This window comes from Salarias fasciatus, chromosome 10 (assembly GCF_902148845.1).
Source record: "Salarias fasciatus chromosome 10, fSalaFa1.1, whole genome shotgun sequence".
Taxonomy (NCBI): Eukaryota; Metazoa; Chordata; class Actinopteri; order Blenniiformes; family Blenniidae; genus Salarias; species Salarias fasciatus.
This window is the reverse complement of record NC_043754.1, coordinates 2,214,988-2,503,345: the sequence shown is the minus strand read 5'-3', so window position 1 is coordinate 2,503,345 and position 288,358 is coordinate 2,214,988. Positions and strand designations below refer to the sequence as shown.

Below are 288,358 nucleotides of genomic sequence, written 5' to 3'. Positions count from 1 at the left end.
AAAGTACCTTACCTCATCACCTATTAGCCTGGCTCCTTCCGAGATCATTAGAAAGTAGTTCCCTGATATGTAGACAGTCACTGCTTCATCCATGCTGCATGATTTAAACTGGTTCTGTGCAGACTCGCTGTCTGGTACCCAGCAGTTGATGATGTTAATTGCCTGCTGTAGAATTCGGCGGAGGACAGACCTGGTAAACTGTTAGGCATAATTCTTTTCAAGCTGTGTTTGCAATGAAACTTTTTTATCACCTGACAACAAGAAACTACACTGACAGCTTGGAAGATGTAAACTCCACACAGAAAGGACAAAGGCATGGCTGCTGCTTGAACCCCAAAACCTCCTGCTATGAGGTGAGAGGTGCAGAAACTGATCAGTCCTCAATCAGAGGCACTGCCGTCCGTCCAGGACGAAGACAGAGACGAGACAAATCAGGCCGTGTGGTGAAAGTGAGGAGTGATCTGGAGGTGCTGGTCCCTGAAGTGGTTTAACCGGGTCCCTGAAGTCCTTGTCCTCACTGCTGATAAGTGATAAGTTATATCTATATAGCAGCTGCTCTCTGCTGATGATGAGGTTCACTTTTGTTTACAGTGAACGGTCTTCCTCCTCCATGTGCAGAACTCCAGAAAACAGAGTCAAACGCCAGAGAAATCACAGCACCGCTCCACTCTTCTTCACTTCCTCCCTTTTAATTCAAAGTATACAGAGTATAAAATGACTTCAATCCACTTCATATACAGGAAGCTCAAACCGCCCAGGAGCAGGGCTGCAGTTCCACTCCACGTTCACCGCCTCTCTCCTCCAGACGCTGTGAGAGTGTGAGGAGGATGAGGCCTTCCCAAAACTGAAAAACCACTTTCTATCCTGACTTTGGTTTTCCTTTCAGAATCATGAGTTAAGTCTCAGGAGGAAAAGATCCCTTTATTGGTTTAATTACATTTCATTACATTAAAAAACTCTGCAAACTTGACTTTTCCAAGAATTATAACAACAAAAAACAAACCTGAATTAATTAGATTTCTTAAAAATCTACTCCCCTTTCTAAATGTAAGACTTTTTTTTTCCAGAATAAGTGTTGACATGAAGGATAAGAATTTCCGGGGGAAACGTTTGGCGGTCCTCATCATCCCCACATGACGACAGTATGAGTGCTGTTTTTGTGTGAGCAGGTGGAGACAGGCGCTGATGGTGTGGAAATGATTCATGTGATCAGGACTCGTATTTACATGCGTTTGCACCCAGGGCCCATATTTTACTTTGAAATCCCAGGAAACGAATGTTTCTTCATCACGTACGAACATGCTGTCCCTGCATGAAGGATCTCACACGCCGAGCGAGACGATAACTTTCAGTTTATGTTTTTCATCTTCGCTGTGTTCGGATGTGTAACTTCACCATTTGTACCATTAACACCACGTTTTGAGCCATGATTTTGAATGTCACTTTTCAGGACACTTCATGAAGTTTTGAAAATTGCTGTTGTGGGGTGGGGTGGGGTGACCCTTCAGTGGAAATAATAAAAGAATTTGAGTAAATTCATAAAAACTCAAATCAGACTTGATCAATTGATTGGTCGGTCATGCAGTTCTCGAAAGGAAAGCACTTCAGTTCATACAAAAGCTCAAAATGTGGTTATAGAGGAAGTGTATGGCACCAGTCTTGTGCCCATGTAACTTCGTTTTGATAATCTGACATTACACAAAAAGTACTAAGTAATCAGAGTGACTGATGGGTCATTGTGATATTACAATAATAAAATCAAATAATTCCTCACAAAGCAGGTTGATTTACGTGAATAGAAACAATCCCTACAAAACCTTTTCTCAAGAAAATACAGCTTTAAGAGTACCAACATTTAGAAGTGGAACAAATGGGGCTTAAAGGTTAAAAAGGTGTGAACTGGGTAAAAAAGCGATTCAGGAAGAGGGAGGCACGGCGCGGGAACATGATCCGGTGTGTTTGTGCGTTTCCTGAATGGCAGGCTGATGGGAGGAAAGCGTTTGGCATCGTTTCCTCCCTCCTGAGTCCGTCTGACTGCTTCTCCTCCTCCATCGGTTCGACCCTGGTTATAAACATGGACCTCTGGCAAAAAAATAAATACTCTATCATCATCATGCCCGTTTCTGGATGAAAGCTCTGGAATGTATGAAAATAGCCTCTTATTTTTGTTTCTCAGCTTTCATGGTTTGATTCTGCTCTGCGGTTTGGTGACGTTACTGAGCCAGCGAGGAGCTTAAAGGAATACTCCGAAGATTTTGGACCCACGCCCTATCCCTATCATTTACAGAGTTAGATAAGCTCATAAATACCTTTGTTGTGTCCGTTTGTCCAGCCGCAGGCTCCCAGCTGTTAGCATCGTAGTTAGCTTAGCTCAACTACGGCAGGTGAAGAGGAGGCAGAGCCAGACTGAGAAAGTGGACAAAATCCTCCTTCCAGCGGTCCAGGGGACGGCGTATTAGCACGTGAAGTAAATCCGAATGGTTATAAAGCATTTTAAAAGACGTGTTATCTTTTCAATCCGTTAAAATAACGTTTTGATCCACACAAACCTGCGCGTGCGCAGTGCTCCGCGGAAGGATATACGGAGCACAGCAGTAGAAGCATAGACTCAGCCGCTGTGCGCCTGGTATCCTTCCGCAGCGCACTATGCTTGGCAGGTCTGTCTGTATCAAAACACTATTTTAAGGGATTGAAAAGAAAGCATGTCTTTTAAAATGTTTTATAACCATTCAGATTTACTTTGCGTGCTAATACGCCGTCCCCTGGACCGCTGGAAGGAGGATTTTGTCCACTTTCTCAGTCTGGTTCTGTCTCCTCGTCAACTGCAGTAGTTGAGCTAAGCTAACTACGATGCTAACAGCTGTTAGCCAGGCACTGGACAAACGGACACAAAAAGGTATTTATGAGCTTATCTCACTTTGTAAATGATAGGGATAGGGCGTGGGTCCAAAATCTTCGGAGTATTCTTTTAAAGGACAGCGAGGGTTAAAAAAACCCTCCAGGTTTTACATTCATACAGAGAGGTTTGACAGGAGACCCAAGTGCATCTAGCAGGTGACCCCGGATGAAGGACACACACACACACACACACACACACACACACACACACACACACACACACACACACCACACACACACACACCACACACACACACACACACACACTGCAGGTGTTTTCTCGTCTGTGTGTGACAGAAGAGCTAGCGCTCGGCCGTGACGTAGCTGGAAACACTGAGAATGAGCTTCGGTTGCAGCCGGGCTGACCTCCACCTCCGACACGTCTCATTCAGTCCTCAGTGACAAGCCGGCGGCGACGCGGCGACTCTGGCCCTCTAGCTGCCGTCCTCCTCGCCGTCCGCCGGGACCCTGTGGCTTCTCCGGGTGGGAGGAGCCTTCGAAGCGCTGCGAGGCGATGGCCGCTTGGTGGGACATGCTCTTCCTCACGATGTCGCCTTTCCTCCACAGAGTGATCTCCTGCAAGCACAGCGGAGGTTTAGAGTCCAACAGCGCCACCGTCAGGCAGAGGCTGGACCTCTTCTGGGTGTGTGTGTGTGTGTGTGTGTGTACCTGCTGTTTGAAATAGCGCCGCTCCTCCTCGTCGATGAGGACCAGGTTGAGGTAGTAGCGCACGGAGAACTTCTTGTTGACGTCCCTCATGGTGGGCGTGAGCTCGTAGCCGGCCAGGAACAGCCGGATGGGGATGGACTCTCCTGAAGCGTCACGACACACAGCCGCGTGAAACAGGCGGAAGCAAAACAACAAAACAGAAACAAAACAAACACGAGACGCTCCTCCACCTCTGACCGGCGCTCCGTCCATGATCTCGTACTTGGCGATGGTGTCGTTCTCGTGTACACGCTGGGCCCCGTCCCCGTCGACTCCCGCTTGATGATGTCGATCTCCATGTGTCTGATCTTGATCCTCACCAGCAGGAATAGATCTTCCCCACGATCACGTCTTTGAGGTGATACCTGCAGGAGAGGAGCGATCCGTCAGCGCAGCTCGTCCGGACCTCGTCCGGAACACGGGACCAAAGGGAATCCTACTTGGACTTGTTGTACTCGAACTCTATGTGTAAACAGTCCTCGATGCCCACTTCCATCTTGATGGAGGAGTTGATCTCGGGGTAGGTGCTGAGCGTTTGGACCACGATGTCCTGCTCCTTGCTGATGTCGTTGAGCCTGCGGCCGATCGTCGCCCTCAGGAAGTACCTGCAGGCACAACAGCAGCTCAGGAACCCGAAACCAGCCAGTCCAAAGGAAGCAGGGGGGATTTGACTCAGGTTAACGATGTGACTGAGAGACAGATGAACGGAAAACACCTGACGGCCTCAACAAAAAAAAAAAAAAAAAAATCCATTTCCATTCAGAGAATCTGGAAATAAACTGAAGCAGTTCCCTCCTCTGGCCACTGGGTGGCAGTGTTGAAACCTATCCTCCAGCATGAACAGACAGGTTCTATCAAACCCAATCAGAAAGCATTCAATGAATCCTTTTTTAACTCTCTGTCTGATCTCTGCGTGTTTGTAACCATGTGCATGATCTCACTCAAATCATCCTATTTTTCACAAAATATGCTCAGAAGTCATGACAGAATGTGGAGCTCATGTTTTTTTGTTTGTTTTTTAAGAGAGGTGATGATCTTTGCACAAAAACGGAGAAGCAGCTGATCTGGCTCTGACCAAAGGTTACAAAATCTACTGTAAAACTGCCTGAGTCATAAAAGGACGTGACTCCAAGCCTCGCCGTCTCTCCATGAATCACTTCATATTTTCACCACAAGCGTCTCAACGTGGACAGACGCCACACAAAAACAGTACGCTGTCCTTTTCAGGGATTTCTTTGTCCCATTCCAACATGCTCACTGATCTCTTGTGTTTCTAACTGAAGACGTTCACTGAGCAAGTTACTTCACAGCCGAGCCTGACGGGACGGCGGAGGCCGGCGGTCTTACCGGAGCTTCACGTTCTGACCCGTGTACGACTCGTACGGCTTCTCCACATGTGTGAACTCGAAGTCGAACGTCTGCGACTGCGTGAGCTCCCCTGGCCGAGCCAGGTCCTTGACCAGCGACACGAACTCATGGTGGTTCCCCCTGTCGTAGTACAGCTCTGAAACACACACACACACACACACACACACACACACACACACACACACACACACACACGGTTGGTGGAGTCTGGTCCTGTCGGGGAGGGAGATCTTCATCTGTTCCATTTTATATTTTAAACTATCTTCTGCAAATTTTATGCATATTGTGATTTTTTTTTTTTAATGCTTTGTGGCTTTTTCCACTGAGAGTTGAAATAATGAGGTGAAAAGAGGAATCAAACTTTCTTTATATGGTGCCGAAATGAGGACAAACTTATGTCGTGCAGCCAAAATTCAAATGCCAGTTAAGCAGAAAAAGAGGAAAAGGAGTGTTCGGCCATGAAGAGGAACTCCTCACTGCTGCTTCAAACTGTGCTGAACGTGCAGAAATAACTAGTGAACAGAGTGCATGATGGGTAGGACAGAAAAACCGTGGGACCGAAGAAGAAAAAGAAGAAGAACGGCTCCGTTTAGCCGGAAGGGGCTGTAACCTCTGTGCAATGAAGTGCAGATCGTAACTGTTCTAGTCCTGATTCTTTCAGACACACAGATTTTATCTTAACCACCAGTGCTCCATCTGTGTTAAAGACATCAGCAACAATGTGAATTTAAAGAGATGTAAAACTGCCGTCAAGAATAACTATGCTCAGATATGTATTTCAAGACCCTTTTAGAAAATAGCTGAAGCCACACTGATAATCCCTCCACAATTTTACTTGACTGAAGAGAAAATGTTATTTAAAACACAAAGACTTTTAACATGTTGAACAAGGTGATACGACACATATTAAAGCACATAGCAGTATTCTAACAGTCTGAACCAGTTACAGAGTGCTGGTTTTGTACTTTGAGTTGAACAACGTAGATATTCTGTCCAACTGCAACAAGAGTGGTTTGAAAATCTGCTCAGGAGAGTTTTCTTCGTATTATTGGACTAATTATCGAATGGTCTTAGACCGTTTACAACATATGCTTTACTAGTGGTTCTATGAGTTTGGACTACGGACTGTTCTGAGTTAAACAATAGCGCTGTACATATTTTAGACTAATTTGGAAGTGACATTTAAATCAAAGCTTTTCCAGGGTCTATTTTGACATTCCACATAGGATAGCTGGGAAACAAAGCAACTGTATGTACACAATTACAGTTTCTACAGTGTAAGCAAAGATATGAGGTTACTTTTACAGAATAAATCAATACAAAATCATTCAAAGATTCCAACATATATCACACATTTTTGTGTGATCAGAAGTGCTTTACGTGAACATCAATTACATGTGCAACTTTGTGTTTAGTGTAATTATGTACAAAATAAACCTGTTTTAGTGCTGCCATGTCCTCAGAAAAGAAGTGTAGAAAACATGCAGATCAAGCGCTGATTTAGTGTGTTTGAGAACTAATACACCGTTCACTGGGTAATGTTTAGGGTATTAACATTGTGGTTAATCCTATGAACTCCTCCACCCTATGGAACAACTGTGTAAACATAAACTTTTTTTTTCTACCAAGCTCGTTTGGATTAGAAAACTATTCAGGGAAGCGGTCATACATGCTATTAATCTAATTATCTGATCTCCTGTGTTACTATTCGACCGAAATACAAGTTATTAGACATTAATAACGCAGACCTGCAGCAGGTTGACGCTGATCCCATGGCTGCTGCGTCAGCTGACGTCAGCTCGCAGCACACGTCAGTCACGAGACACTTCAAAAGGGACACTTGTTGTGCCGCCGTAACGAGTAACGAGACGCTGTAACGACTCAGTAAAGACTGCCATGCTCCCCGGAAGGAGCGGGCCAGCCCGGCTCCGGGGCCGACTCTCTCCTCCCGGGGCGCACCGCGGGCCGCGGCGGCCTCTCACCGATCTGCCCGACGAACTCGACCTTGATGCCGCCGTGCTCGAGCCTCTCCCCGGGTACTTGAGCGTGACGCTGACCCTCCCGGACACCGTCTCCCCGTCGTAGAACAGAAAGTAGCGGTCCTTCCGGCCGTCCTCGCTCTTGTGCTCGACTTTCTTCCTGGTTTCCGCGTCGCTGAGGATTATGTCGATGTCCGCACTCTGGCCGAACCCGAAGAAGCTCATAGCGGCTGGAGAGTGGGTCCGAGGCGGCAGAGAACGGGCCCCCTCCTCCGGTTCCCGGTGCGCGCTGCTCGCTCGGGGTGCGTGGAGCAGCGCTGCTTCACACCACTTCCGGTTACAACCGGATCACGTGACACAAACACAGTTTGTCAATTTTTTTAATCCTTTTTTTTTGTTTTTTGTTTTTTTATGACCCAAATGCTTTTAGACAAAAAGTAAAATATACTGTAAAAACGTCACATTTTTAATATTTATAGAATATACTCTTTGTTTCCAAAGTGACGTCATCCTAATTTTCTATCTTTGAATGAAACTTTATTGCACAGATGAACGTTCACAAACAACACGTTTTTATTTTATTTATGCTTTGCGAACTTAATTTTTTTCAGAAACATAAAACAAAATTAGTGCATTATAGAAAAAAAAACAAATACAATATGGCAATAGGTCACTTCACAGTAGATGTTTAAGTTACTTTGTATTCTATTCCGTTCCTTTCGTCTGTTTAAGGAAAACTTTAAAGTGTGAAAGTGAAATAAGAACAACATCAAAATATAATAAGGTTTATTTGTACATAATTTTGTAAAAGCTCCAGTTCTGTGGGAATACGTCATTATCCTCCTCTCCGTCCTTATTCATGTACCAATGAGGAAACAAGGTCACCCTTAGGACCAACGAGACTGCCTGTTTGCTTGTTTTAGCCCACGAGCCCTATGTTTGACACCCCTGCTTTATGGTATTCCTGTCATGAGATAAAAGTTCAGTAGTCTCAATAGTAACCAGTGATGTAAGAGACAGCCTGGTTTGAGAAACCAGTTCAAATCTCCATAAGTCTAAAGAGGACTGTCATGACCAGCTCATTGGGAAAAAGAAGTAACATAAAGACCACGGCGTTGAATGGCGAATGAAGTTATCTGTTGACAAAAGTAAGAAAAGTAAGATATAATTGAGAACAAAAATAGACTCTCACCTAGAGCTATCACAACACAAAACACAAAGGCCTAATGCAGCAAAGGTTCCTGAATCCAAAACTAAACAAAGAACCAAGTGCCTCAATACCTAACAGAATATCGCTGACTACAGGGGCACGTGAGCGTTGCTGGTTGCAGCCAGCTGCCGGTCGGTGATCTGCCAACCGCTTTTATTCCTCCAGGTGGCTTCGTGCGATTGGCTGATGGGACTGAAGAGCTGCTTTCCAGTCAGGCTCCGCAGGTGCAGGTGATGAACCAATGTTCAGATCCTGAGAACTGCACTCACACAGACACACACAAATCCAACAAGGAGATCGAAGGTCAACAAGACTGAAAGTTAATGTTGTTTTAATGTGCCTTCACTCTCACAGAGCCCTGCTCTCTTCCTATCATGAGCTTTTTCCCTCTGAAAATCAGACAGAGTGACTGCTGACCCACATTCATCATGTGCACTGACATTTAATGGCTCACAGCTCTCAAAATAACATCCTGCACTTCTCCCAGGGAAGGTAACTTTAGGCAACATTAGGTAACATCAGCACGAGCCTGGACTCACTGTGGATATCATCAGCTTGGTTTGTTTGCACCAGCTTGAGCAAGATTCTGAATTTGGAATTTGATTTCAATTCTTTGATCCCAGAGGACGCTAAATTGATGCATCTAAAGTTCTTCAAAGGTTTATCATTGACGCCACATCTTTCTGGTCTGTTTTCTGCAGCAATAAAGCTCCTCTCAACAGATGCAGAGAATGCAGGCACGGCCACAGATCTGCAGGCAAGTGCAGCCAGGTTTGAAAAACTGCTCTGATTTTCTTTCCAAAACATCCTCACAGAGTTCATTCTCATGTTTTTAAGAAATGCCAGAAAAGTTTTTCTTCTGTGTTTTGGGAATGTAGTGAAAATGCATTTAAAGATGAAAAGAAGAAAATCTTTTCTCTTCATTCTTTGTGATCCAACATCCGAAGATGAATGAATTTACTGGTAATGGCAGAATGAAGGTCATTTAAAGCACATTCAAACCAGATTTTAAATACTTAGCTGATTTCTATGTAAGATTCAAGACATTTGATTAATTGTATTCCTTTTTTTTTGCTGTGTTTCTCACTGATCCTTGAGGAGGAAGTGTTTGGTCACAAGTTGATCTTCTGGTAGTGACGATAAGTCATTTTTCTTCCTGAAATAAAATCACAGAGCATTTCCTTTTTCTCTGGAATGACCGGACAATTGAGCGCTACCAAACTACTTCCCATACAATAGGTGTTATCCAGTTAAACAGAGAAAGTGGCACAATGTGACTGTTTTGATTTTTTTCTAATTTCATGAAGAGGAACCTGAATTGTTGACAAATTTTCTTAAAAAGTCATGAGCATAGTGCTGAACTGTTCCTCTGAGGTCCAGAATGCTAGTTTACCACCTAATCATGTTACTGAAACTTTTCTGGTTTGTAATTAAGTTAAAAGTCACAAAACCTTTCAAATATTTTGTTGCTTTTGTCCAAAGGTCAAAGTCAGAGTGCTGTACGTACAAGACACAGTGGAATCACAATTCCATCTCACTTAGTTAGAAAACTGAAATGTGCAATACATAGTACAATAAACCTCTGAAATGGATAGTTGACAACATAATAAAAAATGAATGAACCATATAAAACAGAATAAATTGAAAATAAATGAAGTAGGAAATAGAAATACACAGAGAAATGAAACGCTTTCCCACTACTGTCAATTATTTATTTGCATTTCTGACTATAATCATTTTTCAATCAAAATGTAATATAACTTGTGCACAGAACCATAAATACTACTTTCTCTATCTTCCTAAATAAATAAAAAACAGTAAAAAAGTAAATCTCGGCCTCTGATTGAAGCACCATGAACTCAGAAAAAGTGCTCAGTCCTGACGAACTGATACAAGTTAAAATTATTTGTGTATTACAGAAGTCCTGCAACTTTATTTAACATAGAAATCCAACAATCCCACGCAACAAACAGACGCATTTCATAAATATAAACTACATTCTCTCCACTGTAACATAGAGGTCTGATGATGTGATGATGCCTTTTTGGCCACTAGAGGGCAGAGTTTGACCACCAGATAGAGACTGCACTAACAAGCTTAAAGCTTTTAAGCTCCTGATAGTTTTTTTCTCCATTTTTCTTTTCGTTTTTTTAAAGTCTGAGCCAAAAATGAATCCTGAACCACATGATAAGCAGATTAAACAATATTTTAATTTGTTCTGCATGGTAGATGGAGGCAGTGAAGATAGATAGATAGATAGATAGATAGATAGATAGATAGATAGATAGATAGACAGATAGATAGGTCAATTATTAAGCATGAAGACCATCCAGACCGCCTCTCTCTCAGGGTCCTGGTGACGTTCATACGTCTCGCAAAGAGAAAACCTTTACAGCGTCATGAATCCAAAACAACCACAGGACTGAAACCAGGACCCCAAGCTGGACGGAGGTCATCAGGGCCCGTCTGACTGAGACACCTGCAACCATGAAAACGTGTTGGGCTCTCTGGAAGGTGTCTCTAGTCCAGAAAGACCCCCAGCTTCCTGCGAAAGAAGAGGGCCTGCTGCACCAAGGTGACCATGACCCTGTCCCAGCTTCCATCAGGCGTGTCTGTAAACAGCATGAGATACGATGGACGCTAACATCTGTCCTGAAAATGTAAACAGACTCAGTGTGTGTGTGTGTGTGTGTTCTCCCGTGGGAACGAGCCTCCTCTTAACTCTAATTATCCGTGTTGATTTGTGAAAGCCATGACGAGGATCCTGTTTTTGTGAACGACTTTATGATCCAACGTGACAACAGTTGAATGTCTCCCGGCGGACTCCGACGCAACAATGTTCCTTCAGAAGGCTGACTCACTTCAGCTCCAAAAGAAGGAGCAAAGAGAGAGAGAGAAAATCTAAATTTGACATCTGAGAGCTTCACATGAGGGAAATCTGCAGCTGACTGAAAACTTTTAATAGGGCCAGTTCAGCAGCCCCCCCCCCCCCCCCCCCCCTCCCGGACCAGCATCCCCTGCTCCAGCAGGGGCTCCTCGGACCGCCGTCTCCTCGGCGTGTCACTTCGTCACGTCTTGCTGTGATATTTTCTAAATGGGAAACATCCTTCTGTCAAGTAGGATTTTCTCCCGTCTGGTTCGTCCTCGCGGTGGCGTCGGCTCTGCCCTCACGAGAAACTCCCCCAGCCGACAGCCAGCCTGGATTTCACTGTCTGACCAGATACCTTGTTTATCCCTGAATGTGAAAATTTCAGGTTTAAAGGAGGAAGCGCCTGATTTCTCCGTGCTCTCGGCTTGTTGATCTCTCCAGTTTATAGCCACCTCTGTGAAACACGAGCTGTCAGGAGCTTCCTGGGCAGGAGAGGCCTGACGCAGGGGAGGAACACACCAGCGCGGCGAGCCACGGCTCTGCTTTATCTCAGCCGCTCGTGGATCCGCACACCCGCTTCCAGACCTCTAATGAGTCTGTGGTCCACTCAGCAGCGGCCTGCAGTGTCTCAAAGCGTCCTTCACTTAAAGATAACTCAGGACGAAGTCTGCTCCCGACCCTTAAAAACCAGGTGCTTTCTCATGCCAAGCCTGGCAATCCCTTCTTAAATTGATTTCACTGCGAATTAAATAAAAGTGTCCAGTAGCTCTGCTGCAAACGGCGATATATCACCCCCCCACCCAGCTCATTGATTATAATGCTCTTTATCCAGGAGGCGGCTGCCAGTTGGCTCAGTCACCAGACAGGAAGAAGAAAGCAGTTTGCAGCGCGGAGAGTGGAGATGGCTTAACTCCCGCCGGTAGATTACGGCTTTGGCTTGACGAGGCCGCAGTCCGTGGGCGGACCCTCGCCCTCCACCGGATTTCTGTTGGTCGGGACGGGAAAGTGAAGGAAACACACACCTGCGCTGATATTAGAAGTGAGTTTTATTAATCACAAATAGAGTGGTTCCAAAACGAACAGAAACAAGCCCAGCAGGCCCCGAACAGACATTCTCTATGTGCGTCTGGTGCCAAAGCAGAGCTCACACACACACACACTTCCTGCTCTGGGCTCCATATTTTTTCTTCTTGATTTTTTTTTTTTTTTTTTTTCTGGCCTAATAGTGCTAAGTGTCTTTTACCAAAAATAATTCCCACTATATATAGGCACTAATACTTCATCGCTACTTCAACATGTCTACACCTTCAAATCTATGAAAAACAAAAGAAACAAAAAAATTATTTACACATTTGCAGATATGTAAAGACGGGAAGTGGAAATTTGCTGAGTCATCATTCCTCTCAAAACGCCGAGCTCGTGGTCGAATGAGCGGAAAGCCCGGAGCCCCCGGCGGCGCGGCGGAGGCACGGCGGCGGGGGAGCGGGACGACTCTGAAGGCACTTAAGAGGAATGAGCTTTGTACAGACGAGGAGGAGATTCACGCCGCCGGCGGCTGGCGTGCAAAAACGACGGGCAGATCGTCTCTACCACGACCGACTGGCGGGAACCCTTCACAGCGGACGCAACGCGGCGTCTCCGCTTCGGTCACGATTCATTCAAACGGGTGATGGAGGAGTCAGAGTCGGAGTGGTGGAGCCACATCCACCAAGCTGGAGGAGGAGGAGGAGGAGGAGGAGGAGGAGGAGGAGGAAGAGGAGCAGCTTTTCCTCTTCATACCCATCAACTCGCTCAAAATAAGAAAAAGGCTGAATTAAGCGTTGGTGTGTTCCTTTTAAGAATGATAAAATACTGAGAATTGAGACAAAATGTAGACAAAGTTTTGTAGATTAGAAATGTTGTGGTGTCTATATTAATCTTGATGTGAAATTATTTTACATTTTTCCAATAATTTGGCCATCTTTCTAAAAATGTTTTCAGGATTCTGTTGAAATATTGAAATTATTTTTTTTTCCAAATGTGGAAAATCATTTAAAAATGTTGAAAATGACTTTTAAAGACAGTTTCACTGAGAATTTGACATATTGAGGCTAAAGTCAAACTAAAGAAACCTCCAAAGTAAAATAAGTCGGACGTTTCTTTTCTTGTCTTTTAGATCTTAAACTCCAGACGTCCAGCTTTCTCCTCGCTGTGGCTCCAACACAAACCGCCGCTGACTCCGTTTCCTCGGTTCAGTCTGACACATGGAAAGAGTTTCATATCGCCTCACGAAGGATTTCCCTCCAGTTTTCACCACTTTACATGATCTTTAGAGAGGAAGAGAGAAAAGAAAAAAAAAAATCAGAACTATTTACAATCAGAACAAGTGTTTCCGGCCTTCCAGACCCGGAGGATCTCCTCAGAGCGAGAACATGGAGACCGACTCACGTAAACAAAGAAAAACTCACTTTATCGAGTGCAAACTTAAACTTTTAAACCTTGAATGAAGCCGAGATGATATGAATTATGTTACAATGTAAAAAAAACAAAGACAAAGTGAGTTGCAGAAACTTGAAATTTTTTCAAATAAAATTTAAAGTTGCTTAAAGTTTTGAGTGAACTGAACCCATAATAATAAAACAGATTATTAAAATGTGATTGGTTTTAAAGAAGCTGGACTTAACTAAATATGCAGCTAAAAGTGTTTAAATTTAGAAAGTGATCTTGACATTCTGCTCTTTCTGCAGACGTAGCATGCATGAAGAAACGCCTTCAAGTCCTGAAAAGTTGAACTTTGCACTGTGAACTGATCCGGCCGGCCACAGCGAAGCCTCTGAGGGGCCACTGTGGCCCGCGGGCCTCACGTTGGATCCCCCCCCCCCCCCCCCACCGGCCATCTGCCTCCTCCGGGTCTGGGAGGTTTTAGCCACGCACCCTGTATTATCACTACTATTTACCATGATAGCGTCATACTGAACGACAGCAAAAAACTCCCGACGGCAACTTCAATATGTACAAGATGAAGAGAAGAGAAGAGAAGAGAAGAGAAGAGAAGAGAAGAGAAGAGAAGAGAAGAGAAGAGAAGAGAAGAGAAGGACACTTGAACTGAAGGAAACAACGCAGCGCTGACGCTGGAGGTCAGCGGTTCACAGCATTAGACTGGCACTCTTCAAAGCCTCGTACTAAGACTATCTACACACACCAACATGGAAGGCCGTCACAACGGAAAGCGCAGGTACTCCACAGGTACGACCGCCCGTCTCCATATGATACCCCCTTTTTTAATGTTCGCAGCCGATCGCAGAGGTGGTAAATGCTTCCAGCAGAGTGGTTAAAAGTGTTACACAATTTTATCCACAACAAATAATAATAATAATAATAATAATAATGATAAAAAAAGGAAAAAAAAAACAACACATGTTAGTATTTACAAATATTTAAAAAAGTAAACCTTTATCTATAGGCAATTTTTAAAATATATTCCATCAAAAATAGTCTGACAAATTTCAACAGTAGAAAAGAAATGTAGAAATGAGAGAAGGTCTGAAGCGAGATGTGGACAGTAGAAAGGTGTGATGACGGGAGGAGGCCGACCCCCGACCCCCGACCCCCTCCCCCCCAAACCGGCGAGTGTTTAAAACCATGCAACAACGCTAAAATAAGGACTGGAGCCGCCCGTCGGTGGTTCTGGGTCCGTCCTGCGAGGTCCGGCAGCTTTGGCAAACGGTGAGTGTCGGATGTCAGTCGTGCTGAGACTCCCAGCTCAGGGCTGCGGCGGCGTGGAGGCGGCGCGGCGGCCCCTCGGCGTTCCTCAGATCACAAACGAAGACTTGTGTCGGAAATCCCCCTGCGCACACACACACACACACACACACACACACACACCAAGGGGTTACAGCGTGAAGCTGCAGCAGCTCCTGAACCGTCCCCACTGCCACCAACCTCGTCCTCCGTCCTCACGTAGTCCACGCCGTCTCCTTTCGCCGGGACCTTGTAGCTGAAAGGACAGATGGGTGAGGTGAGTTGGCGTGCGCGGACCTCGTGCACGAGGAGGCGTGGGGGAGTCTTACTTGTTCCCCGTCTGCTTCTGGCTGGAGAAGTAGCCCTGCTTGTAGGCGCAGCAGATCCCCACCGTGATGCAGAGCAGCACCACCACCACCACCAGCACGCCCAGCGCGATGCCCACCACGTCGATGTCGTCTGCGGAGACACACAACCGTCACACCCGGAGCCCGGGGACGCCGCCGAGAGCCCGGCTCCACCTGCCGCTCACTCACAGACTTCCATCTGCTGCGGCGCGCACTCGGCGTATCCCGCGTCGTTCTTCGCCCGGCAGAAATACTCGCCGGCGTCTTCTTTCCTCACCGCGATGAACTTCTGCAGGGAGGAGCACAGACGGCGGCGTTAGGCCTTCGCATCACTCAGCTAGATCATCTCGGTCCAAGTTTGATTCTTTCCCCTCCTTCTCATTGAATTTGCACTCAGTAATAACCGGAGGATACATCGATACACACCTTGAATTATGAAGTAGAGTCTTTCAACGCTGATCTGACTCAATAATGATCGTGAGGTTCTTTTGTGAGGATTTTAGCCACGAATGCACTTTAAAATGTGCACATTCTGGACATTAAATTGTATTTTTCACCAGAAAGTTTAATTAAAACTGGCTTTATTTTCAGATTAGAGCCATTTTAAGGAATTACTGTTTACAACATTTTAAAAACAACATTTTAATCACCTAAACTTCTCAAACAAAACTTTAACTTTTAAATCTAAAGGTTATTATTGGTGTATTTTATCAGTCCGGCATACTGAAGGGGAAACTAACGCTGCTGCCTCAACCGTAAGTTACTGAGTTTGATGAGTTTGACCAGTTTCCGAGACAACAACACAAAAAGAAAGCTGGTCAGTCATCGGGCTGGATGATAATTCAATAACAATATATATTGATCGATAGATGAGTGGTGCCATGGGATAAAGCAGGATCAATAAAAAGATCAATAGAAAAACAGTTTTCCTTCCTTTTCATTTCAGTTTCACACAGCTTCATATCAGTACTTCCTCCCAACCAATCACAATGCTGTGATAATTACTGATATCAAGAAGATTATTTGTTTTCCACTGATGTCTTTTTTTACTTGTTACTAGAAGTCATTCTTTTCTTTTCTATTCTATTCTATCTATTCTATTCTATTCTATTCTATTCTATTCTTTTCTTTTCTATTCTATCCTATCCTGTGGAAAAACCTGAGTGCGAGCTTCCTGTGCTCCTCTGAGTAGACTCCCCTCCTGTAAACCTCTGAAAGGTAAACAGGTTGACGGAGAGGTTCTGCTCTGGGCCAGTGGAGAATGTGAGTAATTCTCTCAGCTGAGAGCTATTTCCAACGCGACATGCTGGATTCTATTTGTGTAACTCCAACACTTCGACTGTGATGCAACGACGGACGGCTGCCAGTCAACATCACGGCGTTTGATCTCACACATATCGCCACAAATTACGGAGAAAAACCCCGAACACATCAGAGATGTGACGAAATGCTGAGGCAGAGGCTCGTTTCTCCCGTCATCCTCATTATCGTTATCGTTTAATGTCTGGTCTGAAGGCGCGAGCGGCGCTGCGTCCAGTTCATGTGTCTCACACAGAGGAGAGGTCAAGTGGCGGCGGAGCCGGCGGCGCTGTGACTGAGCTTTAAAGGCAAGCGAGAGCCGCCCGATCAGAGGTCACGCTGGTCCAGGCCCCACGCCGCCTGACGAGGCGCTGCGGGTCCGACGAGCTCGCCGCCATGACTGGCACTTCATAAATCACCGTCAAATATCTGCAGTTTCGAACAGGAGTGGCGCGTTGCTGCAGAAAGCAGCGTGTCGGGAGATTCAGGCTTCCTGTTTTGTTTGAAAATCCACCCAGGATGTTTTAACTGTTCATCTTTTGAAGCTAATTCATTAAAAAAAGAGAGAGAGAGAGAACTCGGTTATTTTTGGAACATGCAATATGCCTACTATCACAGCGAGCGGTTACATAACTCAGTTTTATGACTCACTATTGGTGATATTTACTACAATTCCCCCCCCAAAAATAATCAAACCGTCATTTTTGAGAAAACCGTCTTCAGTGTTTTTGTTGTGAAAACAGCAGGAAGGAGTGAGAACCGGCTGCAGAGTGAGGAGAGAAGCAGAGACGTTCGAACCACGGCAGCTTGTTTAAGAAGCAGGAAGGGAGACAGACTGGCTGCTGTCGGCTACGCACACACACACACACACACACACACACTGAATTAATGAGGGACGTCATGTGGAGCCGATATGTGATCAGAACAGGACCGTCAGCCTCACTGCAGTCCTGCCTCCACACACTCCATCCAGGAACAACACAATTAAACCTCACTGATAACACAACTCAGATAAACTCATTCACACACCTGGAAACATGAACATGTGAGGTTCTGTTGTTTTCTTTCAATAGACCACAATCTTTGAAATGTCTCCATGGAAATAAAAATAGTGCTGGTGTCCACAATAAAATATGAATAAATAAAAAGTTTTGGGGGCAAAACAAACTGTAACCTGCAACTAATCTCATGTGAAAAGTGCATCTCAGCAAATCTGGCTTCAAAGGAGCAAAACATCAAGGTGTTCATGTTGTGAGAAGAAATGTGGAGCAGAAGCAGGTTTTAATAAGAGACACGTTCCGGAAATCCTGAACAAGTTCGACCTATTTTAATATCCTGCACTTTTATAAATAACAACTCATTTTTCATCTGAATGGAAAAAATGTATTTTAAAGATTAAAGCGAATAAATCAAGTTTTTAAAAAAAATCTTCTTCACAAACTCCAACAACCTGAAGTGAAAATCTATTTATCTTTTAAAGCTTCTACTCTACTTTAACACATGTTAACATGTAAGCAGCTCGTTTGAATGTCAGCTGTTCGTGTATTTTTTTTTAATACTGGTTTTTAATTTTTTCTTGTATTTTTATTTGTAATTGACTTTTCAAGGTGTTTATTGGGATATATAGTTTGGGGAGCTGTACTTCCATTTGTTTTAAAGTGCCTTTAAGAAAGTTTAACAAATATGAGAAATAATCATTATAAATTATTATTTTAATACAAAAATAATAAAATATACAAAATATGTTTAATAAGAAAATTAATGATATAAATACTATCATTTGTATTTAGTAAAAATAATTTAAAAAGTATCTCAAAAGTATTTTTTTTATAAATAAAGATGGAATGGATATGAAGAGCAATTTCAAGGTTCCATGAAATATACTGAGGAAGTTAAAGAAAACATGTTTATTTGCATCCCTAAATCTAAAAAGAAGATTATCTTTGCCCTTCATTTTACATATTTGCTGAAATGTGATGATGCTAATGCTAATGCTAATCACTGTGAACAGGAGGCTAGTTTTGACTGGAGCCTGTTGCGGGCTGGTTTTGGGCCACGGGCCGGATGTTGGACGACCCTGGATGAGGTTACTGACCAGCGTCCCCGTCTCGGCGCTGAGCGTGTACGAGGAGTTGAAGAACTTGAGGCTGGTCTTGGGGTCGTCGGGGATCTCCTCCCGGTTCTTGAACCACTGGTACTGAGACTTGGGGAAGCCCTCCTCCTCCACGCAGCTCAGCTCCGCCGACTTCCCGAACGGCACCGACTTCGGGACGCTGCATTTCGGCACCACCGGTTTCACTGCGGCGACACAGAAAACATGACGGTCACATCGAGTCTCGACACTCCTGATGCTCCAGAAGCATCGTAGAGACAAGCGAAAGGCCGAACTGAGCCAGACGGAGCCGGACGGAGCCGCCCGGCCCGTGATTGACGGCCGCCGGCTCCCCGCCCTGACAGCTCGGGACCCGGCAGAATCCGTGGCTCCAGCCAGAAACCTGCACCAAAACACGCAGCGCCTGCTTTCTTTAGCACGGCGAGCCGGAGCAGATGCAGTTTCAGAGGTTTCCCCTTATAGCCGGTCCACGCCCCTGCAGCTGGGCAGGTCCGGTCGCAACGCATCCTCGCATGTATGCCAAGGGGTTGGAGCGACCTACAACACGGTCTCATCTTACAGCATCCAACGTGAGAATCACCAGCGCAGGACGGGCCTCCGTCAGGGCAGAATCACGGCTTCATGTAGACGTCTCCCGTCTCGGTCCAGTCCACAGCTGCTGAACGAGTCCTCCGTAAACAGGATGCTAGCTCACTGAGCTAATCGAGACGGTTCAACAGAGAGGGTGCTGCAAATCTACGACAGGGTTTCTAGAGTTTTTCTCTTCTTTTCGTTGAGTACCTCTCACGACGAGGTCGATCACGATCTCGTCGAAGGACTTCTGGTCATCTGCAGCGGTGACCTCGCAGCGGTATTTAGCCGTGTCCGACCTGGTGGCGTTGGTTATCAGTAAGGTGGCGGGCTCCCTGATCGTCGCCCGGTTCTCCAGGTCGCCTGTGAGGGGAACGCATGATCAGAACGACCTCCGGGACTCGGACTGGCCTTGTGTGTGTTGTGGTGTCCGCCCTACCTGAGATCTTCTTGTCGAAGTACACGTAACTCGGCCCCTCGCTGGTGATCTTCTTCCATTCGATCCTGGGATTGCTTGTAGAAATGGACTCGATCAAACACGATAACTCGATCCCTGCGGGGTGGAGAGGAAGGAGCGGCACGAGCAAATTAATTCAAGCCTGATGACTGTTTGGGGTATTTTTGGGGGGGCTTTATTCACGAGCGCTTACTATCAAACTCGTCCGTCCACGGTGAGTCATTGCTTGTCCTCAGCACCACGGCTAACACGCTGAAGTAGCCTGCAAGAACAAACACAACAAAACAAGAGCCACCGTCAGACCGGAGTTATCCCCGCGATCTCACGCTATATGTGCAGCACCAGCTGACATCCAGCCGTGCCGGCCTTGTTTCAACATTCTCCTCGGGGACGTCTGCAATTTGCTGGCTCTCCTTAAATTTCACAAACACAACTGAAGAAGAGACAGAGCAGCCAGTTCCACGTGGCCGTGATGCCTCGAACACGCAGACGCCGTTTGGCCTCGTTCTGTTACCGTCCGTCTTCCATTTTTAGTTGGTTAAACCACTGTGTGTGTATGTGTGTGTGTGTGTGTGTGTGTGTGGGAGTATGTGGGCTCAGGGTGGGGGAGTTGTTTCTATGCACAGTGGATAATTGTGCAGGGAGGCATGTGCCCTTTTCAGGGCAAGCTCACCATGGCAGTAGTTTAACTGCCTGCCGAGCCCTCTTCCTCTCTCTCTCTCTCTCTCTCTCTCCCTCTCTCTCTCTCTCTGAGGCCTAATGCTCCTGCCCATGTGGGACTAATGGTGCAAAAGCACCCCAGAATGATCTGAGGGGTAGGGCCCTGGGTGGGGGCACTGTTGAATCATTCTGACAGCCTGTGGTCCACAAACAAACCCATGCAAAGTCACTTCCACTCCAGTGTTAACGAAGGAACACGCTCATCAACACTCACAAAGGCAGAAAAACACGGCCAGGCTCATGGAGGCAGCGGTCACACACAATCTATTTCCGTGAAATGTATTACATGGAAATGCATCAGCTCAGCTGGGAGGCGCTTTCGCATGAGGACTACTCTGTTTGCTCGATTTAGATGATCTAGAGTAATGATCTGGATCAGACGGCCATTGTGCAGAGATAGGATTATAACATCAGCGTAATCTGAGGCATGATCAAATGTATCCACCAGCATTAGAAGGTGAGAGGTTGTTGGCTTAAGATCCCTGGATCAAACTGCTGTATCTGTGTGTCCATACATCACGGGCAGCTGTTGTCACGACGGGTTATCTTTGGGTTCAATTCCACATATCACCCTGGCTAAATATCGAAACGCTCTTGAGCAAGACGAGTTAATGTCTTGATTCTGTCCCACCGAACGTCTTACTGGTCTGATGCTGAACAAATTCTCTCAATCGTGTCTCAGGCTTTCTTTCAACTGTTGCTAGTCATCAATTGACAGCCTGGCTGTCTTTTCACGGATAACCAGTTCCCTGGTTTTCACTGATCGTGGTACTTTTCTGAACCAATTTAGTTGATGCTGTTGCTAGAATCACAGAACAACAACTAATTGTTGTTGTTCCCTGGTGAAGCCCCCTCCCCTCGGCCCCCCTGCGTGCCTCATACACTAGGTACAGTCCGACGCTAATTAGCGATGGAAGGGGCTCGGGGCCTCTCTTTCAAACAAAACTAGTCAATCGGGGATAACCTGACCTCTGCCAACTGTCTTGGAGTCTCCCGGAGTGTAGGGGTCACCTGCTAAAGCAGACGGGGTAAGCTGATTAGCCCACGGTCTTTCTGGAGATCATAACAAGACGACAGCTTGTTTTTAGCCGGCGCTGACAGGGACAGCATTGCGGGAACGTCAAACGAAGGTCACACCGCCGTCTGACAATGACCGCCAGTCACTTTGTTAACCTGAAGCACATGCTTGCTCTTTATATGGCAATTCTAGGATCCGCTTGTTAATGAGACAAACATGAGAAGAGCAATGCTGTGTTTTTAATGATGCTAGTAGCACAGCTAACACGCTGGTTCAGCTCCAAGCAGAGACGTCGCCAACAAGGAACCAGGAGTCACTGCGAGTCGAGAATGTAAAAATAAGTGAGTGCAGTAGAGATGAATGCGACTTTTCAGCTAAACCCTTAAATGTCAGTGTTTTCTTCAAGTACAAAGCGCTGATCAACCGTTATTTACCCGTCTGCTATCAAGCAACACAGTGAAAAATGAAGACATGTCATCAAAATGTTCACGTACAAATCAGAAAACAATGCAGCAGGTCAGAAACCTCCGCCGGAGCGGCGCGCCACATGAAGCCAACATTTTAATATTAGCCTGAACCAAGCACGCTGCTAGCTAACCACGCTCAGGCTAGTTTGACATGTTTAAGTTCTTATCCTGCCCGGTCTAAGAAGATAACACAGCTCATCACCACAATCAGCTCAAAGATCTGCTTCACTTCAGTCACTGGAGGTTCCAAATCTTCAGCAAGTTTCTGGATGCAGAACGAAAGGCTAACCTTCAGAGTTGGTTAGCAAAGCGCTCCTCAGTTCACCAACATTTCAGAGTCACTATAGCTGCTGAAAGACTACTGTATATGAAAGCGGCAATTCTACATTAATGTTGACAGTTTGTTTCTGGTACAATGTTTGAAATACTGGTCAACTAATCTGAAATCATATTTTGTTTGGTCATCTTTTATATTTAAAGCAACATCTCCAGCAGAAAACCAAGTAGGCACTATAAATCCTCCATTTTCCAATCTGTGACCGCCCTGTGTGGCTGCCCGAGCGTCAGGTGTGATAAGCCCTTTTAAGTCTCACCACAAATCCTCTCTGGGAATGAGTGCTGGCCTTTAACTCATCCACTTTGGAAAACTCAACCTTGTTGCCTTTCATCAGTTTCAGCTGAGCTGAGATGCTTCCCGTTCAAAAATAAACCAAAGCTGCAGACTCAACCCGCCTGTCCTTCAGGAATCCTGCGTATTTTGGGGCTTCTCATTCCCCTCAGCCTTAACGGGCATGATGCTGCCGCCTCCATGCTTGATTGTTCACTGACGGGTCAGACGGAAGCTCCTTCCAGCAGCTGACCTGTGAACGGGTTGAGGCTTTTCTTCAACACCCTCCCATCCCGCTTCGCCTGCAGAAGGTGGTTGGTTTAGAGTGTTCATAGACGTGTGCGGGGAAGCCGCAGTGGTGAGGCGAGCATGAATTTTAAATAAATAAATGCTGAATATTTGATTGGGCTGTGCATGCACGTTGAGATTAATTTTATTTGGTGGCGTGCCAAAGCAGAGAAGACAACAAAGTCGGGTCCCAGGTGGGATGGAGTTATCTCCAAACAGAAAACTTCACCAGCAACCTTAAAGAAGAGCAGCACTCGGAAGTGGGAACTTCAACAGAGAACAGAGGAAGACTGAGGATGAGAAAGCTGAGAGCCGAATCCAGCAGAAGACTGTCACCTATTTAGCTTCTTCTTTGCAGAGACAGAGACGCAGAGAGAGGCGCTCTTGTTTCTGGCAGCATTAAAAAGCCACGTGCAGGAGAAACAGAAACGCGTTTCAACTTCCAGAAGCTGCTCGTGCAACCGCTTCCCTCTCGTACCACAGCAAGTCGTGATGTTGAGACGGAAAGTTGAGCTACGACCGAGTTTACTGAAAAGCTGCAGGTAGCTGCTACCTTCTGATTGACGCGCGGGGACACTATATTTACCCATCCTGACAAAAAGCCCGTTAGCATGAGGCTTGTGGGTGTGAACGGCAGGCTTTGGGTTTCAGACGCACTCCGTGCACCGTGCAACTCAATACCCAATCTAACGGGGCGAGTATGCCACGAGTCCGAAATATCAGCCTGCGGGTGTGGAAACGCCGTCCAGAGGCGACCATAAATTATTCCAGGTGACTAATTTAGTCCAATAAAACGCAGCAGCCAGTTTCATGTCGGCGCTGACGGAGCTAATGGAGACTAACGCCCCCCCCCCCCCCTTGATTCCCCTGGAGTCCCTGCCCTCCTCCCCTCCTCCCTAATTCGGACAGTATTAGTGCAGATTAGGTGCTTAAGTGAGCTTGACGTAGAGACAAAAAGATTCAGAGGTCTGCTGTGGAAAAACAGCTGTCCAGGAAAGCATGCTAACCCCGCTCAGCTCCGAAACCGCGGCCTGTCATCCTCAGACGCCAGACAGGAGGGCCGACACCGACCGAACAGTCATCACTTTCTGCTTTACAGCCAGAACCAGACTGTTCTCTACAATGTGCCAATCATGTGACAGATCTAATCATTTATACTCATCGTGCTGAGAGAAATACCCCCCAAAAATCATTTTTTTTCTGTTTTCATGACGAATCGACACTCAGTGCTGAAGATTCATGTCTTGGCGATATTCCTCCTCCTTCCTTCTCCTTCTCTTGCTTGGTTGTGAACTGCTGGACTCTGCAGAGCATGAAGGCTCAGTGCGTGAAAACGTTATTTACTGCAGTCCAGTCAAGTGTTTCTCCAGTCTGGAGGTCTGACTTTGACTATTTAACTGTCTTTTCACCCTCTTTTAGTCTCTAACCCTTGACTTTAAGCTTCTCCTGTAAGTGCCCACAGCTTTGCTCGAGATCTGGAGAGGAAGAAAGAGTCAAACCGACTCCGGTGCAGGAGGAGCCGCTTTACGCCCCGAGTTGTAAACTTCTTAATGCATTAATGACTCGGTACGGGGAGAAAGGTGTGGCGCCGGCTCTCCATCCTCTCAGCACAGGCTGCGGAGCTTCAGGAAGTGCTGAGTGTGTGTTATGAGAGCGGAGTTTCCCTCCGCTCCTCCAGAGTGTCTGACACATCCCGGGCCGCGCTCTCCGTGGATGGCTCCAGTGTGTGTGTGTGTGTGTGTGTGTGTGTGTGTGTGTGTGTGTGTGTGTGAGTGTGTGTGTCAGAACGCTGCGATGTGGATGATTAGCTCTTAAACCGTGCAGGTGCTCACTGACCTACATATGCCATCATTTTTTCCTTTTTCCCTCCTTGGTTGGACGCAGCTGTGTGTGAGATCCGGCAATCTGCAAATCTGCATCAAAGTTTTTTTTTTTTTTTTAATCTCCTTGCTGCCTCCACAATGGGTGCAGGGTTTTCTCTCTAATCTTAGTGTAATGCCCTCATAAACCCCCCAGGTTTTACATCACTGAATAATACAATAGGCACAGGGAGCTGGGTATTTCTTGATGCTTGCGCTGCATAATGAACCCCTCCTTGTTATGATTATATTTTTTTTTTTCTGCTCTTCCCTCCTGGGAGGACAGGAGCTCGTTTCCTCTGAAGGAATCCAGCAAGGTGAGGCCGCCGTCATAAATAGAAAAGGTTTAATTAAGCAGCCGGAGAAAATTCCCCGTGGAACACCTCCACCCCCGAGCCCGTGGAGAATATTCCCACGGCCCTTTAGAGGCTCACACATCAAAACACACACACACACACACACACACACACACACACACACACACACACTATCAACAGTTGCTATGTGGAATCTCTGGCTTCATGTTGTCTCAGGTTTTCAATAGATGAACCAGTTGAGTCAAAAACAGATCAGCTGTAACGAAACACCAACCCGCACTGTTTCCCACTCGCTTCTCAATCCTTTAAGTGTTTTTGATCAATCCTGACTGAAGTGTGATGGATTATGTTTCCATGCACGGGAAATTCACAGTGACAGAATTCAAAATATGAAAGGAAAAAAAAAAAGTGTGATTAATTCATTTTTGATTGGCAGAGCTAATTATTTCCTCCCTGGTGCCACAGGCGGAAATCAGAAGCATCCAAATCAAAATCAGAAACAGCAGAGTGAAGGAGTGTTCCTCTTCTGAAACGCTGCTGGTGGGACGAGCAGACACAACGTCAGAGACGATCAGCTCGTATTAAACTGTGAAGCTAAAGCTCATCAGGGTAAAGTTTCAGATCCATTCAAAATGGAACAAACCCTCCAGAAGAAGCCCCTTCTCTTCAGAACCATTCACACCACCTGCCTGTTGCACATTAACATCATCAGACTCAAGCTACAATGTTGGATCTTTCTACTTTTTCAGTCTCTTCACCCCCCGTCACGCTGGCATCAGGCAAATCTTTTCCCATTCAGATCCAGAAAGTCCGAACCTTCCCGCATTTCCTCCTGAAACGGTGCGAACGGGCTTCCCGAGGCGGATCGGTTCATTTCCTCCAGGCCAGCGCCATAAAACACTGGAGGCTGAGCGGCGTGACACATCAGCCTCTGACACCTCCAAGGCCGCGTCCTCCCCGTGACGGCCCGCTGCTTTTTTTATAAAACAGTTTATAAAGATGACAGCGGAGGGGGATGTACTGGATGTGTCACACGGATCCTGTGCAACATTAAACCCAACCTTTCTATCAGCATGTGAACCCAAACACACGTGTGGAGCCAGGTGCACAGCCGATATGAGGACATGCGGTCCGCGCTACATGGCTAATGTTACATGAATAACACGCCACACGCACACACACACACACACACACACACACACTCCCCCCGAGATACACATCCAGCACCTTGTTTCCAATTTAAAGGGAGGTAAACAAACCTGCCGAGGAAGAAAACAACAATATGGCGGCTGCAGAGCAACAGAGGAGCACGCCTCCATTAAACAAGTCAGATTACACTCTGGTAGCATGATGATGATGATTAATTATTGATAAAAACAATAACAGGAGCTACAATAAACTCAATAGTTTTCAGAGCCATTAAAACACATAACCTCCTCAGTATCTTTGCAAAATATGGGAAACACATCAGATGTTCCAAATAGATGATGAAAATGGCAATAGATGAACAGATAAGTAGTTTTTTTCTTGAGACTGACTCCTCAGTGTGTCGTCTTAGTAGATCAGCTTCTATCGTGCGTCTGGAGTATCTTGTTTTATGAGCACGAACCTTCAGCAGATCAGAGCCAAAGGAACTAAACATCTCAGAATCACATCAACTGCTGCTTTATTCGGCTCTTTTGAAAATTTACAAAAAATGCTAATTAGTCTTTGAAATTAATTTTGATCACATGCCTCAAAGAAATGCCAAAAATCTTCTCATTTTGGCTTCGTTGTTGTACGTACAGCCAAATGACAATAAAGTTGGAGTTGATTTGAAATGACACATTCAACAGTCTCGTACTTTTAAACAAAAAACACATCGGAATGATTCTTTGGTTTATTTTTGCTATAAATGCTGAATAAATTGTGGTTTTGATGACCTTTAATAATGTCTTCATCATCCTTCCATGAAAAAAAAGGTTTAAGGTAAAGGAATAACACCGTGCAAATCGAATGAAATACTGTTTCGAATTTTTGCTTTAAAAAGAAAGAGTCCTGTCAGTTTGAATTCCACAGAGCAGAGAATTTAATCTAACAATATAATGCAGATCACAACACAGAATCTGATATGACACCATGTATAGAGACACTCAAAGCAATAAGTATTTTTTTTTTTAAATTAAAACAATATTTGCTTTGTGGCACAAGTGTATTTATGTTCTAACTTCCATCTGCAGCAGTGAGATTTAAAAAAAAACAAGCGGGGTCACTGGCTGCTCTCTGACCTCTGGTCGCTGGAGGAAGACTCGCCCTTCATCGCTGGGGATGCCGCCCGGCTCTCCTCCCAGCTTCCTCTCAACAGCTTTTAAGGGGTGTAAATGCTCCCGCTCTCCCATAAACTAGGTTACTGTTTCTGGCTCTGCACACATGACCGCCGAGGTTTGTGGCGGCGGTGCAGAAAAGTTCAGCCGCAGCCGCGAGCGCAGCGATCAAAGAGGGAGACGGGGATTTTCCAAAATCCTTCCCAACCGAAGTCATGAAAGGATGCAGAGAACCGAGAGAGCTGAGGGGAAAACAGGGAGACTTCAGCTGCATGATGTGGACGAGACAGGAAAAGATCCATATGGGTGGAAAATAAAAACATATTTATCAACAATATACATCAAATATTTAAAGTAGAGAAAAGAATATGGATTAAAAATCAAGAAAAAATTCCAAATATACAGATAATATTCATAAAATGTCAAAAATACGGCTGAAAATATTGAGATCATAGATAAAATATCAACAGTAGAGAGGAAATATAGAGAAAATAGATGGCTGAGAGTAGAAATTAACTGAATCTGGAAAATGAGGATGAAATATTGAATAAACAGATGAAATCCTAAGACTACATATATCCTATCATATATAAAAAGTTCACTTTCTGGCCAAGATATGAACAGAAGAATTGAAAATCAACAGTCAGGATGAGATCGTGTTGAGATAACAAGTGAAATAAGAAGAGTGAATTAACGATGGAGAGGAAATAAATCCAAATATTGATCATGAAAGTTGATAAATGAAAAGAGAGTGAGAAATAAAATGTTGAGAAATGGAAATGGAAAAGAAAACGGACTACAAAAAAGAGATAATAACACCGAGAAAACAATGAACTGTAATTTAAACAAAATCAAGATAATTAAATGAAGAACCTTTGAAAGTTAAAAAAAGTGAAAAAACAAACAGCAAATCTGAATCGTGCTGAACTGTTTTATTAAAGTAAATTTAAGACAAACTGCTGAGAGTTGAAGAAGAAAGCCACTGTCTCCCTGTGGATTGTGGGTATTTGAACCCGGGTTCTCTCGGCGGAGCTCCGGCTGAGTCTGGAAGTTGAGCAGCTCTCCTGCGTCTTCACGCTTTCGCCCGGAGGAGATGCTAATTTCCATTTGATAACAGTCTGCCGTGTCAGCTGGGACACAAAGCCCGACAAATTAATTCATAAGAGCATCGCATATTACCATAAGCTCCTTTCTGAGAGACGATTACAGCAGATAGCAGACAAAAAGAGCTCTGCTGCTCCGTTCCCATGGCGATGCTCAAGACATTTCCATAGAAACCGCTTCCCCTCATCAGCGGTGACCGGCGGCCGACAGGTTTCCACCTGTTTCCTGTCCCCGAGGGGCAAACAGAGCCCAGCGGGCTGGAAACACAGATCCGGGGTCATGATGACCTGGAGGGGAGGCGGGGGCGGGGGCGGGTGGAGGGGGGGAGGCGGGGGCGGGTGGAGGGGGGGAGGCGGGGGTTCAGGGCCAGTCTGACATGGATGCAGACCTCATCCAACAGAGCTGCTCATTGAAACACAAACTTCCCCTGCTGCAGAGCCGAACCGTGAGTTTTAGTTACTGGAAAACACAGAAAATATCTAAACATCGTAAAGTCAACAAGCGAAAGTCGTGGAGAGCCAGCTGAGGAAACGTCTCGGAGCTGATTTGCAGCTTCTCTTCAAACTCCACAGGAATCCGTGACGACGCTAACGTGCTTTAATCAGCAAACTTCAAATATCAGGCCATAAGAGCTGAAATAAATAGACCATGAAAGCAAAAGCTGATAAGAAATATAAACTTGTGAAACAGTGGCAGTAAATATTAAATGACGTCACACAAAGTGTGGGAAATAATGTCAAAATATAGAGAATCAAGAGAAAAGGTCAAATAAATGAACACAAAATGAAGTGAACAAGAAAAATTGCTGAAGCGAAATGCAAAGTACAATTTCTACATCCATGAAGCCAAATTCACTATTTACTGTAATACGTAATCATGTGTTGTTTATAGTCCTTTACACTGAAAAAAATAGTTCATTTTGTGTCATGATCATGAAGATTTTCAATAAATGAAAGTTACAGTGAAGAGAAAAGAGGCAAAATTGAGAAAAAGAGAGAATATGAAGCTTAACAATTGAGACAAAAGCTATGAATAAATGCAATAAATGTTGGGAATGAACACAATATTATTGATCAGAAAGGTTCATCTAATTTATGGGCAAAAAGGCTTTCAAGGTCACCTCACAAAAAAAAACCTTCAAAGAAACAAAGAAAAGGGAAGCGGATATAAATGAAATCAGAACATGATCAATTATGACCAGTCTGATCATTTGTGTTCATAATGAAACTGTTTACATCCACTTCAAGATAGAAACACAAAATGCTGTGACAAAAGCGACTTGATTAAGAGAAAAGTGAGGATCTCAGGCTATTTTTCTGTATTTCTGTATCATTACGGGTCACAGTAAAACAGCAGAGGAAGGATTTTCTCAATCAGCCGGCATTGGTTAATCCTCCGATCGACGGGGGAAATCTCCTTCTATAGGCTGAACAAAGAGACATTTTTCAATCTAAACCGAACGAGATGAAGCGTTCTCGGCGTATTAACTCCTCCTCCTGCAGGACCGTGGCGAGCTGCGCCCACGCAGACGCGGCAAGAATGTCCAGGACCGCGTCAAAAAATGTGGGCGCACACGCAGGAAGGTTAAAACAAAGACAGGTCACACACACACGTGTCAGATGTTCCTTCAGCTGCCGAGCAAATGTCAGCACGTTTGAGCACATAAATGGCCGAACGCCGAGCGACACGTCTGCAGCTAACTGCCCGTGCATGTCAAATATGCGGCTATATTAAACCCACATATAAATGTATTACATGCTGAACATGGGTGGAGCGGGCCATCCGACTCAAGGTTGGCGCTGCTATTTGGGTCACGGTCTGAAAGGTGTCCGCTCAGCTTCCCGCTCGCCCTCCTCGGCGGCAGAGCGAACTCACGGCACCTGAAAGTTCACCAATCACCACCGCGGGGAAACTTTCAGTCCAACTCTGGGAGTTCGAGTCAAGCAGAAGTAAAAATCTGAAAGTTAAACTCGACTAAATCATCAATAGGGAAGGGTTTCATCTTGTATCAACAGAACATGGTGACTCCTCATCACTTCACGGAAGAAGGCCTGAAACGCTACGTCTCTGACAGGGTGGAGCTAGATGGCTGGGACTCATCCACTCACTCATCCTGCCATCCATCCATCCATCCATCCTTCCTTCCATCCATCCCGCCCTTCATCATCCCTCCATCCACCCGGTATACAGGCCACAAAGGTAAACATCAAATATGTTGCATTTACTCTCTGAAAACACGTCTGCTGAGGCTCAGGAGAGACTCAAACAGGAAAAACATTCAAATTAGCTTCTGAGAAAACACACTGAAGTCAGAGTGGATCAAACTATTGATTATTTTAAAACGTAATCTTGAAAAAAAAAAATATCAATAAAGATCCAGGAGGTTGGAAACAATCAAAATATCAAACGTCTAGTGAAGACAGCATCAAAAGTCTTTTTGCAAAGTAAACTTGGGAAGAAGATGAGCAGGTCGACCACCTGAGAAACTTAAAAAATACTGTTATTGTCGGCTGTAGGTCCATGAAGGTCCAAGATCAAAAAATATTGACAAGCCAAGATTCAGGAAGAATGAAACTGTGACAAATCAAACGTAAAAATGAGAGCTGGCAGTGGTTTGATGTGTCCTGGCAGAGAGCCAGTGACAGTCCATTCAGAGTCAGAAGCGCTGATGAAAGTTCAAACAGGTCTCAGCTATTTGAAGAGACTCGGGGAAGCAGGATGGGAGCTGCAGCTTATTTCTGTGTGATTGGACTCCCGAGGCTCCGTGCAGCTCTGCTCCTTCACTTTAACTTGGCATTCAGCACACAGGACCTCGGAGCGGCGCTGATCTGTTTCAGCCGAGTCATGGCGAGCGGGCAGAGCCGCGGATTTCAGCAGAAACGCTGAGCAGCTCCTTTAAGTCGCAGCTTCCAGCGGCGCGTCTGGACGCGGCCGGATCCGGGTCCGGTGAAACCGAGCCGGGACGGGAGCGTGTCCAGAATGAGGCAGGCTTTAACGGGAGGTGGAGGACACACGGACACGCCGACATTCATCTGTGATTTAACAGAGAAAACAGAAAAGCGCTCCGTGTTGTTGTCGGCGGACAAACAGACGATGTTTGTTGTGAGCGGAGGTGAACTCATCCTGTCTGACGCGCGCTGGGATCCTGCTATCAGGACTGTTTTTAGATGCAGACGATCTTTTCCAGGTGTACTCACACACACTCACACACACACACACACACACACACACACACACACACACATACGCTTCACCTTTCCCCACCATGCCTCTTTATCTATTCATGTATTCTGCATTTCCATGCTCAGGCCGGCGGGCCCCGGCGGGGCCGCTGCAGCCGCCGTGCAGGGTCAGAGCTGCGGCCTGAGCCGAGCGGGGCGGAGGGGGGGTGGAGGAGGGGGGGGGGGGCGATGGTGTCACTGAATGCCTGGGAACCTGTCACTTCGCGTCAGCGTTAGCGTCCGCATCTGGCCCGCTCCGACTTTCACCTCCAGCTAAGTATGACTGGCTCACAGGACTGGACCACAGAGGAGGAGAAGCTGCCTTCACTGCCCTCCGCCTCACACGCAGAGCCCCCACCTCCACCTCCTCCGCCCCCACCTCCACCGGGCGGCCGGCCAGCCCCCGTGTCGAGCCACCGCTTCACGTCGGGGGGACGCCACGCCGGCTAAACGGCTGTTTAGGAAAGAGGAACGTTTTCTAAAAATACTGGCAACGCAGACAGAGCTTCTCAGAGCTCATCCTGTCATCTCTCTGTCAACTGCACCACAGTTTAGCACTTTGGATGAAACTGTAAACATCTCTAAACATCCCCACAAAAAAGAAGATTAACAGAAATAACGGAACAGGGAATATTTTATGATATTTAATAAATTGTTGCAGGTGTATCAAGGTTTCACCTAAAGCATGTTAAATAGTAGTCATTGAGAAGTTCTGCATTTGGAAATAATAGTGTGATTATAACAGCAACATGTGCAATAATTTCACAGAAGACTGAATATGCAAGAAATGTTTCCACCTTCAAATCACACTCTTCGAATTCAAGAAGACTGGATTTTAAATATGAAAGAAAACTGTGGCCAAAAAAATAAAGTGATCAAACTATTTTAATTGTATGTCAACTTCCTATATTTAATACTTGAGTATTTAATACCACAATTAAGTCAGAAGAGTTAAAAAAAAAAAAAAATGAAGGAAAAACTGTCAAAAAACACAGATTCCACAAACTGGGGCAAGAGAAAGAATACTGTTATTTTTAACCAGAAGAAGATATTAACAGCTTGTACTTAACTTTTTACTTATGGCATTTCGCACCATTACAGCAATGATGAAACGACAATAAAACACTACGTTCACTCCAACCAACGGTGGATCAGTCGCGACGCCTTTTATTGTGAAAATCCAGGAAGTCTGATGTTTAATCAGAGCGTTTCGCTTGTGAGCGAAGAGTTTGATTTTAGAGTTAATATGAGTCGGATTCTTCATTAGAGGCAGCAGCTCCGCTTCACAGACTTTTAGTGTGAAAGTGTTCGTAAGTCTATATTCAGACTTGACCTCAGACACTTTTAGCGTTACGTTCTAGTTTTACCGCTAGCCTAGCATTGCATTTCCCAGCTCGCTATCGCCGACACGCCGCGGACGTCTTCCTGTTATCGATTCAGATCGACTGAATCTGGTTTTGTTGCGTCGACAGATTGCTTCTTGTCACTGAGGCTCTCGGGAACAATCGGCAGTCATTGAATGATCTTCAGTGAAAACGTGGCTCATTCATGGAGTCATGTGAACCGTCTTGGCCTGCAGATAATCAGATGCTTGTTGTGTAAAAATAGTGCAGTTGTTTGGTGTCACACTGCCTCTTCACATGGCCGCCGCGGGCCGCGCATGCCAATGCAGACCTTTGTTTTGTGACACAGTTTCAGGCTCCAGGAGTGAATGAATACTTAATTAAACAGAACAATGGTCCGGTGGGCGCCGAGGACACAATGACCATCAAACAGCGGCGGCGTGGAGACCTCCGATCCCACCCAGAGGAGAGAAAAAAAAAAAAAAATCCAGTCATGTGACCCTGATGGAAAACATGATCCGGCCTCCGGTTATATTTGAGATGCGGTGTAATTCCAGCACGGCGCTCTGTTCTGGCTGTGAACCCCCAACACACCCCTGACGGCATATTCCTGCCCACAGCAGGCTCCGGACTTCATTCTCTCTCTTCCACGCGCCAGTTAAATAACGATCAATAGTTCCAGAATCCATATAAAAGACAAACATCCCCACGTATTTCATACAAGCCTTCAGGTTTCCATGAAGCTCCGGCTGATGTTTCCAGTCGCCGGTACGCCGCCGCCGTCCTGAGCTTCTCCTTACTTACTGGGGTGAGAACAAGCTAACGTTCACATGCTCAGACGCTATTCATAGTGGCTGTCGGCGCCGCCGGCCGCATCCCACGCAGTCGGCTAATTGGGATCGCTCCTCTGCAGCGGAGCAACAGGTAGCTCAGCCCGCCGCCCGGCAAGCACCCGAGGAGGCCGTGATGGAATAATTGGCTGCTCTTTTCCCCGTTTGCCCTGGCCCAGGTCGGCCTCTTGAGGGAGACAGTGAGAACGCCTTGTCAAAACAGATCCGAGCGCAAGGCCAAGAGGGCTGAGCGGGCCTCCCCTGGCGCAGCATCTCTGCTATGCCAACAATCTGACATGCCACACATGTTGGACGTCCGAGCGGATTGGGGAGCTCCGTGGCGTCAAGCTTAAAGGAGATCTAACAGGAGGAGGAGGAGGAGGAGGAGGAGGAGGAGGAGGAAGAGGAGGAGGAGGAGGAGGAGGAGGAGGAGGGGGAGGAGGAGGAGGACGGAGGCTAATTCAACTGCCTGCAACAGTTTTCAGCTGCACTAAGAGTCAAAGCCCATGCCTGAACTGGAGCCGCTACCACAAAAATCTGTGTTAAATCGCAGCACACTGGGCGCCAGAATTAGCTCCTCGCCGCGCTCCCGCACAGATGGCATCAGCGGCACTCGATGCAAATGCCTGGCATTCCGGCCCGGGCCGCCCGACCCCTTCCTTAATCCTAATTAGGAATGCAATTTCCACGCAGGCCCTTTTTCGAGCGTGATGAAAATAAACGTTTGTGTGACCGGCCGCGGCCCGGGGCTGATGGGCCGTATTATTTCACGACTCCAGGACTCCGCCGGCTGTGACGACATTTTAAACCGATCGCCGGGCCGAGGTTTTACCGACGGCCCCTGCTACCGTGCGCTAACCCACATCCTCTCTGCGAGACTCCGATGAACTGGTCCGATAATAATACACGGTGCTAAATCCCTGGATAACATTCTGCTGCCTGTCCCTTCAACCACACACACACACACACGCACAATAAAACCTCCCCCACCCGGCACACACACACACACACACACACACACACACACACACACTGGGTCCTCAATAGAAATATTCCCCTTTTCTAAAGCCTCCCATCAGCACGTCACAAAGGATTAACCAATAATTCCCCTGCACCATATAAAGGTCTGGAAACACTCACATCTGCAGATATCGGGCTAATCTGGCTGCTGGGATATTAACACAGGACTTTTTTGTGATCAGCCAGCAGTTCCTTTGCCTAATCACGCCCCGTTTGGACGGAGGGGAGGTGGGGGTGGAGGGGCAGCTGATCCACGACTGCCACAACCTGCAGAGATAAGCGCTCACTGTGGAGCCGGCCACGATGAGCTCAGGCTCCACTGACAAGCCAACAATAACGCAGCAGAGACGTGTTGACTTAGCAGGTCCGAAAGGTTTAATCTGCCTCACTTCCTGGGCGCTCCAAGGACGCCGCGCTGCGCGCTGAAAGGGTGCGTTTGGTCATGCAGCCTTTAGGCGCACCGGCAACTTTTAATAACTCTGCTGACTTTTATTTCTGACTCATACTGAGATGTTGAAATCACCCAACCTGTTTATGGCCGCAGCAGAAAGCAGTACATTCAGTACGAGTCCAGAGAGCGGCGCATCTGAAACATCGACCGGTTTAATAACGATAATGCATCAATGAATAATTAAAAGTGATATCTTCAATTCAAGAACTGAAGTGGAAGTGATAAAACACTACAAATACGATCAGATCCATCATAAAAGAGGTTTAGATCTTATTCCAGTGAAACATTAAAAAAAACCCACTACAATGCAAATCAGTGACGAGCAGAACAAACAACACCCAGTAATTCACGAGAGCGGCAGACGGATGTGAGAGTGCATTAAAGACAGATGTAGCTGAATGCATTCATGTGTCGGACTGTGCAGCGGCACTCAGGAGCCTGACGAGCGAGACGGGAACAGGAAGCTTATAAAGTCTTTATAACAGCGCCGCCCGGCAGAGTTCAGCACCGTCATCAAGATGCTATCGTCGCCCGAACGGCAGGTCCAGGACACAATCGCAGTGTTTCCAAACTCTTCCAACAATGGCCTCCCACAGGCCACAACTTTAACCGGCCTTTGTTTTCGCTCGACCAACAAAAGCCACGTTGTGTCGGGGAGGCCTGGCCGCGGGAACGAGCGCGACAGCCGGGCTGACGGTGTCTGATAGTGATTCATTTAAAGGCTCATGTGCCGTTTTACCACGTCGTTTCCTTATAAACTCTGTGCTGAGTGGCTACCAGACACCGGCAGCCTCGGAATCAGACCATCAGTCCACATTAACCGGCTGCAGGCAGGACAGCGAGCTCAGCGCGAGGAAACAGAAGGAGTTGATCGGCATGCGGCTGGGTGGAGGTGGGGGGGGGGGGGGGGGGGGGGGGGGGGGGCATACAGACCCTCTCTCACAAAGATTTCCTTTACAGGTGCCGCCCGCCACCTACAAACGGCGACAACTGGCCAAAGCTGCGGGAAGCAGTTCTCACAGAGCGATTGTTCCGTAGTAAGCACTAATGTAGAGTGAAGTGCTGGAGGGAGGGGGTGGGGGGCAGGGGATGAGGGGTCACAGGTGAAAGCAGCTCTGACAGCCAGGCATGGATGACCTCTGAACCCCCCCACTCGTCTCTTTTCCTCAGAGGAGAAAGTGAAAGCTCGTGGGTGTGGTCGCAGAAAACAGGAGAAAAGAAGCTTGAAGACACTGAAGTTTAAAGGGAAGTGATGAGATGAGCCTCTGCAGTGGTGGTTTCTGACTGGGACTCTGATCTGTGCTGAATCTGACCAGAATTAAGCTCTTAATTAACACAGGGGTGACGCCGGATCGGGGAAACAGGTCAAATCCGCCCAGTGAGCCACGTGGCGAACTTGAATTCTCGTCTCATCCAAACAGTTATGAGAACGCAGCGTGCTGATCATAAAAAACCCTAAATATTAAGACATCAAAGTGTGCAGGCCGAGCAGGAATCTGCCAACAAGCAGGCCGCTCAGACAGCAAATGTGCGGAAAGGCATACTCTGGACTTAAATAGTTTGCACAGGCTGGTGGAGCGGAGGGACGGGTGGAGGGGGGGGAATGCTGCTTCAACAACAGCTGGGGAGGAGAAACCATCTGAGGCCGACCCCCCCACCCCCACGCTCCTGCTCCCAGTGGAGCCGCACTTCCATCACCTGCTCTCCCAGGAATCCTTGATGGGTTTCCGTGGGAAATACCAGAGGCGAGGCATGAACCGACCGAGTCACCTCGCAGAAAGGTGCGCCGGCCGGCGTTTACACCGCCGCTCCCGATCACCGTGGCGGAGCTCCAAACAGCTCCGGGGGAAAGGACGGAGGACAGCTGGCGACCTCGGTCACCTGCTGAGGATCAAACCGTGGCGCTCACATGAGGACAGCCTCCCGTTCAGCGCGATCAAAACAAAGACTGACGCTCTGACGGAGCAGGTGAAATAAAGTCTGACGGGTTTTGACCTCGAAGGACCAGGCTGCAGGGAATCAAACATGGATGACGTTAGCGTCTAGCATTAGCAGAAATTTGGGGGAAACTAATAAGGAAAGGCAGCACTGTGGTAAATAAGGGGGAATCTCCATAATGACGTGGTGAGTCGAGGTTGGATCGACGCAGACAGTCCACCAGCGCTTGCGGCTCCCGATCAGCTGACTGGACGGACACACTGGGCGGATTGGGACCAGACCGAGTGGACATATGGTGCGAGCGGCGATCCCTTCTGGGCGACTCAGCGGTAAATATACTGCGACTGAAAGGGAACTGATAGCGCCGCTCGGCTGCTCCGCCGCCTGCCAAAGTGTGTTTTGGCGGAGAGTCGTCCAAATGGCATCGATCGGGACGCCATCGATCTCTTTCCGCTGGCGCTTTTAGGTCAAACGGCGAAAGAGGTCCAGACGGCGGCGGGGCTGTTGGGAGCGGTTCGGCTCTGCGTTGGCTGAGCTGGGTTGGGGGGGGTGGAGGAGAGGAAGCGCCCCGCTTCTCACTGGGATGAATTCTTAAAGAGAAGCTGGAATGGTTGATATGTAGGAGCATTAATGGAGTTTCCTGATTCTGTCGGAGGAGATCACGGCGTTTCCCCGGATCGCCTGGGCCTTTCAGGTCTCGCTCGCTCCGAATACGTTGGGGCAGCAGCTCGGCCCCCCCTTTCCCCCGCCCACCCACCCCTCCCTGGTTGCCACATGTGTGTGAGGGCATACTTTGGGTAAGTGAGTGCCTCAGATATTTGTCAGGATGCCAGACATAGACGACGAGTTTGTAACACGGTGGCTGGCCCCTGTCTGAGCTCCGATGGGGTGGGGGTGGGGGTGGGGGTGGGGGTCAGGGGGGCTCATATTAGACTCACATGTGCTCAGTTTCTGTGTCATAGAAAGCAGGAGAAAGGGGGAAAGATGAGGGGGCAGTTTGGGAGGATTCGACCGTGACTCAGAGCTCCGTCAGGCTTTCGTCAGCCTTTCTAGCAGGTCGCTCTCAGACGTCCACGTCAACGAGACGGCGCGAGGCCGAGCGACCGGGGGGGGGGGGGGGGGGGGCTAGAAAAGTGGGGGACGTTAGAGGCGGAGGATGAGCGCCATGGCTCATCTCAGCTCAGGGATTTCCTGTATTTCTGGACGTTGAAGACAGTAATTAGGCTAAGTGGTCAGTTTCCCAACATTAAACCTCATATCCTGAGACAGAGCCGAGCCGTTCCCAAATTCAACGTGCTATCTCCAGTCATTTCCTTGGATTGACGGAAATTTACAATCGTCATTATCGCTGCTAAAAATAGGAGCTGAAATGATTCCTCACAGAGCGGCAGCACAGCCTGAGAGAGGATTTCCAACAAGTCAGAGCAGGACTGTGTGGAGAGATGGAAGTGAAACAGCAGTCCAGCACACACCATCACACCACCGACACACACCGTCTCTAACGGAACATAGAGCTGGATTCGCCATGAACACACAGTCATTTCCCTCTGTGGATTTCTTTCCTATTCCATTCTGTGAAGAAGACTTTAGTTCAAGAGCTGCTCGTCAGAATACTTGAGACAACGTGACTTCAACCTGAACTCTCACCTCCCTGATCTTTACCAATGCAGAGAACGACGCCCACACAGACATGTTCACACTCCAATCATGCAAAAATGTTTCATAAAAATGAGTGCTGGGAACAATTTCAATATCTCATTGGGAATAATCCCAAAAGAATTACAATTAATTACATTCATTTACATTTTTATGTGTAAACTTTAACAATACATTGCAATATAAACAAAAAAAGCAAATACAGAGTTTTCAAACAGCAGTGCTTTCGCTGCACAGGGCTTTAATAAGGTGTGTTTTTTAATGATAGATGTCTGAATTAGTTTTAAATAGAGGCGTTAAAGCCAGAATTGACGAAACAGAGCGTTTCTGCTCAGCTCCACCAGCAGAGTTCTTTTGACTTTCCCTCATCTCGGACAGGTGAGAGTTGATTAGCGCCGGCAGCTGCCTGCAGCCTGCAGCTCCTCCACAGGTGCCACTTTCAACTCTCCAAACCCAGAAACGGATCAGTTCTTTAACTCGATGTCTCTGTGCTTTGAGATATATAAATTGTTTCATTTTTTTTTGGTGTTATTAATTGCAATTCATTTGTAATGTGTACATTGTAAGACCTAAAAATCATCTTGTCTGAATCACATGAAGAGCAAAATCTGATGCCAATTAGTTCAGGACCATAAAAATAAAGCCTCCAGCGTCCTATTCTTCTCTCCGTTTTCATACCAAAGCTTTCGTGTGAAGGATTAACCGATCTGAGGGAAATGAAAGCAGCTTCAGCTCCTCGCTGCAAAGCTTCCTGTTACCTTTGATCATTCTGAGATCAACCTAAAATCAGAAAAAAAAAAGCTCAGCTGATCTCCGTGGAGCCAGTTCCTCCACAGCGCCGAGGTAAGATTCCTCCTTCTTCTTTAGCTTTAACCCCCCCGCCCACCATCCACAGAACAACAGAACACAACTGAGTCACTCCTCTGGAACCTGAGAACACGGAGAGCGCAGATGTGTGCTTCCTAAAATATTCAGCGTACAAAAGCAAAGAGCCAACAAATTATTTATTAAGAAAATAAAAACACAACGGCGGAAAACACGAGAACAAAAGCCATTTAGTCGGCGGGGGGAAAGCTGCCGACGCTGCACGAGGCCTCCGAGGATGTTGTGTGTGTGTGGTGAACGAGAGGAAGAACACACACACCGACACACACACACGCAGTCCGCCCTTCCCTTCCCTGGCATGCACTCGCTCATGCAGAACTGTACAGTTCTATCTCAGATCATCTACATTGGAGATCGTCACGCCAGTGGGCGTCGCCCTTCGGTCTCTGACCTGAAGAACGCGGCCACATCTGGATCCAGCGGCTCCCCTGGATCCAGCGGCTCCCCTGGATCCAGTGGCTCCCCTGGATCCAGCGGCTCCTCTGTCCAGGTCCCGCCCGCTCTGTGATCTGTCCTCCTTTCTCCTCTCAGTGCCGAGGTGGATGCGTTTAACCAGATTGAGGCCTGGCGGCGGGCCAGTGGCGAGCTTTACCGGGGCCGGGTCACGCCGGGCGCACGTGCACAGATTCAGGTCTGGAGACGTCTCACCGCAGGCGGACTCGTGACGGGGGACTCTAATTAACGGGAGATTCTCTGGACTCAAACTCTCATGCGATCTGGAGAACTGGTTTCACACGCCGGCGCCCGAGAGAGAGACGGCGCTCAGCAGAAAACGGTGGGCGGTAACTCATCGCTGAGAAAATCAATGAATCTGACTGAGATGATGTTCCTGCCCTCTGTTTGGATCAAAACCAAAAAGTGGACATAAACTGGACACACACACAGACACACACACAGACACACACACACACGCAAAGCTGACGGCTACTATTTTCTTCAATCCTGCTGATATCCACCCAAATAACAGTCAGACTGAAGGCGTTTTGTAGGTGGAGTGACTCGTTGGAGCAAAATGTGACCCTGAGATCGAGCAGCTGGAGGAAGTTATGAAACTTTTCACAGCAAAGAAATCTGAATCTTGAATCTGTCACACAATTCAAGAGGTGGGGTAAATAAAGACCATCAGAAGACACTGAAAAAGGACGAAAAAGGCACGACAGCAGAGCACATCTCAGGATAAAGTCTGCAAATGAAAGTCGTGGCGAGCCAGCTGAGGAAAGGCTTCTCACCAAAATAACGGCAGCATTTCTGCTAAAGACTGAGCTGATTTACACCTCCTCTTCAAACGCCTTGAAAACAAACACCATCATTAGCTCCTTCCAGGCTTTTGGCAGAAAATCAGATCTTCCAAGTTTCTGAAGGAGAAACCCCAACCTGAAGCAGACATGTTCTCATTGTGTTTTTTTTCCCCACTCCAGCTCAGGATAAGGTGGACTAGCAGACTCCTCATGAGGAAGGTTTCCGTCTGAGCGGTGAATCGATCTCCGTCCAGCCGCTCAGGCTCAGCATGAGGAGCAGGAAGCAGCGCGTCGCCGTGGAGAGGAAGCCACCAGCACACAGACCGACACGTCACCTGTTGACACTTTACATCTCGTTTATCTCGGCTCCTCGATGTGACGTTTTCCCCGGGGGTTACGTGCCGGAGTAACTCTTTACTGTTGCCAAGCAACAGCAGAAAGTCTCCATACGGGAGGAAACGGTTGATTTCACACTTCAGCAAAATAGTAGGAATGATTTCAAACATGTTTTCAACTTCAGAGACTCCGTACACAGCCGAGATTTACCATGAAATATTATTCTAGAAACAGTTTTCTTTGATATTAGTGTTTTAAAATATAGATGACATGAAGTAATTTCACAGTTTAGTTCTATAAAGAGATAAAGTTTAAAATTACAGTTAGTTTTACTGAAAAAAATAGAGGATTATAGTAAATTATCATGTTTTAGTGTGACAATAATTCTTAAAGTTCAGTTTTTTTGGATGCTGATGCTTTGGTTCGATTTGAGCAGACGTGTCCGCTGTGTTGGCAGTAACTGTTTTAAACTCTCCATCAAACTGCTCAAAGCTCAAATCCAGCAGCTGATTCTTCTCCACCCCGAACCGGGACTGCAGTCCGAGCTGTTCTCCGTGTTAAAGTCTCCGTGACAGGTCGATATCGCTGCGTTCTCCAGCAGACTGACGCAGCTGCAGCGCGCTAATCTCGACCAAAATCTAATTTGCGGTGTATTTCTGCAGTCGGCGCCGTCGTCCAGCAGTATTTTAGGATGAACTCGAGACGGTGTTGAGAACGGCGGCGGGCGGCGGAGCCGTCGCCTCTCTGCACCTGAAATGCAAACGTCTGACTGGAGTCGAGTCCTGACTGGACGAGGAGCCTTTCCCTCAGACGTCCTCCGTGCACGCTCGCTCACGGGTTGATCGCTGCTAATAACCCTTTTGGACGAGCACCAGGAACCTGAAGTGCTCTGAAAGCCGGTCTGCGCCGACCGTCCTGCCAGGAGCGGAGCTGCTGAGGCTCCGGATATGAGACGGAAAACACCGGCTCTTCTCTCTGAGCAGCGAAACAACGATTCGTCTCTCTGCTGCAATGAAATGTCTTTTTCACTCGTGCGCTTCCCTGAGAGCAACGCTCTGACAGCAGCACACATGCCATGTGACTTCCTCTCTGTCTGTCCTCTGGATCCCACCAGAGTCCCTACAGAACAGTCCGGATCCGGATCCGGATGCACCTCAATCCCCTTTTCAGTCCCCGTCATCTCGTGCTCGCCGAGCGGCGTCCCGCTGCCACAGCAGCGCCGCGCGGGCCTGACGTGCGCGTGGAGGCGGTCGATACGGAGGCGTGGAAACCTCCAGGTAATTACACTCTTCCAGACGCAAGGAAAGGAAATGAGCTTAAACCACGACTGGTACTGATTAGCGGCCGGGAAGGCCCCTGATGGAGTCCTGCGGTCCGCCGGCTTCACTCAGGGCTCTGCCATCAACGGCAGACGCTCCTCTGGCGAGCGCGTGGGAACAGCAGCTACTGTTCCTGCGTCGGGTGGAAATAAGAGGTGCAGACGTGCGCCGGTGTCGTTACCGGCAGCTGATCGGGGGTTAAGAGTTGGAAACTGACTGTCAACAGAAAATCGAATGCTATGCTTCCCTGAGCTGATGCTTCCTTCTTTGGCCTTTGATTACATCCATTCGTCCATTTCTCCCGACCTCGTCCACTCTGCTCTTTCCTCCAGATGAGCGCTTGGACCAGGTTTGAGCTGCTTCTTTCCGTTTCACTATTTCTTAATAATAAGTATTTTCCTTCTCAATCGTTCCTCTGTGAAATTACACTGATCTTCAGAATCTCTTTACAGGAGAGTGTGGCTCACTGACACTCACGTCTGTTTACAGTAGATCTACGCTCTCTGGCTTAAACGCTATAAATATCCTCTCATTCTGAATTACATTTGTTACTCATACATTAAACATTTTCTTTGTTTATAAGCCGATGCGTTTCCCGTTCTTCCAGAGCAGAAGTACGTATGCATTATGGAGAGGTCTGCGTTTAATTCTACATCTTTTAAACTCCTGCTTTCACCCGTGGCGAGGAGACACAGAGGAGACGTTATCCCGCGTCTCGTCTGACTGTCGGCATTAAGGTTAACTGCACTTCACGCCCTCTTTTTACCTCTGCCGCCGCAAATCAGCACTTTGTTCACTCGCAGTTGGGAATCAGAGCCAAAGGCAGCTCGGGAACTTCTGATATTTCCTCAACTATGAATTAGTAAGTGAAGAAACAAATAGGCCACGTTCCCCCCGCAGGTCGGAGAGCTCAGGCCCACCGGCTGGAAGCGAGCTGCGGCGGCGGCGCGTTCAGAGCTCAGTCAGCCTAACGAGCACCGTTTCTGCATTTTATTTGTGCTCGGCTCTTATGCGTTGGCCACAGGAGGAGGGTTAGCATCTTGTCTCCAAGGTAACACACACACACACACACACACAGACACACACAGCTTATGATGGGCGCAGAGCTGCCAGGATATCTCCTTATTATCGAGGCCATGCGTCATCAGCCCAATTCCATTTTACTGACTCTTTAATGAAATCCAGAGAAGGAGATTTGATTCCAGATCTGATTCCTGATGCACAGAGATCATATTTCTCCTGCCAAGTAATCTTAATAATTCCAAAGCTGCTTTTCCATTATCCTGGAGTCTCTACTTCATTTCTTTCATGAGCAAACCACTGTTGAGCAGGAGGAAACTTTTCTGTCCCCGTTCCCTTCGAAATGCAGCCGCAGAGCTTTTAGACGCGCTGCTGCAACCTTTTCCAGCTGATTTTAATATTTCAGCTTGACATCGAGGTTCACCTCAGTCTTGCTGATGACATTAGAGTGAAAGTCCTCATGTGACCCGACCTCATCGGTGACGGTGAGGTTTGGCCGATCGGGCTGGCCGCTATCGCCCCAGTCCGTGTTTCTAATGGCGAGTCCACTGGTTCGGAAAGAGCTGCGATCAAACACCTGAGGTCGTCAGATGACTCTGCCTCGTGGCTATTTTTAGACCATAATTGCCCTTTTGTTACAGGCCGGTAAACAAAAGATGAATCCGGAGCGATTATCTGGTTATGACTCTGGGCGGGCGCAGCAGCCCCCCAGCTCCCTGGTCTCCAGCGCCTCCGTCGCGTCGCTAACGAAGCCTCTAATTATTTCACTAAGCTGACAGCAACCCCGTGTTTGATCGATGGCGCTCTCTTTTGACCTATTGATGCGCTCCATCAGTAGCCAGTGAACACACGAGCGAGCGGGAGGTCTTCCTCCCCTCCGGAGACCATGTGACCGCAGATAAAGATCACCAAACAGGAAGCCGCTCTTGTGCTGCCCTGGGCTCAGGCAGCCAGCGAGGAGGCATCTCGGAGATTATCCTGTTGATCTAAAGTGGCTTAGACGGGGAATAATCATGCCTTGTCCAAACAAACAGACAATTTAGACGACCGTTGAGGAAAAGCCATCATTTCCACGGGCTCACCTCCCTCACAATCGTCTCCTTCCTCCCCGGAGCCTCCCGCCACGCTGCCCGGCGGGCTCCGCCCCCCCCCCCCCCCGCCGTCCACACCTTCAGGCCTCTCGCTACCTTCTGATTGTGGAGTTTTTTCGGCACCGGCCGCAGGCTGCCTGCGCTTCATGAGCGACGCTTCTTTCACATGCTGCTCTTATTGACATTTGAAGCACGCACATGCCGCCGCCATTTCTGGAACGTGAGCTTGTCAGTGTTTGCCTTTCGACCTCGGCAAAGAGACAGAGAGAGAGAGAGAGAGCCAGAGAGAGAGAGAGAGAGAGAGCCAGAGAGAGGAAAAACATGACAAAAGCAGAAGGGCGTGCAATGGATTTCACTCTCAGGAGATGTGCCGACACACCCACACCCTGAACTCCAGCCCAGCGCGTTAGCCTCGCTTCTGCTCGGAGTCTCTCATCACACTCAGGCCGTTCAGGGAGAAGCAAAGTGTCCTGAGACTTCCAGTGGCGAAGTAGTACAAGAAGTGGTTTGGAGGCGTCTGTCCTGCCGACAGAAAGTCAACCGTCTTCTTCCAACAAACAGGCTCCATTTAGCACAAAAACACAAGATGGAATCAATCAGTTCACCAAGCAACACAACACAACAACACAACATGAGGTGCGTCAGGAAAGCTGTGTTTTTCAGCCTTTCTAGGAAAACAACACTATAAGGTGAAGAGAGAGAGATAGATGGAGAAGGAACGCTGGAGAAAGAGAGATGAGAACAAGACAGACGGACGGACATCGATCTGTCTTGTTACACTTGTGCATTAGCTTTTAAACTTTGTGTCGAAGCTAAAAGCTTCCACACAAATGGACTTTTATCCAAGTGATCAATCCATGGTACTGTTTGAAATGAATTCAAAATAATTATTAATACCTACACAGGATGAGAAGCCATACTATGTAGCAGCCACAGGGCTTTATAGAGGCAGAGGAAATCAGTCCCAGAGCAGTGACAGTATGAATGCGAGTGTCCCGGCGGAGGCCAAACAACAGACTGCCATGCTTAAAGAGCGAAGCCGGATCCTATTTACTAATTGGGCAGGTAGCAAACAGGTTGTTAGTGCGATCACCCGGATCCTGGGGGGGATTTGGGCTTTCAGGAAGAAGTGACCAGATCATCACACTCAAGGTTTTTCAGAGAAAAACTGCTTTAGAATCAGGAAAAAGACACAGAATCTTTCACAAGCCGGTTTCCGTGTGTTTTCCTGCCCACAGAAAGACATGATGATGATGACTCACTTTTTTAATACCAAAAGGAAATAAAGTCATTTCCAGCTTAAATAAACTGGTTTCTTGGAATAAAGCGCTGATGAGTCAGAGCTCTGTTGGCATCTCTCTCCAGCTCTGACAATCAGAAAGCCTCCTCCTCTGGAGGGGCGTTTGTTTTCCCAGCGCTCCCTCCCTCTCCCCCGCCCTGACCCCTGCCAGCTCATCAGCAGGCCTCCCGTTTTTATCTCCCAGGAAAACAGGTGGTTGTGATTGTCGGTCAGCGTGCACGCGGCGTGACGCTCTCCCCGCGCCGCATGTGTTTTCTGCCCGGAATGCCGCATTTGCCGAGGCGCGCGCTCCGGTTTGGGAGGGACTCGGCGGATATTTCTGGTTGGGACGCCGGCTGGAAAACACCACCCGCCCCACCACCCTCGCTCCCGCTCAGCTGTTTCAGGTCATTCCACAGCCGCAGACATGTGGCACTTCCCCTCCGCCGCCCACTGACGGTTCGGGAGCGATTGCTAAATTGTGCGTTTTGGTGAAAAGTTACGACACGATGCGTAATCCTCCCGCAGCTGTGAGGCATTATTCCTGGGACACCTCCCTCCCGGGTCGGAGGGAGTGGAGAGAGGAGCTCTTGACTCGAAACAAACAAACGCTGAGCATCGAGGGATTGCTGCTTTTTCTGTTTGTCTGCCATGTTTCCTTTTTTTTTTTTTTTTTTTTTAAACTTTGCCATTTAGTGTCTGTGCAGTAAAATGTCAGACTGCATGCGACTCGCCCGCGGGGGCCGCACATGCCATTCAGACAGCGCTCCAAACATTTGCTCGCAAGCTTTGGGTGGGTTGGGAAGCATCTGACAACAAGCAGCTCCTGGGGGAGCCACTATCAGCAGTTATTATGGGAAAAGGAGGGTAAGGGGGGGATGGAGGGGGGGGGGGCACTCATGCCACACCAAACGGCTACACCACGAATGCCAAAGCGCCGGGAAAGGCGCAGACACTTGGCTCCGGTTTAGACAAATGTTTGAAGAGCATCATCCGACGAGCAGCCCAGCGATGCGGCGGCCAGGCGGACGTTCAAAGCTCCCCGAGTGATGCAACGACTTATCGGCGGAGAACACTCGACAACAATCTGGTGGACGGCTCTCCGCCTTATCTTATCCACTCAGATAACGAGACGGCTCAAATTGGATCAGGCTGACAGCTATGAGCCAAAACAGAGATAATGGACAGTCATAAAAATGTCAGCTGTCCAACAAGAGGAATCGATTCCAGTGCTTGAAGTGTGAAATGCGATGAGGTTGGCCCGGAGCCGCGCTTGTTTGAGTCCAATCGGCTGTTTTCAGGTGTTGGCTGCGACTGACAAGGCTCATTCTGCACGAAGTGAAGATCCAGGGCAACCACGAAACACCACTGACAGCGGTTTTCAGCGCGCTCGCCAGCTGCGGGGCCGAGCTACGTTGACACGTCCTGGTTTCCCTCAGGGTTTGATGAGTGGACCCGGCCCGGCCCGGCCCGGCCCGGCCCCTCCCCCGGTGAGCGCTCTCTCATGATTTACTGAGGCCACAGACGGAAAATATATGAAGACCCGGGATGCTCACTGACGGCGGAGCGCATCACTTGGTCTCGGGTCTATTGAAGTTTAAGTTACACCCAATAAAAGCTGTGGGACGTTCAACACTGGATTACGGACACTGCACAGGCACGCTACCAAAATAAAAGTTTGGAGTTTGACACATCCACATGTTGAACCAACTGTTGCATCAAATAACAGGAATTCTTAAATGTTTCCATTTTGAAGCTATTCTGAGTCTTTTTCACAACTAGGATGTGTGGAAAATGACTCAACATTATTTTGAAAAAGAACTTCATTCTGACTCTTCTTGTCAATAAATATTGTATTACTTCATTAAAGTGGCTCTAAGCTCATCTGTAGATGAGACGTGGGCTTGTTTCAGATATTGGGATCATTTAGAAGATGGGCTTTTAAAAGTTGCCTCTTTAGTGTGAACTGAACTATCAGCGTCTAATCATCAGACTCATCAAACGCATTCAGAGCAATAAAGCTTCGGATTAAAGGTCTGAGCTGCAGAACATCAGTTAGAGATGTGATCGGGTTTCTGAGTTTTACAATCACACTATGATCTGTGAGTCTATGATGCTGATATCTTTGTGTTGGGATCTTATATTCTTCCAAATAATAAAACAACAGTGGTCTGGATGCAGATATCATGATGATGATAAAACAGATATATCGTTGAGTCACACTGATCATATTTCAGACTTCAGATCTTGTGAATTAGATTTAATTGTGGCGCTGTTGATCTGTTCGGTTCTGAAAGACGCAGCAGTTCAGAGTGAAATGTGTCGAAGTCCACAGGTGTTTCTCATAAAATCAAGTCAGTGAAGTCTGTCCAGGGTTAAACGTGTTCAGTCTTAATCCACTCGGAGCGTCTTCCAGCTCCCACTCGTATCTCGGCCGAGCTGTCGGCTGTTGGCAGGAGCGCTCCTGGCACGCGTCCTCTCCCACTGCGTACCACTGTTCTTCGGCATATTCGAAGCCAAGAGGCTCAGGTGAAGCCAACAATGGAAAATGTCAATGCATTCCATTAGATCAGACTGGAAAGTCCGCTGTGAGCATGTGTACTTAAAATAACAAAGGCCCTCATCTCCCGCTCGGCCGGCGGATGACTGGCCTGATATTTGCAGCTCTGCTCAGTCGTGCTGGATTTAGCTGTTTGGCCATTAAGATGATAGCTACCCCAACCAACGCCATGAATTGAAAATAACAAGCACGTCTCACGTCTGGCTGAGTGTGTGACCTACAGAGGAAGAGCAGGCGAAGCTTATGACACACTCTCTGAGATTCCCCCGCTCGCTTCAGCGAAACATCAAAAACCAAAAAGACGGAGCGCAGCGTGTTCAGCAATACGAGAGGAATCCTAATTACAGTCAGTAACTATCAGCGGCAATTAGGGATTCATAACGCAGATCTGGCCTGTTTGTGACGACGGAGGCCTTGCTGGCGCAGAGCCAGGCCGCCACATGGCTAAGCCCCGTCCGGCCAAGACAAAAGACATTCTTAAATCTTCACCGACTCGCTGACCCACCCCCCACGCCAACCGGACCCCCGCCCTCCCCCCCAACACGTCAATTGTGCTGATGCCATGTGCCGTCACCGGAGCGCACCAGGGAATATCACCAGGCACCCTGACTTTGAAACGTATCGCTCCGGAAGAGAAATAAATAATGAAAAAAAAAAAAAATCAAATGAGCGCACAGCCTGGAGGGATGTCAGGAGACGCCGAGTCGAGAGCACAGCAACAGACTTTCAACAAGCTCGCTGCTACTCCTAATTAAAGCAGAGAGAATAAGCCTATTCACACACGTGAGAGATCACAGCAAAGGTTCTTACGTCCGTCCCTCCCTCTGAACTGTGTCCGTCCTCTCACACCTCGCCTCGTCCAAGGCCGAGACAACAACTGAGGGCACATTTCATGTCAACTGCGTCGTGGGGATTTTATTTAACTCACAGCACAGCCTCTCATGCGTGACCGCAGACATACAGGACAAAACCAAATTAGCTCTCAGGCCACATAACGCGACACATTCCTGGAGGGTTTTCAAACGATTTCAACGCGGATTCAGGCCCATCTTCACACTCTCTTACCTCCCGGTCCGGCTCACATGAACCTTCATCTTATTTCAGATTGGGTTATTTTTAGTCCCGAGGCAGGCTGCTTTCACTTTCACAAAACCGAGTCTGAATGTGCTTGAAAATGTCTCATGGAGGAACCGCAAACACAGGAGACGCATTGATGGATTTAGAAAAGAGCGCCGGACGAACCCGAAGAACAAACTCTGCATCAATTCATCAAAACTGGAAAGCACAAGCTCATAGTGGAGTGTTGGAAAGGAGTGCAGAAGTTAGTGAAGTGGCCAAAATGTGTGTGTGTGTGTGTGTCTGTGTGTGTGTGTGTGTGTGTGTGTGTGTGTGAGCGCACGCTTGTATAAATATATTTCTTTTTAAATGTCAAATGTTAACGCTAATGTCAACTGGTGTAAGAGGAAGGAAAATAGAAGTGTCAATAGTTCATATTCGTCAATTAACTTGATACAAAGTGATAAATAAAGCATAGATACACACAGGCAAGCACGCATATGCATGTACACACACACACACACACACACACACACACACACACACACACACACACACACACACAGGGCAACTGAAAAAATATCTACATAACACATAAATTAGAAAGTTGCAAAAGCTTTTCAACTCTATTTGTGATAATTTTAGTGTTTAACTAAAAAAAACAATTTTCATACTTTAATTCCATGATTTTACCTTAAACTCTATAAATAGACGGGTTTAAATAGTTAAAATAGGGTGGAAAACAGTGAAAAACAAAAGTATTCAGAAATATATGAGACAAACAGGACAGGCTTTTAACAACACACATACCCAAATGGACATATGTTAATAAATGCACACACTGATGAATTGATAAGGATAAATAAAGTCTTGGTCGACTTGTTGTAACATGTTCAGATATTTTAGCATGAACATCACTTCAACTTACACGAAACGAATAAAAATATGTAAATTGTGTTTTCAAAACTTGCTAAAAAAAAAAAAGCCACCTCGAGGCTGCGGAGCAACAGGTGACGATCAGCAGGATAAATCGATACGCTGATTTATTATCGTATCGAGACACGCGCGTCGCGGGTGTTTCTTATTGCGCAACATGAAGGACCGATCAGGTTCTCCGGTCGTGTTTACCACCGGGCGGGAGGCTGAGCACCGGGACGGGAGCTGCTCGGTGGCCTGGCCGGCCGCCGGGCTCCTCCCGCGGTCAGCCCGCTGCTCGCTCCGCCGGCGCCGGATGAACGGTCCCGTTATCCCGCCTCACGGCTCCGCGCGGCCGCGATGAATACTTAACACGGAGCTCCAGACCGCGAGGAGTCTGAGAGAAAACTTTTCACTGACACACACACACACACACACACACACACACACACACACACACACACACACACACACACACACACACACACACCAGGTACTCTTGGAGCGTGTTTGACGCGCACAGCGCGGCGGACAAACGGATGGATCGCAGTAACGAGCGGCTTCCAACGCGCCGCTCCAGCCGCTCGTTCTCCTCTCGCGCCATAAGAAGAATAAAAAAGTTATTCATTTGACGGGATGATGGATAAAAGTGCGTTTCTGCGGCTCCGCTCCCGAAGCCCGCTGTCAGCCTGCCGGGAGTTTTCCGTTAGTTGCGCCCTCGGCTCGGTGCGCCGCCGCTCCCCGCTCCACCGGCGTGCCAAAAGCGGACAAACACACAGGCAAGTGGCCGGCACGAGGCGGCCGGCAGCCCCGCGGAGACCGGCGGCGGAACCGCGGGCCTCCCGGGACGTTGGACGGGACTTACAGTGAGTTGAGAGGAGAGTCAGGAGGCAAGCCAGACGTGTTTTCGCCATCTTGGAGTCGATGCAATGCTCGGTGTGGCTGGCCGTACATGCGCAAAGTAGCCTAAAGAGCTTTGGTGGGATGGAGAGAGGGAGAGAGAGGGAGGGAGGGGGCACGAGAGAGGGAAGGAGGGAGGGGGGAAGAGGGAGGGAGGGAGGGAGGGAGGGGAGAGGGAGGGGGCTATTATATTAGGTTTCCATAGCGACCTAAAGCATCAGTCACACAGACAAGAATTTATAGTTGACACAATGTGGGAGGATTTTTACTGCTGTGGCCTCAGTGGAGACAGGCAGCAGCTGGGAGCTCCACCCTCTAGAATCCACCTCCATCAGGAGACCACCTGAATCCAGGCCCACCAGGAAAACTGCACATCCACCAGGAGACCTCCACCCTCCACCTCCATCAGGAGACCAAAACTGTCTCCATCTCTATCTCCACCAGTGGACCACCAGAATCCACCTCCACCCTCCACCCTCCACCTCCTCTTATTCTCCAGGATGGAGGCTGGGAGCTCTAACAGGACACCACCACTTTTGACTTGTTCATTCTCATAAAAATAGATTCTGGTTGTAAAACTAGGTTTGTCAGTAATAAACTAAGGCTGACACCATGAGTGTCATCATGCACAAGGAGGAGTCTTTGAAGGAGAGTTTTGAGTGTTGTCTTTGTAGAATTCATTTGAGCTCACCATGAAATGACGGGACAGAGTGACAAACACCCTGAGCACTGAATGAGAGGAGAGACTCCACCTGTTGGTGGGGAGGCTTTCATGTTGGAATGTTTCAGCAAATAAATCTGACACGATCACAGAGTGGAAGCTTAAAAAGACAGAGGAGTTTCAGAAATGGTGACTCCGTTCATGATGATATTTTTAACCCATAAAATATATCAAGGTCTGCAAAAAAAAAGTCATCTTGAGCCAGTTGAGGACAAGAGTCTCACCACTAGAGCTGGGAATTCTGGCTCTTTGTAGGGAGCCGGCTCCTGAGGAGCTGTTCATTTGAGAGCCGTTCTAAAGACTGGCTCCCTGACGAACGTCACGTGACTCTATTAGAGGCATCAGCCTCATTAGTGTAGAGTCAATCAGTTACTTTCTGACAACTGACAGGGTTACTGTCAGTTATGAGATGTTATCTGGTGCTTTAATTTCTTTAATGACACAGATTTAAAGGTGCTGTAGGCAGGATTCTGCTAGTCAATGCTAATTTTTCTGTGTTTTCTTTGGATTAAATGTTAGAGTATCCATTGATAATCCTTTAGGAGTGTAGCATAATTGCACTACTGCAAGGGCGCAGCGTTTCCATCTGTCTCTGTTCTCAGCTGAAAAGGAATCTCGACAGCTCCAGGTATCTTTGACCAATCAGAAGAGCCCCTGAGGCTCTAACCATGATTGGTCGAGGGGCGTTCATCACACGTTCTTGTGGGAGGGGCTTAGCTTGCGTAAGGGCGTGATGTCAGAGAAAACAGGACAGGATTGGCTGTGTTGGGTTTTAAATCGCCATCTTAGATGGGTCAAATCGCCATCTTGCTTAGGTAAACCTAAGCAAGATGGCAGAGATGCTGAATCCTGCCTACAGCACCTTTAAGAGATGTTTTTCTGATAAACATTACATTGTGGCTTACCTTGCACGTTGTCCCCAGAAAAGAGCTTCAAAATGCTGCTAAATGTGCTTTAACCGAGCATTTTATGGTGTGCGTGTGTGTGTGTGTGTGTATGTGTGTGTTTGTGTGTGTGTGTTTTCCATTGCTAAAACCTCTGATAAAGTGCTCAATACAGTGTTTCAAATGAACTGGTTTCCTTGTTAACTGGTGACTGACTTCCTTTAGCACTTCCTGCTGCTGCTGCCAGTAGCCGCAGATGTTGAAATCAGACTCGTTAAAGGTCGGACACGGCTTTTTGTCTGGTTTTTAACATCTATCAGCAACAAGTGACGTGAAAGAAACCCAGTCGTCAGTTAAAGGTGCTGGAGGCAGGATTTTGCTAGTCAGTGCTAATTTTTCTGTGTTTTCTTTGGATAAAATGTTAGAGTATCCATTGATAATCCTTTACGAGTGTAGCATAATTGCACTACCGCGAGGGCGCAGCGTTTCCATCTGTCTCTGTTCTGAGCTGAAAAGGAATCTCGACAGCTCCAGGTATCTTTCACCAATCAGAAGAGCCCTTGAGGCTCTAACCGTGATTGGCGAGGGGCTGGAGCTGCTGCAGAAAACTGAAACTCAGTCGTTCACATGAAGGCAGCGGAGACAGCTGGACTCAGGAGACACTCAGGAGACACTCAGGAGACACGTGAAGGAAGCATGAACAATTTGCACAAAGGAACGGCTCTCAGACAGCTGTGGACCGGCTCTCGTCACTCACTTAAAAGAGCCGTTCAAACGAACGGCTCGTTCATTGAACGTCACAGCACTACTCAACACATTAACTGCAGCTTCTCAATCAGGAAGGAAGTAAATGTTTAGACTACACTGTGAGTCATACTTTAACCTGTTCGACTGTCACAGTCGTTTACACGACCCAAAACACCACAAAACATGCTAAACAGATATGTGTGATTTTTACAAATATAGCAGCAGCAAACAGTCCAGTTTCCTTCAGGACATTTTATGCGTCCAAACAAATTCATCATGATTTTGTGTAAATGTGAACGAACGGCCCCAGACACATTGAATTGTCCCGGTTTCGACTCGTTTTCACTGTAATCTGGGTCATCTGGAGAGTCTCTGGTGGGTCCTGGTCCAGGGAGATGCTCCTGCTGGATCTCTAATGGAGGCAACAGGAGGGCTTCAGGATCTGACTCGGTTCTTCTGACTGAGGAAGTGCAGCAGCTCCACTCTGAAGCCCACATTCTGCCGAACGCCGTCTGGCTGCATAAAGCAGAGGCTCCTCTCTTCAGCTCTCCATTAAATAAAAGATTTAGAATCCTGTTTTAAAATTAAACCTTTGTTTGTCTTGTGTCTGTTAATGTATTTCCATCCTTCCTCCGTGAAAGCCTCTTGTATTGTTTCTGATTTGAAATGCCAAGTGCTTGTAATTTAACACCAGCTTCACCGTCCTGTCACATGACCATTTAAAAGCGCTTGTGACAAGCTGCAGTCAGCTGATCGGAGTCCTGTGGCCACAGCAGAGTGAAGCCTGGACTTTTACCACACGTGCTGTTTATGTTCTGACATGACTGCACATTTAATATGAACACTCTGAGCGGCCGCGTAATTTTTTATGGATGTGACAGAAAATACAGGCCAGCATAGGAAATTGAAGCGCGGTAGACCTGCTACTTGTGTGTCCAACAGCGCAGAGCCAGCTTCAATAAAATATTCACTTAGCCTGTGTTACGGCCTGTAAATCAGGGCCTGACAGCCGCCGAAGGTTCTCGCCCAGCGTTTGATGACCGCGACAGAAACTACATTCCCGTCAGCTCGCCGCTCTCAGCCCGTTCACAGGGAACCCGGCTGCTGAAGTCCTGGTTTTCCACACGGCAGACTGCGTGTCGTGGGCTCCACCGGGCCTCCGGTCGCCAGGACCCGCACTGCTTTATACATCAAGCGCTTTTTGTCCCAGTGAGCCCTGTTATAACTCAGCTCTGACAGCTGGCAGCTCGCAGCTCCCCGCCATGCCTGCGACACACCAGTCAACCCCTTCAAACTGCTCCACAACAAGCAGGAATAAGCCTGTGTACCTGCACACACACACAAACACACACACACACACACACACCTCCCTCTCCGCGCTGTGTGACGCCGGGAGCCGCCGTGTGTCACCGCCAGATCAATCCAGCTTTCAAAGAAGTCAAATCTGAGACGATTGCAAAGCCGGCTGCGTGCTTCATTACTGCCGCAATTACATCTAAATATAGAAGTATGTCTAATTATGCTGGAATGAGTAGGAATTGTATTACGTAACACATGTAAATCTGTAATTCAGGCCATATTCTAGTATGAATCAGGTGTTGCCTTTGGGCCCGGCTCTCCAGGTTTGTGAAATGAGTGTGCGCGGCCCTGTTGTGTTACGATGTGAAGACTGTCGAGGGATTTGGGATAAATTTACACCTTTTCTTTCCACCTAAATCAGAACATCTCAGTTTTCCAACAGCAGATTAGCTGTAGTGCTGCAAACGTGGAGGAATCATGAAGTTAAACGATTCAAACGTCTTGATTACAAAGAAAACATTAAAATGCTAATCTGCATCCATGATTAGGACCCTAAAAAGATCAGAACCGAGAGTCAAATGTGAAGAGAAACGGAACGTAAAGCTGCGAATCTATTCCTGAATCACATTGAGACACATTGATGTAGTCGTTAACACGCCCAACGCCCACCTCGCAGTGGAAATAACCCTGGTTCAAGTCCGTGAGTGTGTGTGTGTGTGTGTGTGTGTGTGTGTGTGTGTGTGTGTGTGTGTGTGTGTGTGTGTGTGTGTGTGTTTTAAACAGTCCAAAAAGTGCTTGAGGTTGATTCCTGGTTTTTATGGGTCCATCTGCCTACCTGTTCCTCATGTGTCCACTAGGAGGACAAATCAAACCAATGATACCTGAACTGAACAGCAGGGGGCAGCAGTGGCCATTAGCATTCAAGCTAACTAAAACTAATCCAATTCACATCTTAACAGACTCTTCCGCCTTTCAGATCTTCTTTTATTGTTGCCACCAGCGTTTAACAATAATGAAGATTAAGGTTTAACAAATAACATTTTCATCCCTCAAACAACGTTCATGAAACAGGATTATTTTTGTGTGTGTTGATGGCGGTGATTAAATCCTCGCTGTCTGTCCTGTGATGAGCTTTTCAAGAAGCCGCCGCCATGTGACAGATGAGAGAAGGAGCTTTGAATCTGCTGTGGAATCTCAGGATGATTTTCTTTCTTCCTCTGACATGTTTACTTTGAAACGCGGATCTAACGAGGACGAGGCGTCAGCTCCGTTACAGCGAGTTGACACGGAGACAACTGGCGGCGAGGAAATCCCTACGTCTGTCGATTTATCTATCATTTTTTCTCTCTATCTATGGTAACAAACATTAGGTTGTTCATACATGGAAGTACTTTGAATAAAGCCAGCAAACATAAACCACTGAGGTTACTGACTTATGGATACAGATTCAGATTCAGATTCAAGTTTTTGTGCGAAAAAAAAGGGAAAAAACAAAAAAATGAAAAAAGAGAAAAGAATTAAGAAAGAAAACCAAAATAAAAAATATATATACAAAAAGCTAATTTAGAAAAGTTTTTTGGGTGGAAAATGACACATACTGTACATATATAAATAAATAGATTAATATTGACAACTGAAAGACCCAGAAACTGTGTCCAGCTGGTATTTTATTTCTTTTTTGCATCATATTTTACTTATAACAGGCATGAGTGTAGAGGAGGTGTGTGTTTCCAGTGAACCTGTACAGGAGACGCATGCAGCGGTCGATGCTTTTCTGTTGGACCAGACAGAGAAAAGAACCGCCGTTTGATTCTGTTTCACAGAAAGACAGAAGAGGCAAAGTTAACATAGAAGACAAATGAAGAATATCTGGAACATGTGTTTGGCACATTCAAAGAGAAAGATGAAGAAAAATGCAAAACACATAAAAATAATGCAAAGAAAATGTAATTTCCATTTGATGAAGTCTTTAGGTTTGATAAATGACCAATCACATCCACCTTCATCACTTCCCCTTGTCTGAAAATCCTCCCCCGCGCAGCGTCGTCTTCTTTTTGTTGGTGGCGTTTATCGAAGAGCCTCCCTCCTTCGCACAGTCTGTGTGGAATGAGGAGCAGAAGCGGAGCGGCGTTTGGATGAGAGGCGCTGGGACAGCTACAGGTGGCAGCGACATGAGAGAGACCTCAGTGTCTGCTCCTCATTAGACCGCCACTGATACACAAAGGCTTCCTGTCACAGTCGCCCCGGGCGCCGGATTATTAGCGACACTGAACATCTCACACAGCCGCTCGTCTGTAGCAGCTCGCTCTGTCTGGAAAAAAAACCTATAAAATAACTGTGTATGATGACAAAAGGAGTTTCTTTTTTAGACCAAAGGCCTCCACGGGGCTCGGCGAGCTGCTGCAGTTTAAAATGATTACGGGGGAGGTCGAGGCGGATTCGCTGAGGAAACTATTCTCTTTGTTTAGCCCGGATGTCACACTCCTCATCCTGATGCGCCGTTGCCCTTTGAGCGTCTCGGCTTTTACCTGCGTTTGACCTAAATTTCCTTACTTTAACATCAACAGCCCTCCAGCTCGTCGCCGTAACACTCACGGATTTCAGTCTGATATTGAAACAGAATCACACAAATTAAAAACTACAGCCTCAGTGAAAAAAAAAAAAAAAAAAGCTTCTCTGCTTTGAAAGCTTCTATTTTTTGGGCAGACTCCGATTTCATCCGTTCAGCTGTAAGACGAGCTTTTGTTGTTCAAAGCGTCTGCCTGATTGGTGCGTCTCTCCTGGCATTCGGCCGTCCGTGGATCAACCAGATGGTAATATCTAATGGCATCCCCACGGACCTGAAATTCCACCCTTAGTCTTTTATTGCTGTCATGCCAAGTTAATCCCGCACTGCAAACGAGGCATGGCAGCATCTTCGCTACGTGACGGCGCACGCTCGCGTTTCCTCTGCCGGAAAAAAAAAAAAAAACAAAACAAAAAAAAACATGCATTTGTGTGGAGATGCAGATTGGGTCTATTTTTCGCCGTGAATGAAGATCTATTAATTTTATCGGTTCAAAGCATGAACTCCCCACAGTGATTGTTGTGCAAATGAGCGATGGCTAAAAGTCAAGAGACTGTGTGCAGCTATTGAGGCCGGCTGCTATCGCGGCTGCCAGATGCAGACATCTCTGCCATCAGGTCAGGCTGTCACACAGCTCAGCACGCCCTCCAACAATGTCTGCCTTTCACCCCAGAAAAAAATGCTTTTCATGAGGGAAAGCCTGGTTTTTTTTCTCTCTCTCTCTCTCTCTCTCATTGGGGAGGAGTTAAAAACAAAAAAACACGCTGAGCAATTAAAAACACCAGCCGGATGAGGTGAGGATAACGTCGACTCTGCCCAAAATGAGCTCGATGCACCAAATTTCTGTGCAGTGACAGAAACCTCCGCCGTGTCGGTTTGCATTACCGTCCATAAGTTGTCTTGAGAGGCTTGTCACACCCTCTCCCAGGAGTCCTAATTGGATTGCAGAGTTCTACCTCCTACAGCTGTGAGGGAAATGTCACGCCACATATGTCTGCCATACAAACCGGAGCTGCGGTACGCATCGCGCCCTGCAGCGGTTTGTCGTCACTCACTGCAGTTCCTCCCGTGCTTGTTGCGTCCGATCGTCTGATTCTGAGAAGCTGCCAGGAATGGAGGAATTCGCCGCTCGGCCGTTCGTTAGCAGCTCAGCATCGTCGCCGCTACTGCTGCACATTCAACACTGCTTCAGAAAAATCAGGGGAGGGCTTTTTAATGGGAGTATTGCATCAAGTCGATTGATCTTCCGGGATATTGATCGGGTCAGTGAAGCAGCTGGAGTGCTGTAAATCAGCTTCAGCTGCTTTGTGAATGAATTAAACCAAAGCTGCTCTGAAAGGGCAGCAATGAGACCAGATCCAAAACGGGAACGGTCTCTGAAATTTCAGCTTTTTTTCAGATTATTTGATTGATTTTTACAGGTTTTGCTGTGATTTCTGGAGAATCCATCATAAAGCATGAATCTGTCCTCGAATCTGTTAAACACAAGTCAGACCAGCTCTTCTTCTGAACGCCGCAGTCTCTCACTAAGTGTGTGAAATGCAGCACTGAGATCAGATCCAGGTGGCGGTTTGAAGCGTGCAGAAGATCACTCTTAACTTTGATCAGCGGTGTTTGATCAGTGCAGAAATCTCGACTGAAAGCCTTCAAACAAGCCAGATCGGAGATGAAAACTCACATGTCACGTGGCAATTATCCGTCCTTTCATGGTACTGCGCACACACGACCCCTGGAAACAGAGAATTCAGCAGTGTGGGAGCTCCAGCCAAAGGAAGACGTCTCTTTAAAGTGGCTTATTTATAGAGAGACACTGGATGCGCCGCATGTCGGGTCTCTCACACTCAGTGTCCATGTTTAACCCAAACAAAGTGACTCTTTCCTTTTATTCGAATAAGCAACACCTTCATCTTACCAGGATTCTGTGCAGTGAAACAGCTGAATAAGAGAGATGATCCATACAAAACACACATAGGCCTATACTCCTAAACCTCCTAAACCACAACATTTAGTTGATTTTGTTTGTTTTTGAAGAAAAATAAAAGAAAACGTGAGGAGAGATTCAGTAAAACCACGATGAAACACGGATCAACATCACCGCTCAACTTTCTCTACAGGACCGTCCCTGAGCACCTCGGGAAGTGGTTTGAGTGAGAGCGCTGGTGTGTGTTCACACCTGTCCTCAGGGCTCGCCACTGACGATCTGATCGCCTGAGACGCACGTTACCGCCAGGTGTGAACGGATCCGAAATGACGGCACCTGCAGGAGGGGAGCAGAGTCTCCACCCGGCCCGCTGCCAGGCCCACCCTCCCTCCGGATCCCCCTTTCCTGTCCATCCAGGATGGAGGTTCAGCACCTCGAATGACAGCTGTCGCTGTGTGTGTGTGTGTGTGTGTGTGTGTGTGTGTGTGTGTGGTGTGTGTGTGTTAAGTAATATTTCTGACAGCAAAAGTGTGATTGCTTTCTAATTACCGGCTCCAACTGATTAAAAAGTTTTCACAGAGGAAAGCAGAACCAGCTTTTTCTAAACATAATGACAACAGGGAGTCTGGGGGGAATTACAGGGACGATAGGAGACGGCGTTGTCATGGGAACCGTTGGACCGTGAAACATCGACCATGCATAAACATAAACCGCACATGTACTTCTCACACTTCACTTGTTTCCATAGGAGAATAATTCCAACGTCCGTCAGAGTGGAGACGGATAGAACACAGAGAGAACATGCAGCGAACGCATCCAGCTAGAAAACCACACACACACTCTCTCACACACACACACACACAATTATATCTTTGTAGACTTTGTATATTTTGCCTCGTCCCAACATCACACGGACAACGGCTGATTATCGTTTTTCTTAAAGCACTTTGCACTTTGTGCTGTTTTTTATGAATATGAAAAGTGCTTTATAAATAAAGTTTGATTGATTAACAGAGTCTCCTACAGGATTATCTTGATTTCTACACCTAGACACGCGTTCATGGAAAATAATATACTAGACACCGCGCTGTGTCAGCAGCGCCGGAGACCATCAGGACCAGAGCATGGAAGCCACATGTGCAGCCGTGACAGCAGGGTACATGGATGTTTTAAAAATTCAAGTTTTACCATCTAAATACAATAAGAGTGGAAAAGATGCCAAACTTTTGTCCCACTTCTAGATACTCCAATGAGGAAGAGATGGAAACCAGATCCTGTAGAATAACTATTCACTGGTAAAGAACAATATGGAGTGAGCTGGTTGTTAAATAGTGAGATAAACTCTCCATTTTTTGTCCAGCTTCTTTCCATAATATAACATAATTCCACACATAGCGCAGCTGCTTTACAGTGAAATAACTTATTTGAGACTTTAATTTGACTAAAATACATTCAATCCATAAACTGCTGACTATGTTTTGTGACAAACTTGAATATAGCTTACAAATTGATCGATTTATGATCACTTTTATGGTGAAAACATGTAATTCCTCATGTGCTGCGGGAGCGAAGGCCACTCCCATCAGCCGCCTGCCATTTGGAACGTTGGCTCCAATCAGCAGCAGCAGTGAAGCAACATCTGCAGCGTCTGTTTATCCTTCAAGACCCCCATCAGAACATCCTCCTGGATGTCCTCTCCCACGTCGCCTGTTGTGCTTTGTTGTTGTTTCTTTGTTGCTTCCTTGTCTACGACGTTTGTGATCGCATGAGGTTTTTGGCTTGGTGAATGAGATTCTCGATCGGCTGTGAGAGAGAGTGTGTGTGCGTGTGTGTGGTATGCTTCGGTGAGAATATCGGGGATTACCTCGCACAAAACGATCAACAACTGAACAACGCCAGATTGTTTACCTTCACGTGTGTGGTCTCGAAGACACGTATCACAGGACTTTAGCGAAGCACTGGCAGAAGTGAAGTGTTTTTTCAAAATAAAAGTCAACGCACATTGACAGAAATTTAAATATACATTTTCACACACAATCTCTCTTTGCAGCCTGGTACCAAATGATCCACGGACCAGTACCGGTCCACGGACCAGTGGTTGGGAAACCCTGGTCTGGACTACAGCACTAGTCTGATAATGTGAATATGAAGCATTTAGGGAGCATCTGTAAGCTATCACAGTTATTCAAAGCCTAATAACGAGCATGTGAGACGTTTAGTGGACATCTGTGAATTGTAGTGTCCACATCACACATGTAAAAGACGGAGGAGACCCTGTAAGAGAACCAGTTCATTAATACCGACTGATGCTGAAGTCAATTAAAATGAAAATGACTGTCATCACACTCATGTAGGCCTCTGTAAATATTGCCAATATTCGGGTTTTAAAAGACATTTATTGGCTGCATGTAAACATACTCAGTGATTCAGCAGTTTTTCACTCAGTTTGTGTGGTTGAACAAATTTCATTTCTTGAAAACCAAGAAGTGAAATTGATTTTTTTTTTTTTTAGTATGAGCGTCAGAAGTCTTTAATGGAATTGTTCTGAAATTTTGATATCTGTAGGACCAAACATCTCCAGCCCTCTCCAAACAACACCCATTATAAACTCCAAAAATGTCTGGAATTCTTACCAAACTTTTTGTTTAAATTTGGTAGAAGACACTGAAAAGACATTTTCACATCTGGATTGAGGAGAATAACGACGACGTTCTAAAACTTTTATGACTCTTCTTTTTTTTTTTATTTGTGGATAGTAATCTTTGCGCCTTGCCAGGGGCAGGCACAAAAAATGAACACACACACACACACACACACACACACACACACACACACACACACACGTTACATTAGCTCTTTTGTTTTCATTGTGTTCCTCGTGTCTTCTAAATAATGGAGGCGGCTGGAGACTTAGTGAAGTCTCAGATTTACTTCCAGCTCTTAGAACAATGCTCCCACTCTGCCTCCACTCTCACTCCACACTCTGCTGGCATTAGGCCCTCGCTGGATCCTGCTCTCCCTCTTCCACTCCGCTCTCTCCACGGCCGTCCAGGAGAGTGGGAGCCGAGCCAGAGACGTGTTGCAGTGCATTAACCTGGAGAGAAAGCAGAGAGCAGGTATCTCTCAGCCGCTGGATTATGTTTGCTGATTAATATTTCACATGGAGCATGCATCCCCGGTGTCGCTGCAGAGCACTTCACATGCTGGATTTCACTGGGAGCTTCATTCCAGACGCATTACAAACTTCAGGTGAAAGTATTTTTACTGTTGCATTGCTGCTTCGTTGAGGAGAGCTCTCAGCAATCAATCGTTAACCTTTTAAGTAATCAGTACTGCGACTGTGAGTCCCCCAACACAGGAAGTACAGCGTCTAATGTAGCAGTCAGCAGACACGGCGACTGGGGAACATCCTCTGATCATTTACATTGATGACAGGAAGTTCTGTCATTAAACTAAAGTCTTATCTTATCTAAAGTATCTTATCTTAGCCTCCTTTTTCCTTGACTCTCACCTGCTTTATCGTTTGAAGATATTTTAGCTTGTTCCTCTTTCTTGGTTGCTGCAGTTTCAGATATATTTTTATCAGATTTTTCTTTTGAGTGAAATTCTCCTTTAAGACTTAGATTTAATTAAGTCCTGGTAATTTTACCAACTTTGGAAACATGTCTCAGTTGAGACATTACAGGAGTTGAATTCGTCACTAAATCATTCTAACTTGGTTGTTTTTGGAACAGTTTCACCCACAGTGTTGAATTTGTGTCCAAACTGAGGAGCTGCATCTTTTGAAGGTTTTTTTTTTCCATATTTTATTTTATGGAGATCAATCCCGCAGTGAGGCTGTTCCAGCGTCGCTGCTCCTTCAAACGCAGCCCAGAAATGTTCCCAGACAGCAGCATTTACGCTTCCTCACATTCAGGGCGCCACGCAAACAGATCAATTCATGAGACGCAGTCGACATTTCGGAGTGGCGAACATTCATGTCTCCGACAGCGAGGCTGGAGAAACCCTGACGAGCGTCTGGGTGGAGGCAGGTTCCTCCTGGACGGCTCTGCTCTCCATCACATCACACACACTCGCCGTCTCTTCCACACCTGTGTGTTTGGACTGTGGGAGGAAGCAAGCTGCCTTCACAAAATCACCACATTCTTCTGAATACCTTACATGACCACCAATGACCTCCGACCTCCGCAGAAATTATTTCTAGCCACATTTCCTCTGGTTTTTCTGCGTTACATTTAAAATGTGAGGGATGGCACCACGAGGATGTTTTTCACATGCCGTGAGCTGCCTTGCAGACGGAGAAGATGGAAAACATGAGCCACTTAACATGTTGCTGTTGTCACTGCACGTTACATCCCAGAAGTCAACATTTAGCTCAGAGCACGTCTGCTGGATTCGCGCCCGTCGCCGCTCACACGGCCCACAGGAGATGCAGCTCTGACATATTTTCCTTCTTTCCTCGGCTTCCCATTTAAAGGCCAGCATCGCCAGTTTGTCCAGTTCTTCACAACCAGAGCTTCATTTAATTCCCTGTAATTAAGAGCAGCACAGCTGTCCGCTGGGAAACATTAAAACCTCAAGTATTGATGAGAGGATGCATCAGAAAAATCTGCTGAACTGTAGAACTGAACAGTAACTTCAAACTGGAGGGGAAAAGACTGATCTGCTAAGACTGCAGCTGTAAACAAGCATTCTAGAAAAGGAGGCAAAACACAGTTAAAGCACTTTTAATGTTATTATTACTAAGAGGTGGAGACTTCCTGCAGAACCAGACTCATATTTATTCAGTAACTAAACACCTGACATCTTCCTGACAGCATGTTGGCCTGCATGAGCAGGAACTCCAGCATGGTTCTGAAGGATCTTAACAGACAAGGCCCTAAACCAGGGGTGCTCAACCTGCGGCTCTGGGGGCACATGTGGCTCTTCAGTCCCTCTGTAGTGGCTCCACGAAGCTTTCACAATATGAAACGTGAATGAAAATGGAACTTATTTTTACTGTAGTGACACACCACGGTGCTATTCAAAATGATTCGTCACTCTCGGTTGAAAAGGGATTCAAAAATCGATAAAAGTAAAATTGAGAAAAAATGTTAAAACCAAAATAAATGGGGAAAAAGTGAAAAAAACATGAAATTTCCAGATTTTCTAAAAGAAGAACATAAATATGGTTGTAAAAAAGCATATAAAACTGCTTAAATTGGTTAAAACAGCTAAAATTTCAAAATTGTTGACAAAAAATACTTGAAACTAGGAGCAAAACTTACAATCAAGTACAAAAATAGGTTAAAATCAATAAAATGTTCACTACTCTGAACCCTAACTTCTTATAAATGTATCATAAGATATGTTTTTGTATGAGCATCAAAACTGTACGTGAAGCTTCCTGAGCTGCATTCGCCTCGTTTTAAAGGTTAAATGTTCTTTATGGCTCCAGAACAACTTGACTTGTCTGAAAGTCACAAAAACGGCTCTTTTGGTCAGAAAGGTTGCAGACCTCTGCCCTAAACGCTTCAGCAGCAACTTCCAGCTGCGAGCTTCAGCTCTTTGAGCGACCTTGCGGTGACCTTGTGTTGTAAACACTCCCTCATGCCGGTTGCAGTGGCTTCCAGACACGTGGCGGTCTCTGCAGCTCTGCAGCTCGGCCGCTTGGCGTTTCAAACGGCACATGGACGCGCTGAAGAAGCAGCCCCCCCCGGCCCCCTGGCTTGTTTGGCTTCAGGGAGAATCAACACTCACCAGCTCTGTTAGTATCTGCTGCAAACATTTATGTTTCCGAGCGCGGACTCGCTCTCCCATCGCGGCGGAGAACAGGTTTAATGTCACCACACAATCACACTCATCTGATCGCAGTTCCAGATAAGCGTCAATCATCCCTCGGTTGTTGTCATGGCGATGTTATCGGTAGTGAAGTCTTCCATGACGACGCTGCTGACGCTAAATCCGTAAATGCAGGGAAGTTTCAGAGATCAGGGACTGAATTCTAATGGATTTAAATGACTTTAATTGCTTTTCTTTTCAGATGAACTCAGTCCTCAGATGACACTAAAACTTCGTTACAGTGTGAAACTATATTATTTAGATTCATAATGCTGGACTTACACAGATAAAGACAGTTTGGCCTTAAAGGATACAGTTCAGCTTCCTCCGCCGCTCCTCAGATCTCAGTTTAGGCTCTAATTGAGAGCAGGTTTCCTCCTCTGATGGTGCTTCCTGTGTCCCCCCCCCCCGCGGTGGAGCCAGGAGAGGTGATGGAGGAGCAGCTCACGCCTCTGTAACGCAGCACGACGCCGATCTCTGCTCACACGGCAAGGCGATACTGTAGCATGGGAGGGATTCTTGTCTTGGCGCCAGCAGCTTCTGGCGGCGGCGCTCGGCAGCATCTGGTCAGGACGCGGGGAGAAGGTGCTCCTCCGGCCGCACACTAAATCTCCCTTAAAGCTGCGCCTTTCATCTCAAACGCATTTGGCTCCCAGAATGCATTTCCATCTTCCACTCGCAATATTCATTTCAGAGACATTCTAAACTGACTGAAGCTGCATTTTACTTCAGGTTAATGCCAGTGTTTGCAGAATTTGAGAACAACCAGACTCTGTTTTTGAGAGAAGCTGCCGCTGCAGTCCGATAACACATGACAAGAAAATGACCTTTAATTCACTAAATGCTTGTTTCAAAGCAGACGGTTAGATTAGACTGCCTGCACCTCAGTTTCCCTTCATGAAACCTGAAACCGCCGACGTTCTGAATGGAAATGAGAGCAGTTTCAACGTGGCGCTGAAGTGAAATGTGTATGAAAACACATCTGTTCTGGTGCTGATGCTGAGCCGGCTCCACGGCTCCACGTCGGTGCGGCGCTCCGTCACTGATGAAAATGAAAGAAGTGGATTTTCACCCCGTGCAGGTTATGTTTGACCGCCACCCCCTCTGCTTTAAAGTTGAGCTGGTATTGATTGTCCGTCCTGCAGGAGGCCCTGCTGATCCGGCCCGCTCTGATTGATTGAGTGACTCGGTCATACGTTAACGGGGGCTGACACGCTTCCTCCCATCATGCACTGTGCCTCCTTCCCTCCTCACCTCTGCAGCGCCGTGCCTGACGTGTGTGTGTGTGTGTGTGTGTGTGTGTGTGTGTGTCGCCCGTTCGTTCTCCCAGTGTTTGGCTCGCCGCTCCCACACCGAGCTGTCACTTTTCGGTGGCGCTGCATTAATTCTTGAGCGCTCGTTTCTGCGCTCAGGCAGCAGGTTTGAGTGAGGAATGAAGCGTTTGCTGCAGGTTCGCGCCTGAGGGAGGGACGCTGTCACTTCTCTGCCACGGCTCCATTTCATTTCGTTCGCTGCTTCTCTCGCGGTTTGTCAGGCATTGTGCGTTGAAAAATTGATAGTTTTACATATTCTAATGTGTCTCCCGCTCCGAGTTGGGTTGTGTCGCCACGTTTTGAAGCAATCCGACGCAGGACCGATGCGTAATGCAACACAGGGAGCCTCTTAAGTGGCTTCTGCGAGCGCAGGCGGCGGCGAGCTTCAGTGGCGAGAGGCTGGATCTGGATCCCCTCCTGCCCAGCGGAGAACATCACAACATGTCAGCGCCAAGGCTGAAACGCCGTGGAGAGTCTGTGGAGGGATTGGGCCCAGAGTTCGCACCAGATTCGTCTCTCCACTACAGAAACACATGTTCCAGTGTGTCAGGCTGTAAATTATTTGATCCGGAACTACGAAGAGCTCTGAAACTGTCATCTCCCCTGCTTTTTGAGTGCTATCAGGCTAATGTTAGAGTTTAAATGATCAACAGGGTGATTAACCCTGATCAGGAGGCTGCACAGCGCTGCAGTGGTTCGTACTGTCACCTCACAGCAGGAAGTCCCAGGTTTGAGTCCAGGCCATTGATACAACTCTTCCCTTTTCTGTGTCACAGCCTCCACTTCGTCGTCTTCTCGAACTATTCATAAAACATCAAGTCTCTGAGCCACATTTTATGATTGTTAGTGAGAAAAGTTGTGAAAGCTCTGATGTTTTATGGCTCTCCTGAGCTGCAGAGGATTCACCAACCAACATGGCCGCCACTGTGAAGATCATAGGCTGTGAGATTCTGGTCGACCAGAACACAACTTTAGCTGGCAGGACTGTGACGGCACCTGTCACAGTTTGCTCATTGGAAAATGTGATATTAACAAGAGAGGTCATCTGGTCGTGTTTCCTGTCTGACTGATAGCGTTCAGGTTAGGGTAGGGTTAGGGTGATGCATTGGTAGCAGTTGGTTCATGGTCAAACTGCCTCGATCCTTCAGACCTCAGAAGGTAAGCAGGGCCAGGTTTGGTCAGTTTCTGTGTATTTTTATCAGTATTTCATCCAGTCACTGGAACACCCCCCCCCCCTCGCTCCGTTTTGAGCCACTTTCCCTCACATTCACGTCCTGGGATGTGAAATGAGCAGCAGACATGTTTTCCCGAGCTCTCCTCACATTGTTTGTCCGGTCTGTCTGCCTCTGGCCTCAGGTGTGGGGCTCGGTTCACTGCCCAGGTCGTCTCCGTGCATCAGCCTGACCAGCGCACGAGGCCCGGGAGGGGCTGCGGCGCCTCGCCCCCTCCTCACAGGTGGAATCAAACCCAGCTGGTGAGTTTTCTGTCCTCCCGCCCCGGTCCGACCTGCGCCCGGCTCGTCACGCCGCCGTGGCTGCTTCGGCTATTTCCAGGTCCTTATCAGAGTTCGTGGAGGGCGCATCCCTCCCCCTCCAGTCCTGGGGGCGGGGGGGGGGGGTTGCAGGCGGACAATCAGAGGGCTCCACGTGAGGAACGCTGAGCTCCGGCCAAGGATGGAGACAAGGGTATCTGAGCCGTGTATTTATATCCCTCATGTCTCACATCTTACTATGTGATAGACAGGAAAACTGAAAGCTTCTGTCACACAAAATCCTCCATGGCAGCGCCCCCCCCCACCACCCCCACCTCCGAGACCCCAAAGTGAAAACAGAAACATAATCTGCTGCATGGAAGGGACTTGTGGATTTCTGAGGGTTAAGAATAGTTTTTCCTCTGGTCCGGGTAATGCTCATTTAGACCCAGAATGTCAGGCTGTTGTGTGTGTGTGTGTGTGTGTGTGTGTGTGTGTGTGTGTGTGTGTGTGTGGGAGGGGGGGGGGGGGCGAAGAAGAATAAATAGTATAGAATCCATTCAGATGAAAGAAATGGGACGGCTTTTCTCAGGGGGCCTCGCCACGTCTCAAGTAATCATTTTTCATGCTTAGCACATCTGTCAGAGCGGCGTGGAGCCGCGGCTCCTCCAACAGTCGCTCAACGACTGTATTTAGAGCGATTTGAGCGACCATCGCCCCCAAGGCGAAACCTTGGTCCGCAGGGTGGGGGGGGGGGGGGTCAAGAGAGGGCTAAAATTAGACCAGCAGGCCGAGTGTGAAGTCAACACAACAAGCATCGGAGGCTTTGTGGAAGCGGCCATTCGAAGGCCGGCGCTCCTGGAGATTCATTCAGGCTTCGTTTATTTTGGAGGCGCACAGCGAGTCCGTGACGCTGTTTAAACCTGCTCGCTTTCATAGATTCTGCATCTGTTTACCATCAGGGTCACACACACATATGATAAGATGAAACCAGATGAATCACGGATGATTTCTACACTGAATATCACTCTGTGAGCTTCACTCCTCACTCATTCACTCATTCACTCATTCACTCATTCACTCACGCTCTCAGTTATTTCTAAAGTGGAAACACCAACAGGAAGTTTTAATTCAAGCACGTTGTACTGTATTTCTAATTGGTAAATGACAAGATCACATCATCTCACATTCAGATGTGTCTATATTTTCATTTCCAGCTTCACAGTAAAACATGCTGTTCCTGTATATTTAACAGTAATTTTACTGTCTTGTTGTCCGATATTAATTATTGTTAATTAGATTCAACCAAAATTTAGAAGTTCAAGTTTTCAATTTTGTTGTCATGACCAGAGAGAGAAACTGGTTTAAATAGAAGAAAAAACACACAGACACAAGTTCATGAAAAGATTCAGATTTTAATTCTAGGAATTAGCGTCATCTCAGATTTTACTCCTGTAATCCTATTTTTGAATCAAGAATCCCTTTCATGTTTGGTGTGACCAAACTTCAAGTGATCCAGAACCAGAACCAGAACAAGAACCAGAACCAGACCCAGACTCATGACTAAAGAAGTTCACAGTAACATCCATTACTTTTAAAAATACCTCTTTTACCTTTTTTTCTTATTAATACTATCATTTTGTCCTGATGTCATTTATTATATTTTGGAATTAATTCTCATTATAATATTTATCTTAATTTTTATCTTTAAAGGTGCATTAAGGAGTTTTACAACCTTTAAAATACTTATTTTCCTCCATAAATATGTTACACATTTTTAATGATGTGTACAATGTGCCCTGACATATTCATTACAAGTACCTCTAACAGCGCTAAATTGTCACTTGAAAGTCACAGTGCCGGTCCGGCACCAGCATTTTTTTGGGGAGAATTTGAAAGAAATGATGTAATGCGCGCTCCAGCTGGTTAGGTTTCATTTTGCAATTACTCTGCCAGATGCTTAGTGAGCAACAACTGAGCAGGATCTTCCAGAAAGTCAGAACAGACTGTCTTCTAGCACTGCCACAGCTCCACACAGACTCCACCAGGGAGAAGAAACTTAAATCTTACTTGAGCGCTTCTAAAAGAGCGAGGAAGGAGTTCCCCTCTTCCGTGCACGCGAGCCACAGGCACGAGTTTTTCACTAAGCTGCATTACGCCCAAGGCCTGCAGGGGGCACTGTTTCGCATAAAACGTGCAAACTCCTCAATGCACCTTTAAATGTGGTGCAGTGATTAACGCTCTTTCCTCACAGCAAGAAGGTCCTGGGTTCAACTACCGGCCGGAGCCTGGGGCCTTTCTATGTGGAGTTTACATGTTCTGCCTGTGTGTGTGTGTGTGTGTGTGTGTGTGTGTGTGTGTGAGATTCCTCCAGGTACTCCAGCTTCCTCAAACGGTCCAATAACATGAACGTCAGGTAAACTGTTGACCCTAACCTGCCCCTCGGTGTGAGAGTGAGTGCTCGTCTGTCCATATTGTCGTCACCCGTCCAGTCCAACGTGTCGGGGCACATTTCATGCTTCATGTTAGTCAGATGTCCAGATTAACACCATTATTTTCCCCTTTAAATCCACTATAAATCCTATAAACGTGCACAATCTGCTTTTTGTTTGTCAGATTTTCATTCTTCTTTTTAAGTGTTAATAATGTTACAATATGTATTAGTCTTTAATATTTCTCTTTTCGTATCTTCTGTGTGTGATGAATAAAATTCTACCTGTGTCTGAACACACCACTAAAGTGCAGTTCTAAAAGAATGAATGGAAACTATTTCACTGATAACCGCACGGGCTGACACGAGCCATTGATCCAGTTCTCATCAGGGAATGGGCCGCACATAATCTCTGCTGAATATTTACTGGTCCAAGAAAAAAATCAAAGATTGCAATAGTGTGTGTGTACACACACACAAACACACACACACACACACACACACACACACACACACACACACACACACTATGCATGCATGATTTGATTACACAGCAGATGAAAGAGAAACAGTGTGTGTGGGAGCGCGGAGGTTTCCCGGCGTTTGTTTACCTGTCAGAGTAAATCAGAGGGTGAATAAATAGAAGGTGGTGGAGAAAAACGTGGCTGTGGAGTCAGCCGAGCGTCCGGGGCGCGGGGCCGGATAAAAGGTGAGATCAATAAATCACCAGAGAGCCGTGTTTACATGGATAATAGTGCCGAGCTGCTGCTCGGTTCAGTGCACACACGGTCAGAGTCACGCACACACACACACACACACACACACACACACACACACAGTGTCATCTGAACAGGGTGGCAGATGGCCCTGTGGGAGGTGGTCAGTGAGGATGAGGAGGGTGAAGCCCCCCCCCCCCCCCCCGCTGAGCTGGCGTGAGATCATCCAGACCAGCGCACACTGGCCTCTCGTGCACGACGCCTCGTTCCGGCCGGGGGAAGCAGAGCGAGCCGGTCGCGGCTGCACCTTCACCAGACGCAAGGTGTTTAATTCTAAGTACTTAAGCAGGTTTAGGTTTCTTACTGCTGGTGATGCAGCAAAAGGCTGAAGGTGGAGATGAGAAAACAAAGACTGCAGATTATCAGATTTCGGCGTCAGCAGGTTTTAACACTCACTTCCCGGCTTCAGTTTCAGATTTGTTCATGCTAATGATGACTCTTCAGTTCAGACTAGAACAAGACATGGAGTTCCACAGGGTTCTGTCTCAGGACCTGGGCTCTTCACATTATACATGCCTCCTGCAGGGAAGGGTTCGATCACTTTCATTGTTACGCAGATGATACATAAATCTACTGAAAGCTTGTAGTGATGCTCCCATCGATTGTGGGAGACTGACACCGAGCGGCTTTCCTTTCTCATGCTCCATGTTTTACTGACATGTCAACATCTGTCTCCTGTTGACCGACCAACATCGGTAAACACACATTAAAACTCCCGGTGAAGGTTGACAGATATTAAAACTGTGTAACTATTGGCATTTAGTGATACAGTAAATTAAAAAATAAATAAATAAAGTCAGTGCGACAGCCTGTAGAAGAAATTGAATCTGGCACCTGTAACTGTAGGGACAGATTGAAGGTATTGAATTATTTACCGAACGCGTCAGAGAGCGTGTTTGCAGGATCGCTTAGCAAACTGTGAAGCTTCAGAACACAGCAAGTCCAGAGCAATCAAACCTGCTCCTGATTTCACCTCAAACTGAGAGAGAGAGAGAGAGAGAGAGAGAGAGAGAGAGAGAGAGAGAGAGAGAGTACATCTCAGACAGCAGCTGAGTTTGAGCTCCAGGTAATGATGTGCAGCTCTGCCTCTTCATGGACTCCAGTCGTCCACATCACAGCGATAACCGATCAGAAAATGGAAACTTGGGCCCGTCCTCGGCGGTAATGGATTCCACTGACAGAGAGCAGAGGTGGAGAGAGACCCAAAAATAACCGGAGCTGGTTCCAGTGTGCAGCTGACTGTCTCCCATCCAACCGAGGCACGCAGCGATAAGACAAGAGGAAAGAACCACGACAGGAGGAAAGGATGAGGGAGATACTCCACACGATGTGTTTATATTCAGGCTTTTGAAACTCAACTTTATGGGAATAAAAGAAAGAGACTTTTGACAGATAATCTTGATGATAGAGCAAATGAAGAGACTGCATTTGATGTGATACCGTATTCTGGGCTCAGCAGCCTGACTATGTGGAGTCTGCATGTTCTACATTTGGTTTCCTTCACATCCTTCAGTTTGCTTGGTTCACACGTTGCTCCACGCTCGGCTCTTTCCAGATGTATCCATTAATTGCTCCTCCAAGGTTAATTTCTCTCACCATCAGGAGGAAGTCTGTTCTCAATCAGCTGTGGGCTTTTTACAAACCATTAGCGAGGAAACATTTGTGCAGCGAGCGACTGTGAGACTGAAAAGGCTTTTTTTTTTTTTTCCAACCATTTGGACCTGCTGGGCAACGTGACGCGCGCTGCTGTCTTTACGCTGCCTCTAATGTTCATTGTCTGCCGGATTAGCCGAGGAATTCTCCCGCCGCCTGTGTGAAGTGGAAGGCTTTTCAGAGGGGCCTTTTCAGGCCTTTGTGCCGGATAAATTACGTGGTTCTTTGGGTCTTGTTCACGGAGGAGCCGCACATTTGTTCTGGGCGAAAATTAGAGGCCGATACGAGCTATCTGTCTCCGCCGCTTCGGCGGATCACTCTCAGGACTGAGGACCTTTCAGGATCCAAGGCGAGGCGGTAAATCTCGCCGGAGCTGTCCGCGTTACGCCTCCTCGCCGCGGAGCGTTTCAGGCTCAGGCGGAACCAAACAGCGCGGAAATCTAGATTCAGACGTTAGTATTTGTTAATGAGAGCGGTGGATTTATTAGAGAAACTTCGCCTGCATCCTGACTCAACATCATCACCTAAATATACCTTCTTTTTGCTGTGATTCGTTCCAAGAAAATCAATAAAGGTTTAATAAAACAGCGGCCCGCCTCGTGGGCGAATGGGTTTTTGCTTCTCGGCAAATCAGCGGACTGGACAGTAAAGTGAAATCCACACATGACGGGACTATTTTCTGGTTGTTGCGAAGCCAAACGTGGGTAATTTGAACCCCCGCTGAAGTCTTCCAACCTCTGCACGGCTCATTACGGAGCCTTTGAATCAACCAATCGTCTCCTCCCCAAATGGATTCCTCCCACATTTACATTTTTGGTGGAAGAGAAAGCAGTAGAGAGTTCTGAGGACTGGAACAAAGTTATCGCTCGCCATTAACGCCGCCTTTTGTTCCGCAGCCCTGCTCGCCTTTCTAAAACTTTGTCCTCAAACACTTCCACATTTGGGTCATTTGCTTGTACTTTCTCTGCTCGGTTAATGGATATTAATGAGCTGTAATCCATTTGATGCGACGTCCTGCTGATACTTCCTCCCATGGCAGGAGGGATCATTCTGCCCGGGGCGAAATAAAAAAAAAAAGAAAGAAGATAGAAAGAAATCACTACCAATAATGGGATTCAAGCTTTCTCACGCCCGGCGAAGCAGCTCCGTGACGCCCGGACGCCGAAGCGTCGCCGCGGATCTCCGACCTGGAGATACGAGGTCACCGAGCCTGACAGATAACGGCGGCGGCTGTGAGATTCGTTTTTCAGTGCGACGGTGGAGATGAAGCCACTGTAGCATGACAGATCTCATGAATTAAACAGCGCTCTTATTAACTGCAGCGAGGCGCCGTCCCGAGATCCGCCGCTTTCCTTCTTTCTTTTTGCGGCGTAAATGAATGTTTGACCACACGCCGGGGGAGAGGACGGCTTCACCCAGAGAAGGAGGGCAGCAGCGCAGCGCCGCGCGGACACAAATACATAAATAATAAAATAAATAAATAAATAAGCGCAGGCCAGATGCATCTCAGCTCCAATTAGGTAATGGGATCCGACAGCAGGCATGAGCCCAGCGAGCCGGCCACACGTGGACGGAGCCCGGCTCTTCAGCCGACCGCTCCACTGCTCCACCGCGGCTCTGCCGGACGCCGAGGCGGGTGGCGACGTCAACCGCAGGAGTGAAGGGAGCAAGAGGAGCTGCCGTGACGGTGACGGGAGGAGAGCCGAGCCTGCTGCCTGTGGCGCTGTGCAACGGCTTGTCTTAATCAGCAACTTATATTCCAAAAATGCTCTCTCTGTCCACCAGGTGTCACTGTATGACAACAGAATGCTTCCATACCTCCAGCGCCACTAAAAACATCAAATCTGCAGCAGACATTTGTTTTGTTTTTTTCCCCTCCTCATGACACATTTTGGACAGATGTGGCTTAACGACTGGATGATACAGTATTTTTAGTTCTCTAATGGCTCCAGGAAGGGATAAGCTGTTTTCACACAGACCTGGCAACCCGTTTTAACCCCACATGGTGAATTAAAGGCCGGAGCGAACACGGTTAGTTGATTTCCAGAAAACAGTTGAACAGTACGGTCATTATCAGTATAAACAGAACCGGAGGCGTCAGTAAAACCGATCAGAATTCTGCAGAGATGGTGCTAAACTGTTGTTCATTCATTCCCATTTTCTCTATTGCATTTCAAAACAATGCAAAACTACCAACTGCTCTGCGTCTGAAGTCGTTCCTGCGTCGCAGGATTTGTTTCACAGCTGCTAAATATTCAGAGAGGAATCCCAAGTTGTCTCAGTGTTTTTTTCTTTAAAGTCCCTTCAAATGTTTCACTTCAAACCGGTTTCAATCCACAGAGCGAAATAAAAGCAGAGCACAGATCCTTCAAAGAGAGCCCATCTGAAATATAATGACGAGAGAGCTGGAGACGAAGCTGGAGACGAAGCAGGACTGACTGGACGAATTCAAATGATCCAAAACGTGAGCAGATCCTCACCGTTCAGGTCCTGGTGGCCTTAAAATGTTTCATGGCGTCCAAAGTTAAAGTTCGGGCTGCTAGGCCCCGCCTCTTTTCCATCAACCAATCACATCGAGCCTGTTTTCACAGCATCTTCAAGTCTTGTGCTTTTCAAGTGAAATAATTCAAACTCAGTGGAAAGAGTTCTGGAGGGACAACGCGCAGTGGTGTCGTGGTTTCAGGGCTGCATGTTCTTCCTGTGCAGAAGAGGGTTTCTGCTCATTCTGCAGATAGAAACCGAGCACCCGCTCAGTTCAGAAGCTGCAGGAGGAATTCTCACTCAGCCGGCATGAAGGGAGACGGAAAACTGGTTTCCAGACTGAGGACTTCTCTTCATCGTGCATTCAATACACTGAAACGAGGCCACACACACACACACACACACACACACACACACACACACACACACACACACAAAGTTCCTTTCAGGTCTGTCGGAGGGGGAACGAGGCCACAGTCCAGGTGCTTCAATTTATAAAGGTGTCAAAACAACAGCAGTGAACACAGGCGAGGAGATGGGGGAAATTTAGTGTCACAGATAAAAACCAGCATCTCTCCCTCTCTCTCTCTCTCTCACACACACACACACACACACACACACAAGCGCGCGACCCTGAACTGACAGACTGAATCAACCCTGCAACCCTCATAATTTAAGTCATTCAGGTTTCCCCAATTTTACACATCTGTCATACCTTCATCTTGCCCGGTGTGTGTGTGTGTGTGTGTGTGTGTGTGCGCGTGTTATCACTCTCTGTGGCCATGATGCCTCCTGTCAGCCGAACATAGTGACTCTCATTAAAGCTCCTCCTCCTACAGAGCCCTCAAGGGTTCGCTTAAAAAACCCAAACCATACAGAGATCTGTGTGTATTTCTGTCTCCCCGCTTTCCAAATAGCACTTTCAGATTTATAATCCGTGCCCACTTGTTTTGCCATCCGTGCCCATGGATTCGAACAGCCTGCCCACGGGCGCGCTGCGGCCAGAGACAGTCCGCGAAACCTCGGGAATTTCCAAGTTCTCTGCATTAATTTGGTCACAGGATGAGAACGGAGTGATAGCCGATCTGTTTACTCTGGTAATTCAGAATTAATTGAGTGGGATAGTTTAATTTTTTTATCATTCATTAGAAACCTACAGTTGTTAATATAACTAATCACACTTTTTTGTTTCTGCTCCTCAAAGAGGAAGCAGGAGAGACTAATAGTTTCTCAACGTTTCCGATGATGAGACCAGCTCCGGGGGATGGAAATGTACGGATTCATTAAACAGCGATGATGTGCAGCTCAAGGTCAGAGATAATCAGAGATGTTTATCACAATCAGCAGGTTGAAACACAAACACATAATCTAATCCCCCTGCTTAAAGAACGATGAAAAATAACTGCTGCTCCTTCTGTCCAATTAGTGAAAACGGGGACGTTGCTGCGTCGGAGTGATCTGCAACATCTTTACATCGTTTTACCTTCTAACTTGTGATCTTCAGCACTTAAATGGAACAACTGAGTGGAAGCTGCTGGGTGGGTGTGTGTTTTCTCCCTCCGGGCCTCGCCGTGCAGCGATCACATGCTGACGGGGTCGTGAGCTGGATTTCTGCATTACGATGATCATATGAGGCTTTGGCCGACTCAACCCCCTCATGCATGCAAGACCCAATTGGATGAGCCCCGCTCCACCTGTTCCTCCTCTCCAGCTGCCAAGACTGACCGAACCGGTGTCCCGGCCGTGCACGGCGGGCCTGGCGCGCACGGCCGGACTGATGTGGACCCCGTTGGCTTCAGAAGAAGAACATGTGGCTCAGATGGAGAAGCGGCGGCGGTGCTGGCGCCGCGCCAGGCCTCCAGATGTGACGCCACATCGGGAACCGGCTCAGTGTCACGGCTCGGCCCCGGCGAGGCGTGGCGCCCGCTGAGCCGCGGCTAATTAACCCGGATCGGGGCTCGATTGCATCTGGCTGCCGCGCCGTTAGCTCTCGCTCCCCGCCAAGGGGAACCGAGCGATAACGTCCACGGCGAGCCGATCAGACGTCGACAGCTGATAACGGAGTCGACGTCTTTCAGAAAGACCTTCAAAGTAAATGTAATCTTCTTATAAAGTTTGAAATGACTCTTTCTTTCTTTGGATGATGCATTAAAGCGACTGTTATTTCACAGCTTTTCAAACTGCACTGATTGATGACATGAATGAATTTAAAGTAAAACACAGGTTTTTTTTAGCATTTAGGAAAACAAAAAGCTCAAAATAATGGATTCACAATTGGTTAAACTGTCTGAAAACTTAATCGGACTGATCATCTGATCACTGCAGCAAGATAAACACCTCTTTCTTAACCCCAACCCTAAACACAATGTGTTGAGATGATTTCAAACTTCACAATATGCTTACTATTGATCCATGAATACATATGAAACTCTTCTTTATTTAGACTCCGCCCACGGCGGAATCAGCCGGTTCTCCACAAAGCCTGTCCCGGCTGACAGCTCGCTGCTGGATTGAGCGGAGAAGACGTGGTTCTGTGTTTGGCGTGACTTCTGAATCTACACTAAACCAAATACGGCGAACAAGTGATTGATGGCCGCATCCTCCGCTGGAGGCAGTTTAGATCTAAGGAGCCCGAGTTGCTCCGTGAGTGGATCAGAGAGCAATCCACTTCTTCTTGACTGGGGAATGGGAAATGATAGTGACGCGGAGCGGAGGGGTTCGGGGGGCAGTGGCAGACTGTCAAGAAGAAGAGGAAGGGAGGTAGGTCTGAGGATGTTGATCGCCAAGAGAAGGAATGTATTAAATGTGTCACACGGTTTGGTGAGAGGACTGGAGGAGTGAGTAAAATCAATCCTTTGAAGTTAACTCATTTATTTAATGTTTAAATGAGGTGATTGGTCGTATTGAATTTGCCAAAGTATTGCAGGATGGAAATCTCTTGGTGGGGTGCACAGATCTTGAGCAGGTAGGCAGGGCTTTAAAGCTGAACGGTGCTTGTGGAATCAAGGTTGTGAGTGCAAACAGAGTTGGAGGAAATAAAACTAGGGGACGAAAATATGTCATTGCACAGGTACCTATGGATATTGGAATTGAAGATATAAAGGAAAATGTGAAAGGTGGAAGAGTTCTGGATGCTTACCGTATAAAATCGTGGGTGGATGGGGTCCGACAGGACACAGAAACCGTGGCGCTTGAGTTTCAAGGTGAGGCATTGCCAGGGAGAGTTATGCTTGGAGTTATGAGCTACATCGTGAGGGAATTTGTGCCTCGACCGGTAAATGTCAAAAGTTTGGGCATGTTGCAGCGTCATGTACCCGGAAACAGAGATGTGCGCGCTGCAGTGGAGAGCATGAATATGGCAAACGTGAAGCCGGAGTCCAACCTAAATGCTGCAATTGTGGAGAAGCTCATAGTGCTGCTTACAGGGGGTGTCAAGTGCTGAAACGAGAAAGTGAAATTCAGAGAGTAAGAGTGGAAAAGAAGCTAACTTATGTTGAAGCTGTAAAGCAAGTGAGAGGAGGAAGACAGCCCTGTGACACAGGCTGGGAGAATGAATACAGTATCGAAGGAGGAGCTCACAGTAGAAAAGAAGAAGGTGGTTACTTTTATTGTTCATGTTATTAATGGCACGGCTGGCGTGGATTCCAAGACGACTAAGTGTAAAATAATCGTTAAGGCGGCTATACGTCACCTGGGGCTGACTGATTACAGATGGGAGGATGTCATGGATGAGCTCCATGCAGTAGGGCTACATGCATCATGAGACTACTAATCCTTATGTTTTTAATCTTACAGTGGAATGCACGGTCACTTATTGCTAATGGACAGGAATTTAAGCATTTTTTTGGATGGCTTGACAGAGAAGCCCGATGTTATATGTATACAGGAACCTTTTCTGAAACCTCATCTGGACTTTGTGGTGCATGGGTATTCCATTACAAGACAGGATAGGGAAGACGGCAATGGTGGTGGGTGTGCGACACTTGTTAAAAATGGGTTACCATGTAGAGTTGTAGAGAAGGATGGGGAGCTTGACTTTTTAACTGTTGAGGTGTGGATCAGGAATAAGGAGCTGGTTATCATCAATTTTTATAATCCATGTCAAAGAGTGGAGTTTAATAAGCTAATGCAAATACCAGGACAAAGCAGGCGTGACACTGTGTGGTGCGGGGATTTTAATGCACCCAGCACTTTATGGGGTGGGGTTAATGTGGATGCAAATGGGCAGGTGGTGGAAGATCTTCTAGAGGAGGGAAGTTTGGTGTGTTTAAATGACGGCCATGGTACTAGATTTGATGTGTGTACTGGGAATGAGTCTAGGTTGGATCTCACGTTAGTCTCTAATACCCTAGCAAATAAATGTACGGTAATTGGCGTGTCTTGGAAGACACTCCTACGGGCAGTGATCACTATCCAGTTATGACTTCATTACAGCTAGAAAAGGAGCAGATGAGTGGGGGTGGAGGAGGAAGGTGGGTTCTCCAAAGAGCAGACTGGAGTAAATTTACTCAAGTAAGTGAACAGTTAATTGATCTGAACAGTCAGGGACAGGATGTTAACGTGAATATTCAGATGTTTTGTGATAGTATCCTTGAAGCTGCAGAGGCTGCAATCCCCAGAAGTAAAGGTAATATGAAGAGAGCAGCAGTGCCATGGTGGACAGCAGGATGTACAAATGTTATTAAGGTGAGGAATAAAGCACTTAAAGTTCTTAAAAGAACACATCATTTTGATAATATGACTGTTTATCAGAAAGCACAGGCAGTTGTCAGGAGGACTATCAGGCAAGCAAAGCGAGCTGGGTGGCAGTCTTTCTGTGAGAAAATTGGAAGAACAACCCCTGCCAGTAGTGTATGGGGCATGATTAAAAAAATGGGGGAAAATAGGAGAGAATGGGGGTACCCAGTGCTCGAGGTGGATGGAATTCGGGTAGTTACAAATGTGGAAAAGGCAGAAATGTTGGTCAAATCGTTTGTGAAAGTCCATGGGTCTGGAAATCTGTCTGAAGAGAGTAAAAGGCAAAAAGACCAAACATTTAGACGTCACGCACACCTGTTGAATGAGATGGATGATATGGAAATCCATCCCATTAACCACCCCATTTACTGTAGAAGAGCTGAAGAGAGCAATTAGCAAGTCAGGTAACACTTCTCCTGGGAAAGATCAAGTGTGCTATGCTATGCTGAGGCATCTGGGAGAGCGAGGATTGAGGTCCCTTCTTGGACTGTATAATCAAGTGTGGGAGACAGGACAGCTCCCTAATGCACGGAGAGAGGCAGTGATCGTACCGATGAGGAAACCAGGTACAGATCCATCTAATCCAGGGAACTACAGGCCAGTAGCGCTGACCTCAAATATCTGTGAAGTTATGAAAAGGATGGTTACTGAACGATTGACATATTTTGTTGAGAAGAATGGTTATATTTCAAAATATCAAAGTGGCTTCAGGAAAGGCAGAGGAGCAATGGATTCAGTCATCTGTCTGGAAAATGAAATTAAAAAAGCTCTTAAAAATAAAGAAGCTGTAGTTGCAATATTTTTTGATGTCGAAAAAGCCTACGACATGATGTGAAGGGAGGGGCTTTTGATACAATCAGGCCAAATGAGTGTGGGTGGCAAGATTTTTAGATGGGTCAGAAGTTTCATGACTGGTAGAACTATTCAAGTAAGAGTGGGTAATACTTTATCAAACTGTTTTGAGGTGGAAAATGGTACGCAGCAAGGAACAGGCCCTCGAGCGGGCGCACGCACCCCGGACTGACAGTTCTCCCCCCCGGTCTGCGGGTGCATGCCTCTGTCGCCGCCGGATCCGGCCCGCCGAACCATCCAACCCGGCCCGCGAGAGGATTCCAACACGCGCGCGCGCGTACGCACGCATTACCCAGGCCCTCGAGCGGACGCACGCACCCCGAACTGACGGTTTTCACCCCCGGTCTCTGAGGGTGCAGGCCTCCGTGCCCCGCCCCCCAGCCCCGCGGCGCGCGCATGCCGCACAGGCCCCCTGTCGGCGGGCCTGCCCAACTATGTGAAAGACTGCCCTTTCTCTCAATGATAAAGAATCGTTTAAAAAAACTCCTGGATCCAGACAGTGATCCGGATCATCACCAAAATTTAATGGATTCTAAGTTAGCCCAAGACCCACCTTTCCACAAAGTTTTATTGCAATCCGTCCATTACTTTTCCCGGAATCTTGCTAACAAACCAACAAACCAACCAACAAACCAACAAACTGACATGATTACGTAACCTCCTGGTGGAGGTAATAATGCTCCAGAAACTGTTTTGCATGTTTTGTTTGATTGCTCTCATTAGATAGTGAAAGGTCCATTTTCAAAGAGGAAATAAGTACAGAAGGAATTAATCAGTTTTCCCTGAATAGTGCAGTATACAGTCAGAATGCATTAATCTCATACCTTGTTTTAACGGGGTTAATAAATAGAATTTAGATTGTTCTTTGCTACCACTCTATAGCGATAGGAGGCGGTAATGCGCTTGTTGAAATGGTGCCATCCGCCCATGGCCGTTTCTTCCTATAGGCCAACTAGGCGAATGCCTAGGGCCCCCAAGCCACCAGGGGGCCCCAAAGCTGCATGTTCAACCTCTTCTGAGGATAATTAAAATGTCCTGTTTTTATCTGTAGCTAGCTCTTGTGTTTATTACACCTCTTATATGCTTAAAAATAAACGTTGGATATAATAAACTGCAATGATAAGCTGCGGCTGGTGCTTCTGTGGCATTATTAGTCTGTTGGACCACTGTCACACAGCAAGTGATGTCACGTAGCGGCCGCCGACAGGTATGATGGGAATGATTGACAGCTACCCGTCATTAATGGCATCAAAAAGAAATTATTCCAGCGGCACGGAAAAACGGAAGAAAAAGAAGACTGAGTAAGAACAATGTTCAAAGGATAAAGGTAAGTCATTTATTGGTGATGTGGGCTGGAGAGGTGGAGGTGAAACCAAGTTTTGTTTTTGTTTTGTTTTTTTTGCAAGTTTATTTATTTGTCCCACTTGCCAGCTAGCTAGCGTCGGATAAATGTTAGCCTGCTGCCGGCTGTTATCTCGGGTGTGCCAAGATCAGATGATATTTTCCCTAAGGGCAGTGTTACAGCAATGATTTGTGTTGAAACCCAATGCCTCGGTTTTGTGACCAATATTGCTTTCAATCTAGCATGTAACTAAACTACAAAAATCAGTTTGTCACTAATTTCGACAAAACTGTTGGAAATTATTTGCCACAAATGAATGTATTGAAGGGTCATTTTTCATGTTATGGAATTCCATTGCAAAGAGATAATGATTTATGTTTTAAAAAAAATATTACCAATGTGTTATGGCCACGTTATTTGAATAATGCCTAATAACAGCATGCCTCTAGTTTCTTTTGCAGGTTGTTTTGTGAAGATCGAGCCACATTTGACCGAATGACGCCAGATCTGGTGAACCAATATGCTGTTACAGAAATTTGTTTAAGACCCAATAATGTTGTTTATTTGTCACATTTCCAACCACTCCAAGAAGATATATTAGGAATTATGGGTTTATTATGTGCATTTGTTTGTAATTAATTGAATCTCCACACTGCAAACGCAAATAAACACCACAATCCCATCTGTAAAAATTTTAAATTTACACTTGAAGAATTTGGAATTGTCGATGTTTGGCGGGAACTAACCCCAAATAAAAAAGATTACACTCACTACTCGGCAGTGGCACCAAACTAAAGTTACTCATGTATTGACTATTTTTTTCTAAATAAGTTGGATTTATACAGAGTAAAGGAATGCAAAATGGAAGAAACAACTTTATCAGGTCTCTCCTTGTTGACAGTGACGTTAAAACTTAATACAAAAACACGTAACGCATTATGGAGACTTAATGTAGGAATTTTGAATAACAAACAGTTTAAAAAAGTCGGATCGGCTCGTCTGTCTCCTCTCACCCTGAACTCGGCAATACGGTGCTGATCGGAGGACTTAACGGGGACGGTTTCAGAGCTGTGGAACTTGTGGAAGTTGTGAAATGTGAAGCGACCGAGCTGGAGCAGCGACTCGTGCTCCTGATCCTGAGGAACCTCATTCCAGATGCTTTTTGATGGCGGGCCGTCTCCGGGACAGCGGGCTGCTCTTCCCCTCTCCAGGCCCGAAGAGTTAATGAAATCTGAACACATGCTTCCCCCTTCAGACGCGTCTGCGGCTTCTAATTAGGCCCACATTTCTCCTGCTGCTCCGCTCAGACTCATTTCTTTATTTTGGTGTTTATCCAGCCTTCAGCCGACTCTCTTCACCGAGTCCTCTCTCACTTTTATCTTTTTTCAACTGGAATGGCAGGATTGCTCAAACGAAGGTGTGCAGGATGAAGAACGCCTCGGTTCTGTGAAAACTGGATCATAAACACCGATCTCTGATGAAAACACGGCTTCAAACAGGAAGTGGTGTCAGGAACTTCCTCCATCTTTAGCAGGTTTCTCATGACCGGTGGCAGGAGGAGCTGATCAGGAAGTGGCAACACTGTATGAGGTGGGCGGAGTCTTCTTCTTCTTTGATGTTTAACGGCAGATGCAGGGCCGTTTCTAGCTTCATGGGGGCCCTAGGCCAGATGTTGTCTGGGGGCCCCTATTTTGTCAGACTGTGACGAAGAGATTCCTATCCCAAATAAAACAATAATAAAACAGATTGAGTATTTATAAAAAGAAACGCCTTTATTTTAAATAAGAAAACAAAACAAATCAACATGTATTTTAAAGTGCAACAATCAAAACAAACCACTGCTTAAAATTCTGAGGTGGGGTTATGGAAAGGTTGAGTAATGGAAAAATTTGACCCGGTTGAAGTTTACTATCAATGAAAAGGGTCTGACCGGGTGTGAGCACACTTGCCAAGGAAGACACAACACAGGGAGTTGCTCTAAGAGTTTGTATTACAACCAGTTCAACCCGAAGGCGGCGTCTTCCTCCAATGCTTCCTGGGCAGAAAGAGGTTCGGAGCCACATGATGGTCCTGGAGCTTCCTGGACAGAAGGAGATACCTGATGGCCCCAGGGCTTCCTGGTCAGGATGTTTGGACGATCTCTCAGGCTCGATGTCTGGAGCTCCAAAATATTTTAGAATGGGCTCTATGCACAACTCAACCACTTCCTGAACTTCAGGAGGCTCCTTGTTTCCTGTCTTTCGTGATAGGAAGAACTGATTAATGCAGGTGTTCCTGTTGTTGTTACAGAGGTCAGACACACCTGCATTAATCAGCTCGTCCTATCATGAAAGACAGGAAACAAGGAGCCTCCTGAAGTTCAGGAAGTGGTTGAGTTGTGCATAGAGCCCATTGCTCCTGCAAAGACAAAGCTCATTAGGTTATCAAGCAAAACATAGATCCTGAGTACATATTCTATTTTATTATTGGTGTTGTTGCAGTAATACAGAAAATTAAAATTACCAGTAATGTTTTTATATTAAACATTGTGATGTACAGTGTCCCTAAAGTTTGTATCCAGTTACAAAGTTGCCACTTCTAAGAGTTTTCTGCAATAGTTTAAAAATTGTACTAAAGTAATAAAACTGAGACAAATGAACCACTGCCACAACGGTCTGAAATAAGAATAAAACGCCATGAATAATATTTATACATCAATTAAAACACAATAATCAAATACATTTCTTATATTTGTTTTTATTGGTTTAATCTTGTTTTATTGTTTGCTTTATTGGCTTTAAATGATGTAGTTATTTTTATTCATATGCTGTAATTTTATTGGAACACACTTTGGTCACTGCATGTGTTGTAAAGGGCTCTATTAAATAAATGTTGATTGATTAATAGATGAAAAACAAACCTTTAAAACAGTTCTTTAAATTAAAAACGAAACAAAACAGTTAGATTGAGATTTAATTAGAGCCCTATACAATACACACTAAACTTAGTAAATTAATTCTAACTAATCATAAAATAAAGTGTAAAATATGTGAGACAACTTCCACTGAACACTGACAGAGCAGACTACTACAACAACATGCCCTCCTCTCCTCTCCTCCCCTCCTCTCCCTCCATCCTCCATCCTCCTCTCCCCTCCCTCCTCTCCTCCCCTCCTCTCCATCTGAATGAACGGGTCCGGAGTCAGCCAATCATTCCCGGCAAGACAGGCCAACGTTCATGAGACAAACCTTAAAGCTGAGTTTGTGACGAACAGACGGGTGTGCCAAGATCAGATCATGACTTTCAGGACAGGGGGACTGAAAATTTCATGTTGCCAAATTCCCATGTATGTTGGTGCAACATGTACTTGAACACTTCTTCTATAATGAAGCAGCAATGATTTGTAGTATCCGTACACCATTATCGCGTAAAAAGTTAACGAACACAGGTACCCAAATCCGCATTTTTTAAGGGGACGGACACTACAACATGAACATGCATCCTATTGAGACCAACTGCTGGGTGTTCATAATGGTACTGAAGGTGTCTTTCTTACATGTTTGTGACCCAAAGTAATCTTTTCGTGTTACAGAACGCCAAAATGCAAGAAACTTGCAAAATATCAACTGATTTTAGGAGTAATTTCACAAAATTTAAAAATTTCATGCCGTCAATAGACTGTTGTAGTGTCCGTCCCCTCCTGACCTTCAATTTTTTGTTGGAGATTACTGAATGTTTTATTTAGTTTTGGAACAATGTGGCTTTTATTTTTGTATCAAATATGAGCAGATAAATTAGTTCTAACTGTTACATCCGACAATTTCGCGACAGAATTGGAACTCAAAAATGACTACTGCCTTTGTGTGGCTATATCTTGATTTCTTGGTACAATGGCATTTATTCTGCCATTATTAAAGTTAATCTGAACCAAAGTGAACATGGCAAATGCATTTTGATGAAATTGTGCTTCAACAATAAACAATGATAAATAATGCACCAATTACAACTGGTAATTGAAGGTCAGAGAATAAAAGGGGAAGGACACTACTGAGGGACGGGCACTACTGAGGGACGGACACTAGTGAGGGACGGACACTACAAAGCGACTAATGTGGCCCTGATTTCAAAAATTACATGGGGAATCATTTTTGTTTTTAAACATATTGTTGCTATTCATTAAGCAAAGATGCACATATGAACAACCATAGTTTCCCAATCCTTCTTGCTATTACATGTGCATCAAGACAGAACATTCGGGGGAAGGACGCTACAAATTATTTTACACATTGCACTAATTGAGGGATGAGTGGGGAGTTTTTCGCATTCACCATATTTGGTGATAAAGACTGCGCTTTCGGCAGGACACTGAAGTCAAAGCTTTAAAACAGCAGCCAATCACTTTTGTGATGGTCCACAGCTCGGTCACTCATAGCAGAATATAAACAGCGGAACTTCTTCTTCTACGCTTGCAATTTAGAAAAGTAGTCGCTGAAAGCGCGCAAGCGTCTGTCTTGGTCTGCCGCGGCTTCCGTAGTTCAGGCTGCGCACGCAGAGGTGCACTGGGGAAGTACAAGAGAGCACTGTTTAGGCTCTTAAAATTTACTAAATGACCTCGTTAAGAATTAATTATGGACGTTACCCGCTCAGGACACTTGGATTACAGCGGACGAGCAGTATGAAGGAAAATGGGCACGTTTTGTGGACTTTATTCACCGTTTTTTCTTTCGGGCTCTGTCGGTCCCTGTTTGTTGACAACGAAAATCCCCCAGGATCTCCAGCTGCATTTGAGACATCAAAACAATGCTCCAGAGTGTTTCTCAGCATGAGGGTGAGTAGAAAATGAGGCCAAATCGTTTTTTGGGTGGAGTATTCCTTTAAGATTTGCTTGTTGCTAGGATGGTTGGTAAGGAAGTGTTTGAAACCGGATGCAAACTATTCTTGCAGTAACACTTGTCATCAGCAACATTTATCCATGCATGTTTTATATTGAATATCATTTAAATCGATGTGATTGTTTTTTTTACAGTCTGCTGTCTGCAGCTTCAGTGTTGAGTTGCTTCCATTCATATGATTTAGAACCACTAACATGTCAACTTGCTTCGATGCAGGAGGTGAAGAGGAGACAGAGCCAGACGGACGAAAGTGGACAAAATCCTCCTTCCAGTGGTCCAGGGGACGGCGTATTAGCACTTGAAGTGAATCCGAATGGTTATAAAACATTTTAAAAGACTCATTTTCTTATCAATCCATTAAAATAACGTTTTGATACACACAGACCTGCGCTTGCGCAGTGCTCCGCGGAAGGATATACTGGAGCACAGCAGTAAAAGCCGTAGACTCAGCCGCTGTGCGCCTAGTATATCCTTCCGCAGAGCACTATGCTTGTGCAGGTCTGTGTGTATCAACACGTTATTTTAACGGATTGAAAAGATAACAGTCTTTTAAAATGCTTTATAACCATTGGGATTTACTTCACGTGCTAATACGCCGTCCCCTGGACCACTGGAAGGAGGATTTTGTCCAGTTTTGTCAGTCCGGCTCTGTCTCCTCTTCACCTCCAGCAGCTGAGCTAAGCTAACTACGATGCTAACAGCTGGGAGCCAGCCACTGGATGCACGGACACAAAAAAGGTATTTATGAGCTTATCTCACTCTGTAAATGATAGGGATAGGGCGTGGGTCCAAAATCTTCGGAGTATTCTTTTAAAAGATCATTTTGTTTTTTTTCCTATAGAGGGTAGATCTAATGACTGTAGGAGTGTTTTGATTTGTTCTCTGTCTGCACTGGGTGGTTGGGTGTATAGCCGCTCATAATAATTTCTAAATAACTTTTCTATTTCTTTAGGTTCATATGTAAATTGGTCTATTTTGTCCTTTTTTAATTTAAAAATAGTTCTGTTTGTTGTTTTTTAAGTTTTCTTGCTAGTAGTCTGGCAGCTTTGGGGCCCACTTCAAAATAAGATTGAGAAATTTGGTTTTCTTCTCAATATACGATGTAATTCATTTGTCAATATTGGCTCTTACCTTTTTAATATTTTTTCTATTTTTGCCTTTTTTTGAGTGCTGCCGTCTTGGAGATCAATTTGCCCCTTGTAACGGCTTTTAAAGCTTCCCACAAAATGGTTGGGTTAACTTCCTCCTTATCATTTTCTTCTAAGTACCTTTTAATATCCAATTTATTTTCCTCCTTAAATGACCTCTCAGCATGAAGACGGCGTGACATGTCACATTTACACTGATTCCAGTAAAACTCTTCATTCATGGAAACTCTTTGACCTTAGAAGTGAAAGTTCTCCCTCATCATTGGATACGCTGGATGTGGAGTCTGCTGGGATGGAACACAGCTCCCGCCAGAGCCTTTCCTCTGAGGGAGACGTTCTGGAATGGAAATGCTTTGGACTGCGCCGACTGATCAGTGGTTAGAACACAGATCAGATGTTTCCCGTCGACACTTTTCACTTTTCATTTTTTTTCTTTTGCTGTAACAAAAATATATACTGACAATTTAATTTAGACTTTTCTTCCTTTAATATTTCATGTTTTCTCACACACACACACACACACACACACACGCACGCACGCACGGACACAGGGAGAACATGCAGACTCCACACTGTGTATGGTCTGGGTCACACTTGAACGCAAAGCATAAATAAAAGTATACAGGTCAATATTGGACATTTTTTCTATCATAATTGATGAAAAATTAGCAACAGATGACCAAAAAGTAGAATTAATCCAACTCATCAGTCAAATACAGGTTATTGTGTCTTTACGCCTTTTTTTAAAAGGTTAATATTTGAGCTTTAACTGTGTTTTATATCCATCCCTTAATTAATCAAATTTCAGCTCAAAAGTTGAATGGATTATTGAAAGGGAATATAAAGTCAAGGATGAAGGAACAGTGACGTTCAGTTGGGTAATTATAACTGAAGGGATGTTTGTTCTCCATTTGAGGTATTTTTAGTTGCAGCGTTTCGTTTCATTTCAAAACCAGCTGTGATTTTAATGTGAGTAGAATTCAGCAAAACAAACAGAACATCCCAGAACATCAGAGACGATGTTGTCCCTTCAGATTGATCATTTTCCCTGTTTGATGAGCTTTTTTTTTATTATTTCCAGGCTGATAAACGGAGGTGGAGACGGTCACACTTAGTCTTTCTAAATGTGCTTTTGTTTGGCTGATGAGGAGGCGCTCGGAATAAATCACTGAGGAAAAGGATTAATGCTGTCTGAGACGGTCCTGTCAGCTCTCTGCTGCTCTGGTGGAAGCAAAAGAGAAAAACTGACATCCGAAAAAAAACCCAAAACAGTATTTTACAGAGATGTTTTATTCTCTGGAGCAGCGGCTGAATAAAACTCTTCTAATGTGATCTGGGTCTCCTGCTTACTGGTCCACAGCGGTTCAGCAGCGACGCTTCAGGGAAGCAGCGCGACTCCGGAAGATGTGAACAACAGAAAATCAGACTGTTGTTTGAGTTCACCGGTTTTTCTGTTTCCAAATCATTTTTCATCCTGTGAGTTTTTCTTTGAAGACATTCACATTGACCGAGCAAGGTTAAAGACGACAGTTTGGATGAAACAGGAGTAAAACTGACAGGTTTATAAAAGACGTTTGTGAAGACTTGAGAGTTTGTTCATCCGGTGGAGAATCACAGAACCTCAGGAGGAAACAAATCTGTCTTTTCAAGGGAAATCCAGATATAAATCAATAAACAGAAGGTAAAACAATCTTTTAATTGAATGCTGCTGCATTTTCTTTAGATTTAATGTACAGATGTTATATGAGATATAAGAAATCTAGCAGATATCAGCTAAACACTGGATCCAAACAGCAGATTTCAATGAAATTATGACGTGAAAAACAATTTTTTTTTAATTATTATTTTAAAATTTAACCTGCATTCAACCTTTTTTTCTTGAATTTGACTTGTATGAGTGGAAAACAGACTGTGGAACATACAATCTAATGTCTTCAGAAGTAAAACAATCACAAAACAAACCTTTAATACAGGAACAAAGACTCCTTTGAAAACAGATATAAGGTAAAGCAATTACCGTAGCATTACTCTGTGCATCTATCAAATGCACTGATCCATGTTTGTTTTGTTTCTAGAACAAAAGTCTCTAATTTTGATCAGACTTGGAGTTTGGGAAAGAGCCACATAATATCCACAGCCACCACGTGTTTGAATTTCTTTATTTGAGCTCCGTCTACACTCCATGGTACTGAGACACAAGTTCTCATTCAAAAGAGACACCTGATAAAGTAAAAGAAATAACTTAAAGTTGCATAAGAATCTGATAAAAAGACAGCAGAAAGCTGAAGTTTTATGGAGAGGCGGATCGACGCTGCAGCAGACGAAGCTCTTTATTCAACAGAAAACATCCTGGTACAAAGAGACGAGGCAGCTGGAGCTGATGCTAACGCTAACGCTAACGCTAACAGCTATAAACTGAAGGAGCCACGTCTCCGTCTTTATCCGCCAGATGATGTTTAAAGAAACGATTCCAGCGTGTGTGAAACACCGTAACGGCAGGTTTAACGTCTGAGCCAACACGAATCATCCAGAACTGCTGGATTTCAACAAAGTCTGAGTATAAAATGGAGAGTAGCTAAAGTTTTACCAGCAGAAATGAAGACAGGAATCAGAGAGAAAATAAAGCAAACTTTCTTTTCTTTAAATTTTATTTTATTTCATACTGGTTTATGTTTTCAATCCTTTAAGCACTTAGTGTTGGTTTTTAATATGAAAAGTGCTTCATAAATCAGGTTTTATTTGATTCGGTGATTAAATTTCCTCCAACAGACTGCTGGTGGTTTCACACAGTATGAAGGCCAATTATTGAAACAGCAAGAGAAAATCTCCACTTGTTGAAATTCATTTTCAAAGAACTGCTCAGCTCCTTAAAGAAAAAAAAAAAAGAGTAAATCCTCTGATTGAAGGATTAAATAAACATTCTCTCTGGAGATAAAGTCAGATTTCAATATAATTCTCTTGTATGAATGAGATTTATTTAACCCTTTGAAAGACGCTCATCAAAATTCAATGCAAACGTCTTTGAAATATGTTTAAAAATACCCACATGCACCATTTATTTTAAATAATATCTCTTGAAAAGCAACAAACTGAAAAGAGAAGCTTCTTCTAATTTAATGTGCTCAAAGACTTTATAGTTTCTTTTATATTTACGTGTTGAATGAATCAAGAACACTGTGATTCGATTGGAAGAAGTCATTTCAAGTCAACAGATGAGAGAAAAACATGTTTTCTGAGCTGTTTTAAATTTCTAATAATTCAGTTTTTTTAATCTAATAGAAAAACACAAAAGTTATATGGTCTTTTGAGTTGAGGTTTTAATAAAGGGAGTATTTTGTAAAATGTCTAGTTTCTGTGTTTAAATTTAATTTCTTAGACTGAATATTGAGTACAATATTCTTAAAACTTCATTGTGAAGTTGAGTTTTTACATCATATCTGTTTCTTTACACAGTTTATCCTTCAGAAATCGAGTTCCTGCATTTAAATAATGGAAAATACCATCAACTGTTGGGATGCAGAGAGAATAAATCACTTTCATCTCAGTTAATATTTGAATATCTTTCAACAGAACTCTGTAGTTCAACATGAAAAATGGGAGATTGAAAGTAAATAAAGATTTAATATCTAAAACCTGAGAGTCCTGCACGCTGCCTTTAGCTTCGAGTCTTCAAAGTCTCCTGTTGGGAACAAAACCAGGATTAAATCCAAATAAAGAAGAGTCTCACAGGAAAACGGAGCTGGATCCATTTACTTCCACTGAGACCCTGCAGCTCAGAAACGACTGAAAATCTGAACAGTTCAGAGGTTTAAGGGGTTTTAAAGAGGAGCAAAACATAAAATGACTGAAACTGAGGGAAAAAAACCTGAACAGTTAAAACAAATGATCAAACAGCTAAAATTAAAAAAAAAAAAAGAGTCAAAAAACATTTCTAGATGAGCAAAAGGTTAACATATAAGTTTAAATGAATAAAATAGCTAAAGATGAAAAACATGTCTTTCTAACAGTCACTTTTATTCAGTTTCCAGATGCACATTTAAATAAAACAGGTTTCAGTTTTCATTTGTTGCCTATAAATGAATTCTTCCAGTTCTTTGCCTCTGATGAAACCGAGCAGGAACCACAGTCGTTCTCACTCAGAACTTTCTGAAATGCTGTGAAACATTCAGACTGAGCTCAGAGGACATTTTCCTCCTTCAGAGGACGATCAGGGGAAAAAAAAACAACCTTTTAGTTTCAAACATCAGTCAGTTTATTGAAGTTCAGACACATTTCAAGTCTCACCGCTTTAAAGACTTCACTTCGACTTTAAAAGAACTTTAAATTTAATGACAGTGGAAAAACGCTGTGCTCTGGGTGAAACTTCCTGTCCCTGATGGAACGCCTCCGCCCTCCGGGTTTGAGTTAAAGACTCCACGTTCACAAAAATTACACAAAAACAACAAATGGATATTATTTATTTTAGAGCAGTAGGAAAAACCAAACATGCAGAATGACTCAAATTAACTCTGTTTTACTTTTTTTTTTAATTTGTTGTTTATTTTGGGTTTTTATTATTTCCCCAACTTAATATTATAATTTAAAGTAGCAAAACCCTGAAACTAAACCAATCTGATTAGAATAAAGCTGCTTTGCAGGTCCTGTAATTTCAGTTCTGTCCACTAGATGGTGTGTTGAGACACTCTGGTTTCCACTGCGTCGACGATAAATGAACAGTTGATCAGAACAACAACGTCCTTCAGATGTGGATAAAAAGGCTCATTTATACCAACAGAGTGTCCTTGGTCTCCCTGTAAACGGGCTGCTGTGAATCCAAACGCACAGAAACACACACACACACACACACACACACACACACACACACACACACACACACACACACACACACACACACATATTATTCAGGCATTTTATTATTGACAAACTGATCTATTTCGAGCGGACTCATCCTAAACTCAACCAGTAACTTTGACTCGAATGTGAATCTGACCTTAAAGAAACTCAGATTTTTTCTCATTTTCATCGCTTCTCCTCCCCACAGCGACATAAAATACACACCAAATGTTAGTTTGCCGATTATCAATGACTTTACTCGAGCAGAAAACATCTCTTGACCTCATCATTGATTGGTTGGTCATTTAATTCCCATGAGACTGGCTTTTGGTCCTCACAGGACTGGTAGGTCCGCCCGGTGTGAGTGTGTCAGCAGATTACGTCCCCAGTAGTAATAAATACATGCACATGTGTGCGCGTGGCACGGTTCAGCTGGAGACATTTCATTTTCTGCCCTAATTTTTCTGATGTCCTCTAGATTGCGTTACACTCTAATCCATTTGTTTGTAATGTCATTTGTAATCTTGATTCAGTAATGCGGGGACAAAGCCGTCCCGCTGCACCCGAACGCATCAGGAGGCCTCCGAAGTCTCACGAGGACCACCCCCCCCCCCCCCCTCCCCCCTTAAAGTGGGTTTTAATGTGGACCTGTCTCCGCTGTTAATAAACCATCCGTGACGCCGGACATTATTTATATATTTGAAAGGGAAACGCAGCTTCCGGCCTCGGCTGTGTTTTCAAAAAAAATCCCGTCAGCAAGGCCGTGACCCTTCCCTTAATCCACTGTTTTCAGCCACTCGCTGCCTGAACGCCGCAGAGCAAATCATGCTGCTGCTGCTGCTGCTGCTGCTGCTGCTGCTGCTGCTGCTGCACCCCCGCCCACCCCTCTCCTCCACCCACCTCCAAGCCAAACATACACATACACTGTATATATAGAAACATTTTCCCCTTTGTCTTTTCAAAATGCTGAAATGACGGCGCCGGCCGCCAGCCAGCGCCGCCAGACCTCAGCAAACTGATTTAATTGGTCTGTCAGGCTGCAGAGGCTCACGGGCCACCTGTTGGTGCAACACACCTGCCTGCAGGGTGGAGGAGGAGGAGGAGGAGGAGGAGGAGGAGGAGGAGGGGGAGGAGGGGGGGGGGGGGGGGGGAGGAGGAGGAGGAGGAGGAGGAGGAGGAGGAGGAGGAAGGGGACGTGTGGGACATGCAGAGGTTCTGGTTGAATTGGACCTGACAGCAGGAGGAGCCACTGAAGAAAAAGACCCAGGCTGCACCGACAGATTTACTGCCACACACACACACACACACACACACACACACACACACACACACACACACACACACACACACACACACACACACACCTCATCATGAAGCACAGAGAGGAGGAGCTTTCAGCACCCAGTCCAAGGTTTTCACGAGGGTCCAGCTCTGCTCCAGGTTGCTGTGATGTGTGGGGAGGTGCTGCCCTCTAGTGGCCACTGACAAACTGCAGCTCAGGACAACAGAAAATAAAACTCTGAAAGGTTAAATTTACTGATTGCGATAAAACAATATTCTGTTATACATATTATGTTTGAATATGTTCACAGACACGAATTTCTGATCATTTTAACCTTAAATCCGAATATTCTCTTTGTAATTTTCAGTGTTTGCAACAAAAATAAATCAATAATTATACATGTACTTTACTTCAGTTTGGATAATTCCAGGACTTTAACAGGATTCGGCCTCATCAGACTGAAGAATCCCAGTAAATAATTACAAATACTCACATTACTGGTGGTAACTAGTTAGTTTTAAAATAGTGCTCTGTACTTTTACTTGGGTCTTTTCTTACTGATATAAATGAGTTAATTTTAATCTGTAAGTGTTTTTGTGTCTGTTTGAGTACATACTTTCAGGATGTTTTCCACCTATTCTAATCTGTTGTCAATAAGTTTAAAGCTTCAATTCCATTTGAGGAAAAGCTGCAGCAGCTCTTAGAATTTTTCAAATGAAACACACGAACACACACCGGTGTTGGAGGAAGAATGAACAAAAGAGACCAAATCATTCTGCCAATACTTGATCTGCTTCCTCTTCTGGAGCCAATGTGTCATTTTTGCGTGTTTTATTCTACATTTGTGCTCCTGGATTATTGGATTGATCAGGTATGGAGTTAATGAGACACTTCATTTTCCACATAGGAGCAGTAAAGATTGTTAAAAAAAAATCTGAAAGTGAATTAAATTCTGGTCTATATTGTTGGAACTAATAAGGTCAAAATGATGAGCAAACTTTATATACTCATGATATGTTATCTTTAAATACATAACAGATTATTTTGGCAGAAAATTAAATGTTTGCTGTTCAGTACAGAAGAAAATATCATCAGGCGTGAGCCAGCTGTGTCCTCCAGGTGTGTCTGCAGGTGGTGCATCCTCCTGTTCTCCAGGTCTTCCTGTTTCCTCTCGCAGTCCAGAGACACTGTGAGCTTTGTTGGGGCACAGAAGTGGAGAACATGCAAACTCGGGTTGATTATCAGTCAGAGAGCATCCTGCGCTGTGCAGGATTCGTTCCTCCTGATCTCAGCCCGGGTTCCTCTCGGCTCTCTCGGCTCTGCTGTCTTCATTATTATTCTCTTGGCTTCGGGCAGCTACAAGTATTTCATGTCGATGAGTGTCTGAGAACAAATACAGATCGCTTTAAGTGCAAATTTGCATGTCTTATATCGACTTGTAGAAAATCTCCCACTTGCACAAGCATCAGCACACACACACACACACACACACACACACACACACACACACACACACACACACACGGTGGAGTTTGAAGTGTGTATCTCTCCTTCCATATGCTGTGTGACGGTAATGAGTTTGAACAGTTTGTTTCAAACACTGCAAATGAAAAACAGCCCTCTTCTCCTTCACGTCTAATATGGATTGTTTGAATAAATGAGCCACGGCGCGGCGTTAATCACGAGCCCGTCAGTGGAAACTTAATGAAGAAAGCATTTCTTAAGCAGAGCCTCTGAAATATTAATCAGGACAAGCCAGACAGTTTAGTTTATTCATGTTTTAGGTTTTCAAGAAAAGCTGAAGAACTGTGATGAACCTGATGTAAAATTCATCTCTGTGCTGCTTTAACACACTTTGCAGGAGTAAAACACACTCACCTGCTCTGGTCAGTTAAAGTCTACCTGCACCCTGACATCTCTGCCTTTATTTTGAGAGCTTGAAAATAGAAATCTGCTAAATTCACAATCTGATTGATGAAATTCTGTATTTAGGCAACTTGACTGCAGTTAATGACTGAAGTGAAAAAAAAATCCAGTCAGTTCAGATTTATTTATAAGGTGCCATTTACAACATACATAGTCATTTCTAGACAATTTTACAGAGTAAACCCAACAGATCCACATGAGCAATCATAAGCGACTGTGTAAAGGAAAAACTCCCTTTTAACAGGAAGAACCCTGCAGAACCAGGCTGAGAGGAGGAGAACCCTGCAGAACCAGGCTCAGAGGTGGAGAACCCTGCAGAACCAGGCTCAGAGGAGAACCCTACAGAACCAGGCTGAGAGGAGGAGAACCCTGCAGAACCAGGCTCAGAGGTGGCGGCTTTCTGCTGTTCCAGTTGGGGTGAGGGGTCAGAGAGAGAAGGAGATAGGACAGACAGTTTCTTGTATCTTCATACATTTCATATATGAAGAACATAGGCTACAAGAGGAACAATCATCAGTGACACGTAGGAACTGGGGGTGTCCTCAGATAGTCAACGATTAGACGATTAGTTCAAAGGGGCCTGATTCGACTGCCAATCATCGAAAAAATGTGGTTATTAAACGAGGACGATTCCATTCCAGCTGTATGGGGGTGCTGAATGACTGATTTTACATAGAATTGCTTGTTTGTTTGTTTTTTAAATAAACATGATATAAAGCCTATTTGATATACATGTTAGCCTATCAAATACACTGTGGAAAAATGTACTTAACTTGTAGTTTTATTCAATATTCTCTCTATTTACTGTTTGTGAATGAACCACCATGGTGAGTGGCACAATCCGATTGTGCCCAGAGCTCCGTCACAGAGCAGCATCTCGGTAGTGATTTGGCTGAACTTTAAAAGGCTCAAAATGTCGGGAAAAAAAACAGAACTTCAGACCAAGTCAAAGATGATCAAAAAAAAAGTCAAATGCAAGTTGTGTCCTTTCATATCACTTCACAACAACATGGCTTTCCACCTTGAACGGGTAAGTAGCCAGATAAATGACGGTTCTGTTACTCAGTTCTCATTTTTAATGCTGACTTTTATTTCGTTTAATTGTAATAGTTTAGGTTATTATTATATGATTATTTTTATTTATCTAAAAGGCTAATTCTATTTAATTTAGTGTTTGTTTTTGCATGAATGCTGCGCTGCGAAACGACCCGACACAGCGCAATTAAGCCTATTTCATTTAATTTGAGCAGATAATGTGAGAAATTGTTTAGCCAAAAAATGTGAGCTTATCTGCAGAGATTATAGATATAAATAAATGACATGCTTTAGCCCGTTTGTTAGAAGAGGATTTGGTTCTATTCATTTCAACTATACTTCATTTGTTTGATGTTTAGAGTCACCGACACTTTGTTCCAGTCTGTGTTTCAGTGTGTAGGAAAAAAATAAGTGTTGTTTTACCTGCCTGCGCTGTTTTTTATTGTTATTATTATTATTATTATTATTATTATTATTATTATTATTATTATTATTATTAGTGCAACGCTCCGCAGCCCCCAACCCCCCCAACAACCACCCCACCTCCCCCCCGCCACTCCGCCAACCAAGACTATTAGTCGACTATTGGCAGATTCGGACGAATCAGATTCGACTATGGAAATTCTTAGTCGGGGACACCTCTAGTAGCAACAGAATGAAATTACATTGAAACGAGAGGAAGGAGAGGAAGGAGCAGAACGGTGAGTCGGTTCCACGCGGTAGAACCCGGGGTTCAGTAAACCGCTTGCACCCACTGGGTCCGGGTTTCCTCAGTTAGTCAATGGATCAACTGTTTTAAATGATGCCCAATTAGAAACTGATTGCACTCATTGAGTCCAGCTTGTCACATTAGATCAATGGATGAACCATTTGTAGAACTTGAGTTTTATTGGTGTCTCCGACTCTGCGAGACATAAATGCTGGAAAACCCTTCAAAGCCTGCAAAGTTCTCCCTGTCCGTCTTCTGCTGCAGCCCGTCAGCCTGGCGTCTGCCGTCGTCTCCGTCGGGCCTCGCTGCTCCTGGAGCCGCCGCCTCTTCAACCCCAGCCAGAGGAAATCACTGATCATCAGGTACAGGCGTTCCCTCTTACCTCTCCGGATTCCCTGAGGTCTGCTCCAGTCTCTCCTCCACAGCTGAGCTCAAACCACCGCACAGTGTTCCTCAGGTTAGTGTATATAACCAGATTGCTCAGATTATCAAGACATCTTCTTTCCTTGGAACAAATGTCGTGTTGAGTTGGCCATGTGGTCAAATTGTGGAGATTCTACACAGAATCCAAATGATTTAATTGAATCCGCTCTGCTGCTGGAAAATGCTTTTAAAATCCTTTCAGTGGGCTCCGGCTTGTGAAGTCTGCACAGGTTTACACCAACGTCAGCCGATGTAGGTGGTTCCCCGTCACCGAGAGTGTAAAGTGGGGAGAAAATCACAGAAAAAGAACTTGGGGAGTCCTTCAGCATCATCGTGATACAGTAAGGCTGGAAACCATGGCAACACCACACAGCACAAGCGTGATTTCTCAGGCCCGAGCAGCCTGCTGGTGGAAATACACTTTAATGTGTAGAAAGGAAGCGAGAACAAGGTGACGGATTTATTTTTCACGAACCAAACGAGGGGAGGAGAGTGGCTGTTCCAGTGGACGGCTCCAGACTGAAGACTTCATCAAAATGCAGCTTTTTGCGGAGTGAGACGGTTCCCCAGGTAGAACTGAGATGAACCTCGGCCGGCGGTCGGAAACGCTGCCTCACCGCGGCGCCGGTCTGTCGGGGGTCCGGTGGGAACCTGGAGCTGGGAGGAGTGAGTCACCCCGAGAAAAAAACCTGCCACCTTTCTGTCATCCTGTCAGTGGAACGAGGGGAAGCCAGCAGTAGAAGGTGGCTGACTCACACACACACTCACACACACACGCAGCAGGCGAGGTGAGCAGCTGAATGAGGCTGACATCAGGTGTCGGTGGGCGGACTCTCCACACATGATGTCAGGGCGAACAATGGCCGCTCGGCCGTACGGCGCGCCGCGTTGGCTGCACCAGAAAGGTCAGCGGCGTTAGTCACCATTATTCATCGCCGGAGCCCACACGGGGAAATATCAGCCGCTGAGTCACCTTAAGTTCCACACGGTCCAGTCGGGATGTGTGCTGGACGCACGTGTCCCACAGAGAGTGTGAGCACGGAACATGCTGGTGAGCGTTTTACTGGTAAAGTGAAGACAGAACATCAGCAGAACGCCGTTAAAATGGAAAAAGAAAAACGAAGACGTGACGTCAAAAACGAAGCTGCAACGTGAAGAAAAGTCTCGACTGACAGTGAAGCTTCGAAGTGAAAACGGTGACGTTTCAGTGAGTTTCAGCCTTTGGTGGAAACGTCAAGGAAGCTGCGAGTCACAGGAAATGATCATCTCTGAAAACTCAGACCAAAGTGGAGGAAGACGGAGTTCAACGTCAGATTATTTTTTTTCTTAAATCTACAAAAAGACAAAACTTCAGAAAAATTCTGCCTGATCCCAGTGGACATCAGGAAGTGGACAGCTTACCCAGAAGACACAGAGACACAGTGTGTATGAAAATGAGTGTGTGTTCACTCTGGTCAGGTCTTGATGCTGTGTTTGTGCCGGTGCTGCGGTCTGCAACCTGGACGGATCCATCAACACCTGGAAAGTAGGGAAGACCGTGAAGGAAGCTGGTCAGGGTGGAGGAACAGTTTGAGCCAATCAGGACCTGCAGATGGTAAACAGTGTTGCTGCCATGGCTACATGGCCTCAGGACAGGTCGAAGGTCAACCCAGGGACAGTTTTTGCTGTCGGTATTGTGGTCGACCCCGAGGCGGGAGTCTGACGAAGTCAGAACCAGAGGCTGATCTCATCTATCCAGGAAATGCTTCAGATTATCAGATCATAAACCGTCTGTTTGGCTCCCAGCGTACAGCAGGGCAGTAAAGTGTTCATGGCACACTGAATCAATTATTCAACATGATATTCCGAGTCACACACACACACACACACACACACACACACACACACACACACAGTCTTGGTTTTTACTATGATCGTGTTCACTGTTAACTCTTGACAGGGTGGATCATCAGAGCTACAGCTGCAGTCGTCCTGCTCTCCCCCACACCGCTCACCATTCAGAACCACACCGAGCCAGCGCCTCCCGCCCTCGCAGCTCTGAGATGTAGTGAATGGGAGGAGTACAGTCACGCTGGTGAGTCACCCGCTCTGCGTGGTGGGTGGCCAGGTTGACGTGTTCCTCACGGCCGGCGCGCTGCTCGGCGGTGCCCTTCAAGGCAGGAAGCGGCCGGGATCATTGGTATGCGGGGAACGCCGAGGCGGTCGATAAATCGATGATACTTACCTGCGATGCTCCTCAGGGCGGCGAGCGGCCCGGCGGGGTCTCCTTACCTGGACACGGAGTCAAATAGCCTCGACGTGGCAGATCTGGAGACGCTTGCCCTTCACCTCAGGCGCTCGAGCTCAGAGTTCCGCTCATAGGCCAAGAAAGTCTGGCGTCCCAAACGAAATCCTTCCTGAAAGCAGCTGAGGAGGAAATTAGCATTAAAAAACTGCGACAATCAATCAGTTTCAGAGGTGCTCGGGTCCTTGCTTGAGGAGACGCAGTACAACTTCTTCACAAAGTCTGCTTCCCCTCATCCAGACACCTCACCTGCAGTTTTTATTCCAGCTGGATTATTCGAAGTGTTTTCACATGTTGACCTCCAGCAGCACTGATGTAACAGGATCAAAATGAACCAGTGGACAGGATTGATTATTGAAAACCGACTGACTGGTGATGAACAGGATTGTTCTCTAAATGTAGAGATGACGGCGAGAACAAAACACCAGAAAGCAACCTGAAGTGGAAGAAAGCTGGCCGCTAAATACATTTCTGTAATGTAAACCAGGTTGGATTGAGAGTTGTGGTTGTGTGAGTGTGTGTGAGCGTGTGTGAGTGTGTGTGAGCGTGTGTGAGTGTGTGTGAGCGTGTGTGAGCGTGTGTGAGTGTGTGTGAGTGTGTGTGAGTGTGTGTTCTGCGTCGTACTGGTGTATCTGTGGCTTCGGGGGGGACGAGGCAGCCCAAATCAGCACCAGACTGACAAAGTCTCACAGCTCTAATCTGCTTTAAAACAGCTGAGACCCCACTGAGAACCCCCCCCAGCGGACCAGACTTAAACTCTGATCTCCCAGCATGCACTCTGCCAGCGCTGGCTCACACCTCACAAACACAATCCAGTGTTTGGGAAGATTATTTAGCAATTAACCAGCGGTTGCCATCTGGCTCGGGCGAACACTTGCCCGTGCGAAGCGCCGACTCCTGAGTGAATTCTCCTCGGATTGGTTTACGCCTGTTTCTTAATTCAGCTACGAGCAAATAGATGTACGAGACCATTGTGCTCATTAGAGTCGGAGGATAATAACCCCGTCCCACTGGCTTCCTTGTAATTACAGTCGCTATAAAGAGCACCGTCTCCCCTGTGGGGGCTTCATCTATGAATCCAACAGCAGTAATGGTGTCATTTTGGTAATAATGAACAAAAAGATTAAAAAATAAAGCGGCAGCTCCTCCTGAGACGCTTGTATGGAAGGATTCGTTCTTGTGTGTTTTCTCACACCAATCTAGCAACAGAACTTCAAAGTGCTTTCTCACTTCAGGCCACACAAGTTCAGTCAACACTCATCCCCCCCCCCCCCCCCCCCCCCCCCCCCTCCCCTCATCTGTGCAGCAGGGTGATTGAGCAGTTTTTCAGGCCTCTTGTTGATATGCAGAGTTGTGCTCTGAGATTTAGAGGAATACGAGGATGCTGCTCCGCTCTCAAGAAGCACTAAAAAAAAAAGAGTTTTTTCATCTGCAGGACTGTTTCATAAAGATTTCCACCCCGTCCCATGCTGGCTGCGTAAACACTGGTCAGAAGAGTTCAGCAGGAGGCTCCCGGGGTCCGGCTGGGTTCCTGGTCGGTGGGCCAGGAAGTGGTGAATTCAGAGCCGGTCTGGACTCATGGGGGCTTCAGATCACTCAGTCCGGATCATTCATCATGAAAAAACAGTTCAAAATGTGGAAGTGCGGCGAAGTGTGTGTTTATCAAACATGCGCACGTGGGTCACGTGCACATCGGCCATCAGTGCTGGTTAATCCCACTTTGCACCTTTGGGATCATTTATCTTCAAAAATGCTTCCATATCATGTCGTGAAAAACAGGAACTTTTCTCAAAGTGAAACACTTGTCAGTGAGGTGGAAGCGAAGCAGGAAACATAGCGGCCATCAATTTATTAAGTCAGTACTTCAGAATAAGACGTACACTTCCTGTTTCCAGTCCTTGTGTTGATATTTAAATAACCCGTATTAAAGGGAGTTCTTCCTTTCCTCCGTCTCCTCCACTCAGATGGAGCTGTTGGCTTTCTCAGTTAAATGACTGTTTTATTTGGCGTTTTGTTTTATTTTATTTTATTTTTTTTTTTTTTGCTGTTCGCTTGTCATGGTTGAAGAATGATTGTACGAGAAAAAAAATCTTTTTCTTCCTTCCGCTCCTTTTCATTCAAGCAACTGACAATTTAGCTCTGTGTTGTTGAACTGATTTCTTTTTAACTTTACAATGAATGAAATAAACTAAAATAAATATTTGTTTTGACATTTTCATTTTGTTGTTTTCTGAATTTTGAATTTCTGTTCTACTCGACGACACCGCAGACCAGAAAAGCAGAATTACGTGTATCGGCCACATTTAACCTGTGAGTGATGGAAACGCTGAGTGTGAAAGAAGAAAACCTTCCTGTTATGTCGAAAACATCCACAGATGGCCGAGTGGAGCCGCTGACTCCTCTGCTCTCATATGCTACGTTCTGTTTACATCTGAGAGCCGTGATTCACGGCTCGTCCTCCCATCTGACGAGCCCCGGACGGATCCCGCTCATCGTGACTCGGAGGAGGCGGCCGCCGCCACGCCGCCGTCCGTGATGTTCTTCTGAAGCTGTAATCCTAACGGCTCACCGCCATGCGAGTCACCGGCAGTAAAAATGGGACCAGTGAATCTTTGAAGGTGGAGAAAGTTGGTGCAGAAGAAGCACCGGCAGGGCGAAGAGACGCCCGTGGGGTTGGAGCGAATCGAAAACCTTCCTCATAGACATTTTCTAACAACATGAAGGCAAAGTACGATTACTATTTACTGAGAAACTGCTTAACGGTCGGATCCATTGGGATCGAGGTGAACAGTCGCATCCCGATGCTTCCTCCGCTCTGAAGCTGGAATCTTCCAGACGAGACGACAAAGCAACCAGCGCGAACGTTTCTCTGACAGTCTTCTACAAAATAATGCAATTTCAGCTTTAAAAGGATAATTTTCTGATTGGGCTGTTTAATGAGAACTGTCTTGGAAAGTTTGACTTTGTGGGGATTTTCCCTCTTTTTGAAGTTGAATATTAGAAGATATTAATGATATGAACCAGAATGCTTTGCTGTAGCTATAGAATCATCACACTGCTGTGATTGTCTGCATCATAAGTGTTAATTTAAGGATTGATAAACCCTGGAAGGTCAATATTTTAGAGGCAACATTGATTTTACAGTCGACATGATAACCTGAAGGAACGCCGTGCAGGAACAGCGATCTGACTCCGTCCTGGATGAAAGCTAGGTTCATGGTGGGCACGGCGTGGTTCCTCTGGAGAACCACAGCAGCTCCTACAGCAGAATGATCCTTCAGGCCTGGATTGCGTTGCTCTCCAGTGTCCCTGCCGTTACTTTGAAAGGAGATAATCTTCTCTCACTGGACAGTTTTATTGCAGAGAAATCACAATGTGACTGAAGGGTCAGTGGAGAACCAGCCGACTGTCTGCAGATCGAACATAACGTCATTTCTGTTGAATCTGTGTTTCTCTTCACACATATTTCAGTCGATTACGCCTGATTAAAAATCTGAATCAAATCTGGCCGGGGATCTTTGACACAATCGGCTTCCCCGCCGCCGCTGCCGCCGCCACCGCCACCGCCACCGCCACCGCCACCGCCACCAGCTCTCCTCACAGCCTGAAACCATCCAGACACGCTCAGAGGTAAACACATCAATAACAACATGCTGTGGACAACATTCTACTGTACATCTACGGCCGCTGACCCGCTTCCCCTGGTTTAGATTCATAAGAATCACACTTCCGAAGTTTCTTTCAGGCTGAAATGGACGTCGGCTGACAATAAATAATCCAGATGTTAAACAGACTCATTTGAGGGGAATGGAAGACGGCTGCTCTGCTCTGCTCAGGCTTTCAAAGGAGCACTTTAAAGCGGCTGGCAGCGAAATGCTAATAAATACATGAGCGCCATGAAAAAGTAAATCCAGTCTCTTAAAGGCACGAAACTGATGAGGAAACTTCCAAAGCTCTCAAGTCCCCGTTTGATGCCCTTTCATGTCCCTGGAACCGAGGCTGCTGGGAGAACAGCGGCTTCTCTCCTGTTTTCAGCTGTTTCCATCCCGAGGTTTCCGGCTTGATTCCCGTTTCTGTCCCTATACAGGCTCCAGAAACGAGCCGATCCGAGGGATCAATGAGAGCTTTTCTGGAACTGAAGACGCTGCAGCAGTGTGTCTTTGCAGGCTGGTTGCCGGTTCATGTTGACCTGCTGTGCGTTTGCTTTGGTGTGTGTTGTCAGGCTACACTGCTTTACGCTCACAGGTTACTGGTTTTTACTGGTTTGTTCTGCTCTATTTCTGGTGCATGCTGGGTTATGGCGATCCGTTGTTCGTCCATATTGGTTCGTGTTGGTTTACTTTGGTGTGTGCTGGTCTGTTATGTTTTTTTCTGCTGACATGTTGCTGATCTGTGCAGGCTTTTCCTGGTTTTTCATGGCGTCTGCCACAGGATCAATACATCGAGTATCGGGCATTACGGTGCTGTGATGCAGGTTTCTGGTCTCCCAGCAACACCAAACCGACACACAGCAACACGGAAATTATGCAGCAGTACAGTTCTTTTAATATTTTATGGCAGTTTTTATACAATAGCTGAATCACTCCTCTTCCCTCTTCAGATGCACTTTTTTGTATTTGTAGATTTAACACTAATTATTATTAATAATTCACTGATTTACAGTATTTTATTTTCTGTAAGAGTAGTTTTATTGTATTTCAGATTTTTTTTTCTGTATTTATTCATTATTTGTTGAGCATAGAAATGGTGTGGTGTGTTATAAATCAGAGAAGAACAATGCTGCTCCTTTTCATTTGTAAACTGCTGCTGAGGGCGCCGTGGCGTTGGATTGGGCTGGCTCGGCGTTTCAAGCTGGATCGCTTCACATTTTCTTGAATTTCTTGCTTTTTGTTGAAAAAAAATTTCAGTTGAGGGGGTTTTCTCAAACATCCGGTTAATAATCTGTGGTTTAGGCATTTTAACTTTAACAGAGGTCTTTGTACTCCAACACCCACTGAGCTGCTTGTTCTTGTATTTGAAGGTTGCACTGACATGGCTGCAGTGTCTGAAGCTCTGAACAGGTGAGAAGTGTTCACTGCAGCACTGCAGACAGAAACCAGTTCAATCCAGAGCTCTGCAGATCAGTTACACTCAGACTTTTGGAAGGATTTGCCTTTTTTAACTGTCCTCCTATAAAGAGAGGAGCTTTGCATTCAGCCAAATTCAACTCGGAGCAGAAATACGGGCTTCACTTGGCAGCAGGAAGCAGCGGTGACACACCGAGGGTTCTTTAAATACCACACTCAGGTTAGAGGAGCACTTTGTTCCAGGGTGTTTTTTTTAGAGGGGGAAGGTTAATCTGCAGATTGAGAGAGAAGAAAATGGAGATTTTCTCTGTGCTGTTAATTTGTCAGCGACGTGGTTTTGATTAGTCTGCTCACTGATCTCTGAATAACTAATAAGGACCTTTTCTACCAGTGTTTTCATTTGTTCTTGATCCTGTACATTTATTTCCCTGCTGTCCTTGAAGATGAGATGAGATTAAAGTAGAATATGAGCAATGTAATCTCATCTGGATGCTGCGTTTTCTGACCACTGAAACAAAAAAAAACTATTACATAACCTTAAACTGAAGTTTTAATCTGATATGAAATCATGGTCCTGATAGTCGGTAGAGTGGTCGACTCTGAACTGGAAGGTTGTAGGTTCAATTCCGCATCTTCCTGAGTCCAAGCGTGATGGCATTGGTTTGGACGGGTGAATGTGATTAACAGTGTAAAGTGCCTTAGGTGCTGCTCAGGCAGTGCACAAGCACTTAATGAATAAAATCCATATATGATGAATAAAGTTAAATAATCACTGACAACCCAATTAAACTGTTTCTGACCAGAAAATTCACATCTAAAGAAATCTGATTGTTAAATCTGTTTGTGGAATTTTAGATTATATCTTAATCTAAAACACCATAAACCAATTTAAACTGCTGTTTTTTCCTCTCATATGATTGAATTTCAATCTACAATTTACCGGTCTAAAATAAGACGACCTCGTCTAAGATCACCTGAACTGAAAAGAAAATCTTCATTAGATCTTCTCAAATTGAAACTATAGTTAAAACTGGTTCTGCAGACTTTTCTAAAGTCACTTTTATAAAGGAAAACCTGACGCTGGTGTCTGTAATCAGAGATTAGTTTGTGATAATAATGTAAATGTGATCAGTCAGACGATGATATGATTTCCTGCCTTTGACAAACAGACACTGGAGCTCTTTGAGTTGTGAAAGAGGTCAGAGCGACTGACCCAGTTTCTGCTGGCAGCAGAGCCAGCCGCTTTGTTTCCTCATATTCCGGATATTTGTTCAACAACTCCTAAAAACCCCTCTTGGCTTGTTTGACCCTCTCCGGTTTGACTTCCTGTTTAATTCCACATTAATGGAAAACAACTTAGATGCCGAATGCAAAATCCTCAGACATATTCTACCAACTGGATACTAAAAAGCTCATGTTATTTCTACTATTTCTGCAAAGTTTTGACTGGAAGGTCAGTGAGTTTCCTGTAAAAGATGCATGATGTGATTCAGAACTGAGCCTGCAGAGTCGTCTGCGTGCATAATAAAGAGTCTGCAGCATGTGGTCACAGGACGGCGCTCCTAACGTCAGCCGTATTCACGATCTGTGCTCTTCTTGAACGCATGCGTCTCCAGGCTCGCCGTGGCCTCCGGAGACCTCAGAGAACATCCGCCACGGCTCCCGGCGCCGGCTCACGCTCTCGGTTGCTACCTGTCCGTCTCAGTAGGGTGAGCCTGCCCACGGTAACCTGACAGCACCCCGAGGAGACTTGTTCCCGTGGTTCCAGGGGACCGGCGAGGCGGCGCCGGGGGGGGCGGTGACGTTATCCGCCTCATTTATGAACTCCGACGACGCAGGAGGGTTGACAACAGACACACACTGAAGGAAAGGAGCTCCACGTTTCAGAATCCTGGATGAAATACCAGATCATGCTGATCAGATCCACGAGGATAAAGGTCAAAGTTTATACTGCAGGAACAACAACAACAAAAATAATACTCAGATGAAGCCAAGAACAAAGAAAAGTATGGAAAAATACAGTCAGAGAAGTTATATAGTAGCAGGAATGAGTGTGATGGGAAATGACTCTGAGGTAGAAAGACTAAAATACAACACAAACCAAACCAGAGGAATGAGAGAACGATCCGCTCGACCCTGGATTCGGATGGTGTGGTTGATGGAACGTCAGAGTTTTCTGCAGAGAACAAAGTTACGTTTCAAACTTCACAAAAAATGCAAGTACCGAATTCCTGAGAGCTGATTTGCGGTGAAGAAAAGAGTACTGATGTGTGACATGTTGGATTTTTTCCGTATTTACCAGACACTTCCTGTTCCTGAGCAATGAGACACAGGAAAGAGTTTAGCTCAGAAGATGTTTTGGAAACTTAAAAACCGAAGACAGAAGAGTGAGATTCTGAACACATTTCTCTGTTGTTGTGGAGTATGGATAAATATTTTAACAAAACAAGTTTTTCATTGGTTATTTTTGTCTTGAAGTGAAGAATTTGCATTATGCCGATGACGAACTGTTGTCCAGCTTCAGGTTTCTTTTCCATCACAGGTCAGTTTCATCCTCTCTTAGATTGACTGATTCCGGGTCCTTGAGTCCAGCAGAGTAAAGAAAACCTTAAATCTCCGGCTTTTATTGGCCAAGGGACACTTCTAAAGCCCTGCATCAGTTTTCATTCCTCCTGACGAGCCAGATGCTCTGCTGGGAGCGGAGGTTTGGAAAAGGCCTTGTCGGCGCTCAGGAAACTGAAGCAAGGCGTTCTGGGACATTTATCCTCCTGTCCTTTCCTCATTTCTCTCTCTAACTGATTAAAGCCACCGGAGGTCTCAGCGGCGGCGAGTTTCACCTTCAGCTCCTCAGAAAATAAATTTCAATCCGACGAACCGTCAGAAACAAGTTTCACATCTGGAAAGACGGCGAGGTTTTCACTCCGACAAATCAGACAGAAAGTCTGATTTCTTCACTGTGAGGCTTTAAGTTCTAAAGGAACGAGAGCTCAACTTTTTTAGAATAATTAATCACAACTGTGACCACAATTAATCATGATTAATCACATCGTTTGTGAACTTGAAATCAACACACCAAATGCAGAAAAATGTCTTTGTGTGAGTCTTTTAACTGAAGTGGAGCAGTTTCACATCAGAAAACATTCATGGAACAACATTTTAAAGTCAAGCTGCTCAAGGGAAGGTCAGTCCCAGTTTCTCTCTCGGTGTAGAACAGTCCAGAACATCGACGCCACGGGAGGATGTTTGGAACATTTTCAAGCTTCAGATGAAGAATCTAATCCTCATGATTCACCTGGACTGAACAGCGAGGGAAAAAAATGAGTCTCAGTGACAGGAAAATGACTTTTCTATCTTTATTTCTTTTCTCCACCACTGTAGGTCAAATACAATAAGATGATTTTCTCATTTTCTTCTTCTTCTTTTTGTTCTTATATGCTGATTTGCAGAATCTGCACCACCTTGGCACTTGGCTCCTGAGAGGAAACACCAGCTCAGCTCTCTGTTAAGTTGACTTTGGCAGCTAAACTCCCTCCAGCTTACTTAATGTGCTGTTTCTTTAATTCCTCGTGCATCATTCAGTGCACTATCAATCATTCCTCTCTATTGACGACACAGCACGGCGCTGCTTCCAGCTTTCCTCTGCTTGATGTAAATAAATGTTCCTTCACGCAGATCAAATATCGGTTGATCTGCTGCGATATTGACAGTCATCGGGGTGATCCATATCCGTCCATTAGTGCTGCTTTACTCATTAAATCCCGAGGCGGCGCCTTCTCCTACATGCTTTTTAAGAAAATTGTCATTTTTGGCAAAGCTGTCATCCAAATAGTTGTTTGTTAAAACGTAAGGCTTCGCCGCCGCGCCGTGCTGAGGCTACACGGACACCGCGGTGTCCGTGTAGCCTCAGCACGGCGCCCCGGCGAAGTCGTGAACAGCTGGAGTCTCGCTGTGCTGCCATCTGAAAGCATATTGACAGACTATGATAAACTACAAGGGGGGGTGGGGATTGATCCCATGAGCCCCTCCCTGCTTCGGTCTGAGTGCTCCCAGGCACGGGCAAAAAAAAAAAAAAAAAAAAAAAACCCGCTTCCACATTAGCCTGCATGCAGACGTCTAATAACACACACACACCAACACACACAGAAGCTCCTGCTGCTTCCACTTCACGCGATTGTCCTCACGGTCTCCAGACTTTGCGCCGCACGCTCCTGCTTTCCCGCCGCTCTAAGACCACCTCTGATGTGCGCGCGGGTCATGTCCAGTAATTGCTCATCTTCTCGCCATCATCCATCGACCGGCTCTCTGCGGGGCTTCGGGCCATGAGGTTTGATTGCAAACACCATTTCCAAATTGGTGCCTTCTGAAAGCGGCCGCTGTGGAAATGCAGTCGAGCCCCGACGCAGATTTTTCTCACCACAGTGGAAACTTTTTACGGATATTAAATGTGATTACTGCCGTGGGTGCTGCCGTTGTTTTCAGTGAAGGTCGGCCGAGGTCAGACGAGGAGAGACGCTATTTCTTTCCTCCTAAAAACCTTCTGTTTTCTTAAATTAAACGCAATAAATCAGCTGTCTGATCAGTTTTTATAGATAAGCGTAGTTAACTTAATAAGGAGGGTTTGAAATGACTTTCCTCCTGATTCATTTCTTTACTAACAGGCTGTTATTTATTAAGTTTTGAGACAAACCGGGTAGTTTTAGTGGAACAGTCTGTGCATTTATTCTAAAACACAGAGTTGAGTCACCGTGTGGGGAAACCCTCACCAACATGGCCGCCTTACAGCCTCGCTGCTTTATTGCAGAAGACACACAAACAAGGTCGCAGGCATAAATGACTCCTGCGGGTAAAAAGATGGAAATTTGTATTCGGAGTGAGTTTGTTCCTGACCTTCACTGACGTCGCTATAATATTAAGAGACGTCAGATTTCACTGTGAGCTCCAGAAACTTCCCATGTTGCCACTGGGTTCCTTCTGGTTTGACTGCATTAAGATCCAGCTGCTATCTTCAGGAAATCAACGCTCTCGTCCATTTTTCCCCTCCTTAGTGGGTTTACTGGAAATGAAACATTCCCTTGCTGCTTGATGCATCTCTCTCAGCCAAAAAGATGTGCCATAATAAAGACTTTCAGCCATCCATCGACCTTTGACACTGGCTTATTCAGTTTAGGCTCACCGGAAGCTGAACTGTAAACTCAGCTGGATTAATGGAAAACATTCATGTTTCCAGTTCAAATTGAGTTTTTCAATTGAAAAGTGTTCTTTTAATGCAAAGTTTTTGAAACAATTCTATGAAATAGCAACTTTTCTGTGCAAATACATCGACAAAAACAACAGTGGAGGATTCAGAGTGTTGGTACATTTAGCTTTATTTAGTCCACCATCGTCTGCATATAAGCTCAGACAAGCATCTCACTCCGGACTGTGAGTGGAGCTACTGATGGGTGGCTAAGAGGAGATTAAGTGTTTGCTCTATGCGTGTGGAGATGCTAAAAAAGAAAGAGGAAACACATGAACTCCAGCGTTTTCAGTATGTCTCTCAGAAAGTGTGTTTTTCCAGAGGATCGTCAAACAGAGGCCTTAAATACACCAACTAACCCTCTTACACACACTCAAGAAGCCAAAGTCTGGACTCAAACCAGGGATCACGCCACTGTGAGGTGAGAAGACACTGCAGCAGAAGGTGGTGAAATAAGCGGAACGTGTGATTGGTGAAACAACTTCGGATAAGTTGACAGTGTGAAGGCTGTTCCAGGAAGCCCCCTCCCGCCGGTACAGAGCCGCCTCTGCCTCGTGATGGATGCTCAGTCAGAACACCGACTGGGAGGAACATGAATCACTGCACCGCTGAATCAGAACCGGGGTGAATCCGGCGATTGATCCTGAGTGACGCCGGCCTGCAGCGTGGCGCTGGTCTGACGCTGCTGCTGCTGCTCGGAGCTCGGAGGGGCTCGGAGGATGAGGAGGCTCCGGCTGCTGAGGATTCCTCTCCTCCTATTGCGCAGGATGATACTGCAGCTCCGGCACAGCTTCACAGGCCAACCCACCTTGAAGCGGCTCTTCTGGTGATGCATTCACGGCCTCGGAGAAAATCCAGAAGATGAATTAAACAGTTTAGCAGCCGGCGTGATTCTCAAACTCACCTCCAGTTCTGCTTCACACAGAAACATCTTTTAGACAAACGGGTGGTTTTCATGTAACATTTACAGAAACCACGTTTGAGGTAAATCAATCGGTCTGCATGTGAGTGCATCTCTCTCTCTCTCTCTCTCTGGGATCAGCTCCAGCTCCTCACGACTCTGAATTCGATAAACTGGTAAACAAGATAGATTGATGAATGTAAAATTGAATTCTCCCAATAATTTGATTGAAGGATTCCTCTGGCAGTGCAGAGTTTTCTCAGGAGAGCGATGACAACGTGGGCCAGCCAGGCTTAGCTCTGAGACTGTTCTGTCATCCTGGCTGTGGTTGACGTCTGGCTTCCAGTGTCCTGCAGAGCCGAGCTTCAGTATCAACATCTCCAGTAACACCAGTGAAAAGAAAGGTATTGATCGGCTGATCCGTCAGTTTGGTGACTGTTTCTGCTCGTTCCACCTTGTGAGGCTCCAGTCACTGACAGTCTGCCTCCAGCTCTTGGAGTAACTCGTGTCTTGGTTGGGTGTGGTGGGTTCAGGCGGGGGGGAGGTAGCATGAACATTGTCAGTACTTCAAGCATGAGTAGAGCCTGAATTTGATGAGTTGCAGTGATAAATGAATGAAAGGAGTGACTCCTTCACACCCCCCTCCCCCCCAAGATGACTGGCTGTTCTCAGAGTTCTTCTCTTAAGTTTTAATTAGCAAACTGAATCCTCTCCATGTTGTAGGACTAACAGCAGTCAGGATCCACAGACAGTTAGAACACTTTTCCTGCAATAGTCTCTTCATTTAAAATTTGGCAGCATTTTGTTTTTTAAATTAAACCTTTAAATGTCTTTTTTTAGCTTATGGTTTTGCATCCAAGCTTTATTTGACAGTTATGACAAATTTCGTTCTGTGAATGTGTGGTTGATTAGATGGCTAGATAGATAGATAGATAGATAGATAGATAGATAGATAGATCGATCATTCTCAGTGAAGATCCTTGACAGAGAACAGGTTTATTGTGTTCCTTCAATTTCTCCTACATCAAGTTGGCAGCTTAGATTTTAAAAAGAGAAGTAAATTCAACCAAAGCAGGAAAAAACTACCATGTTAGAGGACTGCAATATTTACACAAAGATCATCATCACTTGTGTTTAAACAAAGCTTAAAAATATGCATACCGTTATGTTTTAGATTTATGACACAAAGGTGAACATTTTAAATAATTTCTGTTTCAGTCTACATGATCTTAGCTTGTAAGTCATCTATCCATTTCTTTTTTTACTGCAGAGTGTACTCTGCTACTCTAACCGACTCACATTCACATGGAGAATTTGCAGTCTTCCATCAGCCTCACGTGAATGTTTTTTGGGCCGTGGGAGATAATCAATATCATGCACAGGGAGAACATGCAAACTCCACACAGATTTGAACCTAAGACAGGTTCATGATGACTGATTCTATTTATTTTATATTTCTATATATGTTTGGATATCAGGCTTCTTTTGACGCATTTTCAAAGTTCTTGAAACATTTTCAGCTCATATTTCATAGTAATTAACTTTAGACCGTCACTTTGGTTCTGACATCGAAACCTCCGAGCATGATGACGTGCCGTGAACGCAGCACTGCATCCAGCAGAGTGGCAGCGCAGGTAGCCAATCAGCGGCGGCGGCCCTCCCACGCCGGCCAATGGGCGCAGTGCGGGGGCGGGCCGGCGGCTGGCTTCACGGCTCCGGCTGCCGCCGTCCCATTGGCGCAGGTGATCCGTCTCAGGATGCGAGAGGAGCGCGGAGGAGAGGGGAAGAGAGAGGGGACAGCAAGCAAGGATACCGGCCCCGCTCCCGAGCTCCGTCCCGGGCTGAAGAGAGATACACCGAAAGGGGCACTTTGAGATATGATGAGGTTTATTTCTGGCCGGTAATAGTACTATGATTTGGTATGTGGCCACTTTGATAGCAAGTGTATTCAGCACCCGAGGAACGGCCGCTCAAGGTGAGTCGAACTGCAGTGTGTGTGTGTGCCCACACACACCCTCTGCTGTAACTTTACACTCAGCCCGTGTCCCCCCGTTTGGATGCATGTGTGTGTGTGTGAACTTTGACGGCGTGGCTCCGGTGTGAAAACGTCCCACTTTCCGCCCTGAAGTTCACGCCAGCTGCGGAGAGCCTCACTGTTGAATGTCCAGCCGGCTCCCTCCTCCTCCTCCTCCTCCTCCTCCTCCTCCTCCTTCTCCTCCTCACACGGCCGGAGTTCAGGCGCCTCTCCCGGCTGCAGTCGGCGCAGTTTGCGGTGTTTGACTCATCCGTGCCATCGAGGTGGGCTGCGGGGCCGCAGCAGGCGGCGGAAGGTGGAGGTAGACGTGATTAGTGTGGAGGAGATGTCATCCAGAGGAGCGGGGGAACCTGCGCAGTACCGGCCTCGTCCGCCAGAGGGAGCTCTCCGCCCCTCAGGCTGACAAACAGGTGTTTCTCCATCCTCTCAGGTGTGATGCAACTTCTGCACCGAGCCTTAAAGGCACAACATGTGGAAGTGAAGCTCAGAGAGGCTGTGGTGGGCTGTGCTTTTATGCTGGACGTTCTCAGCACGTTGAAGCCTTTGTTTTGTGGAAAGTCCAACTCTTTTCTGCACGTTTTAGGCTGTTACACACCTGGTAGCATTGAGGAGCTTCTCATCCTCGTTAGATTTAGATTTGCTGTAAAGCAGAGAGGCGTTTAAAACATGCAGGACACATCTCCATCAGCAGTGATGAAGATCTATATCATCTGCTAATGTTGATCTGGTTGTTTGATTTGTCACCAATTGTCCAGTAGTTTTGCAGTAAAGCTTGTATTGTAGTTTTTAGTCATTTAAACATCTGTTGAGTTAATTAAAAAAGGAGTTTGCATGGTAATTATGTTTTGTCTTTAACTGAAGACTCAGAAAAAAAAATCACAATTAGAAGAAGCATCTTTCAGATCCTCCCTTCAGACGATTGATTTATTCATTTTGTTAGCTTAAACCAAATATTTTTCAACCTTGAATGTGAAATTTACATACGGTATCTTCTAATATTGTTAAGTCCTTTAAAAAATACACTTGCTTTCAGTGCATAACGTCCAAAAAAGTTGTGCATTTTCACTGTGTGAAGTAGTGGAAATTAGCTTGATATCACAAAATCCAAACCGAATGTAAAGAAACAGAGCATCTTTAGAACAACCGCAGGTCGAGGCAGGGCAGTGTTTCTGACTGAAATCCAAAGATTTACAGTCAAATGTGGTAAAAATGAAAGTCACCATGCCAGGCCATAGTGGTGAGCATCAAGGAACTTCCTCTAGCTTTAAATTTCAAAGTAAAAGCCTCTAATGAGCACCTGATGGGTAATTTGTTCTCAGATCAGTCTTTCAATGTGAAAATGCAAGGAAACCCAGAATGAGATTCACATCAGTCAGGAACCGCTCGGTTCCAGTCTCGCTGCTCATCTTTCATCTGGAGGCTGCTGCACAGCTGAAGAGTTTGGGACGGAGCCAGCAGGAGGGTGGAGGAGCCGGCCTCACTAATGCTGAAGGAGCAGTTTGGAAGCGGGAGGGATGTACCGATGCGTCACGAGAAAGTTAAAGATCGATTCAGCCGTGTGACAAATCATATCGGTGGGATGAGAAACGCTTTGCCACGCAAACGGCTGAGAGCCGTTCATCCTTGATAGACGTCACGGCGAAGTTCTGTCTGTGTCCTCAGGTGACTTCCAGTCGGAGGGATGGCGGCATTTTGGCTTTGGTTGAGAAAATAATGAGCAAAAACAAAACAATCAGTTAATTTATTTGATATTTGTTGAGACAAAATATATTTTTAATTGTTTGATGAATTGTTTGCAACCTTGCTAAGAAATAACGATAATGGAAGTTAATCCTCTAATGAATGGAAGAGCCCAGAAAAGTCTGTCCTCAAGGACAAAGCTGAAGGTCGCAGCAGGATGTGGACTCTCCTGGATCTGTGCTCTGGTCGGTTTATCCAGAGGATCACAGCTGCATCAGGACATCGAGGTTGAGACTCGGTCCTCTGAGCTCCACCTCGCCTCCTTCCCCTGTTCTCGCCGTTCCTCCACTGCGCCTCAGCTTTGGCGTCCTGAGACGTCTGTGGACGACTTCACCTTCAGCAGTCGGCTCTCTGGAGAGCCGCCGGGGGAAGACGTGAGGCGGGACGGAGGGACGGAGGGTTTTTCACCCTGCGGGTTCTCGTCCGGTTCTCCTCGCTGGCTTCCTCACGGCTTACGTAACGCTCCGCCTAAAGAGGATCCACTTCAGCGCCGTCTGCCCGGAGGAGCAGACTTATGGGGGGTTTTTAAGCGGCTTCCCTCGCCTCTTGGATGGCGGCGACAGCGGGAGGCCTGGCAGGAGGAGCGGCGGAGGCCGGGCTGCTGTTTGCTGCTGGTTCTGCAGTTTCTGAGAGCGCCGGCATCCTTCCTGTCCTCTCCGGCAGGCAGCTGGTTCTCCAGCGAGAGTCCTGGAGCCGAGCCAGGTCTGTCCTCCCCTCCCCTCCCCTCCCCCGGCTCACCTCTCCTCTCCTTTCCGCTCCGTCCTGTCGTCTTCCTCTCCCGTACACTCGGGTGAACCCGCTCACCCCGGCCTCACCTCTCAGAGGGAACCGGATTCTGGCTCCACCCTCTGAACGTCCGCTCACTCCAGCGCCGGCCCGACGAGGACATGAGACCGTCTGCCCCGCCTGAAGTCCACGAATTATGACTAAACTGAGATGAACGCCTCTCGGTGGGTTGATAAATACCGATGCCACGGGACGCCACAATTTTGGAAATATTCATGATTGATAGTTTTGTTTCTGCGTTGATGCAGAAAACCATGTCCGTATCGCAGCGCTTCTCAGAAACAAATTCTACACCCTTAACATTTATACGTCACATTTGGAAGTTAAGCATTAGCAACACATCAAATGTGTTCAATATTGTACCAAATAATATCATCGAGACTGACTTCGGTTCGTGTCGTCTGCAGGGTCAGTCTGTGAAGCCATCAAGAGCCAAACTTTAATCTCCGCAATTCCTGTGAATTCCTGCAACCTTGCTCCTGCGTTGCTCTTCATCTTGGGTCATTTGTGAAGACATCGGGCTGTTTTCATGCAGAATCACTCTTTCACATCAGCTCAACATGAACTTTTCTGGTTTCTAAAAGTCTCTCGTAGAGCTGATAGTCGACATCATGGGCGATCAGAGTAGTCGACCCACCGTTTAACTAATGGAACACCGGTTTATTTTTGGTCTCCTGTCCTGAATGGTTCTCCTGGTTTCAGATCAGTCTTCCCCGCACCGCTACGTGCACTGTGCTCGCTGCTGCTGGTTCAATTCAATTCAACTTTATTTATATAACAACGGTCATTTTACAACACAAGAATTCCTCGTGAATAAGCATAAGGAGTGCTGGAAAGGGAAAACTCCCCTTTGAAAGGTAGAAACCTGTAGAACCAGGCCCAGAGGAGACTTTCTGCTGGTTAGTCCTGCTCTGCTTCTTTCTCCACTCTTCACTGTTTTGATGTGAAAGTCGTGGTGGCAGGTGAAGCTCACGATCAAGTGAGATGATCAGGAGAATATCCGAGTTCCTCGACTCGACTGGTCGACTGGTGAGAAGCAGCAGAAGGAGCAGAGCCACGACGTACAACTACCTGAAAGGAAAACACAGGAGGATGTGATTATCAGTGAAACGGCGAGATAGTCGGTACTTCTTATGAAATCTTTAGAAAAATGACTTTTCTTTGGATGATAAGCAGGCAACATGACGGGCAACTGGAGAAAGTGAAGCAGACTGAAGAAACTGCTGATAAACTAAATCCCAATCTTGATGATCAATGACAGACCAACGGTAGAGCTGTGATCTCTACATGAATCTGAACTTTCTGACGAGTCCTGTCAGTTTTGGACTGCTGTTCTTACAAACTGGATCTTCACCCAGTTTATATCAGAAATCCACTGATTGGGCACCAAAACATGCTGATACTGACAAAATTAAGTCTCACTACTTTCGATAATTAAATCAGTTTGAATGTATAAACTGGACCAAATCACACTCATTTCAGAGTTTAAACCTACAAAGAACCAAAGCTTCTCACATCTTATTTCCATTGTTAAAAGGGTTAAATATCCAAAAGTCAAAGCTGTGAGAAAGTTCCTCATGTTTAAATTAAAACCCTCCCTTTGAGCTGATAACATCGATGCAGCTGAAAACTTTGAGACTCGGTCCCGGTCAGTCGCGGGCGGATCGGGTATTTTTGGTGCGGCCGAAGCGTGAGCCTGTGGAAATGGAGGAGGCACGAAGCGCCGCCGCCTAATTAGCCGCATCCCCTCAAAGTTGGTGTTTGTGATGAGGCCCACAGTCTGATCACTTAATGAGCAGTCTCCTGCAAGTGGGCGGCTGCCTGGCAGAAACAAAGCTGCTGACCGCGAGAGGAGACTCCAGATCCTGTGGGTGTTCAGCGCTTTCTCGCTGAAGAGCGACGCGCGAGGACGGAGAGGCGTGCAGATTGATCCCATTGATCCCGCCCCGCGACGAAAACGAAAGAATAGAATAGAATCATTTCAGCACTTCTTTCATCGTTTCAGTTTCTTGAAAAATGGTGCCAAAGCAACTCGATATATCAGAGATTACAACCAATAAGGTGCTTTCAAGCAGCGGCGAAAGTATTTCTCTGAGTCTCGCCTTGTTTACTACGGTGTTAAAAAGTTATTGACGGGTCATTTGTTAAAGCCAGTGTGTGTGTGTGTGTGTGTGTGTTATGTTTAAAACGTTTGGTGGTCTTCTATGGTTGGATTATTGATCATGTTATGCAGAGTTCTGTCAGCTGTGCTGCTGCTGGATTTAGTTAAACTGTTTAAATGCTTCAGTCATGTCATCACAGTCTTTTCTTCACCACAAATTAGTTTTTTATAAAACTTTCGTTGTCTTATAAATCAATCAGAACTAGGGATGCACATGGTTAACCGTTTAACCGTTAACCGATAACAGGAACTTTGACCGGTTAATACTGTCGGTTATCTTTTTTTTTAAGCTCCAGCTGGAGCGGAGCTCTCCACAGAGCCGTGCGTCTTCGTGCACGCTGGCATTATATTACAGATATCAATGATGGCGCTGCAGATGACTCCTTAATTCACTGATTAATTCCAGGTGCCTTCATGTTGTTCAGTCGGGGAGGGTGTGTGTATCTTTGTGCGCATTGACGCATGTGGCACAAAACCGGCGTTACATTGAATATTATTTTTTATCTCCAGACGCCGCGGGTCGTCCAGATTCACAGTGAAATGGTTCGGTGTGAAGCCGCATCGTCCAGATAAACATTAAGCTCCATCAGAACTGTTTAAAAACCGGATTTCAGAAGCTAAAACTTTATTTTGGAAATTAATCAGAACACACAAAAAAAAATCACCAGCGCGCTCACTCTCGACATAATTTAAAAAACAATAGGAGATGATTGAAGCCTAAAGTGCTGTTAATTATATCGAAATCTTGTAGCTTTTTTTATTACATTTTAGATGAGAATTTGCTGTTATTGTAAATCTGCAGTTAAGCACTGGACAGCGCCGAGTCAGTCACTCAGCTGAGCGCACATTTCCGCGTCGGAATGGTGAGACGTTTGCGTGTCGGAATAGCGGTATTTCGGAATGGTGACATGTCTAAATGGTGGTGTGTCGGAATCTCGGAATGGCAGCATGTAGCCACTCAGCAGGGCGTTTAAAGGTCGTCCATGCGTCGAGTCGCTTTGGAGCCTCGGCGCTCCACCGATGCCACGCTCTTTCTGTGCGCGTTCCGCAGACGTAGTGTTCCACACATCCTCGAGAAGCTTTTCCGGCACTGCAGACTGTTTATCTGCTCCTTTATTACAGATTATTTAGAGAAAATTAAGCACATACATTGTCAGTATGTTATCATTTAATATTAAAGTTTATTTTGCCTTTTTTTGTTTCTTTTTTTCTGAATCGCGGGGCGGCGCCGGAGCGATTCTGTCGGCAGACCTTCTCCTCCCTCCAGACAGTCTACAGTCTCCGTCCACGAGATTTTCACTCGGTTGTGTGGAGCGATCGGGCTGGAGCTCCGGCTGCCGTCACTTTTACCGTCATGTTTTGTTTGCTGTGGCGCTCTGGCGATGCGCGACCTGCGCGCAACGCGGTCACAAATTCTGGCTGCTGCGCGGACGTCCGCGGATCGGTCCGTGCAGACCAATGCGCAACGCACACCCACGCAGACATGTGAAGCATAACGGGCCTTAAATCTTATCGGTTATTAACTGGTTAAAGGGCGTCGGTTATCGGTCATAGAAAAGATCTAAAATGTGCATCCCTAATCAGAACGATTCATCAGAGTCCAGGAACCTGCACTACGAAGTTGTTTCACTTTGGAGGTTGTATGTCCGTTAGAATCGACCACAGCCCCACTTCCTGGGTGTTTTTCGCGTCATTCTTTTCATCCCTGTCTTACGAGCACGAGAGAAACGAAGCAAGACGCCTCACTGCTTTGCAAAATGCCAACTTTTGGATAAAAGTCGATTGTTGAATTCGACGTTGACTATTCCGACCGTCGAGTTTTGCCGACTAATCTTTGCAGATCCAGTGATCGGCCTCATCCTGTGATGAAGTAAGGGATTATCTTGGGACTCCATAAACCCGAGTATCACGTTTGGTGTGTGTGTGTTTTATCGGTTGTTCAGAATCGAGCTTGAGCCGCTGTGGTGGGGGAAGATGGTCGTCGGAGTCGATCCTCCAGAGATCAGGAGAAACGAGGCTCTTCTGGTGTTTCTGCGTGGTTTGAGCCGGCGCCTTCGTCGGGTTGTGGAGCTGGAGTCATGGCTGTTTGATTCTCCACTGTAACGAGCCCGCAGCGTCTCCACGTTCAAGGAAAGCCTCCTCCACCGCTGAGCCTAATGAGAAGTAGCACGCCTGCCGCCCGGGGCGGGCGGCGCACTTGATAAAAGTCACCAACCTTTAGATGTCAATCAGCGCCGTATTTGGGCCAAGGAGCAAATGACTGACAGCTGCTGCCGACCCCCCCGCAGCCCCCCGAGCCCCCCCGGGTTGGTTCAGACAGCGTGCGGAAACAAGACCTCATCAAAGACGCTTCTGTTTTACTGGAGGACTTCTCAGACGGCCGATGAATTGGAGCAGAGGTGTCAAACATACGACCCGAGGGCCAAAACTGGACCACTGAGGGGTTCAATCTGCCAAAAACCCATGACTTTAATAGTGTGAGAAGTATTTCAGCAGCAGTAGCAGATGTAACAGGAAGACGCTCACACTAACACGCTTCCTCCGTTTTGTCCAAAACTCTACGCTGTGAAGTCGGACTGCAGCTGATGCGGATAAGCCGCTCTTTGCCTCGCTTCAGGAACGCTGTCCTGCATGCATATAGACCAACATTTCCTTTTCGCTGACTCATCTCGAAGCTGTCCACTCAGTAATTGCTGGAGCTCTCTTGTTGTGGGACACACACACACACACACACACACACACACACACACACACACACACACACACACACACACACACACACACACACACACACATCATTAAAAGTTGGTCCTGCCGTATTGACATGCTGTAGTTTTGAAAGATTTAATTAGTGCTTGAATCTGAGGTCCAGCGCTCTTATTTCTGTTCGGCATTGGCGTGAACAGACACCTAGCATGCGGGTTTCATCTGCTTGTGCAGCAGCTGACGCAGTTTGAGTTTCTGTGAGTTTGTGTGAATGCTGTTTGGATGAGTTCAGACTCGTTCTGCTGCCTGTGTCGATCTGTGGAGCTTCACGTTGGAAACGTTAGACTCATCAGACCGGCCATGACCAATTTCATGTGAAGGCTCCATTTGATTTCATTTGATGACCTGATCTGCTTGGAGGTTGACTTTTTGAAAGGTAGCTCAACATTAAAGTGGCGTCTACATGTTTAAAATGTATTGATTTACATTTTAAAATCCTAATAATCTGCTGGGCAAGGCAGTGCGTAGATATTATCTCCTGATCACACTTTTTGGCTCCTGTATGGACCCAGTTTGTCAGATTTTGAGTGTCTGCTGATCCTGATACTGTCTTCACGATGGGCTGGACATGGCCCCCGATCCCGTCGGGTCATCCCCAGGTTGACGTGAACCGGGGTTTAGGTGAACCTCGACAGATGGCTCGACGTTACGCTGCTGTAGCCCGTAGCTCATCGTAGCTCATCATTCTGCCTCGTCACGGTTCAGAGGAGTCGGTATCGCCCCCTGCTGTCCTGACACCGTCGGCGTTTCACCGCCTGACAGCAGAGATGATGAGGACAGTCAGACATGGGGGGGAACGACCCTCAGCCATTCATTACGGAGTCCTGGGGATTGATGTGAACTTCTCCAGACATCACGGGTACGGAGGGGGAGGGGCGGGTACTGCCAGTGCACCTGCCCATCACAGTGGATGTTCTAACAGCCAATCAAAATGCAAGATGGTTCAACATTGGATTAATTGGTCTGTCGGTCCATGTCAGGCTGTCCTACTCCTCTTTCGTCGAGAAGTTGTTTTCTGTGAATCTCTGGACTCGTCCTGTTCTCCCGTGCATCGCGGCCCTCATTAGCATGTCGCTGCTTGGAGCCTGGGGTGGGTGAGGGGGGGGGTGGGCGGGGGGGGGGGGGGGGGGGGGGGTGTTGGTGGGGGCTCCGCAGTCAGCAGTATTGATGGACAGATTCCAATCAGCGGAGCATTATTCCAATCAGCGTGTTAAGATGGACTGTGAAGGACGTCGTCCCTCCTCCAGGAAATTCAAATGAAGCTCCCAGATGTTTATTCCTGAATCCAGATCTTGTGGCAGATCTGCCGGGGTTTTCCTGCCAGTTTTTGTCGTATTAGCATTACTTCGACGCGTTGAATTGATCCTGACATTGTTTATAGACAGTGCTAACGCGCCGTGCGCCCAGTGTGTGTCTGCAGTCGGGTGGAAGCGGCGCGTTGCAGCTGAAGTCGTCCCTCGGTCTGACAGCGCCGGTGCGGCGCTTCCTGTCCTCGTGTCAGCAGAGGAAGCGGCGAGACGGATGAGCGGCTGAGGCTCGCTCGCTGTAGCAGACGGGAGCCGTGCGGCGCTCCTGGAGTTGGCAGCGTGAGGAATGTGAAGTTAATACCATAAGCGGCGTGTTTCTGCTCAAATCAGACCTCAGACGGCAGCTCTTATCAACGCCGTGACTCGCGTACCTTTATCATCTGGAGGGTTTGTCAGAGCAACTTACCGCTGAACCGAAGCCACTCTGCTCCCTTTGAATACTGTAACTCCATTAATCGCCCGGTTCCCCCCGCCTCCCCCCCCCCCCACCGGCTCACTTTACAGTCCGGCCCTCCGATGCAGCACAGTCAGCTTCCTCTACGCCGGCTTCTCCAGACCCATTAAACATTCATGGGATCGGGCCATAAGATACCTCGCCATAACCTCGGCCGTGCTGCTCTAAATTCAGCTCCCGATCCCGAGCTACACATCCTGCGCAGATCGAGCGCAGATATCACACGCAGTCCGGTCAGGACGGGTCCCGCACCAGGCCGCACTTCGTACGTCGGAGTTATGGTCATCGTGATTTAAACAGGCTCCAGACGCTCTACATTCCTCTCACTAGTTGTGTTTTAGTGTAATGTTCATTCGTGCTCTCCATGTCAGAATGTTTGGACAGTCATATGCACTTGATGCGTCGCTGAAGGAGTGAATTCTCTCTGCAGCAGGTAGCGGCTAGCGGCTAACAGACTGAGGCTGCTGGTTTCCGTTTCAGTATCATACGTTTGTAGCTTTTGATCTTTTTAACTGTATTTGTTCCAAAAGCAAAAGAAGGAAATGAACTGTTACAGTTTTCGAACTCAATCTTAATTGTCTGTCAGTTTTTTAAAGCTCTTCTATTCATCAGTCATGAATAATCCTTCCAGTTCTCTATATGTACCAGCTTTACTGCACCACGGTCTCAGCCTGAGCAAACATCTTGGAAATGGCAAATTCAACTTATCATGTCTGGCTGTGGTTCAGTGGGGAGAGCAGTCGTCTCTCAATTGGAAGGTTGCTAGTTCGATTCCTGTCTCCCCCTGTCTACATGTTGAAGTGTCCTTGGGCAAGACACTAAACCCTACATTGCCCCCAGTGGATGAACTGAGCGCCTTGCGCGGCAGCTGCCTCCACTGGTGTGTGAATGGGTGAATGTGATATGGCAGTGTAAAGCGCTGTGGGCTCTGTCAGTGCAGGGTAAAAAGCACTATGTAAGTCCATTTACCATGTCAAAATGTGTTAATTTATTGCAAGTTTTATCAGTAACTAACAAAATGATGGCATGATAAAAGAGCTCGTCCTGCATGATTCCATCAGTCCGTATGAGAAGCTGCATGCGGCCACGTGGAGGGGGCAGCGACTCTCCAGAAGCTGAAGGATCATCCTGCCGTCCTACACCCATCTTTTCAAGGAGTTGCCTCACAACTTCACCGACTCGCTGCTGACTCCAGCTGTTCTTAATCTTTCCATCAGAAGGTCAGACCGCTGTAGAAACGGTGCAGACCTCAGGACCATCCAAGCAAAGCCCCTTGAATCCCCAGAAACACTGACGTGTGGTGGGAGCGGTGTGTGTGTCGAGTGTGTGTGGAGAATCAGAGGGAAGCTGCACACAGGGGCACAAATCAGGGAGCTTTTTGGGGAAAAGGACATGTAGAGAGCAGCCAGAGTGCACTCTGGGCATGATGTGGGCAGGGAATAGCTGTCATGTGGAAATAGAGACATATTAGAGGAGCTGCTATTGTATCTCCACCACCAGCAGGTGAAATCTGCTTACTGTGAACATCTACATTCTGCAGACAACACAGGATTCGTCTGCTGCGTCTGAAAACAAGCCTGTTTTATAACCCCGCTGCTTTGGTTTCTCCCACATGACATGAATTCACATCTGGACCGTTCCTACTGCTTTTGACCTTTTCAATAAGCATCCATTCATTCATATTTTGGTGTAAAAAGAGTATTGAGTGTTTGGATCGGGCCATCTTAGTGTTCTCTGCATTTAAAGTTTCTAGGTGTTTGGATTTTAAACTAAAAAAAAAATCTCTCAGATTAGCTAATAGTTTGCTGAACGGCCACATGGTGACTTCCTGTCACTAAAGAGAAGTTTAGGGAGGAGGGAGCTGAGATTAGAGGATGCTATCACCATTTTGAAAGCGTTTTTTTCATCACTGCTGTCGTCGCCACAGATACTGCTGTGATTTTGAGTCTTCGTGTAGATTAAATGCAAGCTATTACACAAGAGAACATCTCCTCTTTCTATTTTTGGCCCCGAAGTTCACATGATCGAATGAGGGACTGAGCTCTGCTCCTCACACTCTGAAACAAATGGAAGTTGCGTTATAATGAGAGTTAGGCTTCATGGCAGAGCATCAAAATAGGCTCCAGTTGAATGTTGTTGTTTGATTGGTTTGTCAGGTACACTGGGAAACATTTTCTTTGGTGTGTGAAAATAAAGCACTGTTGGATTATGGCAGTTTTCAGTGTGTCTTGTTAGCCTGATGTGTTAAAACTGGAAGCACAGCTTGGTTTGACTTCCTGTCTCACGGTCTTCTTGAGAAATGGCTGGAAATGGATCACACTGCTCACACTGACCTCTGAACCTTTCCATGGATTGTTGCCTGGATATGAGAGACAGAGTTGGAGACATGTCCTCTCTGAATGTCTCCTGTTGTCCCTGCTGCTCCTTCATCTGGTCCGACCTCCGACCTCCGCCATGTTTCTGCTCACTGAGCTGCTGAGTGGCTGCGGCGGTGAACGACCCCCGGGGGCTTCGGCATCCGGCTCCTCGGCCTTTCCCTTTCCACCGATCTCCATCGCTCATCGATCGTGGTCGGCCAACAAGTGTCTGGTCCAAGAAGACGGACGGAGGCCGATCGGGGCGGGGGCTGGGGTCACTGGAGAGATCTCCCAGCGCTGCCTCCGATTTAGGGCTGAACGATATGGGGAGAATATTGAATTGCGATATTTCCCCTCAATATTGCGATTGCGATATAGAATGCGGTATTTAATTTAGTCTATTTTTTTTATTTGTTTCAAAGTTTAAGCATTTCTTTCCCATAGTTTAGTTCTATTTGTTAGAATTAAATAAAAAGATATATGACTTGTAACAAACTGAACTTTATTAGATCAGTCATTAAAAGAATAGAACAAAATCTGTAGATTCAAAATTTAAAAGTCATTAAAAAAACAACTTAAGACATGTGGAATGAAGCACCTGCGAAATGGCTCTGGCCTGTTCCAGCACTCTAGAGACCATTTTCTCTTTTGATTCCCATCTCGCTGGACACTCTGTAACGAGGTTCTGCTCAGGGATGCTGATCCCTCTGCACCTCAGTCATACCTGTCTTCTTGTTCCAACTGTGGGAAAAGTGTCCCACCAGCTTCCTGCACATCCTGTCCCCTGAGACTCTTTCATCTTTATGTACATTTTCTAAAATATAAATACGAATAACACATTTTTGTCATAGGAGGCTACATCAACATAAAACACGCAACTGACTACGTTAACATGCAGTCAATATTCGGATTAAGGCCAATATTCCGGTTTCTGAAACATTTAGAATAACCCGTTTACCTGCTGAAACAGACGATTATTCCTGTTTACATGATCAGGATCTCCCCATTCAAACCACGGCCACAGATGACTCCATGACTGCATTTGCACTTCATGCCACTAGGTGTGCTGTTTGCATGTTCAACCTTATTTTACACAGACACCACAGAAGAAGAAGGGCTGCAGGTGCTGTGCAGGCTTTCTCTGCATGTTGTTAGAAAAAAAAGTGTGAGCAGACAAGACGTGGTAAAATGTTCAATGATGCGATGCAGCGTTTTTTCAATAAAAGAGAAGAACTGAACGATCGTTTCCACACATTTTATTTACTTATGAGCAGTTAAACTGTATCACAAGTAGTTCATGTACTCAAAAGACCAAGATTCCTTGCAGATAGAACATGCGCAGAACAGTATTTAATGTGCCTTTCGACCGCGATATCCCTCTCTGTCTGTCTCTCTCTCTCTCTCTCTCTCTCTCTCTCTCTCTCTCTTTCTCTCTCTCTCACATGCGCGTGCGCACGGAGCACGGCATTCCTTGCAGAGGACGTGTTGCTGTTCCACATCTTTTATAAATCCGCTGCCATTGTGCAGAACGAGGCTCGGTGATCACGCTGCTCCAGTCAGCGGCACCTTGTTAAACGAGCAGTCTGCACGGCGCCCTCCGATGTAAATTTGCGTCACGTGACTGTAGTATCGCGCCCCTTGCGATGTGCAAATCGCGTTTTGTAATATCTCGAGATTATCGCAAATGCGATATATCGTTCAGCCCTACTCCGATTCCCGCCCGACGCCGACAGACCCGGGCTGTTTTGAAGGCGACGGCCGCTAAATTACAGGTTAGCAGTCAGAAGCGCGGCGTCGCTGGCAGCAGCACTCGGCTGGTTCCCTCAGAGAATCCTCTGCTGCCACGCTTGTAATTTAGACGTCACTCACTGCGTCTCCAGGTTGACGGGCGTTTTTCATTTGTTTGAGGTAATTTGAGAAATTTGTTTCTTCCTCATTGAAATGTGCAGATAAACCTGCCGATGTCGCTCTTCAGAGGTTTATGTGATTCTTTGTGGTTCTCCGGTGGGTGTGTATCCATGTGTTGGACCTGCGGTGGATGTTTTCGGTTCTGAAGTGTGTGAAAGACAGAACGCAGCCTGGTGTCAACACGATTTGTGATGATTTCTCCTCCAAGGGGAGGCAGCAGTTTGGCGTCGTTGCCACTCCAGGTCTGACCTTTAGACTGCAGCCCAGCGTCCAGGCATCTGTTTACATGAGACGCACACGGGGCATGTTAATGAAGAAGAAAACGCTTAGACACACACAAAAAAAACCCGCACAGGGTCTCTGCAGCGGCTGAGCGCTGGCATCCAGTTTACTGATCAAAGCTTACATCAGGGCCTTACACTAATCTTCAAAAACAGCCCAAAAAAAGAACAGGCAGCAGTTCAGAGCAGCTGAAACCAAAGTTAGAAGTTATGTAGTTATGTAATGGTAATACGGTGAGGACGGAGGACGGAGGCACGCATGCTGCGGCCGCCACGCCTTTCCAACCCAAACACACAGCTAGCGCTCCGGTAGAGGTCAGGAGAGTCAGAGGAACGGAACTCTGGCTGATTTCTGGTGCCAGAAATGAACATTTTAGCTGATGAAACACAAATTTAGCACCAATAAAGTCCAATTCAGATTGTGGAAGTACAGGTAGTGTTGAGGGGATGCTCTGAAATGTGGTTTAAGCAAAAGAGTGAAAATCACTAAAAACTGCTCTGTCACTTAGATAGTTACACATGCAAAAAAGAGGGGAAAAAAAAACAACCAAAGCTTCCTAAAACACACTTAAAACACCTTAAAAAGGGCGAGAACCACTTAAAATGGCCAAATAAAGAGAAAACAAAGATATCTACATTATAATAATGCTGCTTTACCTGATCGCCTGGTGAACCTTCTGTCCATCTTCTCAGTTATTTCTGTTCGTGTCACTATAGTTTTATTTTCCTCCCAGAAATTTTCCTGCATCACGACAAACCATGAGGCCTCGTCACTCTTCTCATAAAGCTTTAGGGAATATTTCACTTTATTTGTGTGCACTTGACCATATTTCAAAATAGACTCCTTGGGATAAATATATATTGAAATTAGTTAAAATAGCTAAAACCACCAGGAAATTAAAAAAAAAACAAAAGAAAGAAAAAACATAATTAGAGAACACTGTAGTCCGTATGGCTGAAGTAGCTAAAACAGCAGAAATAACTACATCAGAAAAGATTGAAAATGGCTCAATAAAACAAAAAATCTGCTTAAAAATCCAGCCTTTGCTATAAAAAGAATTTTAGCTTTATCAAAATAAAAAAGGAGATACAATGGCTAAAAAAGCGTTCAGGGTGTAACCTGCCCTCACCCACAAGTCACTGGGATTGACTCTTAAATATGACAAAAGGACTTTAGGAGCTGAGTTATCTTGGTTTTAATGGTTTGATACTTTAGGCTTTATTTGGTGAAAATCATCCAGAGCAGATCAGCGTCTCCCGGCCTGAGAGTCTGCAGACTAATGCGGGTCACTGGTTTCCAGCTGGTTTCCCTCAGAGCCGATCCCGTTAAATGACCTCCAGAAGAGCCTGAACCTTCAGCTCCATGATGCTCACGGTCGTCTTCCCGGCGGTGAATCGTTCTGCCGCCTCCCGCCTGGGAGCGATGGAGTGTTTTCACAAGCCGCTCCCAGGTTCTCCGCAGGAAAGACAAGTGGGACACGAAACCGACAGATGGGACGTGTCTGCGGAGCGGCATTCCCGACGAGGAGGCCTCGGCGCGTCGCCGGCCCGTAATGCGGCACCGCGTTTATCCTGATTAACGCCGCCGGCTTCTCTTGGACGAGCTCCAACTCCCCCCCCCCCCTCCTCCCCGCGGCAGCGGCGTCTGATCAGGGCGTTCGCACCTCCCCAAACAGAGCACGTCAGGCTGAAGGTGTGCCAGGGTGTGAAATCACCTGGCAGGGTGTGGAAGACGACACAGAAGCGGTGCGGAGACTCCGCTCTCCTCCGGCTCGGCGCCGGCAGTCGGGAAACGCTCAAACGCCGCATTCGCCGGCCTCGCTTCTCCTCCTGCCGGAGTGTTTTCTGGTCCACCTTCGGACCGAGTCAGCGGGAGGTCGGCGGCTCAGAAAACACACACACGCTTCTCTGAAAAATCAAAGGCAGAGTCCAGCGGCAGGTTCAGGAGGTGAAGCAGCTCTTCCGCTGAACGTTCTCAGCAGCAGTGGCGTCCGTCGGCAGTCGAGCGGTTTCGAAATGAACTCTTCACTTCCGATGTTTCCGAATTCCCTGTCTTCATTTCATGAGCAGCAGCATCACGACAGAAGCTTCGAGCCTTCAGAGTGTGTTTGAAAGTTTATGCCGGATTCATGCGGGCCACCGTCTCCGGCTGTTAACCGGGTTAACCGGCTGCAGACCTGCGGTTTAACGCCCTTCGCAGCGAGCGAGGCCTGCCGTCTGCGGCAGAGTCTTCCCGCGTTGCTTCACACGCTCTGCGGGAGGGATCAGATGCTGCTGCACCCTGAAAGGATCCTCTTTGAATTTCAAATGACGACGGATGCTTGCATGAGAGCGGAGGACCCAGAATTAGGTCAAGTCTCCCCTCCGCTGGTAGCATTAGCGCTTTTAAACCATCTGGGCGTTGGTGTCAGCGCCGGCTGCCGACCCGCCGGAGCGCTGCCGTTTGTGTCGCCCAGTTTTTTAAACTGAATCGGAGTTTGAAGACTCCTGCACCCCAAAAGCTCTCCGGGAGGATTCCCTCTCCCCACCGCAGGTGTTTACACAGCGCCGATCCTGGTTGATCTGAAACCGCACCGCTGCGGCGTTTGATCCCACGGCGGGAAATAGAAGCTCCTCTCAGCCTCTCCCAGCTTAAAAAGATGTTTTGTTTCCGTTTCTGCCCTCTTCGGATGTTTCAGCTCATCTTATTGTCACATTTCTCTGCAGAGAGGTGGTATTTTTAATCCCCCACAGGAAACTTTTTGAAGTCCTCAGGGCGGAGTGGTGGTGATCTGGTGATTTCAATGCCGCCGGTTTTCCATGGAGAAGCCGCCGCGGTTTCCTGTGCGGCTTTTGCTGCGTTGGTTCCGTCTTTTCTCGCCAGCGCCTGACTGACTCTGAGTCCGGGGTCTTAAGCCTCTGAGATTTTGCGAACAGATGGGGATGAAAGTCAAATGACAAGCGACCGGAGAAGAGAGGGGAAACGCGTTTTAACTGCAGATTCATTCATGTTTGCCCCACAAACTGAGAATTACGTCAATCAAAAAGCACTTCAGTTTCAGAGGGATTTCACAATATTAAGTCAGCTAAAACCTAAAACGGGGACTTTTAAAGTGTCGGACGATGTAACCAGAATTCTTATAGTTTTGAACTGAAGCTCTTTTTTTTTTATATCTCCATTACGGCTGCACAAACTAATGCAGATAGATCACTGTGATTTCGACATTTGCATGATGAAATTTTCATTTTGAACTTGTTTCTCCGTGCGCTGTGAGTTGACGGCCTGCACGTCAACATGCTTGTCCAGTCAGAAGGAGCCTCACTGCACCAGATTGTTGACAACAAATCACATCCTGCTTCATCACACTTCATAACGTTGGTGCAAAGCTGGTGGCAGCAGGTCAGAGGCAACAAAATAAAAACTGAAAAACAACCAAAACCAATAACGTCAACAAATTTCTCTGCAGGGAACATGAAGAAATCATGGAAACAGACATTTTGCAGTTGTGTTGAAAAAGCTCCAAGAATCAGGAACAGACCTGGGAAGCTAACTGCTTTGATTTTGAAGGCTGGTGTGTTCGTTTCAGAAAATGACAGTGTGAGAGAAGCGGTTTGGCAGAAGGTGGGCGACCTCCGTTTAGAGCCCGGCGCCTCTAACGATGAAGAAAGAGCGCTGGCTCCGGAGTGCCTCACCGTGTTGTGGCCGTTTACGGCGTGTTATAAGCCCCCGAAGCATTGCACATGCTCTTGGCTGGCAGCGTTATTAATGCCTCCATTAATTTCACAGGCCTGTCGTTTTATTACCGCCACACTCCGGCCCCAACTCTCCAATAAGATACAGGGAGACTTAAGTGCCGCTGCCAGGATAATTGGCTGTATGATAATGCGCTGACCTTGCTTTAGTCATCAATAATTGATGTTGCATTGTGTAAAAATCTCATTTATTTTTCATTTTTGTTGGCACTTAGCAGCGCGGGCCGGTTGTCACAGTGTGACGGCGGCGAGCGGCGGCACGCGGCCAGCGCCGGGGAGAGTTGTAAATTCGCCCCGTCGATTTATTTACGGCGGCGCTCCGAGTCGTCACGCTCAGACTCTTTTGTCACCCCGTATAAATATAGACAGTTCTTTCCATCGTGGCCGCGAGCGGCGCCGCGCCGCGGAGCACGGGAGATCTGTCGCCGCCTCGCGACCTGCTAACAAACCCCCTGTAAATCACCCCCCAACACACACACACACACACACACACACTCTGAAACTGGAAGACCATGCAGCTCCGACATGCTGCTCTGTGAAGGGTTTGACTCCCTGCCTCCTGTCAGAACCACGGTTTGATTCCTTGAAATGACTGAGTTGTGTTTGGTGCCGTCATTAAAGAGACAAGAGAAAGTGGACACATATAACTGGAAATGTGTTCAGATCATTTTATATTTTTAGAGTATTACTGTATTTTCTGAACAATAAGTCAACAGTGCTCTTTCTCTTGGCCCTGAAGGCCCCAGACACACACTCTGGCTTTTAATTACATCAAACTACGTGTTGTTTTTCAGTCACATCTCTAAATGCGGCCGCATTTTTGTTTTTGCACTGAACAGAAAGACACTTTCTCTTTCCATTGGTATCAGTCGGCATCAAAAGCCACGAACTATGGCGCCACGGCGGCGATCGTTCTCCACGGCGGCGGCGGCGGCAGCGGCAGATCCAGAGCTGCTTGATTTACCTTTAACCAAGTGTTACAGTCCTCCTGGCAACAGTCACAGATCCCCTCCCCTCCACTCCCAGCTCACACTCCTGCTGGCTCGTGTGTGTGTGTGTGTGTGTGTGTGTGTGTGTGTACCTCGGTGGTTCTACCTTGCCACGGTGTCCTCCCTCGAGCCTTTGATTGTAAATGAGCTAAACCCTTGAGGGGTGAGGGCAGCGGGGGGGCGGGGGCGGGGGTGTATCTCGCTCCGGCTCATCACTTACAAACAGTGAAGTCATACCTTCTTTCCACCCGGCCGCCGCCGCTTTCTCTCTCTCTCTCTCTTTTTTTTTTTCCCTGATTGCACGATCTGCGATGATGTCACCGGCAGCCAATCGACACTTAGCACCGCTCGTGTGTGTGTGTGTGTGTGTGTGTGTTTGTGTGTGTGTGAGGAAGACGAAGGGGGAGGGAGGTTTGGGTGTTCACCACTGGGAGAATTGCTCAGTTATTATCTGCTTCTTCCTGCGCAGCTCGTGAACACACACACACACACACACACACACACACACACACACACACACACACACACACACTCTCCATCATGTAACACACTGAGTGTGTGTCCTGCACGGTGCTGTTGAAGCTCCCTGATGGTGATAACACACTGAAACATCCTCCTGGTGGATCCGGGAGGCCCGGCTCTCCTCCTATTGGTTGGTTTACATTTTGATTTGTTTTATTATTATTATTCCATTTTCCTGACGTTCACTATTGGGGCTCATTATATGATAAACATCTTCTGTTGTGTGGAAAAACCAAGTCAGTGACTTGGTTTCTCACGCTGACCTCGGTTGAAGGTGACTGGGGCTTCTCCCTGCGCTGCAGCCTTCATCTGCCTTTGAACGCTCCGGCTGAGGACTGAAGACGGATAATTCGGGTTAACGCTGCGGAGAGTTTACGGCCGGCCTTGAATGGATATTAAGCCGTAATGAAAGCGGCGTGATTTGTTTGCTCTGCGAGCGCGCACACACACACACACACTGCTGATGGTAAAACACAGAGATTAAGTGCAGCGTTGTTCTTTGAGTGTTTGTGTTGTTGGGAAGCTGCTTCTTAAAGGGACAGTGCCTCATTGACGACGGTCATTAACGGTGCGCCGTATTTCAGTCAGCCAGATGAAGTGTGTGTGTGTGTGTGTGTGTGTGTGTGTGTGTGTGTGTGTGTGTGTGTGTGTGTGTGTGTGTGTGTGTGTGTGTGTGTGTGTGTGTGTGTGTGTGTGTTTATGGATGGAGTCGGCACTCATGGTAATGTCTGTGAATGACTTCGTGATATTTGTGTTTTTCTGCAAGGTTTCAAAGCTATTTAAGATTCTAAACTCATGATCTTGTAACCAGTTTTGCGATTATTTTTTTTAATTCCCGGAAATCTGTTAGAATCAACAAAAACTCTGAAAGAGATTTGCGTTCAAAACTTCTGCGTTTCATAAATTGACACTTAGATTGGCAATAACTCACAGATGATCTCTTTTAATCAACAGCAGACATCAGACATTAACACCATTAAATGAAACTCAATGAAACCTGTTTGCTTTAATCAAAGTAAAACTTTACTTTTGACCACTAGTAGGCAGCGTCGTAATCACTTCTCTTCAGATTGGTCCAAGTTTCAGTTTTCATTACAGCTGTGTGCAGATGTTAGCGTGAACAGCACTTTACAGATTTCATTTTACCCATTTGAATGGCGTTAAACATTAAGTATGAATTAATCAGTTCTGTTCTGGTGAAAATCACCACAAAGTTTCTGTAAGCAGCTGGAAGGCAGCGTCGGCACCGGTGGCTGGTAGGGGAGGAAAAAATCCAGTCACGTCATTTTTTGTTTGGCGGTTTTAAACAACAACTTTATAAACTCTATTCTAGTTTTTTCTTTAGATTAGATATTCTAAAAAGTTTACTCCAAATTCATTTTATACTTTTATGTGTACCTTCATGAACCAGTTTACCATTAGTACTACTAGTAGAGCATAGTTCTAGTTTTACTAGTTGTGTACATCTAGTCCACTTTTGTTTGATGGTGCTTGTTGTGTATTTACTGTGTTTTAAGAAGACACTAGGATGAAATGATTGGGTTTTAAGAAAACTACATTGTTATGCCGGTTCCTCGTTTTTTATAAGGTCAATAACAGTCGGAAATCGGGCGCGTTGGTCGGCTCTCCGCCTCCCTCCAGGACGAGCAGAGAGTCCGTCCGATCAGCCGTATTGACCAGTAAGATGCTAGCACGCCGCGTTTCCGCTCACGAGGCCTGGCTACATGCTAATCGGCCCGGATCGCTGCGAGCGTCCGGCGGCGGCGGCGGAAATCCTTTCGGGCCCAGGTGTTATTGAACATGTCACATTGGCCCCCGCCATGTTTCTGACGGCCTCGCCGCCGTCAGACCGAGATCGAACGCAGATAAATCTCATTCATGTGGTTAATCCGGCCCGCCGGCCCGCCCGCCTCGGCCCCCGCCTGGATTTGTCGCCGCCGTCCTTTTTGATCAGACTTTAAGCTGCTGTTCGGGCTCGGGTCCAAAACGCCCTCTGGACGTTTCTCTTTCTAATCTCAGCCGTCGGTTCGAGCGGAACGAGCTCGTTCGCTTCAAATTACCCGACGTCACGATAACCTGGAGACTAGAGGAAGGAGAGCGGGTGGAGGGAAACGTCCTGAGGACGCCTGGACGTCTGTCCCTCAAGGGAAGGACTGAAACCAGCAGCACACAGTCCTCATCGTTCTGGACATGTCGAGGTTTTAGACCGCGTCTTGACCTCAGCTGACGTCTCCCTATTTAGAAATCCCTGAACCAGTCCTCCTGCATGTGGTCTCTTTTAAGCCAGTGTCAGACTGACGGGGTCTCCTGTCTTTTTTCCCGAGGTGCCCACGGAGTGCGAGAGGAGCCCCAGTTCGTGACGGCTCGCGCAGGAGAGAGCGTCATCCTGGGATGCGACGTGTCTCATCCCCTGAACGGCCAGCCCTACGTGGTGGAGTGGTTCAAGTATGGAATGCCCATCCCCTTCTTCATCAACTTTCGCTTCTACCCTCCACACGTGGACCCGGAGTACGCCGGTAAGCCCGGACGCCGCCGCCGCCGCCGCCGCTGCTGACCGGGTTTTCTGTGTTCCCCGTCGTGTCCCAGCGTCTCGTTAGCATGCGGGGCTGCTGCTTGGTTCCATGGACTCCTTTATACGGCGTTTCTCTGCACACCTCAGAAAGTTCATTTCAGCTCAGTAATACTATATAAAAGTTTGGATTTCGAAGTGTTGCTTTTTTATAAAATACTGACAAATGATATATGATTCATCCTGAAGTTCCACCATTATAAGTTTCTATTGATGTTGTTACTCCTTTTTTTTAGTGTTTCTCGTTTCTTTCGTGATATTTGAACCTGCAGAGTTTTGCGCTGTTTTAGCCTTAGATGAAAAATGAAATTTCAACAACATTTCTTCCCTTGGCTGTCAGAGCCTTGAAAAAGTGGCAGAACTCCACTCTGATGATCTGAACCGCATCTGGAATTCTCCGTGGCGTGACGTGAATGTGTGATTTCTAGTGATTGTGGGACGTTACAGCACTTCTCCACCCATACGTGTGAAAAGTGACGTGTTGGTGTTTATTTCCTCGAGTCAAAGTCCGTGTTTAGTTACAGACTGGCATCACATTAAGTCACACACTTTGTGAACTTGTTCTGCGATCCGTCCAAAACCAAAGCTGGCTGCTCGCCACCGGTGCCGGCGTTCACAGACAGATCCAGACCGTTGCCCGCTGTACGACGCTCCTGACAGGATTCACGCTGAAGGGAGCTTCTGTCTGGACTGGGTCTAGAAGCGTTTGGTTCACGCTGCTGTTTTTAACAAGTCAACGATCCCTGTCGAGCCGCTGCTGCCATGTTTTTTCTGCGACACGCTGGATGTTAAATCACCGGGCGCCACACTCGGTTACCTGCTGGCTGTCGAGGTTTGACTCCACCGCCGACCGATGGCGACCGAGCTCGGCCGTCATTCATCACTCCGCTGCTCTGATGGGTTTTTCTATACCACAGGAGTCAGAAGGCTTTATCGTCTCCACCTTTTCTCTCCTCATTGATTTCTAAACTAATCCCCTCGTCTGATTTGCTGGATTTCAGGAGCTTTTTTTTCTAGTTTTTTTCTTTTTTTTTTTTCTTTTGCATAAAGATGAGTTTTTCTGCTAGAAACATTTGGGAAGATATTAAAAGTTGAAAAGTGTTTCACTCTTCGTCTAATCTGCGTTCCATGTAGGTGATTATGGAGAGTTTAAGCAGATTTAAAATGGAACAGGCAGACCAACTCATGAGTTAGATCCCAGCGCTGAATGCTAATGTGGGTCATCACGATTCGAGCTGCTGATAAGAACAATAAGAGTGGCTCAGACTCGCCCCGGACGTTGCCATTTTTTTGGTACTTGAGGAACTTTGGGGCTTATAGAGCTTCATCTGTTAAAAACGCAGCCTCTGATTGGTCGGCGGACGCCGCTCAGGATGCGAGGGGATCGGAGTATTGGCTGTGGAGAAGATTCCAACAGTCACCGCTGGATTGATTAGTCTGGATTATTAGAATTTAGGAAACACGTCAGATACAGACACCAGACATCTCTGAAGGTGAACGGTTTGTGAACGCAGAGCAGGGCGGTGGATTTAACAGGGTTCCAGCAGAATGTTCATGTATCAATTAGCAGCAAAAGAACAAAAATAACTGATTTATAGTTCAAAAAATACAGCAGTTCTATTAATATATGGGTGAATAAATGTTATTGGAATTCAGTTTCTATCAAATCTCCGCCATCGAGCACACGTTCAAGAAAAAAACCCTCATTCAAGTTTTAATTGTCCTGCATTCTATATGATTCTGTAATTAAAAGTTCACCGCAGAAAGATCAGAATGACTTTCCTGAATCCACTTCTGAGCTTAATGTCTGATCTCGGCATTAAAGGCTCTGAAGTCTGTTTCTGAAGGTAGTTTAGTTCAGCCTCCCTCAGAATTCCATATTTAGCGGTGATGTTGTTAAAACTTGTAATCACGTTGGCTATAAACGTTAATCTGCTGATCGGTTTGAAAGCCTGCCGATTGATTGATGAGTGTCTGCATCAGATACAAGCCACAGGTCTCTTTTTGAAAAGTCCTCTCACTTCTTATCCCTGCTGCAGGAAGTAAAACCATCTGAGACGCCCGAGCTCTGAGTAATCTCTCTCTCTGAGTCCTCCCACACTTTGTCCTTATTGATTATCGATCAGATCACCTTTTACACGACTGATATGGAGAAATTCTGCTTCACTCACAAATCCAGACGGTTGAATAAAATAAGAGTTGAAGAATTGGCTAAAAGTGAACTCGCTGCACATGAACGCCAGGCCAGGTGAGGGGGAGGGGTCTAGATCAGAGGGGGTGGAGACTAGATCAGAGGGGGCGGGGTTTGGAACAGAGGAACGTCAACTCACTGCGCGTTTTTTATCGTAGCATAATTCTAAAGTTATTATAGACAGATTATACGATATTATAAAGTGTATTGTTTTGTAAAGCAAATGTGTTATTAAGACCTTAAAGCTCGTGTCCGGAGTTTTGAAAGAGAGAGGTTTTTTTTTTAATCCAACATCTCAGGTTCCGCCCTCCCTCTACTTTCATGAGCGACCAAGCCACGCCCCTTTAATTGTGCACGCTCATTATTTGTCGGGTGAAAATGAGAGCCTCTGAGTCCTACAGCATCCTCCATGTTTAGCTGTTTACGGTGGATGTTCAGCAGACAGTGGATATATCCGAGGTGAGCGCGGCGGCTGCTGCGGAGCTAACTCTCCTCTGCTGGGCGAGCGGCCGTGCTCTCTGGCTGCGCGCACATGTTGATTGACAACACGAGAATGCGGAAGCTCGAAATCTATTGGCTGAAGCTGACCGGCGCTTTTTCGGATAACATGGGGGTCTATGAGATGAAGGCGGGGCTCATAAATACATTTTTATATTGCTTTATGCTGATATTATATTGTAGTATCGAACCAGACGGACACATTTCAGCTCTGTTGAAAAATGATACATACGTTGGAAACGAACGGAAACTCCGGACACGAGCTTTAATGTAATCACTGTATAATTCTCTACACAGATTTAAACAAATTTAGTCAGCAAATTGATGCATTTGGCAATTTGTCACAGTGCATTTCATAGTATATAATATAGTCACAGTATCACAGGAGGTTTTTGATATCATTTGATACATATCCATTTAATATGTAGCAATTTAAATTAATGCATCTAAACAGGAGTTTTTTAGCAGCAACCAGCATCCTCTGCAAACATGCTCAACATGCAACAAGCAACTACTAGCAAAAAACAAAGACCAGAAACCCACTGACCTTGTAAATGTGATCTTTTCTTGGGAGAACCAAAAAATGTGATGTTTTTTTAATGTAAATCAAGCTGATGTTGTGATTTTTCTAATTTTACATTCCTAATTTTATCTATATAAGCAAGGTACACATGTTAGAAATACACTCTGACGTGACAACACTATCAGTTTTTTATATTAAACTCTACAAAACAAGCACTCGTGAGTGAATCAGACTGAGAGGAAAACAGCAGAAACCACAGATGAAGCAGAATGTGGAAGCAAGGAGCAGCTCTGGAGGCTCTGAAAGCTTTATGTACAGTTTACCGCCGAAGCAGGAAGGAAGCCGACTGACTATTTGTCACAGACCTCAGTGTAACCTCGAAGTGTGAAGCGTCAGTGTGTCAGTGGCCGTCGCTGCTAATTCATTTCCTTTCTCCTGATTTTACATTAGAGTGGATATGAAGTATCAGTCGTGAGCTTTGAGCCAAGTTCCTCCTGACTGCACGTCTTTGTCTGCAGCTCTGACTTCTGTGATCCTGAAGAGGCGACTCCTCTGTGCTTCAGCTCACACTGCGCCTCAGAGCGGGGGTCAGAGGTCACGGTCGAGCCGTGGGGACACACAGACACTCGCATTGTGCCCAATCTGGATGGAGAGCATGTCAAGAAGTTAATGAGTGGATGAACTGTGAACTCCTCCTCACACACACACACACACACACACACACACACACACACACTGTGATGGGAAAGCTGCAGAATATTTGCTCCGTCCGTCTTCAGACTGATATCATCTCCAGGCTCCAGACCGTTTTAGCAGCAGTCATATCAGCTGTTTCCTGAATGTTTTCGTCACTTTGTTGGTGAATTTCAGCGCCAGGAAACAGAAATGGGGCAAAACGGCAAACTTATTCTAGGAATAGGAGCATTTCCTGGCAGAAACGATTCACTCCAAGAAATTCAGAAAGATCCCGGGAGCTACAAATCCTACAGGAATTTACTTTCCTTCTTTCAGCTGCTCCTCCTCTCCTCTTTGTTTCCAGGATACGTGCTCGCCTTATTTATCTTTTTTCACGCAGCAATTCAAGCTCTGGAAACGTGTTTTCAGTGTTTTCCTCGTATTGAAGTGAACAGAGTTAAGAAAGGCTGCTGAGGAACTCATTCTGTTCTGTCCTGCTCTCTGCAGGAAACGGCAAATATAAGCAGGGTTTTAAGAAAATTAATGGCAAAATATGACGCATTATTCCCTTACTGGTCGCAGCGATGAATCTATGGATCACGAATTCTCACTCCGGTCTTCACAGGTTCTCTTTTCTGGATTTAAGAAACAACCACATGCTGTTTGAAATGATGAACTGCTGCTGTAGTTTGTTTCATGCTGCTGGATCCAGACGAGGTTTTTCGTGCGCTTTAATGATATAATTGCTAATGAAAGCGCTTGAACATGGCCGCGGAGGCCGTCTGCGCTGCTGCAGTACGTCATTAAATGCTAGCTGGCCTCACGCAAGCTAGTTCGACATGTCAAAGGTCACGTTGAAGAAAACAGCTCATCATCAAAATGAGCTTAACGATCTTTAAAGGTTTCAGGGAGTCAGTGGAGGAGCCCGGAAAAGCAGTGCAGAGACGCTAAATGCTACATGCTAACCTCACCTCTATCAAACAGAACTTCAGACGGCTGGATCCGACTCGCTGTGTTTTCTGCGTCGCTGTCAGTCCAGCGGAGACTCGCTTTGGGGCGGATTGCACAGCGGTGGCGTCAGCCGCGAGGAAGAAAGGCAGGCAGTCGGATCGCCGCGATGAAGAGACGCTCTGTTCAGCCGCCGAAGCCATCTGCACGGCGGCTTTATTCCCCTTCAAATGGAGCGGCGGACTGGAGCCTGTGGAGAGCCGCCACTCTGCCGTCACTCTGCCGTAATGAGGCTCGCTTCTGTCGTGTTCGGCTTCGTTCCACGCTCTGAAGAATTCTGACTAAAGCAAACTCAACTCCCGCAACAGATCTCCTCAAGATGCTGCTGCTTCTCATCCTTTACTGCCATGTTTATGGCTTTATAGAGCAGACCCCGTCAAAATAAAAGAAATAATAAAACAGAAAGCAGTATCTGCTGCATTGTTTGTGTCATTTTAGCGCTCAGCTGTAGATAATTATCAAAACGGCCGTTAAACAGCCGCTAGAAGGTGCTCCGCTGCCGCCGCCGCCGCCACGTGTGGCAGTAACTTTTCCTTCAGCTGGCTGTGTTTCAAGTCGCTGTCAGGGAGAATGAGTCAGTTCCCGGATAAACGGCGATGCTGGGCGTATATCATGCTCTAAATATTCCCCACGTTAGCCGAGACACTAAACGGAGCTAAGTGAAGCAGCGTGTGAATCATCTTCCGGATGATTTGCCGCTCCGTGGAGGAGAGAGAGCGCGTCGCCGCCGTTAATGCTAACGCCGGGCGAGGAGGACACCGCGTCCTCACAGCATGATGCTGCCTCCACCGTGCTCGGTTTGACCCATTAGAATCAAACTCACCAGAACATGGAAAAGCACATTAAACCTGCTTTTTACCACAAACTTCCTGTCTGACTTTTGGAGGAAACAGGAAGCTGGAAGCGCTCATTTCCAGCAACAGCAGGAAGTTTAAAAAAAGAGTTTCCTGCAGCTTTTGAACCTGCAGAGGAAAGATATTTATTATTAGTGAGTTTTCCTCACATGTCAGGAGAAATGAACGAGACAACCTGACGGCGAGCGAGCGCCACCTGGAACTTCCTGCTGACTGTTTCTTTACCTGTCGGGCAGATTCCAGCTTCCTGTTGTGAAACCAGAAGTGATCTGAATCCCGTCCTGTCAGAGGAGCGGAGCGGTCCAGCAGAGCGCCGGCCGTCTGTCTGACGGTTCTCACACTGTTTGTGCAGATGCGGAATTACCAGCGCCGGTTTTTGCTTATTCGTCTCGTTTGGGGCGAATCGCTCTGTCATCTCAGTCGGCGGTCCAGAAATGAGGCGGCACATGATTCAAGCGGATCCAGACATCAATATTTCAGCAGAGATTCTGGCGAAAGCGGCGGCCCGGTTTGATTCCTGCCTCCATTGTGGAGAACGAGCCGGTCGTTAATTATTGAAGGTGACGGTTTGTCTGCTGATGAACTGGCAGGTTTCATCTGCAGTTCTTTACAGAACCAAAGGAGAACGTTGACGGCGTTTACGCCCACAGAACCGCTCACACGTCCTCGATTAGCAACAAATGATTTATGAATAAATGATTACAGGGGAGAGAATTCTCCTGAAGTTCACTCAAAGAAGCTTCCTTCACAGTAAGAATAAATCAGAACGTGTTCATTGCTTGATTCCTTTTAACCTTCTTTTTTTCATGATGCCACATCTGGCACCCAAGGTCAAAGTTCAAATCAAGAAGCCTGAAGGTGGCTCATTGTCCTACAACCTCAAACCCGAAAACAGCAAACTTAAATTAATTACAATAATTAACCAAATCTAAAGAAACTCTGAAATATTTGCGATATCTGCGATTCTCCTGCAGTTTCCCGCCATGCGTCACGCCGTCACGCCGTCACGCCGTCACGCCGTCACGCCGTCACGCCGTCACGCCCTGCTGAACGCTGTTGAGCCTCCGCTTCTCAACGGGCTCGACTCGGACTAAATCCAGTCAAATCCAAACTACATCAGATAGTTTGGTTTTTCATCTGGTTGTCTTCATCCGTTTCTCCAGTTGACCGTGAATAAAGGAAGAGATGCTGACAGAAGCTCGAGCTTCAGAGCAGAAATGAATCCTGTCAGGTCAGTGAGTCTCACTGGCTCTCACGGTTTGTGTCAAACACAATATGGAGTTCTGGTTTCAACAACCAAATTAATTAAGTTGGTTTGTTCTTTGAGTTATTGAATTTCGTGTTGTGAAAAAGGGGGAGAAGTGTTTCAGTAGAATCCAGAATGTCTATTATTATTATTTTTGTTATTCCAGAGAAAACTGAGCTGTGAGAAATCACATTTTTATCACATGAGAGGAAAAATCTGAGAAAAATGACAAAAAAACATCTGTGCTGCTTGCTTCACACAGCTTTAACACACACACACACACACACACACACACACACACACACACGAAGTTGACACACAGTCTCTGTTCTCGGCCCTTCCAGTCCACCAACAGAGGAGACAGGCATGTTTGGAAGCTGGGCAAAAATAATCTGATGTATAAATAGCAAAGCCAGGGCGCAAAATATCACACACACACACACACACACACACACACACACACACACACACACACACACACACACACACACAGGTAACAGAGTTTGTTCGCGCTGCAGCCGAGGTGTTTACCTGCAGAGGGGATTAGGAGGGCAAACAGAATTTAGTCAGGAGTACCCGCAAAGGGAGAGAGGAAGAGGAGGAGGAAGGGGAGGAGGAGGAGGAGGAGGAGAGGAGGATTAATGAGGGAGAGCAGGGCTTTGATAATGCTGATGTTTTTGAGCCCTCTCTCCCTGAAAGCCCCCCTTTGTTTAGCCTGTCTTGCCAGTTGCCATCTGTTATGATCCAGTTGCCAGATTGCCCAGGAGCAACAACATAAATCCCCCCAACACACACACACACACACACACACACACACACACACACACACACACACACACACACACACACACACACACACACACACACACACACACACACACACACACACACACACACTCCTTCAGCTTTTGATCTGTTAAAGTGAGCCGCTCTTCACGGTGGAAGGCCGACGTCCACGGTGACGTGTTTGGACTGTAACGAGGACCGCCGCCCCCCGTCTCACAGCAAGTGGAGGTCTGTCCTTGCCTTTGGTGCGTCTTCAAAATAGACACACACACACACACACACACACACGCACAGTCTTGTATTTCTATCCTTGTGGGGACCGTCCATTGACTCCCATTCATGTCTAGCCCCTAACCCTGACCCTTACCCTAACCCTAACCCACACCACAACAAAGCCTAACCCTAAAGAAATGTTTTTGCACTTTTACTTTTTTCAGTAACAACAACATGGTCAAGAAAACACTGTTTCTCCTACTTAGGACCGGAAAAAGGTCCCCACAAGGCACGTCGTTCCACGTTTTGCTATCCATGTGGGGACATTTGGCCCCAACAAGGATAGAAATACGAGAACACACACACACACACACACACACACACACACACACACACACACACACACACACACAGAGCAGCAGATCTCCCATCCAGCTGTGGTCTGTCCTGCTCGGTCCTGTGTGATCAGGAGCTGTCCAAGGTGCTGAGCATTTCAGCCAGACGGCTTTGTGGAGTTTACGTTCTCGTCTTGTGCATCTCAGGCTTTTCTCCTGGTTCTAGCTCCATCTATTCATTATAGCATTTTATTAAAACAGGAATGTTTGATAATTTTACACATTTTACACAGAAGTCTGAGAATCACAGGTTCAGACTTTCTCGTGACGATCGAGCCTTTCGGCCATGTTGAACCCAGCTGTCCCGCTCACTCCCCTGGGTGTGTGTGTCTTCCAGGCCGGGCCAGTCTGCACGGCAAGTCGTCGCTGCGGATTGAGAAGGTGCGCTCGGACGACCAGGGCTGGTACGAGTGCAAGGTGCTGATGCTGGAGCAGCAGTACGACACCTTCCACAATGGCAGCTGGGTTCACCTGACGGTCAACGGTAAGCGCCGGACGCCACCCGCCGCTCTTCTCAACATTCAGAATGGAGCCCCAAACATGAAATAGACATGAAACAACAGTGGAGGAAGTTTCTCTCGACGCTGTAACAACCCGACTCAGTTCTGGAAGGACTGAAAAAAACTACCGAGACAACCTGAAAGAGACGCAGAGCAGAGCGCTTAAAGCTTGACAGTCACTGCAAACATCTGCAGCGGTCTTCAAAAAACTCTAAATGACAACAGTAAGATGAGGGGGAAAAAAGATCAACCACAAATAGACGCGGCAAGTCAGCGAGCCGCAGAACACACACGTCAGCCTCAAAGTGAGGAGAGAGAGCAACAGAGAGATGATTTAAACACAGAGGAGTCAGAAAACAACTGCAGAAAACACACAAAAGAACAGGGAAGAGACATGAAACAGCCAGAGAGACCGAAAACTGTAGAAATCTTTACAGGAAAACCAACAGGAACAACTCAAAGTGACGATAAAAAGGCTTGTTCAGCACAGTGTTCCTAAAATCAGCTAAAAAGCAGCTTGAAATACACTTCATTAGTAACTTGTTCATGTAAACATGAATATGAGATTTGGATTATTTTCCAGTGTGAGGAAGCCTGAAATGGGCTGTAAAGACTGTGCGTGAAATAATGAAATAAGCTCATTTCTAATTAACACGGAGTGACACATCCGTCTGAGTGAAAAGCAGCAGCAGATTAGAGTCGCGCCTCGTCGCCTCGCAGAGAGAAAACGACCGACTCCGAGCAGCCCGAGCCGTGGCAGGACCGGGACGGTCCGCCATGTTCCGGTCATACCGTCACACAGATGTTCCAGATATTTCACAAGCTCCAGATGCTAACAGCAGCAGGAAGCGACTTCGGTTCACCAAAATAAGAGTTCGCCGCAGAGTTATTGGACCATCCTGTTTATAAATGTGCTAAAATGTTAAATATAAATTGAGATTGCAGATGTTTGCAGATGTTTGGCCTCCCGGTCGACACACTCCTCCCTCTGAGTGAACCAGAGTCCGCTCTCCTGCCTCCGCTCCGCCGTGTCGCTTAACGAGGCGGCGCGCCAGGAAACCGGTTGCCGTGGTAACAGATACACCGGACACCCCGACCTGTATCGCTGGAGCCCAAAAAAACGCCGTCGGGTTTCACTAAAAGAGGAAATTTACTCTAAAGCGACATGCTGAAGCGTCTGCGGCGTGTTCAGGAACGAGGGGGGAAACAGAGGCAGAGTGAAGGTGTCGCGAGCGTAGGTGGAGGGCAGCGTGAGAGCCAACGCATATCGGCCGCAGTGAAACACAGCGTGGTTCGAAAATAGCCGCCGTGTGCCGGGGAGCTGCTCGCTTTGTCCATCCGCCTGGAAAAGACAGAGAAGCGCTCGTCTCTGCTGGTCAGCAAGTCGCCGTGTTCGGTGACGACAGACGAAATACTGTAAGAAACAGGAATCCTTCTGAACTTTTAACTTGAAATTGAAATTCTGTGAAAGTGAAATCGTGACAGCGCCTGTTTGGAGCCGTTTGGAGTTTAGTGGGTTCAAAACTACAGCTTAAAATTTTAAAAGAAAAGAAATTTCTCACATTTTTGATTTGGAAAATAAACTTTAATAAAGATAATGTATGTTTCAGAGATGCTGTGGAGGTTTCATATCAGACCGTGAGCTACAAAAGAACTCTGACCTTGACATGAAACTCCTCTGACAGTCAGATGTGAGTCTTTCTGGCTCTCAGTGTTGGTGTTCTGGGCTGGACGACGAGTTCAGTCGGCTCCCACCATCTGCTGTTCAGAGTCAGAACGACGTGTTTTCACATCACACCTCCAGAAAAAGTGGATTAAAACTCCAAAAATTGTGCATAATTTTATTTTAATCTCTCTTCCAGTGTTTTCACAACAAATGACATGTCATGTTAAACTTTGGAGATCCTATATGCGACCCCTGTGGAATCCCACAAGTAATTTCACATTTCTTAGAGGACCGTTTATTTAGATGCACGTTTTTTTCTCTCCATTAGAACTAACTCTAGTGGAAACACCCACTCTAACCTCTGATGTCTCTGGCATATTGCTGTACTTTAAACTCTGAGCAGCTTTACACCTGTCAGACTCTGGCGCTGGCGTTCAGCCCATGGAGGGTCCTGTGAAGGGGAAACCGTCGCGGACTCAGGCTGAGACTTGATAAGACGGAGTCTGCAGTCAACATTTGTGTTGACAGGGTCTGCCAGCAGGTGTGAAAGTGGATTATTTCCTCTCCACTCCAGAGCACAACGTTAACGTCAAGTACAGTCTTTGGCTGACGCCGTCGCTTTGTTCACACTCTTCATCTGCGGCTTCACCTCGCTGTCGATACGGAGGAAAGCGCGCCGCTGGTCGGCTGTAAACATTACGTAACGCGAGCGATGCGGCAGCCGCCGATCGTCCCTCCACCGGTGACTCCGAGCGGCGTCTCACCGCCGGGGATTTAACTCCATGTGTGGGAACGTGCGCTCAGACACACACACACACACACACACACACACACACACACACACACACACACACACAGACGTAATTGCCAAGGTTCAGACTCCTGCTACATACTGTGACGAGATAACGCTGCGGCTCTGCTGCTATTTTTAGAATCCACCTCTCCCATCGTTGTCAAACATCAGTGGTTGTCAATGATTACACCGAGCACTTAATCTGTCAGCCCTGTTGGCGCTGGAAATGTAAGTGCCGCTTATAGATTGGTGCATGGTGACTGTGGCGGAGTGTGTGTGTGTGTGTGTGTTTCTGCCGCGGTCCTCTCAGCTCGACGAGAGGCTGTAATGAGGCTGATGTCACCGTTATGCAAATGTTTGAGTGGAGTAATTTTAGGTCATTGTGAAGGGAATGACAGCCGCGGCTCTTTTTAGATGTATCAGTGCTGCCGGCTGTCAAATCGACGCTGCGCCGCGTTTCAGCTCTTCTGAAGACACTCAGATCGTGGTGTACCTCAGGGTCAAGTCATTGGCCCCCTTCTTTTTCATACTTGTCACTTGGACATTGCATTAATTTATGTTTTCTCCAATCATTTTCCCATTTATCACCCATTTATCATTTATTATATTTAGACTTTATTCATAACTTGCACCAATACTTTATATCTTCATGATGAACTTCATTTGAATGAGCCTCCGATGTGCCAATGAAACAGCATTAATTTATAAGTAAATTATTTTCAGAGAGGCTAATGAGAAAAATGTGGGTTACTTGAGGATTCAGACCTGTGATCTGACCGAACCACATCCACTTAATCCAGACCGCTGCTCTGACCACCAATTAAAACTAATGAAAACAAGCTGCCTCCATTTCTGCATTGTTGCTTGTGCATTTCTGCTTTTTTTTTTTATTTATTTTTAATATATAGTTCAGCAAAAATAGGGGAAGACTCTGTGTTTGTCACTGAGTCCTTTATTCCAATGGCAGCAGTGTGACTCTGTGTGTTTACGTCCAGTAAAAACAGACAACGTACACACAACAAATAAGCCGTTTCTGTGACAACTCCACAGACAAATCCTCAGAAGCAATGGAGGCACCGAAATAAGGTGAAGGATGGGGGGGGGTGCCTTCTCCCTGAACAAGGTTATCCTTGTCATTATAGATCCACTCAGTCAAACAGAAGCAGTGTGTAGGATGAATAAATCAGACTGTAATACAAATATTTCAAATTAAAGGCATCTAACTAGCAGGACAAGAGTTTTGCTGTAATATTAATTACACCAGGAGGTCCAGCAAAAAATGACTTAAGACTGTACGTAGTGTGACTGATTCCTCCTCACTCGCCTCGAAAACTCTGATTTTACTCGACAACGTTTCAAGTGAGAATGCATCGTTTCTGTGAGACACTTCTGCATTTACTTAAAACACCATCAAACCACAAGTGAAATGCACAAGTTAAAAGTGGAAATACAGCTGTTTATTACACTGGGGGCTCATGCCAGTAGCCAAACACATATCTATGGCCATATATCTATGCTTTAAGCTCCTGCTGCGCATCTGTTCCAGATTCTTAATGCCAGCAGCATAAAATGGGCCTAATTTATATATATAAATAATCTTTTTTCACTAAAATTACAGCGAAAATCCATGTTTTGTCTTCACCTCCGGTTTTTCACGAGCTATATGATCGGTCAAAAGATCCCACACGGTACCCGCCCTTCTAAAATGACCTCTGATTCACTAATTTTTCTTTGACGTTTGATCCTGCACGAGATTTAAATTATGTAAGTGGAAAAAAAATGTAGAAAAGTGTAACATAGGTTTTATTGGCAAGTGTGTGAAGAACAAAAGCAATATATTTGTGTGCAAAAAGCTAAATTTCATATCCAGTCGATATGTTGGATGCATTAAAATGCACCATTTGGAGTCTAATTTTTCCAAATATTGAAAGAATTGCATAAGAAGAGTGACTTTGTCGGAGTCAGACAGAAGTTTGTGACTCTTCCCAGGACACGGAGCTCCTTTCTTCCTCTTCTTTTGGGATGATTTAAGCTCCTGTTGTTCCCCTCCAGCTCTCTGCCTCTCTCGCTCAGTTCAGGCCCATATTTAGCACAAGGTGACGGCAGAGAAGCACAGTTCAGGCCTCGCAGGGCTTCGCCTTCAGCTCCGCGTGGCTGCAGGCTGCAGCAGCTCCGCAGAGGCTGCATGCTCTCCTGCTCTCTGTTCATCCCTCTCTCTCTCTCCCTCTCTCTCTCTCTCTCTCTCTCTCCCTCTCTCTCTCTCTCTCTCTCTCTCTCTCTCTCTCTCTCTCTCTCTCTCTCTCTCTCTCTCTCTCTCTGTGTTTTTGCACTTGGATTTGCACCTCAGTGCAGGTGGAGGTCCTTGAGGAGAACGGGATAAAAATGTCAGTGCCCCACCCCGGCCTCTTAAAAACAGGCTCAGACATGACGGCTTGGCCGGTGGAGAGCTGGACCAGCAGGCACAGAGCTGCAGGAACAATCAGAGTCAGACTTATCCCATACGATATCTACCGTCTTTAAAACTACCATAAACCAGAGACCAGACTTCCTGATTGGGACGCCTCTGGATTTTTTGCCGTTTGGCTGAAATTGCCACAGAAAAACCTTCTGCTGCGGCTAAAATCCGTCTCAGTTTTAAATTGTTGGGAGATCTTGTTAAATCCCTCAAAGCTGGACCCATCCAGGGGCTTTCCTCTGAAGATGAAGCGGAGCTGAAATGTCAGAACGACGGGGTTATCCGGAAAGGACCGCGAGGGCCGCCGGACGTCCTTGAAGCTCTGGACGGCGCCTTTAATCTGAAAGCCCGTCTTCCCCGTCCGGACCGTACCTGCTGGAGAACGCCTCCCCTCCCGGCGCGGCAGAACACCGTGTTCCCTCTAACCCCCGGGAAGTGTTCAGAGACCACAGAGTCCCAATAATTCAGGAGCTGCAGTGAAACGTGGGAAGTGAAGCAGCAGGGTCGGGCTTTATGCGCCTGCTCTGTCATGTCTCCTCTCATTTCAACCGTCCAGTATGTTTAATTATTATTATTAAGTAGCCTGATCGTCAGTTTTCTCCAGTTTCACTCTGGAGCAGAAGATTGTAGATCGAAGAGAAATCCAGATTTACCCGTTTATTTTTTCCCTGAGATCTTCTCTGTATTCAGTGTTTTTTTTTATAGTTTTAAACCATGAAAATATGTAACGCTGCACGACATCTCCAGATTTTCATCTCATCCGATGAGACCAGGACATATGCTGCATATTTGCATGCGGCTTTGGGATTTGAGCGACCGGCGCTGCTGAGTTGCAGTTATGGAGAGTCCGGGTGTCCTTGAATGCACCACCAAGGAGCGTTGTAAAAATAGCACCTGCTCATAGCGGCAGTTCACATGACAATAATGTAACCAAGGCAGGATGTAAAGGCGAGTTGATCTGAACACTGAACCACCCAGTCATTCCTGAACCGCCGCGGAGTCTGGAATCCATCCCGATTGGACGGTTTGATCTCTTCTGCTTCCTGGTTTCATCCCGGCTGGTCACTGATACCGAGTCTGAACTCAGAGGCTCGAGTTCTGATCACAGTCCTGCTTCTTGTGCCGGTTCTGAGCGATCCTGACACACTGGGTGTTTTATTGCTGCTCCTGGATTTATTCCTGCTTCTGGTCTCGGATTTAATGTTTTTCACTCTGCTCTCTGGTTCTGATCAAACTTCTACTAATCTGTGTATTTTTAATGTTTTGCATGTGCTTAATGCTGCCTAAATACATATTGTCTTATTTCTTTTATTGTATTCACACACCAGATTCATTGCCAGACTCTTATCTCTTTTCTGCTTAAAAAAATGCCACAAATAAAATGTAAAAAATTAAAAACCGTAAAATTCTTAAATTTCCAAAATGAAGAAAGCCTAATATAGCTTAAAAAATGAAACAAAAACAAAAACCAAAGAATCCAAATAGTTAAATCAGAATCAGAAACAGGTTTATTGCCAAGTACAGCAGCCTGTATGAGGAATTTGTTTTGGTGGAGGTGCAAACATGGAAAAAAGAAGGAACGGGTTTAAAAAGGCACAAGTATAAAATATAAATAGAAGGAATACAGAGACAAACAAATAACATAAAAACAGCTAAAATGTCAAAATTGTCAAAAAAAAAAAATTCTGAAAAAAAGGCTGAAACCCTACAATCACGTACAAAACATCTGGAAAAGTAATAAAGTCATTAAAGCTTCATAAATGCAGCATAAGGCAGAGTTTTAGAGTGAAAGCTCCATATGAACATTTAGAAGGCTTCATTTTAAAAGTTGAACGTTATTTGCTGGTAAAAGTTTCAGAGTCCTGCTCCCACCGATCAGTCAGGACGGATGTTTGTGACAAAGTGAAGTGAACGTCTGACTCTTTCATGAAGAACTTCATCCTCCAGATTAGAGGTGAGACTAGAATCTGCTGTGAGCGGCCGGTGAGGCGGCGATCTGCGTCGACTCTGCCCGTCTCTGCAGGCGTCTGCGTGGCGCCCGCCGCTCGCCCGCCGCTCGCCCGCCGCTCGCCGTGGAATTAGCAGTATAGAGCGGCCGTATGGCTGCAGACGGGATGACATGTTCCCGGATTACACATGTAAGCAGATCAGCTTCAGTCCTAAGGTGATTAGACTGAGAATATGAAAACAGGAATTATGAGCAAATAAAATCTGAACTGACTCAGTGACAGTGATATCAGTGTGTGTGTGTGTGTGTGTGTGTGTGTGTGTGTGTGTGTGTGGGTCAAACCAGGGCGGGGTCACTGGAAAACACAGCTTAGGCATGTTTTTGGCATGAAGACGTGCCAGTTTCCTTGTATGATCATCCGTCCTCGTAATCCAGGCAGCCTCTGGGCCAAAGAGGATTTAGAAAAATGGTTTTTAGCGGCGAGCATCGTGCCTGGAACACGCCTCGGACTCCTCCAGCTGAATCACGCTGGTTTGAAGTGTGGCGCCCCTGAAAGGCAGAGTGGAAACAGAAGCTTTCATTGATCAACCTTCACGGAAAACATCCTCACAAAACCTTGAAGACGGAAAAAAATCGAGTTTTTTATTAAAAATTCCTTTTCTGCTGCAGTGGAAAAAGAAAACCGCTTCTCTCTATGGCGATGAAGGATGTTTGGAGAGATCCACCAGGACGGGTCTGAGGACCGTGTGCTTCTCATGTGGAACCTCTGTTTTCGTGTTTAAAACACGGTAATCAGGAGTTTGGTGAACGTCGGACCTTCAGAATAAAAGACTGAAGCTCCAGTCCGACTCAGCCGGAGCGCCACGCTGCTGCATTGTTGAAGGGTCTCATGGTCGCTTCCTGATTGGCCGGTCTGCTGCCGTTATGAACGGTCGGCCGGTCCTCAAAGAGGCGACAGCGGGACGGAAACATCGCCTCCTGGACGGAAAAGAGCAGAAATATTTGATCCTGGAGCTCGGAGGCCATCAGGGTTCACACTCAGGTCGTCTGGACAGGTGGAGGATTTTATTTTATCAACTAGATTTAAATATCTGGAAAAGAGGAAAGTGAAGGAGAGTTCTCCACTCAGGTCTGTCAGATGTTCAGAATGTTTATTAATGAAGCTGATGTCTGGTTTTGTTTGACATTAGTTGAAATAAAGAGTCAGGATGAGTAGAGACCAGACCTGCTGTGCATTTTTTTTTTAAATGATAATAAAAGTTTCTTGTTGTGGTTTTTGCTAATTTTGAGAATTTCATGCAGGCAAATCCTCGGACACCCCTGTAATCTGTGGGGTCCTGGGTTTCAAACCAGCAACCTTCCTGTTAAAGTGAAAGTTCCGTGGCAGCGTCTCGCCTGCTGCAGCTTCACTCTGAAATATCTGAACTAAAAGTTTCTCTCTTATAAAATATTCAGTCAAACGTTAGAAACGATCGTCTCTTTTCGTATTGGTCTTAAATGTTATAGATGTTTCCAGAGCAAACTGACAGGAGAGTTTCAGAGCTTCTCAAGAGCAAACAAATAAAACGATGATAAGAGATCTTTTCTTTTCTTTAATATATAGTGCACCTTAAGAAACGAATCTAATCCGATGTGGAGAATAAAGTCTAATAGTAGTCATTTGCCGTTAACGGCGCCTCCAGACGCCGTAATGTGAGCCGATCGCATCGCCGCGCTTTAATTAAACGGTCAGTTTGCTCATCAGACCCGGAACTGACTTCAACTAATTCTTCATGCGGCGACGATCCGGAGCAATGAAATCCTCCCGACCGGACGTTTCCGGCCGACCGATTGCTCTTTAATTTAAATCTCTCTCCGTCGTGATCGTCCGCCTGATCAAACCTGCCGCGTTGAAGCTTCCACGCCTCTCTGTGAGTCCGGCTTCAGGAAGCGGCGAGTCAGGCTGACTCGGCTGAAATCGAAGCCTCACAGGAAGCAGAACTCACCACAGAGCCGGAGGGGAACCAGCTCATGTCGGCCGCCGCTCAGGGAGAACATGCAGATTTTCCTGAAACTTGAAAGTGTTGAGCGTGAATGTTGAGCAGTTCCTTCTGATTCCCCCCTCCCCGCCAGCCCCTCCCACCTTCACAGACACGCCGCCGCAGTACGTGGAGGCCAAGGAGGGCGGCAGCCTCACGCTGACCTGCACCGCCTTCGGGAACCCCAAACCCTCGGTCAGCTGGCTGCGAGAGGGCGGCCTCATGGTCAGCAGTGCCAAGTACAAGGTGTGTACGCTCACACACACACACACACACACACACACACACACCCCAGGAGGGTCTAAATTGTCTCCACTGATCACCGTTACTCCCAGAGATCCTTCATTTCTCCACAGGAAGTGTCTCCATCAGCATCGCCTCGTTGTGTGAATGAGCATGCAGTGTTTGTGGTGTCTGTTGATTTAATATTGGCATATAATGGACTTTTTTTTGACACGGTCTGAAGTCTTATTTGTGTATACAGATCCACATTTGATCATTTTTACTTTAAATTCTCTCGTAGCCTCTTTCTGCCGTCACACAGTGACACCTAGTGGCCACTAGTGGTATCTACTGTATATTTTGATAAGAAGGTTAATAATACGAGTGACATGGCGGCCCAAATAACTGAAAAAAGTGATTTCTAGTCTTGGAAATCACAACAAAATGTAAAAATGTCCTCCTAGATTTCATTTCTGGTGGTTCATACTCTGCGACAATTGCAAAATGTCAAAATCTTATCAAGTTCATTCATCTTGTTTCCAGTCACAGTGTCTCATTCTGCTTGATTTAAGATCAGTTTAAGATAAAGAGACTTATTTCTTGATATTAGATTCTTATATCAAGATCTCTAAAATTACTTTCTGCTTGGACAGATAATCTCAGTAGTTTTAAGAGTAATTCTCTTAAATTCAGTGATGATACCTTATGTTTTGTGCTCCCCTTCTTTGTGGTGTAACTTGTTTGGATTTCGTTTATCTGAGATAATCTGCAGGTTTCTGCCGGTTCGTCGCTGCAGTAATGAGACGAGCAGCGGATCCAGCAGCACGGCTGCAAACGACTCCCCCACACCGGATCAATTATTTAAATGACTGAGCTTTGTTCAAAGGAGACTCGTATCTAAATTTGTCCCCGTCTCAGGCGGCAGTCACTTCAATGTGCTCCTCTTACTCTGGAACCTGTGGAAGGAAACCGATGTTCAGACAGAACTTCAAAATAAACTTCAGCTTCAGTCACTTATTTAATAAATCTGCTTTTTTTTTTTTTTTTTTCTGTCACCACATTTAAAATGTTTCCAAAATGTCTTGGTTGTAAGTTCAATTCAGTGGATTTTCATGGAGATGTGCAGGAACTAATGTGAGTAAAAGAAAAGCTGAACAGAGATCAGATCGATCAGAATGAATCTTCAGCATGAACACAGACAAGAATCTGACAATAAAACTGTACAGACCGAACAGAGAGTTGACTCGATCAGACTTATTGATTATCAAGTGGAAAAAAATGAAAGAAAGTGAGTAAGTTTCAACTTCTGAGAGAAAAAATTATGAACCAAACCTGGCAAACCCAATTTCACAAATTTCCAACAACTAAACCCATTTATTGACAAGTGAAAACATCAGATTATTAAAAATATGAAATGTGTTAAAACCTTTGTGTGTGTGTGTGTGTGTGTGTGTGTGTGTGTGTGTGTGTGTGTGTGTGTGCAGGTGTCTGACGGGAGTCTGACGGTGCTATCCATCACCCGGGAGGACCGGGGGGCCTACACGTGTCGAGCCTTCAGCCCGCAGGGCGAGGCCGTCCACACCACCCGGCTGCTAGTTCAAGGTACGACTCCCGCTGCGCCCCGCTCCTCCCGCTGCGCCCCGCTCCTCCCGCTGCGCCCCGCTCTTCCCGCTGCGCCCCGCTCCTCCCGCTGCGCCCCGCTCCTCCTGCGGTGCTCTCACCTCACAGCCGCAGTGTCCCCGGTTCGAGTCCAGGCTTGCTCTGCTTCACATGTAGATGAGTGGAACTTTTCCCCAAAGTCAATAAATACATGTGTTTGAGTCCAAACTGTGGCTAAATGATGGGTCAATCAGTCAATCAGTCAATCAATCAAACTTTATTTATAAGGCAATTTCATATTTAAAAAAAAAAAAAAAAAGATGGTTGTGTGAAAGTGTAATCTTTAACCCTGCTTTAAAGGTGCATTAAGGAGTTTATCAACTTTAAGAACACTTATTTTCCACCATAAATATGTTACACATTTTTAATGACGTGTACAATGTGCCCTGACATATTCATTACAAGTTCCTCTAACAGCGCTAAATTGTCACTTGAAAGCTGCAGTGCCGGTCCGGCTCCAGAATGTTTTGGGGGAGAATTTCAGAGGAATGATGTAATGCGCGCTCCGGCTGGCCTGATGGAGTTAGGTTTCGTTTTGTCCGCCATTACTCCGCCAGATGCTGAGTGAGCAACAACTGAGCAGGATCTTCCAGAAAGTCAGAACAGACTGGCTTCTAGCACTGCCACAGCTCCACACAGACTCCACCAGGGAGAAGAAACTGACATTTTACTCGAGCGTTACTAAAAGAGCGAGGAAGGAGTTCCCCTCTTCCGTGCACGCGAGCCACAGGGACGGGTTTTTCACTAAGCTGCATTACGCCCAAGGCCTGCAGGGGGCGCTGTTTTGCATAAAACGTGCAAACTCCTTAATGCACCTTTAAAGCTAGGGTTGGCGATCTTGGAAAACTAGCGTTCGCATGTAGCATCTCCCCAAGGCTCTGCCTAGCTAGCTCCGCCCAGCTCCCACCCCATTGGAGGAGCTCCCGTTGGGAGCGGAGACGCGGAGACGTTCACGGTGCGCGCGGCACTTCCGCGTCCAGTGCGTTCCTGGCGTAACCTGTCCTCAGCGCTGCGTTTCTTCTGTTTTCTTTATTTGCACAACGCCAAGGTATGGCGCACTCAACGGTGAGTAAACCCCCAAACATTCGTCTCCGCCATTCTGCAACGACGCTCCGTCCTTCTACGCGCGCACTGAATCAGGGTCAGTGCACGCTATTGACATGTACACGCAGGGGGCAGGTCGAACGGCGAAGGGATTTGATTGGTTTAAAAAAAAGGTCCCGTCAAGACAATTGGTTGCTGTTTTTCCCGTTTTACTCCTGCTGTAGATCGCGGATATTTTCCAAACTACTTTAAACACACGCTATGAATTGCTTCCCATCGGGTCATAAAGATCATTTTAACCAGTATTTAAAAAAATGTATCTCATTCAAATCGCCAACCCCAGCTTTAAGATAGAGTGATTTAAAATAGGGTGAAAAATTTGCAACAAAACTTAAAAGAAATATGTGTTTTTGTGTTCAACAAAAAAAAATAAAATTGAGTTTTCGACAGTTTTTTCTCAGGATTTTTCTGATTTACGGTTTTTCACTTTTTCTTCTATTTAAGTAAAATTTTATTATTTTTATTTGTTTATGTTAAATATCAAACATACAACAAATGTCACTAAAACTGACTGAACTGTGTTGATTTATGCTTCCATACACCCTGAGTTCACTCATCGTCATATTCGACCAATCAGAGGAGCCGGCAGCAGTAGAGTCCCGCCCACCAGGCAGTGTGTGTGTGTGTGTGTGTGTGTGTGTGTGTGTGTGTGTGTGTGTAGAGATTGATTCTACACCTGAAGCCGCTCCTCGGTTCGTGTTGAATCATAATTCACTTTGTTACGTTATAATATTTGAACGTCCAGAAACCGCCGTGTGTCCCGACGCCTCCTTTAAAGCTCAGCAGACGGTTTAATGAGCGACGGCGGAGGTCGGCCTGCTGCCCTCTCAGAAGCACAACTAAAACATTAAACACACTTTTTATTTCTGAATTGAACAAACGGAGCGAGGCGGCGGCGGTTCCTCTCTGTCTCTGTCCGAGCAGAACGCCTGATGATGAAGAGAGATGGAGGCGGCCTCCGCCGCCGTAGAAACAGATCAATTAGAAAACAAAGCTGCGCGGCGGCCGGGGGGCATAACGTGATCTGGATCGACCTGCAGATCCAAACCGCTCCGACTCTTCATTATTCATCAGGAAACGCGTCGCACAAACATAACCGCATTCCCATCGACGGTCCCGCCGCAGAACTTCAAAATAAGAGTGGGTTTCTGAGAAGACGCCCCAGCAAAAAGTTTGATTATTTCGTGAAACTTCAGGAGTCAGCAGGAAGTCAAGAATACTTAAACACTCGACACTTTAGCTCTAAAAGTTCTGAATATGAGATGAATTCAACACATTTTCTGAAAACGTTGAGTTTTCCTCCCAAACTCAAACTTATCTGCTGCTTCGTTTCACAAACTTTTACCTGAACGTAACGTCTGGAGGAGAAATGACAAAAACATTCAGAATAGAAGATCCTTCAAAATAAAACATCCTCTAGTTTTCTACATCTGAGTTCCACTTAGAATAAAGAAACAGAGAACATAGACGCAGGATAAAATGAAAACAGGCAAATGAAGGAGCGCATGGCGATCGTAAATGTACAATATAACAGAGTTTTCTGTGTCGAACCTCATTTTAATGTGGTTTTATTGAAAGTCTTTTGTGTGAGAATCTGTTTCTTTGTGATAATTTAGGCTGAATTAGATATTTAATCAATAATTTAATCATAAAGCAAAAGACCAAACTGTCCTTGTTTTCATCAGATTTCATCTATTCCCGTTTTTTCCTGGACTGTTCAGCGTGTCTCCTTCTGCTTCACGTTTAATTCCTGACTTTAAGGTTTCATCTCAGATCAGTCCATCGCAGCAGCAGTAAAATCACCGATGAGTTCAGATTATTAGCAGTGACTGAAACTTAAACGCTGTGCACGTACGCGTGCACGTGGACGGTTCCCGAAGCGAAGCCCAAACAGAAATACGGATCAGTGGATGTTTGGCCTCGGGCTCTGAGTGAGACGTCGGCTCGAGTATCCGAAGCAATCCGTCTGGATCGGCCCTCATCGCTCCGCCGCCCGTTCGGCCCATGAATCTTTTATTGTGGAAGACACGCCGCTTCCTGTTCAGAGACCCAGAGGAAGCGTGAAGAACGGGTCCCGCATGGCTCGGACTAAACCAGAGACCAGAAACCTCAGGCGTCCTGAGGTCCTGCTCCAGCAGGGGTGTTCAACCTGCGGCTCTTCAGTCCCTCTGCAGCGGCTCCACCAAGCTTTTACAGCATGAAACCTGAATGAACATTAAACTTGTTTTCATTATAATTACACGCCACAGTACTGTTCAGAATGATCCGTCACTCTCGGTTCAAAACGGACTGAAGTAACGGTACAAGTAAAATTTAAAAAAAAATAGATAAAACCACAAGAAATGGGGAAAAAAACGTGAAATGTCTGGAATTTCTAAAAGAAGAACATAAATATGGTTGGAAAAAGCATGCAAAACTGCTTAAAAGGAGGTAAAATGGTTAAAAATACTAAACTTTCATATTTGTCAGGAAAAAATACTTGAAAAGATGAACAAAACTGTTAAAATCAGATACAAAAACAGGTTACATTTCATAGAATGTTCACTAATCTGAACCCTAGCTTCATAAATACATCATAAGATATTTTTTTTTTATGTGAACCAAAACTTTACATGAAGCTTCCTGAGCAGAACGCCGAGTTAGAGCTTCAGGTTCTGAAAGTTCACACATGTAAGAGAAAGAAAACAGAAGTCAGGTGATGAAATCCAGAGCAGAGCTGAGAATCAACCCTCTGCCTCACTGTCCACTGCTCAGTCAGCCCTCCTCACCGTCAGGGGTTCTCTGTGATTTCAGATCACTGCCGGTCCGGTTGTCTGAGCAGGTGAACGTCTTCCGGGGTTCGGCGTTCAGAGTCTTTAAACTCCTCCGCTGCTGGAAGAACCGGCGCCAGAATCCTCTCTGCTGCAGAATGAAAAGAGTGTCTGATGCGTAACGCCTCATTAGCTCGCCGTGGATAAATCACAGCCTCTTTAATAAGTTCTCGGGGTTTGTGCGGAGCGGCGGCGGAAGCAGAGATCACATATTTGTTTCTGAGCCGCGGCGCCGCTTTGACCCGTCCGGTATAATTTACCGGGGAGACGGATTAATAGAGGCCCTCCTGGAGAGCCCCCGAGCGGCGGATCAGCCCCGGGAACCGCCGCGCCGGCAAATCTGCAGCACTCAGCCGCTTCCAAACACACACACACACACACACACACACACACACACACACACACACACACACACACACACACACACACACACCGGGCTGAGTCCTGGTGGTCCTGCTCAAGAGCTGCCAGATGGAAACACTGTGCAGTTAAAGGATCAGAGGAGGGCTGCGGATCAGAACCAGCATATGGGACTGGCACTTTATGGCTTTTCTGTGTGTGTGTGTGTGTGTGTGTGTGTGTGTGGGTGTGTGTAAAGTGAAGGATCAGTGTTGCACGGTGCAGATGCTGCCTGGTGAAGCAGCCACTTCTATTCATATTGGAAATGTGGGGGAAGATCTGCAGGTCGCTGCGACGCCCCTTCAGACTGATCCTGTCCAGGTTTTATGAATGAATGAAGCAAACAAGATCAGTCACCTTCAAGTAATCTGTATTTAGGTTAAAGTTATAAGAGCATTAATATGAAATCTGGCGAGATTTGAGTTCTCTGCTCAGATTGAGTCAACAGGAGATTCTTTACACCAGAAACATGATTCCTCTGATACCAAACGACTAAGAGCTCTCTGGGGGCTTTCAGCCGCCGTCCACCTCTGAGCTTCACCTCCCTCTAATTCTCGGTTCTCACTTTGCTTCGTGGTCGGTTTTCGGGACGTTGGACCCGCCGGCGCTCATGTTCCGCTTCAGGCTGTGGTTCAGGGAGAGCGAGTAGAGATCAGCTTTTCAACCTTTTCTTCGTGCAACAGGGAGGAACTAGAAAAACATATTCTGGATTTCAAAAGACATTTTAAATCAACTCTTTAGTGCAATTTAATTAAAAAACTGCATGTTTTAATGTTTTATACATGGGTTATGAAACTTCCTGTCTGGGATGTAAAATGTCCTCCGTTGTCCTGAGAAAGAGGAAACGCCTCCGCCGCCGTCGCCGTGGCCGGAGTCTGGCTGTTAATGTGCTTCAGTGGGATTTTCAGAGCTTCCTGGAGCGTCGTCACGCTCCATCAGCTGCAGGTTTTCCTCCGGAGCGTCTTCTCGCCGCCGCCGCCGCCGGTATTCTCATCCATCACTGTCACGTGTTCCCGACCCTCGACCTCGGATCTGCAGCGCGACTCTTTTTTACTTCAGACCATCAGAAAAACCTCATCTTGGTCTTATTTATCAGCCAAAAGTTTAAAATGTTGTAACTTTTAACTACAGTATGTTCAGAACATTTGATTTCAGCTGGAGAGAAACCAAACCGGTTAACATAACTGGATTTTTTTTTTATGTCTTTTTAGTTCTTGCGCCCCAGAAATTCTGATCGCATAAGAAAGACTGAAATCCTCTCATTAGAAGCTCTTTGTCTCCTCAGTTCGCCGCTCTTTCTCAGCCCTCCTCGTGTTCCTCCAATCCTATTTCTGGTCCCACACACTCTCTTTCAGCGGAGTGTGGAGTGCAGCTCCCCGATAAGCGCCGAGCCGTCGCAGCAGCCTCTGAGCGCTCGGTCACAGTAACGCCGACGGGGAGACGGCGAGGGGATGTATCGGCGCGCGCACGGAGGATGATCCATCTGCCACGGCCAGGATCACTCAATAAATTCTCATAATCCTTCGCTGAGTGCAGAATAAGTCTCTGATACGCCTGGCGAGGTTCGCGGTGACATTAAAAAGTGTTGCCGTCGCCGGATGTGTGTGTTGGTGACGTGCACGTGGCCCTCGGACGTCCACGTGACCCTGAGCCGATCCAGGAGTGATCGATGGTCGGGCTGGAGAATCTGTTTTCACACAGTAACATAAAAAACACCAAAACGTCGAACCTGTGAAGAGTTTTTACCTTTTATTTCCCCAATAATTCAGTCAGTTTATGCCTCAGTTTATTCCCTTTAAGACTGACTGTTTATTTTGAGATGAAATATGAAAGAACAACTGTCTTTCCTCCATTTGAACTTTCTATAAGTTACTCTGGGAAACGTTTGGAGCTCATTAGAAAGTGTCTGTTGAGTGTATTTATTAAATCCAGCTCAGTCGTATTACAGAAAAAAAGTCCCGCCGCAGACGCAAGTTTTAAGGAAAATCTTATATTTTCACAAAAAGACATTTTTAAAAATTCTTTCACATTTTTTTTCTAATAGAAACAAGTCAATCTTTTAAATGTCTGGCCTTAATGTGACAGTTTCTTCTGATTCTGATAAAAGTGCAGCGGTCACAACAGATTCAGACTACATGCCAGGTATTTCAAAATAAAAGCATATAAAGAGGCGTTGACTACAATATATCTCCTAATAAAGGTGAGGAAATCTGCAGTCATCTTACTTTGGATCAATATCTGTTATCAGAATGATTAAAATAAATAAAAGAACAACTTTATGGAGGTTTTAAAGGATTTTGTTGACATGTTTCCATCTGATTTCTGGAGTTTTCTTCTCCAGACCTCTTGCTGGATCCAGTCAGATTTTCTGTTTTTGTATTTCCTGTGCTGAGACGCTGCTCTCCTCCCTGCCTCCCCCCACGCAGGCCCCCCGTTCATCGTCCTGCCCCCGGAGAACATCACGGTGAACATCTCACAGGACGCCTTCTTCACCTGCCAGGCCGAGGCCTACCCCCGGAACCTGACCTACACCTGGTTCTGGGAGGAGGACAACGTCTTCTTCAAGAAGTAAAGTTATGATCCGCTTCATTTCTCCATTACGCCACTTCAGCAGCTCGCCTGTGTTTGCTTGTTTGGGATGTTTTATATTAATAATCTCATTTTGATGGACGTCCTCTGGCCAAAGTAGTAATTTTGGCAGGAAACGCTTGAGAGTGAAAGGGTGTGGTGTTGTCTGGTGGATCCAGAGAGACGTCGCCTCTCTGAGTCGAGCAGCTTGAAGCTGACGCTCTGCCATGAAGAGCCTCGCTCGCCCGACAGCCAGCCTCCCTCCGAGCTCACTTTCACGGTGCGTCACGGTGCGTCACGGTGCCTCAGCGCCGTAAATCTGAAGGAAGCTTTCCTCGCTGCCAAACCACGTCTTATTCTGAAGGACAGAAGTCTTCATCACTGGGTTTACTCTCAGGTCTCGTTAAAAAAGTTGGACGTCTGCAGTGAGACTGTCAGACGTGTGTGTGTGTGTGTGTGTGTGACGGTAGGAAGTGTTCCAGAAATCTAATCCCAGAGCAGCGGCGCTTCCTGTGAACGCCAGGCTGGAGGCTGTTTTCACTCCTCGGTCCGCTGTGGTTCCTTCCCTTTCATTCCCGAGCAGCGATCCGGGCGTTTGTCCAACCGCCGGCGTCACCCAGGTGAGCTGTGGAGAGTCGGTCCAGGAGGAACTTCCACGGTTCAGCGTCTAGAATCAGATCCAGCATGGAGCAGATTCTGCCGTCATTCTGCTCGTTCCGGATGATTCTACGAGCTGCAGGAGAAACACGGTGGAACTGGTTCTGCAGAATGTCGATCTCTGAAATACAGCACCTGGAATCTGAACATGAACTTCTCATTCCTGAAGGAAGCTTGTTTTCATGAACGTCTCGGCTCGAGATGATCCGAGTTTCCTTGGCCTTTCTGGATGTGACCCTGTTCGGCCCGGTGGAACCAGACTCTGGCTGCAGGCGGGTTTTCTCGGAGCGCCGTGGGACTGGGAATGAGGAGTGTGAACAGCAAACGGCAGCCAGGTTCTCCAGATGGTCTGACTCACACAGCCTGACTCACAGATTCAGAGAGTTTTATGAATCATTCTCCGTCTCCGTTAAGTCATTCATGCTGCTTTAACCAAGTTTCCTCCTTCTGTATTTAGAGCTTTTAGACATTTCTATGACGTCTTCACACCGAACAAGACAACCTGCTTAAAGAACAGAAAGAAGAAAGAGTATGAAGTGTGTTTTATTTTCTACACTGTGGTTTTCTTACAAATCTAATCTGAACGGCGCTTGTCTTCTTTTCGTTTTACGTCTCCAACCATGAGAAATTTTTGAGGAGCTGAGTGGAAAATGCTAAAATGTGTTTTCTTGAGTTCGATAAGAATCTGGTCCAGATCTCCCAGCTGGCTCTGGTTTCCCTCCGGCTGCTTCTCTCCAAACCGAAACCAGAGGAATCCTGTCTGGAGCCGTGTTGACGTCGGCCTGGACGGATCGGCGATCCGATGGAGATTAAAGCCGTTCATTCTTCTGGTTCATGTCAGGAGACGTAGTAAAAAGACCCAGTGAGGCGCTCGTTTCTTCACAACGCTCTTCTTCCCTCCAGAACCGATGCAGAGGCTGAACAGTGGATGCTCTATAAAAGTCTTTTTATCCCCTCCTCACCTTTAATGGCACCTGAACGCATTTTTAATTTATAATCCCAACTTTCAGGCTGTCTTCTTCCTTCGGTCATGTCAGTGGAGAGAGGCGAAAAGCTCTCTGAGTGCCTGAAATGCAGTCATGAATTCATTTAAAATAACCTTCAAATTCAACTTAATGTAGCTTTAATTCACTCTGCAGTAACCGTCCATTAATCTTCTGCTCCTGCTTCATCGTGCTTCAGAACAATAACGAAATGCAGGTTTCACTCTGTAATGGTCCAGAGGATGGCGATACTGCAATAATTACTAAATATAATCACACTCACTTTAATCCTTCTCTGGATAAGAAGACATGAAGATAAATGTTAAATATTGTAAGTATTGTTTCAGCAGGTGATTTAAAGAAGTTAATGTAACCATTAAGATGTTTATTCGCCTGGTTGTCTTCAGATAATATAGAAAAATAAAACATGGATTATTTCTTTTTATTGAATTCCGTGTTGTGAAGTCAAATTAATAAAATGAAATAACTGGAGCGTCTGCAGCCGTCATGAGCTGATATTACTTTCATCAGTATATATTTTTCTGTTTTGTTTAATCTTTTTTTTTTTTCACAATAGCTTTGGGAGTCCTGTAATTTCCCATAAATACCATGAAAAATCAGCAAATTGCATTGGAATTACTTGAAACCCAGCCTTCCTTTGGCCTCTTCCCTGCATTAAGTCCAAACAGTCCTGGAGGAGCTGCTTTAATTCCACGTTTGAAGAGAATGAAATCCTGCTGGTTGTTCTGCGTCTCACCCTGAACGTCTTGTCGGCGTCCCCGAGGACGAGTTTCTGTCCACAGACGCTCTGCGGGAGGGACGGCCGCTGCACCCTCCACCCGGCTGACGGCGCCGCTCTCCTCTCTCTTCGCAGTGACTTGAAGCGCAGGGTCAGTATTCTCATCGACGGATCCCTCATCATCGCCCAAGTCAAGCCAGAGGATGCTGGGAAATACACCTGCGCTCCCAGCAACAGCCTGGGCCGGCCGCCGACTGCCTCCGCCCACCTGACGGTGCAATGTGAGTGTCGGTCCTCAGAACCTCAAACATGCACCAGAGCCACAATGTGTCAGTGTGAAAGCCGCCGGATCGGTAAGATGAGCCCGGTAGTGTCACAGTTTGATGACCGTCTTCCTCCCATGGCCACTAGGTGGCAGTGTTATGATCTACAGTCACCTGTCAGCCACAGCTCATCACCCTACAACACTGAGAAGAATGATAAAGTATCCCGTTTGAATGTCGCCGGTGTTCAGAGATGAGTTTTCTGATGAACGTTTCACACAAAAACATCTGATCGTCTGAGAAACTGGGTTAAATATATTCATGAAAGTGTTTATTTTGGATTTTTACTTGTGAATCTATTGACTTGTTGGCATTAAATCAGCATCTTCGGTTTATTCAGACAGAAATCCTTGAAATGGCAGTTTTTTTGTAATAGTTTTAGCCCTTTCGTTTGCTGTAGTTTGAGTCCGTCCTCTCATCCATCATCGGGAGTCCACAGCTGAACATGGCTGCTTCCTCTGCACCACGGCTGAGTCTCTCTCCACTGCTGGACAGACCCCAAAAAACCCCTGAATCCTCCTCACCCCCCCAAACACACACACACACACACACACACACACACACACACACACACACACGTCTCTCCTCTGTCTGCCGTCTCTTTCCTTCCTCCTCTTGGATGCAGATATATTCGTGTCGTGAGCGGCGCCCCCTCCTTCTCCCCTCCCCTCCGCTCACACACACCTCTGGGTATCGGTGTGTGTGTGTGTGTGTGTGTGTGTGTGTGTGAGTGAGATGACATCATTGCTGTAAGATGGGGTCTTCTCAGTCAGACTGCAGAGTGTCTGAGCTATTTTTAGAAGCTGATCTGGGCTCTGCGGCGCTCCTCCTCCTCCTCCTCCTCCTCCTCCTCCTCCTCCTCCTCCTCCTCCTCCTCCTCCTCCTCCTCTTCCTCTTCCTCTTCCTCTTCCTCCTCCTTCTCCTCCTCCTCCTCCAGGACTCGCTGGCGGTTCGGCCACTGCACTTGCTTTGGCCGCATTCCCCCTCTTCTCCTCCTCCTCCTCCTCCTCCTCCTCTTCCTCTTCCTCTTCCTCTCTCAACCTTACGTCATCCACTCACATCTCTCTCACCTGTCCTCTTTTCCCACGCTCAGCCTCACTCCTCCTCCTCCATCACTCCTCCTCCTCCGTCCATTAGTCCTCCATCTCTCCCTCCTCTCCTCCCCCCTCCCTCCACCACTTCCCCTCCTCTCCTCCATCTCTCTCCTCCCTGCTCTCCTCCAGACCTCCCCCTCTGTTCCTCTCTCCCTCGTTCTTCCTCCTCTTGTTTCTGTCTCCCCATTTCTCTCTGAGCAGCGATCAGAGCTCCTCCATATCAGATCCTCAGTATTTCACTGTGAGACGGAGGAGAAACTGGGAGGAAGATGAGACTGATCCGGTTCTAAAGTTATCTTGTAACTCGATTTATTTGCTTCACGTGTGACGTAGAAATGAATGAAAACTTTATTCTAACAGAGGAAATTTGTTCAGAAAAGTGCAGTAAATCAGGTTTCTGCAGTGGAAGTAGAATATACATCCTGTAGTTTTTACCACGAGTCACAGTTCAGACGCTCAGTGATTTTCATGATCAGTTCCTTGTTTGATGCTGTTTGTGGCTGAACTGTTGACGTGGAGTTTTATAACTACAGACATCCAGAATCACTTCTTCCCTGCTGGAAGCCTCCCAAGTGGAAAAGTGGAAACTTGACTAAGGAAATAAAGCTCACCTAATAACTAGATTTTTGCAGTTATGTGTGTATTCGTAGCAATGTTTTTGATGCACAGAGATTATTTATTCCTCAGCAGACGAACAGAAGCCAGCAGAACCGTGTTTCCTGTCCTTACAGGACACGCTGACGCTGCTTCTCCATAGATTCTCTTCGTTTATTCTCTCTGATCACACCGAGACGCTGCTCTGCGACCAGCCGAGCTCCGCCAACATGTCCGCTCACCGCCGTCTCTCCCCGCCAGATCCCGCCCGCGTGGTCAACATGCCGTCCGTCATCTACGTGGCCATCGGGCTGCCCGGCTTCATCCGCTGCCCGGTGGACGCCGACCCCCCCGTGACGCAGGTCAAGTGGAAGAAAGACGGCCTCCCTCTGCGGATAGACAAGGTGAGCGGAGCGGCGGCGGCGGCGCCGCCCGCTGTGACTCCCGCCCCGCCGTTCCAACCCGGCCCTCCGTCTCCGCAGTACCCCGGCTGGAGCCAGATGGAGGACGGGAGCATCCGCGTGGCGGAGGTGACGGAGGACTCTCTCGGCACCTACACCTGCATGCCTTACAACGCCCTGGGATCCATGGGCTGGTCCCCTCCTGCTCCCCTGGTGCTAAAGGTACCGACGCCGCGGCGGCCGGGCGCCTCCTTCCTGCGGGGGGGCGGGGTCTAACGACTGTCTCCGCCCCCCCCCGAGCAGGACCCTCCCAAATTCTCAGTGGTTCCTGGAGGGGAGTACAGGCAGGAGGCCGGGAGAGAGCTGGTCATCCCCTGCGAGGCGGAGGGAGACCCCTTCCCCAACATCACCTGGAGGAAGGTGAGGAGCGGTCCTCCTCCGAGCGGTGAGGCCCCGCCCCCTTCTCACGCCTCGTCCGTCTCGGCAGGTGGGGAAGCCCAGCAGAAGCAAGCACAACGTTCTGCCGCGCGGCAGCTTACAGCTGAAGTCGCTCACCAAGGACGACCACGGCGAGTGGGAGTGTGTCGCCACCAACGTTGCCACGAGCATCACTGCCAGCACGCACGTCCAAGTCATAGGTGCACACGCACACACACACACACACACACACATCAGAGTCACAACCACAGCAGGGTTTACAGTAGAAAGACACTTTCACCTTCCCCCCCACCCCCCGCAGGCACAAGCCCTCACGCCCCCTCCAGCGTCCACGTGGCGGCGTCCTCCACCTGGGCCAACGTGTCCTGGGAGGCGGGCTACGACGGCGGCTTCCCGCAGACATTCTCAGTCTGGTACGGCCATGTGTGAGTCATCCCAGCATGCTTTGCTTCCTGCTCTCTCTTCCTCCTCTTACTGCTAAAGGCGTGTCTCTTCCAGGGTTGTGTTCAGAACAGTTTTGCAAACGTAGAGATGGAAAGTGCACGGCGGTCCGGGCTCAGTGAGTTTTCATCTCTGCCTTGCATTCAAAAGAAGCTAAAAGAGTGAAATCATGTTGGAGTGAGCTGAACATGACCCAGCACCTCTCTCCTGCCGCTGCTGCTGCTGCTGCTTCGCTGCTTCTCTGAGGAGCAAATCTGGGCAAAATGATTCATTTTAAAAAGGTTCAATAACAAAAAAAAAGAAACTTTTCCAATTATCTGGGAGCTTTTTCTGTTGTTTTGTCGTCTCTGGCTGGTCGGTGTGTGGAACAACATGTTGAAAATGAATCAATATAACTTTGAATAATCAGCAAAGTGAAGGAGCGAGTCAGGACTCCACCTCGATGGAGGCGTTATGTTTGGTTTGCCTGAAAACGTCTTGGTCTTGTAATACCACTCTGCACCACCAGGTGGTGTTCTGAGTCTCTTAATAGAAACGACAGTAGAAATATTTAATGATAAAACTGTGAAATAATCAAATGACTCCACAGCACCGCTTTTTGAAGATGTTGATTGTGATACATAAAAACAATTTGCAGCTGTTCCTTGAATATCTTCGATTTTTGTTGACATCATTAATTGCAGAACTTATTTTTAGCTTAAGATACACACAATCCTTTTTTTTCCCTGACATTTTCAACAAAATCACAAGAAAGCTTTGGAAAATTCAGCTTGAAATCATGGTTGTTTTTTTAAAAGGCTGCAGCATTGAGCTTCTAATATTACATTGATGTTATCGCTGTACTGGCGGCATAGGAGGGATAATAATGAATACAAACACTGCAGTAGATGAGTTTAATGCTTGAATGTTAGTTCTTCCTGATGGCAGTGTTCTTTTTACACCAGCTGTGACCGGGCCTGGTCAAGCTGTGCCAACATGTATGTAGCAATAAATGTAAATGTGTGATATTCTGATATCCTGAGCAGCCACACTGTTTTAAAGTAACTGACGAGTCGAACATGTCGAACGAAATCACTGCTGACAGCAAAAAAAAAGGCCCAGACTCAAACCAGGGATAGTCTGTGTGTGTGTGTGTGTGTGTGTGTGTGTGTGTGTGTGTGTGTGTGTGTGTGTGCGCGCGCATGAGTGCTTCCTCTGCTCGATGTGCAGCATGGGCGAACAGCGGCCTGCAGAGCCGAGCGCAGCATGAGCTTCTTGTCTTAAATTAATGCTCAACAACCAGGAAAACGAGCTGCAGACGTGTGACGTCTTCATTATGCAGCTCAGGATCGCCGATGTTTCAAAAAGCTCCGCCACCCTGGAGACCTGTTGTCTCATCCTGACTCTCTCTTCTGAACCCCCCCCCCCTCCAGGCTGAAGAGGGAGCGTTTAGGGCCGCACGACTGGCTCTCCATCCCCGTGCCTGGAGGCCACGGCTGGATGCTGGTGCCCGGCTTGGAGCCGGAGACCACGTACCAGTTCAGCGTCTTGGCCCAGAACAAGCTGGGCACCGGCCCCTTCAGCGAGGTTGTCACTGTGAACACACTAGGTGAGTGTCACGCTGTGGTACTTCACAGTACTGATGTCTTCTGGGATCAATACCGTTGATTTGCTGAGCAGTGGGTCGTAAAGATAGTCACGAAAATTAAACAGAAGTCAAACATTTTGTTCCAGCTGGTTCCAGTTGCTTAGCTACATATTCATCCGGGCTCTGCTATAAATGGCTGATCTTTGCATTGAAGGCTGAAGCCTTTGAGCTTCAGCTGTGCAGAGCCGCCATGAGAAGCTGATCTCAAAGTGAACGTACTCAACCAGCCTGCCGACACTGCTGGAGCACGACTCCTCCTCACTGAGCTGCTTTTTACCTGCTGTTGAACACTTAGCTTTCAAATCCGTCTTATTGAATCTTCAGCTTACAGAATCTTTATTATTCACATAACTTTCCCCAAATGTCTTTTCTTTATAAAAGTGGATTTTGTCTTCTAGCATCCATCCATCTGTCCATCATAGGGTTCAGATAAATGTAAATGAAAAATACGGCTGTTAAAAGATTAATCTTTTAAATCATGATTAATCACGCTTTGAATTGCATTATTTAAATGGTGTTTTGTTTTTTTTTGCATTTGAAGGCGGTTTTCAGTCCATAACATAAAGCATCCATCAGTCCCAACCATCAGTTCAGAAGTTGAATTTAAAGTCATTGTTGAAGTTTCAGCTTGGAGACGTCCTGCAGCCAGAAATCAAACACAGAAAGAATTTCCTTTTTAACCTCGTTGGATTTTCTTTCAGAATAAAGTGTCATGTAGACCAACTTAGTACAATCTCTATGTTAAAAATACAGTTTTCAAACTGAAAAAAGCCCAAAGCCTAATTATGTGTTTCATGATGATTTAAAAATCTAATCTTTAGTCATCCCTGTATTAATTAATCACGATTAATCCGGTTAACTCTGGCAGCCCTAATGGAAAGTTGAACTGGGGAATTTTGCCAATATTGGGTCAGCAGTCTGTAGGGGTGTGGCCTCAGCAGGCCTGTAGGGGGCGTGGCCTGTAAACTGCAGGCTGTGATGGAGGAATGGGTGATGCTGAATATTCAGGTTCCCTCTTAAGAGCCAAACTTGAATTCGGTAAATTACTGGTTTATTCCTGTTAATGCCCATAATTTCCCGTTAATTCCCTTCGAAAGTTTCCCACTTTGAAAAGTCTTGCGTTTGTCAGCTCAGTATTTTCCTTCACTCACCTTGTTTATTGGGACGTTCTTCTTCGTCGTGAAGCCGTTCCTCGCTGCTCTCTGCTTTATTAAAAGTTACGCTCCAGCCTGTGAACGTCTCTCTACCGGTGACTGTCAGAATAAAGCGGCCGTTATTGTTTTTCCTCACAGCAGTGAATTCAGAAGCATTTATTACGGTTAAATGAAGCTGCCATACGTTATTTACTGACTGAAGTCCCACGTTGGAAAGTGAGAAAAGTAGCCTTAGTCTTCAACCCTTCAAAGTTAAAGTTCAGGCCAAACACTCACTGTATACTCCAGCGATCATTTTAATTTCATTTATCTTCAAATAAAAACCTCTCTATCCCCGATGGATTAACTGAATACTAACACTAACTGAAGTGAAATTATGGCTTTATATCAAAAGTTTTGCTTTTATTTTGAAAGTGGCAGCAGTGTGGTCGTTTGCTGTTTGAGTCTGCTGTGCAGTGATTGTGAACAGACGTTTACAGATGTCCTGTCGCTCTGCAGCGCCGCTAACCCCGATGTGCTCTTCCAGTATTTCCTATAAGTACCCCTGAACCATTGGTGCTGCTTACCCCACCACGGTGCCTCACAGCCAATCGCACGCAGCAGGGCGTCCTGCTCACCTGGATCCCGCCTGCCAACCACACAGCACCCATCCAGCATTACGTCATGGAGTTCCGCCTGGGGGAGCGGTGGGAGGTGCTGGACGACGGTATCCCCGCCGGGGAGACGGAGCTGCTGGCCCGGGACCTGGTCCAGGTGAGACACCCGGACTCTGGAGACCGACCGTGAAATCCAGGTGGAGAAGTAGGGAATTGAACCTTCAACATAAGAGACAACCTGCTCCTCAGGGTGATCTCCTTCTCTTCTAGGAGGCCTGGTACGAGTTCCGCGTCACGGCCGTCATGGACGACTTGATCAGCGAGCCGAGCAACGTGGTGGGAGTGTCCAGCACAGGTGAGCCCCGCCCCCCTCCCCTCAGCGCTGGGAATCGACCCCGGCACCTCCGGCTGCACCTGGCCTCGCTCACCTGGGGCTACCCACGCTGCACACGCAGCAGCTCCCGGCGCCACACTGCAGACTCAGCAGCATCAGGCTGGAGAGCATGACGTCAGCCCCGGGCTGCTCGTTGCGACTCGCACCGCGCTGCAGCCGGATCAGTCGGAGGCTGAATTCAGCCTGAAGATAAACCCTCCTAAACGCAGTGCTGCCCCCCCCCCCCCCCCCCCCCTCCCCCCCAGAGGTCACTGAGTACACATGATTTGGCAAAAGCAGCTGTTGGGAGTATTTTTGGAGAATATTCTCACCAGGAAATATCTGGTGTCTGGAAGTGCACTGCTCCCCCCTGCTGGTGAGCTGGGGTACTGCATCCTCCAAGCCCCCTGCTGCTCTCTGTTTAACCACCTTTCCCAGTGCGTGCTGCTGAACCTGGCACAACACAGGGAGCGTGCACAACATTTCCCTGCGCCGTGCACGCCAGTCCTGCTTCAGTATCGGGATGGCTGTGAAAGTTTGAGGATGGACAGAGACGGATTGCTGAAACGATCCCATTAAAGCTCGGCCGTGCCGTCACACTCGCCGGTGCTTCACTCCGTCTAAGAAGCTGAGGAGAGATGCCTCACATTTTAAACAGCATGCAGAGCAGGCAGGAACGGCGCCGCTTTATGAGCTGCAGCAGGTAAATGGTGCTAATATTCAGCAGGAGGACGACCAGGGAATGAGCAAAGAGGGAAAAGCCAAATGAGGATCACAGCTACTGCGTCTGTGTGTGTGTGTGTGTGTGTGTGTGTGTGTGTGTGTGTGTGTGTGTGTGTGTGTGTGTGTGTGTGTGTGTGTGTGTGTGTATGTATGTGTGTACACCATTTTAAATTTATCACATGCATTATCACTGTGAAAACCTCAAACAAGACATCAGCAGCTTCCTGTGAAAACCACAAACACAAAAAGCACCATGAGAAACCATGAGAGTGAGGAAGTGAGGAGGTCGTCCTGATTCAGTCTGCAGACTGAGATCATTCAGTGAAGAATACGATGAAAACAGGATGAAAATTCAGTGAATCCAGATGATTCCTCTCCCCTTTCTCACCCCCTGCTCCGTCCTCTTGACTCTGTCCCGGCAGACTTCTTCCCTCCGCCCGAGCTGGTGGAGGAGCGCGGCCTGGCGAGGCCGGTGGTGGCCGGCATCGTGGCCACCATCTGCTTCCTGGCGGCGGCCGTCCTCTTCAGCACCATGGCGGCCTGCTTCGTCAACAAGCAGCGCCGGAGGAAACTCAAGAGGAAACGAGGTGAGGAGACGCTGCTGATGCTGGACGGGGGGATGGATGGATGAGAGGATGTATGGATGGATGGATGGATGGATGAGTGGATGGATGGATGGATGGATGGATGGATGTGTTAAAGTCGGTCCAGACAGAAGAGCAGCAGGTCCTGTGTCTTCTGAGGCTTCAGGCTCTGCAGCAGTGACGATCATCTCTCCTCCTTTATAGAAACCTTTTATGGAAATGTGTTGGGTCAACATTTTTTATCTTGAATACAAAAAATATTCATTTTTCAAACCACGTTGTAAATGTTCAGACTTTGCCTGAAAATATCATTAATCCCTTATTTCCTGAAGCACTTTGCTCTGCTGCTTTTATCGACCTTGCCTGTGTTTTTGTTGCCTCCTGCTCTTTTTCTCCTCTTCCTCAGTGTTTTTTAACCTGTGAACTGCTGCCAGCACTGATGCTGTGTTTTCTCTCTCTCTCTGCTGTTTTTCCCCAGACCCTCCTCTTTCCATAACACACTGCAGAAAAAGCATGGAGACTCCGTAAGTAGCTCCTCCGTGACGCCGACACACCGAAACAACCACACAAACCCGACAGGAGCTGCAGAAAAATATTCCCCCAAAACACAGAGTTACGTTGATTTATTCTAATTGCAGGTTGTGTTTTTGACGGCGCACAGGCACAGGTCAGATCCTTTCTGCAAACACACTTAGAAAGCTTGCCTTAGGTGGAGCACAAAGCCTCCAGCCTCCATCAGTCTCGGTTTTGTTTCTCGTCTGTCCTGGTTTGACCCTGAAATCGACCCCGAGTAGCGAGGATGCGACGCCTCGGCTCCTTTAATAGAGCGTTCCTGTCAGCAGGTAAAGCTCAGGTGGAACTAATCACACTGAAGTCTGCAGCAGCCAAATGAAAGTCTCTGTCAGTGTGATTGATCTGCAGTAGAGGAAGCGCAGCAGTAGAACGGTGTGGTCCGCCTGGGGGGGGGGGGGGGGGGGGGGGGGGGGGGGCTGTGAAACACCGAGCTTTTTTACACATCAAGTCCTAAAATTCACTTGTTTCCAAAGGCGAGATTGTTTTAATGGAACTCATCATTTAATTGTGTTTAACAGCCTTTAAGAAATTTCAAGTATGTAGCATTATTGTGTCTTTCATCAACTGGTAGGTTGCATGTTTGATTTCCTGTCTGTCCATATGTTGAAGTGTCCTTGAGCAGGACTCACTTGAACCGCTCCCACTGAGATCCTTGCAGAGCAGCCGCCTCCACGAGTGTGTAAGAATGGGAAGTGCAAATTCTGCTGAACTGACAGGAAATAACCAGATTACAAATAATAGGAAGGACAATTTACTTTTGAATGGAGTGCGTGCTCTGAAAGCAGTCAAACATGAGGCGTTTAGGCCAGAACCAGCAATACTGTCCATCTATCTATCTATCTATCTATCTATCTATCTATCTATCTATCTGTCTATCTATCTATCTATCTATCCATCTGTCTATTTTTTGCACAGAAACTCAGTTGTTGGATTTGTTTTTGACTGAAATGGAAAAATACATGAATCAATTGTATATTTTGGAACAACCAGCATCACAAGCTCATCTTGTTGCAGTTTAACCTGCATGTTCTCTCCTCTTTTCTGTTCTTCCACTGACGTTGAAGAGAGTTCACAGCTCCGGACTCTGATTCTGGAAAGAGGACTCACCTGGGTTGGTTGTCAGTATTTTATTGTGCCGTCATGATGTAGCGGTTTGGTGAAACAGTGAGAAATGCTCAGAGGCCGTGGTCACAGTCATGGAGAGACGTCTGATGATGAGTCTTCACAGGAATGAGCTGGTCATGTTTGGATCAGTACTTGTGGTGGGATCGAGCTCTTCAGATGATGACTTGGAAAATGTGCAGCTGGTCCAGAATGGCTCTTTATGTGGCTCAGGCAGATCCTAATGTGGAGGCTTTTATTTGAATCGAGACACTTCAGAAACATAAAGGCGGCCGTCCTGGAGCGTGTCTTTGTCTTCATGTCTCATCTCCTCTTAAACCCACACATGACGACGGCTTGTTGTCATTTTCATACTCGCATTGTGATGTGTTGGTTTATTCTCACCTGAATTACTTCCTGAGTTTCTCGGGTTTCTTCCATGGTCTCAAGAAAAAGATATCCTCCCTCTGTCGTGGTCACTGAGAGGCCAGATGATGAACTCTCAGTCTGTGAAGGCAGAATCATGGCGGTGGACCTTTCAAGTCAAAGTCTTTTTATTGTGACACCGTTTTCTTGCTGTGACTCATTAATGCTTCTCTTTCCCAGTCGAAATGGTTTTTCTTTCCCTGTTTACAACTTCTGACTGATTGTCAGGTGTATGGTTCCCCCCCTGATTTCCCCCTGGTATTCCTCCTGGCTCCCTGCTGGATTCCCCGGTAATCCTCCTGGTTTTCACCTGGTTCCCCCGTTATCCCTCCTGGATTCCAGCTGGTATTCCTCCTGGTTTCCCCAGTTTCCAACCAGGTTTTTCCTCTGGTTTTCCATTGGTATTCCTCCAGATTTCCCTTGTGGCTCCCCCTGGTACTCCACCTGGTCCCCCCCAATATTCCCCCTGGTTTCCCTGAGTTCTTCCCTGGTTTCCCCGAGGTCCCCCCCTGTTCTTACAGTCTGATCTCCCCTCGCCTCTGCAGGAACCCCGTTAGCCTCATTCCCAGCGTCGAGCCCTGCTGGGAGGGGCTGGACTCCTGCAGGTTCAGGCCCCGGCCCACCAGTCCTCAGTGAGTGTGTCCAGCCGTTTGACCCTGTTCTTGCACACCGTGTGACCCCCCCACCCCACCCAACCCCCACCCCCACCTGGTGCACTTCAGACCCTCAGACCTCCGCCCGATATGTGTGCATGCTTGAGGCAGAAAGCCCCCACGAGGAAACGGCGGCACTGATCGTGGTCTCGCATGGTTCATGAGAAACTGAAATCATGAGAAGATTTTAAGAAGTATTTCCTTTTGGGACGACGGCATGAGTCAGTAACTGAATCACATGCACTCTGTTTAAAGTACTGCTCCCGTCACTCATCCACTTCCTGTTAATGTCTAATGTCTTTACTCTTTTCTCAGTTCATGCCAACACCTTTTCTGGTTTATTCAGCGTTGGATTTCAGTTGCTTCTGTTTTCTTCAAGGCATCCACCAAACTCCAGACAGGAAATAGTTTGTGTCTGTGGTCGTGACAGATGTTTCTAGAAAAGCACTTGCTGGTTAGCTTAGCACAGCTCGATGCTTCCTGTTCATAATGAGTCAAATCCATTCATCATACATTTTCCCTGTTGTTCATTCAGATTCAGTTTTTCTCCTCATGTTTTCTGACTCAGTGATACACTGAAGTAACTCTTACAGACTGAAGATTGAAACAGTGATTTGGTTTTACTTTAAGCGTCAACAATGTCCTGTTTGTCATTAGTGTGGATCTCTTGAATTTATAGATGGCCCTGAAATTACTTCATTCCCCTTTATTACAGAGTAAAAATCACGATCATTCTCAGTTCTCAGTGATCAGGTTGCCTCTGTCTGTTCTCTACCATCATTTCATCTGGTTTTTTTTTTTTGGTCCCTATAATTACTTTTGCTTTGTGAGCCTTTGTTGTTTAATCTGAATCCTCCGCCTGAGCTGCAGCACTGTTTTTCGTGACCTGATGATCTTCACCACCGCTCCTCTCGCTGCCTGTTTAATGCCACTTTCACTTTATGTCTCCTCTGTGTCTGGAAGTTTTGGTATTATCATTTAAAAAAAAGTATTTTATTATTGAAACTCTGCATTCGACTTCTCACTAAACATTAATAGTGATGTCTCCATTGGACTGCCTGCTTCAGTGAGTCGTGGCTGACCGTGACCTGGTTACTGGCTCACCGTCATTTCTTCCCTGGATCTCTCTCTGCAGAGATGAAACGATGCCAGTGGGTGTATCTGAAAGCATTTGGTTTAACCGTCATGTTTAGGCAGAGAACAGGGGTTCTGCTATCCACAGAGGCCTTTTCTCTGTCTTCTCTGGGATCCTTTGCATTTTCGTTGGTACTTTAAAGATGTTCACTTCATCCTCAGACTGCTCATCCGTCTGTGTATCAACTAGTTATGAAAGGGCTTGAACTCCAACACTACTGTGAGCTCTGTGGTTTTTCAGGGACTTGTCTCTGAACTTATTACTCCTTTACTAGGACGAAACGTCATTAACCTAAAAATTCAGATTCCTGCTTCACTCTCGGAGATGTATGTTCAAAATAATCATCTCCACAACGGTCAAGTTATTGAAAAAAATTACTTTTTTCTTTGAAAGTTTGAAATGTCTTCATTAATCAAGGTGAAGTCCAGTTGTCTTTATTTTTCATGATAGATCTTGATGAGAAAGACTGAAAATCTTAAAAGATAGTATGTCAAATAAATCATACCTTAAACAAAACATAGGAAAATATCACCACAGTCTGAGCTCAGTCATTGATCTCAGTGACTAAAATGACTGAAACTGGTCTCTGGTGAAGACGAGTATTCTTACTTGCGGTGGGTTTTAACAAGCCGCCGTTGTTGTCAACACATTTTGCCGGTTTTTGGGGGGATTTGTGGTGCGTGCAGGTAACTGTGATTAACTTCAGTGCGTCTTTAAGGGTGTGGTATCACTTCACTGTGTGAATATTCCTGAATGCTTGAGAGGAAGTTGTTTTGTACCGTTAAACCTTGACATGCACTCGTGTTTAGAGGTGTGTCTTCTTGGTATTTTGGTGAAGGTACTTGATGGACCTCCAGCCAGTGTAAAAACATTAACCTCCACTACAGTGTGAATATGTGTGTCTGAGTTTCTGCTCAGGACTGATGGTCAAGCAGGTGTTTTCAAGAACAACTCGTATGGTTTAACCTTCTGTCAGTAAACTCCAACACTGAATCCTGAAATGCTCTGTTTGCCAGGTCATCTTCAGGGAAGGTGAGCCCAGAGAGTGTCCGTTCCAAGGCTTCCCCGTCCGAAACCTCCGAAGACAGTCACGACCAGCGTGGGAAGAAACCACCTCCAAGTCCAGGAAGGAAAGAGGAATTGTCTTTATACAAGAAGACCAAAAGAGCAATAACAAGCAAGAAGTACACCATCTCCAAACATGAAGCCGAAGCAACAACGCCAATAGAACTCATCAGTCGAGGTCCGGACGGGCGCTTCGTCATAGATCCCACCGACATAGAAATGTCTGTCAAGCCTCGACGAATTGAGGGCTTCCCCTTTGTGGAAGAATCAGACCTCTATCCCGAATTCCGACAGTCAGATGAAGAGAACGATGATCCCCGGCCTTTGCCGCCAGTTATGCCCCCGCTCCGGCCTCACCAGATTTCCCCCATCTCCAGTCAGGAGTCTTACCTGCAACCTCCAGCCTACAGCCCTCGTTTCCACAGGCCTTTCGAAGGTATGACCATCATGGAGAGCAGTCGGCTCCAGGCCACGGGGCAGATCCGGGGCTCTCTCCACCACAGGGCTTTCTATGGCTACCTGGGACCCCCTGGAGATCATGATCCACCACCCCCTTTTTACATGCCCGATACCAGCCCACTCAGCTCCGTTATGTCCTCCCCTCCATACCTGGCCGAAGGTCCTTTTGGTCACCCGATGATTCCTGAAGAAATGGGAGAGGGTGACTTTCCTCAATATGCCGTCTCTGGTTTTCCTCTTCCTCTGACCATCACCTCTTCCTCTCGTTCTCCAGAGATTTGGCAGGGACTGGATTTCACTTTTGCAAGTCTGGAGGGGCCCCAGTTCATTTTCCCTCCGCACCACCCCCTGCATCTCCGCCATGACTCTCCCTACCCCCCACCGCCTCATGTTCTTCCCCTGAGTGCTTTCCAGCCTTCTCCCCTCCCGATGCCCACCTACCCAGCTGTCCTGCCGCTGGAGGCCCCAAAGAGCCGCTCAACCAAGTCTCCCAGCAAGGCCAGGCCTCATGGCTCACCAGCCAGGCATTTAGCTATGCAAGAGGCACATTTAGGGCAGCTAAGACACACAAGCCACGGTATGGGTGTGCCGGTTTTGCCTTACACCGATCCAATGGCCCACGTTGTCCCGAGCACTTTCAGTAGCTTGGACACACGATGGTTTGAAACCACCCCTCGCTTCAGTCCTAGACAGGCTCGTAGGATGGATCCTGGCTTGCATCAGGTGGTTCTCCAGCCCTCTCGACTCTCGCCCCTGACCCAGAGTCCACTAAGCTCTCACGAGGGCTCCCCTGAGATTGTAGTGCGTCCCAGGCCGCGTCCTAGCTTTGTCCAGCCTCCCGTACCCCCAGAGATGTCTGAGATCACCCTCCTCCCTCCTTCCACAGCCAGCTTCTCAAGGAGATCTTCCCCCTCCTCCTCACCCGCCCTCGGGCAGGGTAGCAGGAGAGCAAGCCCCAGCTACCGTTCCCACATGGCCTTTGCCAGCTCTGCAACCAGCTACCCAGCCTCCCAGTCCCCGTCACCCCCCATGGAAAGCAGCAACATGTTTGGGCAGATGCCATCTCAGAGGAGGACTGAGGAGGGGATTCTTCCATCTGAGCCCTCTCCACCCCAGTTGTCAGCTTCAGGGTAGGTCCATTAGGCATGCAGACAGGGACGCCATTCGGAGTCATCTGCCCCTACCCATAATGCTTTGATGTGTGAAATTGCTCTGACATTTTGGTTATTGAAGTGCTGTCTAATATCCATCACGTTTTAATATCATCTCTCTGGCAACTGCAGTTATATAATTTAGGTACAGACTTTTCCTTTTTCTTCTTTTTTTAAGTATACTTTAAGAACAGAGATAATGTTGAGGTTCAGAGAAAGTGTTTTGGTTGTTATGATTGATTTGATGAGTTCTGGAAGTTTTCAGTTTAGTTTCTATCTGGTCGAGGCTGCTTTTCATGTCAAACATCGATTTATATGAATCCACCCACTGAATCTGTGAAGCACTGTTCTAAAATCGTCATCTGTGAAATTGCATAGCCACTTTCAGTCAAAACAAGAAGAAGTAAAACTCTTCTCAGCTCAAATTGCACATTGGATCAATGTGAAAATGCATTTGCTTCACAGATAACATGTCAGACCTTTACGGGCTACTGTCCATCTTTACTATGGCTAGTGCTGAGTGCAGTTGGTTTGGCAAAAGCCCCTAAATGCCTGGGAAACTGCAGACTTCACCACAAAATCCCTATTTTTTTTCCATCTGTGTCATGCGTTACCCTGCTTTCACCTAACAGGAGGAATCCCATAATACTCATCCAGCTGATTCCCCAGAGCAACCACCCATCGTTATGTCTAACGCCGAGCCGTTGAAGATGCCGTTATCATGCAGAAGGATGCTTTCAGAAGAGTCCATCTTGGCAGGCCCTGCGGCCCATCCTCAGCCTTAGTAACCTGATTGCATGACCAATCCTCCCTTTCCTTCCAACCTCTCAGATTGCTTCCTATTCTTTACCCCTTCCCTTTCTGTAACCTTCGTCTCCACAATCCCTTCAAACGCCACCAGGTCCCAACCCAGGTCTGACTACCAAGGGAAGGTTGTTGGGCGGAGTGTGTCACAGGGCCTGTCCGCTTCTCATGTACTGCAATGTGTCCATCATTGTGAATTAGGGGCAGTGTGGTGGTTCATGATGGCTCCTGGAGTCTTACCTGCTTTGTTTTTGATTGATCTCAGCTATCTGGGCAGCGTTGTTGTGACCAGGTCCTCTACACCGCAATAGGTAAGGGTTGGATCCATGTCTGAAAGGGGGGGGTTAGCAGGTGGGACTTTTTGATCACCTCGTCCTTTAAAGGGGAATACAAGACTTTCAGTCTTTGTTTGATTTGTTCCTTCCTTCAGTCAATACCTGTAGTTCATTTCAGTTCCTTTTTTTTCTCCTTCCTTTATTTTTTCAAAGTGGCTATGCATTTTAAGTTCTGCAGTCTTAAAGATATTATGCATTCGGACTGATATGCATATGCCATCCGTTAGCTAAAAGGCGAGGTCAGAGACGTATCACCAACATGATTTCATGCTTGAGTTCTTTGCTAATTGACCACAATCACATGCAACTTTTTGATCCCGGAATTAAAGGATATCGAAAAAGTTTAGGGGAGGGGAATCTTGACAAGTCGCGGTTATAATGCAGCTGAATCGTTCCAAGATCCAACTGCTGACGTTCAAGAAACGTCTCAGAGACTCCTACAGCAACAAAAGGTTTTCCCAACTTCAGGTTGAAGATGTTTGATGAGTGCTCAACCCCCTTCGGACTTCTCTATTGTCAAAAGTAGGAATGAGCTCAACTCTGCGAGCCGGTGATGGTATTGACAACAGCCTAGAGAGGTGATATACATTTCAATGGAAAAAAAAAAAGTCTTGTGTTTTTGCTCTTTGATTAAATCCTGAGATGGTCAGCATCATTTCAAGATCCCATTGTGAAGACGATCTGCGCCCTGCTCCTACACCAGCCCAAAACACTCAGTTCAGCTGTTCAGTACGTCAGCCCGCTCCGTCCACAGCTCAGTGAGAGACCGTCAGAGGAAGTCTTGATTACACCGGATCTCACGTTCAAAAGTGGTTTGAACTCTGCTGTAAAGCTTTCCCAGCGGTCTAATCCTATCGCAGCTGAAATATAAAACTGTCCAGGTTGTCCAACTTGGAATATGTACATTTATGAAAGGCCATGACCTTATTATTGTTACTTTTTTCTGAAGAATCCTCATTGTAAATTCTTATTATCAGTTTATTTTCCTGATAAAGAAGTTGTTTGCTGGTCCTCTGTACAGTTCTGCCAGTGATCCTGTCGACTGACTGGACCCAGAGCTTGGGTAGGCGATTTACAGAAATCCACAGCTGCTTGTTGATAAAGGTGAAAAACTACAACCAAAAGTGAAATCCGATAGATGACCAAACACATAACCACTGGGTGCATCAAGTTTCCAATTCTGAAAGTGAAATAGACTTTTCTCACCTGCCAGTTTTCTTTGGTGTCTTCTGTCTTTTTGTTCCTCTGTATTGATTAAAGTATCAATAATATGGACTTTTTCCTCATGGACGGTTTTTACAAAGCGCTGTTAGCATTCCCCTAAAGTGTGACACTTCCTGGCATTATTATTCCACCAGTGCTTGAATCGTTTGACACCAACCTGAAGTATTTTAAACTGGCATCGCGGTGCGGCCTCACGCTGCGGTCCGTCGTTCACAGCTGTTCTTCTGCTTCCTTGTTTTAGTTTTGCGTGGGTTAGGGTTACAGCTTGGCCTGTGTACCTCAGCTGGACAGCTTCAAAACGTAAAAAAAAAAATCTTTTAGGGACCAAAATGATAATAGTCATGATTCATGAGCACACCGTGAAGAGCAGGAAAATCCCAGCAGTGCCTCCAAATGGCCTTAATCCCCCACGATGCATCGGTGCGTAACGTAAACCAGTCTGTCTCTCCTGTTGGTTTGGACTGCAGAACATTCCCGTGTCCTGCTCACACACTTCTTTTGATTCTTGTCAGGAACAAACCTTTTTGGCAGTTGGGGTGGGGGGGGCTGCAGGGGCAGGGAGCACTGAGGAGCCCTCTCTAAGACAACTTGCCCAATGAAGTGCTTTCGAATGTATTCCCCTTTAAAGTCGTGTTCCATGTGCAAACTGCCATGCATGCCATCGCTAAATATTGCTCTTCCGTTTCAAAAAAAAGAAAAAAAGAAAAAAACAAAACAATTATTGATGGATAAATTCTTGTTACATTTGTTGTCCTGGTGCTTCGCTTTTCTTTGGCTTATTTTTCATTATGTGACTGTTCCCGAGTAGTCATTTCCCCCCCTCCCGCCATCTCTCCCCCTGTCAGCATGGTGAAGCCCATTGTAGACAGTATCCATGTCTATGAACACATATTGACGATGCTTTGTTGCTCAGCTGTGATTCTACCCCTCTACTAACGACGTCCGGTTTCTCTCTGCAGCCGCGGTGGGAAGATGGCTTCTCTGTAATGTAATCCCTGTTTTCTGTGGCAGAGATCTGTGGGCTGCCGAGTCATGTGTGCCTCTGGGGAATTCGGGGGGGGAGGTGACCAGCAGCGGCAGAAATGGACCAAACGGAGCATTTGCATCTGTTATTTTCAGAGAGGAGCAGCTCACCAAACTGTCAAACGCGTCAAATCAGCTGACGCGTCGATTGGAGGTTTAGAGAAGTCCAGTATTTTTTTGGAGAATTTTCCTCTGAAACCAACAGTGCAAGTCTCTTTAAATGTCTCTGGAGAACTTTACTCACTGCCCAAGAGGTGAACAGGTGGTTTCAGGGGTTGTGCTTTTTCTTTGGATCAAGATTTTCGGATCAATTTGAGCAACAACAACAAAAAAAAAAAAAACAAAAAAAAAAGTTCTTAATTTCTAATAGCGTCTGGATTTACTACATATTCAGTAAAAGAGAGAGAAAAGTAAAGGTGAATCCAGACGACGTGGGATCAGGTGGCAGACACCTGGCCTCGGTCTTCAGTTTGCGAATTCGCTGGATTCTGCTGTGCAGGCGTCTCACATTGATCCTCCGGCGATGTGCTGCACCTCCTGCTTGGCACGAGCAGCGCTCTCTCCGCTCGTGTTGGTTCGTTCTGCTGCACTCCGTAGTGCAGAATCACAGAGCAGTGGCCCAGCTCGGAGTTACCCGCCTTTCCCTCTCTCTCTCTCTCTCTGTCTCCCGTTCGCCCAGAAAACGTCGAGGTGCGCCGAGTGCCCTTCCGGGGTCTGAGAGGATTGATGCACTGAGGTATCAACGCGTTAAAAAGGCCAAGAAGATGACGATGAACAACAACAACTCCAAAAGCAGAAAGAAAGCAGGTAAGCGGAACCCACTGTTCCTTTGAGCTGAAACACATCGGCCACCCGTCACCGACTCCGCCTCCCTCCCCCCCTCCAGGTGTCTCCACCTCTCAGACCCAGCAGGCCTACACCTCTCAGGTACTCCAGCCCGAAGAAGCTCTCTACCTCCGCAAGAAGAAGAAACGGCCCATCCTGTACGACCCGTACACTCGCTTCTCTGCCCTGCTGTACCGCCGCCCGCTGCGGGAGGACCAGAAGGCCATTCTGGCCAGCATGGACAACGTCGACCCGGACAGCGCCACCCTGCTCTGAACCACAGAGGACCAGGTCACACCAGGTCACACCCCCAGTCAACAACGAAAGCTCGAGGTCAATTAAAGGTGTCTGACAGAGAGACGGCTCTTCAAATCAGTCAGAAAAGAAAAGCCGCCTGGCCTCGGCTCTCCTTTCAGACGCCGTTTCAGTAGCATTGGTGATTGGAACGTCTGAAGTTGTGGTTCTGAAGGTTTTGCTCTAAAGAAGTTCAGATTCTCTGTGTTTGTAACACCTGAAGACGTTAGACGATACGTACGATTCTGAACAACTGAGTCGAATTCCCGCTTTTTTTCCAGAGTTTTACTCCAGTGCAACAGGACTCATTCAGAAAATCGAGCAATACTTGATCCTATTTGCGGCTTTTTAATTGGAGCGTTTTGTTAAATTTTCCGTTTGGATCCTTCCAGCCCTTCTTCTCCAGAACACTCTGTGGGTGTCCGTTTACAGCACTTCCCACCGGATCGGATCGGATCGGATCGCCCCTCGCCAGCACCGTCTCGAGCCCCGCCCCCTCCTCACCGAGTATACCTCAGAGCACAGGACACGAGACCGAGACCACGCCTCCGCCAGGACCAGCCAGCAGCGTCACTTCCTCCCTCTCTTTCACTCGCTCACGCTTCGTCTCCGTCCGGTTTGTTTTCCGTCCGTCCGATTAGAGCGCCGACGCCTCGCTATCCACGAAGAGAAATGCCCGCTTTAAAAACAAATCCCGATTGGCTCTGCGTCGTGCACCAGCGCCTCGCTCTGTCCGGAGCGCCTCTCTCTTCCAGAAGGTTTGCACTGGAGCAAAATGTCCGCCGCTCACAGCAGTGGTTCCCAACCCGTGGTTCCCAACCCGTGGCTCCAGACGGGTACCGTCCACCCCAGTCTGGGCCCAGACCATTTTCTGTTGAAATCATTTGCACATGTCAAAGAAAATCCTGTTGAGACCTGGGAAACTTTTATTTTGAAGCTTCCTGTTTTGATTGTCTGCCAGCGTTTGGCTTCACTGGAATGTTTTCTTGTGTTTTTTTTTTTTTTTTGTTGTAATCAGAAGTTGAGGGAGCGGTCCGCAGCCTGTCCCAGGACGGACGGGCTGGGGATGGACCAGTGGCGGAGAGGGATCAGTGCCATAGCAAGCGGCGGCGTCTTTTCTTACCTGAACTCACCTGAACGCGGCTTTATTTGGCCTTAAAGGACTTGTGGACGGTTGCCTGGTTTACTTGTGTCAAACTTTGATTTGTGTTTTAGTTTTTTTTTCATGTCTCCGTGCCTCTTCTGGCCAGTTTGAGCGTGCTGAGTACCGAACGGGGGCGAGGCGTTAGAACCTGACTGACGTGAGCCAAACGTTTCCCGCCGTCTCCACTGGTCACATTTACTCTGACACTGTCAGACTTCTGACTGGACGGGAAAGTGCCATAACAACAGTACCGCTCCTCATGCTGCTGCTGCTGCTAGGTCACGTTTTATGTTTGTTTTTTTATTATTCTTTTATTTTGGATTTCCTTTAACGGTGCTCAGACTCCTCAGACCACAGGAAACAGACGAGTTTGTGTTTTTGTCACTTCAGTCCTGCTTCGTTCTCCTGTGAACTTGAGCTGCAACTCTACACAGTTTTTTTTAAAACTGCCACAGCCGAAAAACTCATAACCAGTTATCTCCACAATAAAAGCATCCAAGTTTTTGGATTGGATTTATTTTTGCAGTATAATGTAGGACTCATAATTCACAGATTTTTTTTTTTTTACTGGAGTCAAACACAGTACTTCTGTGATAAGTTCAGGCTTGAAGGTGCATTAAAAGATGACCGTGGATCAGGTCATGTCAGATTAGCATCGACGCAGTGCGCCCTCTGGTGGCAAGACGTGGTACAACACGAAGTTTTAACCCTCGTTACATATCATATCTGTAAGAAACTGGCATCTTTACTCTGTGGAATATTAATGGAGTCATGAAGAATGCTTTTATTGTGGAAAAAAAACGTAACTGATCAGCCGATTATTGTCTGTAGGTGAATGATTTAGAGAGAATCAAGAGCTCAATGAGTCTAAATAGAGAATCAGGAATTGAAGTCTTGCTGTCAAGCTTATTCTTTCCTGGATTTTTCTTCCTCTACACACCTGCTGTTGCTGTTTTTTTGGGCGAATCGAAGATGATGTTGACAGATTTAGGGTCAAACTGAAAGGCAAACACTGTAATAATCATCTGTTGTGAGGTAGGTTACGTAGAAGAAGAGCACTATCTGTCAATTCCCCACCGAGGAAAATTTCTTTCATGAAAGAAATGAGCCAAAGTTCCTCTGCCGGCAAAAATGAAATAATTCACGATATTAAAACACAGGCAGAGCAGAAGTGATTCCCAGTACACATAATGAATTATAATGTGCTTATTTTGAAGGCTCCTGCCTCTCTGCATGGGTGAAAGTGGGCGTGGCCACCACTGTTTTATTGATTATTGATCAGACACAATCAGAAGAGTTCAATGTAAGAATTTAAACAGATTCATCGTGATCATTAAATCAACATTTCTTCATATTTACATCCAAAGCATCTAATGTAGAAAGATTTTGGGGATTTTACCAGTGATTACAGTTTATTAGAATTGGTCAAATACCTATAAATGTATCTGTAGGTCCCCAAACATGTGGCACTCTTTTAGAAATACAATTTTATTTGGATCATAATGAGATAAACCTGCAAAAAAAAAATGTAGATTTGAAGTTAAGAGTGCAATATTTCTCATTTTAGATTAATTCCTTTCACTTTGCATTTTGTTCATAATCAACACACACACACACACACACACACACACACACACACACACACACACAAAAGCTTTTATTATTAAGTGTGTAGAATTCCTCCTCTTTAAAAGCCTCCACTAACTGTCTCATGTTTCTCTGAACATTCAGTTCATGTTTTCTTTAAAAAGATCATCATTTGACTGACTTCAGGACACACACGTTGAGCCACTGGCCTCTGATGGAGAGGAATCGAACCAGTGACCCTCCTCAGTGTGTGTGGAGTTCAGTCAACACACACATTCCAGTGTGTTTGCCGTTTTACCTGATTGAAACGACGCCATGGTGGCTCCATATTTCTGTTCTTCAACCGAACCTGAGTGATTCCCGTGAAATAAAACCTTCAATATCAAGGGCTTCTGGGAGGTTAAAACCAGGAAAACAGCAGAACGCAGCGTGCAGAAGTTTCAGCTTGGATTGAAAAGTTAATCAACCCGTTTTTCTCGTTGCTCTCGCAGTTTGGCTGGAATGCAATAAAAGCACACGACTCCATCAGTTCAGTGGATTTCAAGCTGAAGGAAGGTTTTTGAGATCAGCGGCTTATTATCTCTAAATGTTACCATGCTTGGTGCTAATGCTAATGCTAATGCTAACGCTAAACAGCTGGAGGACTCAAAATGACGAACATTACGTGATGAATAAATGCAGAAATGATTCATTACATGTAAAAATCAGACAGTAATTCATCTGGTGTAGTGTTTGTGCGCCTGTTCTCTTAAGAGCTGAAACATCTTTTCCATTTTTCTACCATCTGTCGGCTTCATGTTGGTTTTAAACAAGATTTCGGTTTGGAGCTATAGTATCGATTTGGACGTCCAGCTGCAGATTTGGTTTTGTAATTGAGGAAATTAGAGCAGAAAAAGTTGATTTTCTTAGATTTATGTTCACTTTCAGTACGAAGTTTAGACTTTAGACTCTTTGTGAAATTGACATTTTCGTCTGGAATTCGAACCAGTCACCAAATTCACCTTCAGCAGTGAAAACAGAACATTTAAAACACTAAAATCACCTAATCAACGCGTAGTTTGGTTTATCCGTGTGCTTGTTCCGGCGTTTCTGTCCTCACTGATTGCAGACCGGACTGAGAGCGTTAGCAGGAACCGGCGGACCGTCGGTGGTGCTGTAGACGTGACGCCGGTCGACCGAAGAGTCGCCGATCGAGACTTTCTAAAGAAACATCTCAGTACTGTATCCCTCCCTTCCTGAGCTGAAGCGTGAAACTCATTGACCTTTTTTTACCGCTCTCTTCCTGGAGTCGAGAATCTCTGGTGCTAAGAAAAGAGAACCTTTCCGTTTGTAAAACCTTCACTGGGTTCAAACCTCCGACTGCCACATCGTTTGGAATCGAAGCGAACAAGAGCCTGACGGCAGAAACCAATCATATCACTGAGGTTTTTTTCTATTTAAGTACACGTACGACCATCCTGGCACTTTGGCAACGAATAGCAACACCGACAGACGAGAGAAACGATGAAACAGAAGCTGACAGCTCCGGTTCCTGGAGGACTGATCCGGTCCGGAAGGCTTTATTAAAGGGGACCTCTTATGCTGCCGGGCGCTTCGTTCAGACGGCTGCGAACACAAGCTGATGTCAGCTCATCACCGACGACCTTACATGACCATCGGCTCCCGGGCGACGAGGCTGGTGTCAAATTACAAGCATGCTCGAAGAGAGACTGGTCTACTTCATGGAAAAACGTCTTTTTAGCAGAAGGAGCATGACTGCATAAAAATAATCCTTTGAAATCTACTTGCTTAGTCTGGAAAACAGGCATAACAGGTCCCCTTTAAATAAAAATAATACTATATATTAAAGAAAAAAAGTTTCACCGTGTAAATAATATCTTTAATGAGCATACCTTGTTAATATATATATTTTTTGTAGAAGAAAATATGATGCACATCACCTAATGACTGAGTGAGATCTGAGTAGTGTAGGGTCTGCTTCAACCACACATTATACCTGACCTGACAGACCGGTGTCTATACTGTATGTGAGTGATGGAAACCTACGAAATGCTAGAGTTTAGTTCCAGAATTTAATATTATAGAGACAGAAAATATAGAGAAAAATTATTATCATATCATTTTGGTTCCATTGCTATATACATATATAGTAGTGGAACCAAAATGGTTATCTGAGTATCTATATTTGGGGACAGTAACTTGTTTTCCAGAATGTATAAGTCTATATTCTATTATTTTATATCCATTTGTTGCTTTCTACCGTAGCGATGCAAAATCGTGCACAAAAGAGAAATACATGTTCAATTTGTGTACAAAATACAGAGAGAAAAAAAAAGAGTAATGGTGCACCGAACCGTACTGTACGCCCTCACCGTCCGTCGCACAGAACCTCAGAGAACCATGCAGCCAACTAGTTTTGATAGCAGACGTCCATCTCCGGTGTGAATAGCAGACGTACCTCTGGCTTCTTTGCTTTCCTCGCTCCTGCGCTCACTTCGTTTTATTTTTAATGAACAAAAAAAACAAAAGAAGGAATTGAGATCTCTGCCATGCCAGATTGTTTCTGTTCTTACTATGGTGCTCGCTCTGCAGCCTGTGTCTCAGCACAGAAACACACACGTGTGTCCTCCAGGATGTGACTGGTGTGTGTGTGTGTGCGCATGTGTGTGTGTGTGTGTGTGCTTGGAGAGCTCACGTAAAGTGAAGCGCGGTGTGGAGTTCGGGGGGGTGAATCATGCTGGGGGGGGGGGGCGTTACTCCACACGTTCAGTTCAGTGCTGTCCATTGCCAAAAAGTCACACATTCAGACTACTGGTGCTATTAAAGACAAACATCCGTGGTGCTTTTTCTTTCTTTCTTTCTTTCTTTTTTAAGTTGTTGCTTCAGACAAAATGTAGCTTCACAATCCTGTACTGTACTGCAGTGTGCTGTGGGTGGGGGTGGGGGGGTGGGATGGGGGGGGGGGCAGAGCAGGACCGACGCCTGCGACAAGCAAGGGATTAAATCTGGTGTTGCCTGGAAGACTTTGTCGTGGTGTTTCTTTAGTTGTGTTTGGTGCAGAGCGCTCACACACCTTCAACCCCACTCTGGACTCGTTTCAGGAGGGCGGGGCCAGTCCTCCATGGGGGGCCGTCTGGAACCTTTATGGGGGGGCCAAACACGACACAACACAACAGGTTTTCCAGAACCTTCTGCTTCTCTCACACTCTGAACTCTGTCTTTAAATTCTGCTGTGGACAGTTCTTCATTTTGGAGACGAAAGCTTTGTGGCACCACAGGGCGACACCTAGTGGTCACAGCCGGTACTGAGTTAAACCACACAGCGAGCAAACTGCAGAACAGTGTGATTGTTTGGAAAATGCAGCTTTTTTTGTGTTCGGACTGTTTTGATTTGTGAAGGTTCTCTCAATATTTAATCCATTAAAATAAAAATCTCTCAATAATTGAAAACATTTTTGATCTATCATTAAAAAAAGGCATTTCAAAATAAAACTGGAGCTAATGATAATAGATAACTGAGATTTAACTACAGATTTTCGATCATTTTCTCTGCAGGTTGCTCATAAAACATGAGCTCAGTGTTTGACAGTCAACTTGGATTCAACACTTCACTCCATCAATCACCGTTCTATTTTCTTTTATTTTTATTTACATGATCTGAAAGTTCCCAGCGAGTTTTCTGTGGGTCTATTTGACCCGTGAACATGTTATATTAGCTTTAAACGTATTCTTCAAAAATACCAGAAAACCTACCATAAAACCAGAAAACATAAGGTTCTAAATCTGACATGCTCTGTTGAATCCTGCTGAAATTCATTGCGCGTTTATTTAAAGTGTAGAATAGTCATTACATTTTGACAAATTCTGGGAATGGAGTCCAGAGTGTGAGAGAAGCATGTTGTGGGCGAACGGCACACATCTGGCTCTGCAGCGCCACATCTGGACATGGAGGACGGAGCAGAGGCAGCCTCTGAGCTGCAGCTGGTCGGCTCACTGTTCCGATCAATACGCCTCCTCTCTTCCCCAGATGTGTCGATCAGCTTTTTCATTCCGATGGTTTTCGCAGCCGTTGACAACTCAGTACCTCAAATCGTCTGGAAATCTCTCCGTTCCGTTCTCTTTTTTAACGTCTCCATCTCCGAGAAGTCATGATGATGCTTTTATTTTGTATTTTTAACATGTTTTGTTGGCACAAACAGGAACAGGAATGTATGGCTGTTTTAGACCCCCCCCCCCCCCCCCCCCCCCCCAACACCCATCCTCCTGAAGATTTCAGCTTTTAAAGCCACTCGATCAAACTGTCAGTTTTTGTATTTCAGATGTCTTGGTATGCTTGTTGTAGTTGTATGTTCATAATGGTGTATATTACATCAGTTTTTATTTATTAAAATGTTTAAATTTTCTAACTTGACTGTTGGTCTTATTGTCGTACTGGACGGGTTTAATCATATTTTCATATTTTAATAACTATGAGAAAAGTGTGACGTGGAGAAGAACCGTGAGTCTTTAGCAGCGCACTGACAAATCATGAAGTTCTTTAAACTTTTTAAAGGTATAAAAGTTGTTTTAAGTTGTTAATGTACAATAAAAAAAACAGCTTTAAACCAAAATCATACCTATTTTATAGTTAAAAATGCAGGACCACTAGGGGCTGCTGGTGTTTGTAATGAAATCACACAGGAGTGAAACACAGACAGGAGCAAACATCCACACAGCAGTGTGACGTTTGGACTCCAGGAAGATGGACTGAGCAAAAAGCAGCAGCTTTTTAATGAAATTGTTTCTTCCTAACTTTGATACTCTGCATTTTTCATGTTGCGTTCAAACACCAATGGAAATGCACCAATATCAGTTTTGTTTAGAGAGAGATTTAAAAGGAAAAAACTTCCCTCAGAAGCGCTCGTCCATCCATATGTGAAGATAGGATACACTGTGGTCGGTTCACCAGTACAGCTCAAGAAGAACACACACTCCTCAAAAACACTCGACAATATGGCACAAAGCCCATAGGTTCCCCAGGTAGGTGTGAACACCTGGGGAAATAAAAACTTTGCCTCTGGGAGGCGAGGACTGGGATTCAGACCCTGGATGGAGAAAGGACTAAACGAAATGAGGCACTTTAACGTCATTGACCCGCCTGGGAAACATCACCGAAGTTACAGCTTCATATACTCCCAAATTAAAACCAATCCAGAGCCCTTACTGTCGAAAATCGAAGAATTCATGGTAAAACACTGACATAGCAGAGTTCAAAGATCCGTCTATCATGGTTTACTATTAGCAGAAAACTCTCTCTCTCTCTTCTTTATCTGAGTGGAAAAATGATCCACAGTCAGACATCAGCGAGGAGGAGTGAGAGGAGACATGGAAACATGCCTTCTGGCCCAAATCCAAACTATAAATACAAGATGTAAACTCTTACAGTACAAATGGGTGCTTAGGACTTCTATCACAGCTGTTAAACTGCTCCACTGATCCAAACATCCCTGGCCACTGAATCAAATGTTGGTTCTGTAGCTGCTGCACTGCGTGTGGAGCTGTCAGAAACTGCAGATACTCTAGAGGGAGGTTCTCGACTTAATGTTTACAAAAAAGAGTGTTCCAGCTGAAGCTAAAACGTGTTTTTTGCACATATATCCTGAGGATTTCCCAGCAGCTGTAACGAAATGTAAATTAATTTTAGGTTGTTACAAGCCATAAATGATTCACATTCTTCTATATGAAATGTTTTTTGTAATTTGTATATTAATAATAATAATAATAATAATATTGGAATATTGGATTTATTTTTTATTTATTCTTTTATTTACTCTTCCACACATCTCCACAAGTGCCTTCAGGCCTGAGCACTGACGTCAGCGTCACCGGTGCATTGTGGGTAATGTAGTCCAATAAAACAGCTTCTGATCCCTGCCGCCTGCCCCGCGCTCCTCTCGCGAGGTTACAGGTTGCTAGGCAACTGAGCGTGTGTTAAACACGGCGTGCCAGGCTCTGTCGATGCTCTGCGGCTTCTGAATTTATCAGGAAGTTTCTCAGCCAGAACTCTGAACATGGAGGTGAGTCTGTTTGCTAAAACATTTCAACTCAGTGTTTTCTTCTCTAAAGTTTGACCGTCACGTAACACGTTCAAGCTAATTGTATGCGCGTCCACTGTTTAACCATTAATTACTCTCATTCTCCACAACAGAGTTTGTCTAATTGCTTTATATAGGTTATATATAAGACCTGTTTTTCACGTGGCGTTAGTGGGTTTTTTTTTTTTTTTTTTGTTTTTTTCATCTGTGGGAAGAAACTACAGTATCAGGGAAAAGGCTATGCTCACACACAGGGAGAACATGCAAGCTCTGAACTGAAAGGCCCAGTCCAGGCTCAAACCCACATCCCACTATGGAGCCGGAGTGCTAACCACTGCACCACTGTGGAGCACACTCAGCGCTCACTCCTCTGGAAACACTCTGTACTGATGCCAGCAGGAGCATCAAGATTAAGATGTTTTATCAGACACTCACATCGTGGAATCAACCTTTTGACATCAGGACGACCTTTGACCTCATTCACCCTGCTATGCTGACTGACCTCTTGTCTCCAGGAGGCGGGGCCAGAGGGCCAGGACTCCTCTGAGTCCCTGGAGGAGTTCCAGATGGTCCTCAGCGAGCTGGAGGGGGACGAGAGCCTGGTCCGGGTCCGGGCGGAGTACGAGAAGCTGGTCGGCGCGCTGAAGACGTCCCGGGAGAACGAGAAGAGGCTCATGTCCAAATGCAGGGAGCTGAGCGCAGAGATCGTCTCCGCCAAGGCTAAAGTGTCCGCCGCTCTGAAACTCTCCCAGGAAGATGAGGCCACCATCGCTTCGCTGAAGAGGGTAGGGTGGTGCTGAGGGTGAAGGACGGCGTCTCAGATTGAGACCCACAGAAGCACAGAGAGGGAGCAGAAGGTGTTTGGTTTGAGTTAAACCAACATCCATGTGTCCCTGAATCTGCTCCATCTTCTGTTCTGTTTCCACTAACTGTGTTTTATTTCCTCCATCACAAGCGTCACCTGGAAACCCCTGACCCTGAGCTGAAGTTTATTTAGTTTTGACACGTTTTATCATCTGAAACGTGAGGAAAGCTTCTAGTGGCAGAGTAATAATCAGAATAAAGCAGAAAAACCCAAACATATAACTCCATCTGAATGCAGTGATGTATTTCTTTTCTCTTTTTCAAGCTAAACGTCTGATCGTTCTTCTAAACTCTGTTTTGCTGTAAGAATGAACTGAAGTCACCTGCAAGTAAATTTAAGTTTTCACACATTTCAGATTGGATTGTAAACCCAGCAGCTATTAGTAGTCAGTGAAATACCACACACACCCCGGTGTCTTCTAACCAGTGTATTTTATTAGAATAAGTTAACGATAAAACATCCTTACGTGCCATTTCTACATAATTGTTGTTGATTGACACGTTTCACAATTCTTGGCTTCAAAAGTTTCAAAACTCGACTCATTGTTGATGTTTTCTGCAATACTTTAATATTCTCAGTAATATTCAATAATATTCTCAGTATTATTCAATAATATCAGAAATATTCTGCCAGCAGCAGCGTTTAGCAGTTTTTATGCTCATGAATCCACACAATCAGTAGTTTTTCTGTCAGATGAAAATGCTTTCAAACTGATTGTATTACTGATAAACCTCACTAAGCTGCGATATTGATCAGGTTAAGCCTTCGTGGGGATTTGATGGAACTCTTCTGCCTCCACTGCAGGAGCTGGACCAAGCCTGGAAGCTGGTGGATGCTGCTCACGATAAAGAGAAGAAGGACAAAGACACCATCCGGAGCTTGAAAGAAGACATTTCCAACCTGACGAGGCTGAGTGAGAAACAGACGAGTGTCTCTGCGGGGCAGGAGCAAAGGTTTCTCCGCCGCCCTGCGCTTCCTCTACACTTCCTCTACGCTCTCTTTGTGCTTATCGTATGAAACGGTGAAATGTTGTTTTATCAGCGAGCTTCTGAAGATGAAGGAGGAGCTGAGCAGGGAGCGGAATCAGCTGCTGTCCAGCGTGGAGGAGCTGAGGGAGAAGCTCAGCAAGGCCGCCGCCACTCAGCAGGAGGTCCAGGGCCAGAGGGAGAGCGCCCTGGAGAGCATTTCCCAGGTGGGTGCGAGGATCGCTCCTCCCTGCAGCTCGTCTGGACGCCGACGTGACGGCGAGCGGCCGCTGTCGCCCTTCAGCTGCAGCAGGAGCTGCAGATGCAGCAGAACGAGATCTCCAGGGAGAAGAGGCTGAAGGAGAAGCTGGACAAGGAGGCCAAGCAGCTCCAGGCCGACGTGGAGGCGAAGGCGGGCCTCATCAAGACCCTGGGCGCCCAGAGCCAGCGGGCCAAGGACGAGCAGCAGCGGCTGGAGCAGCAGCTCAGGGAGCTGAAGGTGGAGCTTCACACTCACGGAGCTCTGAACCCTGAGAGCGACGCTCGTGACCGCCGTGCGCTTTCCTCCCCGTCCGAGACAGGTCCTGAACGAGCGTCTCGCCAAAGACCTGGAGCAGCTGCAGGCGAAGAGCAGCCGGCTGCAGCAGGACTGCGAGCAGCTGAGCTCCAGCAGGGAACAGCTGACGCTGCAGAACCAGCAGACCGCCAGCGAGCTGAGGGTACACACACACACACACACACACACACACACACACACACACACACACACACACACACACACACACACACGCTCAGAGCAGTGCCGAGCCACACGGGGGCAGTGTTTGAGCAGTTTTGAAGACTTGTTGCTGGTTTTCGAACATCGTTTTCCCGCCACAGGCCAGAGAGGAGGAGGTGAGCCAGATGAGGCAGGAGGCGGCCAAACAGAGCAGGGCGAGAGAAGCCCTCCAGAAGAAGCTTCACCAGGTGGAGGACCAGAAAGCCGAGGTCGACGTGCAGAGGGAGACGCTCAAGTCCCAGATCGCCGGCCTGGAGAGAGGTGAGGGATCAGTCCAGGCCAGAGCGGCACCAGGACTTTCCCTCCGGTCACATGCACGACTCGGGGATGTGCAGGGATCAGAGTAGACATGTGGTTTTATACCTTCACAGATCTGGAATCTTCCCAGAAGCAGGCGGAAGCTGACAGGAAGGCGACGGAGGAGCTGATCCGGGAGAGAGACATCCTGAATAAGGTAACCAGAGATAATCTGGGACTCGTTATCGTGTAAGACCAGAGAGAACGTCTCTTTCTCAAAGTGTTTGTGTCTGTTTGGGATGAATTCATTCAGTTCATTGAGGATTGAACTACACAGTATTAGACTTCTGGCCTCTTTTTTATAGCTGATCTGTTATTGAACACACTGTAACTACATTTAAACAGGCAGTAGATCCCTGGGATCCTGGATCTTTTCAGTATATCTGTTCTTTCCTCCTGCAGTTCATCATGTTTCATGAGACCAAGTGTTGATTTAGTGAGTAAATAGTTGCTTTGTCCATGTTTGTGTTTTTTCCCTGCAGAACATGATCAAAGCTGCACAGTCGACGGAGAAACAGCAGAATCTGGTGAAGCTTCTGGAGCAGGACAAGAAGACGCTGGAGCAGGAGATCGGCGGCTACCGGCAGGAGGCTCAGAAGCAGCGCAAGATCATCCAGCAGCTGGAGAAGGAGCGCGACCGCTACATCAACGAGACCAGCGGCCTGATGCAGAAGGCAGGAGCGGCGAGGAGGGAGGCGGGCGCCGCGGCGAGAGGGAGGCGGGCGCCGCCGCTCGGCTTCAGTTTCACCCTCATGACATCTGACCCTCTCCACCCTGAAGGTGCAACAGAAGATGAGCGACGTGGAAGTGAAGGAGGTGGAGATCTTCGACTGGAGGAAGAAGGTGACGGAGGCGGAGTGTCAGCTGAAGCAGCAGGAGAACCTGCTGGAGTCCGCCGTGTCCGAGAGGAACCTGTACAGCAAGAACCTCATGGACGCTCAGGTAGCGGCTCCTTTCACTGACCTCTTCCTCCTTCCAGATCCCTGTACATTTCTCTTCTCCTGTCCCTCTTCCTGCGTCTGTCTCTGTGCTGCAGGACGAGATGGTGGAGATGAAGAGGAAGATGAAGACCATGAGCAACCAGGTGACCCGACTGAGGGACGAGATCACGGGAAAGGAGCTGGCCCTGGCCAAGGACCAGCAGGAGCAGAGACGCCTGGAGAGGGACAACGAGGCCCTGAAGGTCCTGGACACACACACACACACACACACACACACACACACACACACAATAAAGAAGAAACGAGAGTGGTTTCCGTTCCCCTCCAGGCGGAGCTGCAGCAGCTGAAGCAGCAGCTGGAGGAGACGAGGCAGCGGGTGGAGGGTCAGAGGGCGGAGCAGCAGAACCTGCACAAGCTGTTGGCCGACGCCGACGCCGAGCAGACCCGGCGGAGGAAGCAGCTGGAGCAGGTGAGGCGGACGGCGCTCCGCGGCGTCGAGACGCGTCTGACCGGCGGCTCGCTCCGTCCCGTCCGTCCAGGTCGTCCGGGAGCGCGACGCTTTGGGCAAGCAGCTGCTGAAACGCAACGACGAGCGAGCGCTGCTGTACGAGAAGATCGGCATCCAGCAGGCCATCCTCAGCAAGGGCGACTTCCACTACGGCCAGAGGCTGGAGGACATCCGCCTGCTCAAGCTGGAGATCCGCAGGCTGCGGCGCAAGAAGAGCATCCTGGACAAGACTTTACCCAACACCGAGGACCTGAGGTGAGGAGCAGGGGATTGTGGGTGAACAGCTCATCGCCTGCAGCTGTTTTCAGCAGAGATCTGCTTCGTTTTACTCTGATAACTCATGCTGTGTTGTAGATTTGTCCTCATTATAATCTTCTTCAGTTTGTGGTTTTCTGATCTGTGGTGACGCTGAGAGAGACGCTGTGTTGCAGACAGGAGCTGTTCCACCTGCAGAAGCAGCTCCTCAGGGAGCGAGCCAGGAACAGCGTGCTGGAGGAACAGCTCAAGCCCATAAACATCCACCGCTGGAGGAGGCTGGAGGTAAAGCCATCCGCCTCCAGCTCAAAAACTCCACTTCAACGAAAATCTGTTCATTTTGTCGATATTCTTGTTCATGTTTTTCAGTCAAAGTGGCCCAAGATGACCAGGAACGCTATCAGATCACATCAGGACAGCTAAAATTCAATTAAACATGTGATCAGTATTTCCCAAATCAAACCCCATGGCTTAATTTGTTATTTCCCAGTGTTTCTTTAACCATTTTTGCACCATCCAAGAGAACTAGAGCTCTCTAAGAGCCACCAGGAAGGTGGAGGTTTACCTGATGAGCTGTGAATTGATTCATTTTGACAACTAAATCCACATTTATTTCAAGATTCAGCAATGAGACAGTGAAGAATTCCAGCTGTTTTCATTAAACATGAAGGGGAAAATAATACATTTCAAGTTTAACACATTATGTCTTATTCTGATAATATTTTCATGTTTTCAAATGGATTTCCATTTTGCAGTTTGTGTAGTTTCTCCATGCACCAGTAGAGGGAGCTCACAAACCACTGTCGATCCATCTGCTGTTTGAGAAGCAATGTTTTTGATTTTGGCCCCTTTACACAAAAACCAGTGAAAACTGAGATGTCAGTGAGTTTGGGTCTTTAGTTTAAACACAAATGAAGCTACAAGTTACCAGAGAGGATGACCTCTGAACTCCAGCCAGTGTGGCGATATTGGAAAAACTCTGTCTTGCATGCAGACGGAGGTGACGGAGTTTTTGTGCTGGTTTTTGGAAATGAGGTTGAACTCTCTGTTCTTTTAATTTCCTAGCTCTATGTAAACGTAGCCTTTATTTCAACACGGAAAACCCACGAAAGAAACCCTGCTCTTGCAGAAAGGCCTGAATCCGGTTAGATCTGACCTGAACGGCTCTCACCCTGCAGGGCAGCGATCCGAGCAAGTACGCGCTCATCCAGAAGATCCAGGCTTTACAGAAGAGGCTGATCGCCAAGACTCAGCAGCTGGAGGAGGGAGAACTCTTACTGCAGGTAAACTGTGTTCCTTCTCTCCACAGACTCACTTCAAGGGACCTGAGTTTTTAAAGTACTGAACTCATGGAGAAAGGAATTTTGTGTCAAATATGAAAACCTGTAAGACGACCAAGCTAAGTAACATATTCAGACACTGTTTTTAATCTGAGCCTCTCCTTCTGGGTCACATTCTGCTTCAAACGATGTTTCTGCTGTTAAATCCGCCATAAACATCAGTGATGGAGCTGCAGCTTCTCCAGGTCCAGATCTTACTGACTTTTTGCAGCTCAAACACAACCTAAACCTCGATTAAAACCAGCCTAAATGTCAACATCTGTAGAAACTCCTGTAAAAACCGTGAAACTTTTGACTTTTACTGCAAGTGTGTAATAAAGAACACATCATAAGCTGCACGATATGAAGAGAAAAAGGTGGAAATCACCCATTTCTCATGTGATTTTGTTTTTCCTGGGCTCCCCCCCTCCCCAGGAGAAGGAGAAGCTGTACGTGGAGCTGAAGCACATCCTGGCCCGGCAGCCCGGTCCAGAGGCGGCGGAGCAGCTGCAGCAGTGCCAGTGGACCCTGAGAGACCGAACCAAGAAGCTCAAGGTTCACTGTGGCCGCTCAGCATCGATCTGCAGCTGTTCTCCTGAGCTTCTGCCTTCTTCTGCCTTCCAGCTCCACTCTTCATCTTCATCTTCATCATTAGTCTCACATTTTCTAATTCAGCTTTGGACATTTTTCATAGCCTGTGTTAGATTGAGCAGATGAAGGATCACATCTGTTTGTAATCTGATGACGTTTACAAAATCAAAACCCTGGCAAGAATGCAACAAGAGGTTTTGTTTCCGGGGGACAGTATTTTCTGACGGAACCAAACAATCAACGACATGCGTAATAATGGCTGTGTCCGAATGTCCACACTGTTTCCTAACTCCTCAGTCACTATACAGTGCTGGACTACATAGTGGACTTTAGAAAGCCCTGAATCCGTTGGCGATTGGAACACGCAGCTCCCTACTTTTTCCCTCAGCGCTGATCACGTGACCCCCGGCCGGTACCATGGTAACCAGACATTCTGTAATATATATATTTTTTAATGTGCTCTTATTCTGCATTTTACTTTCCTTGTCATCTTTCTAATCTTTGAGGAATAAATAAAAAAATATATTATTAAATTATTCAAGGCTCACGCTGCAGCTCTTCCGCTGTTTTGCTAGAGATTCACAGTGCATGATGGGTAATATTGAGCCATCTAGGGACCATCAATGCTCACTACTTTTCAAGATGCCTTGTGGGAAATTTCTAGTGCCCTTCTTTTTTGCCATCTGGACACCCCTACAAATGGTGTCTTCACTATGTAGTGCCCTATGTTGGGAGTAGTGTGGACATTCGGACACAGCCAAGATGAAAATTTTAACTCGGAGATCAATATTTCTAATTTCTGAAAACACATAACTGCATTAATCACAACCATCGAGCTGCAGCATTTAAAGGGGGCATTAAAGGGGGCAGCATTTAAAGGGGGATTTAAAGGAGTTAATCTGCTTATTTCAGGGTAAGCGGACCAAACTCAAACTCGACCCTTTCAGCTTCAGTTTCAGTTTCATTTTTCACAAGACAGGGAGGAAACAGTGAGTGCCTGGAGCAGTCCTCCACCCCCCACCCCCCACCCTCTGTAAACTGCATCAAGCTTGAAAGCTCAAGTTCAAATTTTACTTTAAACATAAAGGTGGAACAAAAGTAAGTGATGAAACTGAAGGACAACATCTTCTGTCTGCATTTAGAAGCTACAGCACGCCACAACTCATCAAGATAGTTTAATTTGTGCGACTTAATGAGTAAAATGTTAAATAAACACAAAAGAAAACTAGTTTAATGAAGCAAAAGTCCCTCCAGAGTCTCTCTGTTGAAGACATGCATCTCTGTTTCGATACAGTCTGTTAACCACAGAGCTTCACCACCACTCTGATCTTCAGTCTTTTTGCCTGTGAAAATCATTATTTTGATAATCAACACATATATCTGAAGCATGGACCGCCTCCGGATGAGTGTCCTGTTCTCTCCGCTGTTTGCACAGGCGCTGATCGCAGAACTGAGGATGCTGGACTCGAAGATGAACGAGTACCGGAGCGAAAACGAGCGGCTGGGCTGTGAGCTGGCCACCGTGAAGAAGAAGTACCTCGGTCAGAAGAAGCTGCTCAGGTGAGGCTCACCTTTCTGAAAACCAGGCATTGAAGTCACAGTGAGTCTGGCTCAGCCTGTCCTGACCTCCGTGACCCTGTGCCCTCAGTGAGCCGCGGGGTCACACCAGGCCGGAGCAGCTGGAGCCTCTGCCTCAGCTGGGCGGCAGACCTCAGTTCGCCGGAGGAGGCTTCAGGTTCCACAGCCCTGTGAGGAGATGATGGGGTTCTCTGAAACAGAACTGAAGCTCCCCGGGGTTCCAGCTGATCAGCTGTTTTAACGCCGGACTGTCTGCACGGGGCTTGTTGTTCTCATCATGAATGTTTCAGCATCTTTTACCTGCTTGTTGTTGTTTTCCCTGTTTCCTCCCTGATCCAGTGAGTTATGGCTGATCAGCGTGCGATGACAGGATGAAATCTGCATTCTGTGGTTCAACATCTCTCTTTCAGACTCAGATACAAGCATCTTCACTGAACCTGTCATCTTATTTTGAAAATCCTTGTAGAAAGTTCCACGTCCTCAGTTTTTTATTGACATGTGGAGCGCTTTCAAATGGCCCGTGATCAATAATATTTATCAGAATAATTTAACCGGATGTGCATTTCTTTGGAAAACTTTAATAAAAATGTTTTTTGTTAAATTGTCTTGTTCAGATTATGGGAGGAAACAGATTTTAAATTTGAAAGGTCGACAGGACATCCAAGGACAGCTGGAAGCTTTTTGACTAAAAGATGGAGGAAGATGCTCTAAAATCTGGATGTTAGAGGAGGAAGACGCTCTAGTCTGTAATGTGGATGTTACTGCTGTTTCATGGGAAGAAAGAAACATGAGCTAATGGATACTTAAAGCAGATAATGCTAATTCCAGCCGCTATGAGTAAAAACCTAATGGTGTGGTTTTTTTGTTTTTTGTGAAGCATTCACGTAGCAGAGGAAAATCTCTCCTCCGCTGATCAGATTCTCTCGAACATGTGACTCAGGAACAGGTTCTTTGACATGGCTCACGGTGATGTTGTGGATGGAGTGAAGTGTGAAGCTGCTCCTGCCCCTCTGGCACCCCGGGGGGGAAACATGAGGGCAGATTGACGCAGCAGCAGCAGCAGCAGCTGGCGGGGCTCGTTAGCAGCTTTGAGGTGTGCTGATCACTGCAGGCTGCTAATGAAGTGTGAGAGAGGAACCACACCAGAACACACTGGGTCTCCTCACCATCCGGTCACACACACTGTGTGATCTGGAGTTCAGGTCGACAGATTCTATCCCCATACGTCCAGAGTGGAAAACTTAGATTTGACCCGTCAGTTTATAAATGTAGGAACACTGTTGGCTTTAATGGCTTAAAGAATGAAAACACAGAAGGCACCTATAATGGCCCGAATTATTGAATAAAATGATGTAATTCTTGATATAATGATAAAATATCAGAAGTTTTTAATTGTTGCTTTCAAAAAATGCTTTTTTAAAACTTAGTTTTACATTAATGTGTCTGAAGTTTGCTTTTCAAAACCAGTTTTATTTAAACTGATCAGTGTAAACATGCTGGAGAAATCATCCCTATACACAATTACCAATGAATATCATTAACTAAAAATGTAAATGAAGGGATATAAGTGACATTTGTGGAATCGTCTGGTATAATTACAGTAAAATGTCCTGTTTGCTTTTTAAGATGCAGCTTTTCATTCGTTTTCCTTTGATTTTTCTCACTGAAATCTTCATCAATTTAGGGAAAGACTTAATAATAAAAAATATTAAAAGTGTGCTGTTCAGTTCTTAATAGCTGCAATTTGAAATAAATATTTAATTTTGGTTCTATCGGCCAGTTCCAGAGTTTTTCTCTATTTTGATGTCAAAGTCTTGTAGACTCTAATCAGTGTGGCAATGTTTTCAGAGCGTTGCATTGTGGGAGTCCGGTGGAGTAATCCCTCTCCCGGTGCAGTTACACAGTAACCACGGTAACCGGCGCCTGTGCGATCCTGGGATGTGTGAGGCCTGTTGCCGTGGTGACGGGAGGCCTCGTCAGGAGCAGCTGCAGTGAGAAACTGATCACAAACCTGCCGGAGCTGCTCGGTTCTCTGACGTCACGCCGTTCTCTCTCTCTCCTTCCTCTTCGGCACGTTTCTATAATTATCGCTCTATTTCCGGCCGTCTTTCTCAGTCCGACGGTCGTTCCTGTGGAGCTTCAGCCAGCAGACATTCAGTTGTGGTTTTGGGGTCGAGAGGAAAAGCCAAGCGCAGCATCCCAGTCGCTTATTTTCACAATTCTCTCTGACCCATCAGGCTTAATCTGCCCAAATCTGCTCATATCTGAGAGCTGGATGTTCCAGAAGCGGCGATATGAGAATCTGTGTGCGTCCGTGAGCGAGGCACAAAGTGTGATAATAACATGTGAGCTGTTACGTGACTACATGTGTTTATTCTGAAAAGGCCGCCGACTGAGCGCAGGGATTAGGCAGATTTTAAAGCACAGGCTGTGACGGATGATCATCGGCAGCTACGTTAATCTAGAATTCATATTTCTACTCCTGTCTTACTTACATAAATGTTTCCCGCTGCTCTGAAACTGAAACACGACCAGAAGAATCACCAGACTGCAGAAACCACAACTCAAACACAGAAGCAACAGTGTTTTTATTTAAATAAAACATACAAACTGAACACAAAAACCACAACATGAATCCAAAAGCATCTTGAGAGCAGCTGTGTGGGAGCAGCTTAATGTCTGTCCTTGTTGCTTTTTGACTGAATATTTCCACACAAGCAGCTCAGGAAGCCTCCTGACATTTTCACAGCTCCAGAGTTAAAACATGAAGCCAACTGAATTTTTGTGAATGGAGAAACAGCTCATGTCAAAACTACCACTAATTTTTCTGACTAGACAGAAGAAAATCCTCACAACGAGACGAATTCAAGCTGCTCATACTGTATGTCAACATACAGTCATGTTGTTGAATATCATGATCACGGTCTTCTTTGTGATCAATAAATTCAGGATGGTAAAGTCTTTATGCATTGAGTTTTGTTTTTTGGCAGAATTGTGATCTTTTCTTCATTTTTCTCTGCTTTTTGCCACCACCAAATATAAATTAATTATGTTTGTGGATCAGATCCATTGAAGTATTTGATTAAGTTCGTTACACAGTTGCTGAAAGTCAATCATACTTAATCACACCATTTTAAAAAAAAAATGTTTTTTTTTAATTTGTAGAGCAGAAATACATGGAAACATGATCTAAAGTAGGTCTGTTCTTTTTTGTTACATATTCCGTGTGTTTACATGGAACTTTTTTCCCTGTATGAATCCGAAAAAAGCATATTCTTTAAGTGTCATAGACTGTTCACCAAAAGTAATGTAAGTACCGTACATGAGATCTGAATTATATGTAAATTAGGCGCAACTTCATTCTGGTCGTTCTGCGCATGCTCCGCCGTGATGACGCAATATTCCAAGATGGCGGCCCGTGTTCCGCGGTTCGCGGTACAGAGCTGGTTTATTTAACAGGGGTTTTAGAAGACTTTACATAATTAAACTACCAGATGGACGGGAGAAGAACAAGGCGAATATTTTCAAAGCTGTAGTGTCGAAATTAATGGAGAAACAAAGAAGAGGAAAAACGCTGTTTACTTCCGGGAGACGTAAGTACGTCACGGCCGACCCCTGTCCAATCAGAACGCTTCACAGACTCCAGCGTAAGCGGGGATCTAATCCTTCGTTCTTCCCATGTAAACATGAAGCTCATATAATTCTTAATTACTAATTCCAGAATAAACAAATTCCGAATTAAAAACATCATGCAACTACACTAGGAGAACTGCTGGGGGCTGAAAAATGGTTCAACCAAAAAACAAACCAGCTAACTAGCTAGCTGAAGTTAGCTAGTTAGCTAACTAGCGTTAGCAGCCCAACACATCACACAACAGCACAACATATTAATTACACAATATCATGGCTGTTTGATTTTATATCTTTTTCCAGCAGTAATATAAGGTAAGGCAAATTTATTAAGCACCATTCAGACTCAAGACAATTCACAGTGCTACAATAAAAGAAAAACATTCGCACATGCTGATTAAGAATCCTAATTTTGAGTGATGAAGGTTATGAAGTGCGTTAAAACTCCCACATTCTGTCTCATATGCACCGTCTCCCATCTTTTCTTTCCTGTTGGTTTCCTGGCTTGTCTTCACTCTCTGTTCCCTCTGTGTTTAACCCATTCTAGGAATCTGTTTTCCTCCTCCTTCACGCTCTTCAGACCTTTCTGCAACACTTTCTGTTCCTCTTCATACATTCAGTCACCCTGCAGTCACACGTTTTGAACCTGGTTTTCCTACAAAATCTGAGGTGAATCAACCTCAACACTAAAACTCTGTCACACAAACAAGGATTGTTTTCAATAATGGACAGTCTCCTTTGTTTTGTTTTGAATTTGCATAAAAATCCACCTTTAATATAATGATCCAGTGTATTCCTGGTGCTCACAGGTCCATGACAAACTGATTGGATCAGACAACAAAAGAAAAGCTGGTCTCACCGTCAGACCGGGCGCAGATACTGTGCTGCTACCTTCCTACACAAACATCCTCCTCCTCCTCCTCCTCCTCCTCCTCCTCCTCATGAATATTAGGGAATTAATGTGAGCAGAGGGGGGAGCGGGAGGCAGGGACAAAGAGAGAAAGAGAGGATGGTGAGGGAAGAAAGCGTGAGGGGGGGGCGAGTGGATGTCGTCAGGCCTGCAGTGCGCAGGCTCGCGGCGAGCTGGGCTGGCTGCCTATTGATTGGAAAACAAGGGGCTGTGGGAGGACAGATAAGGCAGGCAGGCTGTGGGTAACGGTGAGGGAAGGGATCCACGCCGCCTGTGATTCTTTCCTCTTTCTCCCTCCCTGGGATGACTGTGAGTGCTGCTCCGAACCTCCGGCTGGTCTGAGAACGCCCTGCCTGCTCCCGGGACACGGACTGCAGGTAAATCTGCCTCCTCTCCGCTCCGTCGGCCGCCGTGCAGCATCTTCCCTCCATCCTCACCCGGTAACCATGGTTTCCTCCATCTCTCCTCGCCCTCCCCCACTCCCCCAGAGCGGCCGATGACATGCACTCGCACGATTCCCGTTTGTGACTGAAAATTGACGGAATCCATCTCCACTTTGCTTTTTACATGTTTGTTTACTGGACAGAAAGGCTCTTCCACCTCAGGCCGTTTTAAACCAATCAGATTGCTCGCTGGCTGGGTGGTGTTTTCACTGGGAACGGATTGAAACGGCGTGTGAAATGGAACATGAATGCTGCTCAGCGCCGCTGCGTGAGACGATTTGAACGGTTCAGCTGCATGAAATGACCTCCGATGGAGCCTCGCGTGATTGGCTGCTCACACACCTGCATGTTTATACACCTGAGAGCACCGCCGTCACACACCGTGAAGGTCACACACACACACACACACACACACACACACACCCGTCTTACTGACGTCACGCTGCCACGGCCTGCCGACCTTTAACCTCTCTGTGCCCTGAGACCTGTGACCACACTTTAACCCTTTACGTGTGAAATTGGATGCGGCCCAAAACAAAGTGGGTCACGCCCCTCAAGTGCAGCTATACAATCAGAATGATTTAATGACCACAGGGAGGGGCTAAAAGTAAAAACTGCTTCCTCCTACAAACAGCCTACAGTCGTAAAAGTTGTTTTTTGATCAATTATTCTGATTTGTTTACACACTGTGGTTCTGTTCTTGTTTTGTTTTTCTTTTCACGACAACATAGAATGACTCTCATACAAGCATTGTGATTTACATGTACTTTAACAATAACAGCAGTACATTTGAATTTTTCATTTATTGACATTTGTTTGATGGTCTTTTCCTGAAAATAAAATCCAAATTGCATCTTCCAGTTAATATGCATTTGCAAAAAAAAAAAAAAAAAAAAAACACACACACTTTCAAGAAATTCTGAACGAACATCACAATTGATATCATTTGGAAAATAATTGTGACAGCAGCTCTATTGAGGTAAAATAAAAAGAATCACCTCACAAGGTTTAAGTATAAATTCAGTGTTTTTGAGTATTATTATCATCTTTTCTGCATTTGTTTGGCTTTTTTTCTAATTCATTCAGTGAAAAACACATTTGAGACAGGTAATGAGTTTGATGCTCCACAAAATGATTAGCAAAGGCAAAAAAAGAATTTTGACCCACAACCTGCTGAGCTTTAACAGTCCAAACACGAGCCGTGTTGATATCATCTATTTAATCAACGTGTCAAAATCAATGGTATCTTTGGTCTGATAAGAGGAATTGATCACTCTGAGTCGTGTGGCATCACGGCGGCTGGTCTTCCCTCAACAGGAACTTTCACTCAGAATATCTTCTGTCTCAGTTTGCTTGTTTCTCGGGTTTCCTCCCAGAGTCCCAAAACACGTGTTTGAGGTTATAGACGAGTCCAGATTGCTGCTAGCTCTGTGTGTGTGTGTGTGTGTGTGTGTGTGTGTGTGTGTGTGTGTGTGTGTGTGTGTGTGTGTGTGTGTGTGTGTGTGTGTGTGTGTGCGTGTGTGCGTGCGTGTGTTTTCACCTATTTTAAGCAGGAATCACCTCCAGTGGTCGTGACCCAGATTTTTTTTTTATGATCGGTTAAATTGATTACATTTCTGTACGTTGTAGCCAGGTACACACACACACACACACACACACACGCACCCACACAACAGGTACGCTTGTAAAGATTTGTAGTTCACGCGAGGAGTTTATGTCCTTTTTTAATCTTATCTTATCACACACCTTGTTGTAAAAACTAGCCATATTCCATATTTCTGAAGCTTTATTAGACAACCAAGAGATTGGATTTTGTTTTTTAAAAGAAACTCGTCATGTACCACACGACTTCAGAACTTTCCCTTTATTTTGTCCATATTTGATGTTTGTCCATGTTGTGTTTTCCCTCCCGTTGCTTCATGTTTCTGGGGACTTTTATTTTTTGTTAACACTTCCTGGAATATTTCATGCATTTTATGCATCAGTAGGATATCATCTATCTGCACAGTGGATTTTCAGCATAAATAATAAACTAAACACATTTATGTCAAATGATGAAGGCTCTTGCATTTGCAAAGTAAATCTAAAATGTCAGTCATACGTCAGAGGTTCGGTTCTCGGGTAGTGGAGGCATTCTGTGGGGCTGTGCAGTGGAGCAGGTTGTTTCCCTCCTGAGGTTGGCGGTTCGATCCCTCCTCTGTCGAAGTGTGTGTGGTTGATACGTTGAACAGCAGCCTGGTCCCAGTCGTTCCTTCGCTCTGGTCAAAGTGACCCTCCACCCCCTCCACCTCTGGTCCTACTGGATCACAACGCTGCGAAAACGCACTATTTCCAAGTCTGAGTTGGCAAAACTGTCTGGAGAGTAAATAATTGAGCCAGAGCCATTAGCAGATTGAATCAGTGATTCTCCTCAGGGCCAAATTTTCGGCAGTGATGCATCAGTTTGCGGCTGATTTCCACGTCCTTCTTCCCGCCGCCCACAATGGCTTTAATGGTCTCTGTTGACGGAAGCCGCTTGTCAGTCAGTGTCAGAGAAACGACTCGGCTGCTGATTCATTTCTCTGCCGCCAGGATTTAATCTGCTCCGACTCGTTCTGTCAGTGCAGCCGACGAGGCCGACGCACCGAGGGAGAAGAGAAACGCTGTGAAAGACGATCTGAGGCCGCGCTCGGCTGAGTGCTGTGATGAGCAGGAAGAGGCTGCCGCTCGCTCGCTCGCTCGCTCGTCCTCCTCTGGACTCGCCCACTCGCGCCGGGCCGCCGTCCGGCTCGGCTCGGGGGGGCAAATTCAGGCCCGAGCGCCGCAACACGCTGCGTCAGACTGCCCAAAACTTCAGTCCGAGTCCAGCTGCAGCGGGAGCAGAGCCAGCGATGCAGCTTCCGCTCACACCGAGCCCTTCACTCATTGATTATCTGTGATGGAGGGATAAAAGCCTGCCGCACCAAGGAGGCCATCCTCATCTCAATGAGAGGAATTCAGTGTATGAAGCCAGTTCACTGCGACTCAGAACATGGAACATACACCATCTACACACGACACCAATAAACTTTTTGAGTCACTTTTAAGCTTTTCTGTGCGAATTTGAGGATATTTTTTCCTTCCAGTTTCATCTTTGTGCTTCTTCTGTTTTTTGCATCTTTTCTCCATAATTCAAACGATTTAAATGTTCTGCATCACTTCACAGCCGTTCTCTGCCTCTGTGTGTCCGGCACAGCTGTTCTGCATCCTATTTCGATTGTTTTACGTTCAATATTTACGCATTAGTGTCTCCGTCTGGGAGTAGATTTCATTCATATCGCACTTTTCCACCACTTGAGCGTTAATCACATTCACTCATTCACAGGCCAGTGGATCCAGCTGCTCAGTCCATTAGCTGGGACCATGTTTGGGGTTCAGTGTCTTGCTCAACGACACTTCAACATGTAGACCCATTGGGAATCGAACCTGCAGCTTTGCCACTCAAGCCACAGCTGTCCTGGAAGATAGTGCAGAGCTTAATGTCTATTTTAATGTCTGATTATTGAATGTTTTTCATGTATCTTCAGATTATCTTTTGCGTCTTTTGACAGTCACTTACATTTTATTTAGGTTAAAAATGAGTCTAAATCATTCTGCCCTTGCTCATAGCTGCCGCTGACTCCTGCAACCCTGAACAGGATAAATGCTGCAGAAGATGAATGAATGAATGAATAATTCCAGTACATCCTGGTAGAAGATGGCCTTTGTCATAATTTGGCTTTTATTTAACTAAATATGCCTGAGGAATATTAAAATTCAAATGAGAAAAGCTCCCAAATTTGTATTATCACCATGATCAACTTTATTAATGGGGCACCGTTTAAAACGGCTTTTTAAATAAAGCTTTGACAGTGAAGCATTGAGAAACACAATTTAATTCATGATTCAATATACATGCAAATGTTTAACACCGAGAGGCGTCGTTTTAACCAGAACTAAATTTATGGTGCTCTCTGATGGATGTTGGAATCATCCGTAATCCCGGACAGGCCCGTCGGTGAAATCCCAGCTGAGGTGCTTCATTAACTGCGGTTTACCAGTCGGGCCAGCGGGTCCGGGCTCCCAGTGGGACCCGGTCCCCTTCTGGCACATCCACCTCCATCTCATCTCCGTCTAGACACGCTGGTGCCTTCCCACATGAGGTGAGGCAGGCGCGATTTAAGAGGCGCCAACTAAACCCTTCTGGGGTAAATCCAGCAGATGGGGCCCGATGAAAACCACTGGGGAACCCGTTCAGTCGTCGCTCCTGATGAACCGCCGCCATCTTTTCTTTGAGTTTGCAGCACTGACGTCCTTTACTTCCTCTCTCCGCAGTAACCTGACAGGGGACAGCATGGAAGCCCCTCTCGTGTGCTTGGACGAGGAGTTCGAGGACCTCCGGCCGTGTCGGATGGACGAGCTGGACCACCTGGACCACCCGGCGCTCGGACACTCGTCCTACTCCGCCAACGCCGCCGCCGTCCCGCTGGCGTCCATCACCCGCGAGGACTTCTCCGAGCTGGAGAACTTCTCCGAGATGATGAGCTTCAAGTCCATGGAGGACCTGGTCAACGAGTTCGACGAGAAGCTCAACGTCTGCTTCCACAACTACAACACCAAGACGGAGGGCCTGGCGCCCATCCGCAGCCAGTCGCACAACCAGGAGGACGAGGAGCGGCTGCAGGACGAAGAGTGAGTCTCCACGCCGCCATTTACAGACCGTCAAACACACAAAGAACCCCGTCCAAATTCTGTCTGCTTCTGTTGCTGTTTCACTCACCTCACTGGGGCGACAGGTAGAACAGGTCGTCTTATAACCGGAAGGTTGGTGGTTCAATCCCCATTCCTGCAGGTGTAAAACTGTAATTGTGTCCTTGGTCAAGACACTTGACCCACCTTGCCTAAGTATGGAAGTTGTGAGAGTGAATGGTTGGTGGTGGTCGGAGGGGCCGATGGCGCAGATTGACGGCCTCATTTCTGTCAGTCTGCTCCAGGGCAGCTGTGGCTACAATAGTAGCTTACCACCACCCAGTATGGAGAGAATGAATAATACAATGTAAAGCATCTTTGAGTGTCCAGAAAAGCGCCATATAAAACCAATGCATTGTTATTATTATTACCTCCTGTTTGCTGCTGGAAAGGAGCCTCATTAATGATGAATTAGCATTAGCATGTATCCACAGCCTCCAGAGAACGCTAGTTAGCAGTTTTTCTGTTTAACTGCTGCTTCTTCTTGTCATTAGTCTCAGCATTTAACATTAAAGCTATAGAGCATCTTCCTCCCATGGATTCAGATGAGCTGAGCTGAATCAGTGGATCAGTCAGAAACTCATCAGAATCACATCCTAACATCAAGTCTCTTACAGACCACCTGAAAACCACCAGACCTCCTGATCACAGCGACAGGAACAGCTCAGAGTGAGAGTGAGGGAATGAAAAGCCACAGTCTGAGTCGACGCCCACCGACCAGCAGACATTCCTCGGCTCCGTTATGAGGATCGCTCAGCAACCCCCCGCCCCGCTGCCTCCAGTCCAAACATCCAAACACACAGCGGGGCAGCCGGACACACACGCTCAAACACGTCCTCACACACACCTAAACCTCCTACAACTGTCAGTCAATGCAGGACCCCGCCCCCTCAGCCCCCTCCAGCCCCCCTCCAGTCCACCTCCAGCCCCCCTCCCCTGCTGCTGTGCTGCTGATTATTCAGCACTGAACGTCCTCGACTTCGGCCTCCCTCTCTGTCTGACCAGCTGACTGCCGGACCCTCCTCCTCCTCCTCCTCCTCCTCTTCAACATCATTGTCATTGTTGCTGGAATCAAGTTGTAAAAGTCAAACGTTTGGTCAGAACATGGTTTTTGACCAAAACCCGAGATATTAGTGAGCCGGAAGGGGCGGAGCCATGAGGACACGGAGGGGCGGAGCCATAAGAGCAAAGAGGCACTCCCTCCTCCTCCTCCTCCTCCTCCTCCTCCTCCTCCTCTCAGACAGAAACACAGACATCTTGTGAGGATGTGAATGGTGCTATATTTAGCAGGCCTGTGGGTGTTGCAGAGGACAGCGTGTTGAAACGATTATGTGATTTTAAAACAGTATTCACTGCTGACAAAACCAACAAACAAACCGAACCAAACAAACCAAACAGGGAAAATAAACACCCAACCCAAGGAGCTCTCGGTGGGTTGAGCTGGAAACCAGCATCAGCAGATTCCAGTCAGGCGTCTCAGCCTCCTCCGGGCTGTTTGTCCTTTGAACAACACCCTTTTGTCTCAATGCTGTGAAGTCAAATCAACCAGATCTCATTCATGTGATATTTATTCACCTCAGCTCCACTCTCACTCAAAGCCTGAGCGGCTATTTATAGAAGGCGAGACGCTCCTGCCGCTCATCATCCTGGAAGGCTTTTGTTGTGTTACGTCACCAGGAGAGATTCTGCCTTCGCTCTGCCGGCCGGCTCAAAGTGAGAAGACGGAGGAGCCGGAGCAACACAGGTCTCTACCAGCAGGGTGGATCTGCCGCCCGGCTGTAAACGCTCGCTGGAGCATTTTGGCAGTGATTCATGAGTCCAGCACGCCGCCGGAGAGGTGGAACACGAAGCAGAGCGGTTCCTCCCGGGTGGCTGCGAGCCAGCAAACACAGCAGGGCGGCTTTGTGCCGCGGTGTTCCTGTCCCGGCGTTAGCATGCGGCGTGCAGCGCTCCTTCACGTTAGCTGAGCTTCGCTTCATTTGAAGAATTTAGCTTCCTGAAAGGCTCTGAGCAGTAAGACTGATCCCTCTCAGAGATCTGTCCGTCTGTTAGCTGTTAGCTAACAAAACGCTTCTTATTTTGATGGAGCTGTTTGCTTTCATTTTTTATGCAAACCGTTGGGTTTTTTTTTTGGCTCCTCAGTGCCAAATCTTCTTGAAATAAGATGAAATAAGAGCATTGAGCGATCATCGTTTTTCAACAAAAGTACGTGTCATGATGCCAGAAGATGCATTGAACCAAGCAGCGAAGGAAGCGGGACACGTGAGAGACTCCAGATGGGATGTATGGCTCTTTGAAGGGAGCCAGAGCTTTTCCTTTCAGAGAGCCTTTCAGCAAGAACGGTTTGTTAAAGAATATCACATCTCCAATACGGAGGCAGAACTACCTTAATCAGTGGAACGGGAACTGACGGAGACGCCACCGCCATTAGCGTCAGGGTCACTCCGTTCTTTTCTGACCTCTGACACCGTTACTGTCTCCCGCTGTGTTTTCATATGGCGGCGATCTGCTGAGATGGACGCTCTGCCTTCCGTCTCATCCCCAGTGCTGCTGCGTTTCCCTGGACTCTGGTTCAGCACTAACATCTCCTCCTCCCCGATGGATCATTAAACATGGCTCTGCTCCAGACAGTCACTCCTCTCAGTTAACTGTGTTCGGCCCAATGGAGCCTGATGTGGAAAAGTCAAACTCAGAGAAGTCATTAGTCGTTCTCGTGAAGGCAGCGTGGACGGCTCACACTCATCGGGCACACAGAAGTGACCTGGTTCCCTCCGTTCTCTTAAATAGAGCCGTCCAGACGAACGACTCGTTACCGATGGGAGACAGAGGTTGGACCGCGGACGTCAGGAACACAGAGGATGTAAGAGAACATCTGCTGGAATCCATCAGTTCCTGAAGAGAAGCTTCCATCCAGGTGGAGCCTAAACGTGCATCTCCCCCGCTGACCGCAGTCTTTCTGCCTCACAGAAGGTGTCCAACACATGGTTCCTTCAGAACGGTGGAATTATTTTCCACTCAGACTGTCCCGCCGTGCCGTGGAGGCCGGTCGGTGAGCTCAGCCTCTGGCTGAATGGGCACCAGTGTGTGATCGGGGCGGGGGCATGGTGGAGGGGGGCAGTGCCACCAGGAGCAGGACAACAGCTTCCAGCCAGGGAGGAAAACAACAAGAGAAAGGCAGCGGGACAAAGGAGACCTCTCCTCCGGCCGTGGGTCACTGGTCCCGAGGCTGCAGAGACACCATGATGTGAGGAGCTTTCTCTGTTTCTCTGCTCAGGATCCAGTCGGAAGCTGGACTCCTTCCTCTCTGCACACCGGGCATCGCCATTGTCTGAGAAATACCGACCGAGCTCCGGAGACTGCTCTGAGAGCAGCACAGTCAGCCTCTTGTCCGAAAGCCGCCGGGCTGCAGAAACACAGGCGTTTTCATTTGTTTCGCGCTGTTACTGACGAGTGTGTGCTGTGTTGTTTTTCAGCGTTTGGGACGCTCTGACTGACAACTACATCTCCACCTGGGACGGGCCGGACTCCGAGGGACTCAACGGGAACCTGTCGGACCAGGAGGTGCGTCACACTCCTCATCCTCACATGTCGAGTCGACCCAAGCAGAAATCTGTCGAGCCACAGTCACGCCTCAACTTTTTGATTTATTGAAAAAATAAAAAAAGTGAACACCTCTTCTTAAATTAAAGAAAAGTTTTTTAGTTCTTAAGAAGAAATTCTCTCATTCCAGTTTATTAAAAAAAGGAAGATTTTTGCTTCCTTTAACCCTCAGAAAACCTGGAAATTATTTGTTAAGTGGAGGCAACATTTTGATATTTTAATGACCAAACGGCCAACAGATGAACAGGCAAATATATAGAAGATCAAATAATAAAGAAAACAACCCTGATTTCCAGATCCGTCCCTCCCCTGATTTGATTTATGTATTTCAATTCTGCTTTTTTTTTTGTTTTTTGTTTTTGATTTCTCGACTCACCTTTACTGTTGGAACTTATGACAGATTACATTTTGTCATTGGAGCTTAGATTTGATCATGTTTTTAGTCCATTTATCTACATAATGTCACAGTTTATTGTCTTTGATGGATTGAAAAGATTTTTTTATGTGTAAAGCGACTATATTTGTTCATTTGTGCTTCTCTTAATGTTTTTCTAAATCAACAATTGGAAACTGGATGAAACACTAGAACAAAAAAACTTCTGAAAAACATTTTGTTTTTTTACTTTTTTAATCATAAACACATTGACATCAAGTGTTAAAATACCCAAATTAGTATTTATTTATTTATTTATTTATTTATTTATTTATTTATTTATTTATTTATTTATGTGAATAACACATTTTATCGCTGTTGTGTCCAAAAATGTATTATGCAGTATTTAAGATCACCTAAAGCAAAATCGGAAGAGATTTAAAACAAGATTTCATAAATTATTTTTAATTTTGCATCCATTTTACTTCATTTAGCAATAACTTAAATATATTCCCTGATTGGTAATGGAGCATCTCTGCGGTGATTTTGTCTTGAAATGTCCTTTACTCTTCATATAAAAGCTTCAGATGGTGATCGTTTCAGTCTCAGTCAACTAATTCACATGTTTTTCAGTGCAGAATCTGCTGGTGGCAAATTAGACAGTGGCTGTTTTCTTATTTATTAAAAGTGCAAGTGTTAAATTTAATTCAGCACAGATGCCATTCATATTTTTAATTCTAACAAAAACCCAGAAAAAGCAGGATGAGCAGTAAAACCACCAGCGTTGGTCTGGAAGGCGATCTGCTCCAACCAGCCGCCGCCGCTGCAGTTTACAGGCCTTTGTTTCTATCCAGTGTTCAGTTCTGGATCTGCAGCTGGAGCAGTTTTTCAGTAAAATGAAGTCATTTTTACATAACGCTCGGGACAGTTCGAGAACGTAAAGACTTTATCAGACGACCATCATCTCCATTTCACCGACTGAAAGAAGTGAAGCCTCGTTCTGCCTGCGCTGTGATTCGACCCTTCATCGTCCTGCCGCCGAGCCTCTGCAGCATGAATGAGCAGCTAATTCTGTAATTTGATGTTTATTCACTTGACACTCCACATTAATCACAATGAAAGGGTTTGACCCAGAAGATGTGCTCACAACCTCAGAAAACAGCCGACATGTCCGCATGCTGGGGCGACGGAGGCCTGATGTGTCTTTTCTCTGGCGCCACACGGCTCCGTGTTCACGCCGCCTGTGTGACGGGCGCTGAAAAAGGCCGGCGGCGTCGTTATTCCTCACACGTACGGGCGAAGCGCCCCATCCGTCCTCCGCCTTCAGCTCCTCCTGACACTGAACGTCATGCTTCACCGCCCTCGACCGGCCGCACCGGCCGCTCGGCGGAGCTCGGCCTCCTGCTCGCTCCCTTTAATAGGCTGTCACGTACAGTCAGCACACACACACACACACACACACACACACACACACACACTTAGCAGTGTGCTCCATGTTCAGCCGGTCAAGGCCGGCGTCGATGCTTTTATCCTGAGATGAGCGGAAATGCAGCATAGTGCTCATCTGGAGCTGTTTTCTACCTTCAGCTCCAGTTTAATCGTTCAAAACAGCCACAAACTGCTGTTTGTGTTTATAGAATTATAGTCTATCATCAGGTAGACTTTGGGGGAACATGTCATTTCTATATTGTATATTTTCCATGTGTATTAATCGGCCCATTGATTTTTTAAATTTCCTTTGTCAGGGCCCCAGTTTTAGTTTTTTTTTCTGTTGCATTTCAAACAAAATGCCATCCTGCACATTTGAATTATTTCACAGTTTGTTTGAGAGCTTATTTTCTTAAAGAAGCTGCTGCTGTGAAAAAGTAATTCATCCTTTGAGCTGTTTGTATCTGACAAGATAAGACTCCACTTATGTGAGATCTGTGTTTAATATGAAGCCTCCACCATATATGTAAATGTATACTGTATATGTTAAGATGAGCATAACATGCGGCGCCATCATGGCCGCAGACTGATCTGAATTCTTTCACTTCATAAAAACTGTTTCCTTCGTTTCTGCAGATCCATGAAAAAGAGGAGGAGGAGATGAACGAGAAGAACGACAACGCCAACTGTCTGAATGATGAACCGCTCATCACAGCAGATCAGGTGTGTGTGTGTGTGTGTGTGTGTGTGTGTGTGTGTGTTGCGGTGACTTTGACCGCAGCAGAGCAGATGTCCATTTCTCCGCTCCACTGAGATATTTATGTTATGATCTCACGTCTTGTTCACTTCCTCTTCAAGGTCATTGAGGAGATCGTGGAGATGATGGAGAACTCGCCGGATCCCGGGGAAACGGAGGAGGAGGACGAGGAGGAGAGCAGCCACTGCTCCTCCAGGACCAACCCGTCCCTGCTGGAGGAGATCCGCCAGCTGTCACAGGCCTCCAACAACAACTGCTCCTACGAAGGTAAAGCCCAGGAGGAGCCCGATGACAGCCGGACCCAGAGCCGGGCAGGAGAAGCTTCATGAAGCCTCATGAACCACTGCCGTTATTTTCTGGAGCCACTAGATGGCACTGTTGGTTCTAAGACACAGGCTGGAGGACTGGAAATGAAGTTTCCTTTCAAACATCTCTTCAACAGATAAACCCCATTATCATAGACAGTGGTTCATGAAGCGTAGTGCATGAAGGGGCTCCTTTCGTCCATCCATCCATCCATCATTCATCCATCCATCCATCATCCATCCATCATCCATCCATCCATCCATCCAATCATCCACCCATCCATCCATCCATCCAACAGTCCATCCATCAATCCATCTATCCATCCGTTCATTCATCCATCCATCCATGCAACTGTCCATCTGTAAAATGTCCATCCATCCATCCATCCATTCATCCATCCTTCTGTCCATCCGTCCGTCCACCCATCCATCCAACAGTCCATCCATCCATCTGTCCATCCAACCATAAATCCGTCCTTCCGTCTGTCCATTCGTCCATCCAACCATCCGTCCGTCTGTCTGTCCATCCATCCATCCATGAATCCATCCGTCCGTCTGTCCGTCCATCTTTCCCTTCATCCATCCTTCCATCCATCTATCCATAAACCCAACCGTCCGTACGTACGTACGTCCATTCATCCATTCACCCACCAGTCCATCCATCTGTCCATCCATGCTTCCATTCATCCAACTGTCTGTCCATCAGTCCATCCATCCCTCCATCCATCAGACCTGGTGTCTTTCCTTCCCGTTGACAGCTCTAACCACTTCACGCCTGCGTCGCTCAGATCATCTCCTTGACTCTTGAAGTTAAACCTGAATTCCACGTCAGGCGCTGAAGATGAAAAATGACCACGTGTCTAAGAATAGAAGCTTCCAGACAAATGGAGGTGGTGAACGTCACACGGTGAAGGACGAACAGGCTGCAGCGGTCGTCCGTCTCACATAACAGCCTGTTTCCGTCCGGCGGAGGTTCGGTTCAGGCCGGACTCCGTCCACGCCGGTGGATTCGTCACCCTCGCTCCAGCGGCTCTGTGTTTGAGGGTTCAGGAGGACACGGCGTTCTCGGCCATAAGGTTCCCGCCGCTGAACATATTGCCGGTCAGCGTGACTCCTGTGTGGGAGCGGCGGCCGCTCGTCAGAGGATCACCGAGTGGAGACTGTCTCCACTCTGGACGCCGTCATCAACACGTTTACTTCCTGTTTCACTCGAAGGCTTCAGGCAGTCTGCACAGATTTCTAGATTTGTAGCTAAAATCTGTTTCTGTAGAGGTGATGTGTAGATGGAGTTTGCACGTTCTCCCTGTGTGTGACGGTCCCTGATCTGCTTCCTCCCGCAGGCCTGAGCCTGATGCCCAGCTCCGCCCTGGTGGAGCTGCTGCACCGGGTGGAGGCGGCCATCCGGGAGTTCTCGGAGGAGCTGGTCAGCCAGCTGGCCCGCCGCGACGAGCTGGAGTTCGAGAAGGAGGTGAAGAACACCTTCATCACGGCGCTGATGGAGGTGCAGAACAGGCAGAAGGAGCAGCGGGACGGCAGCAAGCGCCGGCGCCGGGACAAGGCCCTGAGCCTGCAGGGGGGCGGGACCACGCCCACCAACGGGGGGAACGCCGGCTCCACGGGACGCACGGAGAAGACCGGCACCATGCCCGTCAAGGTGAGCCTGGGACCGGGGGGGGGGGTCAGACACCAGGCGTGTTTCAGCATTCTGTCTTTTATTCAGTAGAAGTTGATATATTTTGTATGAATTTCATCTCATAAAGTCAGAGGAAGTGTTTCCCACGTGGGCCGATCCTCGCCGTGCTTCATGTTGTGATCATCTGAAATCTCCCCGCCCTCGTCTCCTCCCTCCTCCGACTCTTCGCCTAATGGCACTCAGGTCCATTAGCCTCTGAAATATCTTCCAGGAAAGATCCCGGCGTGACCCCCACCCCCCCACCACCCCCACCCCCACCCGCCCGGCCCGCTCCCGTCCGGCCTAATGGATTTTCCCTCCATGCATTGCAGCGGGCGGCAGGGTTTCTGCCGCTACCTGAGGCCGCATTACTCCGCTAATGCGACCCGACAAATGGCTCCGTGATGCAGCCGCAATAAAAGAAACTGCTGACGGCCCTGAAGTGGCTGGATTCCTGCCAGTCTGATCCGTGGAGTCGGTTCTTCATGATCCACACCTGGAGTCATGGACACTGACATGCCGTGTGTGTGTGTGTGTGTGTGTGTGTGTGTGTGTGTGTGTGTTTTGTGCTCGGCAGCGTTTCAGCATGGAGGGTCTCTCCAACATCCTGCAGACGGGCATCAGACAGACGTTTGGAAGCACAGGGAATGACAAACAGGTGACCGTCTCTCAGATCACAGAACCTTCTGGCAGAGTCTTATTTTCGTTGTTGGGTCATTTTGACTGAAAACCAAACTGTCTGCGTTTCAGTACCTAAACACGGTTATCCCGTACGAGAAGAAAGGCAGCCCTCCGTCCATCGATGACCTGCAGATGCTCACAAACAGTACGTTTCATTTCAGGCCTAGAACCTCGACTCTCCGTTGTTGCATGTTCTCCCTGTGCAGCTCAGGACTGTCGGCTGTGTGGTCGCGGTCGAGACCTGCCAGTGGATCTGGGTGACCTCGGATTCTGTTTTTTTTTTTTGTTTGTGTGTAGTTCTCTATGCCATGAAGGAGGACAGTGAGAAGGTCCCCACACTGCTGACCGACTACATATTAAAAGGTAAAGACAAGAACGCCAAATACCCCACAGCTCCAACCTGAACACCATCAGGTTTTTATAGCGTGAGCTTCAACCACCACCTCCAGCTCCACGAACATCTTCAGACTTAAACCGTCCACAAGCTTTGGATTGATGGAACGGTGCTTTTTGGATTAACACAGGATTTGCTGTTTTTCACACTATATTATTATTGACTATAAAATTAACTCACTTTGTGTTTTATCCTGCACTTATTCCTTCAAATCAGGATTTCTGCAGGGTTAGTGTTAGAGGGTTAGAGTTAGAGGGTTAGAGTTAGAGGGTTAGAGTTAGAGGGTTAGAGTTAGAGCGTTAGTGTTTGGGTAGTCCTGCCTCTCAGAAAGTCTCTGGATCCTCTGAAGTGGAACTAATGCAGCCTTTGTTCTGTTTCCCTCTGCAGTCTTGTGTCCCACCTAAAGCTCCCCAGGCTGGGGGGCCACGGAGAGACCGAGGGTCCTTATTGGACTCCCAGGGAGGATTTCTCCATCTGTCCTCGCCTCTGGCCCCGAGCTGCATGACCCCCCCCCCCCCCCCCCCCCCCCCCCCCCCCCCCCTTCTTTTACCATCGACCTACCATGGATCCTCACCATCGACATTATTGTATTCACTTCAACATCTACTGCCTTTCGCTGAGCTCACGAACCCCCCCGCCCCCCCTTCAGACCCCCGATCGGCCGCCATGGGGCAGACTTCACTAACGGAGCACCGCACGCTGTTAACACTCGACCCTTCGGTCGGAGGAAGCTGACAGAGTTTCAGCGTCTCCCTCTTCATAAACGCCACGAACACGGTTCAGTCCGCCGCCGCCGCCGCCACAAACGACCGCCTCCCCGCTCGGTTCCTCCCCCGATGAGAGACGTGAGTCATCCGAATACAAAAGCCATGCACCTCTCTCTGCCAACCTAGTACTGTAGCTCCATGCGAACGAGGAGAACCACACTCAGAACTAATACGGGTGCAGTCCAGCTTCCTCTCTCTGTTCTTCTCACCGTCTCAAGATCCAGTGCTCTTCTCACTTCTTTTCTAATTATTTTTATTTCTACCTGAATCTTTGATATGAACTGTGTTGCTGATTTTCTACTTTGATTTACTGATCGGTGGCAGCGCCCCGTCCGGCCACGTGGAGGCGCTCTCACTCCCTCTCCATCCCCCTGTTCAGATGAGCTCATGAACGAAAATAAAGGCCTGTATGTGCATATTAGCATATTTATGACTTCCTTTGCGCCATGTAGGTGAATGTTACATCGCTGATTGCAAATTCTAATAAACATTCAACCCAAACTGTGTGTTTCTGCTTTATTAGTGTCAAACATGTGGCACAGGGACCAGAATGGGGTCTGTTCCTTCTCGGTGGACGGACGCTTCAGGCATGAACTACATCTTTTTTTTTATCAACTTTTCAACCTGAATTTCGATAATAAAACTAAAAATAAGAACTAAACATACAACAGACAGGTTTTATTGAATAAATTGTAAAAATATTTAGAAATTTGCCTCTTGTCTGAAGCATATCTTCCGTCTGCAGGTTGATGAAAAAGGTGAAGAAATGACAAAATATCACCTCAGAACTGCTGCTTCTGGTTGACCTGATGCTCAATTTATCAATCAGTGATTAAAAATAAGACTCAAACCAGTTGTTTGTCCAAGTAACTCGCAGATAAATACATATTTATTTCACTGAAGTGACTGAAACATAGAGACATCTAAAATATGGCGGTCAGGTCAGTGAAACCAGTGAACAGACTCAGATCTGACTAAAAGATCCTTTCTGGAGCTTGAAATCCTCAGCAAGGGAAGTTATGTTCCACCAAATTCTAATTTATTCCTTACTCATTAATGTTTTGATGTCCTTGAATCCTTCTCACCATGAATCTATGTTATGAAAAACCAAACACCAAAAATGATGTGTAAACAAACTTCCTGATGCTCAGAGTGTGTGTCACATTTCCCATCTTTGATAAGGATCAGTGAGAACAAATCATCCAAACACTGGCTCCAAAACCTAAACAGGTTTGACATAATGAAGGAAAAACAAAGATCTGACAGTAAAATTCATCTGATTGTTGAGTGGAACCGTTCAGTGTCTTTGAAACGTTAAACACTGATCCCAGAAGTTGAGTCTGTCCAAACAAACTGGCTCTTTGCTGCCATCTGCTGGTTAGAAGGAGGAAGGTCAAACATTTAATTTTACTGTTTTTCTCAAATGCTAAAACACCAAAGCCAGTCCTCTAAACCAAACGACCAGTTGTCTAAACACATTTAATAAATCTAGCCATCATTTGCCAATATCATAAACACATTTCTCATGAAGACACAATTCACAAAACACAATCCTCCGTTCTCATAAATCTAAACACGTTTCCTTGCTAAAACACAAGTTGCAAGAGAACTCTGCTCATATTCTCAAATGAAAGCTCATGTGATGCACAATGCTTGCCACAGTCAGCAATACTGGAGCACAACGAACACACCTGGCGTCATTCGTTACACACAACGACTCAAAATGGAAGACACCTGTTGCTGATGCTGCGACCACACGTATGACAGCAGTTCAGAGTGCACAGTTTGCTGAAGATTCCAAACAAACACGATGGCTGAAGGCAGAGTCAGGGGAAGAGGAGTTCCAGTCAGAGGAGGGGATGGAGCTGGAGCCGGCCTGTGTCGACATCCCAGTGGAGGCGACGTGATGCCACACAGGGATTGTGGTGTGTGTGTGTGTGTGTGTGTGTGTGTGTGTGGTGTGAATAAAGTAAATTAAAAAAAAAACTTCACACCCTGAACAGGGTTTCAAGCGCACTGTTGTGTGCAATAGATTCTGTTTTTGCACTGAGTTGTGTTGCAGTAGTGTACATGCAGTATTTTCTATAGATTTATACTCTTTGTATGAAACTCACAAATCTGAACGTCTAATCCTCTACAGCGATCTGAGATGATCCGTTACTGTAAAGTTTCTAAGAATATGCATTGTCTGAAAGAACCTTCTCACAAATTGAACATTGCGTTTTCAATTGTTTTGCTGTTGTGTGTAATGATGTGTATATTAGTGTTTACATTTCTGAAAGCTTCGAGCTGCTCTTTTGGTGTGAAAGTTTGAGTTTTGCAGTGAGAAGGTGTGGTTGTGTTTATGTAGCTTTAGAAAAGGGCGTTGTGTTCAGACATTGGGGAACACAGAGGAAACGTTTGTGAAATGTGTTTTAGCATTTGAGAAAAACTATTTTTATTATAAACTATTATAAACTTTTTTTTCTCATTGAGGTCACCTTAAAAAGTAGCCATATTTTTTATTTTTATTCATCCTCCTGCTCTGTCTGGAGATAAGCCCTCTGCCAGCAGAAATCATTTATTTTTATTATCAGAACGTCTCATCCTGAATGGGGAAATAAAAACACGCCGGCACCGAGCTACTCATTTGTATTTTATTTGAAAATTTCATACAAGGCATTTTCATTGAACATAAATATGAGAGGAGACGAGCGCCTCTGCACATTAATGGCCGTCTGTATAAATAAGCACATGTCAGGTCACTGCAGTCATACAATCCATCCGGGTCGATAACTCATCTGAAACATTTACTGGTCCTGGAGTTACAGGCTGCTCCTGTGCTCGCATACATGGCCGTATAAAAATAAAGGCTTGAATTTATCTGAATATACACTTTTTAAACTGCACATTTACGACTGAACTGAGAGAAATCCATTGAAATGTCTCCAGCTTCGCTGTTCCTGAATCAAATCCTTCTTTTTTCCACCACAGGAGCTCAGAACGGCGTCGGTTCGAAGCCGCCGCTCGGCTGAGCTCAGTTTGCATGAGTGGTGTGAAGTGAGGCCTTTTACAGGTTTTCCCCTTCGTCATTTCTCCAAACGATCGGTTTCAGAACGGCTGCAGTCGATGAATCAAACAGAGAAAGCTAAAAGAAAAGAAGGAGCTCCAGTGTTACGACAATAAAGCAAATACAGCAAGCAGGAAGAGCTTCGCTTCTCCACATCGTCAGTCAGTCAGGAGTCATTTTGTGTCTAAACCAGCAATGACAAAGAGAGGGGAGAATTAAACAGCAGACAGTCTTTTAAATGCATAAAGACCGCAGCGTTTAGCCTCTTTCCTGATCCCAGGAAATGAGTCCGATTGATGCATTAATTTAAAAAAATAGATTAGTATGTATGTATGTATGTACACAGAAATCAAGTTAAACATGATTTCGGTCTATTTTGAGTGGAAATAACACATTGCAGTGAAGGACATTGCTGATCAAAAAAGCACAGGTCTTCTTTAAGAGGGAATAATGATAATTTAGAAAATTCATTCAAGTAGAAATGTTAAATCTGGTTGAATTTGATCGGTTTCAAGTCACTTTGCAGGTGGAAATAAACTGCTGTGTAGAACGAAGAGTAAGAAAAATAACAAAACAGGGATATTTATCTTTATTTGGAGCGGATAAGTTGCCTTTTTTTTTTTTTTTGCTGGTGACAGTGGCTGTGTCTGATGATTCGGGGTTTTAGAGGAGCTCTGCCACCTTCATACAGAGGATCTGAGGCAGATTCAGTCAAATAAAACGAAGAATCAGCTGTGAAGGTCCAGCATGGTCGTGCCACTGCAGTCCACTGGGTGGCAGCAGAGAGTCAGTGTTTCCAGAGTTTCAGCACTTTTCGCCTCTTCCTGCGTGTCTCTGTTTGCTCACAGCGCCCTCTGGTGTTGGGGAGTGGTACTGCAGGACGGATCATGCTCTTTGACTGAAAACATCACAAACTCCATGTTTATTTCCTGGTTTTCTGCGATAAGAACCTGTCGTCCTGGATGGTATAAATGTGTTTCAGACATTTGAATTGAATTCAACATTTGCCTCCAGAGCTGCAGGTGCAGATTAGATTTCAGTTTTTGAGTGAGTCTCATTGGTCGATCAGTGACAGTATTTAACACTTTTTATGTAGTGTTATTGATGATGAGACTGGTGTCAAATTACAGAGGATTTCTCTCTAGATTTGGGGGCTTTGGAGCAATAAAATATCTAATTCCAAAGGGTGAACGTTATTTTTTAGCTGTTCACAAGTAAACTATTAGAACAACAAATTCCGTGTGAGTTTAGTTCAATTTCATTTGTGGATATTTTCCCTTCTCAAATCAGTCGTGAGGCACCTTTAGTCTGTGAAACACCCTCACGTCAGCATTTCCGTCTCAGAAAAAGCAGAACGATGTCGAATGTTTCTGTTTTCCTCTCTTTTTATCACTTCCACTTGCAAACACACACCGAGGACACGACGACGTAAAGATACGACACACACTGTATATCTTTGGTTCCAGTGTTACAATGGAGGCAAACGACACGGCCTGTGCTTCACAGCGCGTTCCGCACAGGGCTGACATTACACTGCGCTGTCTGTCCCCGGCCGTCCGCTCAATAAATACCGTATTTACAGCTTGAGATCCTCACAGCTGGAGGGTGGACTCAGCTCGGCTCTGAACTCCGCATCGCCGGAGACCATCTCTTTAATGGTACAATATGGCGTCAAGCAGTACTGTAACACACTGTGTACCATAAGATGAAGCAGTGGTTTATACAGACTTACCACTTATGACCACAAGATGTCACTGCAGAGCGGCAGAAACGTCCCCAAAAGGAAAATCTCCAGGGCAGAATTTGGTCTAACTTGGCATCGGGTCAGTGACCTTACAGTACAACTTTACATATTGTACCTTTAAAAAGAAGAAAGAATCAAGTCTGGACGCGTTTTAAAGGATGAGAATCCATCGCAGGCAGAGATACTTGGAGTATCCGTCTTCTCACAAGTCAGAATACACTCATTACTGCGTGAGACCTGCCGACTCGTCTCTCAGGTGGCGTTTCGGTTGAGCAGGCCGGACCCCAACAGTGGACGATATAACGTTTAAAAGCTACATATGAAAAACAAAAGCCTTAAAAATGTTTAGATAAAGTAGAAAAGAGGATACTGGATATGAAAGTCATATCTATACATAGTTTGCTGAGTGATCAGTGCATACGGAGTATAAAAGACTGAGGCTACTTGAAGCAGGTAAACAGTGTCTCCGCCCCCCCATTTAGACCAGAGAGCCCGCCTGGTTCTGTGCAGGCACCATGATGGGCACCCCTCCCATGCGGGCGATGTTGGAGGCCGTGATGACGGAGGCGGGCAGCGGCGGGGGCGACGGGGTGGGCGCCTGTGGCGGCAGGCCATACGCCTGCGGCGGCGGCGCCTGCGCCTGTGGCAGCTGAGTGTAGCGCTCTGGCCCCGCCGGCCCCGAACTCCCGTTGGCGGTGGTCTCTGGGGAGGGGGCCTGCTGCCCACGGGGGAGGGTGCTGCTGTGGTTGTAGCTGTAGTGGGTGGGGGTGGAGGCGCCCGGGCCGCGCTGCCGGTAGCCGGCCGTGCTGCCCGTGGCGGTGATGATGGAGGCGGTGTCGGAGGGCGGGCGCTGAGGGTACTGCTGCAGGTGGTGCAGGTGGTGGTTGTTGTGGAGGTGGGGGGGCTCCTTGTGGTGGGGGCTGGAGGCGTTGGAGGACAGCGTGCCGTTCTTGGAGATGATGTCGGAGCCCATGCCGCTCTTCGCCCAGGACACCCGCTTTGGAGCCTGAGCGTCCTCCCTGCAGGGTGGGGGGGACAGGGGGGTCAAACTACACCAAACTACACCAATCTAGACCAAACTACATCAAACTACACCAATCTAGATCGAACTACACCAAACAAGACCAAACTACACCAAACTACATCAAACTACACCAAACTACACCAATCTAGACCAAACTACACCAATCTAGATCGAACTACACCAAACAAGACCAAACTACACCAAACTACATCAAACTACACCAATCTAGATCGAACTACACCAAACAAGACCAAACTACACCAAACTACATCAAACTACACCAATCTAGATCGAACTACACCAAACAAGACCAAACTACACCAAACTACATCAAACTACACCAATCTAGACCAAACTACACCAAACTACATCAAACTACACCAAACTACACCAATGTAGACCAAACTACACCAAACTACATCAAACTACACCAAACTACACCAATCTAGACCAAACTACACCAAACTACATCAAACTACACCAATCTAGACCAAACTACACCAAACTACATCAAACTACACCAATCTAGATCGAACTACACCAAACAAGACCAAACTACACCAAACTACATCAAACTACACCAAACTACACCAATCTCGACCAAACTACACCAATCTAGATCGAACTACACCAAACAAGACCAAACTACACCAAACTACATCAAACTACACCAATCTAGACCAAACTACACCAAACTACATCAAACTACACCAAACTACACCAATGTAGACCAAACTACACCAAACTACATCAAACTACACCAAACTACACCAATCTAGACCAAACTACACCAAACTACATCAAACTACACCAATCTAGACCAAACTACACCAAACTACACCAATCTAGATCGAACTACACCAAACAAGACCAAACTACACCAAACTACATCAAACTACACCAATCTAGATCGAACTACACCAAACAAGACCAAACTACACCAAACTACATCAAACTACACCAATCTAGACCAAACTACACCAAACTACATCAAACTACACCAAACTACACCAATGTAGACCAAACTACATCAAACTACACCAATCTAGATCGAACTACACCAAACAAGACCAAACTACACCAAACTACATCAAACTACACCAATCTAGACCAAACTACACCAAACTACATCAAACTACACCAAACTACACCAATGTAGACCAAACTACACCAAACTACATCAAACTACACTAAACTACACCAATCTAGACCAAACTACACCAAACTACATCAAACTACACCAAACTACACCAATGTAGACCAAACTACACCAAACTACATCAAACTACACTAAACTACACCAATCTAGACCAAACTACACCAAACTACATCAAACTACACCAATCTAGATCGAACTACACCAAACATAACCAAACATAACCAAACTACATCAAACTACACTAAACTACACCAATCTAGACCAAACTACACCAAACTACATCAAACTACACTAAACTACACCAATCTAGACCGAACTACACCAAACTACACCAAACTACATCAAACTCCAACCACTACACCAAGTGCCTGAATGACTGTTGCTATTATTCTTGACACTTTTAATTTTCTTCTTAAAAATTTCATCTTTGAAATTTTAATCTCAACATTTTTTATTTTTCCTGAATATGCCTCAGAGGCTGAACCGAGGCGTCTCTTCTACAGACTGAGACTGTCCCCTTCTGGAAGTTTCCGGTACGAATCCCCTCACTTGATCTCGTTGGCCATGTCGTCCTCGCTGTCCGTTCGCCTCTTCAGAAAGAAGAAGAAGCCCAGGAGGAAGAGGAGGAAGAGGAAGCCGAGCACTGAGCCCACCACGGCGCCCACGATCATCCCCACGTTCGTGGCTGCAACCAAACACGCTGCCGTTACACCACAGGACACACACACACACACACACACACACACACACACACACACTGAGTGTGTGAGAGGCGGCGGAGCTACGTACAGGTGACGATCTCCAGGTTGATGAAGCAGCTCTCGGAGCCGGCGGAGTTGCTCGCCGTGCAGACGTACTTCCCCGACATGTTGGCGCTCAGGTTGCTGAGCTTCAGAGAACCTGTCTTCTCATCTGGAACAGCAGAGAAAGGTGTGTGTGTGTGTGCGTACGTACGGCCGATAGCACACTTCAAACCAGGCATCATGGTGTGTGTGCTGCACTCACTGAGCATGGGAGAGAAGAAGACCTCGGACGTGGGGCTGGTTTTCCTCCAGCGGTAAATCGGGACGGGCTTCCCGGAGCTGGATTTGCAGCTCAGGGTCACGTTCCCCTTCAGCACCGGCTTCCCCGACAGAGAGCACTTCGGGACGGCGGGAGGGACTGAGGGGAGAGTCGGAGTCAGACGGCGTGTTTGTGACGGAGGCGGCGGCGGCGGCGGATCCTTCCTCACCCTTCACATCCAGGCTGAGCTCAGCCGTGAGGCCGGGATTACCGGGAATGATGACCTGGCAGAGGTAGCGGCCCGAGTCGGACTCCTGGGTGTTGTTGATGTACAGCGACACGTCTCGTGAGGGCATGGTGGTGGCGAACCCCACGCGACCTCTGAGCTGCGACTCGCCCAGACTCATGAGGTCTTTGGTGTAGGAGATGATCTGGACAGGAGGACAGACAGGAAAGCAGGGCTTCACATGGAAACTCTGCTTTATTTACAGTCTCACAAACAGCCAGCCATGTCTGGAATCGGAGGAATCTGTAAAAGCAACATGTCCTGATTTGGTGAATCTGTCTCGTGACTGAAGAAATTCCCCTGCTGTGATTTTGTTGTTGCATGAATGCAAACTATTCTCCTTTTCTGAGCATCGAGATTTACAGCAACAAAGCAGAGGAATGATGTAACATTTTATGCAGCTGGGAACTTGGATACTTCCCAGTTTTCCCATTTCACTGCATTCACGTGTATTTTTCCCAGTCATTCATAAATGCTCACATAGTTTAAAATTGAAATGAAAACCTTTTTGTTTCCCCAAAATAAAAATGGGATTCTGAGCACTGGAGTCTGTACGTCTCTGCAGCAGGTTGTGTTTACATCAGAGAGAAGCGCCGACCGCGCTCACATCAAAGAAACCAAGTCAGTGAAGTGCTTGTTATCAGATTACCTGGTCAATCGGGGTAACCTGGTTACTGCGGGGCATGTATGCTAGCGGCAGGTGGAAGATCATCAGATCTGTCTAAATACACTATTTACAGTTCATTAAAGCAGGATTTACAGGTTCATCTGAGATGGAGTCACCGTGTTACTTCACACGTCGGTGATTACTGTTAGAACCTCCGACAGTGAAATACAGGAAAATGTGTATGTCAGTCTCCACACTGGTGTCTGCCAGACTTTTTAGCTCAATAAAAGCATAAATAGAAACAAAGTTGTCCCAATACAGAACCCTGTGGAACGCCATAAATTAGGTTCTATCAGTTTCGAGTTCCTGTTTTAACCCAATACACTTCAGAGATTCATAAAAATGTCACTTATCACTCTATAAAACTAAATTTATGAAGGTTTAAATTCCATTTTCATTTAAGTAGACATATAGGTGAGTAGAAAAACACTTTTCTTAGTTTTATTGTAGATATTTTATTGGCAGTTTTTAGCAGACTTCACCTCCGTGTCGGGAGTGTTTATCTCTCCTTACCTCAGCTGTGCAGCAGTAACGCGCAAAGCTTCTCTACAGAGACTTTAGCTCGGAGATTCTCACACTTTGTTGTTTTAATTCATCTTTTTCTGGCTCCAACTTACAGTGAAGCAGACAGCGGATGGCACGCCAGATTAAAAATAAATAAATAAATGAAATAAAAAGAACTTTTAATCAACTGTGCCTTTTCCAGCTCTCCTGAGTTCTTCCCTCGCCTCTTGTTTGCTTTTGATTGTCATCCTCTTTTTGGGTCATCCATCTGCACAGCCCAGTAATCTGACCTCGGCTGCCATGTAAGCCGGGCCGCAGCCAGGTCTCTGGATGATGTGTAAAAAAAACAATGCAGCGCCGAGGAGGAGGAGGAGGGGGAGGGGGACGATGTTCAGCTGGATTTGTTACGAGAAAAAAAAATAAAGCCCCAAACTCTTCTGCTTCATGAACCACAGTAATGATTTTATCAAAATCGGATGTGGACAAACCCAATTTTCAGGCTTCAAAGGCAAAATGAACTCGCCGCAGCGGCGGGAAGTGAATACACACCATAGATTTCATACTTTCTGCAAGCTTTAAGCCTTTTTTTTGTCTTGGATTAATTTCCAAAGGTTCACAAAGGAAGAGCTTTGTCAGATTAACAGCATTGAAAACGGGCAAAGAACCCTTCTAACTGTAATCCCTGATATCGGAGCCACAGATGGTGGAGCGAAAAGATCCCACCGCTGGGCAGATGCAAACTTCTCGACTTATTGATGACATATTTTCTATATATAGGCCGTCGCTGCGTCCGGCGGCTCACCAGCTGCGTGCTGTTGGAGACGTAGTTCCACAGGATGGTGTTGGTGCTGATGTCGGCGCCGGCGTCCGAGTACGAAGCCTTCAGCACCACCATCTGACCCTTGATCACGTCCAGGCTGGTCTGCGGCATCTGGAGCTGGGCCCAAACGCCTGAGCGTAAAAGAGAGGAGAGAAGGAAGAAGACGTTCTGAAACAGGCTTATACATGTTGGAAATGTCATTGGAAATGCTTTAATCTTTTTTTTTTTTTTTTTTTTAAGGAATATAAGAATTTAAACAAACACTGCAGCCATCAGCTATGAAATATGTCACATTTTTGGTCAAATTCACACTTTTCCTGTTGATTTTATAAGTACATGGCACACAATAGTGTCGATCTGTCCTCATAGAGCTCAGCCCCGTCACCCCCTGACGTTCCCTCAGAGTCTTCGCTACGCGATCGGTTCTCCCGACAGGAAGAGACGCCGGAGAAGAAACAGGAACTCATCACATCTCAGCATCTCAGTTCAGCCGAAGCCGCTCCGACCAACCAGGGTGTGAAGACGCTCCATGCAGCATGTGTCTGGAGAGAGTCCTCATAATTCTACCAGAATCACTCCTGAGGCGACGGACGACGTCGAGACACCAGCTGAAGTCAACAGAGCGAACGGCACTGGTCCCAGAAAACCCTGCTCCGACGCTGAGAGGCTGGACTGATGGGATTAGGCAGAGGGACGCCGAAATCTGCTGTCCGCATGCAAACCGTGGAAAAAAACAAAAACCCAGCAGATTCTGGGTCTTAAAGACGTATTGTCTGTGAAAATAAGAAGTGGGGGCTGTGAAAGCCTCCATGTCTGCTGCAGCACACATGACGCCAGTGAATGAATGAATGATCGGACTCCTGCAGAGCTTCTGCTCATCCGTTCTATACATCCTGACGACCTGGAAGTGACATCCTTTAACAACCAACCCCTCCCAATCTGCACGACTCTGATAAGATCTGCAATTTACAAAACATTCCAGTGAATCCAAACATCGCCGCCATTCAGAGGATGAAGCTTCAAATAAAAGCGCTGGGCACTTTCTGTGGTCTCTGTAGACTCGGGCATGCAGACACCAGACTCGTGATGCTCACAGTCTTCACTTCCTCTGCTCTGTCATCTCAAACCTTCCTCCTTCACTTCAGCAGCTGCTGTGTGTTAAAAGGAGCAGCACGTGACGCCACCTTCCTGTCCTTCCTCAGTGGAATTTGCATGTTCTCCCTGTGCATGGCTTCCCTCCAGGTGCAAACACGCGTGCTTGACAGTCTGACAGTGAGATAAACCGACATGTAGTGCTCACATGTGACCAGTGGAGGGCAGCCGAGAGCCAGAAAACATCACGTGCACTGAGGAGAAGCACATTGACGGACACACACTATTTCTACCTGACATCTCGTGAGTCGCCGTTGAACCTGCTGAAGGAGGGGATTCTGGGACGGAGTGAGGGTGAAGCAGCTGAGACTCAGCCTGACTCTGCATAATGGATGTTTACAGTAATTAAAGGTTTTCCCACAGGAATGCAGGCCTGAGAACAGAAGGTGCTTTGACTGTGTGTGTGTGTGTGTGTGTGTGTGTGTGTGTGTGTGTGTGTGTGTGTGTGTGTGTGTGTGTGTGTGTGTGTGTGTGCATCTGCACTCCTTTCTCCATCCAGCAGTCAGACAGCAGCAGGTAACACACTGTTATTTTCCTATTATTCCTCTCCATCCCTCACCTTTACCTCTCCATTCGTTTCCTGCCTTATCGCTAACCCACACCGCCTCTCCACCTCTCTCCACCTCTCTCCACCTCTCCACCTCTCTCCACCTCTCCACCTCTCCACCTCTCCAGTCTGAAGGCGAGGGCTGCATTACAAAGGCTTCTTTCAGTGTCAAACCCCAGAAATGATATTCTTTTTACCACAGCCAGCTCCGTGTGAAGGTGTCCTGTTTGATCATCCACACAGCTGCCAGCGCTCTGGCTCCTCGTAGGAGTGTGTGTGTGTGTGTTCATCACACATTCTGGCATGTGGGAGAGTGGCAGGTGTGTTTTTAAAATATTGATAGGATTTCCACATATGTGCACGACCGATGGTAATACGGTTAATAACGACTGCCTCCCCTGCACAAACACTGCTCATCTATTCCAGAGGTTTGAAAGCCAGTGTTTTACACACACAGATACACACACACACACACCACGCGACAGTCCTGGTGGTTAGCGCCACAGCTCGGGTGCCACTCTCTCAGTGGAGCTAACTGGAAATGGTGCAATCACATGAAAGTGCAGAGTCCGTCCAGATGTGTCTGAGCGGCTTCTCTTCCTCTGCGGCGGTGTCCACAGCTTTTCTACAGGTATCAGCAGCAGAAAAATCAGGAAACCTTTCTAAGCCTCCTCTAAAGGAGAGAGCGCCAGCTCACATTGGACACGGCGTTTATGCCAGCCAAATGTATGAAGGGAGGAGAATCATCTGAATCCAGGCTCCTCTTAAGAAGTAAAAAACAACCAGGGGATTAAAAATGAATGAGTCAGAGTTAAAGTTTCCTCCTCGCCCTGCTTTCTCCAGCGTGTGAAGGTGAAACGAGAGCCGCGGCGGCGTGGCGAGCCTCCAGAGGACACGTATCGCTTTCTGTGTCACTGTGGATCCGGAGCAGGTGAGTGACGGCGAGGAGAGGGACGACGGAGACAGCGAGGCGGAGGAGACTCTGCTCCTGATGAGGACTCGGACTAATGAGGGTGCTGAGAGGAAGAGGAGGAGGAGGAAGAGGAGACCCTGGTGTCAGACTGGAAGCTGACTGGCAGCAGCCGTCGGAGGCAGGCCAGCTGACTGCAGAGGTGCTGACTGATGGACGGACGGACGGACGGATGGATCAGCGGACGTGTGGAGATGACACAAAGAGGCTTAAACACAAACGCGGCGGCGGCGGCTCGCTGACGACGGCTTTAAGCCTGTAACCGACTCCGCTGCTGTAAGGAGACGGATGAGAGGCTGGAACAGGAAGGAAGGATCGCCAGAAACAGAGACGAGTCAACACGTCCAAAGCTGCTGGCGGACATCTTTAAACCGGCAGGACGGAGGGTGAGACGCCAGGCTTCATCCTGAATCTGGAACGCTTCCTGAACCTTGACCTCCAGCCTCCATCCACCTGGAGGCTTCAGAGACACACCTGCTGCCGTTTTCAAGCTAACTGTTACTCAGAAACTTCAGTAAAGTCGTAACATAACGTACGTTTCTGGCTGTTAGCATTAGCATTAGCATTAGCCGAAGCTCACCAGCACCGACGGTGGTTCAGATGCTTTTGAATAAACATCAGCTTCCCTCTCTGAGAGCCGCCGGCATGCCGGCGCCTCGTCTTCTTGGTTTCATTAGTTTATAAATCAGTTTCTTTCAGGAGGATTTGTTTTGAAAGCGTCAGTAAATCTCATCACCGTGCCGCAAAATACCGATCAATCACCGTTTGATCGACTCAAACAGACCGAAATAACACATGGCTGCTCCCTCTTTCAGAGGATTTATGGTCTGGCAGCCACCGTGGCGGTAGTTTACAGCCTCGCTGTGGTCGTCTCAGGTCAGGCCTCTTTAATTAACAGACGGCCGTCACGCGGTTTGCTAGGAGCAGGTTTACGATGGAATAACCTGTGTGTGCAGTAAAATCAACACGCCACCGCATCTATGATATGCTTGGGTTTGAAACGTGTCTCTAGTGGCGTCCGACGGCGATCCGCTGCTCTGCAGCCACAACATGCGAGCTGTGGCGTGCCAACGAGGCTTGCTAGCAGGGATCACCCAGCGGGGAAAATGGGCCAAAGCTTCAGCTCCTCATCAGAGCGGATGGGCTGCTCTCCACCATTTAGCCCCATCACACAATTCTCTTTTGTTTTTGTGTTTTTTTTTTTTTTCTGGATAAAAATCTTGCCAAGTGCCGCTTTAAGAAGATTTCCGGACAGAAATCCTCCCTGATGCTGGCGGGAGAGCAGCCCCACCGGAGGCGGGGCGATGAATGAGGGATGGACAATGGAGAGATAAATAAAGAAATGAACAAGGCCACGAGGATCACGTCCGTAACGGCCACTCCTCGTACTTCATTTGGTCAGTGAGGCTTAATCTGTCCCGGTGAGACGGCTCTGAAATCCAGTCGGCTTTAAATACTCCAGAGTGACTGATGGAGGGGCAGATGGAGGCGGCTCACTGGGGGGAGTAATGAGGTCTGGACGGGTCCCCGGGGGGCTAATGGAGGAATTTCACTAAGTCTAATAGAACAAGGTGCTTCACGGTCAGGTGCCGGAGCTCTCACTCATCTCACGGCTTTAATGACAGAGCCGGCGCTTCGACTGAAACTTCCCCCGAGTTCACCGACGCAACCAAAGAGAAGGAGGGCTGAGGAGAGGAGCGAAAACAGCAGCACAACGTGACAGCTGCAGAGGTAAACAACACGAAACGCATGACAGCTGTGTAAAGACGCACAAATCAGTCACACAAATTCACAGAAGAGCCTCAAGAAGAGCAAGAAATGACAAATACCACAAACCCTCTGGAAACACTCAGTAAACACACAAAACATCCAAAAACAGACACAAAAATCAACAAACCCGCCGGACATCACAATACTGGGTGAAAAAAATAACTTTTAAAAAATCAGTAGATTCAGTGACGACAAACACAAAGTGGTTCATAACACAACCACAGAGAGAAAAACTGCGAATAAAGACGCAGACAACGAATAAACAGCAGCACAAGAGGATGGAAGACCGATAAAATCAACCTCGAAAGGCCATTAAATGATCATGAACGGTGTCAAGTGACACAAACAGACGCTTCAGTGTGAAACTCCATCAGTTCTGAGGCTCACACTGTTCAGAAACAGCTTTTCACCAATAAGATGGGAAAACATCCCTCATCTGAGACTCTACTCTTTCCTCTCTGACTCTGTCCACAGCCTTTTATCTTTCATCCTTCATTTTCATCTGTTACTCTGTAACTTCTTCCACCCGCCTGTCTCTGATTCAATTCTTTTATTCTTCTTTATTATTCATCGTTTTTCCTCTCATGAACTTCTGTCCTTTTCTCTGATTCTTGAATTTCCTGTGAGGAAGCAGGAGATAGATCCAGTGTGTGCCGAGTGTGTGTGCGTCCGTCGGTCTCAGGTGAGAGCCGCGGTGCGTTCAGGGACCCTCCAGCTGACCCCCGATAGGAAACACTTTGCTGTGTAATTACAGGAAAGCCTCAGATGGAGCCTGTTTAGGGTGGAGCCGGGCGGCTTCCTGTCGGCCTTATCGGCCTCGGTGGAGGTGGAGGCCAAACGGTTTAATCTCCAGCGGGGACGGGGAGAGGATGACAGGACGGATGGAGCTGATGTGAGGCCGGCCGGTGCTCAGAGGACCGGGCGGAGCTCCTCCGGGGACGGCTTATCCTCCCGTCTGGAGATCAGGCTCCGGATTGGAGGCTCCAAACAGGGAGCGAGGAGAGGAACTGCTCCGGCGCAGATGCAACCAGCAGATCGAGCTGTTAGCGCCGGGGTCAAGAGGTCGGGGAGGAGAAGAGGCCGATGTGTGATGATGAGAAAAAGCATGAAAACAAGATGGAGGAGAGTCAGATCAGCGCCGCTGCAGAGGAACTTTCCTTTGTCCGACTGTGCTTTATAAACGTCTGGCAGGCGGGAAGCGCGGCGTTCCTGGCTTCTCACCCGCCTCCATCGGACCAAACCTCCTGGGAAGGACGGCGACGAGTCCGTTCCGCCGTGTTTACAGTGGCGCGGGACCTGCTGGTAACCAGGCGCGCGTGTTTTGACCTCAACGTGACCGTTAGCGACACGGCGCTGCGACACGTGAGCCTGGCGCCGGCGTCATACCGGCAGCGTGTCGCCGTGGGAACGAGACACGGGCGGCGTTCAACTGTGCAGACTGCGATTCCACAAACTGTTAGAGACGGACGATTTCAACGACCACGAGTTCAGAAATGTTATTAATAGGACTTAAAATGTAGTTAAAGCAGTAAAATGGACCAAAATGAAATCCTACTGAACAGTTTACACCGAGAATACGTTTCAACGTGAAACATTTGGGTGGATTTCATATAAACTCGGTGACTGTAACACTTCCATAAATACATTCAGTCCTACGAAAATGATTTAAGGTTTTACCTTCCACTTAATTCTTCTTTATAATCAGGATTTTTTCATGTTGAAAGAACAAACTGGTGGGAAAAGGCATCTCTCTGACTCAGATCTTTATTTTAATTTTTTTTAAATAAAGAAAGCATCTTTATCCTCTTCTCTTTTTTACTGTGTGATGGATTTTCACTTATTTCTTTAACTTAACCAGAAATTTACCATTTTTACCATCAAAACTCCATTTTTCTGCAGGTGAGAGACATATTCACATACTTAACCCTAAAAGAAGATGCAAAACCTTGTAAAACTTATTGTACACTATCAGCAAGAACATTTGAAAAACATTTAATTTCATTCCTGTGTTTTTTGTTTGTTTTTTTGCTGTTACAGTGAGACGAAGACACCTGAAGACCAAGCGGGACACGTGCGGCATCATGGGAAACGCCGCCGCACCAAACACACAACAAGACACCTGATCCGGCGGTGAACGGGTGTCGGACTGACTCCTCTGACATTTAAAGGATCCTGGTAGCCGGTCAGGTTTGTTTGCTTGGAGCCTCCACGCCGGAGGGAACCGCAAACGTTCAGCCTGAGAAACGACCCCCGACTCATTCGGAGCTGAATTATTTAGTCCCACATCGAACATCGGAACGCACATCCAGGACTCGCCTCCTCTAATGTGTAAAAGCTGCCCTGTAAAGATATTTAATCATTTATAGCTCACATTTACAACAAGCTAATCCTGCAGTTGGAAGATGAGCGTCGGAAAACCTGCAAGACTCGACTCAACACGCCGAAGAAACAACCGAAGACGGACCTGAAATCTGGCTGAGTTAACAAAAAATCACCACAAAGAGGAGGGAAAATGGTTAATATAAGAAGAGACAAAAACAAGCAACAAAAAGTGAACAAAACAGCCTCAACGAGAGCAAAAAAATATATAAAATTAGACTAAAAGCAAAACAGTGAGCCTGCACAGTGGATAAATGTTAAAAAAAGACAAAAAAAGATCCAAAAATGTTCACATAAACACAAACACCAGCTTCAAACAGGCAAAATAATATAAGAATTGTTAAAATGAAAGTTTAAACAACTGAAAAAGCTGATAAATGAACCAGAACCAATACAATGACCAGAAAAAAGAAAAAAAATGATGAAAAAGGACGAAATTGACACAAGCAAAACACAAAATGAACATGTATTAAACTACAAGAATATGGAATAAAATAATACCACAAAAACATAGAAAGTTGTAAGAATTAATGAATTCATTATGAAAAAAAAAACCAAGATAAGCTGTAAAAGTTGTTTAAATTCAATCAAAGCTGTGAAAGACTGAGCTGACATGAACACAAAAATCAAATTAACACAAATGGCTAATTTGTGCTAATTTGTGCACTAATGCACAAAAAAAAAAAAAAATCAAACTCCCCAAAAGAATTAAATGAGAAACGAAAATAAATCAACCTGTGATATAAAATCTGTGAAGATCTCAAACATCACAGTGAGACTTCAAACCACCTAAATGAGAGGACGTGTAAAATAAGTAAAGATAGAAAACTAAAAACACTCAAAATGCTAAAAAGAAAAAATAAACTTTGGGAAAACTACAAAACTATGATTTTAAAATGGCAACAAAAAGAAGCAGAACACCTTCAATCTTATAAATCGTTTTTATTTTTTATGCTAATAACCATGAAGTTGTAAAAACTAATAAAATGGGATAGAAATTAGAAAAAAACTCATCACAAAATTATCACAAATTGATCTTAAGAAAATTATGCAGGACGAGATTAATTAAAGTGTGCATAAAGTACCCATAAACAGACGGAAAAACATGAAGCTACATTCATGAAATGACGAAAAAGATGTGAAACAAACTAAAATGAAGACTAAAATGAGCCTGAATTAGAGAGTATCCTCATTACTCAATGAGAAGCTGTTTCATAAACAGATGAAGCAGGAAAACAAGCCGGCCTGGTGGAGGCCACATGTGGAGCAAAACAACCGGAACGAGGCTCAAGAGCGTCGAACGGGCCTTAAAAGCATCACTGCAGAAATAAAGCAGTGATGCAAAAAGATGCAAACTGGCCGTAAGACGGAAACGAAAGCAACAACAAATCTGCGCGAGCTGCGTTCGAGTGTCTGCTGCACACACGTGGATCGCGTGCAGATCCACCTGTTCTCCAGGAAAACCAGTCTGAAAGAGGAGCGACGCGCCTCGGCTGCCGGGCCGATTCCTCAAAGCAGCGCCGCGTCTTTCTGCCCAGATCTGACGGCAACATTAGCGGCACATTCAACACAAAGCAGGCTGCATGAATAATAGATGAGGACAAAGTGAGAGGCGAGGAAGGAAACAACGCCGTCCTCAGCGTTCCGTCAGATGGAATCTGGGTAAAAGTGAAAAGTGAAACCGGATTTAAATTCTAAAAGTTTTTCAAGGATCATTTCCACATCTGAACACTAGGAGGCCTCCGGGCTAAAAGATACTATTCTAACAGAGAGAATCCAGAAAACAGGCCAGAGAGAAGCAGAGAGAAGATGAGAGTCACTGAGAGAAGTCAGGACCTCTGATGGGGTAATTAAAGACCAGCTGAAAGGCTGGCTGCTCACCAGCCAGCGAGAAAAGACCAGCAACAAAAAAGGTGGAAAGAGGCAGGAGGGTGGAAGGAGAGGAGGGAGGGATGAGGAGGGGGGAGGAGGAGGGAGGAGGAGGCTGCTTTAATGGTGACAACAGAGAGACGAAGAGGGCAGCAGGGTCACCGCTGTTTTTATTACTGTGTGAGCATGAATCTGACATTATGAAGTCTGGTGAGGAGAAGGCGTCTCATAGAACAGAGTAGAATACAATAGAATAAAAAAGAATAGAATGGAATAGCATAGATGTCTATGAAGGATCGATTTTTCTCCCAGTGTTCATATATGTAGAACCAAATCTTTACCACAGTTGTTGGTGCCCTTCGTTTAATGAAAGAAAATTTCACAGTGGTCAGAGAAACAACTTGAATCTGACAAAATTAATAATAAATACAAATTCTATGACATTTAAGCAATGAAAGTCAGGCATTGCTTTTCAACCATGCTTCAACAGAATTATTTAAAAAAATAAACTCAAAAAACAGGCCTGGACAAAAATGATGGTACCTCTAGAAAAGAGTGAAAATGATGAGACCAAAGGGACATGTCAGTCCAAGGTGTGTCCACTGATGAGCATCACAGGTGTCTCCAATCTTGTAATCAGTCAGTGGCTCATATAGAGGGCGCCAGGGAGTCACAGGAAGTGGACCACACTCAACATGGACCAGAGGAAGCAAAGGAAAGGGTTGTCTCAGGAGATTAGAAATAAAATTATAGACAATCATGTTGAAGGTGAAAGCTATAAGTCCATTTCCAGGTAGTTTGATGTTCCTGTGACTAAAGCTGCACATATTATTCAGAAATTCAAGATCCATGGGACTGTAGCTAACCTTCCTCGGCGTGGCCGCAGGAGGAAAACTGATGACAAATTAAAGAGACGGATAATATGAATGGTAACAGAAGAGCCCAGAAAAACTTCTAAAGAGATTAAAGATGAATTTCAAGCTCAAGGAACATCCGTGTCAGATCGCAGCGTCCGTCGTTGTTCGAACCAAAGCATTGTTAAAAACAAATCATAAAAAAGCCAGACTGGAATTTGCCAAACTACATGTTGACAAGCCACAGTGCTTCTGGGAGATCGTCCTCTGGACAGATGAGACAAAAATGGAAGTTTTTGGAAGTTCAACTCCATGTTCACAGAAGGAAAAATGAAGCATATCAAGAAAAGAACTCTGTCCCTACTGTGAGACATGGAGGAGGCTCTGCTGTGTTCTGCTGCTGCTTCACTGCATCTGGCAGAGGGGATCTGGAATCTGTGCAGGGTAAAATGAAATCTCAACACTATCGAGGGATTCTAGAGAGAAATGTTGTGGCCAGTGTCAGAAAGCTTGGTCTCAGTCGCAGGTCATGGGTCTTGCAGCAGGACAATGACCCAAAAACACACAGCTAAACACACCCAAGAACGGCTAAGAGGAAAACACTGGACTATTCTCAAGTGGCCTTCTGTGAGCCCTGACCTAAATCCCATCCAACATCTTTGGAAGGAGCTGAAACATGCCGTCTGGAAAAGACACCCTCCCAACCTGAGGCACCTGGAGCAGTTTGCTCATGAGGAGTGGGCCGAAATACCTGCTGAAAGGTGCAGAAGTCTCATTGACAGATACAGGAATCATTTGATTGCAGTGATTGCCTCAAAAGATTGTGCAACTAAATATTAAATTAAGGATGCCATCATTTTACTTCAGGCCTTTTTCATGAGTTTATTTTTTTAAATAATTCTGTTGAAGCATGGTTGAAAGGCAATGCCTGACTTTCATTGGTTAAATTTCATAGAATTTATATTTATTAGTACTTTAGTCAGATTCAAGTTGTTTCTCTGACCACTGTGAATTTTTCTTTCATTAAATGAAGGGTGCCAACAATTGAATAAATGTTCTTCTCTGCTCAGAGTCTGGACGACTAATCATGGTTTCCTAATTTACTTGTGGTCATGCAGGTGTTTTGGATCAAGACTGAAACTACCAGGAAGCTCAGGACATAGTCATGTTCATAAGAAGCTGCACAAGCAGCAGAGAATCTGAAGTCTGGAGAACATTGGCAAACAACCCCATTCAAAGAAGCCGGAGGAGCTTCAGAGTGAAGCAGGACTGCAGCAGCTGCACATCTGGACATTTCCAGGAAATAGACCACCAATCTCCAGGGAATATCCCATGAATCTCCAGGAAATAGACTACCGATACAGAAAAAAACTCCAGCAAATAGACCAAGAATCTCCAGTTCTCCAGGAGACAGAGCAGAGGAGTCATCAGCTCCTGTTCTTCTTTCTTTTCAAACCTTCTTCTCCAGGGTGGAACGATCAGCTCTGCCACTCGGTGTCTCTTCCGGTGTGTGTGTGTGTGTGTGTGTGTGTGTGTGTGTGTGTGTGTGTCAGAAGCAGCAGCAGCTGACTGCAGCAGCTGGAACCGTGTCGGGCTCCTGCAGCGGATTACTGAGGAGTTAATACAGATGTTCGCGCTGCACACATGACAAATCCTCACGACTGCCGGTGATCCGGCAGATCGGCGGCCTCTGGTCCGGCGTGTCGGAGCAACACGCGGGTTCAGAAAGTGACGGCTGTAATCCGACACCGAGGCGTCCTGACAGGTGGATGGATGCTGAGAAACGACAGTTTGTTTGTCCTTCATCACAGCTTCATGAGCTCCGCCCTCCTGCTCACCCATCTGAATGTAAACTGAGCCTCGTGAGTCGGCGTTCACGGCGTTACTGACACCACAGCGGCCATCAGGCCTCCGGCTCAGCGGTCCAGAGGGAAACGATGGCTGAACTCTTTGCCGCTCGCGTTTTCTCATTTCAGCGACAGGAGAGCGGCGCCGGTTAATTGGAGCCGCTCTCCATCTGATCTGGAGCATCATGGGAGCGGCGGCGGAGGAGCAGCAGCTGAGTATCTGCCGAACGGCCGCGGAGCCGGAAGCGCCTATTAAACGCGGAGCGCAGATAAAAACTCAGACGTCGCCAATCCGAGAAGATCCCGTTTATCAGACGCAGGAAACAAAGAGGCCCCGAGTTCTAATCCAGCTTTAGGCCGAGCAGAAGAAGAGCGGCTGTGATGAGCCCCGAGACCGAAGCGAGGAGGAGTCGGTCACATGGCGGAGCCGAACAACGACGCTGTAACTCCACACACAGACTCGCTTCGGTCCGACAGCGGTCCGCTCCCGGCCCACGGTCTGCAGCAGGTCGGCGGGGTGTGTGTCGACGTCGGCCAAGTCTGGGTTTTTATGATTTTATCCAATTTTATGTTTATTTCCCAGACACTTGGGCACTTGACCAAGTGGCTCTAATAGGTTAACATATATGTACATCTCCACGAAGCACTTCAGCAAACTGCTCCTCCATGTTTTCTTCGCCACAACCTTAAAAAACCTTCGTCAACATTCCTCCACCTCCAGAGGTTTCAGATTTTTGTTATCGCAGACTTCATTTCAGCACAGAATCTGGTCCAAATGCCGCCACTACAGTGATTGATATGCTCCTCACACACACACATACACACACACACGCACACACACACTTCCTGTACATTGTGTTGATGATGGCGGGCAGGAAAAAGCTGGACGTCCTGATAGCGCCGACATGAAGCTCGTTCCAGGATTAGCATGTTTGTGTTCATGGGCAGTTTTAAAGTGAAGTACACACACACACACACACACACACACACACACACACACACACACACACACACACACACACATTTGAAAATGTCCCCCTGAGCTGTTTTGATTGGTTGAGATCAGCGAACACTCAACAGGAAACAGTCATGAGGACTGAACGGTGAGTTTATTGTTCCAAAAATAAAGAACCTGCTCACGACGGGAACCGTATTTGTTTTTATGAAACTTTTAAAGAAACGCTCAAGAGAATAATAAAAGACAGTAAAGTCTTAAAATACAGTGTGTGAGATGTGAAAACTAGAATAAAACATCAGTTTCACACTGTAATATTATATGTATTCATGCTGTTTCGCAGTGACTGGATTTATATTACAGCTCCGTCTTCAAGACTCGCAGCGAGGAAACTGTTTTTCCATGATCCTTATCGCTCCAACCAGCTTCACATGACAAAGACAGCCCAAAAGAAAACCTCGTTAGACACGACTGACATCATGAAAAATGCTCTCAAATAATTCCAAAATAAAGATAAAATGACTTTGAAATGCGTAGAAATTGTTTAAAATCCTTCCTCTGGACTGGTTTGCTCCTGCTGAATCGCTGCAGCCCTCCTGTGCCTCAGATCCATCAGGAGTTCATGCTGAACATAACAAAGCTTGAATTAACAAGTGACATCCCTTCAGCGCTCCGACCTGAACCAGGAGGCGACAAACATCCCTCAGATCAGCGGCGACCGCGCCGCCTCGCTCAGCTAATCAGCGCCGGTGAGAACTGTGAGGAAGCATTTCCGGGATTCATCCGCTGGCCGAGCAGCAGGATGCTGAACGTGAGCCGCCAGCGGCAGGAAGCGCTGCAGGAACGGCTCCAAAACCCAGGAAATCACATTTCTGCTGCTCCGCTTCGCTTGATTTTCAGAGGCGTGGTGGAGAAGTGGTCAGCAGGGCGGCACCTGACTCCCAGTTAGTGAAGCAAATTATGCTTTTACCTCGATCATATGACAAAACACTAACCTTTCACAGAAGCACGACAAGAAATACCTCAACAGTTTTATACTTTCTCCTTAGAAAATGTAAATTAAAGGCTTTATTAGTCGCCTCTGTGATGTTAAAAAGTGTTTTCAATGAAACCTCATGTGACCTGCGTTACAGTCTTTCCAGGTGTTGAACTCAGTTTTCCAGGAGCATGGAAGGATCCAACTGGAAGGGTTTTCAGGTTCTCTTCAGTTCCTTCGATTGCCTTCAGACTTCAAAAACAATAAAAGTGGTGGTTCGACGGAGGAGATGAGCATCTCCAGCTCCGTTATAAACACATCCGTCCTGCAGAGCCTGGCGGAGACGCCTCGGGATCAGCTCAGGGTTATTACTACCCCTCCTCCTCTTGACCGGGTCTGCGGACTGACAGGTAACGAAGCAGAGCGCCGGCAGGAAGACGCCCAGCGAGCCTCCGGTCTGGGGGGGCGGCGCCGTTTCCCCACTTTAATCAGAAGATGGGAGCCACGACGGCGTGTTTTCACCGATATCTGACAGCAGGCGGCTGGGTGGGGGGTGGAGGGGGTGGAGAGGTGAGGTGGCGGGGGGGGGGCTGCCTGGGTGAGGCCAACGCCACACGTGTGTGTGAGGGTTAATATGAGGATGAAGGTGATGAACTCAGCCGGGACGGATAAATCAGGGTGAGGGCGGAGCATCAACAGGAAGGGCGAGTGTGTGTGTGTGTGTGTGTGTGTGTGTGTGTGTGTGTGTGTGTGTGTGTGTGTGTGTGTGTGTGTGTGAGGGCCATTATAGAGATGTGATGTCCTACTTGACAGGAGAGGTGGGTGAAGCTGGGAAGCATCACATGCTCTGATATGTTGGAAGTGTGAAGAACACAGAACAAATATGTGTGTGTGTGTTTTTTTTGTGTTACCCTGGCATGGCTCGCTCTCCCATAATGCATCTGTTCTGCTGCCAAGCCGAGTGCCGAGCTGTGAGGAAGCACAAAGCCGACCTGACTGATGAGATGCGTTGATCATCAGCATAAAGTTTAACCGGCGACGGCGGGGGGAACCGCGGGGGGAACAGCGGCGCCGCTGAGCAAGGCGCTTTGTAAAAAAAACAGGAGAGTGGAACGGAGATGCGGCTTTTCGGATGAGACGAAAGATGTCCGCCTGGTGAAGGAGGAGCAGACCGGGTCCATCACGACACCATTTGGCGGCCATCGGCCCGCCTCCTCTCAGAGCTGCAGGCGGCAGACGCTGAGGTTTGCTTGGTCAGCGGAGCGAGGCGCTCGCTGAAGACTCCTTCCTCGTCACAGCCCGATTCTGATCGGCTGGCTTTTTCCCGACACTTCATTAAATCCCCCGAAGAGACGCAGAGACTGACGGACGCTCTGATTAGGATTTATAGCTCCCGTCTGGTTCTAAGTGCTTTATTAGCCGTTATACATCTTTAAGAAGCTACTCTTTGGTGTCGAAAATGTTTTTTCTCTTCATTATCGGAACGGCGGCCGGCAGTCACCCTTGAACGAGGCCATGAAGGAGAGAGGAGGAGATAAGAGCCGGACTCATCCGTCTTGTCCTGACACACACACTGATAACACACTGGGAGGGTGGAGCAGGGTGGAGGCGGCTGGGGGAGGATGGAGAAGGAAGGAAGGAAGGAGGATGAGGAGGACGGATGAGGCTACAGGACCATGGAGGAGGTCCTAGAACCTCTGGTTTTGGATCAGGCTTTGGGACCAGGTTCTAGTTCCTGGTTCTATCATTAGCGGCTCTGCGAGAAGTGACCTGCTCAGGAAGTGAAACGCTGTCAGAACCGTGATTCTTTTAAAAAGACTAAACTTGTTCCAGACGGAGGAAGAAGAAACGAGACCTCAGATCTCCATCACCTCCACCTGCTGCTACCAGACGTAAAGCTTCAGCTGTCCTTCCTGAAGCGATAACAATGCTGTTCACTCTAGCAGGGATTTCTTTAAAGAATCTGTCCATCTTTTCCACCTCTCCATCCGTCCGTCCGTCGATCAGCGTTCAGCTGTCCTGCTCCGTCCCTCCTAACAGCCGAAGTCCCTGGTTATAATGTTCTGGCACATCCATGTCAGTCGCTGTTATTCAGATTAAACTGAGGCTGAAGCGTCTTCCTCGTGCGACGTGTCTTTCCAGCAGATAATGAGCCGAAGCCGACCCGCCGGGCGGCGTGGAGAGTGTGAAGAGTGTGAGGAGTGTGAGGAGTGTGAGGAGTGTGTGACGCCCGGCGTTTAGTCTCTCAGGTTTAATGAAAGGCGAGAAAACAAGACCGAGATCGTCTGAGGCCGAGAGAGGAACGCTACAGACACGGCGAGCAGCTTCACATCTCTCCCAGCACCGTACTGACACACACACACACACACACACACACACACACACACACGCACAGCATCCTCCTCCAAAAACATCCTGTCTCCCCCACCCTCACTGAAAACGCTGCTCTCATTAGTCATTACTGAGCTCTGAGTCCCAGAGCATGTGTGTCTGTATGTTTCTGTGTGTGTGTGTGTGTGTGTGTGTGTGTGTGTGTGTGTGTGTGTGTGTGTGTGTGTGTGTGTGCGTGCGATATCAAAAACAAACACAAGTTCTCACAGAAGCAGGAAGTGACAGACACAGTTCACTGTCCCTCCACAGGAAACGGCGGTTCTGCTGGTTGATCCTTTAATCGTCGCCACAGAGAATCAGAGAAGCAGGTGGAGGCACTAGTGGACGGAGCTGATGGAGCTGATGGAGCTGATGGAGCAGGTGAACAGGAAGCAGGCCGTCAGGCCGTCAGCGGAGAAGAAACGCTTCTCTTAGGATCCGGGACGATTCAGATTGTCTCATATTTTCTTGATGAACTCAACACAACCCGACTCCTCGTCGTGTGAAAATCATTTAAAGCCGAATAAATGAGGAAGCGACCGCTCAGAGCTAAAAGAAGACTTTCATCATCTGCTGCGAACACAGCTGACACTCCTCTTTACATTATGTGGATCAGTGGTTGGATAAGTCTGGAACAACAGGATCCCTGGTCTGAACCCTTTGATTCGTACCATAAACGTTAAATATGACCGGAATATTTTCTCGGAACCGTTTGAAGCGGAGAAGCAGACCCTCGATCTGAATTAACTGCTGTCCGGCTCGGCCTGTCCCCCCCGCCCCCCCGCTGGGCCCACAGCCTATATTCATGCTATAATTACTGTTGTTCTGCAGGAGGGAATATAATCACCATATTCCAGCGACACGGAGCCAGACGTTCCCACACTTTACCGCTAATGCAGGCAACGTCGTCAGAAATGGAAAACTCACACATCGCCGTCACACACACTCCACACACACACACGTTCACGGAGTCTGAATCCGATTAGTGGGGGTCAGAGTCATTTCCCCTCAGAGAGCAAAACTCTTGTCCTCATCCTGGAGTCCGGGTGAATCTGACATGAGCTGCAGCGTCAAAAGTGAAAAAACAAAGACCTGTTTGGCAGATCGACGCTTCGGCTGAACATCGGAAGGAGGAGAAAAATCATCAAACGTTACAGGAAATAATTCTGAACTTGACAAGATAAGAAAAGGCAGTCTGGGAAATGGATGTAGAGGAGATCGAGCCAGACAGGAAGTCCCTCGCAGCAGACGCAATAAATCTGGCTATTTCCAAAATCAAACTTGGGAAAGATAATTTAAGAAAATAAAGTAAAAAAAAAAAAAAAAACCCAATAAAATCTGACCTAATGATTTATTATTGACCCAATTACTGTAGGACCGAAGGCGTCGGGGATGAGCGACCCCCGAGGATCTGTCCAGCTCTAATTACCAGGTTTCATCTCATCAGCGTGTCAACAAACCAGAGTGTGTTCATGTTGCTGAAAATCACCATCAAACTCATTTTGCTTCCTTCATCTTCTCTCACCGAGGCTTTGAAACATCCTGCTGATCAAACAGGACAGTTTATGATTACGTTTAATTTCACAGAGAGACGCTGTGTTTTTGCAGCCTGCTGCGCATAAACACCTGCACCTGGTGTGTGTGTGTGTGTGTGTAAATGTGTGTGTGTGTGTGTGTGAGGACAAGGTGTTTAGCATCACATCTCCGCAGCACTCACTTGATTGGGTTGGATGGCGAAGCAGCGAGGCCTGTGGCTCAGCCGCCGCTCTGCTAATCCTATCAGTGTTCAAAGGCTCTGCTACAGGTAACACCCCCCCCCCCCAGGAGACAAGCACATCTGCTGCAGCGGTGGAGGAGGACGGGGGGGGGACAGACTCGTACCTACAGTAAGACTCAACCCTGACATCCACCTGCCGCCGCCTGATGAAGCGCTGCTGCCGGCTATAAATACCAGTGGATGACAGTAAACGTGTCACTGATGGAAATCAAACTTGGGTGAGGGGTTGGGAGGGGGTGGGGTGGGGGTGGGGTGGGGGTGGGGGGGTGCAGGGTAGCATTGGTATTAGCAGCCATCAAACGCCGTCAATCACGGAGCGAGCGAGCTGTCGGCGTGTCGTCACAGGATGTGCTTTTAATGAGGCCGAGGGAGAGAAGGCGCTGCAACTCAAACTTTAACAGGATCCGATCCTCTAAGGACTGACACACACACACACACACACACACACACACACACACTCCATGATGTTTAAAGGTACACATGGAGGATGGATCTTCTAACACCTGCTACTGAAGTGACTTTTCGCTGCATCCTTCAGGTAAATGTGGAACACATCCTGCTCTCAGAGTTGAGCCTGCTGTTAAATCGAACGTGTTTCAGGAGAGAAACAGGAAGTTACTCAGGAACGAGGTTACTGTCAGACACACACGACCATGGAAACCGCAGAACAAAGCCCGTCCATACGAACTAACGTAAAAGGTCTTCGCCGACCTCGCCGCTCAAGGTCGCGCCAGACGACAGGAGTCCTGCTTTAAAATGAGAACGTCATCTCCGGGTCCAACAGGTAACCCAGGAGGTTATGTGAGAACTGCTGTGATGTGATGTGTTCTGTCAGCACGAGCAGATGTCCTGTCTGCTGTGTCCTCGGCACACGGCTGACGGAGGAGGAGGAGGAGGAGGAGGAGGAGGAGGAGGAGGAGGAGGAGGAGGAGGAGGAGGAGGCTCCAGACTTCAGCCACTCAGCTGAATGAGGACATGATGGAGGGCTCTGCTTCCTCCTCCGTTTCCTCCACTATCACACAGCAGATCAGCCCACAGCCTGGTTTCTGCCACGGCGTTTCTGCTGCTCCCACTTCTGATTTATGTTTCCTTCACGGCACCGGGATCAGTTTGCAGTAATAACGCGGGGCAGCAGAGGACGGCCGGCTTCGGGGTCGCAGCTGAGATGAGAGTCAGAGAGCGACCGCGTGGCAGACGACCCGACCAGAGGATGACATGAAATCCAAACAGTTCAGATCCTCTGAGGTTCAGTTATAATGTCTCCAGCTGCGCTGATAAAGGCTCACAGGCCGGCTTAATTACTGCTACAGCTTAATGCATTAATGCAGCGTGTTGTGAGTCTGGATCGGTGGACCAACCAGGAGAGGAGTGAGGAAATGGAAACGCCAGAAATCAATACCTGCACACGTCTGTTTACACCAACATTCCTTCAAATAAGTAGTGAATACTGGAAAAACAAGAAAGGAAATATGAAGCAAAGGGGTGATTTAACATGTGGAAACAACGCAGTGTGTGTGTATGCAGTGTGTGTGTCCGGCCGCCTCCTCCGTCCACCATAACCATCCCGCTGTCCCGACGCAGCCGCCCTGACTCCGCCCCTCTGCTGCAGCTCAGGAGGGGAAAGACGCGGCTCCCTTCCAGGTAAGAGCCGCGGCTTTCTAAATCGAGCCATTGTACGCGCCGCTACCCACAATCCCCCGGGACAATGGACAATGGGGTCTGACTCCAGTTACCAGGCACCTGTAGGCCCGAGGAAAGGGGCTGAAATGGGAGCCGGACACACACACACACACACACACACGGGGTGGGGGCGGGGCTCTAGCTGCAGGAAGGATGGGCGTGCCGTGGCGACCTGCTCCTGTTCTTGGCAGTTCTTCATATATCCATCACCAACAAAAGGTTACAAAGTATTGATCAGTGTGTGTCGAGCGGCTGAGGACACTTTGATGAGAGTGAAATCCACCTCCACCTCCACCTCCCCCTCCGCCCCCTCCGCCCCCGCTGTGCTCCGCGCCGACGCTTCTTTTGTATGGAGATGCGGAGAAGACAGAAGGTATTTATTTGTTTTGGCGGCGGAGCGTTATCGGCTGGATTGATCGCCGCGAGCTGGAATTGGTGCTGGACGGAGCACAGAGCGACGACAGGAAGGAGGAATGTTCTGGAAGGCCTTATCTGGGAGTGCCAGGCCGCTGTGACGGGAAGTGGAACGTCAGGAGGGGGAAGAGGAAGCAGGCAGGGATGGAACGCACACGCACGCACGCACACACACACACACACACACACACACACACACACGGCAGATAAACACACATCTGAAGCAGGCGTGCACGCCAGCCCGTAGCCCTTCCTGCCTCGTCGACGAAGCGAGCGAGAGCGCGGAGCCCCGTCGCTCTTTCTCTTCAGTTAATATCCTCTATCTCCCGCCGGTCGCTCTGCGCTCGCCGCCTTCCTCCTCCGCCGCGTCTTTATCTGCAGCTTTGCAAATGGAGCGGCTGAACAAACAGGGAAGCAGCAGCTTGACGGAGCTCAACCAGCCCGGATCCGACCGAAGGGCCGGCCGGCTCCGAACGCCGCCTCCATTACGCCCATTAAATCACCTCTATTTAATGTCGCTTGTCAAACGGCGAGCCTCAGATCCTGACTGTAACGACGAGCTGATGATCGAAGGCTGCAGGAGAGACGAGGAGAGCTGCTTCAAAACTCAAATCACGACTGAACCAGGTTTAGATATAAGTTTTAAGATGAAAACCAAACATGTCATCGGGGTTTGGGGTCCGTGCAGCTTTCTGAGACGGCTCTCTGGATGGAACTACATCGTTTTCTGCTGTTTCCGTGGTAACGGACATTATTTAATCACAAAACATTCAATTATAAGATAAATCCAACTTTCATTTACAAATTAAAATAATATTTTTGGGACTGAATACAGTATTACAAAAACTAATATTTATTTTCACCATTCCTGTCTTTAATCTGGTGAAAGTGTTTATATAAATCTTGTCAATCAATACACTTTATGCACAGTTTTAGTTTTGAATTAGATATGTCAAACTACAGATAGGCAGATCTGTTTTCCTCTTGATTCAAAGTATTTTTTGATTCTCCCATTAAACAGAACACAAACAAGCATAGAGGGAAAAATTATCTATCGTCAGCGTCCTTAGATATTAGATGTCTGAGATAAAACTGTGACGAAGACGACCGGATCCACTGAATGTGTTTAACGGTGCGTCATGTTTCAGTTTGCACGTTGCGACGGTAGAAGCATCTGCTGAAGAGAAAGTGAAAACATGGCGGCGCCGGCGGCCCTTTATCTCACACATAACCTCTCAAGACTCGGACTTCACTTGACTAAATCCCGTCTGCATCCTAATCCAGGTTCTGTTTCTGAGAGGGATCCGGCGCTCCGCCTCCGAGCCTTCACAGCCGCCGTGGCTTAAAGCCGGAGACAACAGCCTTCTCACACACACACACACACACACACACACACACACACACACACTGATGAAGAGGCTGTGTGCAAACAGGCACAAGCATCAACACACAGGCGCACACCTCGCGCTGACACCCCGGCGTCGGCTGGCATTTGTGCTCCAGCGCTGCGCTGTCACTGTGTGAAATAATGCATGGACTCCAGAGCGGGGCCACTTTCTCCGACCCCCCCACCCCCCCACCGCCACCCCACCCACCCCCACCTCTCATTCTCCTGAGTGGCCTGACAGCGAGGGCCAGTTTTGTCACAACAACCAGCTCGGCGTTTTAAACCCCCCCCCCCTAAACCAGGAGCCGCACCACTCTGGGAACCTGGAGGCCGGCTAATGGAAGCCACCCGGTCCAACTCCATTTCCACAGCGCAGGGTGGAGGGGGGGTGGAGGGGGTGGACGACCGAAGTGAGACACCACCACAGCAATCTGTGAACACGCTGCGATTTGTGCTGACGGCGCAGAAACGACAATGACGGCTGACAGCGCCATGCGATGAAAATAACAACCGCCATGCATAATGCAGGACGCTCCGCCGCTGCTGAGCCCGGCACTCCGGACTCTCCGCGGCGTCCGGGGCCTCCTGAAAGAGCCGCTGGCTGGCTGTCTGAACCCGCCGGCAGCTCCTCGCACGCGGCCTTCAGATCTGGAGGTCTGCGACGTGCGGCGGCGGCGGCGGCGATAGCGACATCACGGCGGCGGATGCTGCTCACGCTTGATCCGCCCAGCGGATTCCCGGGAGGGGCAGGATGTTCCTTTGATCAAACGCCGTTCATTAAACCAGCAAAGAGAGATACAGGCGGAGATCCGGGTGTTGCGACCGCGGAATGAGATCCTGTGATTGGAAGGTGTTTGCTCCAGGCGGCGGCCGTCCTCGCCGCAGACCGCCGCTCTGCCTTGACAGCAGACGTCCACAGAGGGACACCGACGAGGCAACAGGATGTTTGGTCTGCATCCAAGAGGAAACTCAACTAACACCGAGTCTTCATTCATACAAATCCAGCATAAACTGCCTCTCAAGGTTTCTCATCTCAGAAGATTACAGCAGCAGGAACCTTCAAGTATTTTACTGACTTTTCTGAATTTCATCTGTATAAATCTTCACCATGAAAAGCGACAGACGAAGGATATGAAGTGACGCCTGTCTGAAAGTAGAGAGAGCGTTATAGAAGGTACAGCCTCCAGCGTGGATTTCTACTCATACTGTACATGACAACCAGTCCAGAAAACACACTGCCAGAGAGACTTTCTTCTGATTTTCAGCAGGTTTTCCACACATTTCAGAAATATCCTGAGACAGTTTGAGTCCAACAGCGAAGTAAACAGACAATAAAACATCTAAACATCTCTGTTCACAAGTCGTTCAGTCCGAAAATGTTCACAGGTTTTCCGAAGCAATCGCACACGTCTTTGACAATGAGCCTGGTGTGCAATTACAAGGCTGATAACTGTTGAATGTCAGTAAGTTATCCTGAAGCTGGCATCAAACTACAAGGACACTTGGTGCAGCGTGACATCGGTGTCAGGATTGATGAGTTTGTGTTCAGTCAGAAGCGATCTCATTGATGTTGCACGTCAAGAGAAGAAACAGCAGGCAGGAAAATGATGCTGGTGTCTAATTACAAGATGGCTAAATGCCGTATTCCAGCAGGGAAGGCAATGAGGCTGGTGTCAAACTACAAGGGCATCCAGGATGATGAGGACTGTCCAGTCGCAGACAGGAAAGTGGCACTCCAACAGGATGCTGGTGTGAAATTACAAGTAAACATCCATTCCATGCCTCATGTTAGAACCACTGTTACTGCTACAAGAGAATATTTCTGGAAACTGGGCTGCAGTGACTTCTGGTACAGGCAACCTTTTCACCATCAGTTTACTAAACATCTGTTTTAATGCAAACTGAGCACTTGTAGTTGAACAAACAGACACAGTGGAGCCCTTCAGTGTATTTTCTGGAAGAGTCCTGATGGTGGAGTTCAGTTCCTGGTGGTGGTCAGACCTTCAGATCTTAGATTCTGCTGTCGTTCCCGTCGTCTGCTGTCAGTGTTTAGAATCCACAGGGATCCAGACCAAAGAGCCGCTCTCATGGTTCTCACAGTTTTCCCAAGTTCCCCCCGTCAGCTCCCAGCTCGCCACACGAGACGAAGAAACGGGTACAAACACAAGCACTGAGTAAGTCTCAAGGTCCGACTCTCCACAGCAGCGGCGGTGGCCGGCGGGGCGCATTAGCAACCCGGAGACGTGGCGGCGAGGTGTGATTCAAACGGACACGAGGCGGTCCTACGTCCGCAGGGCGCCGCCGAGTCCAAGGTGCTACTGTAGGCTGGAAATGAGCTCTTATGTAAGGACTTCCATGCTGTCCTCGACTTTCTTCAACACACACGCACGCACACACACTCACCTCGGGCATTAATAAGTCATGTGTCAGGTGTTTGTGCTGCTCTCGACACCGTCGATCCTCATTTACAGTCTGTTAGGTGAGACTGGGGCGAGAGGCATGTGATTTATATGTTGCTCCGCCGTGACCAACACTGCAGTGTGGCACAGCTGTCTGTGTGTGTGTGTGTGTGTGTGTGTGTGTGTGCGTGCGTGCGTGGCATGTCATTGCTGATTACACAGTTTACGGAGGAGTCTCCGGACTGCTCCTGCCTCCGTGGGCGCCTGACCTACCTGCTCTGATCAGGTTTCATCGGGGCCGCGCTGCTCACAGGACCGGAACTACTCACTTCGATTCAGCTCTGAGCTGCTCGGGAAATTCCTGCTCTGCCTGCCTGAGCGCGTTCAGCTCCGAGAGAGGAAAATAAAGGATTTCTCCAAGAACTATATTCCTGATCAGCAATCTATAAACTCAGCCAATCAGGAGATTTGAGGATAAACATGATTATACAGATATACTAATTTATTGGGAGAATATTTGGAGAATATGAATACATAAGAAGATGTGAGACCGTTAAAATTAGCATCATTATGTCGGACGGGAGCTTTTATACTGGCTGATCTCAGACCCAGAATATAACCTGCTCCAGAGCTCATCTCTGATCCAGGAAATAACCTGCTCCAAACCTTATATCTAATCTACAACATAGCCTGCTCCGGACCTGGTCTCTTATCTAGAACATAATCTGCTCCAAAGCTAATCTCTGATGCAGAACATAACCTGCTCCGGAGCAGGTTCGCCCTTCAGTCCAAGTTATCGCGGTGATTTACACGGTGAAAAAATGAACCAGTGTTGTAGGACAGAAAATCCAGGGTTAATCCTGAAGTTACCTCGATAAGAGAAAATCCAGTTTCGTAGTTCAGGCCTGTGGATTATCTTCAGATCAGGATTAGCTTCAGATCGGGTTAGCTGCATTTGAGGGTTAGCTTTAGCTTTTGTTAGCGTGCGTTTGATTTGCAGGTAAACAGACACAAGAAACAAGGTGACTTCATTTGTCTGTTAAAGAAGAGAAAACACACTCATGCGCACACACACACACACACACACACACACACACACACACACACACACACACACACTCACACGCCGCTGTCTGGTCAAGCACTTTGGCTTTGTCCCCCTCTCAGATTAAAGCTACCGGGCTAATTTGCTGCTATGTTGCAATTCCTCCATAATCCGGCTCTAATCCTCACAGACTCGATTAAACAGCCAAATCTCCGGCTCAGAATCTGCCCCTATCTGCTGCACTCTTCATTTGTGTCCTCTGTCTCTCCACTTTCTTCCCTCCACCTCTCCACTCCCAACAAATCTCCTTTATCTCCCTCCGCCTCCCCTCGTCCTGCCGCCGCTCGCCGACTCCTCGCCGCCTTTTTTGTCAAGTTTTCCTTCCGTCTCTGATAAACGGAGGAGCTCCACGTCAAGGTCACATTCAGATACGTTGAATAATTTGGTCCCAAAATGAACCGCGGCTGTTTGGGATGGAAGCGCTGCATCTTTTTGCTCCAACACGGAGAGAAAAAAGGCTTTTAAAAAGCTCCGGTTCTGAATAAATCTCCTTTAAGAAATCCTGCGGCAGATTTCCAAACCAGCAGTGAGTTTACCGACTCCTGCGGGTCCAGGAGGCTCCACCGCGCTCCCTCAGCTCTGACGTTGTAAAATTAGACTTGACGTGTTTAAGAGACTCAAAAAAGCTGCAACGTTTCTGACTGTGCTTCATATCAAAATAAGTTCTGATAGTTATGATCAGGTTTTAATCGATAACGCAGTCTCAGGCTCGGTCTTTGTTTGGCTGCTTCATCAAGAAACACGATGAATCTGCTGAGGCGTGAAAACGAAGGTGGACGCTGTTGACGAGTTTAAAAGCAGGAAGAAAACAAAGCATTACTTTGTTTGCCAGCAAGCTAAAAAACAAAACCTTGTTAGTGTGATTATTACTGCTCAGCAGAAAAGTTTCAATTTGTTCTCCTCTGAGAAAAAATGTTGACAAAAAATAATGAGCAGAGAAAAAAAACAGGAGCAGAAAGTAGGACTTTTAACTTAATGAGCGTTGTTGACATGAGGTTTGATGCTGAAGTTGGATGAGGCTGCTTTTATTCTGAAGGTGAACACCTGTGCAGCTAAAACAAATAATGCATGATCCATGGTGGCTGTGGCCTTTGAATGAAGTGGTTTGTGTTCCGCGCTGGTCTGCAGGCAGAGAACCAGAACCTGGATCAACTATTCAGATTCTCTCATCCTCCGATCACTCATCCTGCAATATTTAATCAGCTCCCAGCTTTCTTCCTTCCATCACAGCCTTTCTCTTCTCCGTGGCTCCATGATTTATTGAGAGGCGTCGGGTGGCGTCACGCACCGCCTTGGGCTGATTTCAGTCCTCCGTGCACGAAGCGACACTGGGGCTGATAATGAGAAGGAGCAGGTGGAGCAGGTGGATCAGGTGGAGCAGGCGGAGCAGTGGAGGGTCCAGGACCAAACACACCTCCTGGATCGATTCATTACAACTTCACCAGGAGCCTCAGCGGGGACTTCAGTGCAAAGACGCCGGTCGCCCTTCTAGAAAAGGTTCATCCAGCAGCCTCGAGTCCCACAGACACACAGATCTGCCCACAAACCATTTACATAAGCCATTCATCAAACGCTGACGAGAAGATAAATGAGCCGTCCACTACCGATAACCATCAAGGATTAAAATTCACTGTGCGTGTGTGTGTGTGTGTGTGTGTGTGTGTGTGTCGGCTTTCCAGTTTGTCTCTGAACACGGGTCTATATACGTGAAGGTCTTCACGGAGACCCCCGCCTTATCCAGAAGCACCGCTCACTGATTACGGTCATTTCTGCTTCAAACTTCACAGAGGAGACGGAAAGTTTGACGAAGGACGACGGCGCGTCCCGTGAAGCACGAGGAGGAGGCTTCCCGGTTGATCATGACGGGCCCGGCACGGCGCCCCGAGTGGCCTGTGATGACCAGGGGGAGCCGAGCGGGCGGCGGGATGAGAAAAGGAAGAGAAAGAGGGAGAAAAGTGCGGCTGGCGCTTGACAGCCGGGCTCTATTTTTACCGCGGGGAGGAGGTAAAAGACAGATGAGCGACAAGTCTGTGCCGTTAAGGGGAGTTCTGATCGGCTCCCAGGCGCCTCGCCGGCTGACAGGTAGTGTCAGGAGGGGGGGGGGGCGGTTTTCCTCCGTGGAGACGCCTGTTATTAAACCCAATCTATAAAGTTATTTTCCTCTCCACGGCGAGAGCGGAGGAGGCGCAGCGCCGAGCGAGGAGAACTCCGGAGAGCGATTAGGGATCAGACGAGGCTTCGTCCTCCCGGAGGATGTGTGTTAGAACGAGCGCAGGAGGGCGGGGGCGGGGGCGGGGGTGGGGGTGGGGGCTCTGCCAGCATGATTAAAGTGTTCCCATCCTGGGAATTGGCGGGAATGTCGCAGAAAGCCGTGTGGGGGTGTGGGGACGACCGCGACGGCAACGTGGGGTCCGAAAGCATGTTGCATCCAAATGAGGATTTTCATCCCACGCGACACGAAGCACGAAGGAGACGTTTAATAACAGCCGTCGTGCCCGGCGGTGCGGCCCTCCCGCAGCTCCGCCATCCAACAACGTCTCCACAGCTTTGGGTTTTTTCAGTCGACAGTGCAGGAGGAGAAAGAGAAACGTACAGCCTGGGACTGACTAAAGGAGTGAGTATGTGTGAGTATCAGGAGCAAAATGAATGAACGAGGTGAGATTTGTATAGTAATTCAAGGGAAACTATCTGAATTTCCACACACACACACACACACACACACACACACACACACACAGCCCCTGGTGATACAGAAATAGAGCACTGAGAGGTCAATTGCCCACCTAATGTAGATTAGCAGTTGCCTTCGGGACGCCGTGCGACACGTTGACATAAACAATCCCGGGAGTGAAAATACGGCGAAGCCTAATTACTCTTAATGTCTGCTCTTAATGGCCCCTCACGGATGGCCGGCCGCAGGAAATCGGTGAACATAACGACCGGTCACTAATGAACGCTCCCGGCGTCGATGATGACACCCGGCTGGAAGCTTCCTGTCTGATGGCGCTTGGCTGCGACCCGGAGCGTCGGAACAGAAACCTGCTTCGCCAGGCCGACTTTTTTCAAATTCCCCGTTGCAGAAACAGAGTCAGCAGTAAGACTTAATCCTGATGGATCCTGTTCGGCGCTCGCCGGAGAGACTTCCACCTCTTCAAACACATGTGCGGAGGAGATTATGTGGCTTTCTGCCGTGGCGTACGGCGGAGGGAGCGCGGATCGGAGGAGGAGTCGGCGGCGTTACGAGGAGGGGATCGTCCAGCGGCACCCTGCAGACTCCATCACAGCCTGGGGTTCCTGCCTGCTTGGTGCACGTCGGCGTGGAAGCCATTGTTCTCAGCTGCAGGGTCAGAAAATAGACTTTGCGTCAGACGTTCGGCTGCAAACCGATCCGGCCTTTTAGGAAGGGGGGGGCTGATCCTTCGACTCTCACAATTAACAATGGCTGTGTGAGAGGACAGCTGGACCTGAGCAGCAGATATCTGCGCCTTCAGGGACTTAGAGGACAGAAATGTCGCCATTTGCGCCAAATGAAACAACCCCGCCGGTCTGTTGAGCGATTAGCCTAAAACAACGTGTTGACTAAACCCCCCTCGCCGTGGCGACCACAGATAACGCCCTCCCTGCAGGAAAGGCCTCGGAGACCGGCTGTGCGAGCTACAGTGTAACCCAGAGTTCTGTTTCATTGTTGAGCGACCTCCAAGGAGCATGAGCAACCAGATCTCCAGTCTGGGAACCGACGATAAGTCAAATGTCTAAAAAGACTAATTCTATCTCTGTGATTGTGAGTGATGTTAAAAAAACCCTCTCGGTCAGGTTTAGGCCCCTATAGCTCTGGTTCCGTTTAAAGAAAATGCTCATGCACTTGTAACAAGCATGGCGGCCACAACTCCCAGCCCATTCTGGGTTTATATATGGCGTTTCTACCACTGCTGTGTAAATGCAGAACTTTTCAGAAACGAATGAGGCGCCTCAATCGCCGTCTTGTAAATGTGGTCCAAAGCTAAAAGAGGAGTCGTCAGCCAAAAACTGAGATCACATGAGGAGGGCGAAGCGCAGGGGATGTTTCTAATAAATAGCAATTACAGTGTATGTAGGGGCGGATGGAAAAGAGGAGGGTGGGGGGGCTGCACCTCGGAGCCATTACAGGAGATAATGACACCAACTGAGCTCTCCAGAGTGTAGTTGTGTGTGACAGAAAAATAGATAAGAGCTTATAATTACAGACACCACCCAGGGAGGGAAAATAAGCAGTGATGGAGGGAGAGATGGAGGCTGCAAATGACTTGAACCCACGAGGAGGAAGATGTGGGGCGAAGATGAAGGCCCCCCCACCCCAACGCTTATCAGGAACAGAAACTGAAAGTGATACACGCTCAAACACAGATAAATCAGGAGCATGAATCATGCGCACGCACAAACACACACACACACAGACACACACACACACACAGTGGAATAACCCTGCGGCCGACCCCAGATACTAATGCTGATGAGACGGTGAAGTTTCAGCCCTCAGGAGAGATGGGATGAAGGAGCGGAGGAGGAGGAGGAGGAGGAGGAGGAGGAGGAGGAGGGGATTGGACAACATGATGAAAAGGAAAAGGGCACGGAGGAGGAGGAAGAGGAGGGGGAGGTAGATGTAGATGTAATAATGCTGATAAAAGGGACGAGGGAGAGGGCTTAAGAGAAGACAGAACTATGAGGAAAAATGAGAAACAACCCATTTTATTAAATCATTTCCTCTGTTAGCAGCCGGTAACGTCAACGCTGGACCTAAAGAAATGGCTCGCTGGAGAAGGGGAACATTTGAAGCTGGCAGTGCGGAGCTGACAGCAGGTCCTGCCCTCTGGAACATCACAGACGCCGGCAGAGGAAGGCGCTGATCGATAGAGCGGCCACTTTTCCACACCGCTGGACACGGGACTCTCAGGACGGCGGCCTCGGCTCCCGCCGGTCCCTCGTGAAGGACTCCGGCTCGCACGTCCAAATCACAACCACGCTGCTGCCGCAGTTCAAGTTCATCTCTAAATAAGCATAAAATGACGCTTTTAATGGATCAATAGTACAAATAAGGACGTGACGACAGACTCAGTGAGAGTTGAAGATGTATTTCCTGTTGGTTTCAGAGAATTTTGTTCAGAGGGCAGCGCTCAGGGTGGGGAGGGGCGTTGTTTTTGTAGAAAAATCTTTCTGGTAAGACTTTCAGGACTGATTAAATCAGCCCATCCTGTTTGTTTGGAGGCTGGAGACGAGGTGACGGCGAGCAGGCTTGACTTCAGCGGGGAAAGACGTCCTTGTGCAGGAGGAGCAGCGGCACCGCCACCAGCCGGGCTTAAGGGATTTCTCCCTAAATCTCTGGGTGTCATTCTATAAATAAATTACAATGCCGTTTTTACAGAGTGCTGTGGGTTTAATGGATGCTGTTGCCTTAATGCTGGAATGAAGCTGCTGTAATTCACACTCTGGGAGGCGTCTGCTGGATGGACGGCGCGACTGAACACCCAGAACCACCTAATTATTGCTTTTGACTCATGAAATCTTCACTGGTTGGTTTAACGTCAAGCAGCTCACTAATACACACATCTCCCGTTGGTAGATTTAAGCCATAATTTATTAGTTGAATGCTAAATAAGTAGTTAGTGAAGTAACCTCATTTAGAGGAAACAAGCACCTGAAGGAAGCCCCCATTACGCTAAGTGCTACATGGGTTTCTTATCAAGTCCTCACTGATGCTATATAATTAATCTAATAGTGCTAGTGAACTCTGCTGGCTTCAAATGAAGTCTCTACAACATCCATCTTCCCTCTGAGGGCCAGATTTAGCAAGATTCTACAGAAAAACAGATGATTATCTTTACGTTTAATATTTACAGATGATTTTTTAATGTAACAAACAAGGAAGAGCTAATTCATCTTAAATTATCAGAAAAAATAAGAGAAAAATCTGGAAGATTTGAGACATAACAGAAAATGTGATATAATATGATAAAAGTCGAGGGGAGCCAGCTGTGGAAATGACTTTCTCCATCAACATCTCACCAACTAGTTCAAACCTGGACCTAAATCTATTTCAGAAGGGATTTTATGACTTTTAAAAGCATCTTACAGAAGTCTTTGATCAGACGTGTGACCTTTCCTGAGTAGGAAGCCAAATCTGAGAAATCCTCGCCTGGTGCCACGGTGCTTGATCATTCCCGACATCCTGCTTAATTCACCTTTCCTCCCACCATCCAGCGCCGCCACATTAAAAGCCTTTCAGCGCGGCTGGATACAGGTGAGCGCCTGAGAAGAGATACGGTGGACGTGCAACTGCAGACACACTTTCCGAAGGATTCATCTCGTTTCTGAGGAAACGCTGGAGCTCTTTGTTCTCCAGTGAAAAACAGACGACTCTAAAGTGAGTCCCTCACTCTGCATGTGAGCTTTAACAGGTCCGCAGCTATCCTCCTGGGCGAAGACAAAGGAACTCAGGCGAACGAAGAAAATCCCTGACAGAAAGTCAAACTCCCCCCTAAAACAGCGGTTTGGGCGCTCCGTCACGCTCGGCTCCAGAAGAGCAACGAGCGTCACGGCCAGTGACTGATTGTTTGTCATTGAGCGAAGCCGGAGGGGATTTCTTTCCCCGAGTTGTGTCTGAAGGTGACAAGAAGCATAAACCTGACTTGTGCCTCCTAACATCGTTCCGGCGGCGCCTCCGTGCTCGTTCTGCCTCGCTGAGAACACCGACACAGCTCTAATACCCCCAAGGCCTGGGTGTAATAGTGTGGCTGTAATGACTTTTTCCACATAGCTGCCTGCTGCCACTGTCACCTCTTCCACAATTACGACAACGGTCTTCGGCAGAGCCGCTGTAATTATGCTGCTGCTGATAATGTCAGGGGAACTTTGGTCTTCGCACAGGTGTCAGCGAGAGAGAGAGAGAGAGACCGTGGGTGTTCGGGAACACATCACACATCCAGGATTCAAAGGTGAGATCAGACATGGTCGCTGTTCACTGAATCCGCAGGGCTTCAAAATGAAGCTGAGCATCTCAGATGATGTTCTCAGAACCGCCCCATACTTCCACACATCCTTTACACTGCATGGGTATTCAATCTGACCTCCACACAGGGGCAACGCTCTCCGTTTCTATGGCAACGTGTTTTGATAACAACAAATATGGCGACCATTGAGATGATAATAATGTACCATTTGACAGAGAATAAAACAGGAAGTGATGTCAACGTAGGTATGGGTACCAAATTCGGTAATATTAAAGGTTGTATAGAGGATTTTCCACGGAGGGAGAAATCCAGTGACAGTTAGTCCTTTTTGAAATGCTGCACATGCGTGACCTACACCCCCTCCTCCCCTGCTCTCTCCGGAGGACCGCCTCCTCCTTACGCAGAAAGTAGCAAGTAGCAAGTAGCAACTTAGCATCATAGCACTAACACATAGCTACCAACGTGTCCTTTTGAACAACACAAAACTCAGCGAATATGAGTAAAATCCTGTACTTGCGCCAAATCCTGTCCCTGACCCGTCCCTGCTCTCGGGTGGATCAGAGGAGGACGGGGAGGTTTGTTTGGAGCTGCAGGACTGGAGCAGACTCACGCTCGGAGCTCACAGCGGGTCTGTGTGCGCTGCAGCCGGCAGACGTGAACAAACCCCCCCCCCCCCCCCCCCCCCCCGCTCCTCCTCCTCTCACTCTCCGGACTTTTTCATACAAGTCTTGTTTTAAGATTAAACATACATTTTCGCCAAATGGCAGCACGTTGTAGCTATGATTAAGAAAAATTGTCTCAAGTCTACATGTGAAAAGGTGTTGATTGCGGCAGCAGAGCTTAGCATGGGGGGAGTGGGGTGGAGCGCATGGGGGAGTGTTGTGCCGACAACAGGAGGGGGGGTACGTAAAGTGCGTAGGAGCATGACAGTTACGCTAAAAATGTAGAGAGGTTGATTGACACGTTAGAAAACCAATAGATAACGAGGCTACCTCGTTATTGATTGGCTAAAGTAATATTGATTTTACAACCTCCAGAGTTGATTAATTTTTATTTTATTTTTTCTTGCTGCAGCTTAGTAACGCCATTTTTTAGCTTTAATTCATTTTTGTTAGTAATAAAGATCTTCTATACAACCTTTAAAGGTACCGACTGGATTCCATCAGTACGACTGAGTACCGATTCACGTAAAATCGGACCGGTACCATGTTTTGGTTCCTGAACGCATCCTTGTGACTGTGAGGGAAATTTTCCGTGCCACACCTGAATGCAGCACTGCAGCACAAGAGCAGAATGACGTCAGTAGCTAGCATGTCAGCAAAGTATGTGTCCAATTTTCAAAATAAGATGCAGATTACGCTCAGTGTGGTGAGGAACTCCTAATCTGGAAGCTCCTGGTTTAGATCAAGTTTTTTTCACGGCTGAGGAGTGACCAGCCTCTGATCTACAGCTACAACTCCTGCATTCAGCACCGTTAGCACGCTAGCATCGGTTAGCACACTAGTCCATTAGGAACTGGTCGTCTGCAGCCAGCAACAAATTAACATTTGTTACCACATAAACACTCAAATGTACACAGTAAATTTTCCAGTGTTGAATTAACTCTGAAAGTGTTAAAGACTGGACTCAAATAAACACTTTTGTAAATATGAACACTGGTGAACAGAGAGGAGTGTTGATAGAACTCCACAGAGTGTCAGCATGAGAAAACTAACAGTGGCCAGTGTTGATTTTTAACACCACAAAAGGGTATATATGAATCCACTCTTTAACACTTTCAGAGTTAATTTAACACTGGAAAATTTACTGTGTACCAAAAACTGGTAGAGTTGAGTACCGGTACTGATTCCCGGTACCTGGGAATCGGTACCGTATCAGTTGAAATGTGAACGGTACCCATTCCATTAATTTGATCCCGTTTGGAGGACGAAGGATTATTTTCCCTGATTTTACAAGAAATTGATGACAAGCAGATTCTGATTCAACGCCTCCACATGACTGAAACGTCTCTTTGTTCCATTTCCGCTCACACAAACCTTTTTAGAAAAACTGACGGCGTCACTACTTCCCTGCCGGCCAATCGATCAATCAGTTATTGAAGCTGCTTTTAAAAACTCATTTTATACTGTAATAACTGCATCGATGAGCATGATTTCACCAGAAATAAAACATTTTTGTAGCGCTTACTCATTGAGACTACACAGTACTCTGTTTTCTTCTGTTACTCACTGTTAAATAATTATGATGTTTTTAAATGCATGACATTTCAAATGGCCCCTGAAATTACAGAATTACAGATGTGGCTAGTCCATACAGAGGTCAAAGGTGAGCAGTTCCATCAGGAGGCTCTCAGCGCCATCAGCATCTCGCTGTCATTACACGGATTTAAGGACAGATTCAATTAAATCAGTTTGACTCTGATAAACATGCATGTATTGATTAATTTACCTCCAGAAATAAACTTGTTATTGCCGTCATTTTTCATTTGAATTGATGTTTGGTTGAAATGTGCCAGAAGTCTAAAATGATGGATTTCCTGGTCGTGTGGAGATGAATGGGCGCCATCAGCATCATGCTCCATGACACAAACCGGGGTAGCGTGTTGGACTGCGACAGCCGGCAGTATGAAGACGTGACGGACGCTCTGTTTCCGAACAAACAGGCAGCAGGAAGTCCCTCCGCCGCCGTCAGCGGAAATAAAGACAGGATCCCACTCACATCGGGAGCAGCTCACATATTTATGAGTTACATTATGAGGCGACGGATCAAACAGAGCCGCCGCCGCCGCCGCTGCCTGCCTTCAATAGCGATGTCCCACGCTGATCCTCAGCATCACTTTCACAACACAGCTTAATGGACTGTATCTGCTAAAATTAAGCCGGTCAAATGCCATCGCGTTTTTTCACCTCTGCCTTGTTTTGTTCATCTGAGCCCGCCGCTGCAAAGCTGCTTTGCTTTCAAATGTGTGTGTTTTTATGTGTGTGTGTGTGTCTGTGTGGGAGATGATTGGAGACAGCTTTATTATATCTCACCCATTTGTGTAGAAATCCACTCTGGCAGCGTCCAAAAGGTTTGTTTGTGTCACTTCGTTTATCTTCCGATACTGTGGGAAAGTTTTAACAGCGAAGTTCTTCACTCAGAAAGGTGAGTCATAAAACCTCTGGCTTCACCGATTCTGATGCATTTAAAGCTTTCTTTTCCCCATATTCACCTTTTCTCTCTCACACCTGGAAGACGCAGCAGACAGCTGCTGGCGACTGCGAACAACAGGAGCGGAGCTGAGAAATGAATGGCGGAGTGGGATTATTTGAGGGAGAAAACCCAGATTATGTGGTAAATGCCCCCGCCCCCTCCCCCACCCCCACCTACAAGCACCTCCAAGGAGGAATCATTTAACGCGGCCGATCTGGTCTAAGCTCGTGCCCTCAATTCCCGTCTGTCCCGTTCAGCGTCTTGATCAGCGCCCCCTCCTTCTCCCGGTCTTGGTGAAGGGCAGGTCATGAGCTTGCTGTGCTTGTTGACTTCTGCCTGCAACATCTGGCCAGCGGTGGCCAGCAGCTGTCCGCTGCAGCCTCTTATTCCGACCGCGCAGCAACAGAAGAACATAGAACACACGTCTGAGTAGCAAACGGAGAAGGCTGAACATCAGGTGGAATGTGCACTCATTTAAAAAATTGTGAACATCATTGGCAGTTGTTATTTCTGCCCTCAAGAGTACTTAAGATTTAAAATCTGAAAATTATCATCTCTGCTTGAAACAATAGGAAAAGTTTGATTTCATCTTTTATTTTGAAAATATTCCGAGATAGTCTACTTTCTTGAATTCCAATACTTGGTAAATGTGAGTGAACTGAGCGTTTTCTCTCTTTGTTTGTCTGAAAGATGAATACATTTTTAATTTTTCACTTCTTTTCTCAGAGTTTGAACTTTTGGGCGCTTGAGAAACTAGACAGATTGTCATGATGGACTTATTTCCAGAAAACTAAAACTTTAGAGGAAACAGGAAGTGGAAAAGCGCCCAGCGCCAATCTGCTGAATTCGTCCTTATCTTTCTCTGATTTTGTATTTGCAGAGATGCTTTGTTGTATTTTTCTTCAGTGCAAGAAGATGCTTTTGGAAACAAGGCCTGGTCGCTCTTTCACATCATGTTCTCGCGTAGCCGCTGCCGCCGTGACAGCCTTCCGTCAGACTGAACACATCTTAGCGCTGCCTGATGCTCGGCTGCGTTCTGGTGAATCTACGAGCCCCTGAGAGGAGGCGGCGACGCGACGCAGTAGACGGAGCGTGGCGTGAACCGCGTCGGGGCGGACAGAAGAGCTTTTTCACGCCCGTCCTGTGAGGCTGGGCGTCGGTGGGGGGGAGAGGGGGGGATACCTCGGAAAGCAGCCGCTCTGGCCTGAAGAGCCTCCGATAAGCCTCCAGCGGCTCCCTGAGCTGTAAATAGTCATTAAACAGTGAGCCGTCAGGGCCTGGTTACAGTAGACCCGCCGACAACCCCGAATCAAGACGAGCTGACGCTGCAGTCTGCATTGTGCGAGCGAACCAGCGGCGCACGCCATTATTATGAGGGAAACCATCCCATCACCAGAAATACCGCAGACGACTCACACTTATTTATACGCAGGGCGTGAAACTGTGTAAAGCTGGGAATAACTCTGTGTATGGAGCCCATAAAAAACAAAACAATACGCAGAAATGTGTTTTACTGTTGGCAGGAGATTGGTATCGGAGCGCAGGCGGCTCTCCAGGCATCAATCACTCATGAGGGGAAACAGCATCAGCGGCGTGAGCAGAGAGCAGGGACAGACGGAGGACGGCGGAGTGCAGAAGCGTGCGCGCCTGCGCCTTTAAGAGTCTCCCGGCCCGGACCGGCGTTGGGAAAGTCGCCTCCTGCTTTTCTCATGACCCCTGAGAGGAGGCCGCCTTTACCCCCGGGCCCTCGGGTGGAGATGAGACGTCACCGAGAACCGAGGAGAGGCGCGGCGTGCCCCGCCCTGCCCCTCCTGGCCCCGCCCCTCCCGAACCCGCCCGACCCCGCCCGACCCCACCCCGCCCCACGGCTCGGGTCCGAGCCCCCGTTCGCCTCCACATGCTTCCTCCCGATATGAGAACAAATGTCTCCGACACACGGCTGCGCTGCGCTCTGTCACTTTCCCACAATTCAACCCGAGTTGAGCTAAAAATATGAAGGTTTCTCCTCTTAAAAATAGTGGCGTCTGGCTGAATGTGGGGCAGGAGCTGCAGCTCATCAAGCCGCCGATGGTCAGCCTCAACTTGAGAGGTCAGTCTTAAAAAAAACAGAAAAAAAAAAGAAGAACGATCCGGCTCAGGCTGCACTGCTCCACATTCTTTAATCACTGCATTAATCCTGTGAACTTTAATTAAGAGAAGATAATTAGATTAAGGTGTTTACATGACCCCGAGCTTGATTACTCTATTTTTAGCATCAAATTGAGATTAAAAGTCAGCGGATCTGTCTGACTGGTTGCTTTTATTACTGGGAACAAAACGATCAAAACGGCGACTAAACCATCCAGAATGACCACGAACTACGGCGAGGAAATAAAGAAGATGTGAGAGAGGAAGCAAAAAGACCCGATACACACTATGGGTGAAAAGGCATTTTAAAAAGAAATAAGAGGATAAAGTTTAAAGTTTAAAGAAGGTGAAAACTAGAAAGAAAGTCATAAAAGATTTTAAAAAACCAACAACAATGAAGGGTTTCAAAACAACAACACAGAAACTCAAAACAATAACAAAGAGAATCAAAACAACCTGAAAAATACTCAAACCAACAATAAAAACTCTCAAAGCAACAATAAAAAAACTTAACTCAACAATCAGAAGACTCAAACCAACAACAAAGATATTCAAATCAACAATAACAACACCAAAACCAACAACAAAAAGACACAAACCAACAATAAAGACTTAAACCAACAACAAAACAACAATAGAGACTCAAATCGAGCCTCCAGCTGCTAAGACTTGCGTCGTTAGCTTTATGAGACGTGAAACATCATCAATGACGAGACACAAACAACCACATGTAAATGTTTTCCGAGGAACAGAAGGTGTGAGGAAGCCTGTTGTGAGTTTTGAGGTGAGTTCTGCGGACGTCTCTCCGCACGGCGTCCTTCCTCGCACGGCGAGCGGCTCTTCTCCACCCGTCGGCGTTGAGATTGAACCCGAGCTAATCCTCCAGCCTCGCCCAGACTCCCGGCAGGTGTAAACACGCCGGATTACAACGGGCGGCGATTGGACGGCCACCTGCCTCGCCGGCCGCCACGCGAGCGGAGGCCACCGCTGTACGTCCCGGACGCCGCGCGCCGGTAAATCCCTCAATCCCCCGCCACCTGCAGTTCCAAACGGCGGCAGTTGTTGGGGACCGGTACGTGAGCGGGGCGCGGCCCGGGCACGGACGTAATCCCGGCTCAGAGTGGAAAGGGGCTTTGCGGCACATCAGTTCGGCATTATTCTGAGAAACAGGCAATTAGCGGCGGCGCCGCGGTCGCAGGTGGAATCAGCTGCTTCGGGACGCCGGGCGTATTTCTGGATGACGCTTCGTCACGGAAGCATTAGAGAAGCCGGAATAAAGCTCACGACTGTCAAACGCTGAGCTCCTGAACGTATTATCCCGGCGGGGTGAAGAGGGGGGGTCGGCGCCATAAGTGGCCCCCGTGTTAAAACAGTCCTAAAAATAATTCTGTCTCACGTCTCTGAATCAGTGGCAGCCGGCGGAGAGGAGCGGCGGAGAGGAGCGGCGGCGGCGGAGCAGCTCCCGGCGGGGCCGTTTGAAGCCGGCACGGATTGACCTTGTTAAATAAGTAAAGTCCGTCGTGGGACCCACCTGGAAAACAAATGAAGATGTTCCGCGGCCAGATGGCGCGTTCGGAATCCGCCAGCGCCGGCTCGGCGGACAGGCAGAGAGGCGGGGCCGGCCGGGCGGCTCGGACATGGCCGCCGCCGCCGCCGCCAACAACAACTGCTGTTTGATAAGGGAAGCTGCTCGTGTGAGAACACCGAGCCGAGGCCACGGGCGGCGGGAACCGGAGCTCTTTCCACGCCGCACGCCGCATTTTACTGCGGCTAAAAATAGGGGGACGGTCCGGATTCCACGGGGAGCGAACAAAGTGTCGAAACAATGAATCAAACCGCTGAAGGATCGTCCAGGAAAACATGGCGAGCTCTGAGGGGGAAGCAGGCCTCAGACCTCAGCCCGGTTTGTTCTGCTGGATTTTCTGGTGGAGCTTTGTGCCGTTAGATGTGTAAACACAGTTTAAAGACCTTTAATACGTTAACAGCACAGTGAATCCTCCGTTCTTACTGTTCTGCTCATGTGCTCACCTGACACTTCTTAAAAAAGAAGAAAAAACCATATTTCAGACATGCAGCGTCATCAACAAGCAGTCAATACGGACGTCACCTGCGCTTCCCTGAAAGTGTTTGGTAAACAGGAGCTGAAGGACGAATCACCGTCCAGACCTGTATTTACACCAGCATCTTCTTCTTCTCTGCTCACACTGAGAGCCAGAGCTCTAACGCCAACACTGCTGCTGCTGCACATGCCAGACACACCGTGGAATCCAAATACACAGACTAACATGGATTCACTCAAAAACAATCTGCAGTATAGAATAAACATCAAGTAACAGATAAAACAAACCAGAATCGAGTATGAAGGAGTTTAAACCTCAGAAATCAGATCAATGAACCACAATCAAGAGTTTTGATGAGCAGGAGTGAAATAAGACCAGGAAGATGTTAACTTCCCCCTGAATGGAAATCCTCTCCGTCACCTCGGAGCGAACCCCAGGAGGGCAGAATCATTCATTAGAGCCGCTCGTTGACCTCAAGGTGGTGCAATCAAATTAGCTGACCCGAGAACGACTTCTTTAATGGGTTCATGCTGCACAAAGGCCTCAGTAATTATTCTGTTTAAAGTAGGAAGGCGGCGGCGGCGGTGGGACGACCACAGAGGTGTGAAAAAATCACCGTAACCTCGAAAAATCCACAGAAACATGTTTGACGGAGAGCCGGGGCGGACTGAACGGCAACGAGTCCCAGTGATCGGTCGACTTTCTGCAGTTTAGAGCTCTTAACGAAGGGAATTGATCAGACTGAGCGGCTCTTGTGGAGCGCCGGGTGTTTGTGAGAGGGCCTCCGCTCACATCCTGCTCCGGCATCAGGGACTCCTGACGGACTTCCTGTTTCTGCCGGCCGCTATTCATGAACGCTTCCTCCCTGCGTCTCCACCGCCGCCTGTTTTCAGGACACACCTGCGGGGCCTCGACTGACGGCGAGTCAAACGCCAGGGGGGGTCAAGGACGGGCGCCCGGATCGGCCGGTGTGACCGACCGGCGATCACGGCTACGGCAGGTGAACCGACCCCCCCCCCGGGAGATTGTTTTGGCAACAGCCCTGGAAAACACTCGGCTCCACGAGCGACCTCGGGCCTCGGGGTGGAAAACGTGGAGCTGCCGCTCGTTTCCACGTCTGGAGAACCAGATGAAAGTCAGAAGTCTTTCTGCCGGAACTATCGGCCCCTCGGCGAGCGACTGCAGCTCAAAGGCACGCGGGTTTCTGTCCAACGACGCTCCAGTGGCCTCGAGCGCCACGGCAGTGCTGCCAGGAGGCTGCGGTGCGTTCAGGAGCAACAGGGAAGTGTGGGAAAACACATTGACATGCTGTACAGGGTGGAGCTGGATCATCTGGTCGAGCGGTTTGCTTCACAGGCGGAAGGTCTCAGGTTCAACTCCCTATCTGTCTATATGCCCTTGAGCCAGGCACTGAACCTCCACCTCCACTGGTGTTTGAGTGAAGGATTAAACTGAAGAGCTGTGGAGGAGTGTTACAAGAGAACTAACTCCATAAAACCAACCAGGTCAAAGATCAGCTGGAAATAAACACGTTTCGTTAGCTTAGCCCACAAAACACTGAGCAAAGCACTGATTTATTTCCTGGAGTAACAAAATTTAAAATTTAAAATAAAAATAACACATCCCAAAAACTTATATTTAAAAACAGAAATGAAAAAAAAGTTATATTTACCAAAACTTTTTGCCACATTTTGTAGGGTTTGTTTTTTCGTTGAATTTGTCTTCACCAACCAAACCGACAGGTAAATAAAACCTCTATTTTTCCTTTGAGGTTTGTTGATTTGTTTGGTTTCCCAGACATTCAGCCGGTCATGTTTTCACTCTTAGACTGGTATTTACACGTTTTGTCTGAATAGAGCTGAAAATGGCAGCAGCACCATGGACTGCTGCGCCTTTTCACTCACTCATTCTGTTTGAACTCAGCGAACACAAGCTGAAGATTTTAGAGAAGAGCCTGAAATTAAAATAACTTGGCAGAATCGTCCTCTCTGGTCTCAGCTGAGAGGAAGGTTAATGATAAAGATCATCCAGCATTCATGAGCAGACCCAGCCGAACCCTCGCTGCTGTTTGAGGTGAATAAATCACATTTCCGTGACCTCCAGCCGGTGTCGGAGGTCAAAGCCCCCAGAAGAAAACGCAGCTTTTAAACAAATCACATTTTCCCACAACCTGAGCGACAACAGCCTTCTCTTCATCAGCGCCTCTCACTTTATATTTGTTTGTTTTTTCACCTGAATTAATCATTTAAAACTTCTCATTCCTTAAAACGTTTGCCGCTCCGGCGTGGCCCAGTTTTCCGGCAGAAAGTAGGCTGGCTGTACAGTAGAGCCATCAGAGAAAGTAGGAGTTTAATGCGTTGCTAGAGAGAGCGACGCTCCCGGCAGCCATAAAGGGATTATTCCTCCCTGGAAGACATAATCATGTGTAACACGGGTTCTGGAAATCCAGTGGAAAACCAAACAGGTGTTTGGGCCTCAGCCTGCGGCTCACGCGCAGAACCTCCACCGTCACCCAGCAGGGTCCCGTCAGAACCGGATTCACCGGAGTCTGCAGGGGTCAGCAGGGGGTCTATGGGGGTGGAAGGGGGTGGAAGGGGTCTGCAGACCTGCATAACATCTGTCTGGAGTCTTAAACTCTTCAAAAATGAAGATAAATGATGAATAAACTGATATGTATTAATATATAAAACTGATATATTTACTAAACCTGCAGTAGTTGGATCTTGATATTGGTCAGTTTGACCCCTGATTAGCAATAATAATCACTACAATCCCAAATAATCACTAACAATCAGTAATAACTGTAATATTCACTAATTAACTCCTCCTAAATAACTCCTAATGTTCAGTAACCATCAATAATAATCCCAAATAATGAATAATAATCCAGAAGAATCTGATTTTTTAACACAGTTTCGAACCAAAACAGTTTTAGCTGTTTTTTTAAAATATATTTTGAAAACAACATGGAGAAAACAGTTTCCTGAGGTTTGATTATCAACATTTTCAGAGATAAATTTTGTGCCTTTTCTCAGTCTTTTCTTCAGTTATCTGTCTCATGGTTCCTTCCTCTGTAGGAACACACCGGGAAACAGGTTCTGCCCGGGTTCTGGTCACGGTTCTAGGGTTCTCCCGGGTTCTCCCGGGTTCTCCCGGGTTCCACCAGCCGCCGGTCCCGGACCTGTTGAGGCACTGACCTGTCAGCCCCCACAGCAGGGCGCAGCAGAGCCGGATCCCCGTCCTGGGACTGTGGAGCTCCATGCCGGCCGCTCTGACGTCCTGTCGGCGGCTCTCCGGTCCCGGTTCGTCCCGGATCGTCCCGGGCTGTGGTCGGTCCTCGGTCCTCCTCCGAGCAGGTGAGGACGCCGCAGGTGAGCCACTTATCCCCGACGCTCCGACCCGCGGCTGGACGCTTCACGAGGACAGACCCGGACAGGGGACCGAACCAGACCGCGTCAGACCCGCAGACCTCCTCAGACCTCAGACCGCTGCAGGTTAGACCGGATCCTCTCCGCGATCCGCTCCGGCTGAGACTCAGAGAGAAACTGATGAGAGCGGAGCTTTCCTGAGAGAGAGAGAGAGAGAGAGAGGGGGGGGAGAGAGAGAGAGAGAGAGGGGGGCGAGCGAGAGAGAGAGAGAGAGAGAGAGAGAGAGAGAGGGAGGGAGAGAGAGAGAGAGGGGGGAAGAGAGGGAGAGAGAGAGGGAGAGAGAGAGGGAGAGAGAGAGGGAGAGAGAGAGAGAGAGAGAGAGGGGAAGGAAGAGAGGGGGAGAGGAAGGGAGGGGACTGAGGAGGGGGGGTGAGAGAGACTGTTCTGTACCTGTCCTTGTCCTGATCTTGGTCCCTCTCCCGTCCCTGTCCTGGTCCTGGTCCTGTCCTGGTCCCATTACTGTCCTAGTCCTGGTCCTGGTCCTAGTCCTAGTCCTGTTCTGACCCTGTCCTGACCCTGTCCTGACCCTGTTGTGGTCCTGGTCCTGGTCCTGGTCCTGGTCCTGTCCTGACCCTGTTGTGGTCCTGGTCCTGGTCCTGGTCCTGGTCCTGGTCCTGTCATGCAGGGCAGTAATACTGCAGTCTGGACTAAAACGTTTTGTTGTGGTCTCAGACTGGTCTTGGACTTCTTGGTATTTGACAGGAACTGGTCTCAGTCTGGTCTCAGTCTGGTCTTCCTTTAATGAGTCCAACGTCTTCTTCATTGAGGGAAATGCCGGCTCCTCCTTTGGGGGTCGAATGTTTCAGCGGTGAAACCGGATCAGGTCCTGGATGAAGCATTCACGCTGCAGTTTGTTTTAACTGAAGCTCGGGGCGGTGTCGTCCAGCGGGCTCCTCGCAGCTCCTCCACAGGCTGAGAAGACTCTCCTGGAAGGCCCGGCCTTTTCTGGACTCCTGGACAACTGGTGCATTCTGGGAAATCCCAGAGTCACGTCTTCTGGAGTCATTTAGATCCATTTCCCATCTCGATAAAGTTAGCAAAGCCGGTTGTCGCTATTATGCTAACACCCAGATGCAGCTCATCTGATATTTCCTGTCTTCTTACCAAAATAAAAACCTGGACCTGGGCCTAGACCAAGGCCTAGACCAAGGCCTGGACCTAGACCTGGACCTAGACCTTGACCTAGACCTAGACCTGGACCTAGCCGTGTGATCCACAGTCTGTTTTGTCTGAAAGTTTCAGAATTTTCCGTGTATCTGATGATTTTCACTGCATGCTTTTCTTTTTCGATCTCCTCTGACTGCCGCTGAGTTTTCATTTAGACATTTTTGTTTAAGTTATTTTGGTTAAAATTCATTTTTCCAGACAAACGTATTGATATCAGAGAAAGTTAAGGCGATTGCGTCCATCAAGAAGGTTCTGTTTTCACCTGCGTCACTTTGTTCCAGCTGAATTTCACCACAGTTAGCGGAGCGCTGAATTCATTTTCACTTTCTTGCAAACATTTCAAGGTTTTTACCATTTTAACTTCGTTAATTTATCATTGAAAACTGCACGGATCTTGACAGATACATAGGATCCATGAGTATGTCGTTCGGTGTGGATCCAGATGAAGTCCTCATGTCAAAAAGACGCCTTGGAAAACAGCCTCATAAAGCAACAATGTTTTTGCTGCTTTTCTGCACACACAAGGTTATTGTTACATTTTCCACATGCAGAGGGAGGACTGCTGATATTTTAAGTGTCCTTGTGGCCATTGCATGTTTTTTTACATTTATATTTGATTTTCTGCAGGTTATTTATTTATCTAAGACTATTTTCTGTCTCTTCACTGCTTTTCTGGTCTTCTTGTGGACATTTCGTGTCACATTATGGTTGTTTTGTAAAGTTTGATTTTCCATGTTTCGTCTCTTTCTGCATTCAAACTGAGAAGAAACAGGAGAAGAAGTCATTTCTCAGTGATCTTGGTGTTTTTCTTTCGGTAAATGTGTTGCGTTTCCTCGTCTTTCATGGAAAAGCGCTCCGCGGGCGTCCGGGGAGAAGCCGCTCTGACACATCGCATGAAGGCATGAATATGCAGCTGCAGTGTTTTGGAGAGCTATTCATGAGAATGGAGAGTGACACTCCCTGCAGGCTGCACACACACACACACACACACGCACACTCAGACAGACAGGCTGCAGATCCACCAGGCAGGTACAGGCCGCCTCACTCAGGACTCCCAGCCTCAGAATCCCTTTATGATCTGATAATCTCAGATTAAGAAGTGTAGGTGCAGGATGTGGACGTAAACCTGCCGGGATCGCCGCCCGGCGGCCGTCATCGCGTGGCGGCTTTCCTCCGGCGGCCTGCGGCAGAGGCCACCGGGGCGGCTTCTGGATTCACAGAGAGCGTGAGATAAAGGGGTTTAACTGAGAGAAATGAGGCGGGTGGATTCCAGCAGGGGCCACGGGTGAAGCCGTGTTTACTCCACTGATGGCCAACCAGAGCAAACACGCAGCTGCACGACGCCGGACGGCATCTCTGTTCACCCTCCGCCACATGTTTCACACCCAGAGTGAAGAGAAGGGAGAAAGCAGCGGTGGTAATGATATTTGGCAGAATCCAGCACAGCTGGCCTCACATGAAGCCTCCCTCACCACCTCACCGGGCCTTCTGCAGATTCAGGACCAGCTCTCTGCCTCCACCTGCCGGCCACAGCCTGCCGTTACAGTCACAGGCCTCAGTCTGTCAAACAGCATCACTGGGGCCAAAATTCACAAACCCCTCTTCAAAAACCCCATTTATCCCCATTCTGTGAAAGACCAGACATTATTTCCATCCCAGTATTTTCTGCCGTAATGTGCATTGAGGGTTGATGTATTTTTAACAGTGTCCCTACAGTCTCCTGCACCACCGTCATGTACACACATTCAGGCATCTTTCACTTACTTTCACAGTAAACACTTTTTCTTTCTCTCCTGTTTAGTCCAGAGTTCACATAAAATCATGACTTTATGATATCATTTGAATTATTATTTTTTGGTAATGTAATATTCTGTCAGACAATGCTGTGACCGAACCTAAGGAAATAATCCATCAATATTTACTTTACACTACAGAATATTTCCACACTGACTCCAACGCTTGTTGTGGCTCCACCTGATCTTCTTTTCCAGGAGTTAAAACAAAGAGAGCGACTGTATTCAAATCATCTGGAGCAGAATTTAGACCAACAGCAGAGCGCTGTGTCTGCGAAAACAGAAAACCAAGGAACAGAAGGTTCGTATCGGTCTGCCGAAACACGAACCTTCAGAGAGACGAGAAAGAAAACATGAAGTTCTCCACTTAGAAAAAACACTGAACTCAACAGAATGATGGAGAGTTAAAGGAAAAGTAAAGAACCAGAACCCGGGATGGGATGAACTATGAACTATTAACATTTAACCCCAACGCCAAGAAAAAAACAAACAAAAAAAAAAAACAAGATTTCTACAATGAATATAAAATGATAAAATTTTCAAAATATTTAATATGATATAAAACCATTCTATTGTTTCTGGAGTGAATTTAAAAATTACAAACTAAAAAAAAAAAATCAATTAAAAATTCATGCATGGCAGAAAAAAAACAAAAGAATTCAAAGAAATCAAGAAAATTAAATAAAAAACAAACTTGATTTGACTTATTCAAGCATTTTTATTCTTAATTCCCAAAATAAAAAAACATGATTCTAACTCAAAAGGTTTCAATAAATCATCAAAAAAAAAAATTTCAAAAGCAAAATAAACCCGAGTCAAACTGCTTTTTTACATTAATATCTTTATATATTTATATACTCTATTTATCAGAATTAAACACAAATAATCCCTTAAAAAATAAGGTAATAATTGTACTTAACAGAAATAAATATTTGATAAACAAAAAAGAACAAAAACATACAAATAAAAAGGCAAACATTCTTCACCTGCGGCTGTTTCTGATGTGAAACATTCAATGATCAAAAAATGACATTTTCAGAAAAAACTGAAACGTAAACAAAATTATAAAAATAAAGAGTGATCAACAAATAAACAAATAAATAAATAAATAATAAATAAATAAATAAGCTCTTTTTCCCGCTCGGGTATTTTCTGTGAATATGTTGAAGTTCCAACACACGTGCACTTACGCGCACACACAAACGCACACTGAAGTGTCGCTGTGCAGCCGAGCACAGCGAGCTCCCCGTTTATTGGTTTTCACATGTAAACGTACAAGACGGCGACCGGAAACAATCACACACAGGACAGGCTGTCGACCGAGAACTGAGGAGACATCAGCGTCTTCTGTTTTCACCCCGAAAACAAATCAACGTCTGCAAAAAGCCGGAATGCTCCAGAACATTAAGATCCTTAAATATATATACCGTAGATATTCGTGTGGCCGTCCTGTACACCCTCCTCTCCGGGCACATTGCACATTAGCTCAGGATTCAGTCTGATTGCTGCCGGGGAGTCTCAACCTGAGCGGGAGCTCAGTGCCTTGCTCATCGGCTCAGCGCCGGGTGAGCAGGTCACGGCGGTCTGCAGCTGCAGACCCCTCCCCCTCAGGCCCGCTCCCCCGGCAGAGAAAAGGCAGTTTGAGAGCAGACCGCTCCGCCCGCCGCCCGCTTTGCTACATCCTACTGAGGTAGACAGACTGCAGTAGCCCCGCCCCCACAGTCCCAGGTGACCCGCCCCCCACCGGCAGCGGGCGCCGCGGCTGGGGAACGGGTCAGGTAGAGGTCACATTTCTTCACATTGAACACGGCGTGGGTTTTCATCCCGGTTTGGCACGTCTGAGACGCCTCGCCGTCTCGCCGCCTCGGCCCACGTCAAACTGTGCAAACTCCCAAATCACACTCCTCGTTTAGCTGCTTGGTCACATTTCACAGGTCGCTCCACCCCTGGTCTCCAGAAAGAACGTTCTGGAATCAACACTTTCTTCTGTCACTTTCACTGTAACAGGTTTGACTCGCTGTTGCCCCCTGGTGGCTTCTAGTAGTTACAACATGAACAATGGAGAAAACAAGAAGTTCTGCTGTCTTATTTAAGGCAGATGACAAAAGCTGTGTGTGTGTGTGTGTGTGTGTGTGTTAACCAAACCCAGTGTAGAAACGTAAATCTGACCCAGAACCTGGAAACAGCTGATTTTCAATTACAATAGAAATAAATAGATTTGTTTAAAACAGATTCCATCATAATCCAAACTCTAAGCTGAAAACAGATTAGTTCTTTAACCTAAATAAGCTTCACAAATTATTCTTTAGTCAGCTGGAATCATGTTCTTCTTCAGTCTTTTCCAAAATGCTGGTAGGAATAGAAATAAATGAATGAATGAAAGCTTCTTCTTTTGTCTGGGTACCAGGATGAGAGGGTTAATCGCCCCCAGGGAACAGCAACAGGAACATTTTTCTAGTTCTTGAGTCTGGGTTAAAGCCGATCTGGTCACAGAACACGTTGGGTGAGCCGCTGGCGGCTCTGAACCCGCCCGGCGCCGGGTGGCGGTTAGGACTCCTCGGCGTTGTTGTACTTTAGGGAGTACCCCACGGCGGTCTCCAGGCACTCCACCAGCGACCCGGCCGACAGGAAGTCCAGCTCCACCTCGATCAGTTTGATGTAGACGGAGCAGCGCTGCGGCGGCTCGCGCTCCGCCGCCGGCAGCCGGCAGTTCTCCTGCAGGAAGCGCGTCACCGCCGCCGGCTCGCCGGGCGCCGGGTGCCTCCCGGGGCCCTGAAAGTGCTGGAAGAGGCACTGCTGGATGGTCCTGTCCTCGGCGACGCCCAGGTAGCAGTACGTGACGTTCTCGGCGGTCCGGTGGCGGCAGCTCGGAGCGCCGTTCTCCGGCGAACTGTGGCACTCACCTGCGGGCGGGGCGTCAGTGGCGCCGGCGGCGGGCTCCGGCGGCGGCTCGTAGCCGATGGCGTAGAGTCCGTAGGCCTTGGGGATGTCCCCGGGGAGGAGGTAGTGGGAGGAGCCCTTGCTGCAGCCGCTGACCCGGGACAGACTGACGGGGACCCAGTCCACCTCCAGGTGCAGCTCCAGGCAGCGCGCCTCGCTGATGGTGATGTCCACGAACTTGTAGTAGACGTTCTTCCAGTTCATCTTCTGCACCTTGGTCATGACCACCCGGCCCTCCGGCTTCTCGGGGTTGAAGTACTCGCGCAGCCGCTTGCCCAGCGGCACCTGGGAGCTGATCTCGGCGTGGTGGTAGCGCACGTCCTCGCGCCAGCGCGTGTTGTAGCCCACGCCGAAGATGGCCAGCTTGTTGGAGAGGTGCAGGCGGGAGAACTCGGTCCAGGTCTGGAAGTGCTCCCAGTTCAGCTGCACCGACTCCAGGATGCGGATCACCGTCTGCATCACGTCCCTCTTTCTGCAGCGCCACACGGGGAAAACCGTTTTCAGTTAGAGCTGCACGACGTCATCAAAGAGCCTGAAATCAGCCGCAACTCTGATTCAAACGCAACCTGAACTCTCAGAAATCAAACTGTAGAAATCAGGGAGGATCCTGGAGATGGTCTGAGCTAAAGCGTCTCATGTAGTGTTTCACAACTTGGAAAAGTCTGAACTTAATCAATATTGTCAAACTCAGGGTTCTGCAACCTTTATGACCAAAAGAGTCCTTTTTATGACTTTCTGCACAAATCAAGTTGATCTGGAGCCGCAAAGCCCATTTAACCTTCAAAATGAGGCGAAAGCAGCTCATGAAGTTTCATAATAGTTTTGATGCACAAACAAAAACTGTATCTTAACATGTATTTTTAAATTTTTAATAGCAGTTCATGATAGTGACCATTTCCTTATATTTCGACCAACTTTGGTGCCTGATTTTAACTGCTTCATTCCTCTTTCAATCATTTTTTGTGGATAATTTTACATTTTAATTGTTTCAACCATGTTATCTCTTGTCATGTAGTTTTGTATACATTTTCTTCTTTTAGAAATATGGAACACTTCGGGATTTTTAAGCCAGTCTAAGAAATTTTCCCACGTTTTTCATGGTTTCAGCTATTTTTCACTGATTTCTGTTGGAGATTGTGTTGAAAGCTCTGTGTCTCTGCAGGCTGTGAGGCCCTCTAGTGGCACTGTGTAGAACTGCACTGACAGATGTTGATTTTAAACTGCAGGTTATTCACAGGAATATCGAACCATCACTCTGAGGTTTGAATATTCCTTTAAGTCAGACTTACTGGGTTTGTTCCGACAGCTCTGCCTGGATCTGCAGAGCTCGGTTTTTTGGCAGCTGGACTTCTTCTGCCGAGAAAGACAGAAGCACAGAGGTGAGCGAGGACCGAGTTCGGCCTGGCCGTTCGGTTCATCCGGACTCGGGCCTCACCGGTGTCCATGTCCCCCTCCTGGAAGGCCGAGTCCAGCACCTGGTTGCACCAGTCCTCCTGGGAGAAGTCCTCCAGGGCGCTGCCGTCCGACTCCATGTCCTGGTACAGGCCGCTGCTGTTGATGAGGACGGGGGCGCAGCTCTGGGAGTCCCAGCCCCCCTGGCCGAACACCTTCTCCAGCTGCTCGATGGTGTAGCTGCTCTTCCTCTTCCCGATGCCGTGCTCCTTCACCCGGCTGTAGCAGCGCCGCAGCGTCTGCACCGACAACCGCCCGTTAGTCTCACGTCCACTTTAAAGATTACCCACAATGCATCAGGAACCTTCTACTGTACATAGACAACAGAAAATACTCCAATTCAAGAGGAGAGAGTCCAGCTGTCTGAAACTCAACGGTTCCACTTTGTTCTACACTGAAGTCCAGTTGTTTTCTTCGGGAAACTGTATTTATTAGTGTTTTAAGACTTCAGGCCAAAAACATATTCATCTTTCATCACTTATATTATAGTAATTAATGATATTTAATCAAAAATTTGATTGAAAATAACTAATTCTATCCCAATAAACAATGATAAATTGAAATTTAAAATTAGAAACCTTATTTAGATGTTAACCTGGCTGCTCGCCTGGTTGTAAAAAGCTGCTCTTCTCTTCATTTGTCAGACTCAACATCAGACTGAGGTGACCTGAAGCAGGGAGGCTCTGGACAGCTGGAGCTGCTGGCCCTGTTTACAGGCTGGACCGGACCCTTTACGGGCCCTCGACCCACATGTTTGACAGCTGAGAGGAGGACTGCTGGAGTGATGGCGAGGATCAAATGTCTATGATGATGATGATGATGATGATGATGATGATGAAGGCAGCAGGGTGTTTCCTGGGAGACTCACCTGCCGGAGGCATCTTCCTCCAGCAGCAGGTGTCAGTGTGAAAAATCTGTTCGGTTCGGTTCAATGAGTCAGAGTCTGACCCCCCTCTGGACGACATGTCCCCCCCGGCGCCCCTCTCCCGGCTCCCCGCCTTACCTTCATCCTCTCCCGGCACTGGGACGGAGTCCGCTCGTAGCCCAGCTCCGACAGGGCTCTGGACACCCGCTCGTACATGGCGGGCCCGGGGGCCTTCCCGGAGAACACGGTGCCGGCCACCTCCAGCTGCTGCATCCGGGCCTCCGTCAGCCGCTCGTTGCCCCACACCGCGATCAGCGCGTTGGTCTCGGACGGAGTCCACGACATCCCCCGGCAAGCCGTGAAGCTGTTGGAGGACGAGGCCGCCGTCCGGCCCGCGGCCCCGGAGCCCACGTTCAGCGGCGAGAAGCGGTTCGGCGTCGAGGGGTTGGACTGGTACTGGTTGCTGTCGCTCAGGTCCTCCGACTCCGGCGACGGCAGCTCCGTCTTGGGGGTCTTCAACGGCGCAGATCTCTCCGGAGAAAGCTCCGCGGTGCTGGACGCCGCCATGTTGCTCCTGTTGCTAAGGGGAGGGGGAGGGAGGGAGGCGTTCAGGGTCCCGCCAAGAGTCCGGAAATCTCAGACACGTCTGGAAGTCTGGAAATCTGCACATGTGGAATTCTGCATGATATTTGAGAAGAGGATTTTACATGCAAAACACACCAAAAAGACAAAGCAGTTAAAAAAACCAACTTCCCCTGACTTTAATCTGATATACAAAAAGTCAGAATCCATCCCCTCAAATAAATAAATAAATAAATAAATAAATAAATAAATAAATAAATAAATAGAAAAGTGGAGAATTCTGGCAGAAAAGAAGTCATATTTGAAAGAGATAAAAAAAAATCCAATTTGAAAAAGGAAGTACAGCATTCCAAGAAAAAAGGTAAACGTTGCTAATAAGTACGAATTTCAAAGAACAATCACAATCCAGAACTTAGAAAAATAAAAAACTGAGGAAAAAAAAAATCAGAATTCACATAAAAGTCTATATGAGAGGATTTTTTAAAGAGCAGAATACTGAGGAAAAATTCAAAATTTAGAGAAAAATGTATAAATTGTGTCTTTTTTTTAATAGAATATTCTCACATTGCAAGTCGTTGCAGCATATTTTCAAATTAAATAATTTCTGTCAGCCATGAGGTCAAACAAAAACACAAACTGTAATATCATGTAACAAAAAATCAACTTGAAGTTTTAACTCTGGAATATCTTCTGATAGCATAACATGACATGCATTCAAGTATTCAACCGAACTTCAGAACATGATGCTGTGTTTTCTATCTCCAGCAGGTTTGACAGTTCATCATATAAAAAAGTGTCACCATAAAACGAGAAAACCTTGACCACTTTTCTATTTGGCAAAAATAAACGGGCTTTTATGTTCAGACAACAACACAAACATGACCTCTTTTTTATACATTTTCAACCATTTACACTGTTTTTGTGCCACCTAATGAGCAATTTTTATCTTGGAAAACCTCAGCTTGTGCAGGTTGAGTTCTAACAGGACAGATAACATGATTTCACCAACTTACCACTTATTTCAAGATAAAATATCCTTTTCTTGTGTGACTGTCTGCAATAATTAATGAAGGAAGTGCTTATTTAGCATTTTGAAAAATAAACATTTCAAATTTTAAAGATTAACTATGAAAATTACTGTGATTAATCATGATTTAAAAAATATCTTTGGCCATAATTTAGAACTGGTGAAAAAGGTCACTTAAATTTGTCAGTTTAATTCAGTTGAGCAGCTGCAGCTAGTCTCTGAAGGTATTTCAATGAAAGGATCCACATGTCATCTGTCAGAAGCAGGGATCAATACGTGTCCCTGTCGGAGACAGTGATCAATCTGAGCCGACAAACTGAGGCTGGAAATGGAATAAATGAATCAAAAGCTGTTTATTCAACTGTTAAATTACCGTCTTTTCCTTCAGGAAGTGATGGAGGTTGCATGACATTATCCTGCCATTGTTCAGGAACCAGTGATCAACCAAAGTAAGTGTGTGTGCGCCCAAAAGCAGGAGAAGGGACACACACTCTGTTAGGTTTAGGACACTCGGCTCATGAGACGACATGAGACGAGACACGATATTTGTGTCACGATCACGAGACGAGACTAGATTTTCACTTTACTTTTAAGAAAACTAAAAGACAAAATATATGACGGGAAAAACAGACCTTTTTTATTTAAAAGTCACAAAACAATACAGGTGTAATTTTTGGCACAGGTCTAATGAGGGGACACCCTAAAATCGGACAGGCTATGAGGACTAAATGTAGGACATGTTTAAAGTAAAACAATTGGAGTTCATTGCAGAAAATGAATACTCAAAAATACCAGTGGAGACGTGGAAAAAGCTGCTCAGTAATTGTAGGAAGAGTTTGACTGCTGTAACAGCTAATGAAGACTTTTATAAGGGTGTGAATAACTCTGGACATGACACTTTTTGCTCAAATGTAAATAAAAGCAGATACATTTTTCCCCCACACAGTAGTGCTTCTTGTACATTATCTTATTAACATTTGAAACATTCCTGTATCATATCTGATAAATAAAATAATTTAAAAAAATTGAATAACAGTAACTTCGAGCCTAAATTTACCTGGAATAGGAATCATTTCAGTCTTTTGGTTAGGTTAGTGTGTCTGCATCCACGGGACATGAGACATGAGAACGACTTAAAACGATGTAGTTCACACACCAGGCCTATAAGAGGCGCTGCAAGTGTGCAACTCTGGAACTCTACCAGAAATAAACCGGAGAAGAAGACACGGAGCTCAGCTTCGCTCTGTAAACAAACACAAATCAAGAAGATGAAGCTTTATTAAACCAATAAACATCAGGAGCTTCTGAAGGACGCTGGGAGACGGACTTAAAACCTGTATTATTAACGCATTTTGGCAATTTTCCTGTCCGCTCCGCTCTGTTAGGTGTGTGTTTACAGGCTTCTGACTGCTCAAACGAGAAATCTCGTCATGATTTAATCTCGCGAGATCTCGTCGCACCTCTACTTTTCGGACTTTTCTTTATCTTTTCAAATAGAACCAAAACAGTTGAAATAGTTTCTATCCTAAGAGATTTTTCTCTCCACTCTCCACTCAGTGTTCCTTTTCTTTCCCCCGAGTCACCATTTGGTGGATTTCTGCCGTTTCGGATCCTATTAAATCATTCGTACAAAGCTCAAAGATATAAAAGGAGTCCTTCATGTGAATTCAGAGATGAACCAGACTTTGCAGTCTGAACCTCGAATCGCTGAATTATCTGGTCGTATTGTTTCATTTGTCCTGACAGATCTTTTCTCAGACCAGTCTCTCTTTATTTCTTCATCCTTTTCATGCACGTTGAATCAGTCGAGCTCATTCTTCCTGGGAATTCTCCGCTGCAGACTGAAGAAATGGAACAGAATCCCTCTGTTGTGAATTTTTCTGGGTTCTCAGCCGGACGGGGAGAGTATATTTATGTGTCAAAATAACCTCATAAAAGGATTAAAAACCAGAGGAAATGTGATTTGCGGAATCCCCTGATGGCTCTGCTTTACTGCACCACAGGGGCCCGATCAAACAACTCCACATCTGATCGGATGTTCAGTGTAATTGGTCGTTTTATGGCCTGATTGATGGATTTTGTGTCATTGTTTCCCTCATCTTTCCTCAGTGATGGCTTATGAGTGGCTTCCTCGGGGACCACAGTGGCTCTGCCATCTGCCGCCGTGGTTCTGTCGGTCGGCAGGCGGCGAGGCTCCGACCCGGCCGGAGAGCCTGACTGTGGGGTGAAAGGTCAGAAGCAGGAGACACCTGACGGCCTAACCTTTCAGAGCGGCGGCTGTCAGAGAGGTGAGTCCTGTCAGGAGGAGAAACATCTCCGATCTTCACCACTGGGCTCAGGTCTGATTGAATCTTCAGGCTTATTGACAATGAATCAAATCAAAATAATCAAATAAGAAGTATTGATCCTGTACAGGAAACTGTTTTCCATCTAACATCAGCATTATTGATGGATAGAAACAGGAATAGATCCGAGTGAAAGCTGTCAAATACATTATAATGGGCACAGTAAACACAAACTTCTGTTGTTTCTTTAAATTTTCAACGCTCTGATCAGATTGATTTCAGCTCTGAAAATGTCCCCGTTAACATTTAACTGCAGAAGCTTCACCGATCTGAAAGTTAAATCTGAGTCGTTTTTTAATTCTTTTTTGTTGTTGAAGTGTTTATTTTTCAGAAGTGGCTGCAGGACTCTGAACAGTCTCACAGGACATTAGGAAGTCCTGGAGAAGTTGCGTTTACATTTTTAATTCCTGTCAGAACATTTTTCTAACAAAACTGCAAAAATACTAAATAAATAATTTCCATCCTCCAGAGAAATGATGGACTCAGTTTTCAGAAGATGTTTTCCATTAAAACTGCAGTGTTCTGACAGGTCTGAGTCTGTTCTTCATGCTGACCTCTGACCTCTGACCCGGATCCAGACCCTGACTGGACCAGCCTCATGTTGCTGAGACCAGATTTCAGAGCAAATCTGACAGAGACGCTGTTTAATCCACAAGAACAAAAAGAAACATCCAATATGACCAATAAAAGCCGTTGACTGTTCAGGAAGTTTATGGATCCACTGTCCGGATGTTTAATGGACATGAGACGCTGTCAAGACTTTTAATTTTTTCAATGTTTTCATACTGTTTTCATTAAAAACCTGAACTGAAAGAACAATTCTTGAAGAAAAGTGACATTTCGGTCCAGGCGGCGGCGGAGAGGCGGAGGTCAGCTCCTCTCGGCTCTGCTGCCGGTTTAATATTCCTGAAGAGGATCTGCGTTAATCTGCCTCCTTCCAGAGAGGCCCGTCACACTCGGAGACATGGACAGACATAACGGCGCGTTAATGAGACGAGGCTTCCACCTCTCAGCGCCGCCTGCTCCTCACTCGCCTCCCGGATTAACAGAAAGAGGAGAAAAAAAATACTTTTTTAAACTGTAATCATGGAGGGTTGTGGAGGTAATCCATCGTTTTCCAAACTGTGACGGAGAGAGTTCTTTTTATTGTGCAGATGCTCTGCTGTGTGTACCTAGATGTGTCTGTGTTGATTCATTTCATGACGCCTGGATGTGATTTTCTGCGAGTGCACGTTTGGAATTGCTATTTTCCCGGTCGCTGCGGCGCCACTGAGCTGAGAGAGCAGCGATATGACTCTCATAAAACCACAGTGCGCCTTTCCTCGCTCTAAAAGTCGAGATCTCATGAAAAGCAGGCTGAAGTGGACCTCTGTGCTCCCCCCTCCTGCGTCCCGGTGATTGATTTCTGTTTTGTCATATTCGGCGGGGCCACATCTGTTACCCATGAGCCTCAGCGTTAATGACAACGGCGGGACGGGCGGCCGCCAGTGTTTTCACTGCGGCGCTCCAAACTCATTACCTTCCGTGAGTGAAGTGACACCGTGATTATGAAGGCAGATCGGGCCTGTCGGATCGAATCTGAGGCAGATTCCAGCCTGCGGACCGTCAGCTGAGGTGAACACACTCCAAACACACACTCCAAACACACACTCCCTCCAGTAACACACTCCGAGTTCTGTTATGCAATAAACAGGAACAATAGTCTGATTTTAACGTCCAGGATGAGTGTTTGTGGAGACATCAGGAGCATTTTTACTGCCTCATTCTCTCATTTTTGCTTTTATAACCAAAGCATCATAAAAAGAAAATAGAGGAGCATTTTTCTTAATTATTAGTAGAGCAAATCTTCAATAAATGAAATAAATGCAGTGAAAAAACAGAAGTGTTGCCATAAGACATTAGATCAAATGAAAAACGTGTGTTTTTTTTAAAGCCAAATTTAAAAACCCTCTGAATTACTTATAAGTTGATATATAGAGGGACTTTCAACAAAGCAAACTATTTCTCTCTCATCTTTTGAGAAAGGTGAAACTATAATCATGTGAATCAGGAGAGTAAATGATGTCTTTAAACCACTGCCGGAGACAAATTGTCCATCATTAATAAAGCATTTTACTACAAAGACAAAGACTGCGCTCTGCACCTTCTTCATCCATTAAAACATTATGAAGTAATTATTTCTCTGTCGGTCTGAGCCGAGCGGCATGAAATACCAAAAATACTTTTTCCTTGAATTTTTAGGTGCCAGTACTTTACTGCAGTAATAATTCAATCTACTTTTCACTTCTACTCCTTACACTTTTTAAAAACAGGCTTTAGTTTCCTTCTTTCAGTAGTTTTTAACTCAGTACTTTTACAGTTAAAAGCTTGAGTTGATGCTTTAGCTTCTGCAAAAGCCCTTTTAAACCCCAACATCTTCTTCTGCTTGAGTACTGAATGTGAATAATGCCCTGAAATATGGTGAACGTCAGTATTTCACGTCACTGCTCCGTCATTCTGGGTGAAATTCCCTTCACATTTCATTTAAACTTGTGTACATTTGACACATGACATGAGTCCATTGACACAACACGGCTTCGCTCCCAAAGCTAAAAAAATAAAAGATCTGAGTCATTATTTTGAAATATTCATGCTGGATTCTTTAAATTTTCAGGGACACTGTTGGATTGCTTTCATTTTGGGAGGAGTAGCTGCATACTGATGAAGCGGTTTGCTCAGAATTACATGAAAGAGAACATATTTCACACTTTAAAGACTTAAACCTTATCAATCTTTCACATCCGGAATCATGACGCCAGAAAGCAAAGAGAAAAATGACTTCAGAACTGTTGTGGAAAGTGTCTGATGAATTCTGACAGTCAAAATGAGACTTTTACATGTTTCCTGCAACAATTACATTCTGCTCTTTCTCCAAACTGCAGAAGTTATTTAAGAAATCAAACATACCAGATTGTATACTCTGCAGTGAAAGTGAGGGGGTTCAATTGATTTTATGTCCTTTCCAGAGAGCTGTGATGTGTATTTAACTAAATAACTATATATAACTGTGGACTAATGGTATTAGTGAGGGAATAGAGAGGGGGAAAAGGGAATAATAATCAAGTCTGAGCAGTTTTAAAAAAATGACTGTCTGTTTCTTTGCA

General features: G+C 46.8%; 6 protein-coding genes, 1 long non-coding RNA gene and 1 pseudogene across 7 annotated transcripts; 3 read left to right on the top strand and 5 right to left on the bottom strand.

Moving 5' to 3' along the window:
• Positions 1 to 2,897: 2,897 nt before the first annotated feature.
• LOC115395328 (vacuolar protein sorting-associated protein 26B-like) lies at positions 2,898 to 7,274 on the bottom strand (annotated as a pseudogene).
• Positions 7,275 to 14,443: 7,169 nt separating this feature from the next.
• On the bottom strand, positions 14,444 to 55,776 carry LOC115395652 (junctional adhesion molecule C-like). The gene is made up of 10 exons (XM_030101282.1): positions 55,766 to 55,776; positions 51,245 to 51,396; positions 19,732 to 19,800; positions 19,521 to 19,634; positions 19,292 to 19,444; positions 18,494 to 18,696; positions 15,289 to 15,388; positions 15,082 to 15,211; positions 14,954 to 15,008; positions 14,444 to 14,858 (listed from the first exon to the last, which is right to left on the bottom strand). The coding sequence occupies exons 1-10, from the start codon at positions 55,774 to 55,776 to the stop codon at positions 14,823 to 14,825; spliced, it is 1,023 nt and encodes a 340-aa protein (XP_029957142.1). The 3' UTR covers positions 14,444 to 14,822.
• Positions 55,777 to 113,870: 58,094 nt separating this feature from the next.
• Positions 113,871 to 183,922, top strand: igsf9bb (immunoglobulin superfamily, member 9Bb). Its single transcript, XM_030101022.1, has 21 exons — positions 113,871 to 113,982; positions 135,370 to 135,561; positions 144,341 to 144,487; positions 153,478 to 153,629; positions 155,090 to 155,207; positions 162,004 to 162,145; positions 164,660 to 164,805; positions 166,797 to 166,939; positions 167,018 to 167,158; positions 167,240 to 167,356; positions 167,424 to 167,574; positions 167,676 to 167,787; positions 169,228 to 169,403; positions 171,123 to 171,349; positions 171,463 to 171,547; positions 172,711 to 172,875; positions 173,351 to 173,396; positions 177,777 to 179,414; positions 182,266 to 182,276; positions 183,512 to 183,628; positions 183,708 to 183,922. Exons 1-21 carry the CDS (start codon positions 113,919 to 113,921, stop codon positions 183,920 to 183,922), a joined length of 4,305 nt encoding a protein of 1,434 aa, XP_029956882.1. The 5' UTR covers positions 113,871 to 113,918.
• A 1,785-nt stretch (positions 183,923 to 185,707) lies between these two features.
• Positions 185,708 to 201,024, top strand: cfap58 (cilia and flagella associated protein 58). Its single transcript, XM_030101281.1, has 19 exons — positions 185,708 to 185,722; positions 187,059 to 187,100; positions 193,282 to 193,530; positions 194,415 to 194,563; positions 194,652 to 194,802; positions 194,880 to 195,074; positions 195,157 to 195,294; positions 195,455 to 195,614; positions 195,725 to 195,807; positions 196,133 to 196,324; positions 196,431 to 196,592; positions 196,687 to 196,833; positions 196,920 to 197,060; positions 197,131 to 197,354; positions 197,531 to 197,639; positions 198,533 to 198,637; positions 199,109 to 199,228; positions 200,700 to 200,824; positions 200,913 to 201,024. The coding sequence occupies exons 1-19, from the start codon at positions 185,708 to 185,710 to the stop codon at positions 201,022 to 201,024; spliced, it is 2,619 nt and encodes an 872-aa protein (XP_029957141.1).
• Positions 201,025 to 205,379: 4,355 nt separating this feature from the next.
• LOC115395283 (uncharacterized) lies at positions 205,380 to 210,365 on the bottom strand. The gene is made up of 3 exons (XR_003932265.1): positions 210,294 to 210,365; positions 206,275 to 206,285; positions 205,380 to 205,410 (listed from the first exon to the last, which is right to left on the bottom strand). It is a non-coding gene; the product is annotated as an uncharacterized LOC115395283 (long non-coding RNA).
• fez1 (fasciculation and elongation protein zeta 1 (zygin I)) lies at positions 205,648 to 221,047 on the top strand. Its single transcript, XM_030100753.1, has 10 exons — positions 205,648 to 205,759; positions 210,158 to 210,514; positions 214,045 to 214,132; positions 216,609 to 216,695; positions 216,831 to 216,996; positions 218,375 to 218,688; positions 219,284 to 219,364; positions 219,457 to 219,532; positions 219,685 to 219,750; positions 220,169 to 221,047. The coding sequence occupies exons 2-10, from the start codon at positions 210,177 to 210,179 to the stop codon at positions 220,183 to 220,185; spliced, it is 1,233 nt and encodes a 410-aa protein (XP_029956613.1). The 5' UTR covers positions 205,648 to 205,759; positions 210,158 to 210,176; the 3' UTR covers positions 220,186 to 221,047.
• Positions 221,048 to 223,170: 2,123 nt separating this feature from the next.
• Positions 223,171 to 273,150, bottom strand: esama (endothelial cell adhesion molecule a). Its single transcript, XM_030100752.1, has 7 exons — positions 272,814 to 273,150; positions 230,786 to 230,934; positions 228,756 to 228,957; positions 228,530 to 228,685; positions 228,314 to 228,436; positions 228,074 to 228,209; positions 223,171 to 226,360 (listed from the first exon to the last, which is right to left on the bottom strand). The coding sequence occupies exons 1-7, from the start codon at positions 272,875 to 272,877 to the stop codon at positions 225,820 to 225,822; spliced, it is 1,371 nt and encodes a 456-aa protein (XP_029956612.1). The 5' UTR covers positions 272,878 to 273,150; the 3' UTR covers positions 223,171 to 225,819.
• A 3,668-nt stretch (positions 273,151 to 276,818) lies between these two features.
• On the bottom strand, positions 276,819 to 281,845 carry msantd2 (Myb/SANT DNA binding domain containing 2). Its single transcript, XM_030101825.1, has 4 exons — positions 281,400 to 281,845; positions 280,380 to 280,635; positions 280,234 to 280,297; positions 276,819 to 279,416 (listed from the first exon to the last, which is right to left on the bottom strand). The coding sequence occupies exons 1-4, from the start codon at positions 281,826 to 281,828 to the stop codon at positions 278,552 to 278,554; spliced, it is 1,614 nt and encodes a 537-aa protein (XP_029957685.1). The 5' UTR covers positions 281,829 to 281,845; the 3' UTR covers positions 276,819 to 278,551.
• Between the last annotated feature and the right edge of the window lie 6,513 nt (positions 281,846 to 288,358).

Excerpts from the sequence above, each read along its gene's own strand:
- cfap58 (XM_030101281.1), top strand. Across the intron at positions 196,834-196,919 it reads GGGACAACGAGGCCCTGAAG|GCGGAGCTGCAGCAGCTGAA; the intron begins GTCCTGGACACA and ends GTTCCCCTCCAG. Across the intron at positions 199,229-200,699 it reads ACCGAACCAAGAAGCTCAAG|GCGCTGATCGCAGAACTGAG; the intron begins GTTCACTGTGGC and ends CTGTTTGCACAG.
- LOC115395652 (XM_030101282.1), bottom strand. Across the intron at positions 19,445-19,520 it reads CTTCGACAAGAAGATCTCAG|GCGACCTGGAGAACCGGGCG; the intron begins GTAGGGCGGACA and ends TTCCCCTCACAG. Across the intron at positions 15,212-15,288 it reads GCCGCAGCAGATGGAAGTCT|ACGACATCGACGTGGTGGGC; the intron begins GTGAGTGAGCGG and ends GTGTCTCCGCAG.
- igsf9bb (XM_030101022.1), top strand. The coding sequence starts at position 113,919 with ATGATTTGGTATGTGGCCACTTTGATAGCAAGTGTATTCAGCACCCGA. Across the intron at positions 167,575-167,675 it reads CACGCACGTCCAAGTCATAG|GCACAAGCCCTCACGCCCCC; the intron begins GTGCACACGCAC and ends CACCCCCCGCAG. Across the intron at positions 172,876-173,350 it reads GAAACTCAAGAGGAAACGAG|ACCCTCCTCTTTCCATAACA; the intron begins GTGAGGAGACGC and ends GTTTTTCCCCAG.
- msantd2 (XM_030101825.1), bottom strand. The coding sequence starts at position 281,828 with ATGGCGGCGTCCAGCACCGCGGAGCTTTCTCCGGAGAGATCTGCGCCG. Across the intron at positions 280,636-281,399 it reads AGTGCCGGGAGAGGATGAAG|ACGCTGCGGCGCTGCTACAG; the intron begins GTAAGGCGGGGA and ends TTGTCGGTGCAG. Across the intron at positions 279,417-280,233 it reads GAGCTGTCGGAACAAACCCA|AAAGAGGGACGTGATGCAGA; the intron begins GTAAGTCTGACT and ends GTGGCGCTGCAG.
- esama (XM_030100752.1), bottom strand. The coding sequence starts at position 272,877 with ATGGAGCTCCACAGTCCCAGGACGGGGATCCGGCTCTGCTGCGCCCTG. Across the intron at positions 228,958-230,785 it reads TCTCCAACAGCACGCAGCTG|ATCATCTCCTACACCAAAGA; the intron begins GTGAGCCGCCGG and ends CCTCCTGTCCAG. Across the intron at positions 226,361-228,073 it reads GACATGGCCAACGAGATCAA|GGAGGACGCTCAGGCTCCAA; the intron begins GTGAGGGGATTC and ends CCCACCCTGCAG.
- fez1 (XM_030100753.1), top strand. The coding sequence starts at position 210,177 with ATGGAAGCCCCTCTCGTGTGCTTGGACGAGGAGTTCGAGGACCTCCGG. Across the intron at positions 216,696-216,830 it reads CGCTCATCACAGCAGATCAG|GTCATTGAGGAGATCGTGGA; the intron begins GTGTGTGTGTGT and ends TTCCTCTTCAAG. Across the intron at positions 216,997-218,374 it reads CAACAACTGCTCCTACGAAG|GCCTGAGCCTGATGCCCAGC; the intron begins GTAAAGCCCAGG and ends TTCCTCCCGCAG.